The 287,000-nt window shown below is 33.6% G+C and overlaps 27 protein-coding genes and 3 long non-coding RNA genes across 39 annotated transcripts in view; 12 read left to right on the top strand and 18 right to left on the bottom strand.

Moving 5' to 3' along the window:
• The window catches only part of LOC116401823 (mitochondrial fission protein ELM1-like), a 13,609-nt gene extending 5,178 nt beyond the window's left edge, over positions 1-8,431 (bottom strand). Inside the window, 6 exon segments of the mRNA XM_031880445.1 lie at positions 391-517; positions 620-769; positions 7,375-7,442; positions 7,445-7,470; positions 7,554-7,792; positions 8,040-8,431. Coding sequence (XP_031736305.1) covers positions 391-517; positions 620-769; positions 7,375-7,442; positions 7,445-7,470; positions 7,554-7,792; positions 8,040-8,222 — 793 coding nt within the window. The 5' untranslated portion in view covers positions 8,223-8,431.
• Positions 8,432-12,544: 4,113 nt separating this feature from the next.
• Positions 12,545-22,074, top strand: LOC101207902 (N-carbamoylputrescine amidase). The gene is given in 12 exon segments (XM_004139446.3): positions 12,545-12,807; positions 13,115-13,216; positions 13,881-13,929; positions 14,688-14,779; positions 14,941-15,092; positions 15,176-15,222; positions 15,326-15,359; positions 16,866-16,874; positions 16,877-17,031; positions 21,026-21,122; positions 21,725-21,823; positions 21,826-22,074. Coding segments are annotated over 11 exon segments (897 nt in total). The 5' UTR covers positions 12,545-12,807; positions 13,115-13,127; the 3' UTR covers positions 21,900-22,074.
• Positions 22,075-23,073: 999 nt separating this feature from the next.
• LOC116402912 (protein FAF-like, chloroplastic) lies at positions 23,074-23,844 on the bottom strand. Its single transcript, XM_031883383.1, has one exon. It carries the CDS (start codon positions 23,842-23,844, stop codon positions 23,074-23,076), a length of 771 nt encoding a protein of 256 aa, XP_031739243.1.
• Positions 23,845-36,385: 12,541 nt separating this feature from the next.
• LOC116402906 (peroxidase 60-like) lies at positions 36,386-38,940 on the top strand. Its single transcript, XM_031883349.1, has 4 exons — positions 36,386-36,674; positions 37,310-37,489; positions 37,585-37,726; positions 38,570-38,940. Exons 1-4 carry the CDS (start codon positions 36,444-36,446, stop codon positions 38,938-38,940), a joined length of 924 nt encoding a protein of 307 aa, XP_031739209.1. The 5' UTR covers positions 36,386-36,443.
• A 3,523-nt stretch (positions 38,941-42,463) lies between these two features.
• On the top strand, positions 42,464-43,333 carry LOC101209924 (putative germin-like protein 9-2). Its single transcript, XM_004139535.2, has one exon. The coding sequence runs from the start codon at positions 42,464-42,466 to the stop codon at positions 43,106-43,108; it is 645 nt and encodes a 214-aa protein (XP_004139583.2). The 3' UTR covers positions 43,109-43,333.
• Positions 43,334-51,165: 7,832 nt separating this feature from the next.
• LOC116401807 lies at positions 51,166-53,526 on the top strand. Its single transcript, XR_004214190.1, has 2 exons — positions 51,166-52,296; positions 52,993-53,526. It is a non-coding gene; the product is annotated as an uncharacterized LOC116401807 (long non-coding RNA).
• A 2,386-nt stretch (positions 53,527-55,912) lies between these two features.
• On the top strand, positions 55,913-56,752 carry LOC116402911. The gene is made up of 2 exons (XR_004215581.1): positions 55,913-55,944; positions 56,380-56,752. It is a non-coding gene; the product is annotated as an uncharacterized LOC116402911 (long non-coding RNA).
• Positions 56,753-60,991: 4,239 nt separating this feature from the next.
• LOC116402231 lies at positions 60,992-64,533 on the top strand. Its single transcript, XM_031881479.1, has 2 exons — positions 60,992-61,220; positions 63,917-64,533. Exons 1-2 carry the CDS (start codon positions 61,121-61,123, stop codon positions 64,315-64,317), a joined length of 501 nt encoding a protein of 166 aa, XP_031737339.1. The 5' UTR covers positions 60,992-61,120; the 3' UTR covers positions 64,318-64,533.
• A 2,904-nt stretch (positions 64,534-67,437) lies between these two features.
• LOC116401786 lies at positions 67,438-72,392 on the top strand. The gene is made up of 9 exons (XM_031880309.1): positions 67,438-67,569; positions 69,430-69,503; positions 70,140-70,148; positions 70,236-70,382; positions 70,468-70,779; positions 70,853-70,996; positions 71,080-71,538; positions 71,649-71,744; positions 71,843-72,392. The coding sequence occupies exons 2-9, from the start codon at positions 69,438-69,440 to the stop codon at positions 72,386-72,388; spliced, it is 1,779 nt and encodes a 592-aa protein (XP_031736169.1). The 5' UTR covers positions 67,438-67,569; positions 69,430-69,437; the 3' UTR covers positions 72,389-72,392.
• A 1,029-nt stretch (positions 72,393-73,421) lies between these two features.
• On the bottom strand, positions 73,422-74,499 carry LOC116401787. Its single transcript, XM_031880310.1, has 2 exons — positions 73,807-74,499; positions 73,422-73,717 (listed from the first exon to the last, which is right to left on the bottom strand). The coding sequence occupies exon 1, from the start codon at positions 74,478-74,480 to the stop codon at positions 73,818-73,820; it is 663 nt and encodes a 220-aa protein (XP_031736170.1). The 5' UTR covers positions 74,481-74,499; the 3' UTR covers positions 73,422-73,717; positions 73,807-73,817.
• Positions 74,500-92,733: 18,234 nt separating this feature from the next.
• On the top strand, positions 92,734-107,446 carry LOC101216794 (dolichyl-diphosphooligosaccharide--protein glycosyltransferase subunit 2). The gene is made up of 20 exons (XM_011656641.2): positions 92,734-92,993; positions 93,453-93,597; positions 95,052-95,241; positions 96,170-96,259; positions 96,445-96,507; positions 96,816-96,885; positions 97,859-97,923; positions 101,254-101,308; positions 102,407-102,534; positions 102,605-102,720; positions 103,866-103,935; positions 104,670-104,774; positions 104,931-105,020; positions 105,110-105,258; positions 105,406-105,517; positions 105,594-105,677; positions 106,230-106,310; positions 106,394-106,618; positions 106,809-106,931; positions 107,032-107,446. Exons 2-20 carry the CDS (start codon positions 93,455-93,457, stop codon positions 107,146-107,148), a joined length of 2,076 nt encoding a protein of 691 aa, XP_011654943.1. The 5' UTR covers positions 92,734-92,993; positions 93,453-93,454; the 3' UTR covers positions 107,149-107,446.
• A 3,144-nt stretch (positions 107,447-110,590) lies between these two features.
• Positions 110,591-113,622, top strand: LOC101216559 (CASP-like protein 2B1). Its single transcript, XM_004139482.3, has 3 exons — positions 110,591-111,337; positions 111,689-111,821; positions 113,104-113,622. The coding sequence occupies exons 1-3, from the start codon at positions 111,114-111,116 to the stop codon at positions 113,353-113,355; spliced, it is 609 nt and encodes a 202-aa protein (XP_004139530.1). The 5' UTR covers positions 110,591-111,113; the 3' UTR covers positions 113,356-113,622.
• A 3,559-nt stretch (positions 113,623-117,181) lies between these two features.
• LOC116401757 lies at positions 117,182-118,155 on the bottom strand. Its single transcript, XR_004214116.1, has 2 exons — positions 117,660-118,155; positions 117,182-117,576 (listed from the first exon to the last, which is right to left on the bottom strand). It is a non-coding gene; the product is annotated as an uncharacterized LOC116401757 (long non-coding RNA).
• Positions 118,156-118,195: 40 nt separating this feature from the next.
• LOC101216310 (protein NAR1) lies at positions 118,196-127,244 on the bottom strand. 3 transcript variants are annotated; one of them, XM_011656634.2, is made up of 12 exons: positions 126,724-127,244; positions 126,497-126,625; positions 126,251-126,321; positions 125,661-125,814; positions 125,265-125,451; positions 122,312-122,438; positions 120,581-120,758; positions 120,395-120,444; positions 120,130-120,301; positions 119,694-119,820; positions 119,509-119,600; positions 118,196-118,795 (listed from the first exon to the last, which is right to left on the bottom strand). In XM_011656634.2, exons 2-12 carry the CDS (start codon positions 126,620-126,622, stop codon positions 118,643-118,645), a joined length of 1,437 nt encoding a protein of 478 aa, XP_011654936.1. In that variant the 5' UTR covers positions 126,623-126,625; positions 126,724-127,244; the 3' UTR covers positions 118,196-118,642. The 3 variants fall into 3 exon arrangements, with proteins under 3 accessions (XP_011654936.1, XP_031736116.1, XP_031736117.1); XM_031880256.1 differs by lacking the exon at positions 126,724-127,244 and having other exon boundaries at positions 126,497-126,717; XM_031880257.1 differs by lacking the exons at positions 126,251-126,321; positions 126,724-127,244 and having other exon boundaries at positions 126,497-126,631.
• Positions 127,245-131,180: 3,936 nt separating this feature from the next.
• On the bottom strand, positions 131,181-133,691 carry LOC116402895. Its single transcript, XM_031883325.1, has 6 exons — positions 132,919-133,691; positions 132,243-132,461; positions 131,904-131,999; positions 131,566-131,667; positions 131,306-131,480; positions 131,181-131,254 (listed from the first exon to the last, which is right to left on the bottom strand). The coding sequence occupies exons 1-6, from the start codon at positions 133,465-133,467 to the stop codon at positions 131,181-131,183; spliced, it is 1,215 nt and encodes a 404-aa protein (XP_031739185.1). The 5' UTR covers positions 133,468-133,691.
• Positions 133,692-135,700: 2,009 nt separating this feature from the next.
• On the bottom strand, positions 135,701-136,573 carry LOC101216951 (agamous-like MADS-box protein AGL62). Its single transcript, XM_004139562.3, has one exon. The coding sequence runs from the start codon at positions 136,408-136,410 to the stop codon at positions 135,802-135,804; it is 609 nt and encodes a 202-aa protein (XP_004139610.1). The 5' UTR covers positions 136,411-136,573; the 3' UTR covers positions 135,701-135,801.
• A 726-nt stretch (positions 136,574-137,299) lies between these two features.
• Positions 137,300-141,111, bottom strand: LOC101216718 (trihelix transcription factor GT-2). The gene is made up of 2 exons (XM_004139561.3): positions 140,524-141,111; positions 137,300-138,567 (listed from the first exon to the last, which is right to left on the bottom strand). Exons 1-2 carry the CDS (start codon positions 141,027-141,029, stop codon positions 137,736-137,738), a joined length of 1,338 nt encoding a protein of 445 aa, XP_004139609.1. The 5' UTR covers positions 141,030-141,111; the 3' UTR covers positions 137,300-137,735.
• An 8,015-nt stretch (positions 141,112-149,126) lies between these two features.
• On the top strand, positions 149,127-150,139 carry LOC116401783. The gene is made up of 2 exons (XM_031880300.1): positions 149,127-149,461; positions 149,575-150,139. The coding sequence occupies exons 1-2, from the start codon at positions 149,191-149,193 to the stop codon at positions 149,919-149,921; spliced, it is 618 nt and encodes a 205-aa protein (XP_031736160.1). The 5' UTR covers positions 149,127-149,190; the 3' UTR covers positions 149,922-150,139.
• Positions 150,022-153,979, bottom strand: LOC101216072 (acyl carrier protein 3, mitochondrial). 3 transcript variants are annotated; one of them, XM_011656611.2, is made up of 3 exons: positions 153,805-153,979; positions 150,701-150,912; positions 150,022-150,534 (listed from the first exon to the last, which is right to left on the bottom strand). In XM_011656611.2, the coding sequence occupies exons 2-3, from the start codon at positions 150,899-150,901 to the stop codon at positions 150,343-150,345; spliced, it is 393 nt and encodes a 130-aa protein (XP_011654913.1). In that variant the 5' UTR covers positions 150,902-150,912; positions 153,805-153,979; the 3' UTR covers positions 150,022-150,342. The 3 variants fall into 3 exon arrangements, with proteins under 3 accessions (XP_011654913.1, XP_011654909.1, XP_004139528.1); XM_011656607.2 differs by lacking the exon at positions 153,805-153,979 and adding an exon at positions 153,646-153,772 and having other exon boundaries at positions 150,122-150,534; XM_004139480.3 differs by having other exon boundaries at positions 150,146-150,534; positions 153,801-153,970.
• Positions 153,980-158,286: 4,307 nt separating this feature from the next.
• On the top strand, positions 158,287-161,055 carry LOC101215594 (ABC transporter I family member 20). The gene is made up of 7 exons (XM_004139478.3): positions 158,287-158,624; positions 158,714-158,847; positions 159,456-159,575; positions 159,851-159,946; positions 160,123-160,275; positions 160,360-160,437; positions 160,518-161,055. Exons 1-7 carry the CDS (start codon positions 158,465-158,467, stop codon positions 160,755-160,757), a joined length of 981 nt encoding a protein of 326 aa, XP_004139526.1. The 5' UTR covers positions 158,287-158,464; the 3' UTR covers positions 160,758-161,055.
• Positions 161,056-163,391: 2,336 nt separating this feature from the next.
• LOC101215353 (WAT1-related protein At1g09380) lies at positions 163,392-166,501 on the bottom strand. Of its 2 annotated transcripts, XM_031880363.1 has the most exons (8): positions 166,377-166,501; positions 165,886-166,003; positions 165,076-165,138; positions 164,872-164,988; positions 164,533-164,782; positions 164,274-164,435; positions 163,878-164,029; positions 163,392-163,753 (listed from the first exon to the last, which is right to left on the bottom strand). In XM_031880363.1, the coding sequence occupies exons 1-8, from the start codon at positions 166,426-166,428 to the stop codon at positions 163,564-163,566; spliced, it is 1,104 nt and encodes a 367-aa protein (XP_031736223.1). In that variant the 5' UTR covers positions 166,429-166,501; the 3' UTR covers positions 163,392-163,563. The 2 variants fall into 2 exon arrangements, with proteins under 2 accessions (XP_031736223.1, XP_004139525.1); XM_004139477.3 differs by lacking the exon at positions 166,377-166,501 and having other exon boundaries at positions 165,886-166,279.
• Positions 166,502-170,181: 3,680 nt separating this feature from the next.
• On the bottom strand, positions 170,182-173,895 carry LOC101216473 (SNF1-related protein kinase regulatory subunit beta-2). 2 transcript variants are annotated; one of them, XM_031889473.1, is made up of 4 exons: positions 172,966-173,895; positions 172,122-172,331; positions 171,898-172,047; positions 170,182-170,933 (listed from the first exon to the last, which is right to left on the bottom strand). In XM_031889473.1, exons 1-4 carry the CDS (start codon positions 173,215-173,217, stop codon positions 170,607-170,609), a joined length of 939 nt encoding a protein of 312 aa, XP_031745333.1. In that variant the 5' UTR covers positions 173,218-173,895; the 3' UTR covers positions 170,182-170,606. The 2 variants fall into 2 exon arrangements, with proteins under 2 accessions (XP_031745333.1, XP_011654892.2); XM_011656590.2 differs by having other exon boundaries at positions 171,898-172,060; positions 172,153-172,331; positions 172,966-173,876.
• Positions 173,896-176,260: 2,365 nt separating this feature from the next.
• Positions 176,261-178,024, bottom strand: LOC101215109 (galactinol synthase 2). The gene is made up of 4 exons (XM_004139476.3): positions 177,625-178,024; positions 177,168-177,491; positions 176,943-177,077; positions 176,261-176,813 (listed from the first exon to the last, which is right to left on the bottom strand). The coding sequence occupies exons 1-4, from the start codon at positions 177,919-177,921 to the stop codon at positions 176,589-176,591; spliced, it is 981 nt and encodes a 326-aa protein (XP_004139524.1). The 5' UTR covers positions 177,922-178,024; the 3' UTR covers positions 176,261-176,588.
• Positions 178,025-195,066: 17,042 nt separating this feature from the next.
• Positions 195,067-198,962, top strand: LOC101214630 (AP-3 complex subunit mu). 2 transcript variants are annotated; one of them, XM_011656574.2, is made up of 8 exons: positions 195,067-195,286; positions 195,363-195,462; positions 195,651-195,755; positions 195,825-195,914; positions 196,645-196,892; positions 197,158-197,367; positions 197,491-197,698; positions 198,493-198,962. In XM_011656574.2, the coding sequence occupies exons 1-8, from the start codon at positions 195,252-195,254 to the stop codon at positions 198,736-198,738; spliced, it is 1,242 nt and encodes a 413-aa protein (XP_011654876.1). In that variant the 5' UTR covers positions 195,067-195,251; the 3' UTR covers positions 198,739-198,962. The 2 variants fall into 2 exon arrangements, with proteins under 2 accessions (XP_011654876.1, XP_004139522.1); XM_004139474.3 differs by having other exon boundaries at positions 195,645-195,755.
• On the bottom strand, positions 198,945-200,857 carry LOC101214872 (psbP domain-containing protein 1, chloroplastic). Of its 3 annotated transcripts, none has more exons than XM_031889429.1 (3): positions 200,637-200,805; positions 200,134-200,537; positions 198,945-199,260 (listed from the first exon to the last, which is right to left on the bottom strand). In XM_031889429.1, the coding sequence occupies exons 2-3, from the start codon at positions 200,518-200,520 to the stop codon at positions 199,039-199,041; spliced, it is 609 nt and encodes a 202-aa protein (XP_031745289.1). In that variant the 5' UTR covers positions 200,521-200,537; positions 200,637-200,805; the 3' UTR covers positions 198,945-199,038. The 3 variants fall into 3 exon arrangements, with proteins under 3 accessions (XP_031745289.1, XP_004139523.1, XP_011654885.1); XM_004139475.3 differs by having other exon boundaries at positions 198,958-199,260; positions 200,134-200,553; positions 200,637-200,857; XM_011656583.2 differs by having other exon boundaries at positions 198,958-199,260; positions 200,134-200,546; positions 200,637-200,777.
• A 4,507-nt stretch (positions 200,858-205,364) lies between these two features.
• On the bottom strand, positions 205,365-214,605 carry LOC101216227 (GTPase LSG1-2-like). Its single transcript, XM_011656562.2, has 8 exons — positions 214,111-214,605; positions 212,612-212,921; positions 212,289-212,390; positions 212,109-212,195; positions 211,883-211,976; positions 210,482-210,538; positions 206,935-207,014; positions 205,365-206,853 (listed from the first exon to the last, which is right to left on the bottom strand). Exons 2-8 carry the CDS (start codon positions 212,833-212,835, stop codon positions 205,731-205,733), a joined length of 1,767 nt encoding a protein of 588 aa, XP_011654864.2. The 5' UTR covers positions 212,836-212,921; positions 214,111-214,605; the 3' UTR covers positions 205,365-205,730.
• Positions 214,606-223,064: 8,459 nt separating this feature from the next.
• On the bottom strand, positions 223,065-224,536 carry LOC101214389. The gene is made up of 2 exons (XM_004139473.3): positions 223,986-224,536; positions 223,065-223,344 (listed from the first exon to the last, which is right to left on the bottom strand). The coding sequence occupies exon 1, from the start codon at positions 224,477-224,479 to the stop codon at positions 223,988-223,990; it is 492 nt and encodes a 163-aa protein (XP_004139521.2). The 5' UTR covers positions 224,480-224,536; the 3' UTR covers positions 223,065-223,344; positions 223,986-223,987.
• Positions 224,537-227,360: 2,824 nt separating this feature from the next.
• LOC116403201 (serine/threonine-protein phosphatase 7 long form homolog) lies at positions 227,361-229,718 on the bottom strand. Its single transcript, XM_031883780.1, has 4 exons — positions 228,375-229,718; positions 228,211-228,298; positions 227,740-228,138; positions 227,361-227,663 (listed from the first exon to the last, which is right to left on the bottom strand). The coding sequence occupies exons 2-4, from the start codon at positions 228,256-228,258 to the stop codon at positions 227,454-227,456; spliced, it is 657 nt and encodes a 218-aa protein (XP_031739640.1). The 5' UTR covers positions 228,259-228,298; positions 228,375-229,718; the 3' UTR covers positions 227,361-227,453.
• Positions 229,719-230,259: 541 nt separating this feature from the next.
• On the bottom strand, positions 230,260-245,424 carry LOC101215986 (rhodanese-like domain-containing protein 6). Its single transcript, XM_011656553.2, has 9 exons — positions 245,199-245,424; positions 244,813-244,974; positions 244,628-244,733; positions 244,293-244,491; positions 243,748-243,829; positions 243,384-243,466; positions 232,315-232,447; positions 231,968-232,115; positions 230,260-231,307 (listed from the first exon to the last, which is right to left on the bottom strand). Exons 1-9 carry the CDS (start codon positions 245,361-245,363, stop codon positions 230,556-230,558), a joined length of 1,830 nt encoding a protein of 609 aa, XP_011654855.1. The 5' UTR covers positions 245,364-245,424; the 3' UTR covers positions 230,260-230,555.
• Positions 245,425-253,660: 8,236 nt separating this feature from the next.
• Positions 253,661-258,365, bottom strand: LOC101214148 (oligopeptide transporter 3). Its single transcript, XM_004139472.3, has 6 exons — positions 257,687-258,365; positions 257,349-257,446; positions 256,647-257,216; positions 254,929-255,184; positions 254,648-254,830; positions 253,661-254,553 (listed from the first exon to the last, which is right to left on the bottom strand). Exons 1-6 carry the CDS (start codon positions 258,200-258,202, stop codon positions 253,939-253,941), a joined length of 2,238 nt encoding a protein of 745 aa, XP_004139520.1. The 5' UTR covers positions 258,203-258,365; the 3' UTR covers positions 253,661-253,938.
• Between the last annotated feature and the right edge of the window lie 28,635 nt (positions 258,366-287,000).

Raw genomic sequence — 287,000 nt, 5'->3', positions numbered from 1 at the left:
TGTTTTTGGTTCAAACATATACATATAACCCTTTCTCAAACCTAGCTAGTCTTTGAAATGTTCTCTAAAAAAATCACAATTAATATAATGTCAGCAACAGACAAAAATTCAATCAACAGCTGAATCTACTCATACATCTATTTTTGGTAAGAATTTATTCATGCATCTATTTTTGGTAAGAATCTACTCAGACATCATAGTACAAAAAGCAAAAAGAAAATCCACCACTATATAGAAATGCATACACTGGGTATAATAATATAATTATTACAAGCAAATAAACATGGAACAATCCATTTCTGTGGAAAATGAATATCAACAAAAAACAGTGGATAGGGAAAATTTTAATTAAAACCAAGTATGACAACCCAATAGATTGGAAAAACTCACTAGTTGGCCCTCCTATGTTAACCACCAATAAGGGTTTTGGAAGAGGAGCAAACACATCATGCCATGCACTAGCTGCACTACGTAATGCAGCAAAATCAATCTGATGCAGGGCTCCAACAGTCAATACCTAAATTTTGAAAATTTTAGAACAGACTGTATTTTCTCAATAAAGAGAAGGGAAAATTACACAATAAGAATAAAAAGAGATATTTATGGTCAGCACACTTACCACACGTTGATCTGGTGGTTCCCGTGGAGTTATCCACTTCCTTATAAATCGAGGAACTTGCTCTTTTGCTTGTGGAGTTAAAGGATAATAATCATGATGCGGGGTGATGACCAAGTCGAACCGATTCAAATGCAACCTTGGATGTTGAATCTTACTCCAAAAAGAAAAGATAAATACATTTTTATCAGAAAATGAATGATAAATATAAGAACTTAGAACTTTAGTGTTCCTTAAGAAAGTAATAACAGCTTATCAACATACACAAAAATCAAAATGAGCAACTGTTACAGCTACTTCAAAAATTATTCAAGCTTTGAAGTATATTCAATCTGGACATGTCTAATATCGCCAGAGAGGCTTCAATCACACAAACTTTTAATAGCACAAAATAGAACTTTTATTACGAATAGGAAGAGATACCAAAAAAATCCACAAGAGATGTGAAACTCAAAAAACCACTTGAATCAAACTCAGTAACTCCCCCAATGAGTAAAGAATATTTTTCAAAAAAAAAATGGAACTAAGAAGTTGAGAGAGCCCTAAGAAATATATCTACAGAGATCAAGATTTATTCTTCATCAATAAAATAGTTATTTACAAAGATATAACCAAACATTCCGTCCATATGCCAGCTTTATGAAGCGTTCTATCTTTTTTTTATAAGAATAACAACTTTAATACATGGGCATAAAGAAACAAAGCCCACAAAAGAAAGGGAGACCTTTACAAGAATGGAATCCAACTCTACAGAATTGAGATCAAAGGGTAATTACAAAACTTCGAAATCCAAGCCCACTGAAAAACATGCAAGCGAATCAAAGCCCAAATTTCTCTAACATCCCTACCAATGCCCCTAAACGCTCTTCTATTCTTTTAATCCCACAAAACTCAAACAATGGCACACACAAGCAAGCCAAAGAAAACGGCCTTTCTTCCCAACAGTGGATTGAGGAGGAACTCCTCAAGCATATCTCTTATATATCTCTTACGAATGCATATAAAGCCGAACGACTAAAAAAGAAATCTCAAACACATTAGGAAAAATCACAATACAAGAGAATATGATCCAAGTCTTCTTTGGCCTTCCTGCACAGGATGCAACAAAAAGACTCAACCAACACAGCATCTTCCTAAAAGGCCTATCCAGCGTGCCAATACGGCTGTGGAGAACCTGCCAAGTAAAGAATCTCAACTTTCTAGGATCTTTATCCTCCACAACGGTCTCCCCAAGAGAAGGGTTCACTACACATTGGAAGTAGGACTTACACACGAAGCCATCCAAAGGATTGGGTCACCAGACTCCCACATCTCTCCTCCCAAGACGAAAAGGGTGGGTCTCAAGAAGAGGAAGGAGGGCAACCACATCAACTGTTTCCCTATCGAAAAGGGCATGACTGAACTCGAAGGAGAAAGAACAAGAGCTCTCAGTCCACATAAGTACATCAAACAGAAAATGATTTTTAGGAGATAATAAATGATACAGCCGGGGAAGAACCACAAAGAGGTCCTTCACCCACCCCGTGATCTTCCCAAAAATATGTTTCTCTCCTGTCCCCAACAAACAATGAACCAAAAGAATAAAAACACGAAGCTCTATCGAAACATCTTTCCAAAGATTCTGCATTCCAGTAAGTCGTTAATCCCTTTAGTCAACCTCTTGAAAGGATGGGGCCATGTTTACTAGCTATAATCCTACACCATGAAGAATGGGCTCAAAGGAGAAGCATGAGAGCCATTTGGCTAAGAAGGCTTTGTTTCGGAGGCCTAAGAAACCTCCTATCTGACCATATGAGCCCCTTCTCCTTTCCCCTCATCCACGGCTTCCCAAAGGAAAACACCCATTAACCTCTCCAAACACTTGCACACTTCCCCGAGGCTCTAAAAAGAGAAGAAATAAACCGGAATGCCACTAGGATTGATTTGTTAAAAATAAGACGACCCACTTCAATAAAGAAATTCTTTTTCCAAGAAGCCAACCTAATTATTTTTTTAAAAAAATAGAAACGAGCCTCTTTATTAATGATAATAAATCAGACTAATGCTCAAACTACAAGAGTAATATACTATGACCAATAAGGAGAAAAATGACTAAAAGGACAATCAAAATAACGATATAAACAAGCCAAAATCCTCTATAACTAAAACCAAGAAGGAGAAAGAATAACCAAGCAAAATATGCACTTTTAATAAGAACCCAGTTTCTGTGGAAGAATTGCACACTAAAAGCTTCGAGAAGAAAGTAGATGGAACATCAATGGGAGACAAAAACGATCTTGAGCCTGAGAAGACTTGCTAACAATTTTCAATCCAACAAACTGCAAAGTAACATCAAATTCTTTGAAAGAGGAAACCATTCTTGCATCCGATGAGAGAAGATGAAACGAAGAAACCAACTCAACCAAAGTGCCGCAAACTAACTTATGATGCCCACAATAAGCTTGGAGATGAGAGAAGAGGGAACGCCAAGAGAACAACCATCCTTGCTGAATCTTCACTAAGATAAACAAAGAATTGCAAAAAATTTAATTGTTCAATCGCCTGGAAACAATTCATGAGCCCAACTTCTTCAATGAATCAAGGGGGAGAACTAGTTCTTAATTAAAAGATCAGGAGACGTGAATCCCAACCACTTTATCTGCAACCTTCTAACCTCACAAAGAAACCAATTATTGAAACAAAAAGTGACTAAAATCAGATTTCAAACAAAAACTAGTTTGCATTTTTCTACTATCGACTTTAAATGGGCTGGAGCTTCGCAATCCTTAGACTGAGAGGGGTATCCTGAGGTTTGTTTTCCATCAATCAAATCCTCTTCATTCTTAAACAAACCATTTAGATCAGTTTCTGAGGGGTCCTTCAAAGAATGATCCTCTAACTCATGTAGCTTCCACAAACAATCATCTTCGACACTGCTTACACTAAAAGAAGAGTCAAAATCTGAATCACAATTCTTTATGAATGGAGGACCTGGAGTTTGGCAAGGGGAGCCTCTCAAAACTTTTACTTTTGAGGAAAGTAAAGAAAAAAAAACATTTAAAATGTGGTTGGCAGGATCTCAGACGGTCTGATCTGGTTGAAAGAGAAAGAACTTGAATCCGTGTGCAATTAACCTCCAAATAATCAGGTTTTGATCTAAGCTCCATTTTGCCCTTAAGGCACTCTTTTCTGAATTCTGGATGTTTGCCTAATTGAAGATGAAGCAGCTTGGCCTTGAATGTCTATTACCTTTAAAATAATTATTATTGAACAAAAAAAACTGATTATTGAATAAGACAGCCCGCTTTAGAAAACAAAATGCGTTCGATGTTTCCCCTAAAAAGGATGATAACCCAAATATTTCACCGGAACTACATAATAGAAAACGAAGGCTAAATAAAAAATTATCAATGAACTTGCACCATAACCAAAAGAAAAACAGCAATGTAAAAGAAGGTGGTTTGATTCTTGCATGAAAGCGCTGGCCTGTGGAAATATTCCACTGCAACTACAGAGATTGAAGGAGCCAATAAAAAATTTGAGAATTGTAGAGTGTGAAGCTCATTAAAAAAATTCTCTGGTTGTTGAGAAATGTAGCACGCCTGCCACCAAGATTTTGCCAAACCATTTTAGCCGAAGTTGGAGCATCAATACAATTCATTAAACCCGTTTGAAAATATATTATTACATAACCAAGAATTTGTGAAGAAATGAGTTGAAATAAACCCACAAAAGGAGACCAGCAAACCAAGTTGAGGAGAGCCAAACGCAAGACGGATCGCACAAATTCAAAAAGGTCAGATCATGTGAAACACATTTTAGAATTTGAGCACACTTGTTGGGTCAAATTGTGTAGATTCGTTCGAACTAATCATGCATTTCCACGTATTCTACCTCATTGTCTACCAAGAAATCAGCTGCAACCAAAAATTGAACTTCTTCAAATCAGTTGCCCATCATTGTTATCCTCTTCGTCAAAATTGCCTTTATCTACTATCACAACCACTTTTCCTGCCTCTTACCCCTCATTACCATTCGCCTATCCATGTCACCACCGTCTCCAGTAATGATTGAAACTGTGGTGGGTCAGACTCTCTTGGCTTCTTCTTCTAATACCAAGTTAACCACCACCTTTCAGACCTCAAACATGGAAGACGACCGCTTGGATCTCAATCAATGCCTACCTATTGTCCTCCCTTGGCCTTTCAAGAATAAACTCTGTGTTATGTCTATGCCTACTGCGAAGAAAAACCAATTGGCCAGAAACCAAAAACTTCTCCTTCGTGAATTGGAACTTCACTCCTCTATCAATCACAACAGACCTTCTTCCTCATCCATCCCCAGCAGGATCATTGATTTATCATGATCATCATCTCTTGGAATGCCAGAGGTTTCAGTGACAGGGAAAAGAGGGCTCTCATCGAAAGGGAGATCGTCAAACACAACCCTTCAATTGTCATCCTCCAAGAGACTAATACTGAAGACATCAACAGACTCTTTATGAGATCCCTGTGGAGCTCTCAATTCATTTGATGGAACTCTCTTGATGCCAATGGACTGTCGAGAGGTATTCTTATCGTGTGGAATGACCCGCCTTCACCACCTCTTACATCACCATAAGCCGCTTCTCCCTCTCTCCACAAATCACTATTGTTGACAGCTTCTCCTATTGGTTGACTGGGGTTTATGGCCCTTGCCGATACAAGGATAGGCCTACATTCTAGCAAGAATTGTATGTCTTATCAGCCTTATGTGGATACAACTGGATTGTAGGGGGCAACTATAATGTATCTAGATGGAGACATGAAAAGTCCAAAGGACCAGTCACCAGAAGCATGAGGCAATTTAATTTCTTCATTGTCAACAGCAATCTAATTGATCTCCCCCATCAAGCGGGCTCTATACATGGACTAAAACTGAAAGTAGAGACAACCCCACCATGAGTCTACATGGACTAAAACTGAAAGTAGAGACAACCCCACCATGAGTCTATCTTGACAAAATTTAAAGAAGCTTCAGTGAAATGACTTAACAGGCCTACTTTGTACCATTATCCAATTTTATTACAGTTGGGTTCTGCAACATGGGACCCACCCCCTTCATATTCGAAAATATATGGATGGAACATGCCTCCTTTATTCTTTGATTAAAAAATGGAGCGAAACCCCTTTTTGCTTGGTTGGCCGGGCCATGGGATCATACAGAAACCCAAGGCCCTCAAAATTGTTATCAAGGAGTAGAACAAATACACTTTTGGAAGTCTCACAATATTAAAGAATCAGCTTTTGTTTGACCTGTCTGGATTAGACTCACTAGAAGAGATGGGTATTCTCTTCCCTACTGACTTAGACAAAAAAAACTCCTCAAAACCCAGAGTAATTCTATTAATACCAAAGAGGAGATATCTTGGAGACAAAAAAGCAAACACATATTGCTTAAAGAAGGATATATGAACTCTTCTTATTTCCACCGCCTTATGAATGCTAGAAAGAGAGAACACTATGAGAGAAATCCTCTCCAGAGATGAAAATAGTTTACTTCCTGAAGAAGAGATTGTAAAAGAATTTGTCTCCTTCTACGAGACTACAAAATAGATTCTAGACACAAGTATCTTCCACTGGTTTTTTATTAGAATCCTATCTCCCCTCAACAAGCAAGACTCCTTTCACTGAACGTGAAATATTGGCAGCGATGAAGGATCTCAGTACCAACAAATCTCCTGGTCCTGATGGTTTCACTGTTGAATTCCCTAAAAAGTTCTGGAACATTCTAAAACAAGATACCATGATCCTCAATGCTAGCCTCAATGGAGCCTACATCTGCCTCAGACACTCGCGGATATCAAAAAAATCAGAGAAAATAATCCTGATCCAAATGAATCAAGAAAACTAATCCTAGTCCTAATAAACCAAGAAAACTAATCCTAATCCTAGTCAATTGAGGATTAGACAAAGTCAGGAAGATACCCTAATTTACCCTAATCCTACTACATCAGTTCAGTCTTCAACCACATGAACAAACTCCTAGACAAAAGAGTAGCCCAAACTACCAACCTCCAAAGCATGAGAATGCGAAAGAAGGGCAAGGGTAGTTGACAAAAAGGGGCAAATTTTCAAGTTAACAATAAACTTGATTCCCCCACCACACAGAAATACACAGAAGAATCAACTATGATTCTCTCTCTAATATTTCAATGCAAAATTTCACCCAAAAAAATAATAGTAAATTTCACAAATAAATACAACAACCTCTCTGAGAGGGTGCACCAACAGCCTTCTCTACCAACTTAAGGCTACTTTTGCAGATAAACATTTCATCTCAACCAATCCATCCATACGGCCATACTAGGATGACTGTTGTTCCTCTTATTACCAATAACATCCACCTTCACAATGTCATCTTTTTAATGGAGAAACCAACTCCAATTAAGATGAATGTAAGCAAAAACATGAACAATACACGTCAACACAACACAGGTCTGATTAAGAAAGTTGGAAAATAATGACAAAAATCAAGTTGAAAAAGGGGGGGAAATGGATAATTATGAAAGGTTTTAGTCAAAAGCATTCAAAGGGAGGGGTTTGAAAGGTCCCAAACTCCAAACCTCCTTCTAGAATTCCTTCAAACCCCGTTCATCCCTCCAACCAAATACTTGATAGGATTGCAAAAAAAAGTAGCTTTGCAAAAGAACTTTTCCATTCACATAATGATCATCAAACATATCCCTTAGCCAAATGCAGGTAACATATGAAATATGACAAGAATAATAACTACCATACCTGCACGACAAAAACATTCTCTGATACGAGTCGTCTAATGGAACTCGTAATAGTTATTGTATCTCTACAGATGCAACCACCAACAGAGGTCCACTCCTGGAAATTATACAAGTACACATCATAAATGAATTCTGATAATCAAATTTCTTCCTGTAAAGATATTCCAGAAAAGAATTTACTTTTCATAAGTCTCCCGAACCATAGATACAATATGCTTCAAGTCGGCTTCTAAAATGCATGACAAGCCCGTGCTTCCACCATTTTCTGAAGATAGAGGCACAAGTTTTCTTCCTTTGGATCGCAGCAGGACCCGGGTGTAAACACCTATCAGGGTCATGATATAATCTAATTTTTTGTGAAGAGAAACTGGAAGCCAGTGCAGCCAATCATTTATTCCTCCTCTAGGCCTTGTAACCCGCTGCATGTAAGGGAAGCAAAGATACAGTTGTTAGTCTCAAGATTTCATTATCGATGATGAGTTTTTCATTGAACTTGGAAATACCAGAGTTGCTTCTGACTACTAGATAAATTTAACACCCAGACCCGGATGTGAACGCACGTAACAGCAATACCCACCCCTCCCCTCCCAAATTAAACAGTAAAATTTAATGAATTCCAGATGAAAACAACTCAACCCTCAAAATAGGTGAATTAGCTGAACTTACATAGAGCACATGCTTGTCAGCGAGGCCAAGCGCCTGAACCAAACCGATACACTGATTTTCAGCACAGGGAGAGCCGTTACCGATGACAACAGCGCGCCTTATAACGCCATAAACGCCTCCTTCGAAGATTTCTGCTTTGGCCATGGTAGGGCTAGATGGCTCCCTCAGACGTATCGGTCTCATCGATCACAATACGATTGTTTCAGTCAATAACCTAAATCTTTCAGAAAAATATCAACCTTTTTCCAGAAACAAACGTGCATAGAAAGTTGAAATTCGTTGTGAAGAGGAAAACAAAACTTGCGCAGGTCTGCAGAATAATGGCGACGGGAGTTCTCTCTTCGACTGGGCTTGCGTCTTCCTTACTTTTCTTCTTCCCATTTAGATTTTCCTTTTTTTTATATTTTTATTTGGAAAATTGCCAAGATTTTCTATCAAGTTTATCTCTTTTCTAAAAACACGTTTTTTTAAAAGATAAAAAACATGTTCTTTCTTAACAAATTGAAATATTAATCATTTTTTTACTTCTTCCTTGGTTGTTGAATTCTTGTATTTCTTGTTGTGCGACTGTAAACATTTCTTTTTTCTTTTATGGTGTCATATGTAACGAGTTCACTAGACATACATTTGACAAACAATTTAGATTTTGTGTTTAAAAATTGTTTAGATTCTATGTGTAAACTTCGAACCTTGTTAAACTTGGATCCTTTCAAAAGTTAAAAATGATTAGGTTTAACTGAAAAGTGGGCTTGAGAAGTCTCATAATGAGTGTGTTATGATGAGTAAAAAAAAGGAAGGTTAAGTGGCTATGGTTTAAAAGCTAAAGAGAAATTAAGTTGGAAGAAAGAAAATTTTGGCTAAGTATGGAAGTTTGGTGTTTTGGCTTTGGATTAGGTGTTTAGAGGTTTTGTTAGGCGCATAAAGAAGAGAAGATAATCCCTTTAGAGGTTATCTTATCGTGTTAGCTGAATTATTTTCATCACTTAGCTAGTGTATGTTGTCAACTGCTCGAGATGGTAAGTAGCAAATATGTGGTTGACATGTATAAGGAAGAGTTTTTTCAACCTAGCGAGATGACTTCCAAATTTCGTATCTCGAAAGGTGAACAGGAGTGGACAACAGGTGTCAAAAGGTTGCTATCGTTAAACGTGAAGCTCTATAAGTAGCAGAAGCAAATACTTCTAAGTATACCTCATTTAACTATACTTAGTCATTTGGATCCAAAAGGAGACCAAGTGTGTGTTCAATAACTATGAGAGGAGCATGTCTCAACATAAGCTAGTTTAGTGATGTATATCGCATTGAGGTGGTCATATAACTTATTCGCCTGATAACCTTATACCGCCTTTTCACAACACAAGTTAGTGCACACCACCTACACATCCTTTTTTCTATCAACCTAAATTAAGTCACATTTACAACATCTCTAGGATGCTTAGACAGTTATGATTCTTTTTATATTTTTTTTAGCTCATTTGTCATAACGCCTAGTTGATGGGTAGACCTTATAACTAAGTTTTGATATCAATTACATGTGTGTTGATCCTGGTTCATATGGAAAAACTTATTGTTTCACTTACACTTGGACAAACAATAAAAAAAACTGGCATGACAAGGACTTGGAAATATGTGGTGAGGACATTGAGAGCATTTTGCATGTAATGATCATGTCAACTCGCGTGATGTGAAGAGAATAATGGACAACATTTGCATGCAATAATCCATATTCAATGACACATCGTAAGGAGTTAAATATTAACAAGGTTGTACAATGTTTATCTAGCTAAACAAGTCTTCATGCATTAATTTAAGGCAAGTTTTAGAGAATATTATTCTAAAAAACGACAAACAAGTATCAACATTGTTAGGTTGTCGGCGTAGTTGAGTGGTGGAAACCCTCAAACCAAACAAACAACCTTCAATCAAGCGAAATAGACCATGTTGCATGGGATTAACTTTTTGCACCGGGCAACAGACTCCATCTTAGGTCCCATGAAACAAAATCTCAATTTCAAAATAATAACATCCAACAACCAATACACTTTTATGTGAGAGTTTCATGAATAAACAAGCAAGTACTGATTTAAGAGTTGAACTAAGTTTTTGTTGGTTCCTTCCATGATATTCGAGTTAGTGTTAGGTGTCGATTGTCACCTCATATTGCGATGTTGACATTTCTTTCGCCTATGGCATATCACATCCTCTTTTGATTCCAGTAGGTGAATTGAGATGGATGTGATGCATAAATGATTGGTTGGTATTTTAGCCATTAAATCGTTTGAAAATTAACTAATCAAACTAATATGAACTAAATAAAATAATATAGAAAACATGAAATATCTTAGTAAAAAAGGAATAAAGTGACTAAAAAAATTCACTAAATAATGCATATTCAACATCTAAAATTTAAAAAGGTGTAAACAAATGAAAAAGTAAAAAAAAAAAAAAATCCTTGAATTTAGTAAAAGTATTCTTAATTAAAAAATGGAGGGGGAAAATATGAATGGAAAATTTATATTAAAGAACTTGTTCTAAAGGTTACAAAGGTTTTAACTACTATAGCCTAAATAGGGTAAGTTGGACTTGATGTTATCAAATATTTCATAAATGTTTGATTTCAATTTTAACCGAATGTAGAGCCAAAATGACCAAATTATCCACCTTTATTATTAGTAATATATTAAAGAAATAGAAAAATGAAATAACAAAAGTGGACCATCACATAAGAAAATGGAAACATGGAACAATTTTGGAAAAACTACATTCAAATTTTGGGAAAACCTCCCTTGTTGAATAAACTTCCAAACAATGGTCTTCTGCATTTGAAAATCTACGGGAAGCATCATTCTTCTATTTTATGTGTAAATCTACCGGGTAGAGCAAACGATTTTCGATGAAAGACTAAAGCAGACAATATTCGATCTTATTTAAACGAAGAGTTCCAATAAGTAAGAAACAATAGAAATATATGTGTGTTTACAAATAGTCATTAATATGTTGTAGTGATAGAATTTACTATACATTGTAAATATTTCGTAGAATCCGCTATTTTTCAAAATTTCCTTGATTTTATAGATATTTAAAATGAATCTCTAATAAGTGATATTCTATAATTAAATGAAAATAAAGATATTATTTATTTAATACATTAAATAAGTAAGTTATAAGATACATGGTAAATGTGATATAAAATAATTATGGTATTATATTATATATCTTTTAAAAAACAAAGAATATTTATAATTAATGTGAAGAACAAAATGATCAATATATCAAAATCTTATTTAAGAAAATTAGTGAGATTTTGACTCATTTGTGTAAAATTACATTTTAAAAGCCCGTGTTTTCTCTAAATTTTTATAAAAAGAAAGATGAAGTCTAAACTCAATTTAAAAGCTTAGATATAAATAAACTTGGTTAACAAACAAACCAAAGAAAGAAATAGAAAAGATCGAAACATAGGAAGGAAATGAAGAAAGAACTTTCCTGTGGTGGATCACACATCTTCTACTCTCTATTTTATTATATATATATATATATTATATTGGACTTCACACTTTATTATTTTATCATTATTTATATACATTATGCGTGAGTCCCACACATTATACTTTTTCTCATGATTTATATATACATACCCACACACATATATATTTTTAGAATTTGAATGTTTAATATATATATATATATATATATATATAAATAACGAGAAAAAGTAGAATGTGTGAGATGTATATATAAATAATGAGAAAATAAGAAAGTGTGGGCCAATGTAATATATATATATATATAAATAAAATAGAAAATAGAATATGTGAGGTTCATTGCATGAAAGTCGTGGACGGCCTACACGACTTCACCTATTTTATCCATAATTTTGTATTCACTCTATTTTTGACATATGTTTCAAGATTTACTATTTTAAAAAAAGTTCGAACAAAGAAGAGGAATGAACGAACAACCGAAGAGTATTCAAATAATTAAATAAAGAGGTAGTTGCAAATTTAATAATTAGATTCAAAATAATTAAATATATAACAACATTTTAAAAAAAATTGCAAATATAACAAAATTGGTCAAATTCTATCAATGATAGAAGTTTATCACTGATAGATTATGTTACAAATATAGGTCTATCACGGATAGACACATCCGAGCCTCTCGGCAATACAAGTTTATCAACAATAATTTTGCTATATTTGTAAATTTTTTTAAATGTTGTTATATCTTTAATTATTATTATCAAAACGATTATGAATTACAACTACCTAAATGGAATGTAATAAATTAGTTGGGTCTGTTTTGGTGAAAGTTATTTGAGTAGTCTCAACCCCTCACCCTAAATTTACTTAATTTTTTTCTTCAAAATTATTATTTTTAACTGAAATTAATGATTAAAATAAAAAATTGGGAGTCTTAAATTGTTCTACAGAGTTTCTAATAAATCAAACCATACCATAACCTCACTGCCTATGCTTCTGCTCATTTGTCTTCAATTTTTAAACCCATTCTTTCTTTGATTTCCTACCCCCATCTACCTGGCTGAGAAATATTTGATTAGGGATCGGATTTTTAACTAACCAATCCATTCTTTCTCTCCAAACCAAAATAGAATCAAAACTCATTTGAAAAAGAAAATGAAACCACATATAGTTTGTAGTCAAAGGTAACAAAATGAGGCCACTCAAATATTTCACTACTAAAAGCAAAAAGAATCTTTACTACAACCTCCCACTGCCAGCGCCAATCTGCAAAACTCCTTCTCAAGGTCTGTCAATCTTTCTCTCTGTTCTTCATTTTCTTATAAGTCTTATGCACCAAATTCCTGTTCTCGACATATCAATCCTCCCAATTTTCCGTCTCGGTATCTTCTTTCTCTTCTTTGTGTTTTCCAACTATAATTCAACAAAAATGCAAATTTGTTTAAAATGTATTGTATCAAAACAAATTTTAAATTCTGTTTTTTTTTTTGTATTCAACCCAAACGGATGAAATGATTTCATATCCAGTGTTTTCAAGTTGGGATTTGTATAGAAAAAGAGGGACTCATACTCTTTCTTCATCAACCTACACAGCGAAGAAACCAACATGGCGACGCCAAGAAAAGCGGTTGCAGTTTCAGCCATGCAATTTGCCTGTACGGACGAAATCTCTACTAATGTTAACACCGCCGAAAGGTTTTTCTCTTTTTCTCAATGCTTTTTTTACTTGGGATTTCTATTGCTTACTCCACTTCCTTGAAGAAGCTTCAATCGCTGCTTACTTTTTCATCGCGTTGATTTGTTTTGCTTCTCTTTGCTTTTGGTTGTTACTGTAAGGTGATTGGTTCAAATTTTAAGGGACTGTGATAAATGGGTTCTTTTTCTTGTTATCTTCAGGATTATCTTATCATGGCTGATGAATATTAGTTTGTAATTTGTATTTGATTGCAGAGAGGACTTTCTGTATTTACAATTTGGTTTTATTTATTTATTTATTTTCTGTATTTATAATTTGGTTTTATTTTTTTATTTTTTTTCTGCATCACTTTCTTTGGCAATGAATCTGGGTAAATCACATGTGAGCTTATCAGATTTCTCCTCTATACTCTTTCTTTCTGAGATTTTTTAGTACAACCTGGTATTAAACCTTCAACCTTGATTTTGAGAATTCATTCAACTTTCATGTATATATACACATTCATTTGTTCTATGCTAATGCTTCCACTTGAAGGCTACCTTCGAATGATGTCCCCTTTATGTTTTATGTTAGTGCTTCCACCTGAAGGCTACCTTTGGGTATTGTTTGGATTTGGTTTTTCTGTATATCTTTGATACAGCTTGGACGTTTAATTCTTTGCAGGCTAGTTAGATCAGCTCATGCAAAGGGTGCAAACATAATACTAATTCAGGTATACAAATTAGAAACTAAACCTATGAACTTTTCCCTTTGAAATGTTAAGTTTTTTGCATTGATGCTTGTTTTATTAATTATGTATTTTAGAATTTAGTTATAGAGCATTGCTAAAAAATTTCATAAAAATTAAAGCTGTCTCGTATGAGAAATGGATGAAGAATAAAACTAGGAAAGCCGCTTGAAGCATGCCCTCTTTGCAAATTACCAGTGAATAAACAAATGGTCCAAAAATTTGACATCATTTTTAAATCAAGGAGGCTATGAGAAATAGGGATTTCCTCCCTTTAAGACATCACACACAATTGATCTTTTCAAATCAAGAGGCCAAAGTAACACTCTACCTTGGACTGAATGCTTTAAAAGGATAAAAAGACCAGTATTTAACTGGAAGCGGTTTCATTAGAAATATTTATGAGAAAATACATCCTAGACCTCAAAAACTGTGAAGAAATCATCCAGAAAAGTTGCTTCCAGACAAAGGCATTCTATTAAACTTGTACAACCTAGAATTGAAGCAAGGAGCCAATGAACCTATCAAACAACACAATTCAAAGCCAATATGTTATTAAAGGAAAAGGACATATATGAGAGCCTGAAACAAATGGTACTGCAGCAGATGCATAAATTCAGAGAGTGTCTGGTTTTTATCATGTTGCTGTCTTCTTGCTCATCTATTGTAAAGATCCTGACAGACGAGATAGGTGATTCTTTTTCGTCGTACTCAACTGATAGCAACTAGCTGTATTTCCCCAGGAACTGTTTGAAGGTTACTACTTCTGCCAGGCACAAAGGGAGGATTTTATTCAACGAGCTAAGCCTTATAAAGGCCATCCTACAATTCTTAGGTAAAGCTAAATGGCCAATGACCCATCTCTTTATGTTGGCATTTAGGATAGGGCTACACTTTATCTAGACCTCATAGCAGAAGGACAAAGATTCATTCATGGCATCATCTCTTATGTATACTTTTCTGTCAAACTTATTTCACTATCTGCCTTTTGTTTAGGATGCAACAACTTGCAAAAGAGTTAGGTGTGGTAATTCCTGTTAGTTTCTTTGAGGAAGCTAATAATGCCCATTATAACTCCATAGCCATAATTGATGCTGATGGGTCAGATCTTGGACTTTACAGAAAGTCCCATATCCCGGATGGACCAGGTAGAGAAAAGCATAAGTTCAGTTCACAAAAATTCGTGTGTTTACTTCTTGTTGTTTTTATATTTAACATGATTTTTCTACAGGCTACCAGGAGAAGTTCTACTTTAATCCTGGTGACACTGGGTTTAAAGTGAGTACTTGTCTTTATTCTTCGTAGTCTACACATTATGTGTAAATGAATTGAATTAATTAACAAGTGGAGCTCATCGTGAGCCTTTTTGATGCTTGAACAGGTTTTTCAGACAAAGTTTGCGAAAATTGGAGTTGGTGAGATATTTGTTTACTTCTTTCACTAATCTATAATTTTATAGCTTTGTCTACTCTTTTAAAAGTTCTTGGCTTGGTCCTTGATCATTTCAGACACTATAGCTAGTCTGTACTGTTCACTACTAGAGCAAAGTTAAATCATAAGGAAATGTATGGTGTTTGTTGATTGATGAATAAATTGATTAATTTTTTTTTTAAGAAACAAAACTTTCATTTGTCAGATAAGACAATGAAGGTGATTAGTAATCAACACAAGAAAGTCAAGGGAATGGTCCAGGTGTCATTGATAAACATTGTAATTCTAATAATTTTGAAAGAGAGCTCTGATAAAATTAACACTTCCTACATTCCCTTGCTTTCTTTTGACATATCCTCGAACTATTTAATGTTCCTACCGATCTTTTATCTTTTATGCATCTGCTCATAGGAACTCTCCTTTTCTTTCAATTGGCATCCAATAATTTTCTAAAAGCCAACGAGGCTAATTAAAGAAGACACCATGTCAGTTGAAAATTTGCAATAGAATGATTTTGAATCTAAGACATAAGAGTAGTGGATAAATAGATATCTTGACTTTTGTTTTTTTTGAAAAGGAGACAAGCTTCTTTAATATTAATAAACTCAATGTACAAGAGAGCTATACAATAAGAATAATAGGGAAGCCAAGAAAGGGGAGAGAGAGATATATAGATAGATAGAGCTACGATCACTAGGTGCACCCGAACATCTCAACTTGGTTGACACCCCCATAGCACCCTCATCTTATCCAAAATACAAAGAAAAGACCTGGTACAAGAACAATACTAAGGACGTGAAAAGATCAAAGTAACAACCAAAATAACAACAGAAGCTACCTACGGTAGATAAAAGCAAGGCTGAAAAGTAAAAACATAACGGCAGAAATACATATAAAACCCATCCAAACTACAGAAGCACTAATTCTGAACTGGCAGATATCTTGACTTTTGTTATTACCTGTGTTTTAGAAAGCCCTCCTAGGTGTGTATAGGGTCTGGCGCCTCACCTTGAAAACGCAAGACACACAAAAGAACGAGAACACTTGCCCTAAGGCTCAAAAACCTAGGCCTTGAGGTTGTTTAATTATCTTTGTAAAAAATAATTATAAGGGTTTTTGCTTTATTAATCTTAAAATAAAATGTACTAAGCCCAAATGTAAACAAGGCTTTTCATCGATGAAATGAAAAGAGCTTAGAAAATTTTGCATTTTATTTTATAGATTTAAGCTTATTTTTTCTTTTTTCTTTTTTCTTTTTATTCAACGTTCAACATTCAAACATAAAATATATCAATGTTTCATCTGGTTGGTGCTAATTAGTGAGGACAATTCCATTTTTATACTTGATTGTACTTCTAAAACAAGAACTTTATGGTCTAATTTGAAAAAGAGAAACTTGACTGTTAGAGGTAACATGTAGTTTTTTAGAAGTTAAGAAGTGCATGTCATACTTGAGAAAATTTAATCGTTTAAAATCACTTTTACTTCAGCAATTTGCTGGATCAGTGGTTTCCCGAGGCAGCAAGAGCAATGGTTCTTCAAGGTGCGGAGATATTGTTTTATCCAACAGCTATTGGTTCCGAACCTCAAGATCAAGGACTTGATTCTTGCAATCACTGGAAACGTGTAATGCAAGGGCATGCTGGTGCTAATGTGGTAAGTTTCTAGACGAAAATATACCTAAGTATACATTAAATTAGCTTAAGAATTAGTTTCTTTTTTAGTTATCTGCTGTGTTTGAGGCCTTGAATGAGTTGTCGTTTCTGGATCCCCCCTTGGCCTACTAATGAACAATCATTGAGCAACTTGAATATTGATTTTGTTTGTTGTAAAGTTTTTGCTTTTAAACGTACTGTTTGTGCTTTTGTTGGATATGGAAACTTACCTTAAGCATGAATACCTTGGATTCTCATACAACGAGGAAGGAAAAATGTCTCTATAAAATCTCCCTCAACTCCTCTCCTTCCTGTACCCGCCCACTTCCTCACTGCCAAGTTCCATCATGATCAGCCGCCAATCATTCGCCTATCTTTGAATAGCTAGGATCAAAATCCACATCTCCTTCTCTTTCAATCTTAATTTTTATTTTGATCGGCCTTTATTGAAACACCCAAACCTGAATTTCATTGTTCCATTGTCAAGGTAGTTAAACAAATGCCTCTTGTAAAACTTAGGCCAAGGTCAAATTGCACTTGCCAACAATAGATTTCAAGAGTGCTGGAATTTCACAAGGCTGATACTGTGATGATGGTTCTAAACGTGAGTTTCATTCATCAAATCTTCCTTGGTGGGAAACAGAGCATTAAGATCAGTGTCCAGGGGTTTCCTTCCAGTGCCGAGTCTCTTTTTTATCTGAACTTTCTAATTGAACATCTTCCTCACTACTCACACTAAAAGGAGAGTCAACATCTCTATCGACGTTTGATTTGGGTGGAGGAGTCAGAGTGTGGTTGAGAATACCTCTCAAGAATTTAATCTTAGAGTTAGGAAAGGAGAAAACATAGTGTGTAAATTGAAGAAGAATGGAAGTTTTGGGATTCTGACCTATTAGAGAGAGATGAAGAATGGGAATGGGCACATTTTTCCTCCAACAAATCAGCGTTTTGTTCTGATGTTAACTTGGCCTTTAAAGATCTTAATCTTGTGACCTCCTTTGATCTCTTTCTTCTAACAATGTTTTGGGAACGGTTTAAAAAGATGAGGGAATCTTTTTCTTTTTTGACCTTTTGTTTTTAATTTTAGACTTTGATCTTGCCAAGGAAGAGAAAGATGTGGAGGAGAGAGAGACTGAAGATGAATAGGTGGATGGGATTTTACCAGGAGGAATTCTGATGGGCACTGGAGCGTCGGTTGAGGAAGAAATTAACCGCTCTACTTGGGCAATGGACAATTACTGTTTCTTGGGAGAAAATGGAAAGTTTGGGAAGTAATTGGATGCCATTTGGCCTTCTTTCGGTGGAGTATCACCCGCATTTAATTTCATATAAACCGTGTGCGTGTGTCCTGATTTTTCATTGGGCATGACAGATGGCCTAGCCGAAAAAGTCTCTCTCCTTATCGGTGCCTCTTCAACTTTTGCAAGAGCTTTCCCTCCTTTGAATTACTTTCTCAACTTTAATGCAGTGGGGGAAGAATTCCGGCAGGATGAGGATGGTTCACCGGCCAGGCAGGCTTGTGCTGAATTGAGGAACACACTCTGATTGAAAGGATTCCTTGCAAAATCTGGTTTTGAATGGGGTGAATTGAGAAATGCCCATTCCGGTTTCAGAACTTTCAAATCTGTTCCTTCATCCTTTAATGCTTGATCTATTCTTCCTAAATCAATTGGATTAGTAAAATCCCTGATAAAAAAGAGTGTTCTGAATGGCTGCAGTCTCTTCAATAGCATTAGTGTCACCAAATTTAAGAAAGAAATTGCCATGGACTTCATCCTTCAGTTCAATAGTTGCCGGCAACAAGCCACTGAGGTTCTGTCTTACTTTTATTTTAGCTTCCAACAAATTGGTCACATTCATAGTGTCTAAAGAAATATTTTCAAGGCCTCCAAAATAATTTCCGATTGCAGTGAAGATATTCGTTGTTCAGTAATCAAGATGGAGATTTTTGATGGAGATCCACCCATCAAAACCTCTAATAAATTCCGACCTACCATGCTTGAATTTGTTCCAGTTTTTGATTAGAAGGTAGAAAGGCCCATATCGACCATTTCCCCGGTTCTTGATCAAGTCTTCCAATTTTCCACTTGATGAGCGTATTAAAGCTTTATGCTCAAACAGAGGATTGAGGCCGGTGTTGATTTGAAAATGTTCCTCCAAGAATTTAATGATATCCCTCCAATCAATATGCATGAAAAGTTTTGAAACAACCCGTAAGCTTCTGAAATCTTCCTTCAAAACTTCATCATTCTTGTGGACCCAATACTTGTCCTCCAAATTCAAAAAGAAAATTTCCAGCATCTAAAAGAATGACGATCACTCTTTTTTGGCTTCCCCTGAGGAAACCCTAATGGTTGAGTATGCACCTGAAGCCGGCCAAAGATCACAACAAAGAATCCAACGGTGTCAGCTCGGCACTGAATTTGGATAGTGTTTGATAGTATGGGATTCCATCTCAAAACCAATTAACAATGGAAGAAGTAGCCCATCTATCTTATATGGAGCGTGGGTCTCCTTGGTTTTTCCAATGTCAGACTCTCGACATCTCTAACATGCCCCCTCAAGATGGTGCCGCTTTGGGTTCACCTATCTTGGACCGAATACCCATTTGAGTTTAATAGGCTCTGATACCATGTTTGATAGTGTGGGGTTCCATCTCAAAACCAATTGACAATGAGAGGAGTAGCCCATCTATCTTATATGGAGTGTGGGTCTCATTGGTTTTTCTAATGTGGAACTCTCGACATCTCCAATAGATAGCTTCAATCTCTTGTGGTCGAACTCTCCATATCTCTGAAAGAAGCGATCTTCTGTATCTCTGCCAAGGTGTCGGAATATCATTTCAATTGATTCTTTGAAACAACCAAGATGATCTGAGCTTCAAGGTTTTCTAAGTGGATTCAGTTCATTCTCCATCCAAACACAGTAGTATGAATGAAAAACCTTACAACTTCCACTGTATAACAGTCAAGAAGCTCAGCCGTGTCAAAAATGAACGTCAGAAGGTTGTCAAAGAAGAGCTGTACATGATGTTGGAGGGTGGAGGTGAAGCAAAGGATCGCCGCAGAAGATGGGTTGAAGAGATCAGACTGAACGAAATGGGGTAAGAAGAGAGAAAGGAGAGAGAGAACTTACCTTTTTTGATTTTAGGTTTACATGCCATAATACACCCTCTTACAAATCCATCTTCCAAAATAGCACTAATGTCTCTTCTTCACTCTCCAAAGCCACCCAACAACCACTTTTCTTTTGACCTTGGCACCCTAAAACAATCCTTTGTTGTCATCCTCTGTAGACAACATTTCCATGACGACTGGTATTAGGTATGTCTTATTAAACGCCCTTGAACAGAGCGTCAATGATTTCTGCTCTTAGAGCCCTTTAAGCAATGAGGCCATCATATTTTGTGAATGCCCCAAACAAGCAGCCTAGTTAGCGAACATCAATCGCACAGTTAGAGATTAGGAAGTTAGTTTTGAAAATGGGGATAGACACTCTCGCAAAAGACTAGAAAGTCCCTTCTTATGGAGGTTGGATAAAGATAAAAAAACAAACTTGCCTCTTTACAGATGGAGCATAGTTTGAACTTCAGTAGAGCTTGTGCTGGCCTGATTGAAATAGCAAAGAAGATTTTACTCGAACGGACACGATTCTTGTTCTTGACACAAACCAACCCTTCTGCCTCTTTTGCATGAAACCACCGTTTGTCAGAAAAATTGCATTCCCTATGTTTATGGAACATCTTATTCATATTTCTATATCTTGGTGTAAATTTACCCTACTTCTATGACTATAGTCTGACATCTCTTACTGCACATTGGAATAGCTTTTCTTATAAAACACATGGCTTCTATAGCCTTGTTTTAATTTCATCTCACCAATGGAAATTTTGTTAAATGTTTCTCAAAAGAAAAAAAAAACTTATATTTCATTATACCACACAGTCACATGCATTTTGTATGATAAAGAAAACTCATTAATGTAAGAACCTTCAGGTGCCGTTAGTGGCTTCAAACCGCATTGGAACAGAGATTATCGAGACAGAGCATGGAAAAAGTACGATCACGTTTTATGGGAACTCTTTTATAGCAGGTACTGTGTAAATAATATGTCATCTACAAAGTTGAAACATCTTGGACTGAAGTATGCTTTTTCTCTTTTTTAAATACAATTGGATTTGTGAGAAGGTGTTAAGAGTGGAGAACATAACAGTTCATTTCATTGCTGGTTTAGCATTAGCATCCTCTCAGTGATTCTTTTATTTGAAAAGAGAGCTTTCCAAGTATTATTTGTTATGATATATAATTAAGTTTACCTTCACCCATCAACTTAAGTTTTTGAGTCAATTGATGATTTAAGATGGTATCAAAGCAAGTTGCTTCAGGATGTTCTAGGTTCAAGCATCTGCAATGCTATTCTTTCCTCCTCCCCAATTAATATTCATTTCCACTTATTGGGTCCTTATCATATTTAAAGCCCTCGTTACATACAAGTGAAGGGAAGTGTTAGTGATATATAATTAAATTTACCATTATCCGGTAGCTTAAGCTTTTGGGTCAATTGGTAATTAAGAATATTCTCTCCTTCAATCATGAGTAGAGGTTACTTTGTTTGGTGGGGTGGTTGCCCCATTTCTGGTTTCAGAAGAGAAACAAAAAGAAGGTTCTATATTAATATGAATTATTTAATAACAGGACCAACTGGAGAAATTGTTGCTGCTGCTAATGATAAAGATGAAGATGTTTTGGTAGCAGAGTTTGATCTGGATAAAATAAAGTCCAAGAGACATGCTTGGGAGTATTTCGCGATCGCCGACCAGAGCTATACAAGGTGCTTCTGACTTTAGATGGCATCAACCCCATTTTGTAAACTTCGATCTTAACCCTGTCAGTTCTCTATTCTATGAAGTTGTGAAGTCCAAGGCATAAACAACTTTCTTTCCCTTGTTTATCTTCTAAAATCTGCAGAAAGAAGTATTTATTAAATCAATAATCTAGCTTTGAAAGTGGAAATATATATATATTTACAAGATTTCTGTTCCTAATTCATTTAGTTCATAATTTTCTTGCTGCTGCAAACACTGGGAGATTCTTACAGTTCTCAATTTGCACGCATATTTACAGAAGTTCTCTTTTTCTTTATTACTATAGTTTTGGGCTTTGATTTCATGTGATCTTTGCATACTTTCAGTTCATCTTAAGAAAAGCAAGTTGGTTTATATAAACCAACACGGGCCCATTTTTCCTTCACACGCTCAACTCTCAAATATATTAGGTGTTATTTTCTCGTAGAAGAGTCTTCTATTCTACTTTGCTCTCTCTATTTCAATCTAGGGTTCCAAACTAGGCAAAATCAACACGGGTCATGAAATAAACTTTGAAAGATAGTTGCATTGCTTGTCAATCATATTGAAGGTTCATTGGCTACTAGTTCAAAACATTTGAGCTCTATACCTTCCCAATTTTCACCCTTGTTTTTTAGAAACTATTGTGCAAATTTCTCAATTAATTTACTGTGATATGGAGTATTAGTTTCTTTGTTTTCTTGAACCTTCTTCATTCTTCCTAAATATAATGTTTGGATTATATTCTTCCAACTTTGCTATTTTCTAAAAACATCATCAGCTTTTCAGAGACTATTTTGCTGTGTAGTGCTGAGGTTTCCATATTCTATTTGTTGTAGATATCAAGAATGGTCTTGAGAATTACAATTCTTCCAATTTTGTGAGGTTTGGATCAATTCATAATTGATCATCAACATTCTTAATTATTGAGTTCTGATGATTTTGCCCCGTGGAATTCAGTTGGTATTACTTATTAGTCCAGAATTCCAGATGGTGTTTGGTAAAATATGAAACAGAGAACATCAAAGTTAGAGTGAATCGAATTGGGCACATGATAATTCCTAGGGAACAAGGCAATCAATCAATAACCTGGTAGGAAAAAGAAGGTTCAAACGACAATATTCATCATTTTATAGAAGAGAAGTTGACAAGTCTAATCTTGAAATATTCTACCTAAGAAAGTGATTGCCTCTTATTTCATCATGGCCTAGTTTCAACCTTACATTTCCCAATAGTATTTTCACAGTTCTTGTTGTTGTCGTCGGCCTCATCCTCACCTTCTCTGGTCTGCTCATTTGGTACAAGAATATGCAGTTTCAAACGTCCATTTTCTCTGGAAGCATGTAGAAATTCGTGGGTGGGAACTCTCACTTCCTTCAATATAAACCTTCCACCATACCTATAAGATTTGAAACCTACCCAAGGCTTTCCACTCTTTCCCATACAAGAAATTGGTGGAGGAAAATCTTCCATATTTGCTAATTTTGTCCTGTTAATCATTCCAGGCTTCAAATTTGGATAATTAATCTGTTTTTTTAAGGTCCTTTCCTCTTCATCCTCCTGCCATTCCTTTTCATCCATCACCCCTTTCAAATCCTCAACATCATCTAAGCTTTCATATCCAAGCCCTTCTGTGCAAAGTTGCAAGCTTTCGGAATTGGTCGACGAGAAGCTATTGCTTTTCCTATGGAAGCTGGATGGTTCACGTTCACCATTTGACGATGGTTCTTTCCATATGTCATCAACAGCGGATGGAGAGTTCGATGATTCTGTCAAAGACGACAATGATGAAAAAGAATGGGGAACGAAACTCTCTTTGAAATGAAGCTCTCCAAAGATCTCTGTAAATGACGATGGTTCGGTCGGCTTCAAGGGCATTATCTGGTTCCATGATGAGAGGTGTTCAAAGAGAGTTGAATTTTCGGGTAATGGGTTTTCAAAAATGTGTTGCAGGCTTCCACAGGCAGCCATGGCTATCCAGTCTCTGCAGTGTTTGCAGAGAGAGAGATATATAGATAGAAAGAGAGAAAGAGAAGTTGATAAACTGTGCTGTTTATTATATGGTTGAAATGGAAAATGAAGAAGATGAGGTTGGGATTGTAATGAGGTTTGAATTGATCAAAAGAAATTGCCTTAAAGAAGGGAGAGATCCTGGCTTTTGGGGATCTGTTGGTTTGAGTGGAATGTGGTTGAGTGGTTTTAGAACCAAATATAAATTTTGTGGTTATTATGAATCGGTTTTTGTATTGTCTTTAGAATATATTCAAATTATTGTGTATGTTGGTTTTATTTAAAACCAGAAGACATAGCCATAAGTGGTTAAAAGTGCTTAAGGTTAAATTAGTGTAAACGCGTGAGAATCTTTTTCCATCTTTCTAAATCCAGATAAGAGGGATACTAAAACATTGAAAAAAGGGATGATATTAAGAGTATAATTGAATCTATTCTCAGCCACGGTAAAGGGAGTTTTTCTAGACATTATTTTTTGTTTCGTAGAGAAAATGGGAGTTTTTCAGCCAAGCTTGTATTAGATTAATTTCTATTTTTTTATATAATAAATATGTATCTTGATGTTTAAGGGATGGAGTTGTGATTGAATATGGAAATAAGAAAGGGATATACAAGCTTTCTTATACCCTTGTAGTATACATCATATAGAGAGATTGTTTTGTAAAGGGCTGGTAAAGAAAGTTCGTTAAGAAAGTGAGTTAGGAGCTTATGATAGTTTTGTGATTTTCATAATATCTTTTACTCTCATTTCTTTTGAGAGATAAAGATCATTTGTTGCTTATGTGAAAATTTATGTCATAAAATTCGTAGTTTGTAGTTTAAATTATATTCTATAGAATAAAGTTGTTATTGAGAACTTATTAGGGAAAATTGAATACTCTAATATTGAATCCAATAAGCTAAGGTCTGTATCTAATATTGAATCCAATAAGCTAAGGTCTCGATGTTATACAGTGTAGACTTGAACTTTATGTAGAAATATGGATCAAGTTCAAGTATAAAGTCCTGATGCTATAAGATTGATCGCCTTATTTTGAGGACATTATAGATGAATCCTACTTTATAGTTAGTACAAATGATGTGATTCAGAATGATTCATGTAGAGACATGGAAATGGGGGCATGATATGTAGAACAATTAAATAGTCACTTTTAAGTTATAACATCGTTGATTATATAAAAATGATTATTTCGATTATTGATAATATAGGTAACTTAATCATAATCTTGAGCTAACTATGAATTTTTGTTCACACAATATTATTCTTAGATTTGCATAGGTGAGGGTGAATTATTACAATGGTTAGTGGAATGTTAAGTGTTGAGATTTGGTGAACTAATTACGTGCATTTTTACATGTAATTAGGTTATTTAAAGGATTTATTGGAAATATTGAAAGGCTTTTTGCCAATTTTTATTTTACAATAAGATTTTTACCAAATTGATATTCCTCTTCCAAATCTCAAACCTAAGTTCTTCCTTCATTTTTCATCACTCTCTAAATTTTCTTCACTTATTGGGTCCCACCATTCGATTCTAAGTCCGAAAAATAGCGGGTAAAATCTAGTGGTGGTCTCGAGTTTGTGTTTGTGAGGAGATTACGAGGATTGGAAAACTTCAAAGGTATGTTTTTCCTTTAATCCTAATTTCATTTAATGAGGGTAGTTTTGAAGCATATTAATAACTAAATAGTTTAATTATAATTAGAGTAAAATTGATCCATTTTTTTTTGTTGTGCATGTCTCGTTTTTTATCAGATTCGACTTGACCTATTCACGTTTGCCTGATAACTCGCATGCTTGATGGTCTGAGTTATTGGATTGGCTTGGTTCAAGGTGGTTTTGGGCCGATTCAATGCAAATTTGATGGTTTTTCACCTGGTTCGAAGAGTTTCGAAAACTGTTATGTACTACACCAAATTATTAATGTAATAATTTTGAGGTTACCTTAATTTAGGAGCTAAAATCAGTCCATTTTAAGGTGTTTTAATTAACTATGCACTTGTTTTAATTAAATATAAAATTATATGTAGATAAAGTATGCCATATAGATTTAAAATTCCACCATAAGTTAATAGGTTAATGCATTAAAAGTATGTTATAATTGTTATAATGTATAGTATGCATGTTAATTAATTAATTGTTTAATAAATTTTGATTAATTACGATTTAATAAAATTAATTAATCATTTTTTGATTATTTAGTTTAATTAAATAGGTCACTTTTAAAATATAACAAAGCGACAAAATATTTATGCAGTATAGAACAATTTCAAAAGCGGCAAAAGCCCACCGACCAAAGGAAAAATACAAAAAATGGCTATCATTTACATTTGATCGTTTAAATTTGACAATCCAAATCTAAACAATTATTTTTAAGATTCTTTTGGGTATCCAATATCTCAACATTTTTTTCACGATATTTTATATTTGGAATAACTAAATAGCAGTTTGAAAAAAATAAAAGAAAAACTGCAAAAAAAAAAAAAAAATGATGGAAAGAAAAAAATAGTAGAAGAGGAAGAGAAAAAATACGATGAAAAGGAAGAGTAAACCTGGAATCTTAAAAAATGGCTAGTTTCATGAGCTTTTTTATTTGGTTACACTAGTCTATATTTATGAAAATTAACCTTAATTAAATATAATTTAATTTAATTAAAGGGATGCTTGCAAAAAAAAGATAAAACAAGTTATAAGAATTAAGTTAAAAGCAGACAAATTTATTGTTTGCAAAAATGACAAAAACAAAGTCTAACCCATGTACACAGGATATGAAATGTCACAAATGCCCTTGTAACAAATATACATTTGATACACCTGATACATTTTAAGACATACCTAATACACTTGATATACATTTGATACTTCTTGATAACCTTTGGACTTTGATACACTTAATGCACCATGATACTCTTTGGTACATTCAATACCATTTGATACACTTGAAACACCTTGATACACATAATATTCCTTGTTACACTTGATATACCTTTTAGGCCTTTATACACTTAGAAGATTCACCGATAAGTTTGATACACTTGATGCACTGCTAATAAAATTGTTATGTTTCCTTGGTACACTCAACAAATTTCATACGCTTGATGCACATGATATGTTTTGTATACACCTGATGTAAGCCCTCATTCATTTCTTCTTTTATTTATTTTAATATCTTATACTTTGCGAAAAACAAGCAGGAATCCAATTTTTTTAAGTTATGCAAAGGTTAAATTGTTGTGATAAGAAAATTGGAATAAATTTAGTTTGAAATTAGTGAAAATTTTATTAAGTTTTGAAATGAATGAAGATAAGGACAAAAAGGTAAGTTTAATATGGAGTGAGGGGCATAAAAGTCTTTTCCTAAAATCTTTTTATTATCGCTAAAGTTAAAATATGAAGAAAATGCATATTATCTTTTTCTCTTCTTCTCCTTCCTCCGTCTTCTAGAGATTGACCACCCCTCCTCCTATTTAAAATTTCTCTCCTTTTCATAATCTCTCTCACACACAGTGACACATTTTCGACGACGACACACCCATCTGCATCGCTCTCATGCACGTCGGAAACAACGTGACTTGTTGTCGACGACATGCCCGAAACCCTCTTTAATCTCTCGTCGAGTCGGCGCTCCATTTTTCTTCTTCTATGTTCTCTATCTATCTTTAATCATGTTTGTTACTATTATTTTTCCTTCTTTTTCTAAAGAAGGTTTATGTTCTAACATAGATCAACATCACAAATTTGCATATTTAATTATGGTGTGAGACTCTTATTTTGGATCTCTTTTGGAAGAGGCTCGAATTGAAAGTTACGAACTATCTTTAATTCTTTAAACTTGAGTGTGGATCAAAAACACATTTACAATAGTCAAGTTAAAGATGTGAGAAAGGTTGGATTTTAGGAATTAAAGATTTCAAACCATTATTTGTTCACTTTGGTGGGATTGCAAGCTTCAAAAGGTCTTGGTCTACAAAATGGTTGTAAGTACTAGTTTCTAATCTAGGAAGTTGTTAATGTGCTCTCAAGGTGATTTCGACAAGGTATTGATAAGGTTTTAGATAAATTTAGTGGGTTTTCTCATAGTTCTTAAATACATGGGAGCCCTGGAACAATATATAACTCAATAATAAGGTGCATGGATTGGCTCGGAGCATCAAGATTAGTTAAAATATCAGGTTGTAAGTGAAGCAAGAAACTGGAGAAGAACCGAGGAAGAGCGAGTGGAATTTTTACCCCAAACGTACCAATATGCCTTAACAACTGCAAGTAAATAAATAGCCTAGCATCCAAAGTCAATTCAGTACTAATTCGATATAAAAACGTAGCAAGAGCATTAGAGACACTTGATGCATGGGATGAGGGAAACCAGTTGGCAATTCCAATTTCGTGTAAAATGGCATACTTTAAACTCAAGGATGCAACCAAAATTCCATTGATAGACCATACTGTAAGCATTCCTCCAGTTTAAACATATGCTAATTCCTCATTTGAGAGTGTGGATGATGAGGGACCAGAAGGAGCAGCTAGTCTAAGAAACCCTATTTATCACCGAAGGAGAAATGTTGAACTGAGTCCCTCGAACATGAATGGTTTGATAATTTGAGCTGCTAGGGTCATCAAAGTTAGATGGAAGATTGGCAATAAACTCTTAAATCAACTTAGGATAGAAAGATCACACATTTAGAATAGTTCTTGACAAACCAGCTTGGCTGATATGATCCATAACACTGACACATGATTGATATTTGTTAGAAACATTTCCCTCATATGCTATCCTTTGCTGCACAACATACTTCCACCTTTGAGGATTTTTTTCATGATGGAAAGAAATCCCATCAATAGGTACTGAGGGAATGTTGAGGGGAAGCTTTTGGCATCCTGTCTTAGTGGTAACAACAGGAAGGCCCTTGGAAGACTTGACATTAAGTTTCGATGCTTGGACGAGATCTTCAGGGTTAGGTTGAGATAGGTTTGGGTCATTTATAGGAGATGAGAGAGGAGCCCGAATAGACACATTATGATCACCAGAAGCAACAGTCTCAGGAATGTCCTCAGATTCGGGGAGCAAATGGTCAGATGGATTAAATACAGAGTCATCAGAATTGTGATGTGGTAGGGACCAATAGAGCTACTTTCAAAACTAGATGATCGTGTATTCATAGGAGCATGACCTTTTTTTTTGACATCGAAGAATCAAGTTTCCTACGACTATCACGAGAAGGGGAAGGTTTATGAAACAACCCCTTTTTCATAAACTCAGCCAATGGGATACCATCTTTGGAGTGGGACTTAGGTGACGAACAAGAATGGGCTTGTAGAAAATTAGAGCATTCAACATGTATAGACGTAAACTATCAGAGCTTATAGGTTTCAGATACTTACGTTGATTAGTAGGGTGAGCATATGGATGTCGGGTAGGAATGCTTTTAAATCGTTTGCCTTTGTATTCAAACTCTATGCATGTTGATTCAAATGTTAGGTTTTTTTGTATTGACAGAAGAATCTTGATGATTTTCACGCCAAGTATTCCCATCTTGAACACACTGGGAGGAGAAATCTTGTAGAAAAATCTTAAAGACGAAGTGGTTGCCGCAAAACACAAAAGCATTCCCTCATTTTTAAAAAAAAAGTATAATTTGTAGACCAAGAAAAAATCATAACTCCCCAACCATGCTCATCTCGAACTCTAACTACATGATATTAATAAAACTACTTACATTTTCACCCATAAATCCACCAAAAATGATATCATCAACATATATTTGAGCCACAATTATGTCTTTGTCTTTTCGACAAATAAATAAGATTTTATCAGTTCCTCCTCTAACATAGCTCTATTGACGAAGATAAACAATGAGGCGTTCATACAAGTCCTCAGTGCTTGTTTAAGATCATAGAGAGCCTTATTTAATTTGTACACATGCTGAAAAAACACTGGATCTATTAACCCTTTTGGTTGAGCTACATATACTTCTTCATGTAAGTAGTCATTTAAGAAGGCACTCTTGACGTCCATTTGATATAATTTGATCCTCTGCAGACATGTTGTGCCAAGCAACAATCGTATAGCTTCAAGTCTAGCTAATGGTGCAAAAGTTTCATCAAAATCTATGCCTTCAACTTGAGAGTATCCTTGAGTAACCAATCTTTCCTTTTTTCTTGTAACACAACCTTGTTCATCAATTTTGTTTTTAAATATCCACTTTGTGTCAATGACATTAACATGTTTAGGTTTAGGCACCAAGGTCTAGACATTATTTCTTTGAAACAACAAGAGTTCTTCTTGCGTTGCATTTATCCAGAACTCATCTTTAAGTGCATCTGCAACAAAAATATATTCAAGAGATGAAATATAAAAATATTAGCCATTAACTTTTCGTAATCTATTCGATCCTTTTTTTAGGTTGTGATCCCATTGTTGAGATTGACAATTAGACAACTCGTTGGATGATTTCTTCGTGACATGCGATGATGAAACAACAAGATGCACCAGAGTCTCTTAACTCTGATGTTGAAAATAAAACAACAATAACAATAACAAACACTTCCAAAGATATGAAAAAGTTGATCAGTTTTCTGATGTTGAAAATATGTTAGAGCTAGCAGTTGCTACACAAATAATTTATTCAATTGTCAGAATGCAAACGACCGGAATAAGCAGAAAAAGTAGATGATCCTAACTACGGTAAGTATCAAGTCATTAGTCACCATGTTGAAAAGTGTTTCTTGTTGAAGGAGCTGATTCTAAAGTTGGCTCGTGAAATGACTTCATGTTGTAGTCGAATCATTAGTCAGATGAATCATGTTGTAGTCCAGATGACTTCAAGTGTTCTGCATCAACATTGCTTATGATCAAGGAAAAACTTGATTCAGTATTGGACTTTTGAATCTACACTTGTTCGATTCCAACAAAAGATCGGGACGATAGACTCTCAAAACAAAGAAAAGCCTGTTGAAGATGATTGCGAAGGTTGGAAATTTTGACTCCAAGGTTTAGATAGTAGGAATAATGAACAGTTACTAATAAAGTATACGCTTTGGTTTGTATATAATTTGCTTGGCGTTACATTGACCATCGTTACGTTTTGAGTATTAATAGTTCAAAGGAGTAGAGAATAAGATTTTGCAATAAGAAATTTCAAGGTTGTAACAAACTCGCACCCTTTTTTACTAGTTCGGCTTTCCTCGTCATACGGTTTAGGGTGTGACACTGCTTGAGCTTCTTTTAATTTCAGCTTCAATGATGATATTGTTGGATCGGTATGGCAACCCTAGAGGGGGTGAATAGGGTTTAAATATACTTTTTGACAAATAAAAAGTAAAATCAACTAATTAGATATTTTTAAATTTAAATAAAGAACTTTGTAAACTTTGTTAAATAACAAGATTGATAAAAATATATGAATGGAAGTATGCAATCAAACTCAACCAATAAGAATATGTAACTAAAATTAAATTAAAAAATAATTAGAAAAGAGTTAGAGAAGAAGACACCGTAATTTTATAGTGGTTCGGTTAAACTCAACCTACATCCACTTTCCCAAGCACCTCTTGGGATTTTGATTGAAAATCTTCTTTGACTCTTTCCACGGATTTGAGCCGAACCGATTCTTGCTCCTTTTTCGGGTTCAAGAGCAAACCCGATCCTTTCCACGGGTTAGGATCCAACCGTTACAATATGTTGAAGTTTTTAAATCACACAAAGAAAACTCTCTAAAAGAGTGAGTATACAATTTGAAGCTCACAAATTTAATCCTCACAATACAATAAGAAGCTCTCAAGAATAAGATGAAAAGAAAAAAATTGGAAGCTTTAGAGAGAATAACAATGTTGGCTTTTTGCTTGAGGATTGTAAAGATTTAATGATTTGTCTTTTAAATTTGGAAAAGTGAAGTATTTAAAAAGAGAGGAAAGATAAATTCAAAATCATTTGGGTCATTAGATATAAGTAAAAGAAAAATGAATGGTTGAGATTTAAACTTAATTAGCCGTTAGACACAATACAAATAATAATATAATAATATGTCTTTTCAAAATATTTTGTTTAAAAAGAAATCAATAAAGCAACTTCACCTCTTTTAAAAAAACTAGCCGTTAGACACAAGAAAAATAATAATATTAAAATCATTTTTTTTAAATTCATTTTCTTTATAAAAGCCAATAAAACATAACAAAAAGCCACATTTGTTACTCCTTCATTGCTCCAAGTGGCTTTCTCTAATTGGTTCAAATTGAATGCTTGGTCGCCACGTCACCATCTCGGGTATTTTCCGTTAAGCTTCTTTTAGCAATATTTTCTTCATTTGAACTTCGATTTGGGTGATTCAAGAGGCGTTAGAATCATTCTTCCAAGCTACGATATGGTCTATTCAAATTAATAAAATGTCAATAAAAAAAAAAGCAGATTTGTTATCATCAAAACATAAATTAATTGAATAATAAAATAAATTAATTTGAGATTAAGGGCCAAAAAGCCAACAAATATGACAGTTAGTAATCTTTGATTTTCATCCATCAATTCTTGAATTTTTTCTTTCTGAATAGCCCGAGCTAAGGAATCCTTTCCACAGTCGTCTATTTGATCAAAAGACATATTATTTTCGATTTGACAGTCGATGTCTTCCGTATCAGACACAAGATCACTTTAGATATAATACTGATAAATGCATTGGAAAATTCTTCTTCCTCTTCACTTCCATTCGATTCTTCATCAGAGAGAGTGACACCAAAACTTTTTCTTTTATCTTCCTCAGATAAGTTGGACATCCAGCTTGATAAAGGTCATTCCCACCACATTCATTGCATTTAAAAAATCTGTTCTCCCTGCCATTTTGTCCTTCAAAATCTCTCATTCTATAATTATATTTGTTCTCAATTATTTGACGCATAGTTGTTTAGATCTCTGAATTTTTTATAACATTAGAAAATTGTTTGGTCAACATAGTGATGGACTCATTTACTTGTTCATTTGAATATTTTCCTTTCTCAAAGCATACGTCTTCATGAACAAATTGAAAGACAATCTATTTCCCTTTATTGTCTACTCTATCAAATATGACAATTTGAAAGCACACAAAGATCCAAATAATTCATCTAGTGTCAGAGTAGTGATATCATGTGCTTCTTCAATGACCATAACTTTCATATCAAACTTTCTAGCATTGATCGCAACACCTTTTTGACAAGTTTGGATTTTGGGGTTCCCTCACCAAAATTAAAGGAGTCATTTGCGATTTCGAGAACCCTCACATTATATTCAGTGATGGTCTCTTCCATCATTTTCAAGGTTTCATACTTAGACGTTAAAAGTTGCATGCGAGAGATCTTTACTTTAGAAGTACCTTTAAATGCCAATTAAAGTGCTTTCCACGCGTCTTTTGCAGTACTGCAAGAATTTATCAGTTTGAACACATGTAAATCCACTCCATTGTATATGGCATTTAGAGCTCGAGACCTTCCTAATGAGGCTTGCTTTTCTGCATCTGTCCAATCCTTTCAGGCTTTTGAACAGATTTACCATCAACAGTAATCATAAGTGGCTTCCACCCAACAGTAACAACCATCGAGGCCTTCATATCAATAAACTTAATAAACAAAGTCATACGAGTTTTTCGATATGAATAGTTTTTACCATCAAGTATAGGTGGTCTAGTAGTCAATCTACCTCCTCTGAGTGTCTCTATAGATACTGAACCCGTCCTAATACCAATTAAAATAAGTAAGATGATAAAAAATAATCTTTAGCTATATTTAAAGTAATTAACTAGAAGAATAGTTAAAACACAAAAGTAACAGATAACACAGAAGGCTTTGGTAACCTAATTCGACAAGTTCACCCAATGTCTAGGGAGTTTCTTTGCTTAGATAAGAAATACTATTGAGATTCAAAAGTCAGTAATTTAAATTTGAAGCTACTTTGATAAGTTATCACCACAACTTAAAATAAAATCAAGCCCCTCTGAAGGTAATCCCAAATCTCCTCGAAGATGAATTCAGGCTTCCCTTGAATTAATTCATCAGATCTTCAATCTTGTGGTCTTCACTTATACTTCTTATAATTCAATGTTGCATCAAATGAATTGACTATCATTAATATACGTTAATATACGAGAAGGTATCTATTGTACGTTCGAAAAGGGATTGCATGAAAGTCAAAGCCTTTTCTTCAATCAAGTTTGACTTCGTCAAAAGAAGTAATCACCTATATAAATGTGTGTGTATGTATCTTCCCGAACTTATTAAAAAGATGCACACCCAGATTCCTAAAATAAAGGAGAATTGTTTATTTAAATAATAACAACTCTATCTTTCCATAAATTTAAATAGAATTCTTAATAAATCTTTTGACACATTTAACATGGTTTCAATGTTTAGTTCATCATCTTTTTTTTCCTTTTATTTTAGTTTGGTTTTCGACAAATGTTATACTAGACATAAACAGAAGAAAAAACAAAGAAATAACCTAAGAAAAAACAAAGAGGTTGTACTAGAAGCAATCTCAGTTGAAATGCAACAAAATAAATAATAAAGAATAAATAAACCACATTGATAAAAGTCTATCAATTTTTATCGAATAAAGTTTAAAATTTAAAATTTTACTATATCTTGTAAATGTTTACCAAATCTTGTGATTTAAATTAATTTTTCTTGAAAACATGACTTTATAATTTTCTTTATTTAATAACTAAAAAATATCAAAGTATTTAAGATAACTTAGTACAATAAATAAATAAATAAATATATATATATATATAAATAAATAAATAAATATATATATATGTAAAAGGGACAAAATGAGAAGTAGAAAGTTTCTACTCATTATATTACATCTACATCGTGTACATAGTATACTGGTAATATATATGTGTGTATTTCTTTATTTAATTTAATTTACATTGTAAATGAAACGTCTTGGATGTAGTAGGAAACTAATTTGAGTCATAATTTTTAACAAAGAAATAACATTTTAAAATCATTATGCTAAGTTGCATTGCATTGCATTGTCAATGAAATGTATTGATTGGGGTAGAAAACATAATTATAGGGAAATATTTTTTTAAAAAATAAATATGCTTTGAGTATTAAAAATTTGACATGAAATTTACAAATATCTAAAAATAGAAAAAAAGAAACAAACAAAACATATGATCGAATAAAATTGAAGTTCATATGATACAATTGAAATAAAACGATATATTTGTATCGAGAAAACAATGTTACCTTCTTTATCAACTCTAGTTTTTTTTTTAAATCTTTTTTTTTAAACATGTGTTAATGCAAGGTAAGAAATAAGGTTGTTGAAAAAAATCATAGAAAAAAGAAATTACACAAATAATATAGCTAAACAGAAGAACACAATAGCCATTTATGAAAGAAATATACAAAATGAGGGTGAGAGAGATACTCCACCTATTAGATATGGTAGGAGATATATATATCTATATATAGATGTAGATTATCTTTTCAAAAGAAGAAAAATTTGAATCTACTAAAAACTTATTTAATTAAACAAAACTAAACCCTTGCATATGTTTATGCATTTTTAAATAGTTTTTTCTTTTTTTTTTTCACAAGTAGTGATATAAATAAATATTAAGTACCATATGGTAGGATTATTATTGGAAACTCATATTCCAATAATAATTGACAACTCCAATACTTGCAACTTGGGAACATGTCACCCTTTTTTTTTTAACTTTCTTGTGTTATGTTCTAATTAAAAAGTTCAACTTTGACGTACCACGTTTCAATTCTTCAGTCATTATTAATAAATATTAAACAATTAATAATATATATTTATTTATTTGAACAGCTAGTCGAGTGATTTCAAATATATATCAAAATGAAAAAGAAAAAAGGGTGACATAAATGTTCGCTTTTGTGTTTATGCGTGGTGAAGAGATGAGACACATATATATAAGACACATAGGTATATCATGTTCGAAAATGTTTTACATTATATTATATTCATATTAGTGTCATTTTGATGTTTATTTAATGTGTTTTGTGAATTTTCATATGAAGTAATGAAAATTTTAAAACTCATAAAATTATGAAAATATTAGCATGCATCGATGAAAATTTAATACTATATCTAGAACCCAAGAAAAAAAATGTTTAGGTATGAATCCAACGACTCACAAAAAAAAATGTTAAAATTGTCCGATTAATCAAAGTTATCAATAACGAACACAGATAAGCTTTTGGGTTTGCTAGAAGAATTTCAATTAATAATAATGAAATGATATCAGAGTTTTTATAAATAATTTAAACAAAATCAAAACAGGAAATAATTCATATCTTCTTCTAATCATATATAAATATATATATACACACATAAAAGTCAAGAATTCATTATACTACTGATCTATTGCACGTCTTGCCATAGAGCTGTAATGGTGAAATATAATCGTGCAGGCCATTCAATTCCAGGCTTCCATCAATCATGAAAATATGCTTCTTTACATTATATATTTATATATATAGAGAAGTAGCTACAAGTGTGTGCATGGGAATTGTTAGCAGAGTTTGATTTTGCAGCTCTCATTATTTAGCCATAACAATGCCAGCCAAAATCCCTTTACGGCTCCGTGGACTACCCACAATAATAATTCTCCTTTTGAGCTTCTCACCACCTTCCTTTGGTGCTCTCGAGGAGGGTTTCTACAAGGGAAAATGTGGCTTTAGAGATGTCGAGTCTATTGTTGGAGGCGTTGTCACTGCCGCACTTAAAAGAGATCGAACTCTCGTTGCTGCTCTTCTGCGTTTACACTTCCACGACTGCTTTGTCTCTGTAACCTCTCTCTCTCCATCTCCTGTGATTTTCTTTTGTGTTAATTTTAATTTATGTCTTTCAAGTTTAGGATATTAAACTAATAATTATATGAAGTTTAAACTTTGAACTTTTCCGACGGTATCAAATAAAACATAAAACATAGATAGAATTTCTTTTAGCAATTGTCCACACCATTAATTCTAATGGTTCATTTTGTAAAATATTAAGAGTTAATGCATAAATAATTTTCTTGTAGTTACGATGTATTGAACAACCTGAATTAATTAACTTCAGAAATTTAATTAACAATTATAAGCTCTCACAATTAAATATGAGAAGAATGTAACTTGATATACGCATAAAAGTTTAAGGTTTAAATCAATACAATTCATAGTTTTAATAGATACAATTCTTTGTTTAGGATTATAATTTGATATTTGTCACAATATATATACTAGAAAGGAAATATATCCGTATACACATCTTTAAGCATCACATTATAGTCTCTAGATAATAATTAATTAAAATATTTAATAAATGATGAAAGATAAATTTTTAATAATAGGTCAAATAATTAGCATTGGACAATGTATTTGTGCAAAATGGGATTCAAGATACATTTAAGTATTTTTCTAAAAAATATATTTTGATAGGGATGTGACGCTTCCCTCCTCCTAGATGGAAGCAATAGCGAGAAGGATGCCCCTCCGAACTTGACTGTTCGAGGCTATGATCTGATTGATGCAGTGAAGAGTCAATTAGAGAAGACATGTCCGGGTATTGTATCTTGTGCTGATATTATCGCCATGGCTACCAGAGATGCTGTTAATTGGGTTAGTTTGCTTCTCTTTTATCCATACACACAAATCTTTCTCACATACACACTGGGACTTACATTCAATCATTACTGCACTGTACTCTTTTGCAGGCTGGAGGAGGACGATACAGGGTCGAAACCGGACGACGAGATGCCTTACAACCAGCCAACATAATTGATCTTCCGGGGCCTTCAATCTGTCAAAGACTCAATTGCAGTCTTCTCCAAAAGAAACCTTACTGTTACAGAGATGGTTTATCTTCTTGAGTACCCCCAGCTTGTCTACCCAACAAATTCCCATTTTTTATCATACATTTTTAGTGCAACATAGAGTTAGAGAATGGAATCTTTAGTTGAGTATTTTTTTTTATTTTAATTATTTTTTAGGAGATAGGATTTTCGAACTACTAAACTTTATTAGTTGAACTATATAGGTCATTTTGACAACATTTATTCAAAATAAATTAAATGTTAAAATTGTAATCTAGGAAAATATATCATCAATTTTGTAAGCCTAAAATTTGAGGTAGGTATCAATTAGAATTTCAAACCAACAATTGAATTAATTTAGTCTATCAGTCAGTAATTTCTAATTACAAAAAAAAGAGAAAAGAATGTTATGTTATGTTATTATTTCTAAATAAATAATGAAAAATAGTAGGAGAGGAGAACACATGAAAACAGCTCAAACTTAATGAGAACCCCGCGGCTATCGTAAATTTGATCCTCATATTTTTCTCTCCCCTAATGCACAAACCCCAAACGTTAGGGTGTGCGAATAATGGGTCTTCTTTTTTTTTACAGTAAAAATTTGCACAAAATTTATTAACAATGAATATGTTCTTAAGAAACAACGAAGCAATAGCTAAAGTAAAAACAATAAAAGGCTTAATTTTCACAATAGAAAAAAAAAGGCTTGAAGTTTATGATCACTTATGTTTGCTTGAAACAAACACAAACAGGCAGTCACACTGTTGGTGTATCACATTGCATTTTCTTCAAGGATCGCCTGTATAATTACAAGAACACAGGGGACCTGACCCGACCATCGATGATCAGTTGTTTCTGAACGATTTACAAACGCAATGTCCTGAAGATTTCGGCGACGAAAACACCGTATTTCTCGACCAGAACCGTATGAGTTCTTTTGCAGTTGACAACTCGTTCCATAGGCAGATATCACGACGGAGAGGAATACTGGAAATTGATCAACAACTTGCTTTGGATCCGTTAACAAAGGATTTGGTGTTGAATGTGGCGTTCCGATCTGACTTCGGCTTCAAGTTTGGACAAGCAATGATCAAAATGGAAGATTTCAAGTTCTTACTGGCTCTGCAGGGGAGATTAGAAGTACATGTGCGGCTGTTAATTGAATTTATGATGGAATATTGTAAAGATCGATCATCATATTCACATGTAACATCCATACTCCCTAATAAGTTTTTCCAATCTCTACCATCATCCTAATCTTTTTTTGTGTGAATTCTTCTCATTTGTTCAAACATATAACTTTTAATTTCATTTTTACGAATTCAATGTTAATCAGGCAGCACTTAGGGTGACAAATTAATAATAACTTATCAGCTTTTTTGTAAAACTTATTTAACTTAATAAGCCTATAAAGCATGTATCATGTTTAAGATACCAATTATTTAATATATTATATTGTTAAACTTAAAAGCATTTTAAATTTTGAATTTTGGATCGAGCATTCACAACTATGACAAAATGATTCAAAAATATTTTTAAAATATAACAAAATTTTAAATCTATCCCAATCAAAATGGAATTTGAAATTTTACTAACAGTTGTTGTCATTTACTTATTATCCTTTTCTTAAATTCTTTGAAAATACATTTTGTACGTTGAGCTCATTTGTAATTGTAATATCTCCAATTTGAGGCAATTTCATATTAATTATCTTGAATTATTTAAATGACAGGTTGGCTTTATTAAGATTAATTTGATGGTGATGTTAATTATTTTAATTTGGAAGCTAAGTAAAACATTTGGTTGGGTGGATTTTAGATTAAGATATTAAATGGGATTTTCTAAAAAAATATATGATCCAACAAGATAAATGAGTGATGTACAAACGCTGGTGAAGCTAATCCTTACCACCAACTCTTTAGGTTTTGGTCCATGCAAACCTCCTTTTAGGTCTATTCGAACCTCACTTTGTCTTGGTGGGGATAAGCAGCTTTAGGCGAAAAACTTCTATTCCTTTGAGATTTTCAGTACCGACTCTGGTTCTATGAAGTCACATCACTCCAACTACCATTCTTGTCCTCTAGTGAGTCTCCTCATGTGATGACGTGGTTCCTCGTCTATAGACATTAATCACTTGATGAGTTCCCATCACGTAGTCCTTGTGCGAGATGTCTCCTGCAATTCACTAGTTTTTTTTCTTTGTTCGATGTTAATCACCTGATGAATTCTCATTGCGTAGTCCTTGTGCGAGATGTCTTCTGCAATTCACTAATTTTTTTCTTTGTTCATTATCCTGCGTTTAGACATGACAATCACGTAAAACATGCAAGATACTTATATAAGATGTATTTCTAAATACATATGTATTTACAACTTAAGTTATGCGTTTTGATTATCTTCTCATGCATTTTGACCTCATTATTCTAATAAAAAAATTATAATAACGAATGTTTATATACTTTATGAGAGATCGAGAAGATTGAGGTTGAAGTTAGCATAAACTTGATTTGTGGAGTGTAGTATCTAATTAAGTTTAGGTTTTAGTTAAATGAGAGGAATATAACAAGTTTGATATTAATTTTAGTTAAATTTAATAGTTTGCAAAGTTTAATATGTTTATTGAAACTAATATATTAAAAGGGCATTTTTTAAAATAGTAAAATATTTACAAATTTTAATAAAATTTTAGATTCTATCAATGCTAGAAACTGATAGACACTGTCTATCAATGCCACTGGTAAAAACATATCAGTGTCTATCAATGTATATTATTGATAAAATCTAAAAAATTTGTTATATGTTGTATATATTTTGTCAAATTTGTTATTTTTGAGAAATCTTATTTGTTTTCATTGTAGGTATTTCAACTTACAAAGTTATATTAAATGAATCTCATAAACCAAGTGTATAAGAATGATATACCCATTTTTTAGAGAGATATTTCATCCAATGACTAAAACATTTAGAAACAAATAGGTCATGGTACCTCTTTTCTTTGCACATTTATGAAAAATATGATAAGTAATTAGTGATATCAGACGGCTATTAGACGATTATCAAATAACTATTAGAGGGTTATCGGCTTTTAAATTTGCAACTTTTGCAATTTAGAAAATGTAGTGACACCGGTTCTATTATCATAATTTTTTTGCTATTTTTGCAAACATCCCTTTTTAGAGGTATTTTATATATAGTATAATAAATTAAAATATTTACAATTTATAGCAAAATATTGGATTCTATCCATTATAGAAACTCATAACCTTTTATCACTGTATATCAATGTCACCGATAAAAAGATATATATGTATCTATCAATGTCTATTATTGATAAAATCTGAAGTTTGCTATATTTTATAAATACTTTATCAAATTTGCCATTTTTTATCATTCCATTTTAAATTTTTTTACTATTTTTTTGCAAACACCCCATTTTTTAGAGGTATTTCAATATAATAAATTAAACTAAAATATTTACCATTTATAGCAAATTTTTTTATTCTATAAGTTATAGAAATTGATAACCTTTTATCATTGTATATCAATGTCACTAATATAATGATATATGTGTCTATCATGGTCTATTATTGATAAAATATGAAATTTTGCTATATTTTGTAAATATTTTGTCAAATTTGTCATTTTTGGTCCTTCCCTTTTTCTTATTATTATTTGTAGAGGCTATGTAATATTTATTTTTCTCTTGATTAATTTTATGAACGAAGTTGAATGTATTTCGAATTTCCTTTGAATTGCTTGTAATTTTACAAGAATGAAATGAAGTTTAATATTAATAAATATAAAATAAAACAAAAATAAAAACATTGTCGTTATAGGCTTGATATAAAGAAACTCTTTTCTAGAATTGTACATTATATGAATTAGAAGACCAACCCTCTCCTGAGTTCAAGGATTTTGCGTGGAGAGAATGAGATCTCCTACCATACCTCTCTCCCAACTTCTTTCTTCTTCTTTTTATGAACGATTCAAACAGCATCGAAAAAATATATTTTAGTCTTTTCTATTTTATATTAGGCTTTTTGTCATGAAAAATGGTCAAATTTATGGTAGAGAGTGCATAGACTGGAAAAGAATTTGGAGGTATTGTTGGACATGTTGAAACTAAATGTAACACCATATGTGTGAAGATATTATATAATTAAATCAAGGCATTTCCACTAGATCATAAGAAAATGCGAAGGTTGTTTTGATAGTATACATATAGAATATCCGGACTTTTTACATTTATTTTATTTATGTAGCATAGAGATCACAGACACCAATCTTCCCAATTTTTGTTGAAACTAAACCCTCGAGTTCTTCAACATTTACGAATCAAGAGTCCTTCCAAACACCTCCCACCAAAAATCCCATTTATATCTATATATTGAATCCCATACATAGAAAGGAGAAAATAACCTATCTTTGTAATTATCAAAGGTAACCCACTATGAAATTTGAAAGCATGGCTCCCATCAATTGATTGGAAAATAATAATTAAAAAAAGCTTCAACGCATAACCCCTTCCTAAATCGCATACTTTGACCCATCTTTCAATCATAGATTGACTAAGAAAAATTATGTAAAGTTGGTGGAAGGAAGTGAATTTTATTATATATACACAATTAGATGCCAAAATACACAAAGATATTTAGATGCCACCGAAGTCTTTTCCTTTTATAATTTAGATCTTATAAACTGTGAAGTTTCTCATTGTTTACAAGATAGATCATCCATAATTGCCCTATAAAATCACACCTTGTTGGATCCTCAAACCCATATGAAAAATGGCTTTCCTTTCTACAAAATCAACCACATTCTTCTTCTTCTTCTTCTTCTTCATTTTAAGCATCTTTTCCATGGCAAATCCAGTGACCCAGATCCGGTCGTCGACTACTTGACATCCCCCCTTGACGCCATCATCAACGGCACTTTCTTCACCTTCACAGGCCTCCGCTCAGCTTTCACCGATTTCCCTTCAAATTTCAAACCCACAAAAGCCACCTTCTCCGAGTTCCCAGCCCTTCTCAGCCAGAGCGTCTCCATGGCCATCCTCCAGTACCCGGCTGGCTCCATCAACCCACCTCATTCCCACCCTCGCTCTGCCGAGCTTCTCCTTGTCGTCAGCGGCAGCCTCCAAGTTGGCTTTGTCGATACCGCCAACCAGTTCTTCAACCAGACCCTTCAAGTTGGGGACTTGTTTTTGTTCCCCAAAGGGTTGGTCCATTTCCAGCTCAATGTTGACCCTCGAAACTCTGCCACGGCCATCGCCACCTTCGCCAGTGCTAACCCTGGCACTGTGGCGTTGCCATCATCGACGGTGTTTACGAGTGGGATTAGTGATGAGGTTCTTGCTGAGGCGTTCAAGACTGATGTGGCTGTTATTCAAAGTATAAGGGCTGGCCTTACACCACCAAAGAGTTAGTGAATAAGTCACAGGTTTTGCCATATTAATTTGATGAATAATGTATTGATGTTTACTTGCATGTTTGGTTTTCTTTTTGTTTTCTCAATAAAATGTTTGTGTATGTGTATGAAAATAATTGTTTGAATGTGTGTTATATATAGATCTAAATTGTATACGAAGAATTATGTGTTATTTACGAAATTGCAAGCTTTAAGAAGTCAATATATATTTATTGTTTACGTTTTCTCATTTTGTGAAATTTTTATTTGGATCATAACAATGATTTTTGTGTAAAATCAGTGAACTATTTGTGAAAGTAATCATGATAGAGGGAAGGTAAGAAAGATATAACTACATAGATGATCACAATCACAATACTACTTTTCATTTAATGTATCAATTTCTTTTTTAAAAAAATATACTATGGGTCAGTCGAGACCCGAACATCTTCACTTAGTGAATACCCCAATAACACCTTCATCACTCCCGCTTCAATAAAAATAAGGAAAAAAGTACATGAAGTCAGGAGTGAACATGTAGGGCTAGAGGTAAGCCCAAAGATAAAGTTATACAAAAGCATTGATATTCAAAGCAATAGAACTAGCACAATAATTTGAAAAAAAGCTTTGATATGCTAGTCTAAAAACTCGAGTTAGCTTCACTACAAAAATCTGTCTACTATGACAGTTGTGTATCTCACGAAATGGGAGGGAGAAGAAAGAACTGTCACAAATTGGAAAAATTTCGCATTTTTGGCGAAAAAAGATGGAATTTTTCGGATAACACTTTTCGCGTATCATAGAATGTTACCATTAAATTAATTATTTTATATTAAAATAAAAAAGAATAAATTAAAATTACAACTTAATATTTAAAAAAAAAACATTTTCTCCAAATTTAAACCCTTAATTTTCCCAAATCCTCTCGTGCGTGAAGAAGGGTATCCCTAATCCGGCCATCTTCTGACCCCGTCACCACCACGGTCCCCCCTCGTGCCCTTCCGTTCAATCCAGCGTTGTCGTAAATTGGCATTTTCTTGACACTAAAAAATTGTCATAATATAAGAATTCATGACAATTTTGTAACGACCATAAATGTGTAAATGGTGACAGTTATTTATTGTCACAAAAAAATATATGACAGTTATTTGTTGCCATAAAATACTAATTAATGACATTTATTTTTTGTCATGAAAACACATATTGTGACAATTTTTTGAAACTGTCATAGAAGGATATTACACGACACGCGATACTATGACTGTAAATAACTGTCACAAATTTTTTCGCGAAAGAAAATAACTGTCATCGTAGACCATTTTCTTGTAGTGCTTGTATGTCATCTCATATCTCAACAGTACTTCTATCCGACCTCTTAAAGATCCTGTTATTTCTCCGGCCAAATAACCCATAAAGTGACAACAAATTGAAGGTGATGGTCCACTCTTTGTTATTTATATTGATACAACACAAGTCCTTGCAAAGAGAAGCAATATTTGAGAATATGTTTCCAATCAGCAAATTAACAATCCTAAACCAAAAATCTTTGAAAAAAGGACAGGAAATGAAAAGGTGATCTAAGTCTTTTGCATGATTTTTGCATAAAGAACACAAACATTTTGAGTTAAGATACCAATTGGGAAATCTTTTTGGAGTTTGACTGCCATGTTTATACATTTATGAATCAGCGTTCAGATGAAGAATTTACACTTTTTTTGGAAAATCAACTTTCCATAGAGTCTTGAATACAAAGGGATTGATGTTGGAAGCGTCAGTATGGTTGATAGAGATAAGAGCCTTTTAACAGAAGCAATATCAAAGTTGCCATTTGTGTTCTTCCAAACAGGAATATCATACCCTCAGTAATTTCGATTAGGAGCAGTCATATCCGCTTTAATTTCATACCAATTTTGTAATTTGAAGCTTCTAAGGGCTTTCTTGGTTGAATATCTCATTTTAAGGAATCCATCACTACAAGAAAATGAGGATCTCCCGACGCTTTTGGCCGTTGGGAGATATATGAAAAAACTTCGAGAAAGGAATCCGATGCATAAATTCGCGTCAAGATTGAAGTCGAGAAAGGATCTCTTGACGCATTCAAAGCATCAACACAAATTTTCAATACAAGTTACAACACAACGAGTGCATTCATGTGGTTGGTTATTCAATTTGGACTTACTAAATTTGTGTGTGTATAACACAAGTGCAATACATCACCGAGTCAGGTCATCGCACATCAGCGCTTGATGTAACTCTTTGTATTCGCCTTGATTCTAGACGAAAAGCCACAGGTTATGATCATAACATTGAAAGTGCTCACCATGTGCCTCGTTGAGCACAAGTTTTTATACTGCTCGACCAAGTGCAAGCGAACAACAGATTTACCTAGGTGATCCAAGGTTGAACACAGGGAATTGTTATAGATGCTAGTTCTAGATTCCACTTATCGTTTAACTTTATGGTAATTAAATTGAAAGAATATGAAGCTAACCACAACTAATTATTTACAGCTTGAGACTCGTGCACAGAGAGTAAATTAAGCTAGGGGAGAGTGAAATGATCTAAATTGTATACAAATGAAGGTTGAAATAAATTCTACGTGCTATCAAATGTTAGGTGTTGTGATAACCTTAACACACTATAATTGCCATGATTAAGGCGGCCTTCTCACAAAGTGTTTCAACGTCACACTTGTTTGCCTTTCAGGATATAAATGACTATGCTTGCTTAGACAAATTATATCTAGAGAACTTGACTTGTAATACTTATAGGAATTCTCGTTTAAGAACGACAACCTCTCAGTGTCTATTGTTCGCACTTGTTCACCTTTTGGGATACAAATGTTGGAAGCTACCTCGCTTAAGATGACATTTGTTTCCAAATTTCCACTACTACAAAAACAGGCTCTCTTGACGTTTTTAAACTGTCAAGAATCACTATTCTTGACGGTTTTAAAACCGTCCTTGAAGCCAGCGTCAAGAAAGCCAAAGTTCTTGACAGTTGAGAAAAACGTCAAGAATAGTTAACGTTGACATTTTATAAATGTCAAATATACAAATTTTCATGACAGTTAAAAACCTTCAAGTGTATGAATGTTCATGACATTTAATAACCGTCAAGAAATTCATTGTTTATGACATTTTAAAACCGTCAAGAATGCACTTATTTATCACATTTTAAAACCGTCAAGAATGCACTTGTTTATGATATTTAAAAACCGTCAAGCATGTTTCAATTTTTTTTAAAAAATTAATTCAATGATATTTTTGTTCTTGTATTGTGCTCCCATAGTCCTGTATAGTTGGACAACGATATTAATATAGTTTCAAAACTTGAACATATATAAATAAAATCTTTCACTATATATATATATATAATCATTTCCAAAACTTTACATATATATATGAATATTTCATATCATTTACAAAGACAATATAAATAACTCTATCAAATTGCCACACTAATTCAACTCAACATCCTAATCAACTAACTTATCCTAAAACTATCTAGCTACAATAAATCTAGTCTTAAAATTCTCCTTGCGCGCGTTAGCCTTATCCTTGTTACTTGCCCTCTCGAGTAGTTGGCGATTGACACTGGCCAAGGGATGAACATAGCTCAACTAATGCAACAAGAATTATAAGTTGAACTCCTTATCAAGAATTTATCACACTCTTCTCATTTAATAACACGGAGATAGGTGAGATGTTAAGAGATGGTGGATTGAAAAGGTGTAAACATGCAGTTTATGTATGAAGAATGTGGACTTTCAACCGTTGTACAATATACACAATACATACACTATAATGAAAAAAAAATGGAAAAACAGAAAGATGGAACGTATTATTACAGATTAAGAGATAAACAACAATTAATCTTTCCTTTTATCACGATTGTTTAATCTCCAGGTGTTTTATTCAAACTCTTTCTCTCTCTGTGTTTTTCTCTGGTCACTTGAGTTTCTCTTCCTCGCTGGCCTATTCAGGCTTCGGGCCTCTCCCCCATTTTTTTTTCTCTCGATGGAGATAAAGTGCTTGTATAGGTTACTTTTTCAGCGGGAAAACTCTGCTCCTGTAAGTGTGTTAGTGCCATCATTTGTCTCTAAGAAGTCACATCATTCCAATTAACATCCTTGTCGTTTTGTGAGCTTTCCTCGCGTGATGTTATAGCTTCGTCGTCTGAGGTTGTTAATCGCCAAGCACAATCCATCGCATTGTCCTTGCACAAGACGTCGTGTGCGAATTGCTTCTTTTACTTTTACCCACTTGTCTTGCATTTAAACATGTTAAACACGTAAAACATGAACAACATTTATGTAAGCCATGTTTCTAACTATTTATTCATTTACAACGTAAGTTACACGTTTTGAGCATCCCTTAGGTGTTTTAATCTCGTTGGTCTAACAAAAAAGGACTATAATAACGATCATGTCCACACATTATCATGGTGCCACACTTTTCAGTTCAACAAACACTCACCATTCACCATCGGAACCTGGGATTCTCTCAACCACATATAATCACCTAGACTTAGGATTTGCTTCACCAACATTTACTCGCCTAAACCTAGGATTCAATTCACCAGCGTCATGCATTAAACCTAGGATTTCCACCAGCATCTTGTGATAAATTTGAGATTTCTACTAGCATCTCGTAACATTCAATCTCATCTCAGACCTGAGATTCATTTCAATAGCATCACGCGATAGACATGGGATTCACTTCACCAACGTCACACAATAAACCTGAAATTCACTTTCACTAGCATCTCACATTTCATTTCTTACTAGATCTAGGATTCACACTCACCAACGTCTAGCATCACGAACACAACTCATTCTTGCTTAGACTTGGGATTCACTTCCACCAACATTTATCCACCAAGACTTGAGATTCACTTCCACCAACATTTTGTGTTAAATCTGGGATTTCCACCAGGGTCTTGCGATAGATCAGTCACCATTTAGTTCTTTTCATAGAAAAATGGGGCTTTTGCAAAAATAGCAAAAATATTTATAATAATAGGGTCCATATCACTACATTTTCTAAATTGTAAAAATAGCAAATTTAAAACTTGATAACCCTATGATTACTGTCTGATAGCCCTCTGATAGCCTTATAATTACTGTCTGATAGCCCTCTGATAACCTTATAATTACCGTCTATTATCACTAATTTTGCCATATTCGCAATATGTAAAAAATAAGTGTCATGAGTTGTTTTTTTCTAAATGTTTGTATCATTTAATCCAATTTTCCTAGAAAAATTATGTTTTAAAATAGCAAATAATTCATCAATGACAAGTTTAATCTTAACTATGAAAAAAGAGTGAATTTGGCAATTTTTTTTTTTTAATTTTAGTATACTTTTGTAGAAAATCCGTTGGAGTCAAATTGTTGCTACTCTTGAAGCTTCGTTACCCAACTTCATTCCCGATTGCTTGAAATTAACGCCAAATGGACATAACTCTCTAAAATGCATGATATGCTCGAGAATCTTTAGAAAATAGACATTTAACCACATTATACTAAACAAGAAAAATAGATTAAGTACATAAAAATAGTTCTTTTCGAGACATATCACTTAAGTATAGAGTGGTTGTGGCTTACACTACACCAATGCCAAATTTCTTTTTGTTGGCAGGTTAAGCTCTCCTTTTCAAAATAAATTTTTTTGGTTTTCTACGTGGAGATTAGGCACATCAGTTTGGTCAAAATTTGGTATCAATAGTAACACTTTTTTTTTTTTAAAAAAAGAAACAAGTAACAATTTTACTGATTCTAATTAAGTATATAAAAGAATAATTTAAAAGAATCAGAAAAGAAAAATCATTTTTCTGAATTTCCCTTATTAATTTTATCTTTATTATGTGTATATCATTATTATTTCAAATTAACAAAATTCAACCAAAGACCTTATCAGCATATATATATCATGATTTTAATCTATTTGTTTCTTGACAAGTCAACATGAACATCAGAAAGCATGATTTTGTACAATCAACCCTGAGGATTGAGTTAGGCTCGATTCTCCACCTATAGTAAAAATAAAAATTTATAGTCACCAAAACCATTACCTATCACGATTATCTTTAATTAAATGCTAATGGGAATAAAGAAATCAAACTTTTTTTTACCTTTTTAAAGAAAAATGACTAAAGGGGAATGGGATAAGACTTCATACACGTCATATAACTAAAATTTGAAAAATTGGGGTTTGGACAATATGGCAAAAACGAATCTAACATTTAAGTAGTGGTAGTAAGAATCATACAAAGGGCAACTTTGTTTGTCAAATCAACCCTAGATTCAGCTCTCAAGTCACACCATTGTTTCAAAAAAGGAAGCAATAGTAATAGCTCATCCAACTTGGATTATTTGGAGTTATTTATCTATTTTCTATCGGCTTCAAATCCGATATATACTTATTCTTTATTAATATACACAATTAATTCTTTTCCACCATAACATTCTCTACTTTTGTTTTTTTTTATGTAATACATGTTAAAGATTTTTAAACTACAAACTCCATTAGTCGTTAACATACATCCACCTCCACCCTTACATGAAAGAGTGAAGTTTCTTTAATAACTAATACTTTTAAAGTTTTTTGACTGTCAATTTCTTTGCTATCAACTTTTTATTAGTATTTATTTTTCACTAATCCTTACATTTAGCTATATCTATACATATTTTCCACATGTTTGTGATTTAAAACAAATTAACCTATATATATTTGGTTAATTCATTTTGATTATATGGTATGCAATATGTTGTTTTTATTTATTTATTATTTTACGGGTGTAATTAACAACACAACAAGCTTTTAATAACTTAATAATTTCAAAATAAACATCCAACCAAATTAGGCTATTGGTTGAATATAAACCAAACATCTCTAATCATTTACGTAATTCTCCATTTGGTAATTATTGGTTTTTTTTTCCTTTAAAATCTACCCAATTCTCCATTTAAGCCCTTTTTGTTAATTTATTTAACGTTATCGTAAAGTTAGATCTTTTGTATCTTTGTTTTCTTTTTTTCCTTTTAAACGATGTCGTATCGTTAAGTTTTGAGCGTGTTAACAAATCAAACACACTTACACATCAAAACATCACAATTCAACAAAAGTACAAATGTTAAACGGTTATAAGAGGTTAGATTTTTATTATAATCTTCATTTCATGTAACTTTCTTTGTAATATAACCAGATTCAAACTACATTTTTGTTAATTGTAATGCAATATACTCACTTTAACTTCAAATTAACTCCTTTATTAACTATGCTTGTTTTGATTTATTTAAATTTTAAACTAAGTGTATCAGTTAAATAATGTGTCACAATTTAGATTCTAAACTTTAAATTTAATAAAATGTACCATTTTTTTTACGACAAGAAGAGACGGACTGAATTATCCACATTTTATATGGTAATTGGTCAATGTAATGTTCTAATGACTACCAATTTACACTTAGATTTTAAAAGTTTTTACAAGATTGTTTCAACCCAAACTTTAAATTTGAACGAGTATGACAATTTTTTTAAAAGAATAAAATGTCGCAATTTTTTAAAGGAGGTTGAGAGTGTGAAATTCTTTTTAAAAAATTATAATTTTAACCCCTCTAAAGTAATTGGAATCTAAGCTTCCATTTTTTGTATTTAATATTCTTACATTTTTTATGCAAATTTTCAAGTAAATACATTGTAAATATTCTCATATGTTTATTGTTTTTGGGCAAAATATTTGTTTTGACTTGGAGTCAATGAACGTGTAAATTGATATTAAATCAGTTGGTTTGTTGTTAAGAAATATGAAGTAATAATCATATGAATTTAAATTTGATTAGATAAGTAAAAAAAAAAGTAAGAAATTATTTTAAAATTGAAAAAATAATTAATTTACATACCAATAGGAATATCATGGTTTTTGTGGTACAAATTGGGGTAGTGTATTTTAAATAAAAAAAAAATAGAAGATTGGAAGACATGGTTTGTGATGCACTGGTTTTAGTTTTTGAGGATTTGTTTTCCCTTCTTCTTCTTTGCCTTACTAAAAAGAAAATATAAATATATAATGCTAAAAATCTGAAATGAATGAAATTGGAAGAATTATTGTGAAAATTAAAAGAAAAGAAAGCTGCGTTGTTCCCCTCATGGATTGGACGACGGCGCCCTGAATTCCTTCCTTTCTGAAATTCTGATTTTCCGTACGGACCCGCCATTCCCATCATTCATTCATTCTTTCATTCATTCATTCATTCATTCTCATGGACCTCAACCTTCCTTCCTCCCGCTTCCGCCACCGCAATTCCCCTTCCTCCGAACGCTTTCTCGCCTCCTTCCCTTCTCCCCCCGTTCGCTCTTCAAACCCTAGTTCCACCACGCCCTCGACGACGATTCCGAGCTCAACGAAGACGACGTCTTCTGGACCGGCGATTTTGCTTCCGATTCCGTCCACCATAGCCACTCCACTCCTTCTTCCTCTTCCTCTTCAACTCCTCGTCACCATATTCATCACCTCCAGCATCACAAGGGTTTTCCTCTGCCTGAAACCTTCGGAATTCTCGCTGCTCTTCCCGAGAACGAGGCCTCCTCCAGTCTTAGAAACTCTTCTCATTTCTATCACAAGGCCTCTGTTTCGTCTTCTTCCTCCTCCTCCCCTTCGTCTTCTCGTATGATTCCCACGATCCCCAAACCTCCTCTGGACCGATTGCCTCTTCCCATTTCGACCTCGTTGAAGTACCAGTCTGCACCTGTGAATGTGCCAATAATGTCGAAGGCGGTTGTTCAAAGACAGCTGGAGGTTGATGTGGACGATGTTGATGAAGACGATGGGGAGATGTTGCCGCCGCATGAGATTGTGGCTAGAAGTTTGGCTCAGTCGCCGATGTTGTCGTGCTCTGTGCTTGAGGGAGCTGGAAGGACGTTAAAAGGGAGGGATCTTCGTCAGGTTCGCAACGCGGTTTGGAGACGAACAGGTTTTCTTGATTAAGGAATTGAATTCCAGTAATTATTTTTGGAGAACAGATTTGCACCATTCGCTAAGCTGCTACTGTCTGGTTCACTTTGACCACTTCTTGTGTCGCTCTTTTTAGAAATATATATTGAGGGTCCAGGAATATTTGAATCTGCTTGACACTCATCGTAACGAGGAATTGGAATTGTAATTATCTGAAGGGCGCCTAAGAATTTTCTTTGAAGCTTATTTGTAAGTTTGACTGTTATCTCAAACGTTTTTCAATCCATCATTATTAAATTCTAGTAATATTATTAGATTTTCATCTACTATTTCTTTCAGTCAGAAGATTTTTCATTTCTTTCTTTCTATTTTCTCTTCCATTACAATGGTTCATCCGGAATCGGGGGATTCTACATAAAACTATTGGGCGCCAACCTTGTAAAGATTAAAATTCAGAAAACAGAGTTCCCAGGAGAGGGGTTTACCATTCTTTTTTTTAGTTGGGAGGACAATTATGCTTAATTAAGTCGTATAAGGTGACATTGAATCATTCATATAATGGAGACTGTTTCTTTTTTTTTTACTCATTGAATTAATTAACATCTCACCAGTTGCAAATTTTTCCAAATTTCTTGGACGCGTGAATTTAGAAATGAACTTCATGTTTGATTCATGCAGTTGAAAGTGTTTATTTCTGGTTATTATGGAGCTTTCCCTCTTTTATCACCACCCCTTTTTACATGAGTGTGATAGTCATGTCTTTCGTTAGAATATTGCAAGTTGTGAATGATTGAATTTGTTATTTATGAGGCCTTCTTGTGAGAACTAGAACCTTAACGTGTCTGTTTATTGGGGTTAAACCTTAGAGAGCATAGTTATTCGTTTATTGGTGCATTGGGAAGTGCATCTTTTTTTCTTTTCTTTACCATTCTCTCTATTCATCAGGTGGTGGGAAGGGGACCAGGTGGATCAGTGATTCTGATATGGAGGGTCTGTATGGACGAGTGAAAATGGGGAAGGGAGGAATAATTGTAGAGGAGAGTGAAGGAACTTGAGCAACGTGGTGAAGGAAGTATGAGCACCCATGTTTTAATTAGTTCAACATTCCAAACTTCAATTCATGAAAATAGCATTATAGACAAAATGGTTGGCACCTTGGTTCAGAGGCAATGGTCTCTGTATTATGGCTATAGCATCTAGGACAAAGAAAAACAACACGCAAATGGTGAAACAAAAGAAGAGCATTAGAGAGATCCGAAACTTCAAATGCTTAATCTCATGAGTAAAAGCTACATCCTTGCTTTGAGAGGGGTCCTTGTCAGCATAAGTACTAACTCTACAATCTACCTTCCTCTTATTGGCTTTTTCTCCACTTTGGTTTCATGCATCTTTGTTATGGGTGGATAAGGATGTATTCGGTTTGGTTTTTTATTTGCCATCAGGTGCTTCATATTGATATTCCTTGGGTTTTTTTGTTTAGTTTCCTCCTTATTTATGGTTTTCTTGCATTCCAATCCATTGTATATCCTGTTTTTTTCTCTTGTTATGGTCAATCCCCTCAAATGTAACTTTAAAGTAAGATTATGGGTGTATTTGTGTAACATCTCTTTGGTTCTTTTTCCCAAATGAACTTCAAGTTGCTTTTCATTACATTTTTTTATTCATTGAGAAAAAAATGATGAATATAGGGGCGTACAAAAGAAGAAGCCCACAAAAAGAGGAATCCTATTACAAGAAGGGACTCAAACTATACAAAATCAAGTCTAGGATAATTACAACAAACCTTTGATATTGAAGCCCAATGAGAGACATGTAGACGGACATGAGCACACAAGTCTCCACTCACCCTCTCGACCCCACCCTACTATTCCTTTCATCCCACAACAACCATAAAATAGCATAAACACTAGCACACTAGATAAAATGGCCTCTCTCCTCAAAGAGTGGATTGAGGAGAAACTCCTCGATCATATCTCTAACCACTCTGTGACGAACACTACTCATGCCAAATGTCTGGAGGAGAGTATTCCAAACAAAGCTTGCCAACTCACACTGCCATGGAATATGGTCCAGCTCTTCTGGCTTTCGACAAAGGATACAGGAGAAAGGCGCCAACCCATGACGGCAACTTCCTCATAAGCCTGTCCAGTGTACTAATACGACTGTGGAGAACTTTTCATTGCATTATCTTGTTTTGGCTTATAAAAAATTGAGGGGGAGCTAGAATAATCTAGGAATGACGGTAAGGAACTTATAGAACCTGAATTCATTTTATTAGTATGCATAGACTAAAGGCAATCGTTATCAAGTGAAAATTTGTGATGCTGGTCTTGTACTTCCATCTAGATAGAGTAGGATTTGATCGATAATACTTTCATTTGTTATATCAGAGTTTTCCACACTTTTCAGCTCATAAATATATTGATGGATCCTTACTGTTGGTGATGTTGCTTGCTTGACCTCCAGCATTTTCTTTCCGTGTCTGCAGGAAATACTTGTTGAATTTTTTTATGAGATGGGATCCTGATGCAATAGATTTAAATAGCTAAATCCAAAATTCAGATAAACTAATTAACCACAACTCTAATTACTACACTGAAAAAATATCTAATAAAATATTTTGCTGCATCATTCGCTCCAATTTTTTAAGAGAACTCATTCAAGGGGATCGATAGCGTTCATCAAAGTGGCTATGAGAGTGGTTCCCTCCCTTGTCAGTTCAATATGGTACTGGGGATGGCTTTTTCACCTTCTATGGCTCTTTATGCTATCTATTTAAACCTGCTGCACCATAATTTTTTAAGGGAGTACATTTTTTATTATTTGTTTCTATATGTTATTATTATCTTCTAGATTTGACACAGGCAATGACCATAGCTTGACTTTCCTGAAAAAAATGAGATCAAGTCGTCTTGATGGTTTCTGAAGTCTAGAGAACGATGTAGTACTTTTCTTTTTGTTGTCCTGTTCTTAACTTGTTTCCTTTCATTTTTGCCCCTTGATGTGACGAAAAAACACTTAAATATGCTTGTTTCTTCAACCCTGGCTCCACCATATGGGCATAGCTTGACTCTCTTAGAAAAATGAGGCCAAGTCCTCTCTATTGTTTCTGAAGTTTGGAGAGTGATGTGCTTCTTTTTTTCCTTTTTCCTGTCCTATTCTTAACTCGTTTCCTTTCGTTTTCTTCCCTCACGTATTCTTGTTCTGTCATATTTTTGTTGCTAGAAATTGTGATGAAAAAAGAACATAATATGCTTGTTTCTTTAACCATCACTCCACCATTGTAAGTTTATGGAAAATTGAGATATTTTTCAAGTACTGTGCAGACATGGACAACTTTCGTTCTCCATCAAGCAGTTACTTAGAGTTTCAGGTATTTACAGGCTAAAGTGAAAAATACTGGCACGGTAATTTAGCTTATAGTACCTAAAGAAAGTGATCACAAACACTATTTTCACAAATCATTTGATCCCTTCATCACACATTGTTAGATTAGTAGGTTCAGTCATTAATTTGTCTTGTATATGGTTAAAATTTGCATTACCTTCGTCTGAATCTTGCTGATATTACTTACAATATTCTCAATCTTCTCCACAGCATTCAAATGGTGGAGAATCATTTTGTATGTTCATTGAAGCTAGCAAGTAACTCTCAATGTTCTATTTTAGATTTTCAATCTCCTTATCAAACTGGAAGAAAGAGAATCGTTTTGTTTGTTGAGGTTTCTTGCCTCTGAGAAATGACACCATTATCAAATCAAATCCAGTTTTGTTCTACATTATGTTGGACTAAAAATTTTACAGGGGTATTCTGTCTCCTGCAGGCATCTTCCCAAGTCTCAGGTGCTTTACTTTTGCTATTAATGCCTCTGCTTGCTAAATCTTAAAGAGAAACAAGGTCAGTTTAGATTGTGAACTTTTTATAATATCAATATCCTGTTTTGATAAGGTAGGAGTTAGGAATTGCTTACAATCTTATATGACATGTTTGGAAGTACTGATTTGATCATTTTGAAAAACATTCAAAATTAGTTTTATTATATGAAAATTGCAACTAAAAGTATTAATTAAACATTGAATTAATTCCAAGCCATTAGAGCCCATTGCGACATAGAGTGATTCTAAACATGACAATATTGATTGCAATCATTTCAAAACCATTCATGAACATGCTTTTGTTAGGAACCAAGATAGATATGGCTACCTTTGCCCCACATCAGATGATCAATGTGGTATATTTAAGTGGTTTGGCTCTATCACTCCAATAACTCGTTTTTGGGGTGTGGTTTTTCATAGTAGTTAACTACCTAACAGCTTTTTGTTTTACTGATAGTAAACTGCGGCCTTCCCTTATGTGTATGATGACCAAAACAGAAGAAAGCCTCAATTGTTGAGTTTCTCAAATTTTTAGCAAACATCCATGGAAACATAACATAGTCAATATGCAGATATTTTATTTCTGTGTAATGTGTCATTTTACAGATCTTGTTATTGTTTCTGTATCCTCCAGCTATGATCATACATTAATTGTTTTTAATGGAAGAAATTTTAGCTGATCACCATTATTCTTGCAGACAGGTCTGCAAATGCAACCTGTTGGTTAAGACTTTCGGTTCATAGGTATGATTTGATCCTAAACAGTAGTTTGTATTGTCACAATTTAGTCCATAGTATTACTATTTATACTATTCTGTACTGATTTAGTATTTTTAGTTTATAACCTTTGGTTGATCGTTTGTTTATATATATATAAGAAAGTAAATGACGTCTTGACATTTTTCATAATAATAAGGACCGACACTTTTACCCTTTGAGAGAGAAATACTTGGACGTTTTAAACTAAAAAAGATTGATATGTTAAAGTTATTTTGATAATCATTTCATTTTTAATTTTGGTTTTTAAAATTAAGCTTGTTTCTTACAATATTTTGTATCTCTCGTAAGTTGAATTATTAGTAAAATTTTACTAAAGGTCCTTATTCATCGGATACGCTCCTCCATAAACCTCCATTTTGTTCTGTATCGATGGATAGAAATTGAAATATGAAGTAGAGGAGAAAAACCTTTTATGAAAGAAAGAGAATGAGTATGGAATGGACTATGGGGATTGAAGAAGATTGGAGATTTTGTAGTGTGGGAATGTGGAGGTAGGGAATAGTAATAATAATAATTGATTTTTTTTCCCCCTCAAATCAGCCACATTTTGCCGACTTAAATCTTAAAATTCTTAATAGCCTTTCTAAAACTGCTTTTATTAAAAAGCAATGTTATTAAAGATTTGTTGTAGTGCATCCCCTATATGATGATAGGGTCATTATTATTAACTACTTTTAAGGATCATCTCCACAAGTCAACAAAGTGTTGCTTTAACAAACTTTTGCAAATTGTTCCATATCAAATATACTTGACGTTGATTGAGTCATTCAAAAGATATGTATGTTGTTAATGTAGGTAATAGCTATTAATTCCTTTAAACTCTTCTTAGTGTACTTTTTTTAATGTAGGTGATAATTATTAATTTTTTGAAACTCCTCTTGATCATTTCTCTCATATTTGAATGTGATATGGGTTCGTCCATGATATTCTTTCTCTTGAAACTTGGACGAATGTTATGTCAAATTTTGATATTAGATTAATCATTGATCGATAAGCATGACGTGAATTTGGCTATGGGTTCACTGATATGACTTAACATTTGATAATAAATTTAAATCATACAAATTAGTAAAGTAAATTTTTTTTTAAAAAAAAATAAGTTAGTAAGAAAGATTTAGAAGAAAGACCTAAATTATGTATGATATTTTACAAATGTTTTATTTTTTTAATTATTATCTATACTAAGAAATCATGTTATTTTTGAACAATTTTAACTTTCATTTAATTATTTAAAAATAAATTATATTAATAAATCTTAAATAATATTTTAATATTTTTGAAAATCTTAAATATTTTTTTCTTAATTATCAACCACCTAATTTATTACATGAACAATAACTTTCTTAATTAGTATATCATATATATATATATATATATATATATATATATATATATATTTATATTTATATTTGTGAATGTAATTTTGTTATGGATGAAGGGCTTTTTTTTTCTATGAGCATTTTTAAAATAGCAAAATAAATTAAAATATTTATAAACTATACCAATTTTTTTGATTCCATCAATTATAGTCTTCTATCACTCTACTATATCAATAACTATCAGTTGAATTTTCTATAGGTTACAAATATTTTGTAAAATTTGCTATTTTTGAAAAATTTTCTAGATTATATATCTTTATATGGTAATAATTATTTTTAATTTAAATCATAAATCAAAAATATATTTTCATTTCACCATCTCCTTTTTTTCGATTCTTATAAAAAGTAAACTTGTTTTCTCTTCTTTCCTTTCGATTTGGTGATTTTGAATTCATTAGTATTATTTTTTTCATTCATTCTTCTTTTCGTAAAACATTTAGTTTAGGTTTCCTATTATGTAGTTTTTTTCTTCAAGGAATTTGTTATTCCTCCTTTAATTCATCTTCTTGTCATGTTCGGTATACACATATGGTACCGTATCTTTTGAAGTAAATTTTTGTGTTCTGTTACATATATACTCTTCATATATTGGATAATACGTTCATAGTTTTTTTTTTAGTTCTGTAACTTTTTAATACTTAGTTTATATACCACTGCATACATGTATTATGTATCGGTTCAATATTTTGTTTTAATCATTATATATATATTACTCCACTATACATATATATTATGTGATTTGTTACATATATACTAGCTCATTATATAATAATGTTTACAAATATATGTCACTTCATATATACAATAAGACATATATAGTGACATACAATGATCGAAAATATTTTCACTTCAGTCATGTTTTTTGTTTATCATACAGTAATATTATGTTAGTCATATAAACATTTATATCTTAAATATGTTGTAAACTACATATTCCTTAATAATTAATATTTAAATATATATTTATATAGTAAATACTACTAAAATGGTAGAATACACATTTTCAATGAATCTAGAATATGCAGTGAGAATATCATATATACATATATAATAATACGTATTCAGTGACACATATAGTTTAGTTTTTTTCCCTTCATGTTCCGTATCATTTTCTTTATTTTTTTCTCTATTCAATTAGTATTTTTTTATTTCTAACATAATATATTTATGCTATATAATTTGTTACATATATACTATTTTATATATCCAATAATATATAAATTGAAGTTGACATTATCCCGCACCAACTTCTCCTTCACCACAAGATCCATAGCTTGCAATAATGAGATCAGTGAATACCAATTTCTCCTTCACCACAATGTTATATCATTAGCTCAATTCCAAGTACATAATATAGGCAAATGAATGTACCTAAACCAAATATTTTAAGAAATTAAAACAAATCTCATAGGTATGAATTTGATCCTAACTTCTGAGAAGTCTTACTATCAATAAACTTAAAACAAGAACATCAGAAACTAAAGTAGAGAGAGCTCAAAAAGAAAAGTATTGGAAGACATCTAACTAGTGCCTCTCTATGCCTAACTTAAGATGTGCAACCTAAGCAAGTTTTAGAAGCATAAGATAGAAGTTTTTTTTTTCTATACACTTTCTTAATGCCTGGTATTGTCTATGAAACACAGATTAGAAGAGGAATTTTAAAGGAAAACTCTCGACGCTAACGATAAGCGTCAGGATTTCTCCCAAACTATCGATGTTTTATTAATAATGTCAGGAGCTCCACCAACAACTCACGTTGCTCTCTTGATGCGTCGAGAGATAGGACATCTCCCGACGCTCTAATGTTTGAGTCAGGAGATCCAGAATTTCTTGTAAAGATAAGCAATACAATATCATCAATTTAAGGATTATTTTGAAATATAGCAAAATAAACAAGAAAAAGAACAATCAATTTTAGAAAATATAGCAAAATATCACAATAATGTATCTACCAAAGATTGGGATAGACTAATATCTATGTCTATCATGATAACCATCGAGGATATATAGTCTATTTGATATATTGTGATTTTAAATTTGTTAATTTGTTTGAAAACTTAAAATGTTTAGGTATAAATTTATATAATTTTTATTTACCCTTTTATAAATTTTGAGAAATATATATATATATTCATTGGTGTCTGACGACTTTTGGGAATATATCCAATAGATACCATCTATCAACATTTAAAATTAAGATATCGAACATTTTCTAAACTTTGAGTGAAACAAAGTTTAAATCCTAATATATTATTTATCCTTTAATTGTTTTGGAAATAGGTTATCGTTAAATGGGGAAAAATATAGAGAAACAGTTTTGTTCAAAGATAACAAAAGACTGTCATTATGTGAGAAAGAAGTTTATGAATTAAATAAGTTCTAAAGGTGTCTAGAAAGCTATCCTTTTTTTTTCAGTTTCAAAATTTTTAGTTAAAGATTCTAAAACATTTATACATTGTTTTTTTCAATGCAACAAAAAAATGGAGTTGGACTTAATGTGTAAAAGAAAATTAGAATCGCTTCTAATGAATCAATATATTTATAAATATACGAAAAGATTCCTTGCTTGTTAGTTATAGACAATGAAAAAATTGATAGATTATTATCATTCATTGTTGATAGGCACAATAGACGTTTAACAATATTTATCATCCATTATTGATAGACAATAAAATTTTATTTTATTTGTAAATATTTTCAACAGTTTTGTTATGGAGTTGGTGAAAAAAAAATCGATATACCTACTAACCATATAATTATTAATTGCAACTTTCATGTGAAGGTGAATTTGTCTCATACCACATTGGAAAGTTGGTTAGGTTTGTAGTTAAACAAAAATGCAATATTTATACCACGCCTACTAATGAGGCCATAGGACTCTTTGCATTAATTTGTTATTTTTAACCTAAACTTTTATGCTTCATTTATAGGGCTGCATATGCTGCTTTATCTTCATCTTCATCTCGGATGTCCTTGAAAGTTTGATAAAATCTATACGTTCTTTATGGCTTCTCTTAAGCTTTTCATTTCCCCTTTTTCATGTTTATAGTTCTAATTGCATCAACTCAACGTGCACAATGCAACACTTTGAAGGCAAAGATTTCTTGCCTTGATTGTCAATCCAACTATGACTTCTCAGGTTAATACCATAATCCTCTGATTTTGTTGTTTATGCATTTGTTCTTCTCTCTCTCTCCACGATGGTTTTACTTGTAATCATATATGAAATTTAGGTCAATATTCGTTTTCTTTATCTTGAAAAAGAGATGTTTTCACTGCAACAAATTGAACTTTCGCTGACTCCTGAATGATAGCAAATGGAGTTTTTAAGAAAAGTCAAACTTTTTGGGTAAGATTTTCACTGTCATGGTAGAGTTTTTAAAGTTTTACGAGAGTTCTTTTGTGGTCAGATTTTTGCTGTCAAGGTATGTTTATTTGACAGAAATAGTCAGCTTTCAAACTATTTATTGACAATAATAAATTTTCATCTAAAATGTTACCATTACGACCATCACCTAAGGGTCTAAAGAAAAAAATATATTTTTCAAACTCATTTTTGTTTAAAATCTTTTTCTTAAAAATTATTTATAAGGTATTATTTAAAATATACCTTAAAAATTATTTTTGAGTTTTTTTTTTTCAAAATAATTTATTTTCTAAATTAAACATAATCCAAATGATTATTGTTGATTAAATTCAAAATTCATAAAACAACCAATTCTAACATTTTCTTTCACGAATTATCTATATACACTTATTTGTTACAAGACTAAAACAAGAGTCACCAAAAGTAGTAATATCCTTTTTACACTGTCATATCTAAACCTATTTTTTTGTAGTATTGTTTTATTTAAAAATGTTTATGAATGATTTTGGGTGTTTCTTAAATTTAATTTTTATTTTTTAAAAAAGAAAGAACTAGTGGTGTTTGATTTAGAATTTAAAAGTGGTTAAAAGTGTGTGTCACAATTAATGGTGCATTCTATCTTTTAATGACAACACAAGTGGTTTTGAACATTTTAATATGAAAATAAGGAATACAGTTTTCTTAGAAGAAACATTTTTAATTAATTTCCTTTGGATGTGCTTATATAGCAAGTGCTTCACTTAATATAAACATTTCAGCTACTCTCTAAAGTCAAAATTATTGTAGTCAGATTTAACAATGTTTGTTAAAAATGTTAATTAAATGTCCTCAAAGGTGTTTCCTTTGTTCTCAAAAAGGAAATAGTTGTGTTCATCGTACAATTTTAAAACTGTTGTTCGTGACAATTGTGAGGGTGTATTTTATTTGCACGAGAAATATCAACTTACATCCCAAACCTAAAACTATAGACGCTTAACTAATAGTTATATCAATTTAAATCATGAATTTTAAAATTTGTATTCATTTAGACCTCAAACAAATAATTGTATCAATTAATCTCGAACTTTTATAAGTATATCATTTTAAATTCCGAACTTACGTGATAGTATCAAATTAAATCATCCATTATATTATGTTTTATTTGGATACACTTGTAAAGTTAATTTATGTAAGTTCAAGGTTTAATTTAATATAATTGTGAAAGTTCAAAATTTTAAATTGATACAACTGCAAAGATGCTCGATGTTTAAATTGATATCATTATTAGTTGATAGTCTAAACTGAATACAATCCTACAGTTTAGGGTGTTAATTGATATTTGTCATTATCTTTTATTGTTCGGTGACAAAAAGTGTGTCATGGTGTGAAGTTCTAAAAACATATGGATGAGAGATATCGTTTTCTTTTATAGAAACACTATTTAATTGATTTTCTTTGTGACACGTTTTTGGTTAAACAAGTGCTTCACCTAGGGCTCGTCTAATAACGATATTATTTTTCATTTCTCGTTTTTCGTTCTTTGTTCCTTGTTTCTTATTTTTTTTGGTGAATTAGTAACAGAAATATGTCTGGTAACCATTCATGTGTTTTTGTTGTTCAAAAAAGAAAAAGAAAAAAAAATACAAATGTATTTGAATTGTTTGTTTCTCGTTTCATACATTCATGTGTTCTAACATTTTCTCTAATTTGATAGTTTTATAATTTATGCATACACTGTATGTAATGTAAATGAATTCAAATATAAAAATAGTTATAAAACATTTACATTATTGAGTACATATAAGTCTGGATACAAATGTTAATAAGTATATAATATAATCGTTTTCATTATTCATATGTTGCTAATCTTCTACAAGTCATTTATCTCACATGTTGACTAAAATCCAACTCAATATTATTAGGTAAATGTTGTGTTGTAAAATATCAAAAGTGAACCTAAATTAATATTTTAGTAAACAAAAGTAGGAAATTTAAAAGCGGATAGTCCTCTAATAGTCCTTTGATATATAACCGTTTGATATATCTAATTACTTAGCTTGTTACATTTGTCATATTTGCAATATGCAAAAAAAAAAAAATTATGTTATAAACTATTTTTTAATTTTTTTCATCTAATACAATTTTTCAATCTAAATATTGAAAATTTAAAATTTAAAATTATGGTATAGATATCCAAGAATAAAAAAACATTAAAGTAAAATATAAATATATAAAAAAAAGTAAATAACAAGCTAGAGTAACATATAAATATAAATAAAAATAGAAAGTTTAAAAATAAAATTTACTCAATTCATAAAAAAGAACTTATTTAAAATAAATATTTAGAAGTGTTTCAAATGGTTTGGGAAAGGCATATTTAAAAAGAAATGAGTACTTTTAGGAGAAAATTATAAGAGAAATAATTACTAGAAAGAAAAACAATACTAAACTACTCTACCTATGATTGCATTCATTTCCTCATATTTTAGGAAACTTGATCATGGTGAAGTGTGAGAGAGCAAAAAACTTAACAATAGCAATAACCAAAGCCGATGGATCATTCGAAACTTCGCTTCCATCCAACATGGCCTCCGAAGCAGCTCCTTCTTCTCCCAAGTGCATAGCCAAGCTCCTTGGAGGTTCTCACCAGCTCTTTGCTTCAAGGAAAGAGATGGTTTCTACTATCATCAAAGAAACCAACTCCAAGTTCTTCACAATTGCCACTGCTCTCAAGTTCTCAACATGCAAAGAAATCAGTAGAAACTGCAAAGCCATAAAGAAGGAGTCTGTTGAAGATTCAAAAACCTTTGATTTCCCTTTGCCGCCTGAGTGGGGCTTCCCACCCACAAGCTACTACATCCCTGTGCTTCCTATCATAGGCATTCCTTGAGGATTAATTATATTTGTATGTTTGAGGAGCATATATATATGGCTAAGTATTACAATAAATGTGGTGTGTCAGAGATTAGTTTGTATCACCTGAAAACTCATGGATAAGTGTAAGTGCTTATAGTTAATAATGGTTGTCTACTCATTCTCTATTATGTGGTTTAATGATGTTTTTGTAACTATTGCTATAATAATAGTAATCTATAATTGGTAAGAGTTCGTATGTTTTCTACTAGTTAAGGTAGTTGAAATCTTCTTATACTTAAATTATTGTATGTATTCAACATCTTTAGATAATAAAGCTTAGCTTATTTGACAAAAAAATTCATAAGAATTTTAAGGAATATTTAGATAGTCATGTGTGTTGGGTTCATGTCTTACAACATTATTATGAATGAAATATCTTGATCAGTTAGTTAATGATTCATGTATTATTTCTATTACAATTAGTTAAAACCTCATGCTCAAGTAATTTGTTTCTTCCTATTAGGATTATCATTGTCTATATAAAGGCTTAATACCATCCTAATACCATTCAAAACCTCAAATAAACATTCCTCGACAACAATCTCAATCTCCACAAACACGTCGATTCTTGAGTAGTTTGCTAATCTCTAGTACCTTCATCACTCCGATTATACGAGTTTAGTTCTTGTTTCCAACCTCCTCACAAAGTGAACCTGCACTTCATGGACTCAATTATCAAGATACTAGTGTTTCTCTATCGAATCAATTATCACAATTCTAAGTTGAATACAGTGAAAACATTCAAGTTACTTCTAATTTGCTATTAAAAAATGTGTTTTACATACCCTCTTTTCATTTCAATATGATCTTAGTAAGCTCTTTGATCGCTCAATTACAAGTCGTTATAAACTTCCTTAGTGATTCTTGTGGAATTTAGGCCACAAGTCTTCTTTGAAGAGGACTGACAAGGCTAATGAAAAGCAAGAAATGCACAACAGAAAAAGGAACAAATTTTACTCTAAATGCATCTAAACTATTTAGAAATTAACATGCATCAAAACTACCCTAATTAATACAAATAAGGGTTAAAAGAAAAATTCACCTTTGAAGTTTTCCATCACTCGTAATCTCCTCATGAACTTGAAGTTGGGATCGTCACTAGTGTTGACCCTCTATTCTCTGGACATAGAACCGAATTGTGGAACCTGTAAGATGGAGAAAATAGAGAGAGTGATGGAATTTTGAGGAATAACTTAGGTTTGAGATTATGGAGAGAAAAAAGAATTTATTTTTGCAATTCCAAATTACAAAAATTACCATTAATCTTTTACTAATTTGAAATAAAGCATATTTATAAGCAAATTACATTCAATAAACATGCCTGTAATGAGCTTCTCAAATCTCAAAACCTAATATTCCACTAACTATTAGTGAGTTAGGTAGGTGTCTTCATCTCATGAAGCCACTTTTCATTGCATGCAATTTGCTTGCCAAATCTCATCACCTAGCATTCCACTAACATTAGTGGGCTAGGTGTCTTCATCTCATGAAGTCACTTATCCCAATAAGTATTAATGAAATTATCCAACAAAATGTTACATTTTTCCACTAACTTAGTCTAAGGGCAATACGATAATTTAACATTTAAATCAAAGTCAAACTTTGGTTTTTCAAGTCAAAATGCATTTTGACTTTTACCATTTTTTCCGTCTTAACTAATTTCGACCTTTTGAGCATGAACCATATTCACTTTTTCAAAACTCAAATCATATTTGAGTATAAGGCTGGTCAAAATTTAAGGTCAATCAAAGTTAAATGCCGATCAAAGTTTGACTATTTAAAATCAAATGTCACCATTTTGACTTTTCACAACTTTGATCATTTCCATCAATTTCGAGCTTTATTTCCTTTTTGTAGTATGTTTAAAGCACCAACCAGTAATTCTATTGTTTAATATTAAAATATTAGTTATTTTTCTAATAAGAAATGTGTTTTATCATATTTAAAAATGCACGATTAAATTTGGAAATTTTGTGCATTAACCTCAACTTAATAATAGGATATTGTACCATACATAAGTACTTCTCAATTCATGAAAAAATTTTAAACCCTAGACAAAACCATGGAGATGGGAACGGTAAATCTTGCCATCGTTAATAGGTGGATATGAGTTATTATGTGCTATATACATTGGGGGGGTTTGACAACTAGATTTATGTATTTGGTAATAAATAGTGATAGCCATTTTATACATCCCTTTCATAAATCAAGTACTCTCAAGCAGTTGATGAAAAAAGTGGGAAACAACTAATTGTTTGACCTCGTCCTCTCCTTGTTTTCCCTAACCTAAAGTTAGCCTCCTAAAGTTGGATTATTTTGTGTCACACCTCTTAATTTCACGTTACTACATCTCCACATATACACTCTTTCTCCTCCACAAATTTTTAAGAAAATGTTTCAAAGATTCCTTTGTAGGGTAAAGGGAGGTAAATCATTCATTAAAGTCGGTTTCCTAACTTTTGGACTCTTTAAAATCAAAGTGTGTAATACTCATTCTCACCCTCCCAACAAACTAAGTCAAATTTGATGAAAAGTAATTATTATAAGAGATTTAGAGAACAATTTTAATGATCATCTCTTTACCAAAAACTAAATTAACCTATTTTGTTCGTTAGCTTTAGTTTTTTTTTAACGATTCACAATCATTTTGTTTAATTCTCGTTATAAAAAATTAGGATAAAACAACTTAATTTTAAAAACAAAAACAAGACAAAGTCTAAATAATTAACAAAATAGATTTAAAGTTAAATATATATATATAGAGGTGCGTAAACTGTAAAATTTTTAAAAATATTTGGGGAATTGACAAAAATAGGCCAAAAATGGGGTAGAAATAGAGTTTTAGGATTGATTGTAGAAAAGTTGAGATTTAGGATAAATTGGAGGTGAAATGACGAAAATACCCTCTTTTATTTTCCTTCCTCTTTTCTTCTTTTTCCTTTTTCTTCAACCCGAAGACAGAAGGCCGTTCAAAAGAAAAACGTAAACTCGCATTTGAACTCTCCCGCGTCTGCAGTTACCCTCTTCAACTCTCTCCCGCCTCCGGTGAACGTTTTTCTCTTCCGTCCATTTCTTCTCCACTTCCATCCATTTCTTCTTCACGACTCTCCGCTATATTTTCCGATTTCAACTTGTTCACCGAACGTCTCCATTTCTTCTGCACGGGTCTCCATTTCGACTTCATCTCCGGCGGACGCTTCTCCACTTCCATCCATTTCGATTTCAGGTTTGTTTTCACCGGACCTCTCCATTTCTTATCCACTCCTCTACATTGGCAGTGCCTATCCATCATCTTTGAAGTCAAGTGAGTAAAAATCTCAGTTTTTTTTTTAGAGTTAGTCTGTTGTAGCTTATTTATTATTACAGTATTCCATCTTGTTTGTTTAAGTGTCTGTTAAGATGTGAGTTTTTTGTTTTTGGCACATTTTGGAGAAGAAATGCATGTCATATGCACACAGACATAGAGAACCGTGGAGCCATTCTTTTTAGGAAGAAAAAACCATTTCCTTTGCAATGTACTGTAATAATAGAAAAAACATACCTTGGAGTTTAGAACTTGAATTCGAACATATATTTGTATCCCATATAAACTCTGCAAAGTTACCAGTACAATAGATATGTGCTCAAACATGCATTCTAAATATTGTATTCTAAAGACATTATCATAAGCTGCATTGTTGAAAGACCATTTCCTTTGCCTTGAAGTTTCCATCATCTCTCACCTATCAGCACCTATCTCTCACCTTCCAAAATTTTGAGTAGAAAGTCCCAATATAAGAGTTTAACTTCCTAAACGTTTAGAATGCATGTTTAGCTAGTCTACTAGGTGTTAAGGCTATAGGGTTAGCAATTGTATTAGACTTAGCAACTTTGCCTTGAAGTTTTCCATCATCTCTCACCTATCAGCACCTATCTCTCACCTTCCAAAATTTTGAGTAGAAGTCCCAATATAAGAGTGTAAACTTCCTAAACCGTTTAGAATGCATGTTTAGCTAGTCTACTAGGTGTTAAGGCTATAGGGTTAGCAATTGTATTAGACTTAGCAACTTTGCCTTGAAGTTTTCCATCATCTCTCACCTATCAGCACCTATCTCTCACCTTCCAAAATTTTGAGTAGAAGTCCCAATATAAGAGTGTAAACTTCCTAAACGGTTTAGAATGCATGTTTAGCTAGTCTACTAGGTGTTAAGGCTATAGGGTTAGCAATTGTATTAGACTTAGCAACTTTGCCTTGAAGTTTTCCATCATCTCTCACCTATCAGCACCTATCTCTCACCTTCCAAAATTTTGAGTAGAAGTCCCAATATAAGAGTGTAAACTTCCTAAACGGTTTAGAATGCATGTTTAGCTAGTCTACTAGGTGTTAAGGCTATAGGGTTAGCAATTGTATTAGACTTAGCAACTTTGCCTTGAAGTTTTCCATCATCTCTCACCTATCAGCACCTATCTCTCACCTTCCAAAATTTTGAGTAGAAGTCCCAATATAAGAGTGTTAACTTCCTAAACCGTTTAGAATGCATGTTTAGCTAGTCTTCTAGGTGTTAAGGCTATAGGGTTAGCAATTGTATTAGACTTAGCAACTTTGCCTTGAAGTTTTCCATCATCTCTCACCTATCAGCACCTATCTCTCACCTTCCAAAATTTTGAGTAGAAGTCCCAATATAAGAGTGTAAACTTCCTAAACGTTTAGAATGCATGTTTAGCTAGTCTACTAGGTGTTAAGGCTATAGGGTTAGCAATTGTATTAGACTTAGCAACTTTGCCTTGAAGTTTTCCATCATCTCTCACCTATCAGCACCTATCTCTCACCTTCCAAAATTTTGAGTAGAAGTCCCAATATAAGAGTGTAAACTTCCTAAACGGTTTAGAATGCATGTTTAGCTAGTCTACTAGGTGTTAAGGCTATAGGGTTAGCAATTCTATTAGACTTAGCAACTTTGCCTTGAAGTTTTTCATCATCTCTCACCTATCAGCACCTATCTCTCACCTTCCAAAATTTTGAGTAGAAGTCCCAAGATGCTAGTGCATCCATGTTAAGTAAGTCTCTTATGCAATTATATTTAATTAGTTTTTTTTTTTTATGCAGGTCTCAGTATGGCTTCGACATCAACTAACGGTCCCATGTACAAGATTGACCCTGCTCATCATTTTCAGTCTATAGTAAGTAGTTTAGCACATTTAGAAAACAGTACACGTACAATAAAGGCTAAATTGAAACCGGATCAATTAACCTTATTTAGAAATACAAAGTTCGGCCACTTTTTGGATCTGAATATAATCTTTAATGGGCCGCTCATCCACTACTTATTGTTAAGAGAGGTGGAAGATGAAAGGGTTGATCACATAAGTTTCAAGATAGGAGAAGTCGTGTGCAGTTTTGGAAGGAGAGAATTTAATATGATGACGGGTCTATGGAGTTCTCAACCAGAGCCTATTGATTTGGTTGGGAATAGTAGGTTGTTGGAGAAGTTCTTCGAACAAAAAAAGTGTATTTATATAAGTGACTTAGAGGACACATTTGTGGAATACGAGGGGGATGACGATGACGATGACATAGTTAAATTAGCTCTAGTTTACTTTATAGAGATGTCATTGTTAGGAAAAGATAGGCGGACGAAAGTGGACCGAACTTTATTTAGGATTGCAGATGATTGGACCACATTTAACAATTACGATTGGGGAGGGTTGGTTTTTGGACGTACACTTTCTGCCTTAAAACGAGCCTTGGACATGCAACATGCCAAGGGAAAGAATAAATCAACTAAGACAAAATATACTGTCATGGGATTTCCGCAGGCGTTACAGGTATGTTACTTTACTTCCTATGCACATATTTATATATACATATATCTTGGGACACTTGCTAAACTTGTTTTGTTGAACATGGAATAGGTTTGGGCATATGAGTCTATACCAACCATCACTGAATGTGGTGTACATAAAGTAAGCAACGATGCAATACCACGAATGCTGAGGTGGGTGTGCGAACTATCGCCGAAGTCTCATGTCCTACAGAGGCAGGTGTTTGACTCACCAATGGTAAGTATCAACAAACAGTAACTTACCGAATGCATGACTTTGTTCCTTTATGTTTTGACTAACTAACTACATTTCCACTTTGTAGTTCTTAATTAACGTGGTAATTGAGATGATGCCTGAAGAGGAGGAGCATCTAAGAATGTCTTCAGGGGAACTTGTTGAGAAAACTCATCCATATAACACCGTTTCTGAGAAGAATGGTGATTCAAAACGACCAGGAGAAGCTAGTAATGATGACAATGACTGCAAAAAGAGTAAGAAAAAGAAGAAGTGGAAGTCTAAGATGAAAGAAGTTGTTCGAAAACTCAAATATCGAGTAGCGGTTCTCGAGAATGAACGTGAAAGCCTAAAATCAATGCTGTCGACTATATTGAAACACCTTGAAGTTCAAAAAAAGGTTAGGAATCAAAGTTTGTTTAACATTTTCAAAGTTTGTTTAACGTTACCAATACATTTTGACATTTCCAAAGGGTGAAGAAGGAGACTGCACGGGAGTTGAAGGTCATGATGCCCAGACCGAAGATGTTGACACACCCGGTACACCTTCTTGGTTGAGGATGCCCAAGGAGGATGACACAAGTGATGGGGTGAAACATGTTGAACGTCAAAAGCAGGTTAGGAATCAAAGTTCTGTAGTGGGGTGAAAATCATCCTTACTAATGCTTTATCCTTAGTAATGCATTTTGACCTTCCATAGGGTGTCGAAGCAAACCGCACGGAGGATGACACAATGGATGAGTTGGATAAGAAGGTTCATATTCATTCGGAGGAGCCAGTAGACGTCGTTGACGATTTGAACGAGGAAATTGGAGTAAAAAGTCTTACTTATTTTGATTCAGACGTCATGGAAATAGAACCATTATCCACTGAACGACCACATGTTCGGCCCGCACGTAGCAAGCGTGCAAGTGTATACTTGTCAACCCCCTTCACAGCTTTAGATAAACGGACTACAAAATCAATCACCACCACCTCTCAGTCTCAACCATCCGTCTATGATCCTATGCACAAAATACCTGACGCCCATTTAGATCGACTCAGAGCTTGGATCACAGACAAGCGTACGAAAGATGAGGTGCGTGAAACTTTTCACGGGAAAAAATCGAAGGAGTTTTTCAGAGACTTGTTCATGTGTCGTCGGTGGTTGGCGGATGAGGTTAGAACTTTTCTCATTATTTCTTATTTACAGTTTTAGAGCACTTAGTACCTTCAAGAAGTTGGTTTGATCGCATAACCGAATTAAATGCTTTATTTTGTTTCTATTAGCATTTGGATGCACTGTTTCTTCTCATTCGCTTCAACATTAAGACAGCCATGATACCTACTGCTCAAAACTTCACAACTGTAGACACACTATTCATGGTTTGTACTCGCAACCATACTTTATGTACTGAGTTTGCTTTTGATATTTGTCTTATTGTCTCATTGTATACATGCATGTGTGTTTTTTTTCCTTCCAGCGACTATTAGTTGCGAAGTGGCCTGAATACCAAGAATGTATTAAAGAGAATCGACCATTTCACTGGAAGGAGGAGTATCGGTTGGTTGACTATGTTGTCGGATCAAAACAAGACTGTCAAGATCCTTGGGTGAATGTTGATTACATTTACTCTCCATTCAATATCCATGGCAATCATTGGATTCTATTATGCTTGGACTTGGTACGTTGTCAAGTTAAGGTATGGGATTCGCTTCCGTCGCTGACGAGTGCCGAAGATATGAGAAGCATATTAGAGCCAATTCAAGAGATGGTGCCAAATTTGCTCGATGCTACTGGATTCTTTGTTAGGAGAGGCGGATCATCAACACACAAGGAACCTTGGCCACTTGTCATTGTCGACTCCATTCCACTTCAACGCAACAATAGTGATTGTGGTGTATTTACAATTAAGTATTTCGAATATGAAGCTTCTGGTTTAGATGTAGCTACATTATGTCAAGAAAACATGTCATATTTTAGAAAACAATTGGCATTTCAATTATGGACCAACAATCCCATGTATTGACTTTCAGTTTCAACTTTCGAAGGAATTGTATATGTTCCAAACTATGTACATAAATAGTTTTATATAATGGAATGAAGACCATTTTTGTTTTTTGGTATGCAATTTTTATTTCATTATCTTGGAAAATTGTAAAGTGTGCAGAACTTTTATATAATGTACAACAATGCAGGTGAAAAATTGTAAAGTGTGCAGAACTTTTATATAGACATTCTTGATGTGTTACCGGTGGTGGAGCAGAGGTTTATGGTGGCTGCGGAACTGATTTATATATAGCCTCACGTAGCAGGTTTTCATTATAAAAACATCTTATGTACGAACAATTGATCCTCATTACCAATAGCAGCATTTTGATCTGTGTCTTGTTCTGTACCTTTGCTGTTAACCAGCCGGCTTTATACATTACTTAAAATTAGCTCAGTCTTGCTACTACCTGAACTTTCAGAGTCAACTCATTACTACTGCATTGAGATTACTATGCTTGAGATTACTATGCTTGAAGAGGTGGTTCATATGCTTGAAGATTTGAATCATTACTACTGCAGTAGCAAAAGGAGAGCAGTTATTGAGTTCTAAAGCACACAATATTATTTACTTCTCATGGATTGTTCAAACATTATTCTTTGCAGCTTTGGAGTTGTTCTAATGGAAGTACCAACATAAAAGAAGCCCATTTTCTAAGACAACTGCCAGGAAAACAACAGGAAAGCAGAATGAGATATCTAAAAGGTAATCTGAAAGAGATGGTAGATCCCAGCATATCAAAGTGGAGAACGCAGTCAAAGTGGTAAGGATCGCACTTCGCTGCACGACTAAGATTCCATCTACAAGGCCCTTCATGCAAATGGTGGTTCATATGCTTGAAGAGGCTGAACCTTGTAAAAACTAAAAGTAGCAAAAGCTTTGCATTTATTACTACTGCACACTTTAAGTAATCAGCAAGAGGCTTCAAATGCAGCAAGGGCTGAACCTTTAAGTAATCAGCAAGGGCTGAACCTTGTAAAAACTAACAGAGGCTGAACCTTGAAGATGAATGTAAAAACTAAAAGTAATCAGCAAGATTTGCATCATTAATACTGCAGTAGCAAAAGGAGAGCATTTATTGAGTTCTAAAGCACACAATATTGTCATAATAGGATTTCAAGTCTTTCTCAAAAAGCTTGAAATGCCAAAGGAGTAAATATTCTATAAACAGTTCACTGTAGGATAAAAAAAAAAGAGAAGGAAAGTCTTGAAGTTGCAGAAGAAAAGTCTTCAACTTAGAATTGTCAGTGAGATGACTTTAGTGATCTTGCAAACAACACAGGACACAATTTTATAAGCATCTTCCACCTGCATTAAAAAAATGAACCTTTTTTACATCGTGATCATGCAAACAACGCAAGCACAAACCAAGCAAGTATAAAACTATTACTACGTACCAAGACGGGTACTAATCTTGTATGCTCGACTTCTGGATGTATGAAATTGGATTGGTACACGTTAATCTATTGTGGCCTGTTTCTTTACATCGACCACATTTATGCAATTTTGGTGCTTCACCGACACTTGGAATCCTCTTTTTCTTCGGTCGACCAACTCTTTTGACTACTTTCGGAGGTAAGACAGTCATATGTACATATTCTTCGGTTGTCTTCCATTCCGACTGATTCCCAACTGGGTAGACGGCCTCCGAATATGCTGCCAACAAACATTCATTAGTGTAATAGTTAGCACATAAGCTATAAACATTTATATTGCGATCCCGTGCAACAGCAATGGCATGTGCGCATGGTAGTTGCTCAGCTTGAAACTCCTTACAAGTGCACTCTTGAGTATGAAGATTTATGACCTCCTCTTTATCTAAATCTTTAACATGGAATTGGTAACAATCAATTGGGTTGACTTTCATTGTCAAAGCTCGTTCTTGTTTCTTTTGTAGAACTAACTCTGCCCATTTAGTCAATGTAGACGTCACTTTAATGCCTTCTTCTCGACGCTCCCAAAACCAACGTTGTAGCAAAGCTCGAACATGTTCAAGGAATGAAGCAATAGGCAAATCTCTAGGTTCTTTCAGTATAGAATTCATGGACTCTGCTATATTTGTTGTCATCATATTATATCGTCTTCCTGGACAGTGAGACCAACGTGTTATTCCAACATCGTTTAAATATTTTCCTGAATCATTAGGAAATGCAAGAATACTTCTCCACGCTTCTGAGAACGTTGATTCACGGTATGTTCTAGATGCATTGTAAAACAAAGTAGCTATAGTGTCATTCTTGTATTTATCATTCAAATTTTGAGTCAAGTGTTGGACACAAAGTCCATGGAATGCGGAGGGAAAAACCGATGCAATACACTTAGAAAAACATGTTTTTCGATCTGTCACGAAGCCTAGATTAGGCACCTCTCCTATTGCACCTTTCAATTTCTCTAAGAACCACTGTATTGAAGCATCTGTTTCTCTGTCCACCACTCCAAAGGCAAGAGGATAAATTTGATTGTTACCATCCAAGCAAACAGCAACTATCAACTGACCCCGATATTTGTTCTTAAGGAATGTTCCATCCATGACTATAACCGGTCTAATGCAGTTTAAGAATCCTCGAACACATGGACCAACAGCCATAAAAAGATATTTGAAGAAACGATTATCTTCAAGTTCCATGTGAAATATTGTACCTACATTTGCAAGTTTGAGAGCTTCACCATATCTAAGCAATAGATTATATGACTCTTCAGGACACCCGCGCACTCGTTCATACGCATTTTCTCTAGCGCGCCATGCTTTTTCATAACTCATATTTATGCCATAGTCTTGCCTCATGTCTTCTATGATATCACGCGGTTTGTATAGACGACCGACTCCCTTGAACTTTGACTTTATTAATTCTCCAACAACCCAAGATTTTGCTTGCCTATGGTCACGATTCAAAACGTCAAGAGAACACGAATGAACTTTGACATACTTTTTAATCTTAAATATATTTGAATCCTTCAATCTCATCGCTCGCAGTCTCCAACCACACTTGTTGTCAATGCATCTAACAAAGAGAACCTCTTTTGTAGACTTTTTTACTACAAACTGAAAATTTTTTTTCATTGCCAAGACACTTAATCTCATTGACAAATCTTTTTTGGAAAAAAATATTTGTCCTACATCAAACTCCTCACTTGTAGAGCTTTCTTCGGACCAATCATTCATGTCTGTCTTCAACTTTTGGCTAGAAGAGCTGTAACGAACTTTAGATTTTCCTTTGCAATCTTTTGTAGGACCATCTCTATGTTGTGGGATGTCAAATGATTCACTATTCATCTCTACTGGCTCCCATGTAAAAGTCTCATCTTTCGAATCATATGACTCATATGATTCCCATATAGCCGAAGTGGTCCCTATCACGTTATCACACAAGCCAACTTCAACTTCACGAACATGGACTTCATTCTCATTTAATGTATCCATTACAATTGGAGGATGAGGGTTTAAGTTATGAGCTTGGTTGCTGCCAGATACTGAATTGTAATCTTTGCTTAACACTTTTTTGCTTTGATTACTTTTAGGCTCAAATGAGACGTATAAAGGGACCTTTAATGGATTTTCACTAAGAAGATAAAACTTCAAATCACGGTCATTGCTTAACTCAAATGTAGGAGCTTCGTGTTCCACTTTTATCTCATATATGCATCTTATCATTACGTCGAACTTTGAAGGGTCAACTTCTGCAAGGTCATATAATTCTGCCTGTAAATCTTTATGTGTTATTTCTTTACTGACAACGATGCCTTTTAACATGCCTCCTTCGTATTTTCTTCGCCTCTCATCCCACATACCACCGTAACGCACTAACATGGGAATATGTGACATCCTTAAACCACCTTATACTTTTCAATTGCTGCAAAAAATGATTTGAAGTTAGCATTTGACATATCACATAAACAAAGTTTATTAAAAAACAGTAGGTAAATACTAAATAAAACGTGCATAGTCACACCCTACATGTTTACGATCTTGACAGCTACAAAATGTTTAGGATATTGCGAGATACAAAAAACAATAGCTAAAAGTCACCCTAAATCAATTCATTTCAGATTAAACATTTCAATTTAAGAACCTGCAAGATGTCTGCGAGATGTTTGCGAGATGTCTACCAGATGTTTGCGAGATAAAATAATAATAATGATAAATTGCTAACATCATTTGAAACATCTATAAAGCAACCTTAAATCAACCCTAAATCAACTTGAAACAATAAAAAATAATATTTGATTTATACATTTAAGATGCAAAAATATATATACATATAACACAACACAATTCAGATTCGGATTTAAAAATTAAAACAAACCACAATGCGTGAGATGTTCGCCGGAGTAGATGATGAACGACACCGGAGTAAAGCGGAAAGTTGACAAACTTTTGAGAGAGGAGAAGAATCGCAAATGAGTTTTTCTTTTTTCTTTTTCCTTTACATAATCTATGAGAAGGAGGAGAAATCTTTTTTTCTTTACGTAATCTATGAGACTGCAAGAGAAGGATTCTTCTTTTTTTTTTCCCTTTACGTAATCTATGAGGAGAGGAGAAGAAGGCTGCGTTCGCAATTCTGTTTTTTTTCTTCAGGTGAATGACATTGAAGAGAGAGAGAGAGGGGTTGGAAAAGAAGAGAAGAGCAAATGTGAATTAAAATTAAAAGAGGGTATTTTCGTCATTTCACCTCCAATTTATCCTAAATCTCAACTTTTCTACAATCAATCCTAAAACTCTATTTATACCCCATTTTTGGCCTATTTTTGTCAATTTCCCAAAATATTTGTTAGTTGTAGTAAAGTTATAATTTTTTTTAATCATAACACTATAGATAGAATATAGTTAAATTTTAATTATATTTCATAAATACTTTAAATTTATTTTTCAATATTTAGAAGTGACTTATATATAATCCAAAATCGTTTAAAGATAAACCAAGTCAAATAAGAATTCAGATAAGGTGAAGAAGACCCCTTTACATGTTTTGTGATTGAGAATTGACAAGAGTGAATTGCAAAAATTAGATTGTGATTGAAAATGATATAATTCCTGATACAAAACTCCATGAATTTATATTTTTTTAAAAGAATAAAATCAAAAAGTAAAAGTAAAGAAAAAAAAAATAGTGTATTTAGACTTGAATCTTTTATCAATGACCATATTTTATACATGAACATTGATATGGTGTAGATAGATTATCGTGGTATTAACTTTATACCTTTAACTAGTTGTATCAATTTAAATTTTAAACTGACGTTAAACTTTCAAATGCATATCAATTCATAATCTTCTACAAACTTTTTTCTATTAAAATTCAAAGTTTTAATTGATACAATTAATATATATTCTATTACATGACATTAATCGTTATTATGGTGTAGATACGTGGAAAAAACGAGGCATCGTGGTTGAATTTTCACACAAAGCATATGACCAAGTGACAGAGTCAATACATGTTCATTCAAAATATAAGTGTTTTGCACTTATAAGGTTGTGGATAGTGATTGTTGGTAAGAATATTTACGAGAATATTTACGTTAAGAGACACAATTTGATGTAAGATTGGTATTAAATTTGTTTTTATATATGGTCTTTAAATTTAAAAATGTATAGGCTTCTCTATATTTTTTTTTATTGGGTTTGATAAATCCACATGGCTTTAATTAAGTTCATGACCAGTAAATCTTTTACTTAATTACTTGCTTACTTACATAAATAAATAAATACCTAAAATTATTGCAAAAAAGAGAAAAACACACCCACACACACAAAATTGTCTTGTTGGGAAGATTACCTTTTTGTCCTTATGTTTTGATGAATACTTACGTTTCATCCACAAATTTTAAAAATAGATATTTCTTTTTGTTGATTTATAAGAATGGATCAATTTAACTTGGAATTTTCACAGTATACATTTTACTCTCAAATAAACTTAAAAGTTCACTCAAATAACTTTGTATTTTTATTTTAAAATAGTTATACGATATTTAAATGTAAAACTATTTCTTTTAATTTTAATAATCGTATAATTACTTTTAAGAAATTAAACATAAAATACTTTGATCACCTTATTAACCTATTTTTTAAAACTTAAAAGGCTATAAAAGGTAAATTTTGAAAACTCGATTTATAATTATAAATTCGAAAACGGAAAAATTACATTTTTTAAAACTCTAGCACTAAAAACACATATTCATTAAAACGTGTAAACTAAAATGATAGATTTTCGTAATTCTTTTTAAGATTTAAGAAAATTGAGCCATTTTCGTTATATCTCAACTTTAACTTAAATAGTAAACATGGTTGATATTTGCACATTTATGAAAAATTCAATTCATTTATCTCAACACGAATTTTTTAAGGAAATTTACAAATCTAATAAAATGAACCAAAATATTTACAAAATATATAGCTGATAAAATCTTACCATCAATAGAATCGAAAAACTTACTCTATTTTATAAATATTTTTTAAAAATTTATCATTTATCATAATTCCTTCATTTTATTTCTAAAACAACGTATGAATTCTGACTTCATAACTTAAGATCCAAGCACTAGTATTTTCTAGAATGTACAAATATGGGTTGAACCCGAATAACTTTGACTATCCAACATATATTATAATGGTAGGGTTGGGTTAGGTTAAAATATGAGTTGAGTTTGGTTTAACAAAATTGATTTTTCCAGGTCGGGTTGGGTCTCGGGTTGGAATGTTGAAAAATTCGGTTCAACCCAACCCAATCCGAATTAATGTAATATATAAATAAATTCATATATATATATATGTTCGCACGAGATTTCCGGAGAAATTTAATTCGTGGACTTGAACTTGAGTTGATGTTGTATTTTTGTTGATTTGATGCGATGCGGTTTAATCTCTAGAATTTGATCCTCTGATTCTCTCTCAACTGTATGTCTACGCTTGATTTGGAGGAAGCGGAGCACGTGATGTTCTTGAAGTTTGTTGAACGTCTACGCTTGATTTGGAGAAAGCGGAGCACGTGATGTTCTTGAAGTTTGTTGAACGTCTACGCTTGATTTGGAGAAGCGGAGCACGTGATGTTCTTCAAGTTGGTTGAATGCTTACGCTTGATTTGAGGAAGCGGAGCACGTGATGTTCTTGAAGTTGGAGTCTTGGAAGAAAGTTTGTATCTTCAAAACAGCTTCAATCTTCGAGGGTGGTCAACTTCAGAAGTTAGGGAGTCTTCTAGCTTTTGGAAGAATTATCTCTGGATCTTCTAAAGTCAAAATTTTCCAACCTCTACAAATGAGGAGAATTCCTCTATTTATAGAGTTCACTAGTGGGCTTTATGGGTTTGAACTTGGTTGGTCCATGGACCAGACCCATGGGCTCAACCATATGGACTTAGGTTATATTTAGTCTTTGGGCTCAATTAAGCTTATTTTTTGGCTTAATTGAACTTAGTCCAAGTAAATAATATTTAATTGAACTAAAATGATTAACTTAATCCAACGATTAATATGAAAACATGTGGCATTACTAGAATGACCAATTTATTTATTTTAACTCTTTAATTTGGAGCATGTGTCAATCTTAATTAATCCCAAATTTAATTATTTGTACTTTTCATCATTAACTTAATAAATGATGTGGCAACTTGTGATTGGTCTCAAAATTTCTTATTCAACAAATGCCCCCTTTTCGAGATTTATGCACGTATATGGGTGAATGAATCTCGGAAAAGATAAATTTGAAGTCAAAGTACGAGCCTTTTTTTTTTTTTACTCAATTCAACATATCAAATTAATCAAACTATGAATTTAGTACGTGAGTTTGATTTAAATTTAAAATAAGGGTTGGAATATGACCAAACTTTAAAAAAAATTCAAAGTTTTATTTCCCACTTAATTTTATTTGAGGGAAAAAAAAATTTAATATGATGATTTTTTTTTAAAAAAAGTAAAATTTGGAAAATAACCAAAATTTTAATTTTGAAATAAGGATAAGGTTTCTACTGTACCTTAATTTATCTTGGGAATGCATAAGAATTTGGAATGACCAATTTTAATTTGAGATAAAAAAAATAAGGTCCTCAATCTTAGGTAAAGTTGGATTTATGGCTCCGATTTAAATTCATGATAAAAAGGAGGTCATATATGCAAGTTAATTTAACTTGAATTTTGAAATTGAGAATATTTATCTATATATATATTTTTAAAAATATTGAAATATTGAAATATTTTAAATATCTCAATAAAAGTTAAACTTAGATTTATCCTGAAAAAAGAAGAAATAATTTAAAATAAAATAAGATAATTGGATTATCTTCTTTATATATATATATTTTTTTAAAAATCATTCCTATTCTTTTTAGGAATTGGATTTGTTTTAAAAAAAATAATTAAATATCATTCCTAATCCTTTTAGGAATTGGATTTGTTGGGCTTATAAATAGACTCATACCTACTCACTTATACCTCATCCAACGCTTATTCCTCATCCAATCAGTAGAAAGGTATAGAAAACTTTTCTTCTCCCTTTCTCTTTTTGTCTCTTTTTTTGTGTGTGTGTGTTTTTTTTTATTTGTTTTGTTTTTTTTATTCTGTTTTGTTGTTTTTTTTTTTTTTTTTTGTGTTGTTTTGTTTTGTTTTGTTTTTTTTTTTTTTTTTTGCAGGAATGACTGCTTCTTCTAGGGACGATCGGGCTTCTGCCATCAGATCTATCGCCCTAGTAGGAGAGATCGACTCTGTCATCGTCGGGCTTCGATCTTCGTTTGCAGAAATGACTTTGTTGAGCTTCTTCTAGGGACGATCGGACTTTTGCCGTCAGATCTATTGCCCTAGTAGGAGAGATCGACTCTGTCATCGTCGGGCTTCAATCTTCGTTTGCAGAAATGACTTTGTTGAGCTTCTTCTAGGGACGATCGGGCTTTTGCCGTCAGATCTATCGCCCTAGTAGGAGAGATCGACTCTGTCATCGTCGGGCTTCAATCTTCGTTTGCTTTTTCTTCTTCTTGTTCTTCTTTCTTTTTGTTTTTCTTCTTTTGCTTCTTTCTTTTTTTGTTTTCTTCTTCTTCTTCTTTCCTTTTGTTTTTTTGTTTTTCTTTCTTTTTGTTTTTGTTTTTTTCTTCTTTTTCTTCTTTCTTTTTGCTTTTTTTTTTTCTTCTTCCTTCTTTCTTCTTCATCATTTTCTTCTTTCTTCTTCTTGCTTCTCCTTTTTTTTTTCTTTCTTGGTTGTGGTACCAGGGAGAAGATGAAGATGAATCATCTAGCTTGCGACACCTTAGAGCTGATGAAAATGAATTCCATCGGCCGGGTTGCGACACCTGTTAGATGATAAAGATGAATACTCTCAGCTACGACATATAGGAGAAGATGAAGATGAATCCTCTCGGCTATGACATATGAGAGAAGATGAAGATGAATCCTCTCGGCTATGACATATAAGAGAAGATGAAGATGAATCCTCTTTGATTGTAGCACCTAGAAGAAGATGAAGGTGAATCCTTCCGGCTACGACATATGAAAGAAGATGAAGATGAATCCTCTTTGGTTGCAACTCGTAAAAGAAGATGAAGATGAATCTTCTTTGGTTGCGACACCTGAAAGAAGATGAAGGTGAATCTTCTCGGTTGCTACTCTTAGGAGAAGATGAAGATGAATCTTCTCAGTTGCAATTCCTAGGAGAAGATGAAGATGAATCCTCTCGGTTGTAGCACCTAGAAGAAGATGAAGGTGAATCCTTCCGACTACGTCATATGAAAGAAGATGAAGATGAATCCTCTTTGGTTGCGGCACCTGGAAGAAGATGAAGATGAATCTTCTTTGGTTGCGACACCTGAAAGAAGATGAAGGTGAATCTTCTCGGTTGCGACTCTTAGGAGAAGATGACGATGAATCTTCTCAGTTGCAATTCTTAGGAGAAGATGAAGATGAATCCTCTCGGTTGCAACACATAGGAGAAGACAAAGATGAATCCTCTCACTTGCGACACCTTAGAGCAGATGAAGATGAATCATCTTCGGTTGTTACACCTGAGAGAAGATGAAAATGAATCTTCTTGATTGCGACTCCTAGGTGAAGATGAAGATGAATCATCTCGGTTGTAACACATGGAGGAAGACAAAGATGAATCCTCTCACTTGCGACACCTTAGAGCAGATGAAGATGAATCATCTTCGATTGCAACACTTAGAAGAAGATGAAGATGAATCCTCTTCGGTTGCAACACCTAAGAGAATATGAAGATGAATCCTCTTCGGTTGCAACACCTAAGAGAAGATGAAGATGAATCTTCTCGGTTGCGATTCCTAGGAGAAGATGAAGATGAATCCTCTCGATTGCAACACATGGGAGAAGAAAAAGATGAATCCTCTCACTTGCCACACCTTAGAGCAAATGAAGATGATTCCTCTTCGGTTGTAGCACTTGGGAGAAGATGAAGATGAATCCTCTTCAGTTGCTACACCTGAGAGAAGATAAAAATGAATCTTCTCGGTTGCGGTTCCTAGGAGAAGATGAAGATGAATCCTCTCGGTTGCAATAAGTTGAAGATGAAGCAGAGGTTAAAGCTTTAGCATTGTATGCATCTTCTTCAAGAGGCAGAAACGATGTTACACTATCGTTTTCATCATAGAGAGGCGAAGGCAGAGCTGCCCGATCGTCGTCCTATCGAAGTTGTACCATCATTATCCTCTCAAAGAGCTGGAGCTGCAGCATCGATGAAGCCTTCAAACTTGAATATAAGGAATCATCAATGAAACCTTTATGCTTGAATATGAGGGATCATTAATGACGCCTTTGAGCTTGATTTTGAGATTCTGTTTTTTCTTTTTACATGCACTCAACTTGTACATAGTCTTTGCACGGAGTTTGTACATCTTCAATTTATTTCATCTCATTGTTACTAGAGATGAACATCTTGAATTTAGGGATTTGCCCCCAATTTGTTATGATTCCTTAGTAGAGATGAACACTCTTTGAAGAAAAGAATTAACTCACGACGTAGTTCAAGGTTTTTTTTTTTTTTTTATAATGGTGGACTGAACTTAAAGTTTTCTTTAAGTTGCCTACGTACCCTTTATAATGTAGGGATCAAGTCATAACGTAGTTCAACTTTTTTTTTGCTGGACTGGGCTTAAGGTTTTCCTTAAGCTGCCTACGTACCCTTTATAATATAGGGATCAAGTCATAACGTAGTTCAACTTTTTTTTTTTTTTTGCCTAACAAAATTAAGCATAAATTTTTTAAGAAATTTACCTTGATTGGTTCGTAGTCCAATCTTGATCAACGATCTTGTATGCGCCATTTGTATAAACTTCTTTAACAATGTAAGGTCCATCCCATTTAGGTGTGAACTTATTTCCTGTATGCCTTGTTGTGATGATCGGTCTCCTTACGGCAAGTACTAGATCACCGACTTGAAAGGAGCGAGGTTTAACGTGTTTATCAAAAGCTTTGGACATTCTCGCTTGATAACATTCCAATGCTTGCTGAGCCTCTAATCGCTTTTCGTCAAGTGCTTCTAATTCTTGAAGACGTAACTTCACATTATCTTCGGTAGTCAATCCCTCTTGTACTGCCATTCTTAGTGACGGAATTTCCCTTTCGAGAGGAAGGACAGCCTCCACACCGTAAACAAGCGAATATGGTGTAACCCCTGTAGGGGTGCGATGAGTCGTCCGATAAGCCCATAATGCCTCGCCGATCTTTTCTTGCCAATCCCTCTTTGACTTGGAGACAATTTTCTTTAAAAGATTACACAATGTTTTGTTGAATGCTTCTGCTAGTCCATTCGCAGCTGCGTTGTACATGGATGACTTATATTGCTTGAATTTGAATTTTTCACATAACTTGTCCATCATACTATTGGAGAATTGCTTTCCATTATCCGTCACGATTCGATGTGGAATACCGTATCGATAGATGATGTGTGTTCGAATAAAGTCTGCCACGTTCTCCTTCTTGGCTTCTCTCAATGAAATGGCCTCAGCCCACCTTGAAAAATAGTCTGTTGCTGCTAGGATATAAGAATGTCCTGCTGATGATTTTGGTGTAATGGGGCCAACCAGATCGAGTCCCCAAGCCTCAAAAGGCCAAGAAGCCACAGTTGGATGAAGAGGTTCTGGAGGTTGGTGTATGAAGTTTGCATGGTATTGACAAGGCTCACACTTCTTCACATAGTCTATTGAATCTTGGATCATCTTAGGCCAGTAGTAGCCCATTCTTCTTAGCTGGAATTGAAGCTTTGGTCCCGATTGATGTGCTCCACAAACACCTGCATGTACTTCCTTTAGAGCTTTTACCGAATCTTCCTTTCCGAGACATCGAAGGAAGAGCCCTTCAAGAGAACGGCGATATAAAGTTCCCTTGTAATAAATGAAGTGTGCTGCCCTTCTTCGTATCTCAATTTTATGACGAGAATCCTTTGGAAGCTTTCCATGTTCAAGATACTCTATGATGGGTTGACGCCAATCTTCTTCATCAATCAAATAGGATGTTGCCATGTTCACTTCCTGACATTCAGGCCTAACTGGGGGTATAATCCATCGTTGACAAAGTGGTATGTTCAGAGTTACATCATCTGGCATGGTCAAGGCCGTGGCTAAATTTGCCAATGCATCCGCTCTCTTATTTTCTACTCTAGGGACATGTTCTAACATCACATTATCAAACTTTTCCATCAATTGTCGAGCATAAGCAAAATATGGCTTCAAGTCTTCATGTTTCACGTCATATTGAAGCGAGAGTTGATTGATTATCAATTTTGAATCACCATAGACCTCTATGAATGACACTCCGATTTCTAATGCTATTTGAAGGCCAATTATCAAAGCCTGATATTCAGCCACATTGTTTGAACACAATTCGGAAAGTGCAAAGCTATAAGGCAACATATGCTTCTCAGGAGAAATGAGGACAATGCCTGCCCCCGCACCACTTCTTCGAGCTGCACCATCGAAGTACATAGTCCAAGGTTCCATAACTTCTGTGAAGAAAACCTCATCGTCTGGTAGGTCATCACATAACTTCCAATCCGAAGGAATTGGGTGGTCTGCTAAAAAGTCTGCTAGCGCTTGTCCTTTTATCGCCTTTTGGGGAATATAGACAATGTCATATTGTTGGAGTAGAACCGCCCATTTGGCTAAGCGTCCAGCGATGATTGGCCTGGATAGAACATACTTTATAGGGTCTGCTTTTGCCACTAGATGAACCGTGAAGGCCTGCATATAATGCCTCAACTTATCAATGGCAAAGAAAAGTGCAAGACACATCTTTTCGATAGGAGAATAGTTAACTTCAGCCCCAATTAATGTTCTGCTTAGATAGTAGAGAGAACGCTCCTTTCCCTTTACCTCTTCTTGTGCCAGTAATGCTCCTAAGGACCTTTCTTGTGCAGCAATGTACAATATTAGTGGTTTGTCAGGTACTGGAGCTCCCAGCACTGGGGAGTAAGCAAGTATTTCTTTATGCTATCAAAAGCGTTCTGACAAGCTTCATCCCACACAAAATTTTCTCCTTTTCTCATCAACTTTTGAAAAGGTTGACACCGACCGGCCAAGTTAGAGATGAACCTTCGGATGTAAGCCAATCGTCCTTGGAGACTTCTTAGGTCATGCAAACTTTTAGGTCTTGACATCTTCTGAATGGCATCAATCTTGGACTGGTCTATTTCGATCCCTCGATGCCTTACAATGAAGCCAAGAAATTTTCCTGAAGTTACACCAAACGCACACTTGAGAGGGTTCATCCTTAGCTGATATTTTCGCAAGCGATCAAACACGACTTTTAGATCCTTCAAATGGTCTTGTCGTCTCTTTGTTTTGACTACAAGATCATCAACATAACATTCAACATACCTGTGCAACATATCATCAAACACTTTCTGCATGGCACGTTGATAAGTAGCGCCGGCATTTTTCAATCCAAAGGGCATCACCTTGTAACAGTATATTCCCTTTGGAGTTCTGAAAGCTGTCATTTCTTCATCTGAGAGGGCCATCCGTATTTGATTATATCCAGACGACCCATCCATAAACGACAACGCCTCGTGTCCAGTAGTTGCATCAACCATGATTTCGGTGATGGGCAAGGGAAAATCATCTTTAGGGCATGCATTATTCAGATCGCGAAAGTCTACACAAACGCGAAGTTGTCCATTTTTTTTCTAACAGGGACAATGTTTGCTATCCACGTTGGATATTTGACCTCGCGAATGAATCCTGCTTCGATCAACTTGTTGACTTCCACCTCGATTTGAGGGATAAGCTCCGGTCGAAAACGTCGTTGTGCTTGTTTAATCGGTCGATATCCGGTTTAATTGCAAGATGATGGACTGCTACTTTTGGGTCAAGTCCTGGCATCTCCTTGTACGACCACGCAAAGATGTCCCTGTATTCGGTGAGCAAACTCATATATTTATCCACCTCTTCATTAGAGAGGGACGCACTAATGAAAGTCGGACGTGGTTCCTCTATTGTACCAAGGTTCACCTCTTTTAGCTCGTCTACAGTAGATTGACCACCATCCTCTAAACTTTGTGGGGCATTTTCTGCGTCTTCTTCATGAGTTCCAGTCTCTGATTCCTCAATAATGGTGATGTGATGACATGAAGTTTCACTTCCCCTTGTTCCGACCCTTCTTTTTCAGGATTCGTTAGTATAACATCATGTCTTTTTACCTTTAACGAACCTTGACTTGTATTGAGAGTAACAAAAGTTTTTCTTTTCATGCGAGAAGGAACGTTGCTATGAATTTCTCCATTTTCCTTTGTCTCGCAAGGAAACTTCTTACTACGATAATTATCGACATCTGTATGCTTAATTCGACGCCAAACTTTCACACGAGACATTGGTTCCTTCTTCTTTGTATCTATGTTGGAATCAATGTTGTCGTGTGATCCTTTATCCCGAGATGATTAAAAATCGGAGCACGGGGTGCTTGTACATTTTTCTTTTTAGACACACCTAGCCTTTCAAAGGCTGATGGTCTTGTAGTTGTCAAGGCATGGCATGTGCTTTCTTCCTTTATGGGAGTCGTAGTTAGCCTTCGAAAGACCGAATGTCTCTCAAGGTTTGGTACTGACTGGAGCCTTTCTCTTTCTGCCTCTGTCATGCTTAGCCTTTCAAATACTACGGGACGTGCAACAGATGGTCTAATTCGATCAAATACTGAGATTCTCTGATTATCACCTTCTTTTACGTCAGTATTGTCATCCTCCTCTATAGTTATATGATTGATGTCAACCACTTTTTCCTTCCCCTTTTTAGTTATACGGATCGGTTCTGGCGACTTGTATCCGAGTCCTTTTCTCGACACGGGTATAGAATGTCCTTCCCGTAGAAGCTTCTTTTGAGTTGAGGAGAGCTCAGGTCGGTCATGAATTTCCAAGCTTTTAAACTCGGTGTGAGCTGTGAAGTCATAACCTGCTTTCGCCATCAATTTGTAAGCCTTGGGGTCGAATCCGTCTTTCGTTCGCCTTTGGGGCAAGTTTGCTTCCACCAGATCTACCTTTACCTCTTGCTTCGCTATCTTAGTTAGTGGTGTAGTGAAGCTTTCTTTTATGATTTCGATGTCACCAACTTTCAAACCTTTTGGAGACTCCATGAATGGTGATTCGCCTTTCTTGCGCCTTGACAGAGGGACATAACGCAAAACTGGTGTGTTTGCAGCATTTTCATCTTTCAAGATCATACCCTTTGTGCTGCTAGTGTATGCTTCACCCTTTCCAGAGTTAAAGGTTCTCGCACTTTCATGTGGTTCTGTGGTTGCGAGTGATTTCAATTGTGAATTATCTTCTCCTTTTGTAAGAGGGGTTTCTGCAGGCAAAACTTCTAAAATATTATTATTCTTTGAATAAAACTTTGCATCTGCGAAGTGAGACTCAGCTTCTGAGAATGGATTAGAGTCGGCTTCAACCTTCTTTACACCGTCCTGATAAAATTTGAAGCACTGATGCAGTGTTGAAGTTACTACTCCGTTTCCATGAATCCAAGGACGCCCTAGTAACAACTTGTAAGTAGTCCTTGAGTCTATGACATGAAACAATGCACTGGCCTTTAGGTCGCCAATTATGAGTTCTAACCGTATCATGCCTATTGCTCTTTGGCTACCTTGGTTAAAACCTTGAATTACTAGCTTGCTATTTGAGAGCTCGTCCATCAAGATGCCTAATTGCCACATAGTCGACTTTGGCATTATGTTGACAGCTGAGCCATTATCAATGAGGATTCGATCGACTCTCTGTTCTCGAACGTATCCAGAAACATACAAAGGTCTATTATGAAGTTTAGATCCCAACAACAAATCCTCATCTGAGAAGTCTATAGACATACAATAAGAACCACTCTCATATGTCATAGTCGGAGTACTCGAACTTGATGCTCTTGAATTTAGCAATGCATCAATAAGGATGGTTTTGGTCTCTTGAGGAAGTGATAATAGATCCTCTACATTAAACCTTGAAAGGTCTTTTGATACTCCCTCTCCTTCTAGTGATCTTGGAGGGATTATTTCTTCCTCCGTTGTGTTGATAGCATGACACGCAACGACTTCTGGGTCTTCATCCTGATGATCACAAAGGAAGCTTTTTGGAAGGAAGTCTGCCAAGGTCACTAAGCGTTGAGGTCGAGAGAAATTCATGTCTTCATTATGTACGAGCTTAAGCTTATGAGTCTTCTTCTTTTTCTTATTCTTTTGAGTCTTATTTCCTCTTCTATAGTTTTGGTAAGAGCGAGACTCTCTTTGGGTCGGGATCGACTGTCTTTTCTTTCGGTGGGTCACCACTATCCACCCTTCATCGTCTTCTTCAATTGGTCTTTTCTCTCCTTGAGGATCCTCGTATGAGATTTCCTGAAAGAATTGGACAACTATAGGCTCAAAGGTCCCGAACTGGACCAAGCTTTTCCTTTGCTCAAAAATCAATCTCGACGAAGAAGCCTCAGACATTATCGTCACTTCAGCGTGGTTTGTTTGAGCTACTTCCTCCAAATCTAGCTCAATCCTTTTCTCACGAGCCAACCTTAGAATTAGCTCCTTCAGCACGAAGCATTTCTCTACTGGATGACTGATGACCCGATGATACTTGCAGTAATTGGGATCATCTACCTTTCCTGCTTGCTCAGGTCGTTTACATTCTGGCAGCTGGATCAGCTGCTTCTCTAGTAGTTGCTCTAGCATGTCAGCGATATCTGAATCAGGAAATGGGTAAACTTTTTCCTGCCTTTCTTTTAAAGTCAGACGTCGCCTTTCGCTTCCATCATCCTTCTTTTCAACCCTCGCTTCCTTTCCTTTGGAGAATTTCAGCGGGGTTGTGTTTACGACCATAGATTCTTTCGAGGTGCTTTTCACTATCTTTTCAGCACCTTTCATCTCTTTCTTATCTTTCTTTACTTCAGGAACAAGAAAATCTTTAGTTCCTCTACTGGCGATGCTCAACTCCATATCATGAGCTCGAGTTGCCAGTTCTTCAAATGTGCGGGGCTTTATTCCCTGCAAAATGTAGAGGAGTCCCCAGTGCATGCCTTGGGTGCACATTTCTACAGCCGACAGTTCGGTGAGCCGATCTTTACAGTCAAGACTTAGAGCTCTCCATCTATTGATGTAGTCGATGACTGGTTCTCCCTTTCTTTGTTTCGTATTTGTAAGCTCCATCATGCTTACAGTACGCCTGGTGCTGTAGAAGCGATTGAGAAACTCCTTTTCTAGTTGTTCCCAACTCTCAATGCTTTCTGGCTCCAGATCAGTATACCATTCAAAAGCATTTCCTTTCAAGCTTCGAACAAATTGTCTGACTAGTTGATCTCCTCTTGATCCTGCATTCTCACATGTTTCGACGAAGTGAGCAACGTGCTGTTTTGGATTGCCCTTTCCGTCAAACTGCTGGAATTTTGGAGGCTGATATCCAAGCGGCATTCTCAAGTTGTCGATTCTTTTGGTGTATGGTTTAGAGTACATGAAAGAAGTCTGAGATGGGCCTCCATATTGTGCTCTGATGGAGCTTGTGATCATATCTTGTAATTGTTGAACCGAGAGAGAAGCCACAGAAGTTGATTGTTGTTGTGGCTGATTTTCTTGTACCACGTTCTTCCCTTTGTCATCAACTTTAACGACAGGAGTTTGACTCGATTCAGCAGTTTCACGAGTCTGCATCTGCTCCTTTAAAGCTGCAATTTCGTGGTCTCGTTCATCAACAACCTTCATCAGGAGATTAATTTTTCTCTCCATCTCCGCCATGGCAGTCTCGACTGCTACATCAGCCATCATGACGGACATCACATCTGGGTGTGCTTCTTTCAGTGACCTGCTAGAGGCAGAATCATAATCATTATATAGAGGATTTTCCTTGATGACAATTCCAGCTTTAGGAGATTCCATCAATTGCTTCAGGATGCTCTGCGCGATGGCGGAACCTTGGTCTTGCCCTTGGATGATCCCCTTGGAACGACTACGGGTGATAGGTCCCGTGTAGGTGTCGCTTGCAGCTGAAGATTTGGATGCAGCTTTCTTTGATGCCATTGATTTGCTTGTAGATCTAGATGATGAGAGAGAGATGAGAGGTAGAGATGGTCCCACTGGGCGTGCCAATTTGTTCGCACGAGATTTCCGGAGAAATTTAATTCGTGGACTTGAACTTGGAGTTGATGTTGTATTTTTGTTGATTTGATGCGATGCGGTTCAATCTCTAGAATTTGATCCTCTGATTCTCTCTCAACTGTATGTCTACGCTTGATTTGGAGGAAGCGGAGCACGTGATGTTCTTGAAGTTTGTTGAACGTCTACGCTTGATTTGGAGAAGCGGAGCACGTGATGTTCTTGAAGTTTGTTGAACGTCTACGCTTGATTTGGAGAAGCGGAGCACGTGATTTTCTTCAAGTTGGTTGAATGCTTTACGCTTGATTTGAGGAAGCGGAGCACGTGATGTTCTTGAAGTTTGTTGAACGTCTACGCTTGATTTGGAGAAGCGGAGCACGTGATTTTCTTCAAGTTGGAGTCTTGGAAGAAAGTTTGTATCTTCAAAACAGCTTCAATCTTCGAGGATGGTCAACTTCAGAAGTTAGGGAGTCTTCTAGCTTTTGGAAGAATTCTCTCTGGATCTTCTAGAGTCAAAATTTTCCAACCCCTGCAAATGAGGAGAATTCCTCTATTTATAGAGTTCACTGGTGGGCTTTATGGGTTTGAACTTGGTTAGTCCATGGACCAGACCCATGGGCTCAACCATATGGACTTAGGTTATATTTAGTCTTTGGGCTCAATTAAGCTTATTTTTTTGGCTTAATTGAACTAAAATGATTAACTTAATCCAACGATTAATATGAAAACATGTGGCATTATTAGAATGACCAATTTATTTATTTTAACTCTTTAATTTGGGGCATGTGTCAATTTTAATTAGTCCCAAATTTAATTATTTGTACTTTTCATCATTAACTTAATAAATGATGTGGCAACTTGTGATTGGTCTCAAAATTTCTTATTCAACAGCCTCACTAGAGGAGAAAGTGAGGGAGAATAAGAAAGTCGAAAGTGAGGGAGAAGGTGAAAGGTGACAACGAGGGAGAAGGAAAAAGATAATAATAGAAAAAAAATTGATTTTAAGGGTTTTTTTTTAATTGAAGTACAATACAGGCCTTTTATGCAACATGACCTTAGCTCAACTCATACGTGTATATTCATTTATTTATCTTAAAACCCATCTTTTTATAAAACTCATCTCAAAACTCTTTATACCCTTAAAAATAATCCAATTGTTTATTGTACCCAATTGAAATTTTTTAAAAATATTTACTAGTGGAAATTTTTAAAAATATTTACTAGGGTATACATAAGCTGGGTTGGATAAATAATATAGACCGACCTGAAAAATTGAACATTCAATATGCAATGGTCAATTCTACCTAGTTGGGTTGGGTGAGTTGTTTAGATTTGAAGCACTCTTTTAATTGTTTAAAAAGAACTACACGATTTGTGTATATTATCTAAATAATTGTTTACCTAGTTAATACGATTGTTTAGATTTGAAGTAATTTTGAATATGGTTTAAATGATTGCTTATTTAGTTAACACGGTCGTCTAGATTTGAAGTCCTTTTCCATCGTTTAAAAATAATTACACGATCGTATGGATATGATCTAAACGATCATTTGCCTTGTTAACACAATCGTTTAGATTTGAAGTCGATAAGACTAAATGACGTGGCTCAAGTGTTTTTATTCTCCAAATTTCTAACCCAATCTAACTAAATACGAAATTTAACCCAACCGAGTGTAAAATTGGGTTGGATAATCCAAGTTGGTCGAATTAATTTAAGATAGGATATGCTTATTATACTCTACATAATATTTGCCTAACTAAAAATAAAAGAAAAGTTAAACATGGTATCATAAAAATGGGCCACGTGGCAGTAGGAAGTTTTGGTCTAAACGAATCCTAAAACCCTTCCCTTCCCACTCCACTCTCCCAGCGGCGCGCCCTCCGTTTCAAAGCCTCGCTTCTCTTCATCTTTTCGATTCAAAGCCCAGCCCCGCCATCCAGCGTCCTGTTGTTCCCGATTCATTTGCATGTCGCCAGTCCACCAGCCTGCCCTCTCTCTCATCTATTAGTTTCAGTTGCTTCTCTCCTCTCTATCATCTTCTCCGAGGTACTTCATTCACTTCAAAACTGCTTCAGCCAAATCTATAGATCAGTAATTTAGATCCAAAATTGGAAAACCTATTATGATCTGATTTCAATTTAATTTTTTTTTAAGGTTTCGTTTGGTTTAAATTCAGATCAAATCTGTTTGGTGGTTGACTTCAGTGTTACCGGAACGTGTATAACTCTCAAATTTGGGAAATTGTAGATTTAAAATTCTTCTTTGAGCAGTTTTACCAAAACGTAGTTAAAAGCACGATTCTTCCCCCATTCCACACGACCCCCTTTGGCTAATCTACCTCAATTCTTTCAGAAGCTTGTCTCTTTAATCTATACCCTAGGATTCTTCAAAATCCATTTCTATTTGCTAAATTTTATATGGATTAGCTTTGTATTTAGGAATTGCATCATATGTGGAATTGATTGGATCACACATTAATGTTTCTTCACTGCTACTCTTTTGCAGCAATGGCTAGAAACCTAGTTCCATTTCTGGTGCTACTTTTTTGGATTTCGATCTGCCAAGCTGCAAACATTTTTCAGCCGATCTCAGATTCACATAGATATGCGGCTCTAGAGCTCTTCAGGCCTACTGACGGAGTATTTGGAAGGTACTACTATTAGACGCTTTTTACTTGAGGAGTTTTTGTGTTTATTTTCTTTTCGCCTCCCTCGGTTAGATAGATTTAGTGCATTAAAAGGTGGCAGTCAAATTTCTTGGACTAATCATGAGTGAGAAGGTTCGTCATCAATTCTAAAATAGTTATGGGAAAACGCCCATTTGATTAATGGTACTAATATCCCCCTTTTTGCCTTCTGATCTGGAAATTGTTTTTCTTTTTAATATAAATTATCTTGTCAAACTAAGTTTTTACATCAACTACTTTCATGATAGCATTGGGAAGGAGGTTTCATTTGTGATTCCATTCACAAGCCCTTTCTGAAAGAACTAATTTGACCTCTTAAGGTCTTAATTTAGGGATTCTAACAAACTTTAAGTAAGTGAAAACCATTTGGCTTGAGATTTTCACTCTCATAACTCAAATAACATGTATTTTCTTTAAATTGATTGGCCTCCTGCAACAACCTTAACGTGGAAATTGGAAACCATGGGTAGAGGGAAGAAGAAACATTTAAGAGAACATTAATTTGGGCGTAATAAACATTTCATTGATGAATGAAATAATTTAAGGAAAATATGAAGGAGATACACTGAAAAACAGAAGAAGCCCAAATGTGAGAGAACAATTACATCTAAAAAAGAACAAAAGAACAAGAGAAGAAAAGATGAAAATGTACAACTGAATATTTTGGATAAAAACAATAAAGCAGTGGCCCAAAACAAAAGCAGTGAGGAACTAAAAAACGTAGAGTGAGAGGAAGACTGATTTTTTCAATTGAAACTTGTTCCTATGCATCTGATATTTGAAATAGGTTACAACAGATAATACAATCTGGAACATAGTGGCATATTGTTCTCTAAAAATTTATCATGCATTGGTGATATTAACACATCAACTAAAACATATCAGTTTATACATGAGTATATTACCCGTGGTGTTAGTGGACGTGAGGACCAATTGATTGTCCATATATTGACCTATGTGGTAATGCATCGGTGTATCTATGGAGGGGAGGCTTAATTTGATTATGCTTATCCGTAGAATTTGACTTCATCAGAGTGGCACCTTTGTGTTACCTTTTAAGCGTATGGTGTTGCTATGTTCCAACCCTTTGGTTCATAATATACACGAGTATATTTGAATGTATTCACATTCTATGTTCATTTCATTTTAAAAACTAACAAAATTAATTGATAAACTAAGATAAAATATAAAACACTTATGAGATTGTTGATTAAAATAATTATAGATTTCTAACGAACAATGCGTTTTGAAATCTCAAATAGTTATTGTTCTATTTTTTGTTGCAGAATACTACTTTTGAACTGGTGGTTTTGGTTTTACTTTTGTTTTTGCATGAGCTACTAAGCCTGCTATTATTGTGTGCGGTCTCTCATTACGCCCTTGTTTCTTTTTCTTTGTTTTTTTAAAATTTCTATCAGTTTGGAAGAGACACATGAAGCATTAAAAACATTTGACATTCTTGGAATTCAAGAGAAACCTGATATTAATGCTGCCACTTGCAAGTCTGTATCAGAGGTTCTTGGTTCATCTGCAGTCCTAAAGGATCTGTTTTATGCTCTGAGAGTCAACGATGTTTTGAAATGTGACATTAAGGAGGAGACATTTGAGGTATTCTTATACTCGCGGTGTTCAATTTCTAAGACTTGAGCTTGTGTCAGATCTTTTTTACTTGCTACTTTGAAAATTAATTCTTAAAACATTTTCAATATAACATTTTGTAGAAGTTTTGTTTATTTATTGAGGTGGCATAAGTAACAAAACTTGTATTATCGACAAAAGCTACAGAAGAAGGATGGTATAACCCCACTAAGCATAGGGGATTACCAAAAAGGACTCCCAATGACAACTGATGCAAATATGCATCATATCATGATTAAAAATATTGTTTTTTACAAAGATTGCTGAGTGTACAAAAACAGGTTAGCTGAATCCTAAAAAGCATCAAAACAAGCCATATCTGCTTGAAACACTCTTTAGTTTCTTTGAATTCAAAGCCTCCAATTATGGGATGCCATTGAATTAGACCATGGAGTTCTAGTATGCCCTTTAAAAACCGGAATAACAAGAACTTGATGCAGAGCTTCAAGGCCTGCTAGGGAAGCACCACATCACATTGGAATAAGTGGGCTTGATCCTCTAAATTTGATTTGCACAGAAGACACCAGTTGGAAATGAAGGTGTAGTGAAACATTATTTGGATCATGCAAGTTTGCAACCAGTATTCAGTTTTTTGAAGGAAGAAATGTAAAAGAAATCCTTCATCTTTCTAGGGCTTTAGCTTTCCGAATCAAACAAGGTGACTGAGAATGACATATTTTTCTCATTTTTCGTGGGCAATACCAAGAAAAAACACATGAAAATGGCTAAGTACTTGCATTCTTTTCTACCAATTTTTGTTATAAAACCCATCCTATATTTTAGGCCAAGGAATTATTTATTGTTCTTTTCTATCTCTATGCATGACTTCCAAACAACTCTTATGTCATTGGTTGTGATCCATGTTCATGATGTGATTTTTTCTTTTGATTTTGTGAAGAGCATTACTTCAAGACTTACAACTGCTCTAAATGATGCGCGATCACTGTTTGACTTCTACTACTCTATAGGAAGTTTGTTACTTCTGAAGGTAACATGACAACACATTGCATTTCTTCTTATTTTTTATGATGATTTAAAATTCAAATATGAACTGTTTAAAGTTCTTATTACCCAATGAATGATGTGATGAGAAGACTTGCAAATTCTTACAGGTGTATATCCTTAATTCCATTTTGATCTTTGGATTTAGTAATTTTCTTTCATTATTTGCAGGAACGAAGTTCTGGAATTGATCTATCACTTAATGACGCTGATGGTACTTTTCAGTCGATCAAGGTTAGTTTATGTTAGGTTTTCAGCATTGGAGAAATGGAATATATATATAGGCTAGGAATAGGAAAGTCCGAAAATCTAGTTTCCATTTGGGGCTTACATTTTGCTTTTCCTTATATTGATGAGAAGTTGTTTTGAACTAAAAATAATAATTAAAACTGCATCAAGCTCTGTAGATTAGATTAAATATCATCTAGAAATCATATGTAGATATTTTACCTTATCCCATTTTTTTACTATTAACTGTATTGTGCTTACCGAAAAGTATCCATATTGTTTACCCTTCAGTCTACTTCGTGCATAATTTGCAGGCATTGAGCCAAAGTGATGGAAGGTGGCGGTATAGTTCTAATAATCCTGAGTCTAGTACTTATGCTGCTGGTACTAATTCGTCCATAATTCTTCACCTATCATAATTAAAAAATTTCTTTTGACATTCTTGTTTGTATGCTATTGTAAATAGTGATAATAACTCTTTAATGCAACAGTGAAGCTTCTTAGTTTTCTCATTGTATTAGGATAACCGAAAGACAAAAGCATAATTTCTCTTCTTATCCAATATTTTAAAAATAATATTACTTGTCATCTTAGTTGCCATTTTAACTTAGACGGTTAGATGGAGTTTAAGAAAATAATCATTCTAGAAATGACTGTGTACTTTAATGTGTGTTTGGGGTAGTGATGAAAATCCTATGTGAAGTATAGTTGCAAAGGAATAGTTACATTTTCATGACTAGGGCAGTAGTACGCAATACCTTTCTCCCATGAAGTTTAATCTTAAACATTATTATAATTTACAAGCGTCAACACTAATGAATTTGACAACAAGAACCATTTCTCTTTTCTTAATTGCTAAACAAGTGGGAGGTGTAATTGTTTATCACTTACCATGACTGAGCTTTTTTGGGAGGTATGCATGTATTCTAGGCTAGTATTTTAAAATTGTATATCCTATCCAAATTTGCAACTTGTATGAAAATTTAGAATCTCTCTCTCAAGGAAGTTCCTTGCTTCTTTCTGAAAATTTTAAAATAATTTATTAAATTCCAGAAATTTGTGAAAGTGAGATTTGTGGGAACTTAGATTATGAATAATTGTACATTCTTTTTATATCATGCCTGGTTATCATTTTAAGTGATAAGTTAAAAATTTTCAGTTGCTTGATACTTCGTTGCCTTGTATTGATGTATTTGTTGTTTGTTATTTGCTTTTGTTCTTGTTTTTTGTTTTTTGTTTGGTTTTATTTCTTTTTATTTGAGTCTAGATGGCTTAAACTTTGTAGCTTAAGCCATATAGCTTTTATTAGCACTTGAATAAAATATAACTTTGTTATTTACGCTATATAACTCTATAGGATTGGCACTTGAATCCCTTGCTGGTGTTGTGTCATTAGCATCATCGGACATTGATCAAAATATGGTACTCTCACCTCTTCTTTTCTGTCATATTGCTGTTTAGCTCTGAAATCTTACGTTCCTTTCTTGTGAAAAATTTCTCATACCTTTTCTTTTACTAGTGTGACTAGTCACGATTATAGTTATTATTAAACCTAGATCTCAATTTGGGATTTTGAAAAATTTGAGGAAGCTCTTTTTTTTTTGGATAAGATACGATTTCATTGATTGAATGAAATATTCAAAGATATGATGGGGCAGCATGGCTTCAATCAAACGGTATACAAAAGAAAAAAAAATGTTTCCAATTAGCAATGAGAAAGGAAAAGCTATGGTTATATAGGCTGGTATATCAATACACCAATAGAAAGCTGAATGAATACTGTTGCCAATAATGTCCTTTGTTATTCTATATTTTCCTTGGAAATGCTTGAATTCCTTTCGTTCCAAATCTTCCACTAAACACCACCGATAATGCTTAACTATAAATGCCCCTTTGATGCTTTTTAAGGGTGGTAACATATCAGCAAATGAAGCCAACTTTGTATATCATGGGGGAGAACAACCGACCAGTTAAACGCCTCAAGAATCTCGAACCATATCTCTCCAGAGAAAAGATAGTAAAAAAATACTTGTACAAATTCACTGTTCTTTTGGCAGAGGCTATGATGGAGTGAGGTTGATCCAAGGGCCGTGCTTTTGAAGCCTATTCATTGTATTAAGACAAGAGTGTGTCACTTCCCAAATGAGGAATTTCACTCTTTTTGGACAGGAGCATCTCCAAACATCTTGAATAAATTGTCAGTTTGAAATAGCATGCTAGTTGGTGAGATGAGTGTATAATATTGATTTGGTGGAGAAACTTTTAGGCTCTAGCTTCCATGACCATGCATCTTCACGGTCAGTAAGGGGCAGATTAAGGAGGAGATGGGTGAGTGCAGCAGCCCATTCAAGAATTTCATCATCCTTTAAGAGTCTTCTGAAGTTCATCCTTCATATGCATTGATCAGAATTCTAGACTTCCTTCACAGAAGCATCTTTAGTGCCAGTCAAATGAAAGAGCTTAGGAAAGATCTGTTGAGAGGGGATTGACCGAACCAAATGTCGTTCCAGAATGATGCTATAGTGAATATTTTCGTATACAAGGTCTTTTTGCTGTAGAATGTATTTCCAAGGGCTTCTAGATGATGAAATTCTTCCAGCTGATGCCTTAAGATCAAAATGTTAATCATATTTTGCCTTTCAATTTACGCAAAGAGTTTCCTTTTTTAGGTAAAAACGCCAAAGCCATTTGGCAAGGAGGGCATTGGTGTGCTGATTGATGTCGATGATTCTCAACCCTCCAACCTTCAAAGGTTTCTTGAGGCAGTCCTAGCTCAATAGGTGAGTTAAGTTTCTGTCTCTGTGGCCAGTCCATAAAAATTACTGAAAAAGTGTCAAATCCATCAATGATTTTTGTGCGGGCATGTAAGAGGGGTAAATAATAAATGGGCTGAGTGGATAGAGTTGCATTAAGAAGAGTCGGGTGAACTCCTTTTGAGAGAAGAATAGGACAATGCACTCTCACCCTGTCCCTCCCACTTCTTTCCTTTTCAACACCTCAATCCTTGAAACATTACCAACTCAGGGATTGGAAGTTTGAACTTCATCAAGTGATCCATCAACATCAACCAAAAAACCTTCTCCCTTGTTTGTCACAATGCATAGAAAGGCAAATGAACTAGATTTACAGAGATTGGTTCTAATCCATAATCCAGCTAGTGGATCTCATACCTTTCTCAGCCTTTTGGCCAAGATCAAGTGTAAACCATCTAGTGGATCTCTTTATCTTGGTTAATCATCTTAAAACTTAATGGGTGATTGTTGCTCGAGCTTTTCAAAGAACAAAGAAGTAAACTAGTAAAGTTTTCATTAAAAAGCCTAACCAAATGAAGGTTTGACAAAAATGGTGATTGAATTCGTTTGTCACTCTTACTGGATGGAATAGAAAAAAAATGAGGAGTTTTGAAAGGACTAAAAAGATCATAAAATACCTTGAAAGTTCATCACACAAAACAACGCCTTTGGATAGACTGTTTGGAGTCACAGAGATATCAAGCCTTCTCCACTTCTTCCCAAGTGGTCACTCTTTAAGGGACAGTGAAAAATCATTGTGTGATTATGAGAGCTTTCTTAAAGACTTTTTGGAATGACAAAAGCATTTTTGAAATCAAGAACTTCACTCCGTTTTCTCTTTACAGAGTTGTTAGAGATATGATCAAGGTGTACCTCCTCAATCTGTCGTTTGGGGAGAAAGACCGCTTTCTCTGGTGTGCTAGCATCAGTGCTATTCTGTGGGTGCTTTGGGATGAGAGGAATAGTAGGTTCTACAGGGGTTTTGATAATGGGAATAAAGGTTTATGGTCTCTTGTTCGCCTTCATGTTTCCCATTGGTCTTTGTACGAAAATCTTTTGTAACTATCCTATGAACATGATTTTGTCTAGTTGGAGTCCCTTCTTATGGTGGGATTCCTTCTTTTTGTGGGCTTGGTTTTTGTATGCTCATGTATTTTTTCATTCTTTCTCAATGAAAGTTGTGTTTCTCATTAGAACAAAAAAATAAAAATAAAAGGAAAGAATGGTGGCTAATTGGTTGTTTATTATTGCGAACTGCCAATTGTCTTTAAAAATTTAAAATGTAGCCGCTTGGGAATTGTTATGCAATTTCCTGACTATCTGACATTTAGAAGATGCTTGGTCCTGGTTCCCCCAGTCTGTAGTATCCTTTTGATGGTCTTAATTTTGTAGTTAGACTATGTCTTCACTTCTTCTGTGACCTTAAGTGATTTTGAAATACATGAAGACGAGTTACTTCCTAATATGAAGTCTTTTATTAAAGGAAACTAGGGATGAACATGAAAGACGAAAAACCGAGTCGATTGACCCAACCTAAGTCAGTCGGTCGGAAAATGAGGGGGTCGGTTTCGGAAAGTTTCAAATCGAAAATTTCCAAAAAGTATTTCAAGCGTTAAACCAACCTGACAAAAACCGACCAACCCTACTCATCGATGTCGAGGGTCGAGGTCAGTTTGAACATTTACTAAATCGACTATGGTTTGTTTGGTGGCGGTTTTGTAAGAAAAACCAACTTTGATCGACCGATGATCACCCCTAAAGGAACCAAAATTTGAAGTCATAGTCACCAAACATGTTGTCATCTTCTGGTTCGCTTGTTATGACTATAGACTTTGTGACTATTTTTGTTTTATCATGTTCGTATTCTAATTCTACTGCTTTTACTGCTTTTTGTCAGTTTCAAACTGTAGTTACCTTTTAGCTTGCCAATTTCATATTTGTATGTATCTTTTTTTTGTAGATTGATACGGTAAAGAATGATATATTGAAACTCTTTGACAGTATTGAGAAATATGGTAAGCTTTCGCCTCCATTATTCGGACCTGGATTTTATTGAAAAGCTTGTGCAATTTGTCACCTTCATCTTGAATTATTACTGTTCCATTTGATCTTGGAGTACGGGTGGATGGTCCGGGTCTGTTCCATGTACTTGCCCAGTAGAAAAGTGGAAGCAGAGAAGCATTGAATTTAGCCCTTTTTAGCCTCCACTTGATCTGTTAACTTATATTGAAAAGTTTTATAATTTCTTTAGTTTGCAGCTGCCATTAAATATCTTCTATAGAATTTGGCATCCAACCATGCAATCTTTGTTTTCCTTTTGAAACTATACACCAACTTGTTTGCTGTATGTTCTATCTAGTTGAATCTTTAAAAGCCTGATGTTGATTTACTATTTTTATTACAGCTTTCTTTAAAGCAAATGAAAGAAATTAAACATAAACTAAACAACCAGAAACAGAGGAGGGTCATGAAAATTTAAGAAATCATGGGCCCGCCAGCAATAGAATCTTTCAAAAACCACAAATTATTTCAGGAAACTGTCACATTCTTGGTGACAAAATTAATTTTCACTAACTTTACCTTTGCTTATTAGGTAGTCCAAGCCTCGAATCTTTGGGGGTTTTTCCCCTTGAATATTTGTATAAATTTATTTATTTAAGTGAATAACTGAACTTCTCTGTGAAAATAAAAAACAAGTGCGTACACAAATAAAGCCCAAAAAGGGGAGGGAAACCAAAAAAAATGCAACTCTAGTGCAAAAGTGGACTTGTGGGGATAATTACAAAATTGCTCGCCATCAATGCCAAAGAGAAATGAGCCCTTTAAAGATTTTATTGTTTTTCTTCTGTGGGCCCCATGAAACGTACGGACTTGAAATCTCTGGTAATATAAAAATGATTGTATAAATTGAAGTTGGAAGGATTTTGTCTAGTTACTGTTTCCTTCAAATTTCAATTGTTGTAGAACTCAATAACATGCTGCTTTTCTGTCTCTGTGCATATTCGGAGTAAGATTATAATCCAAATTGGGAACTTCCTTCTTAATATCTGCACCTTTTTTATTGTTGGCTAACTACTCTGCATAGTTAATTTGTTGAAGTCTTTGTCTTTCAGATGATGGAGCTTTATATTTTGAGGAAAAAGTTGTTGATGCATACGAACATCATGGGCCTCTTGCAACCACATCTTCAGTTGTCCGAGGGTTGACAGCATTTACTTCTGTTACTTCTGGAAGCTTAAATGTGAGTGCAGACATAAATTTGTATTCTGGTTCCTTAATTTAATATATAACAATTTGGTTTTCATCTGCAGCTTCCTGGGGATACAATTTTTGGTCTGGCAAAATTCTTCCTTGGCATTGGAATTCCTGGTGATGCAAAAGACTTATTTGACCAAATAGATTCCTTGGCTTGCTTGGAGACAAATAGGTAAGTATTTTTTTGTTAGTCACAGTTAGACTTGGTTGGTCAGTAGATTTGGAGTTTTATATGGAACATTCTTTTTAATATTTTTTTCATTTTTTAAATCGTATTGTTGGTCTAAGGATCAATTGCACTATTTGGCAAATGATTGGTCTAACCTTTGGATGGGTAGACTTTCGAGACTTGAACTACTGGCCTACTGGGAAAATGTTTGGTTGTCTTCTTGGGTTTTTAGAAAAGGCTAGGACTTTCAAAACCAATGTTTTTCTGAAACTCACGGTGCACTGATGCAAATTGCCTGTAGGCCTTAGGTGCGAGGTGCAAAATTTTACGACGCAATAATAGAAAAATATAAAAATATTTTTATGTTTGAAGAAAAATGGTGTTACAAATGATGAGATGATGAAAAAGTTCAACAAAATATAGCTTTTATTCTAGATGATAGGGAAGGAAGTGAATATCTCATGGGTTTCTTTCTTAAATGCTACAAAAAAGAAGAAAGAGGAAAAAGAAGAAAAGATGGGAAATTGAGCTTAAGGTGTTGAGGTGCACACCATAAGCTTTGAGGCTAGCGCCTCAAGTGGCTTTCATTTGAGCTCTATATATATGTTATGTACCCTACCCATAATCATTCTTTTTTTATTACGAATAAAAAATATGAACGCTAGTGCTTCTTTTATTTATTGCTTGAAGCCTTGGAATGCCTTATCTTTGTATACTTTGGTATATATATATGTATATTTCATTTTTATTGTCTCTCAAGAAGGTAGAGGAAATATATATCGTTTTGCTATTGTCAATTGGAAGGTTAAATAACCTGTGGGACACACTGGAACTATTAGTTTACTTTGATATAGAACTCAGTTTGTCTATCCTTTTCAATTGTAAGTGCTGCATATTCTGAATATTTGTTTCAGTTGAAGGGGCAAACTATTGTCTTGTATTTTCTGTAACTTGTATTGAAGGTTTGTTTCTTTTTTTGGTAAGACTAGAGCCTCTCATGAACTTCAATAAAAAGAAATAGATTGACTTTTTACAATAGGGTTGGGTGTCTTGTTTGGCCACTTGGTCTTCTTTACATGATAGAATATTTTGTTTCTCATACCATTATTGCTTGGATTTCTTGTTTCAATTCTGTTTTCTTGCCACAGGTTTTCTATTCCGTTGATTTTATCTCTTCCAGCTACTGTTCTTTCATTAACAAAGGAAGACAAACTGAAGGTTTATTCTTCTTCTAAACTTGCTTTAATTACCATAGCATCTTCTAGAAGTATTCTCAAAATTACTTGTTTGTTCACCAATGGGTTAAGGGGTATGGGCATTTCATTTGTTTTATTCGTGAGTTTAATATAGAATCTGGTTTAGATCACTATGTTATGGTTTTGATACAGGCATGATATCAGAATCAAATTTAGCCTACAGATTTTAGCATTAAAGGAGGTGCATTGTTGTTAGTGCTGTTGTGCCACTGGTCTTTTGTGCTTATGACTTTCTTAGGGAAGTTTGTTTTTATGAAAAATAATTGGTGAACGAATAAATATAATTTAATGGAGAAAAGTAAGAACCAAGTTTAACTTAATTTTATAAATTTGGTATAAGTTAGTTTTGGTTCCTGAAATATTTTTTGGAAGTAACAATTTAGTCTTGAACTTTATCTTGTAACTTTCAATTTTGTAACAATTAAGTTTCTAAATGTTAGTTTGTAATAATCTAGTCCGTTTACTTCAGGATTTGAATTAGGCTTATCATAAAGTATTGTTTAGATTTAATGAGTTTTTACATATGCATATTGATAAACTAATTGGAAACGAATGTGTACGACAAAATTGTTACAAAAGTTGTCTTCTGGTTGATGTTGTGCATTCCTTTATGTCTTTTGAGCTTACAGCCTGTTCGAGATGGAGCCTTTTATTCAAATTCATTGGTGGATTATAATTAACGTTAAATTTTATCAGGTTAGCATGAATACTGTGCTTGGTTCAGCTGCACCTCCTTTAACTGTGAAGATAGTTAAAGCTTTTCTATCTGGTTCAAAAGACACTTCCATTATCAGCAGCCAGGTCTGATAGTTAATATTCTTCATATTTGCTTCATTGTATTTGAATGTTATAAACTGAAAGCGTTCCATTTAATTCAGGTGTTTGTTTTGAATTTGATAAATTAACGTCACTTCATTTGTTACTTACTATTGTTCTTCTTTGTTTTTGGAATTATAGGAACTCAAGTTTGATCCTCTGTCTGGTCTACATATCTTGGATGCTTTCCCCAAGACCTTTGATGTTGGAAACTATGTCTTCGTGTTTGAGGTAATTTATTTTTCTTATAATTTTATTTAGCACATGCTTTTGGAGTTTGTCCCATGATCTGTTGAAAATATTCTTTACACTTTTTCTAGGTTGTTCTTCATGATTCAGAGCATATGGATAAATATGCCACTGGTGGGAAGATTCAAGTTCCAATATATATCTCAGGAGTTGTCAAAATTGAGAATGCAGAGATTGCAGTTCTTGATAGCGATCTAGGGAGTGTCGAGACCCAGAAGAAGTAATCATTATTATGCTATTTTCATTAATGTTTTCAAATCAACTAGTTATTGATTTAATATGGAGTTCTCTAAATGCTTTTGATTGTCTTTTATGCTTTTAATTTTGGAAGTAAAGAGATATAATTTTTCATTTCGGATTCATCCAGGCTTGATCTAGTTGGTGAGAGTGTTGTTTCATTGTCAGCAAACCACCTGCAGAAACTGCGTCTATTATTTCAACTGGCCACACCACAAGGGCACGGTTTTAAACCGCATCAAGTATGTAATCGCGTCTCATCGTTCCATCACTGTTTCTTTTACTGTTTTGACAAATGACAAGTTTGCTTTGTTGTAGGCTTTTCTCAAGCTGAGGCATGAAAGTGGTGTTGAACATATTTTTGTGGTCAACGGCTCTGGCAAAAAATTTGAACTAATTCTAGTTAAGTTTGTGAAACCCATTTTCCCTATTTTCATGAAACTTCCTTTCATTTTACAATTTAGTGAGCTGTATAACTGGTGCTGCTGCTTGTTAAAAAACAATACAACACAACTACACACCTATGGATCTGAATATGTTGTCAGAAGAGGATTCCTTGTTGATGTAACTGTAATGTTCAGCATAAGTGACAATTTGCTCTCCGTTGCAATCAAGCTTCTTAATGAACTTGTTCAAGCTTTGTGCCTCTGAACAACATTAAGGTGGACAGAACATCAATATTTTGATAATCATGAGAATAGAGACTATGTGAAAAGAAAAGAAAAAGTTCTGAAATTTCTTCAAATAGTTCTATAGTTAGTAAATAGAGTTATTTATTATTTCTACTGGAAGAAAATTGTGAAGTTATGTTCATGTTCTTCCCAGAATTCTCATATTTCTCTTATTGTGAGATTGACATTTATTTATGCCAACTAGTTTCTATATTTGATTAGTTGATGAACCAAGTTAAGTAAAATTATAATTGTGCTCATGTTTGGATTTTTTTCTCTATAGGATTTCCTTGGGTTGGTTGAGAAGTTTTTCTATCTCTCAGGTCAATACGACATTCAGTTAACTGTTGGTGATGCTGTCATGGTAATTTCAGTTTCTATTTTTAATATCATTTCTACAATTTACTTTGGAATCTTCTAAGTAAGCCTGGGTTTTCCTTTCTTCAGGAGAATTCTTTCTTACGGGTTATTGGTCATATTGACTTGGATCTACCCGAGGCACCAGAGAAGGCAGCTCGTCCACCTCTACAGCCTGTCGATCTTTACACACGTTATGGACCCAAAGCTGAAATAAGTCACATCTTCAGGGCTCCTGAAAAGCGTCCACCTAAGGAGCTCTCTCTTACTTTTTTGGGCCTCACATTTTTACCCTTCCTTGGATTTCTGGTTGGGGTGAGTCCTTTTATTTCTGGAGTATCAATTGACGTTCATATTTGCATCAAAATGTCCATGATTTTGAGAGTTGATGTTGAACCCGTTGATATACATCCAATTTTTTTTATTTTGTATATGCTTTGCAATGTGTCACCATCAATCAACTCTTAATAACGTATTAACCTTACCTTTGTTTATGTGTGGATAGCTATTGCGATTGGGTGTGAATCTAAAGAACTTCCCGACTTCAACAGTACCTGCCACCTTCGCCTTTCTCTTCCATCTTAGCATTGCAGCAGTTATCCTGCTTTACACGTTCTTTTGGTTGAAGGTAGGTGCCATATGTAAATTCTATGGTTTGGATGAGAAAAATTACATGAAATTTTTGTTTCAACATGGCTTTAACGATGAAATTCATTCTCTTTGCGCAGTTGGACTTGTTTACAACCTTGAAAGCAGTGGGCATCTTAGGTATTCTTTTGGTATTTTTGGGACACAGGACCCTTTCCCACCTTGCTTCAACTTCAGCTAAGTTGAAATCTGCCTGAGATTGTCTTTTTTGTTTTTGTTTTCTTTGGAGGAAAGAACTTTTAGGAAGTTTTACTTTCAAAAACTAGTTTTAGGCAGCCTCTTATATTTATATGGTTCAATCCAGGTTTTGTACACGGCTCAACAGTTTGATTAGCTAAGAATAACACAATATTTGTGCGCCCTCCACTCCTTCATGTTGTGTGGTGCATTGGGAATAGCTTTTTAATCCGTAATATATCAGAAATTACATTTGAGATTAGAATAGCATTATGAACATTTGTTCCCCTTTAATTTATTACCTATGTCAGCCATAGATTACTATCGGTATTTATTATTCTACTTTTCTTTTTATTTATTTTTTTTTAGTTATTAAGTTTTAAAGCCCTACACCACTAATTGTTTTTGGAACTATTAAAATCTCTCTTTTTTAAAAAAGAAAAAAAAATTTGGATAGCTTTCTTAGGTTCAACAAAAACTTTTTCCTACAAAATATTTGATGCAAACTCTAAAAATTGCAGTGCAAGAATTGTAAAGACTCGTGTTTGTTCTGTTTAAAAACCTTAGACCTATCACCTATTGTTATGCAGAGAACTGCATCAACTTTAGAAACAATAACAAAGAAATGCATTAAAAGCAACACAAGAACAGGGACAACTATCTGTAAATGGTGACAAAGGTTAACAATCAAATAAGTTTTTGGTTTTTTGGTTGATGTAAGGTTTGTTGAGGTTCATATGAAATCAAATTATTGATCCAAAGCTTTTGGATTCAAGAATTGCGATGACAAGTAACTTTAATGGACTCAGTTGGCTTCCTTGTGTTGGTGTTTTAGGTATAGTTTTCTTTGATGCAATGTTTTCTAACATAAATAATTTGTTTTTATAGCAATTATTTTTGTTTGGAAACTTGTTTATTCAGTAATCTTGCATATCTTTTCTTTTAATTAATTAAGGATTGCATTTTATTTGTTTATTTATTTTAAAAAGTACATGTCTTGTTGTGAGTTTTGGAGAATGGGGTTTAGGGTTTACTTCTCGATCATACATTTCATTTGTTTTTTAAGTTTAAGTGATCATTTTACAAATTTGTGATGTGAAGTTTCTAGTTAAATTGGACAAATTTAAATTTGGACTTACATTGTGATGAAATATTCTACGTGACCCAACTTATTTTGACATAAATATTTCACTAATGGACTAAGTTGTCAAATATGTTCCTTCACAGATTTTGAAAGAAAAATTATGGGATATTTTACAAAATATTAATAATTTGAAAGAAAAATTATGGGATATTTTACAAAATATAACAAAACGCTAAAATATTTTTCACTCTAAAGAACAATTTAAAAAACGTCACACGCGTAATATATTTGGTTATCCAAATCTAAATGATTTTTTAAGGATTATTTGGTACACGACGTTTAGATTTAATTTTTATTTATATAAAAATGGTTTTTATTTATATAAAAATGTTTTAAAAGAGTAAATAATTATATCTAAAAATGTTATTTTAAAATATAGCAAAATATTTATAAACATGAGAAAGAATTGTAATTGTAGTATCACATAATCAATCTAAATAAGATGTGAATGACATTTTAAGATCATATACCATATTGGCCATTGGTACAACCAATTCAAAGTTTGAATATTGGCAAAAGAAACTACCAATCAAAATGTTGTGGTTGAGTTATGTGTACTCTTAAGTTCTAATAGTTCCTTTAATTTGAAGTACATCTGCCTACGCTACTTCCAATTTAGCAACTTTCCTTGTACAACACAAACTCTACTTCAATGAAAGATCAAATGCCTTTTTCTTTACAAATTAGAAGTTGGAGAGACCAATCAAGTTAACTCATCACTTATAATATATATATATATGTGTACATATATTCCCTACAAAACAAGAATCAATCAAAGAATGATAAAATCGACTTATTCTTACGTGTAAGATTCACTTTTGTCTTTTTTTCAAAAAAAAAAGAAATTTATAATAAATACTTTATCGATTCATAAATAGATGATTTCAATACATCATGTCAACGTGACCAAATGAGTCACTTTTACCAACAACACAACCTACCCTACCACCATACCAAAGTAGTGTATATATATATAATACAACAATGTGAATGCCTTTAAGTTCATCCTAAATTTAATAATTGTGTCCATCAAATGGATTCACCTTTTTCTTCACCAAACAATTTCTTCCTCCACTTTTCCAAATTAATCATTCCCTTTCTCTTACTTTTCTACTTCTTTTCCTTTTATTATTCATTTTCGGTTAAAATATCACTTTCATACTTCTACTTTTAAATTTATATATTTATGTAATTTCAATCAAATTTAAATTTAACCTCTTAAAGTTTTTGTTTCTCTCTCTCGTTTTTGATCAAAATTGGTAATATAGTCTTATTGATGAAAACAAATAAAATATGTAAATTTGTTATCAAATTTTACCGTGAAAATATTGATAATTAATATACTTTTTTTTTAAAAAAAAAAAAACCATGATTTGAAAATAAGGGATAAAAGTTTGACAATATTTTTATTTTCTTTTTATGATTCAATTTAATATACATGCGTCAAAAGAGACAAGTGGACAAAATATATTTATTAAGTTTAGAAAATTTCTGTATGAATTTTTTCTTGTAAATAGTTTTGTTTGATTGTTATTGAAAAAACCTCTTTAAACGTCCATTTTTTAAAAAAAATAGCAAAAATGGGAAATTATTTATAAAATATACTTTCTCTACAAAAAAAAAAAAGTTAAATGAGTTAGGAATTATTTTATTTTATGAATAATGAGTTTAGAAGGTAATTTTTGAATTGGTTAAGATTATAATGGGTTTTAAATAAATTGTAGTTTAGTCACAAATTTTTTGAAAACATACCTGAAAAGTTGCCAAAGAGTATCCTTTATTTAATATATTTATATAGAGGATGGGGAGTTTATTATTTTATGTTCACTAGAAATATATATAATAGGATAGTCTACTAAAATTAATAAAAGAAAGATAAGAGAATTTATCAGGACTGACCAAAATTTGATGAACATTTATCTTATCAATCTTCGTAGTTTTCAAAAAAACATAAATAATCGTTCCATTCACTCACTCTCCAATTTTAACCAAACTTTAAATTCCCTTGGTTCAATTAAACTTCAAATTTGAATAAAGCATTCCTTATAAATATATTAATGGTATTGAAAATGAGTGAATGAGTGAATGAGTGAATGATTGAATGAAGAAATAGTAATTATGAAGAATTTAAAAGAAAAAAAAGCGTAATAGTCCAAATATTGTATGAACTGAAACAAAAGAAGTGGATGGAAGGCGTGGTAAAGTTAAAGGGTTGAGTGAGAGATTAGGTTGATAAATTCACAAAATTAATTAATTGAGAAGAGAAAGAGAAGAAATGAAAATTGTAAGAGCATTGGAAGGTCCCCACCTTATCTGACGCCATGCTTTCTTGGGACTAAGAAAACTCTTTTCTTTCCTTCTAGACAATGGAAACCAAAAAATCATTAGAGAAGAAAGACAAAGAAATGAGTCTTCTCATCCATCTCCTTCAACCTTGATTTCCAAATACAAATGGCTCTTCCTAGTAGACTCATTCAATGCTGAACCACACGCCGATCAGACTCCATTAAACACCCTCTTTATTTCTCACCACCATCACCTCCCTTCCTCACTCAAAAAAAATCATCAACCCCCTTCTCCCTCTCTCTCTTCTTTCGCCACTTGTCCCCAATTTTCTTCCTTTCCTACCCATTTCCCCACCTCCTCCTTTTCTCTAATTTGTATCATTTTACCTATTCATGCCACTAATTTAATTGCCACTGCCTTCGTGCAGAGTGCTTATAAGAGGGCTTCCATCCTGCATGCCCACCAAGTGTTTGATCCTTTGTCTGACTCTAAATTGAGATTCTACCTTCTAAATTCTTGCTTCTCTTTTTGTTTTTGGCTGTTGGGTTGGACAAAATGAGCTATGCTGGAATCGGTATTAGTCCAGGGAATGTCCCTGTGTATCATGGCTCCAATTTGAAGGTCTTTGATAAGAGGGTGAGGGTGGTTGAATTGGTGTTGCGGTTTCTGATTTGTGGCCTTGGTGTTCTTGCTGCTGTTCTTGTGGGGACTGATACTGAAGTTAAAACTATATTTACCATTCGAAAGAGGGCCACATTCACAGATATGAAAGCTCTTGTGTAATCTCTCATTCTCTCTCTATGTTTGTTTCAATCTTGTTACTGCGTATTTTGTTTCTGTAGCTGGTCGGATTTTGGTCCTACGTATTAACTACTACTTCGTCTCTCTCTCTCTCTCTCTCTCTCTCTCTCTCTCTCTCTTTTGTCCTGTTTCTTGGTTTGGTTTGGTTTTACAAATTAAACTATTGGTAGACTCAAAGCTAAATTAAACAAGATTGAAATGATGGGCCTGTGGCTCTAATGTACAAAATTTCCTTTCACTTGTAGGCTATAAAAATTGGCACGTAATTCATTATGGAGGTTACCTCTTAGTATTGACACAAGCTTCTCTGATGCTATGATATATCACAGGTTTTTGGTGGTAGCAAATGCTGTAGCAGCCGCTTACTCTTTGGTGCAAGGATTGCGATGTGTGGTGTGCATGGTGAGGGGAAAAGTGCTCTTCAGCAAGCCTTTAGCTTGGATTATTTTCTCTGGCGATCAGGTACATTTTAGATCTGGGAGATTCCCTCTGAAAATCCAAATTTCTTAGCCCTTTTTTCCATTTTTACTCAGATAACTAGATGACCATATTACCCTAGGAAATTGTTTTCTTTATATGTTTTTTGCTTCATTTTTTTTTTCTCCTGCTACGGGTAATATCTGATTCTGGCCGTGAATAAATCGACTTATGACTTTGGCTGGTATTGTCTGAGGATTCTATTATCATAAACTAAAGAACAAATCACTTGTTGTATGGTTAAAGTAATAAATGCAAGTTCCAACTGAAATTTGGTGCTACCAACCTCTGTCCAAAAAATTTATGTGGCCTACAATAAGTATTCTTCTGGACTTCAGTATCTTCTTATCTTCCTCTCTTGCTTTCTGTCCTTACAATTTTACATATGTATTTTAGGTTTGGTTAAATCAGAATTCCTTTTTTGTTTTTATCTCCATGTCCTTTAAGCTTAAGCTCAACGGGTAGTTTATTGTAGTTCTCAACTCCTCATAGTTGCAGAAGTTCCATTACCCTATAATTCAATTAAGCTTATCCCACAGCCTTGTTCTTACTTAAAAGTATTATAGATTATTTGTTGTTATTGGTTGTTGATACCAAAAGGAGAGAAATTTATTGCGGATTATGGTGGCACTGCAGAATCAGATTAGTTCTATTCTTAAAATTTTCCTTCCAATGTAAATTATCGAAACTCTGCCCAAATACTTGTTTATTAACCAATATTAACTTGTCAGACCCACATTAATATAATACTTGAAGCTTACCTGTGTCGTATTCATAACTTATTGCCATGAAGAGTGGTCCAGATTCTAAACAAAGGATTGTCCAGATTCTAAACCACTTTCAAATTTTGTCACCGAACAATTTGTTTGTCTATTGGTCTCTATATTTTCAATGTTTTTTCTTAAATTTAAAAAGTCTAATTGATTCCTAAACTTCAATTTTGTATCCATGACCTCTTATACAGCATTTCTTAAAATAGACACAATTTTAAGTTTGAGATCCTCCTAGAAGTGAGATTCAACTTTAAATCGGATCACTTAAATTTTAGAAGTTTTGAAAATTTCAGGATATCTAGCTTCAGCCCAAAATTAGAAGTTAAAAGATTCAAAGATTTATCGGACACAAAATTGAAAATATACTTGAAAATATACTGTGTCTTGTACTTACAAGACACAAAATTGAAAATTGAAAGTATAAATATTTTAGATACATTAAACACGTAAGAGAAGAGAATGTTGAAGTTTAACAAGTATTGTTACTGGTGCAGATTATGGCGTATGTCACAGTGGCAGCAGTGGCATCGGCAGCCCAGTCAGCAGTGTTTGGGAAGCTGGGGCAGCCAGAGTTGCAATGGATGAAGATATGCGATCTGTACAAGAAGTTCTGCAACCAAGTAGGGGAGGGACTTGCAAGTGCAGTGGTGGTCAGCTTGAGCATGGTGGTTTTATCTTGCATTTCAGCCTCCAGTCTCTTCCGCCTCTACAATGGAGGCAAGAACAAGAGCAACTCAAGATGGTAAGCCTTTAGAGTTCACAAGTGAAACATTCGAACCTCCGTAGCCTGATCCCCACTCTGAGCTTTCTGTGAGGAAATGTTGGGATTTTCAGTGATTCTGGTTCAAAGAAATGCATGTTAAAAGTGTCCAATTCTCATGAAAAACAATGGTACATCCTTCTTTAGTAATAAATTTATAAGTTGAGGAATAGACTTGTATTTATGAGAATTTTGACCTCCTTCGAAAAAAATGCAAGTATGTAGCTGAAGATAAATGTGGGTCAAAATCAAAGATTGGTCTATGCATATTGGGTGTGTACTAAAAGAGAGAAAGAAATCCAGTCTGGAAACGCAATTAAATTAGAAGCCAAAGTAGTAGTAGAGCTAAGTAGGAGAATTAGATTTAGGAATGATTAAGGTAAAGTTTTGAATTGATGGATCCTCTCGAGCTCAGCAATGCAGCATTTGGTTATAAGATGTTAATTAGGCAGTTGTAGATAGGGAATTAATTACCCTACCATAAATGTTTAAGGTGGATTTTCGAAACACAATGTATTTTTCAAACTCATGACCGAATTTGAGACTTACATTTTGGACTTATTTGCGGTAGAATATTGAACCAAATATTTGCTATATAAATCTCTATACTAATATCTTCAATTAGTTATATCCTAACAAAACTTTTATATCTAATAAACATTTACATATTTATTTTAATAAAATTTTGTCTTAATTGACCCTTTATCTTTAATAAATGTTTATGTATTTATTCTATAAAATTTTCAAAATATATATTTAACTAATCCATCCTATCTATTTTTTCTAAGATTTAAAAACATATACATTTAATAAAGTTTTCAAAATATATATATATAATTTTTTTATTAATTTATTATCTAAAATATGGAAATAATTTTTTCAAAATATCTGTTTTGTCTAATTTAGAAATCATCCTATTTCTTAAATAAAATTCAAACTCTTATCAAAAATTTTATTTTTACTTTTTCTATTGTTATAATTAAAGATTGTCTTTTTTGTTATAAAATAAAGAATAATGAAGTTAAATAAAAACAATCAAACAACACAAAAGAATAGAATGAAAAATAAAAATGGTAGAGAACAATTGAGTAATAAAAATTAAAAAGGTAGAGAACAGTTGAACTCAATTGTTGTTGTGTATCTCAAAGAGGCATCACATGTCATGATATGGGTTACATTATAAAACTCAAATGAGATGAATGTTATAACATAGAATTGAGGGAGAGTTATAGAACTCAAATGAGATGAATGTTGTAACCTATTGTAGGTCATGAATATCTACGTAATTATATTTACTATCCCTTAGATATTCATATTATATAAGATAAATGTCGGAAAAAGAGTACATCATTTTTATATATTAATAACTGCCTCATTAAAAATTTTGCTAGAAAAATTCAATGAAAAAAATAATAGTTAAAGGAAAAAGAGTGCAATACTTCAATTCTTTAAAGACAATATTTCTACCTCTAATACATCACTTGAGTTTTCTGAGTCGTCGCATTCCAATATTGTACCCTAACTTTTCAAATGTTAACGTGGGTAATGCCTTTATGAACAAGTCTCCCAAGTTATCCTTTTAAGAGTTTTAGTGAGATATGTTTGATTTTATTTTCTTTTATATACCCTCCTTTAATGTATGTTATACATGCAATATTGTTCTCAAATAATATTGTTGGTAGATTTTTACTGAAAAACAAACCACATGTTTCTTGAATATGATGAGTCATTGACCTCAACCATACATATTCTCTAATAGCTTCATGAATTGCAAGAATTTCTGCATGATTCAATGAAGTGGTTGTAATGGTTTGCTTTACAAATTGTCAAGATATAACAGTTCCTCCACATGTAAACAGATAATTTGTTTGAGACCTTGCTTTGTGTGGATCATATAAATATCCAGCATCTACATAATCAACTATATCAAAGTGTGATTTGTTTGAATAAAACAAACTCATATCAATCGTCCCTCGAAGATAACGAAGTACCTGCTTAACTCCATTCCAATGTCTTTTTGTTGGAGAAGAAGTATATCTTGTTAATAAATTTACTAAAAGTGTTATATCTAGTCTCGTGTTATTAGCAAGATACATTAGTGCACATAAGGTAGGACCAAGTAATTTTTCATTATCTTCTCGAGGTCGAAAGATATCCTTATTGAACCACCATTGGAATGTAATAGGTGCTAAAAAAATTTCTACATGGGTGTGCTTTGCAAATCAAGCATTTACCCATTGGAAGAGCTTTGGAATGGTCAAAACACACCCATCTGTTTTTGCATATGTTGATTGCTGAATAAAAATTTAATTGGCTAAATGGTTGATTTGGACAAAATTTTGTTTTGTCAAGGTCTTTCGTCTCAAATTCATTTTTGAGATATTCTATTAATTTTGAAAGCTCTTTAGTAGTTTCAATTATATTTAAATCTTTAACATATACGGCTATAATAGCAAATCATGATTGTTATTTTTTAATAAAAATACATTGACAAATTGAATTATTTTTATAATCTTCTTTCAATAAATATTCACTTAAGCGATTATACCACATTCGTCCGGGTTGTTTCAATCCATGTACTGATCTTTGTAATTTGATTGAATATAATTCTCTAGATTTTGAATTATATGATTCAGGTATCTTAAATCCTTCAAGAATTTTCATATAGATTTCATTTTCCAAAGATCCATACAGATATGTTGTAACTATATCCATAAGATGTATATCAAGTTTTTCACATACAGTTAGACTAATAAAATATCTTAATGTAATAGCATCCACTACAAGATAATATGTTTCTTCATAATCAATGTCCGGTCTTTGAGAAAATCTTTGTGCAACAAATCATGCTTTATATCTAGTGACCTCATTATTTTCATTTATTTTACGCAAAAATACTCATTTAAATTCCAAGGTTTTACACCTTTAGGTGTATAAACTATAGGTCCAAAAACTTTATGTTTCGAAAGTGAGTTCAATTCTCCTTGAGTGACTTCTTTCTACTTGGGTCAATCCTTTATATTATAACATTCGTCAACAGATTTAGGTCCAGAATCCTCATTTTCATGAATGATATTATGTGCAATATTATACGCAAAAAAGTTGTTCACAACTACATCAGTTTTATTTCATCTTTTCTCTGTCATGGTATAATTTATCAAAATCTCATTGTTATTTTCATATACTTGAGTCTCTTCAACATTTTTACCATTAGTTGTGTCCAAGACTTCTTCTTGAATGTTCCTATTATCAACAAGTCATTTCGACTATTGATCATTTTTCTTTTTTAAGGATTTTTATCTTTTGAACCTATCGGTCTACCACACTTTTGTTGCAATAATGTTGATTCATTAATTGTAGCAACTTGCTGAATTGAAATTTCAATTTTAGATGAGCATTTGCAGTTGGAATATATGACTTGATCACTTTCTTAGTATCTGTAAATGCATATGGCATTTGGTTTGCTTCACTTTGTAAATGATGTTGTGGTGGAAAAATTGGAATATGTACTGCACAACCAAATATTCACAAATGAGAAATATTTGGCGACCATAAGCTAATTGTATCGAGGAGTATTTATGATAACATGTCGATCTTATACATATAAGTGATGTTGCATGCAGAATAGCATGACTCCATACGGATAATGGAAGTTTTGCTCTCATAAGTAATGGTTGGGCAATCAATTGTAAATGCTTGATAAATGATTCTACCAAACCATTTTGTATATGAACATTAGATAGAGGATGTTCAATATTTATCCCAATTGACATGCAATAATTCATAAATGTTTGGGATGTAACTCACCAGCATTATCAAGTAGAATGTTTTTATTGTATAATCCGAAAATTGTGCTTTTAATTCGATTATTTCGACAAATAATCTTGCAAATACAAGATTTCGACCTGATAATAAACACACATGTGACCATGATGCGTCAGTTAAAACCACGAAATATCTAAATGGTCCACTTCACCATAAATTCGTTCTAAAAAGCAACGTTATCTAACAATCACAATAGTTCTTTTAATTATCTAACAATTACAATAATGCTTTTGTTACTTTTTAATAAAAGAGATGAAATGCATACCTCACCTTCACTTGTGAAGGATATTGGTTCTTTTGAAGTCGGTTTCTTTGAACCTTTATTCCAGCAACGCTTAATCGTTCGTTTGCCCTTGAACAAGTTCCTTTGTTTTTTCATATCCTTAATATTTATTTGGATATATTAGATAGATAATCATTTTTAAATATTGATTAGTCCTGCATTGTGTAGAAGAAATTTCTTACCACTGAGTAATCTGAGATGATGGATGGAATCACTTAGGTGAGTTTGTTGTCACCTGTGCATATCCCAATCAGCAAGGATTAGAGCTTTCTTCGTGTTATTCTGCAGAAATCGACGAAGATATGTTTCCAATATACGAACCCTAGACAGGAGAAGAAAAGGTTTTTATACCTTAATTTTGCCAAGAAAAGGTAAATGACAGAGAGGTCGAGTTTGCAGAGAAGGTTTTTCTTTCACCACTGGTTTTCAACGATTAGGTTGGTGTTGATAAATGAAGATGGATATTATTCCATTTTTTCATTTTCGTTATTCTATAATTAAAATAAAATTGTGCTAGCCTACCCCATAAATCTGCCCCTTAATTCTACTAATATGGTAGATTATACTTCTGTAAAATCATTAAATTTGTTTCTTATTTATGGTTTTTGACCTGTTTTTCAAGGAAACAATTGAACCTAACAAGATACATCAGATACAAATATTAACATGACAAATATTTGATACCTGCAGGCATTACAATTCCACAGAGAGGCACGAAGAAATAGGACATTCGCTCAACAATATATTTAGACAGTTGAATCTTCTTCATCAACAGAGAGTATGTTTGAGTATGTTTATTCATAAAGAAGAAAAACAAAACAATAATAAATACCAAAAAGAAAAGAAAAAAAAACACTGGTTATAAAAAATTGTAACAAGAAATCAAACTATTTCCTTTTTCTTCTTCTATCTTACAACATAAATACAGATCATGTACAGGATGAAGACCTGCAGAGGCCAATTTAGGTGAGGTGGAAGAACAAGAATTACATTTTCAAGTGTTAAATTCTATCAAAATTGGGCCTTCTCTTTCCAGGAGTGAACCACAGGTGACTATCGCATTCACAGCAAAGCATGAGGCATAAATCTCTCCAAAACTCGGTTATAATTCATCTAGTTTTCAGCTTTTGTGCTACAAAATTCTATGGTTAAGAGTGGTATTTTGTTACCAGTTGTGGAGTTGAGCAGTAATGCTTTTTACCACTGGGTGGTATTCAGTGTGCAAATGCTTCTTTGCCTTCTCTGAACCTGGTTCCTCCAGCCACTCCTTGTAAATTTCTTTCACCACCGGATTATCAAAAGGATCTCTCATTAAAACCTGCCACGACATTAACAGCATGACCCAATCGAGTTATATAACACAAGTAGCTCAACTGGACATTGAAGATAGGAATGGGGCTAATTAAGAACATTGAGCTATATTACAATATAAAATAACATCTGCAACTTCATAAACAAAAAACTTTCCTCCCAACTCAAATAGCTGCTAAACCACCCGACCCCATTTAACAGATCGTCCCACATCACAGTAACAGAGTGAAAACATGAAAGAGCTCCAAGTTCAATTGCAGGATGCCAAGCCAGGAAAAAACCATCCACTTCTCTCCCTACCATTCCCTAACTAATACTGATTACCTCACTCCTAGATTTCAAATGGAACAGACCATATGCAAGCTCAACTCAAATCCCACGTAACCAACACAAGTGTGATAAGTAGATCTAGATATATATAAGAACACGAAATGTTTGCTGCTGCTGGCCATCCCAACACAAGTGTTTACTGCTGGGAGCCTACCAGTAGCTTATCAATTCATAAGTTTGTCTACCAGCATATTGCCACTGCTATTATTTATAGTTTGTTTTCTCAAATTTTATCAAGTAGGCTTTCAGACAAATGGTTTCATATCTACTTATGACTTGATAAGTAATCTAGATATATATAAGAACACGAACATTGTTTAGAAGGAACTACCAAAATATGTTCCAGATTGAGCACAGGACGCCATAACGATAAATTCTACATGGACTTACGTTTTCCTGATAAGCAGCTTCTAATAACTCAATCAAGTCCTTTGGAGATTGTCCAGGCTTGGGTTTAATTTGACCCCCTCCATTTAGACAACCTGTTTTTAACAATAATTGACATTAAATATAAGCTCTATTTACCATTCAAACAACTTTATTCGACCACAGTTAATCAGATTGCAGAAATTCACCTGAAGGGCAAGCCATAATCTCCAGAAAATGGTAGTCACATTTTCCTGTTTTTATTTTTCTGACAACATTTTGTAGATTTCGGAATCCATAACATAGTGCAAACTTCAACAAAGTCTTCCCTTCCACCTATAACAAACATAGATGGTCAGACATATGCATAAGATAATTATACATTCACAAGGACTAAAGGAAGAGGAAACAAGATGAAGGTAAGTAATCATATGCGACAAGGTCCACAACTTCAATAATGCAATTCTAAATATGCACGACAGGTGGAACAATAACTAGTGGGATGGGGGGGGGGGGGGTATTATGGGCAAAATTTGGCTAAAACACCACACAAGAATCATATTAATATTTAAGCTTAGACCTCTAACTATCAACGCTTGGTATTTCGAATACTCAATAATTATAAGCCCTTAGTGCCTAGCTCACCTCAAGCGTGAGCTCCTGGAAATCTGAATTTCGAATAAGTTTGAATTCCAAAGGGCCTTCAATATCTTTGCCAAAGAGTATCTTTGCAGCATGCCTAAAAATTGTTTCTGCATAACCACCAGAACTTCCACTAACTCCAAAAAGATGCCCTTCTTCATTAACATTAGTCAGCCTGCATGAAAATAGCCCAGCATGATAGCCGTAGATGTCATTACATAACTAAACTCTAAATTTGGAAAGGCTTGAGAAACTCATTTAGCCTTACATTCTATCCAAAGGGGATTCTTCTAAGCTCTTAAAATCCACCTCTTTCATCTGCAAGCATTGACAAGCAAACAAAAATAAATAGATAAATAAAGATTTGTGGAAGCAAAACGAAAGATGCAGGCATACTACCAAATAGGAAAACACGCACACACACACACACAAACAACACGAGACAAAGGTGAACCTGTATCAATTCTAGAACTTCACCAGATGTCAATACTGAATCTACTTCTGTGATTCTGTGGGCCTCAGCCTCCAGAGTTTTGTTGGCCGAGTCCAACTGAAAAACAAAATCCTCCCTGGCTGCCTCCAGTTTCTTATCATAACAGGGCATCACAGTAACATGGTAAACATCATCTGACCTGCCAAATAAACATGAACCATAAAGAAGGATCAAAATCTCAACCATTCAAGCACTACCCTAATGTCACCGCAAAGAAAATCTCTCTAAAAGGACCTTCTAAGCATTGTTCAAGAGCATGGAAGAGTCAGATATAATTTGTCTATATTATCTCCAATTCTAAGTAGTTGAGAAAATATTTAGGAAATACCAGTATGAAACAGTCAAAAAGCTTCTACTTGTTCATTCTATAAATACCATAACCATATTTTATCAGTCTATCTCAAACTCATCGTTCCACTGTGAATAGCAACCTCACATACCATCACAATTTCCAAACAAGTACATCAGAAAGATCAGGAATAATTGATGTAAAATGCAATTATATTTCGTCAGCACTCTTTGGCATTGACCCTCTTCCAAATGGCACTCTGGACTTTGGAATCATCTGGGAAGTATACAGTTAAGTCCTTGTCAAAGCATTTGACAACTTCATCTCACCTTGCAAAAAAGTTATTTTTACAAATTGTCTGGAAATCTAAGACCCCTTAGAGAATCAATTTTCTGATTTGGATAACCGCTTTTGGATCCCTTATTTGTTTGGATACCCTACAACACAAGTTTCAATCTTACTATTTATCTCCCTCCATTTTTTTTGTTTTTATGTTCGTGAGTGTCTGGACCAACTTAAGTGCATCTCAACTAATTTCACAGATTAACCCGTCTGACCCTACAACATTTGGGTGTCAAACTTGTAGGAAATTAATTCCTAGGGAGGTGGCCACCATGGATTTATCTCCCTCCATTTGTCCCCTATGTTTAGCAAATAGTGAGCATTTAAAGCATTTATTATTTGATTGCTCCTATTCATGCAGAAGAAGTTGGATGAAACTATTCTCTTTTAATCTACATTGGACTTTTGGGCTTCATTACAAGAAAATATTTCTGAGTGTTGGCTGGTCTATCATTACCACCTAAAGCTCAGCTACTATACCATGATCTAATTCAGTCGAGGCATTATCATCAGAAATTTGGTTGAACTATACTATTCTCTTTTAATCTACATTGGACTTTTGGGCTTCAATTCAGGAAAAAAATTATGTGTTGGTTAGTCTATCATTATCACCTAAAGCTCAGCTACTCTACTATGATCTAATTCAGTCATGTCATGGTCATCAGAAATTTGGTCGAACCAAAGAGTTTTCCATGACAAGTCTATAAAATGGTCTAATTGTTTTGAGCTCGTCTTCTAGCTTCTTCTCCGCATACTCAATCCAAGTTTTTTATTGACTATTCTATACAGGATATTTGTTTAAATCGGAACACTTTCATTTTCTCAGGGTAACTTTGTTATTAAGTCTCGAGGGAGATATGATGAGGATGATAGGGGTGTCAACCTAGTTGAAATACCCTAGTGCATCTACTAATCTCGAATTTTCAAGTTTCTTATGCTTATCATGTCTCATTGTAATTTGAGCAATAGTATCCTTTTATTTTGTGATTTTTATCAATGAAAAGTCTTGTTTCCGTTTTCTAGGGAAAAAAAAGAAAAGAAGAAAGAAACAATGCAATTACCTAATACCCAACTTTTGGCACATATGATGCTTGACTATTGATCCAATCATTTGCTGAGGACTCTTCACTGATGATATGTAAGGCAAAATGTAGGATCCATGTTGCTTCTCAGCATAGCATATCCATCCTGAAATCATAGAGATGTGAGTATTTAAGAAGAAAAGATGCCGACATGTAAAAAAAGAAGGTGCTCTTAAATTTGTCAAACAATGATAAACTACAAATCCCAATAGGTATTCCCAAAAGAATGAAATTAAATTCTCATAAAAATCATTTCAATAGATAAATAAAAATAAATCACTTGAAATCATATTAATAATAATTATATACAAATTGTTGGCATTTTGTCCATATATTATTTTGGCATCTTATTGAAAACATAATAAAAGGCAGCCACAGGTATCCCCAAAAACGTTATGAAATCAAATTAACTCATTGAAAATATTTAAAGTAATAAGTCAAAATATATCACTTTAAATCACCGTGAGTCAAATAATTGTGGAGGTGCAGAACCCAACAATTGATCAACACAACCCACCAGCCCCAGGAAAAATGTCAAGAACAAACTGATAACAATTAATCATGGCGTCTTCAATAGTTTCCCATTCCCAGTAAGCTATCACATAAAGATGAATGGATCTGCGGCTGATATGTGGAACTCCTAATCCTCCTCTTGGAAATTCGTCCTAGGATAAATCTGACAGAGACCAAGAGTGAAATTGAAGAATGGTCCTCTCTCTCTCCCTGAGTCTTCAGACACTTGGCTCTGGAGTTTAGAGGAGAATGGGGTTTTCTCTACGAAATCCCTCACAAAATCCTTATCATTGATGGGTTACATGGCCTGTAAAGATATATCTATCCATTTGAAAAGGATAGTATCCCAAAAGATGAGATTCTGTCCAATGTTTATCACAAGCTCCAAAGGCACTCCCTTGTATAAACATCTGACCAAACTGCTGTATTATGTGCAAAAATAAAGGGGAATTGCACAGCCACCTCTTCTTTCAGTGTCACTTTACCAAAACTGGTTCATCTTTCAAAAATTCACATGGAAGAACACTTTTCCTCAAGATGTTCGGATAAACTCCACTTAGTTTCAAAGGCCATCCGTTCAAGAAAGATTGATACTATAGTTGAATTTCACTCTGGCTTTATTTTGGTGGTCAACAAGATTGAAGGGTAATTCTTGTATCCGAACAGATAAGGAACAGGACACTGAATCTTTTCTTACATCCACATCTATTTAGCACTTAACTGGTGTATACTGAGTCCTTTTGTAATTATAGTTTATCTAATATTTTGTCCAATTGGAAAACTTTTTTGTAAACCATTGGGATGTCCACATTATTGTGTAAATTTATTTTATCAAGGAAATGACTATGTTTGAGTTCCGAAAAAAGTTTCATCTGCTTAAGAACCACAACACAGTAGCCCTGGACGCACAAAAGAAAAATACAACAGAAGTTGATGCAGAGGAACAACTACCTGTCTCTGCAGTCAATAGATCCTCCCTCCCTTTTAAAATACTGATGGCCATCATAGGCATCCCTTAGATACACTCATTTGAGAGACAAGTCGTGGGGTAAAAAGGGAAATGTAGGTCCGTCAGGTAACTGGTTAGAAGTCTTCCCCTTTTATATGAAACACATGACCATTTTAATAAAAGATTAACAATCTTGATTCTTGGAGGATTACTCCTTGAGGCTACTTAAGATACATCAGAGGTCCTAGAATTCATCCTAGTGCCACTATTCATGACATGATTGTGGTATAAAATGAGTATCAAAGAAGAGAATACTTGTACATAACCTTTTAGAAATGTTTCCTTTATTACATCTTTTTATGATATTATTCATTCCCAAAGTTTAGGTATTAATAAGATTAGTTCACTTTTCTAGCATTTCCTTTGTGTATTCTATCAATTTTGAAATCTCTAGTTGTAATATGTTAAACCCACAATACTCATACGTACAAAAGGAGGGGCAAGAAGGGAAATGCACAGAAAACAAAAGATCAGAAGACATTGGTAAGGAAAGGGATATTAAGGGACCACAGAAGCTGTTACAAAAGGGAATGTTTTGGGGATCTGCGAGGGCGGGTTTTATTTTGGGTAAAGAAAAGCTGAGAGAAGCTTTTGGAGGAGAGGATCACCAGCACTCTTGAAAGTGCTGGTCATATATTTCTTTTCATCTTTCTTTCCTTTGTGGCTGTTTTTCCTTGTTTATCAAGACTGAACTATTTGCTTCTATTGCCGTATTCCGATCTTGTTCATATTTTCAATCAATATCGTTATACCAGAGTTTGTTTCTCTGTTTGTGGCTATTTTTGTTGGGTTTTTCTGACGAGATTCATTATAAACTGCATGAATCTCGTCAGAATGAATATCCCACATGGGGAATTACACTATTTATCCTCATATTCAGCTGACACCCTTTCCTCCACTCACACATTACAAAATTAAGGGTGTTGAAAAACTCTTATTCCTCTTTTCATTGGTTGCAAAATCAGCTTCAACTCTATCTCTTTCTATTTCTTTCTTCTTCTTTTCATTGCTTGCAAAATACCATTTTGTTTTTCTCTAACCAAACTTAAAATGCACTGTTATTGTTATTTATTTATGTTCTTGGCCATTCAACCAAAACCATCTATAGTGAAATTGGATTTCCTAGCATATGATGTTGCACATGGACAATTTGAAATCACAGAGAACTTAGAAAAGTGAAAATTATAAGTTGCACAACAACCCAAGCATTTATATATATTGGAGTCAAAACTATCCAAATTGAACAACTGGCCCATTTAAAGGCAACTGGCATTATCCCTACTAACTTTGTCCAACCAGAAAAGAAAAGACATTCACCCTCAACTATAGAGTTATTTCGAAAATTGAAAGTGCAGATTTGCACAATTATCATTGAAGTATAATAGCCAAACGTCCAAAAAAAGAAAATACCTGGGCATGCTGACGATATCATAGGAACTGATGACTTGCATTTTTCTTCATTGTCTTGCTGGCTGTTTCTATACCTTGCTATGAACTCATTGCAAGCTTCAATTAAGGTTAAATCTCTACTGCAACTTGTATCAAATATAGCTTTCACTCCCATGGACTTAAAAAATGTCGTCAGTTTCTTGAAAACCTGACCAACCCCAAGCACTTTGTAGTTAGTTTCCTTGATAGAGAAAGGCACTTCAAGCATTTAATGACATAAATACAACATCGAGAGGCAGCACCACAGTAAATTAGATTTCCCCTCTAGCCCCCCGACCTCTCAAAAAGAATATATGCAGTAAATTAATTACAATTATGGGACAAGCAAAGATACATATAACAAAATTTGAATTTTACCTTCAAGGGAGAGATACCAAAATGGACAGCAAGTGAAGCTCTGGATTGTGGTGATAATGAGACAATTACAACCTTTCCTTTGTTTAAGTTGGAAAGAAATTCGTCCAAACTTTGCTTCTCCAGCATGACAGTCTCAGCTGATGTTACACAACCACTACAGTTATACATAAAAGCAGGTCTATTACACATCATCACAAGGTAAAAGATGAGAAATATAAGGCAAATCGAAAGAGAAATAAATCATGGAAGAAGAAAATGAATTCAAATAGAATATTCCAACTTTCCAACACAATATCATGAAAACAGGGAGTTTCCAAATTAAATTTTTAACAGATAATCTGATAAGTGGTTGATCAGAAATTCACAGTTTTTCAAATACTTCACCTACTATCTAAAAGGTTTCAGAAGTTCCTTTGATTTTGTTATCCATATTCATAGAGAACGAGCAAGTTATATCAACGGAAAACAATACATAGAGAGAGAAAAAATATAACATCGAAAATACTTCAAAATTCATTTAAAAATTTTTGTTTAGCCAAAAACCACTTTGACCTTAAAAAATTGTTCACAGCATAGATAGTCAAAGTCACCTGCATGCTAAGCAATCCTTCAGTGAAATCTTAACTGGTTCTGCTTTCAATTGCATCCTAGAAGCCGAAACCTAGATATGCAGAAATGAAAGAAAAAGTAACAAAAAGAGAAAAGCAACATATCAACAAACAGAGAATTCCTAAAGAACCACTCAGTTTTTATACGTGCTAATTACTAGAGATTACTGAAAGCATATAATGACCTGCAGCTTTAGCAGCGATAGGCACAACAAATCGAAAAAGTACCTCAACTTTATCCGGCTTCGTGGCAGTGGCTTTAAGCCCCTTGAGAGAAACTATGCATGCCTGAGAAGGTGCTATGAAATCATTCAGATCCCCTATCCTCAATGTTGCCGAGAATTTCTCAGACATCTCCTAAACACCCAATTCGGAGTTAACAAAACAAATAAAGAAGAACCCAGTAGCTAGGCACACAAAAGGAATCACAACTGCATCAATACAAGAAAGCAAACCTTCAAATGAAATTTAGGGTTTCAAAGCAGGAAAAACCGTTCAAAGGGAAAGAGAGAAAGAGAAAAGAACAAACTTAAGCCGATCAATCAGAGTCCGAGTCGGTGATTGTACCAGAAACTCAGGACGGTGAAATCACCGGCAGGTAATGAAAACGATCAGAATCAGGGAAATAGGAGAAGGGTCTTGGGGAGAAAATAGTGGAAAGAAAAAAGAGGATAGATATGGATGTATCGGAGAAGAACGGATTGGTGGTTGGCGGCGCACCGATGAGGGGATTGTAAGGGAAAGAGGCTGAAGAGGAGGTGGGTGGGGAAAGTGCGGGGAGAAAGGGGAAAAGGGAAGGAAAGAGAGAATTGAGTGAAAGAGAAGGATGGTGATGGTGGTGGCGGTGGTGGAACCTAGAAGAGAAGAGGAAGACGGAGCTGAGTGTGGGGGTAAGTACAATCGAGAATGGCAGCCAAAACCTCCAGAATAGGCGGAGAATCCTTTTCGTTTTACACCATACTTCTTTTAAATGGTTCACTCTCGATTTCATTTTTCATTTTCTATTTTGTACTTTTTTTTTAAATAATATTTGGGTGTTTCCTAATATTTATAAAAATTAACTTATAATATAATATAAATAAATAAATTAGATATTAGAAAATTTTTAAAATAAAAGATCCATATCCCATTTATTTGTAAATGCATTTATTGGAAAATCCATTTATACGAGTGTATTTTTACTATTCCAACTAAGCTCTCTATTTATAAAAAGAAAAATGTAGTTGCAAATTTAGCCAAAATAATTAAATATATTATTTACATTTTAAAAAAAATGTAAATATAGCAAAATTTGTCAAATTTTATCAATGATATAAGTCTATCACTGATAGATCATATTGTAAATATTGGTCTATCATTGATAAATCATACAAATCTATCAACGATACAAGTCTATAACGATGTTTTGTTATATTTGTAATTTTTTTAAATATTGTTATATTCTTAATTATTATTCATAAAATTGTCATCAATTATAATTACTAAAAAAATGGCAAGTATGTGATGGATTACTTGGTCACTCAGAGATGATTTCTCCATATGTAAATGGTGTTGGATGATTAAGGAAATGACATATGGTGGACACTAAGCTTATCAATGTGCATCTATATTAATAATATGAGTTGAACTCAAATAACCTGCATTACCTAACTCATATAATAAGGATTAAGTTGGGTTAGGTTAAAATATGAGTTGTATTGGGTTAAAAAAATTGATTTTTTCCGGTTGGGAGTTGAAAATTTTGGTTTAACTCAATCCAACCCGAATTAATATAATTATATATTATTTAATAAAAAAAACAAATTAGGTTTGTTAATTTCTTTTAGGACCTCCAGCGTCTTCTCCTTCGTCTAAACTCTCCAACGTCTCCTCCTTCGTCTCAACTCTCTGACATCTCCTCCTCCATCTTAGATCCGAGACGCATTCATTTCATCCCAACCCAAGACGACAAGATCTGTAGCTTCTGCCTGTCTTCGATCTCAACCTCTGCGTATTTTCCTCCGTCTCATATCTGAGACATCCATTCTATCCAAACCCAAGACGACGAGACTGGCCCGTAGCCCTCGCCCGTCTCCAATCTTAACCTTTGCGTCTCCTCCTCCGTCTCAGATTTGAGACATCTGTTCCGTCCATCTCCAATCTCATATCCCAATCCCTCCTCCGCAAGTACATTAACTTTCAATTAGTTATTTGGTTGTTTTAAAATAAATATTGACTGTAGCATAGTTCTATTTCAATAGTTTGTGGAATTCAATTGATAGTAGCATGTTGAGATAGAGAGACAATAGTATGTATTTTGAGTTTGTTGAGACAGTAAAGACAGTAGTATGTTGACAGTACATAATTCTATTTTGAGTTTGTTGAGACGTTAACATGTTAACAATGGCATAAAATATTGAAATAGCATAAATATTGAAGGTTGACAGTAGCATGGTTCTATTTTGAGTTTTTTTGAGACAGTAGCATAAATATTGAAATATTGACGGTATAATTGACGGTAGCATAATTTTATTGAGCTTGTGAGTTCATTCTTAGTTGTCTTGTTGTGATTCTGTTGAGTTTGTTATTTCATTGTTGGTTGGCTTGCCGAGATTCTGTTGAGTTTGTGATTTTATTGTTTGTTGTGTTGTTGTGACATTAATTATTGGTCATTCCCTTCTAACGGTAGATAAATTTTTATGTCCATTAGATATAACTAACCAATAGTGCAATGACCCTTCACAACTTGCTCGTAAGTACAACTAGACCAAAAATTACCATTTTACCGTTGTAGTTACATTTAACTTATTAAGTACCATTGATTCCTCTGATGTGTTAACATATTTTGGCAAATAGATTATAATCTTTTTTAAATAAATAAAATTCTTTTTAGAGGCTCCTACTATGAAGGAATCTTAATAAGGTTAGTTCCTTATTTTATGGAGAAGATATTTTTTTAATAAGATATATTAAGCGTCGTTTAAGGGGGCGATGAACGATATACTAGATAACCGCGATGAACGATATACTAGATAACCTACCAAGAAGAGAAGAGACGAAAAGAAGGTAAAGAACTTCATGTATATTTATCTCTAATATATTCACCATAGTTTACAGGCTTTTGAATAACCTATGAAGAAGATAACGAAGTGCATAGATTGATAAGGAATATGTCGACAAGAAGATCGCTGACTCGAGGGATCCATTCTAAAAGCCAGGGGGAGCCTGTACTGGTCTTGGTAGCGTGTCGATGAGAAGATCATTGAGAGATCAACTCTAGAATTCGGGGGAGCCTGAATCAATCTTCAAAGAGATTCAGGAACATTTGGAACCTGACATTAATATTTAGTTATGTTATAATATTTAGTTATGTTATGACTATTCAATCTAACATATATGACTAGATGTCTTCATAGGCAAGAGTTCACAACTCACTCAAGATTTAGGTCAAATCACCTATGGTCATCTTGGTGAAATGTGGTCTCAACTAGTAACGATCTTAATAAGAGAGATTATTCATTTTATGGTCCAGTCTTATACGAACTTGTTGTATAGAATACCTCTGCTCATTTTATGGTCCAGTCTTATACGAACTCGTTTTATACATGCAGGATTAGGATCAAATAATTTGTAGGATTCCAACCTTATCCATCTACTACATACCATTTAGACTATCCACTTGTATGTCTCCACATACATGTTTAGGTTAGCAAAAGATAACCTTTGATCACTGCAAGAAATCGATGATATCGCATTTTATCGCTTCGGGAACGTTGGGAAATAGCACCTTCATTGACATTGTAAGGTGTGTCTCGACAAATGTAATCTATCTGGACGTTGAATTCATGACCACCCAATCCCTGAGCCGTACACGTACATGTCGAAAAAAAGGAAACAATTAAATAGTTATTTCCAATCCCTGAGCCGTACACGTACATGTCGAAAAAAGGAAACAATTAAATAGTTATTTCCATTTTCCTAACGCGATGCAGATATACGTCGAAAAATTGGTGGTTATTCCTCTGATCCTCTATAGTTTCTCTCTCTGAAGAAACTTCACATAAACTTGATTCCTCATTTCCATTTTTCTCTCTCAGAAACACAATTCCCACCGATCAATCTTTGTCAAAGAATAGACGAAAGAGCTTTTGGAGGCGTTTTACAAAGAAATAGTATCATCGAGATTTGGAAGAGATTTGAATGACAATCGACAAAGATATTCTTTTATCATCAATTGTATGTTTAACCTAGAATTAATTTTGTAGCATGTGTTCTCTGTAATTTAATTATTTATGTATTTCATCTTTCCAAAGTCAAAACAAAATGTGATCATTTGCTTGCGCAATGGAATTTAATCCTTCCAACTCCTTATTCATTTCGTAAATGAAAAAGGTTGGGTGTAAGTTTTCCAGTACTTGGCAACATTTCAACTCATACATGGAAGGTGCATTGGATATTGTGAGCGGCACAATGAACACAAGTATGAACAAAAATACATGGTGTAAATTCACAAAATCAAAGAATCATAGTCAAATTCATAACAATTTTGTGGAGACTGGGACATTGTAAAAAGTTGGAGAACTCGCAATTGATTTCTAATTCAAAGTTCAAAATGGAATGAGTCCAACAATGATTCATTTCCATTCCTAATTAAGATTGCAGGGAAGTAAATGGAACATAACCCACGATATTAATCTTAAGGGTTAGGGCTGATAACAGATTGGTTTTCCATAGGGAATGTGGAGATGCATAATAGTAACAATTCTCAAGGAAGAGGACCGTTTAATATTATTGATGAGCTTTTCAAATGTAGCATGTATACAATGGTATTTCTCCCTCTAAAGCTCAAATGGACCATTCTCTGTCCAAGGACTAAACAAAGAAGCATGGCTGGCATTATAGCCTCAGTTGTTGGATCAAATCCAATATAAAACTACGATTCATACGGTGATAGTGGGTGACGAAGTACAAGAAGATATGCAGATGGAACAAAAATATGAACCCAAGCTGGTAAAAAAAAATGAGGTTCAGTAAAATTTACGCATTGGCTTTCCATACGTGTATTTGGCCTCGTCGGATTGTCGGCCTGTCTTTGTTGTGTTTGCTTTGTTGGAAATCTGTTTGCAATCAGAACTTTTGGACAACTTCCTAGAACAAGATTTAAAGCCTGATTCCATTCTGTTCTGGGTAGAATTTCATCTCGAGGAGAATCATATCCCATTGCCTCAAACTCCTGCAAGAATGAGTTCAGTTGATTAGTTAGTTGAACGAACGATCTTGGGATGTGAGGAACTAACAACAGAAGTGGAAAGTTATACCTTAGATTTAGTTGCATAATAGGGCGTTAAACAGGGATTTACATCCTTCAGCAAAAAATCATCTGGACTGCCAGGGGATGTTGGATCACATACACTGAATTCCTGAATTACATGAAGTCTAGATGAGTGATATTACATCTAGTAGATAAATATTAAATAGATGATGTCGATGTCCCTACTTGTTATCTTCCTAAACTCTTATTTTCAGAAATAATTTAACAGTAACCTCAAATTTTTCTCATATGTGCAAGCTGGGCAAGCGTAACAGAAGTCATGTGTAGCAACGGTACAACTTACAATAACAGACATGAAGATGGAAGGATAGCTTTTGTGCTTACCAATGAGTTAGAAGCATCTTCGTGATCATATGTTGGTGTGTGAGGAGAGATACTACCTTGTAACCAAGACTTTCCTGAATATTTATCTGCCTTCACCTGCTCAAAAATATAATGTCAGTTGTGCTATAAGGTAAACCGATCTCTAAAGAGAAAGCAGCAAAAACTCATCCGGTAACAGCTATTCAGTACAACAAACATAAAGTAAAGTCCAAATTTCAGTAGAGACTGTGTTCTAAGCAGTATGACTTTCATATTTCATATTAGAGGTATCCTACGTTTCAGGTCTTCCATGTTATGTTTCTCAAGGATACATGTAAAGAGCATTGCATTAATTCATACCTCAGCAAGGTCCTCGGCAAGGGAATAAAGCTGGCCAGTGAGAGTGGTGACCTGCTTTTGTAGAGTGGGGATGATTTGTTTGGCTTGCTTCAATTCTGAGTCCTGCTTTTCAAGCATATTTTGAAGCTGAGAGTTCATAACATCAGGAAATAACACTGCATTCTTCAGTGACTTTATTTCTTCTCTTTGCTTCAAACACAAATCCTTCAACTTCTCAATCTGATAGCATCAAGATAAGCAACAATGTTGCGTTAACAACCCATATGTGCAAAATTATAGCCACATCATTCACTAATCATAAATCTAAATAATGGATATATATATATATATTTCTCTTTTATATCCAGAAAAACCACAAAATCTAACTATATAAGTACTGAAATCCATTCACGAAACATTCAAACCTCACCAAAAAATCAAACATAGACAAAAGACCGAACTTAATAACGAGAATGCTATGTCCAGCTAAAGAGTATGATCTAGCATGACCAAAAGAATTCAACTACAAAATATTCTTATTCCTAATCCTAACTTGTCGTAAATCTAATAGGAAAAAAGAAAAAATGAAAATTTATCACAAGTGCGTTAAGTTTACCATCTATTCAAATTTGTTATGTAATTTAGAACTGAAGGTAAAAAGTGAAGTAAAATTAGGAATAGTATCTGCAGTCCTAACCTCTCTGTACTTCTCCTCCAGAACTAATTTGAGCTCAGTGATCTCCAACTCTTGGTCCTTATTCAAACTCAAAAGCTCTCTTTCACTCCTCAGCACCATCGCCAACGTCCTCGTATTCCCTTTCACCTCCGTCAACGCCTTCACCTCCTTCACCTCCTTCTTCTCCACCGTTCCCTTCCCAAACAGCTTCTTATGCAAGCCACCAAAGTTCGTCCCTTTCCTCGCCGTCTTCTTCAAATCCTCCGCAATCAAATCGGAAGAAATCACCAACCCAGCTGCATGCTTCAGTGTCTTCGGCTTCGAACCAGATCGCTTCTCCATAAATTTCTTCACCATCGCCGTCAAATTCTGATCCGAGGGCTTCACCTTAGCCCTAGCCAGATCAGAAGGCTTGGTTTTAACAAGGGCGCGCGAAGAAGAGGAATTAGGAGGGAGAGGAGACTTGATGTTGAAGTCAGAGGAAGAAGAAGGGTCGGAGAAATGGGAGGAAGTAGAAGATCGGATATCGTAGGAAGTGTAGCGAGAAGAGGGCTTCATGACCTTCGCCATGGATGAAGAAAAACTGGATACCTCGAAGACGTTGAAAACAAAGAAAAAAAATATAGATATCAAAAACGCAATGAGCTTGGAAGATGAAGAAAGATTGTGCAGTGTTTGATTTGATTCATTCAGAGGATTTCAAGGGTTTTGATTTTGGAATCAGAAGAAGAAGAAGAAGATGGAGATGAAGCAGAAGAGTTCGAATTTTTCTTCTCTTAAAAACAAAGGACGAATGTTTTCTTCTTCTTTAAATTTTGGTGTGGATGTGACAGGTGGCAGCTTCTGGAGCAATGTGTTGGGCGCTGTCTGAATTCAAATAATCATAAACTATATGTTGGCGGGAAAGTGAAAGAAGTGGACGAGACGTCGACGTTTTGAAGGATATGAAATTAATTATATTAGTTTTCTTTTCTTTTCTTTTTGTGAGAAAGTCCAATTTTGCCGGTGAAAATGAGGTTTATTTTAATTAAAAGAAAACACCTGGAATTTATCTCAATTATTGGGTATTGAATGCAATTGGAAATGGAATAATTGAGAAATATTTATTGAAATAGATAAATAGTGAGATAAGATGTCAGTAACCAACTTCATACATTCATAAGAATGTATGTATTGTCAATTTTTTGGTTTAATATTTGGCCTTTAATTTATACACTGCTTCATTTCCCATTCTTACTCAACATTTAATTGCTTATTACTTTTACTATTAAATCATATTTGTATTCTTGTTTTATCAAGTATTAAATAATAATGATCTAAAGAATCAAATAGTAAACATATCAATAAAAGTCAACATTACTTATCTTTCAAATAATTTAATGTAAGGCAGTAGAATACAAGGCTTCGTGATTCAACATGCACACAAACACAATCTCACCCTTCTTCACAGCACAAGACACAACCTATAGGTTACCTCACTATTCTCTTTTAGAAGAAATCAAGGGTTGATGGGTGAAAGAAGAATAAGAGTTTTTGAGGAGCAGTAATGTGATCATTTTCAAACAATTACCATATGCATCAATAAGCTATTAATCCATTCATTCTTCTCCACTTATACTTATACATAAATAACATGTAAATTGAACTGGTTGTTACATTCATACTCATTCTCAATCATTATCAACACAACTTGATCAAAATTACCGTTTAACTCCTGAAATTACTTCTCATTCCTTAATTACCATCATTCCTCTAATAAACAATTAGTTTGTGGTCTAACCACCAAATTGAGTCGTCCCCTATAATACCAATGAGAGGGTGGGTGGGGCCCCTTGCTCATGGCTTAGATTTAACATAGGGAACAACGACCTCTCTACATTATCTCTAATAACGAGTAGGATTGAATTTTGTTTTGCACTCTCTTTAGCTATTAAATACAAAGTGGGTCGTATCAATTATTGTGTCCCCATAATAAAGTATCTAAACTTAATCTCTATACTATAGACCGTTTAGGCTTTTTACTCGAATTTAATTTTTATGTCAACAAATAAAGTTCAAGTATTACATATTATAATCAGAAGATTTTAGTTTATTGGATTTAATGTTATAACAAGCAAATCACTTACTCAACAACATATTTATCGAATAATATCTTCATTAAATAATAAATTATTTTGTTTATTATTTACAAATCACGAATTTTATGACATAAAACTCAAGACTTCTAAGTATTTGAAGATCAATGAATGAAAATTCTATTAGTGTATCGAGAGGGATATTATATCCACTCCATTCCCCTGCAACTACATGGGAGATTTTTTTTATCATTATTATTTATTAAAATTACATATAATTTAGTTTAATTAAACAATAACTAGATTCAATTAGTTAATTTATTAAACATCATGTAATTAAATGAATGTGATATTCAATTGTTTATATTTATCATAACATATAGTTTTAGTATGACAATCTTATTCACAGTAATTGTAAGTTAACTTTAGATCTTATTCAAGACTAACTTTATATTATAATATATCTATATACATTTGTTAATCTTATCTTTATTGTAGGTTTTCTTTATATAATTGAACCATTCAATATTGATCTAATAGACCTACAAATTAATTAGAAGTTTCAATCATTCAAGATTAATTAATTAAACTATTTAATTACAGAAAAGCATAGCCATGGTGGTGGACATGATATGATTTGACACAAATGTTATTTGTTGTTGGTTTTAGGGTGAGAGCCCTACCTATAGTCCAAATAAACTGAAGTGAGATTGAAAGTGAGAAGAGAATTAATTTGTGATGAAGTGAAGCACTGAATCAATCACTACTCATTTACTCTAAAACTATTGTTATCAATTTTCATAACATATGAAATATACATATATAAAACCTAACCCCAAATCTCCTCTTCCCAATCCATCGCAAACGACTGATTTTCACCCACGTGAAACGACGCCGCACATTGATTTTCTCCACCAAGAACGATCGACCACGATGGAGTTACCGGAGGATCTTCCATTCTCATCGCCCGAATTTTCTCCAATCTCCCCGCCACATTTGCTCTCAGTTGGAGCAGTGAAGAACGGAATGACTTCAACTCATCCATTCTCATACGTTCCAGCGCCTCATCCCACCAAAATCGCTCGCTATTCCTCAATCTCTCCACCGCGCGCTTCTTCTCGATTTCAAATTCGGCTTCCGCTTTGCAGAGATCAAGATTCAACTCCGGGAGAGGGAGATACGCCTCCGCCGGCTTGGGCGGAAGAAAGTTTCCAGTGAGAAAGCGGTCGAGGAGAGCGTCGACGTTGGGATGGCCGAATGTATAGACTTTTCCGCGGGAGGAGAAGAGGAGTATGGCGATCTCAGCGCCGCAGAGAAGGGAAAGCTCGGCTGCCTTGTTGAAAAGTCCGACGCGACGTTTTGAGAAAGTAACCTGGCGTGTAGTGTTCTTGTCAAGCCTTTTGATCTCAATCTTTCGACGCCCTGAAGATTTCTTCATCGTCAAGAAAGTGAAAGAGGGTTTTAGAGAAAGAGTCGACCGTTAAAACTTCAAAGCGGAAGTGAGGATGACCTTTCCGCCTGTCCGAGACCGTTTTTATACACACGTGTGCGTCACAAATTAATTAATTAAACGAATATTTAATGCCTCAGAAAAATACTCTTATTATCTACTACTACATCAATATGATTATGACAAAAACTTATAGGAAACAAGTACAGACTTCAATCTTTCTTATTACTTTAAAGAATTTCACATCCTTCATTTAAGAAAATCTTGATTGTAGCTTTTCATATACCTCTAAGAAAAAGCATTAATAAAAACTAGAAGGATACCAATGTACCATCTCTCATCTCTCAATTAGATCTAACTAAAAGAGCCAAATTTAAAGATATAATTTAGTGAAGATACGTTGTTGTCAAAATATAAGGCATTACTACAAATCCATAGGCATTCAAAATTAGTCACATACCTTCCATATGGACATTCTGAGAGAAGAAACATCTTGAAATGGATACAACGGTATAATTTATAATGTAATTGCTATCAACATTTTAAAAGAATCATACAAAATTAACAAAATCATTCCGTAATAGACTTTAGCATCGATATACACCTATTAGCTTCCTATATTTATAATTTTAAGCTTTATTGCTATATTTGCAATGGTCTCAAATATAAATATCTATCCAATATTAGATAAGAAAAAAAGAAAAGGGAATATTTTGCAACTTTCTCTAGTATTTGAAAAGAAAATTCGGAATTAAAGAATTAGAGCAATTTTTTTAAGAACTAATCATCATCAGCAGCAAATACTGTTAAGACTTATTCTAACACACACACATATACATTGTAAATGACATTTCAGATCAGAGCTACCAGTAGAAGATATATCACGAAATCATTTGATGTCAAGAACTAACCTTAGTTAAAGAAATTGTTGGAGAATTCAGAATATCGACGTATTCCTCTTACAAACTAACTAATTCAATAACCAGATAAATTAAAATCCATAGGAAGAAAGATGACATGTCTTCAACTACTATCCATTTACTTACAAGAATTTCAAGCATCATCAGCTCAGAAACTTGATTCAAGTATCTCCTCAATCTACTCCCTCATTTCCTGCTGACATCGAACTGAAAACTTGACATTTCTTTTGGTCACTATAGGGGCACAAATGTCTGGAACATATTCCAAAAAGCGAGCCCACCGGGAAATCAACCATGAATAGATTAAGAGTAAACATGAAGAATCTGCATTATCATAAATATGGGCTGCAAAAATCAACCGAAGGGATCTTTAGTGTACTTAAAATCTCTTTTTTAGAATTGTACCATGTCCAATGCCTCCTCCTGTTTTATATGCTCTCTTTCACCTTCTACAAAAGCATCTTCATGAAAAGGATCTATACTTCTTTCGGCATTGGAATTATTTTCAGTATTTGTACTATCAAAGACAGCTCCAGTATTTACCACTCCATTTCTATAAAGAATATCTAATTCTTGAAAATATGGACATGTCTTACCATTTGCAATACTAGCCTTCCCAGTTACAACGGTCCTTTTGAAATATTTGTTCATATTTTCCCATTTTTCTTTGCACTTCTTTGCTGAACGCTTGTAACCCATCTTCTGCATCTCAATTGATATCTCCTCCCATATCGATCCTTTTGAGCCTGTAGCACGGAATTTATGTTCCAGTGACGTTCGAAGTGATATCAAAGATTGTACTTCGGCCTGAGGCCATCTCCTTCCACTTGGATCACATTTTAGCTCCTTCTGGATGCTGCTTTCACCTCCATCATCTTCTGCACATTGGTTTTCTGCTGGTCGGGAGATTTGAATTTCATGGCCCAGCAAATTTTGGATCAAGGAAATAATTGCTAAACTGCGAGAGGTTTCTTGGGCTCTTAACTCCTCATCCCTTTTAATTCTTTCAATCTCTCTCTGCTTCCAAGCTTCTTCTCTTACTGTTCTCTCGTTCTCCTTCTTTTCTATCATATCTATTAACTGCCTATGCATCTCCTCCTGCTTATCCATTACCTTCATTACCAATTTTTCCACAAAATGCTCGAGTGACCTTCTTGTTCTCTTTCTCTTATGGCTTAAATGCTTTTTGCTGCTAAAAACAGCATCACCACCATCTGAAGTTGAGCTGGAAACAAGTAATCAAGAGATTTGTCATTAATTGTTGCACTATATATACCCTATGTATCTATGCATGCATCATGCCGTGCCACTACTTAATTGGTCTCATAAAACTTTCAATCATGATAACATAAGCTGCTGTGTTTGTTTTAAATACTTAACGCTTTAAAGCCAAGGAATTCCGTGGAACAACTTGCGTTAAGCTTGTTTTCAGCAGTAGAGCAAGCAGCCATGAGAAAATTTTCCAATTTTACATAGAGACTTTTAAGGATAGGTACATTGGGAAAGAGCAGGATACTTTCAGCCTTGCAAGGGAGCTAATAATTTGGAAGCCAAAAAGGTAGAGTTAATGGTGGAACTTGGAAGAAGATCTTCAATGTTTTGTGAAGGTTACCAGTTCAAAAGGGGTAAATATCAATCATCAAATGAAAATTTCAAAATAAACCAGATACTGAATACTCTAACAAATAAGGCATGCATCAACATTGTTTTCTAGTTGCAGGAAGAAAAGGAGGTAAATTTCTAAAGGAAGCAGTAATTTGGATTGGTTTATCTGGAAGCGAAAAGATTGATGAGGAACAAAGGAGGCCAATTTCTCTTGTTTTCTTTATTTCTTTTTTCATAGACATTGTTTTCTAATCGGAAGAGGTTATACTCTTCTAAAGTGAAATTTTGGCTTTTATGAATTTTATAACTTCTTCATTAATCAATAAAACTTTAGGTTTTCTTTCAGAAAAAAAAAAAGTAAAACAAAAGAAATGGTCCCGAGTCTCAAACTACTGCAATGACAAAAGATCCTCATATCAGAAGTAAGATCAGGAACTTTCTGTTCAATTCACTCGATCCTAAACCCAGTGCCACAGTATCAGCAAGTGACACAACAAAAAGAAAGACCATGACTAACCATACAAGCATCAGAAAATGCTTCATTTAGCAAGGACCAAAAGCAATTCACAAGATTTCAACTTTCAAGAATCAAATGTCAACAGTTTTGAAATGGAAGACAGATTCTTGCACTTCTACATTTGATATCCAATACAATACAAAGGAGGTTGATGTACAACGTTTCTTCCTGTCCTCACCTCTTCTTTCAACTCTCGTCTTAGTTTTGTGTCTTTTGATTGCTCCTATTATCAGTTTAAAGAGACAACTGATTACCATAATTCTCAAACAAGCATTAAGTAGTCCTGAACTCTTTTGTACAAATCCATTTTGAATGATATCTTTCCTTCAAAAGGAAAGGTAAAATTTTCTGGGACATTATGATGATTGCTAGAGATGGGAACTTTTTAAAAGGAGAGAAAAAGAAGAATCTTTTATTACTCTGTTGACCTTGTCATTTTCTTACTTCAATTTTATGCACTCTCTAAAAGGAGTTTTTTGTAAAATTACTTCTTCTTCTTATTAATGCTATTGGTGACATTTTGGGAATCTCCTGTTTGTATTTCTTTCTTTTTTTTCTCTTTTCATTTCACTTAATAGTTAATAGTGAATAAAAGAGAAAAAGTTTCTCCTATTAGAATTTCCAATTCTTTTATTCCATTTTAAGGAGAAAGGGAGCGAGACCTAAAGGATGAAAGTAATACATGAAAATTTTGTTGAAATAATTAATAAAATAATTTTTTTTCAGTTTTTTCTTCTTAGAAATAAAAGAAATTAAACAAATTTAGAATGAAGAGAGGCCAAGGAAGTGACAAAACTGAAAGAACAATTTCTTTTTCACATATTATAAGAATCACTTTACAGGGAAGCTTTTCTTTAATCCTCTTACCTTTCCATAAGAATTCAGAGGTCACCAACACAATACAATTGGCATTTCCTAAACAAATCTCAGACACCCAATAACTCTTAAGAATATATATAATATTATGAATAATTAAAGTAAAGAAAATTGAATAGTTCAATTGAAGAACAAAAACCCTCAATTCTTGAAGCGTTTGTAAAGTTCAGAGTAAAAACTCACCACGAATCGTCGTCCAATTGAGGTTCTTCACGGCTCCGGCTCAAATTCTCCGCAGCAATAGCAGCACCGGATCCGCCGTTCTTCGTCTCTTCCTCGGAGAAGTAATCGTTTGCAATGATATCGCCGAAGCTGCCATTATGCTTGACTTCAGGCTTTTCATCTTTTGCAGAGGAGTTGAAGTACTGACAAGGGTCAATATTAGCCACACAGAGCTGATCCCCAGAAAAACCACCCTCAGGCGAGGAAGAAACGCATTGGAAACTCCTTAGGGATCCATCGAAGATGTTTTCGGCCTGAGAACCGGCAGGGGACCTACCGTTGCAGCGGATGGGACGGAGCTTCTGAGGCGGCGGTGGAGGGTTGGAGAGGTGGTTGATGATGTCGGTAGGGGGAAATACAGAGGATGGAGCAGCGTAGAGGAGGTCGGTGGGATCGGGAAATGGAGCAACGTGCTGAGGGAAGTTGTCGGAGGTGGGTATCCGGTGGTCGGCGGTGAAGAGGTCCATCGGGGGGGTGGGTGAGGTGAGAAGTGGTAAAATTTAGCGGCGGGGAGGGTGTCGGGTGGGTGAAATTGACGAAGTAAAAAGGTTAAATGGGAAGTACGTAATTACGTAATAACCCTTATTCTTTTTTGACAATTACGTTTAGTTATCCTTAGTGAAAATGGGCTCGGGTCCTTCATTTTTGGATCGGCCCATCAAACACACTTTCTTTTAACTTTTAAGTTTTCCATTTCACATTGTTTATGTCTTTCATAAGTACATTCGATACTCTTCCATATACTTCAAAATTCATTCATGTAATGGTTGTGTATGAATCCCAATGCCATTCTTCTCATTCCACATTATCACACTCCAATGCAAATCACCTTTTAAACCTCATCGAGGATACCTAACTTCATTTTAAATTTAGTAAATCTTTGGGTGATAGAGATACTATAGGAGTCCATGTCAAAACTAAAGGCAAACTAGGGAGTAGGAAACTATAAAACCATTGCCCAAATTAACAATTTAACCAATATACATCATTTCTTCCTAATCTATATTTCCTATTTGAATTTTTCTTATTATAAAGATCAAAACCCAATAAAGTATGTAGTGTAGTGTACCATATAATACTTTAAATTTCTAGTTACACCTTTAACTTGGCAATATTTTCAATCAACTTTGTATAAAAAAAAATACCATCAAATTTGAATAAAAAGCATGGTGATATGACATTTAACGAGTAATGATGTGTTTCAAATGTTAAATATTTATATAATTTGCGTTTTCTTTAGAAAATTCAACAAAGTACCACCCAATAAAAGAAAAAAAAAACTACCCACTTGAAATATTATATTCATATTTCCAATAGGATGATACAATTACTCAACTAACATCGATTAGGCACGATAGGTGTTCACGGTTTGGTTTAAAGTTAAAATTACACCAAATCGAAGAATACAAAAAAAAATCTTATTCGAAACCAAACTGAACCACTTATCTATGTCAAACCGAAGTTTAGGCATAAATAAAACTGAATTGAAACTGAACCGCTTATGCTTTAATATTAGAATCGAAATCCTTTATAAACATTATACATAATAAAAGTCCTACTAAACTACAAACATAGTTTAAATTAATTTCAAGACATTAAAGTTGAGAGTCCATCAAAATAATCCATACAAAGTTACACTTATAGTCTACCCTAAGTTAAACTTATATATTTAATTCTTTAAGTGGTTTTGTTCGATTTTAGAATTGGTTTAGTATCTTAAACCAAACCAAACCGCATAATAATCAGTTTTAATTTAACAGAAATTGAATCAAACCGTATACATTCAATTTCGTCTCGATTGCAGTTCATCGATTCAGTTTTCAACTATTTTTTTAACACCCCCAATCCATGATAACTTCAAGGTTAGAGATTATCTCTTATGGTCAAACATTCTCATCTACATTTTTTGCATGTCAATAAAAAGAAATATTTTCATAAAACGATAATCAAAATTTTATGAGAAATTGTCATGAATAGAAAAAAAAAAAAAACTATTTACTTAAATTGACTAGTAAATTGACTAAAGAGAGTTCCCTCAATTTTACTACTTTTTAAAATACTCTTACTTTTATTTATACAATACAAAATATGAAATATTTAAATACATTGAATTACAAAGTTTAGACGATAAATTTGGGGTTTGTCTAACAAGATCCTAATTATATATCACTTTATCTTTTATAAGATTTTTTTTTAACTTTTAATTTTATATGGAGTGGGTTTTTGATAAATTTAAAAAGAAAAAAATGAGATATAAAATGGATCATTTTTATAAATAGTAAAATAAATTAAAATATTTACGAGCTATAACAACATTTTGAATTCTATTAATGCTATAAACTAGGGCGGAGAAGAAGAATAGCAAAATAAATTGTTTACTTTAGATAAATGACAAGTTTTTATTTAAATTGATAAAATAGCAAAGTTGAGTCTTAAATACAATTATTCAAGAAACCACAAATACCCTATAATTAAAATCAAACTCCATGTAAATTCAGTAGTCGTTTCATATTTTCTTCAAATTGTGCGAGTTCAAACATAAATAATTGGAGTTTCCACTTCGTCCCCTTCAAACAATCCAAAGTCTTCATACATTTAACGCAAATTAATGGATTTTTTCTTATCAGCTCCTCTAACCGAAGAACCACATGTCAAACAACCTATTGAAAAGTGGTAAACTGTATAGAGGGTGAAAGTACCAATTTCAAGCTTAATGAAAAAGATAATATCAAATTCGTTCAGCAAATGAAATAGTTAGTAAAATCGGATAGGTATAAGATATTAAGGTGTTGCAGGAAAGTTTTGTTTTAGTTTGTTCTGATAGATAGCTTAATTTTCTTAAAATACTGGGCTACCCACAATTTCAATCTTTACAAAACACAAGACGGCAACGTAGGGCAATGAAAGAGATCTTAAAATGAAGCCAGTAAAGACTCTAATTTGTTCAACTCAAATCTCTCATGACATAAAAAGTCATAATTATATGTAATATAGAAAATACCTTATACTAACGAATGGTAGAAGATCGACAAAGAAAGGGTGTAGTCTATAACATCATTCATACTCGACAAATACTATATTTGGAAAATCTTAATTCTATTGGTTATTATAAAATTTGGTTAGTTAAACAATTGTGATTATGATTTAATGGCACTATTAAAGAAATTGTTCTTATCGTTAGTTTTATAACAAATCTATCATAACGTTAAGTTGTTTTTGGATTAGAAAATTATATGATTATATGAGCAAATAAATATTAATATTTGAATATGTGAGCATGTTATAATACAAATAGTTTATCACACTATTTAAAAGCATAAATTACAATGTAATTGTGTCAGCAATATATGTTATACATTCTGTCAAATATTGTATAACTAATTTGGAAAGAATAATATTGTCCTGTAGTATGTACAAATATATTGTAATTCTATAGAAAATCAACGTAATCAAACCTAGCCAAATTAATCAATAAGTCGACTTTTGTTAAATTAAGAAAAAAATATAAAATAAAACAAAGGGAACAAATTAAATATATTCAAATTGATACTTTTCTTATATTTTCCAAACAAATATGTGCATGACCATAAACGCACAAATCCATATTGTAGAAACAATGACCAAAACTAGGGATAAATCATGTCGTGAGGGTCTCAACCAGGATTATAGAAAGTTCAAGATCTAATTCACTCTCTTTAACAAGGTTGTTTCCTTACTTTACTACGCATCAATTTAAATCTTTGGATATTGATGTTTAAGCTTAATGTCTCATCCTTACTTAGAACAAATTTTCTCTAGTCTATCTTGTAACTTTGTTGCGGGGATTGTTGGAAAAGACTATGGGCCTTTGGCCGAAAGCAAAGTGAGTTTTCTTGTCCCACATTGATAAAATTGGAAGAAGTAAATGGGTATAAATAGTTAAGTACTATTAGTTTATTACAAACTATATTGATGGTGATTGTATGACATTGTCGCCACATGTGTTGTTGTTTTTCTTATTGGATGGATGGGTGGGCTTTGAAGTTGCCTTATAGCTTTTTTTTTGCCACGCATCACAGTTTGGGCCAGTTCTCCAGTCGTCTTCCACGTCTCTATTCGTCTACCCAAATTGATGCTCTTCACGACTGCCGACTTTTCCTCTACGCCTCCCCTTCACTCGAACCTTCAGATGGCAATTGGCGGGACTCCATTATAAATACATCCCTTCTCCTAGTTCTTCATCGTTCATTTCTTCATTCACCCCACAAAACCTCTTCGTCTCTCTACCTCTACTAAAAGTTTTAAACAAGTTCTGTCATTGTTTCTATTCCTATTTCAAGCAAGTGCATGTCAAAAGTAGAGAGTTGTGTTAACCTTGAAAAACAATCGACATCATAATTAGCACCACAGTCTGACCGAATTTGCTTTCAGAACAGTGATTCGTCATGGTGTAGCAAGTCATTTTGATAATAATTTATGTTATTTTTACAACATCAAGCATGTGATTTGCTATAAAACTTATTCGTGCCAAGAAATTAGGGGCCTCCGAATTTGTCATTTTTCATGTGATTCCACTTTAATTCAAATATTTTGGTAAGTCTCGACTTATCTTACAATTAAGTAAAATTAATTGATAAGTGGGTGATTGTAAGAATTAGGTGTTTTGTAGAGATGTTGACTGAGGAGGGTGAGATTGGGGATACCTTTTCTATTCCATTTCATTATCCATGCCTACCAAGGGAATTCCCTATCGAAACTTTTCTCCCTCTCATTGTTTTTCTTTCCAAAAAAGCCATCAATGAACGAACTAAATAATTACCAATATATATATATATATATAATATTAATTATATTCGTTATTAAAGAATACAATTTAAAACTTAGAATTTAAAACTCAATTATAATATATATTTAGAATAAGATATGTTATTAAGTAAAAAGAAAGGTAAGAAAGCGGGATGAAGAACGGGGTAGGGGCAAGCCAAGGAGGAGAATAGAGAATGTAGTTTTAGTGACTCTTGGAAAATTTCTCCCATTCCCTCATTCCGTGACTATATCGAAAATGTTCGTGTCACATGGATTGGATTGGATTGGATTGGAAGGAGAAAAACAAATAGAAACTATAAAATAAATAAAAAATATAGAAGTAACTTTTGAAACATGGAATTAAATTTATAAAGTAAAAGTAATTGAAACATGAAATCAAAATGTATACACAAAATGAAGGAAAAGGAAACACTAAAATGTAAAAAGTTGGAAGTTGATGATTCAAGCTTAAAGGCCACCAAATGTATTTGTGAGCCTTAGTTAGTTTAACAACTTTTTTTTTTTCTTTTTTTCTTTTTTTTGGAAAATGAACATGAAAATGGTAAACTAAATATAGGGGTTTATAATTTTTACAATTTCATGTACAAAATATAAAGTTGAGGGTGGGTTGAGCATCAATGTTAGGACATAATTATTAGAAAAAAAAACTAGAGATCAAACTAGAATTGGGTATTTAAAGAGAGCAAGTTGATTTTTGAACTCTTGTTATGACCAAAAGTCTCTTACCAATACAGTCATTAAAGACATTTTGGTAAGTATTGCACGTCAGTACATCATTATTACAAATTTGACCTTTTTTTACGCATACAAATTTTGATTTTTTGAGGGTCATGACAAAGGACCATCAAGAAAAACTTTTTTTTTAATACAATGTTTATTTTGATGGTCATGTATGTCAAAAAAAGTTTCCTTATTTTATTGAAGAAATACAAAGAAACATTAAAAAAAAAAAATTGTGGATTCTTGATTTTCTTGATGGGCAAAGTTCCCTTGGTTTTGTTGATGGTCCACAAACGTCGAGAAAAATGTTTCTCGATGGATAATAAACATAAAAAATAATATATTAGTTGAATACTCATTAAGTTAGTTAGATTTTCTTGATTGGCGAGGGATGAATTTTCTTGATTTGCAATGATCATCATCGAAAAAAATTAAATAATATATATTTTTTTGGATTTCTTGATGGGTTTAGAATTTTTTTATGGGTCTAGGATTTCTTGATAGACAAAGACAAAAAAAAAAAAAATCATAGGCAAGGTCCATCAAGAAAAATGATATATTGATAGGCATTGCTTATCGAGAAAAAAATTTATAATTTTGGGTCTATGATAAGATCATAGACAAGATCCATCAAGAAAAATTATATCTTAATGAACATTGTCCATAAAGAAAAACTATTTTTCACGAAGCACGAAATCTGGACCCTCATTAGCGGGTTTAGAAAACATGATATTCATCAATAATATTCTTAAATTTTTTACTATTTTTTTCAAGTATTACTTTCTATTCATCAATAATACAATATTACTTTTTTAAAAGTCGGGGGAATTGTTAAAAATAACAAATTTAACAAAATATTTACACATTATAGCAAAATTTTAGATTCTATCAAATAACAAACATTTGATAGCTAATGATATTCTTCTATTAGTGCATTGATTGCTACTGATAGAACAATATCACTCGCTATCATTGATAGAATCCAAAAAATTTGTTATATCTTGTAAATATTTTAATTTGTTTTGCTATTTTTAAAAATGTCTCCTAAAAGTTAATTGTTGTAATTATAATTAAATTGAAATAAGTGACTTTATCAAAATTAAATTAGTTATTGTGTTCAATATTAAATTAAAAGTTTGTAATTTAGGGTTTTTAAAATTTGTAGAAGTTGACCAACATACGTGTATGTACCTAGGCCCAGGTTCAAATCTCATTATCACGAAGATGCTAATTAACACGAAGCTAAAATATAACAAAAAAATTAATACAAATTTACTGCTGGCAAATTTGCTTTTATTTCTAAGGAATAACGATATAACCAACTCATTTTCCAACTCAAAACTAAACAATCTACTTTAAATGTTCATTCCCTAAAATTCTTAGAATCATCTAATTGTCATCATCACATTTGAATATCCACAAATATCTTTAACAATTTTAAAAAAAAGTTGTTAGTTTATTTTCATAACTTTGGCTCCAATTCTTATTCTTCTCAAATCAATTTTTGTCCCTTCTCTATTGCATTATATTAACAATTGTACTTCCATAATTTTAATGTTTTGTTATTGAATTGTATTTCATGCCATTGTCATTAATTTCACATTTTATGATTTTTGGTAGATTTAGTAAATTACATATATTAAATTTATCTATATCCTAAATATTTTTATAGATTTTTATAAATTAGTATATTGACATATCCTATCATATTAGTATTTCATATCTAAATTCATATCTATGCTTACAAGAAAAAGACTCCCAAAACAAAGGAAGCTTGAGTAAGTACCAAGTAAAAGAGATTAACATTTTTCTTTTCTATTCCTTATCATTCATTTATCCAAACTTCTTGTGATTGGTTCTTAAGGTAAGAAGTGATGTGCATCCCTAACTCGTACATAATATTTGACAATTAATGTAATATGATGCATATAATATATGTTAGTCACTTGAATTTGACAATTACTGTTTTCTTACATCTTTCCTTACACATTACTTCAACTCAAACTTAATAATTTGTTCTTACATGCTTTTCATCTCATAATTACATCTTATTTTCAAAATAGTACAAACATTTTAAAAGATGATGTGATACCATTTCGAGTATTAAGTCTTCGTAGTCTTTTTGTTTTGTTTAAAAGATCTTATACTAATAAAAATAGTTATCTCTACTTGTATACCATTGATCTTCATCTTGTTTAACCAATGTGAAACTTTGATCCTACACTCTATCTACTTAAGATTTAAAGTTTAAATTTGATCAAGTAGACTGAACAAGAAAAAGAACAATTTGATCAACTAAAACTTGTTTGTTGTCATTACTTGCATGGGATTACCACACAATTAAATGCATAGGTTAACCACCCATGGAATTTTTTCTTTTTTACAAAGAAAGATATTGCAATTGCTTAGCCTTGGGATATATATCATATAGTTGAGGTAGCTTTGAATTTTTGGATGTGGATAGGAAACCTTGTGTGCTTTTCAACCAGAATTTTCTTTTTTCTTAAAGCTTGGTACACCAACTTCACAATTCTTGCATTTCTATCTTTGATTCTTTAGATCTTTCTCTCATGTTAAAGCTTAGACAAAGTATATAGGATATTGACCTACTTTATCAACTTCCCCATTCAACTACCAACTTCTTTATGTATGTCTGTGAAAAGACCGTTTTGCCCATTCCCCACATATTTGTTTTCCTACCAACAACACTACCAAGGGCCACAAAGATATCTTAATCCAATATTCTTTTTGTAACTATTTTTTAAAAAAGAGATAAGGAGGGTCAATTTTCTCTCATCTCAACAAAGCAGCCATGTGGTCAAATTCACATAAAATATTTTAGAAAAACGAAGGATCTTTTTCATTTGGTAAAAGGCCAACTTAAGAGGGGAAGATGGGGAAAATCCAACATAGATAGAAATTGCCTAGTCAATGTCAAACCCAGAAAGGGTTTTTCTGTAATTTTGACATGTAGAGAAACTGCAAGTCATCTCTTTCGATATACATTATATAAACCTATGAGTATGTATCTAGAAATGGTGTCAGGTTGATTTGTGTAATCATATTGATAAAGTTTCATTTTCCTAAAACCAAACCAAGAAGATGGTGAACAGAGTTTGGAGCTTCCACAGTTCTGTCAACCTGTTTTGGCTTTGCATCTTCTTCTTCTACCTTATTGGCCATGGATTTCCGATGGTAATCGAATCTGCTGAAGACGAGACCCCAGTATCCGATCTTTTGAGTCGAGACCATTGGAGGGAGATAGCTGGATATGGTGAGGAGAGATTGTCCACTGTTTTGGTCACAGGCTCTGTTCTTTGTGAAGCTTGTTTGCATGGTGATGAACCTCAAGTTCATGCATGGCCTATTAAAGGTACTACAAATAACAGCTAACTTCTTATTTGAAGAACAAAAAAAACACCAATAAAATCAAGCTTTGTTTTTACCTTTCTGATGATATTATACAAACCAAATCAATCACTGCAGGTGCTATGGTGGGTGTGAATTGCCACAACACTGGAAAAAACAGCAAATCTTCTGATTGGGTACATGGAGTCACGGATGAATTTGGGGACTTTGTTATTGATATTCCATCCCATCTTCATGCAACCCGAAGCTTCGAAAATGTCTGTTCCATCAAGATTCTTCGAACACCGAAGAACACACACTGCCGACCTGCTCATTTAGCTGGAAGAAAGCCGCTGCAATTGTCATCATTTGGTGGTGGCATCCGTACATATACTTCTGGTGTCCTCAGGCTGCAGCACCAAACATCCAGACCCCTGCAAGCTTGTAGAAATGAGGGGAGGGGTGGCCGTCAGACCTCATGGTAGACATAAGCCTAATAAAGTGAATGAATTGGTTGCGGATGTCAAGATATGGCTCATGTAGATGGCGCTGAAGTCACAACGATGAGTTATTTGTTCGTAGATAGCACGATAAATTGAGTTTACATTGATATGTATTGTTCTGTATAGAAACATCTAGGTATTACACCAATCTATTTCATACCATATATGACATACGCATCGGGTGCATCGAGTTTTCCACAGTTGAATTTACTCACAAGGTTGTAATTGTACTCATCAAAAATCAATTGGGAGCCAAAGAGATCTCATGTGTTTTCTAACAAACATTGCAGAGCCTGATAGACGATCAAATCCCACACAAAAAAATGAAATAACATAGAAAGATCAGGCTAATGGGCATTAAACGATGATAAATCATAAAAGATGAAAAAAACTGAAGTTGCGGTCAAAGCTTCTCCTCTTTCTTTTCCTCTACTTGAGAAGTTATGTATCGTGCTACATCGGCACAGCAGGTAAGCTTATCTGCCTGTTCTTCTGGGATATCAATGGAAAATTCTTGTTCAAAAGCCATAACAAGCTCCACCCTGTCTAAGCTGTCCAGGCTTAAGTCTTTCTGGAAATCAGCCGTTTCAGTAACCTGATCAGCTCAACACAACATTTAACGTTAAGGAATATATTTATCTCAACAAATATATTGTATAGCATTTAATAGAAATTGATAGTTAGGAGGTAATCTAAACAAATCCTGACTAAAGTGATAAGAAATCAAAGATTAGATGATAGGGTGGCATGGGACTAATTACCTTACAGGCATCGATTCTATCAAACTTCTTAACCAATCCAATCACTCGATCAGCTATTTCGTTGGAGCTTCTACCTGTTGATGCGCACAAACAGCGAGTTAGTTTCTCGATTACATTCTCATCCTTCATCAACTGTTTTGTAGTATTATTAGGTCCTCTGATCTTCATGTGCTTCAAGATTGAATTTCTGATGCTTTGCATGTTTGCAGGAGCTGAAATGAACAAATTTTATCATCAGTTTTAGAAAACGAAGAATTGACAAGTTATGAAATCACAGATACGAATACAAACAAATTATCAAAATAAAAAACGTGAAATGTCCCCAGTGTGAAAAGGTAGTTGAACAAGAATTTTACACGTGCATGTTAAGTTATCAAAATCTAACTTTTCTCAAACATGCAACTAAAAGTTAACTGAAACACGTTATAATATTAGATCCTTGAAAAGAAACACAGATTTGCCCATTGAAAATAATGTATAGTAACTTTCACAGGGATAATTACATTGACTTGGAAGAGATGGAAGTTTATTTTGTTGTACAAAAAAGTCTAATCATTGCAATTTTCCAGATATTGACCAATACATTTTCAGTGAGTTTTGAGGAAGATCAAAATAAAACTACAAGCTCTAGAAGCAAAGATACAGATATGATACAACAAGAACATGATGACACGCCATATTGTAAAAATCTAGAACACGACATGGCAAGGACAGATTTATTAAAATATACATTTTAAGAGGTAAATATTATTTTTATACCAAAAGACAATCAAAAGTAAATGGGTTGATGCCTTAATACGCTTAAAAAATTTAGCTTGATGATGAGTTTCACAGTCACGAGTTATTATTATTGTCATATTTATGGCTTTTTTGTCTACTCAACGAGTATACTACTATGCATGTCGAACACATATGTTGCACTAAGAAGTGCCTTGTACATGTCTAACAAGGGTTGGAGTATCCAAGTGTCCACACATGTCAGAAACGAACACGTTAGACAAACCAAAGTGTTTGTGCTTCTTAGCAGCTGACCATAAACTTTGTTAATAAAATCAAGAAATTTAGGGGCATATCTAACTAAAAATGCATCACCATTTGATCTGATCCACAAGAAATAACTTCCATTCATAACAAGACTGATAAGGACACAGGACGTCATGAACCAATGAAAAAAGTGATAAAGGAAAGAAATGAAAACAGAAAGCAAATAAGTTACTGAGCAGTTTGGAGGTTGTGAAAGTAAATTGCGGAAATTTTCTACACAAGAGCAAGAAGGATTTAGGAATAGCAGATGCGCGGTCAAAAGCATCTTTCTAGCCGATATACATCACTTTGTAGGCTTATATTACAAATGATATTTTGTTCACATCAACAAACAAGAACATATTTCATTATAAAGTTAAGATTAATGTTTAAAGTTCAAGGAACATGACCCCTCAAGAAGTGATGAATTCCTTGGACTAACATTTCTGTCCAAAAAAAAAGACTCAATAAAATGGAAAAAGAAGTGAGCTTTAGGCAGAAAATTGTTTGTTCTACCATATGCTTAAAGTAATATATAAAAAAAAATTGATTTAAAAGCTACGTAATCATTGCCATATAAATACTTGGGAACAATAGCAAATATAGCAATTAGATTCAAGAGCTTCTTGCATGTCTGGCAAATTAAGTTTAAAAAATTAGGCTCATAAGGTTATTTACTTTTGCAAAAATGGCAAAAAGAAAAAAACAAGTCAACCCATGTGATACACCTTATACACACTTGATACACCACCTATATACATTTTGATACACTATTGATATCCACTTTGATACGCTTAATACACCTGTGATATACACTTGATATCCTTATAGGCACTTGATACACTTAATATACATTTGATACACTTAATATACATTTGATACACTTGTTCTAATTATCTGGGTTGTTCCTAACTGCTACTTAATTAAATAGCTAACAGTAATCAGCATTCTAACATCTAAAGTATGCAAAACACAGTAAATGGTTCCTAATCCCATTCAAGTAGAATCAACAGAAGGGTCTATTTTCCAGAATCTATTAGTTCTTTTTTCATGGTCATCAAAACCATATGATATACAAAGAGTCCTTAATGAACCTTTTGGATGCTATACATTAACAAGAAGTCCTATAATAATAAGCTTTCATATTTGAAGTATATAATAAGCTTTTAAGCTTTCAAGTTTGCACCTAATAGACTCTTCAACTTTAAAAGTACATCACACGATTCTCCCTCGACTTTCAATTTTGTGCCTAATAAGAACCTTATGTTTCAACATTGTGTCCATTTCCAATAGATCCATAAAATTTTCAAGAATATATTATATACCGTGTAGGGGTCTGTTAAACACAAAATTGAAAGTTTAAAGTTACCTATTAGATATATTTTAAAGTATAGGACTCTTTAGACACAACCATAAAGTTATGCACTGAAACTTGTTAATGAACATTTTCTTTAACAAAATTTCGCTTGTTTTATCCATGATACTTGGTCCGCTGCATGACATAAAGACATTTGAAGTCATAATATCAACTCCAATAAACCGTTAGAATTTTCTGTGGTTAAGAAATCCACAACATTCCACTAGAAGGCTCAAACCCAACCCTTCCAACTAAAGTCCCACTCAAAACTCCAACCCTAATTACAACCAAAGCCGCCTGTTGGAAGCATTCATAGAATCAACCATCTTTAAACGTCCAATGACCTAACCTGCTGAGCTCAGCATATCCTTTTTCCAAGAAGTTTCAGAAACAAACTCTATATTCAAGACCCATTACTGAACACAACAGACTGCTTAAAAAGAAAACAGAGAAAGTACAAATGGAATCTATAGTAGCATAAGCATGAGAACGAAATCAATCAGCAACCTAAATTACCAAAAAGAATAAAGCATCTAAAAATCCAGATTCCTTCAATCCCCCTCACCTTTCATTGTCATAAATCAATCAGTTTTCACCCAACCAAAATTGTGTAAAAGACAAAGTAGACGTAAAATTGCAAAAGAAGAGGAAGAAAGAGGAAGATTGCAAAGAAAGTAAAGAATAGGAAAACAAAAAAAGAAAAGGTGGAAAGCTATTTACTCACGAAACTTGCAGCTACTGACAGTATGGTGGTGGAAATATTTGAGCCCGCAGAACTTGAAATTGAAACTGCGATGGTTACACTGTCGTCATTTCAAGTTCTCTTTGAATGAGAAGAATCAACCATTTTTAACCTCTCAAATTTCTGCCCAAAAAAGGGAATCGTAAATTTGGGCAAAAAGATTATATAATTTGTGCTCAACATTTTAAACGATTTTTTTTTTTTTAAATGAAGCTATTTGAATAATCATTGGTAAAAAACATAGGGTGGCTAAGTCGTGTACCGAGTACAGAACTACATTAAATAGTTCATCGAATACACGACTTGTCATTAACGTTGTAGATCGAATGCACAACTTCAATGCCTAGTCGTGTACATGATCTACAACTTCAATTATAAGTCTTGTAACCATACATGACTTTTTTTCCGGTAACCCTAATCATTTTGCTATTTTTTTTTTCAAAAAAGAAAAAAACAACCCTCCCTTCCATTCCCTTCACTGCACTATCACCGGTCCATTTGTCATTATCATCGTCCCACCGTTCGTCATCTATTGTTGCCATTGCTATTGCATTGTGAATATAACATTATAGAGTTATGTTTTAATGTTATTGGGTATGATTGCATTGCAATATGTATTGTTGTTGTTTTTTAGACTTTTTTGGACTAATCGCTCATAATCTATATGATATAATTCCTCGACTGTAGTTTTGTCTTATCAAAGGAGAAAGCCAGCATCCCAATGCGTTATGTTTATTGTGTCGTATGTAGAAGCTGCTGGATTTCTTAAGTTTCTCAAATAAAATTTATCTAAGTGAACTAGTACCTAATTTACATGTACGTGGACGGAAAGTATGCTATGAGATTGTTAATGCATAGTTTGAAACAACTATGTGAAGATTTCTTGGGAGTTCTAACACCTGACATCAAAGGTCAAAGATTAAGTCTTCCATGGTTAGTTGAACTGTTCACAGAATTGTTGCTCGATGTCAACATCAACGTCGTTTGCATTTAATGATATGCTCGTGCGTACATAATGCAACTAATTAGAGATTTTTTGTTATTCAAAAAGTCACACACATTGGTATGTTGTTGTTTCTTCCCTTTTTAGGTGATTTCAACCAAGTTGGTAGATACTCTTGGGTCGTTGCATGGTTTTATAGAAAATTATGTCGAGCTAGTAATGAACAATCTTTGAAAACAGATGAGTCACTGACACTGTTACAAGTATGGGTATATGATAGATTTATTGTTGCAACACCACAAGTTGCATTACGGTTTCTAGTTGATCGTCTTAAGTCTCTGTTACTATTTTATTTTTAAATTTATAGTAATTAGATGTTTGCATTCTTTATAACTTATTGTTATTATTTTTTTTTTGGTCTTATCTGCATCTTAATAATCAACAACATTAACATATTGATAGATATTTAACCGACTGATGTACACTCAAGTAACAAAATATTATACAAATGAATACTACATATTTTTTTGTTGTCTACTTGTAAGTTTGTCTTTTTAACCGATTATGTAACGCCAAAAAAAGAATTAAAGTTATTTCTAATTTAATTATATTGATTTTTATTTGAGATTAAGCTATTATTGAGTGCTATTTTTGTTACGTGAAACTTAAGTGAATTAATATTGATTGTTTTGTTCAGAATTGATTTAAGTGATGTGTTATTAGTTTAATTAAAATTGTGGGGTTTTCAAGTAATTATGGTTAATTATAAAAATAATTGAACATTTCACAAAATATTTATATTTTATAAAAAAAATATAAGTTGTAATGAATTTTGTTTTTAGTGGTTTTGTTATAGGATTGTAAATAGTTTGTCAATCACTCTTATTTTAAAAAAACTCATAAATATTTATTTATTTATAATTAAATTTTGCATATGAAAATAATTATAGTTGAGATTATAATTATTTAAAGAAAAGATGTTTGTATTTTAGAAAAAGATAAAAGTTGGATGTGATGGGAGAGTTAATTATGAAAAAGAAGATTATATTTCGTTATTTACAATCGAGAAAATTGACATTTTTAAAAATAGCAAAATAAATTAAAATATTTAGAAATTTTATAATCTTCTATCATTATAGCATATATAGATGGTAAAATTTGTTATTTTTAAAAAATTTAGATGAGAAAACAAACAATAATAATAGTATTTATTTTATTAGTAGTAATAATATTATTATTATTTTAAATAAATATCTTCGAGCAACATGCCAAAAAAACTCAATCATCATTTTCTTCCTCGTCGTCATGCCTCATCGTTCTTCGATCATGCCCAGACAAAGCCGTCGATCTCTCCGTTCTCTTCAAACTCTAAGCAGAACGACGAAGATAGTTGAACCTCCTCTTCATTTTTCGCAAGCTTTCCATCGCACCACCTTCTCTGTGCAAGCCTCTTCGTTTCTGTCTCAGTTCGAGCCACGTTTAGTCGTCAGTGCCAAAACTCGCGTCTGAGCCGTGTCTTTTTCACTTCCAATTTGCGACTAAGCCACTTCCTTCTGCCTAAGCCAACCCATCCATATTCACGAGCCGACGCTTAACCGAACGCGTCACTCATTGACCTGAGCGAGCCGAACCCCTTTGCCTAGCCAAGCCACGTCTGCTCTTCTCTTTTGCTTAGTCGAGCCACCAAGTCACTTTTCTACTTTTTTTTTCCAGTCCATTCTAGCCACCTTTGATGAGTTTTTTTTATTGGATTTAGGTATACCCATCAAATATTAAATAATAGTCTAAAATAAATTAATTTTGGAATAAAGTTTAGTTGGCAAATTTTGGAAGGACTAATGGAGAAAATTCTCCCAGGTTGAATTGGTTTCAACTCCAATTGTAGGTAAGTTATTTTTGAAGAATTTTTTGGATGTTAGCCATTATCAATTTTATTAATTAAGATATTAAACTTTTTTTTTTACTGTTTAGAAGCTATTCAGTTGGGAGCTAATTTTTAGCTAATCTCTTCGGTAAAAGATTCTGCTACTAGACCTCGAACATGAATTTAAGAACTTGTATGTATTTATTATTATGCATTAAGGAAGCAAAAATGTGAAACTTGCGTCTAAGTTAAGAGTTAAGAGGTAAAAAATTGACTAAGTATTCAAGATTGACGTTTTAGAATGGTTTTGCGAGAAGAATCAAATATTTCGTAAAGAAGGTTTTCGCGAGGAAAATAGAAAATTTAAGATTGTGAACTAAGAAGTTGTCTTAAGAAGCCTTGAAGTTTAAGTGTAAGTTCGCGATAAGAGTTCTATGCGAGGAAGATTTCTTGGAGTAAAAGTGTAACCACGCAAGAAAGGTTGGGCAAGTAAGATTCTTCGCGGAATGAGGTTTAGTGAGAAAAAGAAGTAAGAAAAGTTTGGAGAAATTTCTTAAGTTTTTTTAATGGGTCATGTGTAAAGTTTAAATTTAGCATGTTCAAGATTAAATTTTAAGTTTACACGTGTTGCATTAAGAAGCTGGTAAATTGAGAAGAGTTTAAACATGACTAAGTTGGTTTAAGAGCTCTATAAATAGAGGACTTGGGTCATTAAGTAAATACTAACACTTTTGAAATTTTGTAAAAAGCTAAAGTGCTGCCAAATTATTCTTTCAAGATGAAGAAGAAAAGTAAAGTGTTGAGTTGCTCTTAAGTGTTAGGGTGAGGGAAGCTAAATTGTGTGTTGAGATGGTGTTGGCAACTATTGATGATTTCAAAGTAGCAAAGATGAGTTTTGTCTCGATCAGTTTGATGATTGTTGGCGAAAGGAGTAATGGTGGGTTGGTGATGAGGGGTGAGGGGTTTCGATGGAGACCATCGAAAGAGGTGGATTATAAGCTAAATGTGATGCTTCTAAATTTGGGTTTATAATGGGATTGGATTAGGTGTTGTTCTTAGTGACTCACAAGAAAGAATGATGAAGGTCGTAACTTTATTTCGTGATGACAACATTGATATTTTGGTTGAGGAAGCTTTAGCATTGCTTTGTGGCTTTCAAATGACTTTGGATTTGGGCTTGAATAATATTTTGTTCGGATTTGATTCCCAAAATTTTAAATTAAAGGCATCTATTTTAGGATTTTAGTAACTTTCTAATCGAGAGAATTTTAATTAGATGAGATTCATGTTATGTTGGGGAACTTGTTCATCAAAGGCTGTCCTTTTAGTCTGCGAGTTTGTAATTAGATACCTATTCATTAGCAAGATGGTGTTAGTGCAAATGTTTTTAGTGTTCAATGAGTTTTCCGTTTTTCCAAGTAGTTTAGATTGAAAGTCGAACTTGATTTGATGGGTTGCAATTCACATTGGTTGGTTAGACCATCATGGTAATAACATTTGTCTTTCATTAATGGCCTATTAGCTCAGTTGGTTAGAGCGTCGTGCTAGTAACGTGTAGGTAGCAGGTTCGAAATCTAGTGGGCCATTTTTCCTTAACCCTCTGGGTCCATTCTAACAATCTCAATCTGCATCAAAAGAAGAAGGCAGTGGCCGTTCAAGAATCGAGTGCCTGAAAACAATGCCACGCCTCAGTTCGAAAACAATGCCACGCCTCAGTTCGTCTTCTTTCTCAGTCACCCACCTACCCAATTATTCATTTCCATCTCTTTCTCCTTCACAATTCCCTTTTTCAGTCCCATTTCCCACCTCCCATTTCCATTCCTCCACTCTGCAAAATGCCTTCTTCCGATCCCACCATCGTCATCGACCGCCTCCGATTCACTTACCCTGGAATCGACGGCCACCCTCCTTCCGGTTCCAAACCCCTTATTGAAAATTTCTCCCTCACCCTCAACGCTGGTGATCGTTGCCTTCTTGTCGGATCCAATGGCGCTGGTCAGTCGTCCCCCAATTGTACATTAATCATCTCTTTATTCAGGTGATTCTCTTTGTTTAACTCTTTTGAGTTTTCATTTCGATCTCAGGGAAGACCACGATCTTGAAGATTTTGGGAGGGAAGCATATGGTGGAGCCTCATATGGTTCGTGTGCTTGGAAGGTCGGCTTTTCATGATACTGCTTTGACTGTTTCTGGTGATCTTTGTTATCTAGGAGGAGAGGTTTATTTTATTCTTTCTCCTTTTTCTTTCTCTGTTCTTATTGCTATATGTTTCTCTCTTTGTTTTCTGAAGCTGCTTATGGAATCCAAAAACTTGGAATGTATGTTAAATCTCGTTATTTCTATATTTTGGAACAAGAAAAATCTGTAACGAATGTAATGAATTTTTTTTAGATCATTATCATTTTACTAGTGCAGCTCTTTGGTCATAATTAACTCTGAAACCATACAAAATTCGACCATTTTTATCTGAAAAGTTTTAACATTTTATTTTCACGATTAACATACTACAACTGTCTCGGTGTTAAATCTAGGTGGTTGCTTTCTGAGTTTATTGGGTTTTCAAAGCAATAACCAGCTTGATTTTGAGGAATTGCTATTAATTTTGCCTGGATTTTGACTGATTTTCCATGCCTTGGAACTTTTTTCTTTCTTCACTCCAAAATAGTGTGTTGTGTTCGTCTAAGTTTCTACTTTTATATTTTCAATTTTTTTAATTAAATGAACCTTATTGTGGCTGAACATGATTGTCCAAGTCTACTACCTTTTTTCTATCTGCTCGTGTGAATGAAAAAGATAGCGAAAATTCTGATGAGCCCTTTCCTGCAGTGGAGGAGAGACATGGCCTTTGCTGGATTTGACGTTCCCATTCAAATGGCTGTATCTGCAGAGAAACTAATTTTTGGAGTAGGTGGGGTTGATCCGAAAAGGAGAGTTGAACTCATTAATGTAAGACGGTCATACAATTGCATGCTTCACTTCTGTAGACTACTTTTCTGGTGTCCCATATTGTCTTCTTCAAGACGGTTGTGTTAGAATCATCTATCACTCAGAAGTGAATTTCAAATTGCTGTGTTTTTCTTCATATATTCATCTTTAGTGAATCAATGGTTCTCCTAATGCTAATTAATGCTGTACAATGTTCACATAAAACTTAAGCATGAGTATCAATTCCTTCCTGTCCGCTCACAATTTTCCTTACTCTTTCTTTTTTGGCTCTCCAGATTTTAGACATTGATCTATCATGGAAGATGCACAAGGTATCTGATGGTCAGAGAAGACGGGTGCAAATATGCATGGGTCTTCTCAAGGCATACAAGGTATTGAAACCTTATCATACATTTCTTACAGTTACCTTACATTTTAGGATCTTATTATTATAATTATATGGGAACACATTTGTTATTATAATAGGGTGACTTATTATTTTTTTATTGCCCTATTAAAAATTTGATATTGCAATGTTATGTAGTTGATTTTGCTCTTGTCCTTTTAGGTTCTTCTTCTTGATGAGATAACTGTGGATCTTGATGTGCTGGCAAGGGCTAACCTCTTGAAATTTTTGAGAAGGGAGTGTGAGGAACGAGGGGCTACGATAATTTACGCCACACATATATTTGATGGTCTTGAAGATTGGCCATCACACATGGTATGCAATTCTTCTGTTTTTCTTGTCTCGCTACATCTTTTGATGTTTTGTTATTTTTAAAAGACTACTACTTTGATGTGGTAGGTCTATGTGTCGCATGGGAAGTTGCAAATTTCCATGCCAATGGATAAAATTAAAGAGATCAGCAAATTATCTCTTATGGTAAGTACAGGAAACTGATCAAATTTAACAAGTGTTCCATTGGATTTTGCTTCTAACAATGCCTTGTTGAATTTTGTCAGAGAACAGTTGAGAGTTGGCTAAGGAAGGAGCGGGATGAGGAGCGACTGAGGAGGAGGGAAAGAAAGGCAAATGGTCTGCCTGAATTTGAAGAAAGGATAGAGGAAAGCCGTGTGACTGGAGATCCAGCTCACTCTGCTGTTCGAGTAATAAACAACGGTTGGGCAGCAGGACGGCTTAACTCCACTGTCGCTGGAGAAGAGAACTTCCTGTTCAGCTCTAACAGAGTTCTCAGACAGTAAGAAGTCTTCATTTTCTCTTTGAAATTTTTTGAGAAAGAGCTAGAAAAGGCTCAAAGGCCATCATAATAGTCAGACGTGAAACAAAATTCATGGAAAATTTAATTTCTATACCTATTTTGGTGCTCTTGTTTATTTTATTTAATTATTATTTTTAGTAAGCTGGTATTTTAAGTCATGATATAGATTTTTATACAATGTTACCTTGAATAGCAAGTGATCTTCTTAGATCCAGTGTTGTAGAATTGCTATTAAATGAAGAAAATTTATTCTCAAGAGTTGAATGGTTCTTGGGTGCCAACTGTTTTTCATATACTTCTGTATGGTTTGAGTTTGAGACAAGCTGGATCCCATTCACTTTGGAAAAGTAAAAGAGATGTCCATGCAAGGTGGAAATACCAAAAAATTGTTATCTTCTTCAATTGGGGTTATAATTACCTGAAAATGTACGAAGTTAACTCTTAGTATATTAAAAGAAAGATGGTGTCATCTGCTAAAATTAGAATATACTTCTTATAGGTATTGGAATCGGATATCTCTTTAATTTTAGCTAGATAATTAAATCATAATAAATTCCAAAAATTAAGACATAAAAAGAAACAAAAACAAAGCAAAGGAGTCTTCTTAGGAAGATTTCTACCTAGTATTGATTATCGCTGAGATTACGACATATTTCTTCATCCTTTCTTTATAGTATTTCAATGGAAAGTAAAATTGTTAGTTTACATATTACAAATAGTTAGTACAATGTTTTACACTCACATTTGTTGTTGAAACTTGAAGGTGTCATGATATTTGTTTGAATTGGGGTTTTGTCTTTTCATCTTAGCTTCTTTTTTTTTTTTTAAGAAATGGTGTCTTTGTTTTCGCTTCATGATTTCTTTTGAATATTTTGTTTTCTTATATTTTGATCATTAGTCTCTTTTCATTAAATCAATAAAAAATTGTGATTTCTTTAAAAAGGGAAAAAAAACTATTATTGTTTGAATGCCTCATAGGTTTTGTTTACTTCTCAATTATGTAGATCCTATTTTAAGTTGTTAAGCTAAAATTTCTTTCTTGCTAATTGTTGGAACCTAATCAACCAATGCCCAAACATCTGTCAGTTAAAGCAGAATTAGACTCCATTTTTGCACAATCTTGTTAAAAGACCAAAATAGGTAGGGGAAGTAAAAAGGTATTGAATTAAAGAAGGAAACAAATATCCATCATCACTCTAAATGATGGTTTCAATTCAACACAGAGAAAAAATAAATCCTAAAACTAATATAGAATGCATGAACTAACTGAAAAAAATAATCTACAAGAGAGATTAAAAAGCGAATGTCATCAATTTCATCCGTCCCTGATCAATGCCTCTCACATTTTTCACCTGTCTTGGATTTTACATTTGGGGTTTCTCTTTGATGCTAAAACTCCTATATTGAAAGCTGTGGACATTTTGGAGGCTCCTTTTGGTGGTTGAATATATACACAATATCTCTTTGATGGTAGCTTCCAGTGCTGCAGTGCATCCAAATTACGTGTTGCAGAAGTTGCTTCGTCTCTAATATTTGTCCTGAGAATCATCAAGTTGGATCAAATTTTGTGAACCCACCACCCCGTAGTCCATTACAGAACCATTAGACTGGATAACATATTGGAGCCCGACTGGTGCTCTCATCATGCCTATACCAATTGCAAGTAATGCAAGTTGTTATCAGTTACTAGTTTGCAACTTGCAAATGATGCAATCTCTTGATCTTTTCTCTCTATGTGTGGCATTCTTGTTGTGGGCATTTAAAAACTGTTGCTACCAATTGCAAGTAATGCACTCTCTTGTTTGTTTCTCCCCAACTTGTTCTCCATCCGATATAATTGCTTCTATTTTGACCAACACTCCAGTTTCCTTTACACATATCGCCCAGAAAGCTATTAGAAGGTTGGAGTTGGATCCCATTCATCATTATTTTCTTTACTTTAAGTGTTGGTTGCAGTGCCAACTCTATAGCCATGCAAGCAGTACAATAGTGCACAACTCCTAGACTGTCAATGGACTTGTAGCACAATCAAAGTCCTTGCTCGAGCAAGAGCATTCTGGGTGGATGAGATGGAAAAGATGATTGCTATCATCAATCAAGTTTTGGCTTCCTTAATAATTGACAGATAGATTTCTGCCAAGCGTAGCTTGGCTAATTTAGGTGGTCTCTGGTTTCTGTTTAAGTAATGGCCACTTTTTTTTGTGTTGCCGAAAGCTACTCTGGGACTAGGTATAAGCTGTGAGAAGTTTAACATTTATAGTTGTTTGGGAATGATTTTGGAAGCATTGTCTTTAAACAGAATAATTTCATTGTAGATGTTTCTTAGGGAAAAGAAACATTAAATTAGTGTCTTTCTTGAAAATATTGAACTTACTGCAGACAAAAACAACCCAAACAAAGATATTCTCTGCACAGATAAATGACCTTGATTCTATTTCTGCAGCCTTCTTTTGGTATTTGATTAGTTAATTATTATGATCTTGAAGATGCAGTTTTTGGAGGACAATAACTATTATTGTAATTTGATTAGCTGATCAAGTTTTTCACATGAGGTTTTTTCTTTTCTTTTAGAGAATGTATAGTGAATATTGAGGCTTTTTCTTTGGAGTAGCGAAGATTGAAACTTGAACAAGGTAAAAGTTTCATTTCATGAAAAGGGATGGATGTATCCTTTAAACATGTTCTTAACTCTATCTGTTGAAAGTGAATGGATAAATCTGTATTCTCAGCACAACTCTCAAATATCACACCAAGCTATATTTAGCTTTCTTACTCCTTTTTGTTAGCTATTACTTGTGGGGAATATTGGCATTTGAAACCACATAGGACTGTTCTTCCAAGTCTTCTTTGTTATTATAGTCATCTAGCTTTGCCTCTGCTGCCGCTGTCATTTCAATATGTTGTTGTAGTTTCACTTCTTTGGTCTTTCCCCATAGGACAGAATATAGCCCAACAACAATCAACAATGACCCTACAACACTGAGAGAAGCCAACAAAACAAAAACTTCTTTTAACAACATGCTCTTGGTTGGCATTTCAACACAAGTTAAATATATAATTTAAACTTGTGGATTAGAAGTTGTAGGTGGAAGTTTGTACTCACGTGCCGACGTATAATTTTTCTTGAAAAAAGGCCCAGCTGAAAATAGCCACAATAACGAGCAAGAAGGGGCTGAAAACTGAAGCATAGAGAGGACCTCTCTTTTGGATACTCCAAGAGGTTAAGCAAAATGCCATCCCAGAGCATGCGACTCCCTGAAAGCGTAATTGGTTTTGCCTTGTAAAATCAGTTCAATGAGGTCTTAGGGGGAGGGGAAGCAATATTGTATTTAGTATTAAGCTTTTTTTGTAGGTTCTAGCATAAATGGACAACGTTGGTGTTGTGATGTTATGAATCTTATGCATTGTTAAGAGAAGGAATCAGGAATTGAGGTTTCTTCTAGATTCTCAAAGTTTTAACTCTTTCTAGATGAAAAGGTTAGTAAGATATTGATCATACCGCATAGAGAGCGCCAACAAGCCTGATTGAACTTTTCAATGACCAAGCTGCAAGAGTCTTATGCTCAACTCCAACGGCAATTGCTCCACACTGAATGGTTGCCATGAAAGTCATGAGAGCGGTGCTCGTGTAGGGAGCTGGAAACTTCTCGTTCACTCTTGCCTGCAGGAATTAATAAGACAGTCTTAGATTTGGCTGCGGAAAAAAACATGGCCTCTGAGAATAAGAAAGTCAACAGAAGGGAAGTTGGGACACTGACTTGAATAACAAACCAAGCCGCCCAAGCAACAGAGCTTATGATCAAGCAGAGGGAGCCCCAGATGCTGCTGCCTTGGTTGCTTGAACTTTCCCCCCTCATTAACTCGGCATACTTCCAATGTATCCCAGATTTACCAAGCTCAATGGTTTGCCCACGGTAAAACGACAGCAACATCGCCCCTCCGACACACACGACAGTTCCGATCACCTTAGCTGCACCTGGACTTGTTTTGATCCCCACAGATTCTTGTCTATCGAACAGAAGATCATTGCATGAAAAACTTGGGAACATAGAACAAACGTGTTGAGAAAACGGTGAGAAAAGAGGGTATTTAGGTACCTGAAAAGAACAGCAAGGACAAAAGTTGCAGCAGGCAGAACATTGGTCAATGCGCATGCGATAGTTGGGGTTGAATATTTTAACCCTACGTAGTAAAAGACTTGGTTTGCTGTTGCCCTGCATATAATAGAGTACAACATTATATTTAGAGTTTTACAAAATTTATCCATGGAAACAAAACGATACGAAAGTAGCTTGGCTTACCCAGTTAAGGAACAGAGTAGAATCTGAAACAGGATAGGCTTTGTAATCTTGGGTCTCCCTTTTCTGCACAGTGATTTTGTTTGTTATTACGATATCTGTTAGTAACAAGTTTAAAAACTTGAAAACTTCATATAATGTAGAAGGTTCCTTGTAATTCATATGGATTTTGCGTTGTGAACTGGTAGTATATTAGAGCAAAGGAGTTCGTGGTTCTTTTGAACTCTCAATCAGCTTAGTAGTCGTGTTGTTGCTAGTTTATTAAACTAGTTAAATTAAACTTTTGAATCATTAATATAGAGATTAGGGGGACGGTTATCTAACATATGTAACATAACTTAGTTTGGTATTTCATGTTGTGAATGTGATGATCCTTTTGTGTCAAATGACATTCAAGAGAATTCTGAAGATGATTCTTTATTGGTGAAAGTAGAGGACGAAAGCATTTTATTTATTTTGCTTAGCTGAAACTTGGCCCTTTTCTGCTCTTTGAACTAGAACTAGAAGATGAAAAATTGTTATTATCATTGTCACTGCCTCTTCTCATCTCTTAAAACTAGCTTAAGAAGTTATGAACCAAAGTTTAACTCCTTCCCCACATGCCATAAGAAAATCCAACAATCCCATTTTTGGATGTTAGGCATCAAATTAGATTTTAGGACCATCTCATGGCTTTGTTTGGTAGGTCGAGACTAACTTGTGATACTGAAGGGATATTTTTCCACTCAAAAACGAAAGCTCAACTCGGTCAGGTTTGTTAGACAAGTTACATTTAGAAGTTGTGAAGTAAAACGATTTGTAGACTACACATACCTCTCAAACCAGTAAGCACAAGGAGCTATGGCTATGGTAGCAAACATCTGCCTGTAAGCAACTAGAACCAATGGATTCATTCCAAACTCCATGGCTAACTTTGATGTAATATTCAAACCTGCATATAGGAATTGGACAACCAGCATAACCAAAGGGGGCAAGAAATCACCAGCAGCAGCCATAGCTCTCACTTAACTCTCTCTCTCTCTCTCTCTCTCTTCTTTCTGTTTTTTTTTTTTTTGTGTGTGAGCTAAAGGGGCTGAGTGGTTGAGAGAGTGGAGAAGCCATTATATAGAGTTGATGAGTGAAGAAGAAGATGATTCAATAACAGAAAGTTCTAAAGAAAATCTTTTGCATTGAAAAAAGCAAAAGCAAAAGAATGAGAATGAGAATGATATTGATGTGTGTATCTTGCATGGAACCAAAACCATAGGTTACTGCTTACACCATAAAAACAGCCATAAATTTGTTTTTGTCTTCTAAGGCCTCACCAGATTTTGTAACTTCAAGCAACTGATTTCTTTTTCTCCCTAACCCATCCATCCATTCCCATGTAACCTGGAACCTTTTCTGCTACTTGCTTGCTTCATCATGTGCCATTCTTTCTTCTAACTATTTTCAATAACGTTACGCGTTTTAGACTCGTGTATGATCTTTATTTCAATCCTACCTGTTTCCCATTTGAAAGCTTTAACGAAACTTTGAATATTATGATACCAAAAATATCCGTCCCCGTGGAACAACAAGACAAAAAGAAGAGGTGTGGGGGATTGTGAGGGTGTGAAATGATTTTTGCTTCTAAAGGTAAAAGATGAAGGTTTTGGAAAAGGAAAAAATATTGGTTGTGGCACTAAGAAGCTGCATTTTGTGATTGGATTTTGTAGAAAGAAGCAAAATTTGAGATATGTTTAGTGAATCTACGTATTTATTAATATCATATAGAATGCGTTAAAACAGAAGAGTTCTTTACTTTTACGCTCTCTCTCTCTCTCTTTCTCTTTCTCTCTCTATCATGCACATGAATTATAGGAATACGTATAGGATTTTATTATATTATAATGGGATTATTAGGATTGTTTTTTCTTATAATTCTTCTTATTAATATCTTAATTACCCTTCTTTTCTCTCTCAATTTCGTTTCAAAATTAAGCAATGTTTGGATTTTGGAAGTATAGGGTTTAATACCGTAGTAACTTTTAGTGCATGGATTTATAGAAATATGTTTAAAAGCACATAGCATTAGTATTTTTATAATCTAAATTATAAAGAATCTTATTAAAAATTTACCTTTCTTTCTATATTCTAAATTCTAAATGTCATATAATTATTATTTAAATGAATAAGAAATGACTTCAACAACCACTTTTAAACCTACTCAAAAAATGCATCTTAAATAGTTAAAAGACAAAATGCACTTTTTCTTTATAGAAAAGTTTGCACATTTCTTCCAAACAAAACTTTAATGCTTGTAATATTCCAAATTCAACCCAGAATCGTAACGGTAATTTTATGAATAATAATTAAGTATAAGTAATACTTTTAAAAATTACAAATATAACAACGTTTATAGCAACCATGTTTAAGCGTATAACTTATGATAATGATGAATATAAATATGTCGTTTAAAGCTTTTACCCTGTTTCTAACTCGGTCAAAGTTTAAATATATAATTTTAGATTTGATAGGTGTTGGGAATTCAGTAGGTTAATTAAAAATTGACCTAAATTCTGCTTTGGCATTATACACTCCAAATGTGAGGTCTTGTTGTTTATAAACACTTTCTACCTTCTCTCATTCATATCATATATTCATTCCTTTGATGATGCAACTTCCAAGCTTCGTGGCCACCTCATTGCCATGTCTCTACTACACATCATATTTGCTCAATATTCTTATCAACATTTCAATTTTACATATAACCCATGAATATTTTTTGATTAAAAAAGGTACTTTAACTAATAATGAAATTGTTTTAACCTACAAATTAAGTTATAGATTTTTTTTTATATAATAATATACATGTGGATGTGTGTGTGCTTGGATAGGTTCTTAATTTCTTGGGCTTTGATTTAGAGTAAAAGAAAGGTATTTGAATTGAATTGATGATTAAAACTCCATAAGAATCCAATATTAGAGTTTAGACCCGACTAGAAATATGGCAAGTTTTAGGGAGCCACACATTATATATTTGAAATACAATTTTAATAATTCCATGCTAATTAACAAGTTTTCAAATTAGTCCCATTTTAAAAATAAACCTATATTGATCTATTGTGTTTGTTTAAATTTCATTAATTAACTCTAAAAATGTTGCTTATGGGTTAATAATAATAATGATAATAATAATATATATATGTTGCTTTTTGTAGTGGTGAACTTCAAAGAGCCAAATTCCTATATTTGTAAGCTGTGGGTGGTGAGAATGAATAAAGGCTATGGATCAATAATTTATCCATTTTTATCAAACATTTTAATCCATATAAAGTAAGTTGACAAAAATACATAGGCCTATTCTACATTTCTTTATGCATTTAACAAATAAAAAGATCATTCCTTTCTTAGTTTTAATAGAAGACAAATTTGTTTAAAACCCAAAAATCCTGTTGTTGAATTAACTTTAACCATCGATGTCAAAACCAACACCCTATTTCTTTTGTACTAGAAAAATATCAAATATGTTAATAAATTATGAAGACAAAGTGGTTATATATTCAAAATTAACAATTGAATTTGGCTACCAAGATTACCACAAATCTAAAAGTACATATACACATGAAACTTTTAAATCTATGAAAGTGACAAAATATTTTAAACCAAACATTACGGTATTGGGGTTATTTACAAATACACTCAGTATTATTATTAAGAGAAAGAGTATGAAAATCCATTGAAATGAAGTTATGGTACATTTGGGATTGTATTACATTAGAAAAAAAGCCTATAAAGTGTGTGTTAATGACTAAATAAGTATGCTGTAGTTGGAGTTTTTTCATCCTAAACTACACATTAGAAAAGGTTAATTTGGGATTCATTACAATAGACTCCACCTTTTGAGTACGAGGTGAGTATTTTTGCTTTGAGTCTTACATTACTTGTGCAACAAATTAAAAGAACGAAAACTATAAGACAGTTCAAAATCAGAGTAATTTTAGCAACAAAGCTAACAAGTTCAAGAAATGTTATAATGAGTTCTATGCTTAATTGATATGTCAATGATGACTTTGAAGGATCTATGTTAATAAATTAAACTTAAACGGTTTGTTTAGTTTAATCAATTATAAAGTGAAAGATTGAACCATCAATTTTAGAAATAGTAATCAGTAGTATCTTTATGTTTGGACTGAGGAATTAATGATGGTTAAAACTTAAAAGAGAGGAGCCAAGAGAAGAACATAACCTCCAACTACCAGTTTGTCATGAAAGGTCACTTGCTATTGTAAGTTAGTAGTCTGAACTCTGAATTTGATAAAATATAAATTTCATTTAGGATAGAACTGAAGATGCTGAAAATTAAAGAAAAATCAAAAGAAATAGATGGATAGAACTAACATTGCTGAACCAAAATGAAATTAACTAAAAAGCTACAACCAAATAAAAAGTAGGATTGTTGATTGTATCTCTTCCTCAATCAACCCAACTCAACATTTGTCGAAGAGTCTGTTCTGTAGGGCCAATTGAATAACAAAATTATTATTATTTTACTTTTTTTAAAAAAAGATAGCAGCCTAACTTTGAAGAAAAATTAAAGAAAATTCAAGAGTTTGTGTGTGTGTGTGTGTATGTGTGTGAATGCTTGGTGTAATATTGGTTCATCAATCCTTGAGTTAGCATCCTTGTTTTATAGTCTCCAAAGGATATGATTTTTCTTTAGGACTTTTATGGACAAGCAAATCGTCAAGCATTTAGGATGAAACGGTGGCAAAATCTTTCCAATAATCGCCAAATCCATGAATTACGTATTTTTCTGGTTCTTCTGCACTGCTGGACAGGACAGCAATTGCAGACCCATTTGCAATTATGGTATTTTAAGCCTTTTTTCTACATAAAACAAGAAAAATACATCTCCACAATGACCACCAACGTCAAAGTCATTCAAGAGACAACCTAACCACAACCGTTGCTAAATAACATCATCTAAGAGATCATTTTTCCACTGTAACTGTTTCAACAGAAGACTTCATTTCCACCACTCAAAGTCGTCTAGAGACAGACATCGATTAGCCCAAACAAGGAAAAGAAAAGTATTATTTTTCTAAAGAAGTTTCCAATTTGAGTAGAACAAATCAGAGAGGATGCTAAGCTAACAAAATAGATTGGCTGGTGATATTTAAGGAATCAAGTCTACATTTATAGATTATTACAAGGATGTGTTTTACCTAGGCCATGGATTTGCTAATCAGCTACATAAACTCAAATCACAATAGTACAGGCAAACCAAAGCTTCCCAACCTCAAAAACAAACCCGGACTTGTTAAATCATTAAATCAAATCTTTCTAAAATGAGTGTCACAACTGAAGGATAACAAATCATACCAATATGACATGGTGGCCTGGTGGGTCTAGAGGTTTGTGAAAGAATTTTACCTATCTGAAGCCCAAACTTGGTTTGCCAAATATTTCATCTTCCTCAACTAATTTATCAACTAACTTGGCATTGGCACTTCCACATTTATGGTTACAGAAAACCCAGACTAGAAGAGTTCATACGATAGGTAAAAGATTTACCTCTGGAAAGATTTGTAGAGCACAACAGTTACATACTTGGATAGAAACCGATGTGTTGTACCAAGTGCCACAACTGATGGACCACCTTTCCCTCTCTGCATGTATAGATGATTCAACACTACATGTTGTGGCCTTGACAGACAGGTTGGAATCTCCATGTATGTTGACGGTGAATTAAGCAGTGTCCTCTGTAGGTGTGGGGGAACCAATGGCGGTTCTTTAGCATAGTCATCAGACCCAAGTAGTAGATTGTCATAGCTTGAGTCTGGTGACTGAGGAGGTTCAAAGCTAGAGATGCTTTCAATATCTTCAGGCACGTTATCCTGCATAATGGACGAACAAATGATGTTAGGTCTATTGTGGGCAAGAGGCTGCCAATATCCATTTATACTGGTTTCAGCAAAACATTGACCCTCACATTTCAACAAGCAGAGCAAGGAAAATGGAGATTGATGATCAGTGAATGAAAAAGGTCACACCAATATCAATGCGGCCTTGAAAATTTGTAGACATGTAAATTAGAAGTGGCGAGTTCTGTGGACAAAAGTCATGTTCTACAAGCTAAAGCATCTATTATACAACAAAGTGACAGGAGGACAGGACTTCAACCCCCTTCCGCCCCTCAGCCTGTTGTCTAAGAAAAGGTAAAGACAAAAAGACTTGTGGAGATTGTGTAGTTTTTTGCTTGGAACCCTTTCTTTTGTTGGCTGCTTTTTGTATGCAATTATACTCTTTTTCCTCCTGAAAGTTCTATTTATCTTTAAAAGAAAAGAAAATTATGCATCTCTCTTTTCTTTTTGCAAAGGTGCTGTAATTAAAGTGTGGTAAGGGAATCAAACCTCTACCCTCTACCCTCTACCCTCAAGGTTGATAGTACAAGCACTATACAAGTTGAGCTACGCTCATGTTGGCTATGGATCTCATATTTTGGAATAAGAGTTTAGACCGGTTAGAACCAAAACAATTATTTCACAATAAAATGAGGTAGGCTTTTATCAAGTTGCTACAAGAGTAAACTACACAAATCAACCAGAGACTAATGGTGAGAATAGTAACAACAAGAATGGACAGTTGGAATATAAGAGAAAAAGCCAACTGATACACAACGATAGATTCTCTATGTAGATAGACAACTAGTTGTTAGGTTTCTGGCTTCATAGGCAAAAGGCATTAATTCAAGTAACCTAAAAAATTTAATTGTTTTTTACAAGACAACACCAGTTTATCTCCAAGTCAATAAACTATGCCTTTTTCCAAGTAATTTGCATATCCTATATTATCAGTTACCTGCAAGTCCAAAACATTATAAGCATTGCCAGCGTCGTCTTGTGCCCAAGGCAACTCTGGAGCATACCTCCATTGTCCATCTACAAGAAACCTATATTGATAAACGCCAGCAGGAAGCACTTTCATTAAAGTGAAGTCTTTCCCTGATCTCTGCAAGGGCATTCTGGTTAATGAGGTACAACCAGTATCAGATATTCTGGCAGCAGTTTAGAAACGAAAATCACTTTTTGGGATGGTGCAAATAAAGAAGAAAACCTTGTTCTCCAACAATCCCATGATCCCTCGATAGTAACTTCCTTGCCACCATAACTCCATGTAATCATGGTTGGAATGCTTTGTTCATTGCACGTATCTTCATAAGCCAAGGAACTTTGCATTTGAGAGTGGGTATGTATGAGCATTTCATCTGCTTTTCGTAGAGGAGTGAGTGGAACCTGGGGATTAAAATGTAAAAGAAACACGCTAGCAAAAAGTTAATACAAGATGATAGTAAACAACAACCCATCCTGCATCCCCCCCCCCCCCCCCCCCCCCCCCCCAAAAAAAAAAAAAGAAGCAGCAAACCAACTGAGAAAGAAACCACAGGTTCAACAACAGAGTACCATTTCAATCAACTCCGCTTGTTCTCTCTGTAACTTGAATTTGTTAAATTTTGACGATGTGAAGTAACTATATGTCTCTTGAAATTGAAGATTTACTTGTCAGATAAACCAGTAGCTAGATACACCCATTATATAGAGAGAGAGAGGAAAAAATCGATAGAATCCAACCAGTCTAAGCAAAAGAAACTGCCTCAAACCAACTTCTGTAATAGACACAATGGGCAAAAGCCTTCAGTTAACCCCCACGATCTAAAATTTCTCCCACTTTTTTCAGCCAACAACAAATCTCTGTATCAAACTTGAACTTCAAAAACCAACATTTATCCATCGCAAGATATGTCTAAAAGTAACCATATCGGTCTCCAAATGCAAATTCGAAAGACACTACATATATAATACTAGTCAGCAGAGGCAACTAGCAATGAGAAACTAAAAGGAACTCCTCAAGAGGTAAGAGAGAGCTTACTTGAGGAGTGAAAATCAATGGCGACCGAGTGGTCGTGGGGCTTTGCGGAGGAGACTGACCGCGCATCAACTTTGAACAAACACCTTGCGAGTGGCATAGAATAGGAGCCCCATCAGGCATGGGAACGCCCTCATGCACAATTAAACCATCTTCTTCTTCTTCTTCTTCTATTTCTTCTTCTTCTTCTTCATTTTCTTCTACAGACCCAGATGGACTCTCATCTACATACTCTCTCCCATTCACGTTTCCCATTTATTTATCAGATAAAAGTATAATCCAAAACCCTTTTTCAAAATAAAAGAGTAAGAACAAAACCCACCTGCAGAATCTCAAAATGAAATGAGAGCAAGGGGAAGGAGAAGGAAAAATCAAACACAGCATAAAAGAAAACCGAGAAAAGAAAAATTGCTCAACAGAAAACCATAAGAATCAAACCCCTTTTTTCAACAAAGGGAAGAAAGAATCAAAGCTAAAAAAAGCAGTGAAATGGAGCATAATAAAATTCTCCGATGACTTGGGAAGATCCAGAGGTGGCCCAAGTGGAGGTGCGTTGGGAGAAGTAAGTGGGGATTGTCCTTCTTACGTCATCAATGGAAAAAAGGGTTGAGTAGCCATGGACGTTGCTTGGAATTGATTGAATGGAGAGTGAAGGGCCATGGATGGGGCCTCTACACCAACTCCATTACTGAATATGTGTAATCTGTTTGTGGTCAGATGGTTGTAACTTTCAGGCTTCACGGTTCCACACGAGTACAAAAGTGAGAATTAAGGTAGAGAAAAGAAAATTAAAAGAAAAGAAAGTGAGATTGTTCTTGTTTTCTTGCTCCTTTTATCTCTCCCTAGTCTCTACTCAAAGCAAGATCATCATTGAAGTTGGGACTTGTTAAACAAAAACTGTTCAACAAATTTATCGATTTAAATATATATATATTGTACCTACCGACTTCTTCTTTATTAGTATAGTAGAAACCATCATCATCATCATCTTCTTCTTCTTCTTCTTTTTCTTTTTAATTGTTTTGCCACCAACTTCATAAGTATATAGCTCAACTTCGATGGTATTTAAATTGGAAAATTGGCCAAACTTCCACACTTCTCATTTTATATTTGAAAAGTAGCATACTTTGAAAAAAACATTTATTGATTCATCTCGGTCCGAACTCGACACCAAGATTTTGGATTTGTTTTTAAATTTCAAATAAAGGGTATTCTCAAATAACCAAAATATCTTTGAAAGTTCGAACGTTGATTTGACTGATTTTTGCATGCTCAAATTTCAAGAAATCATCCTCAAGCTTAAATACGTAGATGTGATTTACTTTGAATAATTTTGTAGTTTAGGGATGAATATTAAGTTACGTTATAGTGTTTTTTTGTGAAGTCAGATGCGAATGGAAAATTATGTAGTTGGTTTTCCATTGTAGTTGCGTATAAAACTAGAGTTTATGTTAGTGCAGGTGGTTTCGTTTGGTGAATCTCGACAATATCATCTAGGCTCATGTAGATGAAGAATCTTGATCGAAATTGATGAAATTGCACCAAGATTTGTTGAATGAGTCTCAAGATTTGTTTTGTTTCACATGCATTTTGGGGTAATCTCGGGGACGATCTCACCTGAGATTGGGTGGAGATACATCACAAAATGCATATAAAATCCTTATCTTGTGGCATCTTGGATTAGATGCTCATTCTTCTTGCAACATTTACATTTCTTCTTGTTTTTTTGCCTTCTTTTCATAGTTTGAAAAAAGGTTTGTTATTGTTTTTACACGGATTAGATTAATGTTTGCCTTATCTCCATTGTGATGACTGAATTTCTAATTCTCTAGTTCTAAAGGTCGATAAAATTGTATATGTTTTTACTACCATATTTGAGTGCATTTTTTATCTCTTTGTAAAATTAGAATTTGGGAAAACATAGACTTCATTTTCATCTCTAAGTTTGTCCTCAAGACTTTTAAATTTTGAAATAATCTTCTTGAACTCATCTATGTTGTATGTTAAAGTTTTTGTATGTAAAGAATTTCTCCCTTGGGTACATTTTACTTGGGAGAACTTAGTAACATATAGACTTTCTAATTTCATCTAGATTTTGTATGTTGTATCTTCTTCTATTACTTTGTCTTATAACAGTGTACCATAGACATTTAACTTCATGTCTTCTCTTTGTGATGTTGTGAGTGTTGTTGAAAGTTCTGAAAGATCTAAAAGGACATTATAAGCCTTTTGTTGACCTAACAAAGCTTTCATTTTTGTCTTCCAAAGAGCAAAATTCTCTTTCCATCGAACTCCTTAATTTCTACTTTTGCTACTACCATTAGCTTTGTTCTTTACTCCTCCAACGTTCAAATTCTTGAAAATTAAGATTGGCTCTCATATAAATGTGTTGGGCTTTTACTATTATTGCAAGCCCAAAATAAGGTGGTGGACAACTCGAGAGAAAACTTCGCAAAGAAGAAAATACATATTTGTTTGTTGACCGTACACGTGACAAAATCTCATTATTTTGCTTTAATCTTTACCTGCCCAGAAGAAAGAAAAACGAGAAGGAAAAAGAAAAATTGAAAGTAATATTACCTTTTCTCTCTCTTTGCTGTTTTTCCTCTTATTCTTGCTCGGTTTTATGAAGTTTATTTTGAAGAGAGGATCGGAGAAGACACATATTGAAGATAAAGGAGAAGAAGAAGATGAACACTTTAGTACAAATCTTTTGTTTGTTTGTTTTTTTTTATCAGATGAAAAAGAAAAATGTGTTCTGTTATCTTGTTATACACATTAAACATAGAGGTGTTTACATGAAAACAAAAAAAAAACTCTATTACATGCATGAAGGCGAAGGAATGCTATATGTAATAAATATTTTGTTTCAATTGCATGAAAGATATTGTATTGATTTGTGGACGTCTCTAAACAAGTTGAGCTCAAGGGAGGGAGGAAACTTTTAGGCTTAACCAAAACTGAATGAAAATATCTTTTGAGTCCAACTTTGTTGAATGAGACCAATACAGTAGAGGACGTTGTAGCAAAGTAAATTTCTGAATCAAAACACTTCTTTTCCTGAATGAATTCACTTTACTTCAAATCCCAAGAAAAGAATAAAGGTTTGAACGAAAGGCCAAAGATTTGCATGAAATCATATCCGCCCTTGATCATCTTAATTATAATCATTAACTAGTTTTGTAAGTTAAAAGAGTAAATAATGTCTCAATCAACAAACAGATTTAACGTTAGCTTTCAAAACAGAATTAATAAATATCTTTTCTTCTACCACTTTTTTAAGATGGCTATGCTCATAAGAAAAACACATCTAATGTCTCTATACAAATATAAATATATATAATAAACCAATTGAAAAAAAGAGTCTCCCAACGTTTACAAAAGAAAAGTATAAGATATAAAATCCTCCCAAAGCACTCTAATTTACATATTACATCTCACAAATTAATAACTCTCTACCATAACAAACAATCTCCTCTCTTTTTAATTCTTAATGGGAGATCCGAACCCCTAATCAATAATACAAACATTAGCTCAAACTTTATATGTCAGTTGAGCGAAGTAAATCAACCAAATGCATATTCTATATATATATATTTAGTAATGTATTTCTAAATGTTGTGAAATTAAGCTGCAGATGGGGCAGTGTGGCCGTAATGAACAACACCAGCTTCCGATAGCGCTGCAAGGAATGGTTGGCGGGTGTCGGTGTCACCATCGTCGATCATCTTATAGTTGATGTAGTCCAAGGTTTCGTCGTCGTAAATTTCCCACCATTTCTTGACGAGCATCTTAACGTCTTCCCGGTCCATGTTCTCCTCCTTGCCTGTGTACCTCCATGGCTTTGAACCCTGTGAGATCACGAGCAGAAGCATTTTGTCTCATTAATTAGTTATTATTAAAACTAATTATTATTTGGGTGATGATGCATGATTGAAAAGTCATATGTGTGTATAGTATATATTTATATATACACTTACGGCAGCGCAATAGTGAACCACTTTGACTTTGTGGAGCTCTATGTTTTCTGGGTGGCGCCATAGCATTGCCATCACCAGATTGTAGACAGGTGGAATTGGCTTGTACTTGTCTTTGAAGAACATGTTCAAAAAGTCCTGCCAAAAGGGCACAGCAATTGATATGAAAAACATTTAATTTTTAAGAACCCCAAATGAGTGTTTGTGATCCAGTCAGTCAAGAGCTACCTGTTCGGCGAAGGGGGTGGGAGGGGTTATGTTGAGAGTGGAGAGGAGGGAATGGTAAGTCTCTAAATTGGGCTCATAAACGAACATCCCTGCGTTGAAGTATAGAGGAGGTTTGGGCCCCAACTCCGAAGCCGGCCATTGGACTTCATTGGGCCTTTGCTGGCAATACCCAATCTCGTATTGCGCCGTATGGCTCCACGTCTTCTCACAGAAACAATCCATCACTGCGTAAAAGAATGAGTCTTCCATCTGGAACAGATGATCGATGTTCTCCATCACTTGAATGTCTCCATCCAAATATATCAACTTCTTATACTCCACAAACTGCACACAATTCAATTCCCCCCCATTTAATCAATACAGACACACACACACACACACACACATATATCATCTTAATTATAAAAACGAACCAATTAAAAAAGAGAAATTAAGAAGAAGAAGAAGGAAGAGGTACCTCCCAAATCCTTAGCTTGGAGTAATTAATGACGTAGTAAGGCATAGCAAATTGGGTATGATTCTGAGGTGGGTAAACGGGCTGAATCTCCTTGACAACACAGCCCTGCCACCTCAGCAATTCCCGGTGCTCCTCCGGGACATCCGGTAGAACCGCCACCAGCAAAGGATACTTACTCTTGACCTTCCTCAACCCCTTAGCAAGTCCCACCACTCCCTTAACATAATCCCCATTTCCAGCCAAAAACGTCACATATCCAAACTTACCAGCACCGCTACTCAACAATTCAGGAGCCATGATTACTACACAATCTTTGATCTTTTGATTCTCTCTTCAACAAAACTCGACCTTGTAGGCTTTTAGTTTTTACGTTACTGAATAATGTTGCTTATGACAAACTTAAGCGGTAGAGTGGGTGCTTTTTATAGCCATTTTAAGGATTCCTTTTATTAATAAAATATTTGACGAAATCTGACTCTACATGTGGTGTTGGGAATGATCTAACGGTTGTAAGATTAAGAGTTGTGGATTTGGACGGTGGGTTGTTGGTTTGTTTACTATATGTGAGTGTGTATATGTGTGTGTGTAAAGATGGTGTAATTTGTAAATAGGTTTGAGATTTATGGGTAAGTGTCATCTCTAAAAATCAACGGCTAAGATTGCGCCTATCACAATAACCAAGCATTTAATTACATGTGTCATTTTTAATTTGTTTACCAATAACATTACCATGCAATGCAAATATGCAATGGCATCATCTTATGTATTTTCTATGAAGCTTCTTTGGAGGACATTACCACTTTGGATATTAAAGATATCATTTTGTAATTTTTTTTTTAAATTTCACTTTATCACTTTTACTAATTTATACTTTCTTTTTTAATTAAGATAAAAATTTGTGTTTAACTTACTTATCCTAAGATTCCCTACTATTTTAATGACAACCTTTATATTTATATATATACGAAAATTGGAAATAAAAATGAGATCAAATAAAATAATTTAATTGTAATGCACATTTATGATTTCTTTGGAGTGTCTATCATTTCGAAAAGCCATTTTAGGTATGCAATTAACATTTCTTTTTAACATTCAAATGTCCAATTTAATTTTTAGTACAACAACCAAAGTTTGAGAAATTTGAACCTCGCACGTTTAATTACATTTCAAATATCCACTTGATCTTCAATCGTTTAATAACATTTTAGATCTGATTTTATAACCATATTTATTTTTGTTTTTTAAAAAAATTAAGTCTATTTTTTTTTTCATTTTTATAATATGCATCTTTCTAACTTACCAGAGTGGAAGTTTTAGCTAAATTTAAAAAACAAAAATACAAGTTTTTAAAAACATAGTTACTGTGTGAAAAGATATGTGTTTGGTTCCTGAGTTTTGAAATATATCCTTTTAGTCCTCGAAATTATAAGTGAATTTTCATTATTACATTTTAAGTTCTTAACAAAAATGTTTAGAATGTTCTTCAATTAATTTTTACTATTATTTTAAGTAATTGTATGACATTTTAAATTAGAAGAATAATTTTTAAAAAATCATATTTTCTCTAAAACTATTTTCTTCTCATTTTAAATATCATATAATTTTTTTAAAAAATAAACAAAAAATTACTTCGATGACATTTTAAACTTATTATTAAAAACTCGATGACTAGAAAGGTACATTTTAAAAACTTTGGGACCAAATAAACATATTTCTATAAACTTGAGACTGTTCACACGTGGTTTCTGGAGAAATGTGTTTCGTGGAGTTGAACTTGAGTTAATGTTGTGTTTGTGTTGATTTACTTATGTGATGTGATGTGGTTTTATCTCTAGTTTTTTATCCTCTTATTCTTCCTCAATCGAATGTGTACGCTATTTGATGTATATGGAAGTGGAGCGTAGTATATTCTTGAAGTCGTAGTATTGAAAGAATACTTGTATCTATAAGGAACTTAATCTTCAAAGAGTGATTCAGTCTTCAGAAGTTGCTGAGTGTTCTTGTTATTTGGGAGAATTCTCTCTAGAATCAAATTTTCTACTCCCCACAAAGGAAGAGAACTAATCTATTTATATAGTTCTTTAGTGCGCTTTATGACTTGGACTTGACCGGTTCATGGATCAGACCCCCTAGATCCATCCATATATATTTAGGTCTTATTTAGCATGCATGTGGGCTAAATTAATATACATTTTTATTCAATTGAACTTTAGCTCAAATAAATAATATTTAATTGGACAAAAATAATTAACTTGATCCAATGATCATGATGAAAACACGTGACATTATCAACATTTGTCTATCTATGTTTTTATTTTCAATTTGAGACACATGACGAATTTTAATTTGTCTCAAATTCATTTATTTGGTAAATAACATGACAATTTGTGATTAGTAAAAAAAAACTTTCAACATACACTAAAAAGATATATTTTCAAAACTCATGGACCAAACATACATAATTTTCAAGATTTGAGACTAAAAGGTAATTTTTTTCAAATTTCTTTTAGTTTTCAAAATTTGACTTGGTTTTCTAAAAATTAGGTAAAAAGTATATTACAAGGCAAGAATTAATTTAAAGATAGTGAATGTTTATAGGCTTAATTTTTAAATTTTAAGAATGCTTTTGGATAGAAGGAAATCAGATATGTATCAAACACCGTAAGATACCGAGTATCATTGTCAAGGATCATTTTAGTTTGTTGATTTATACTTAACTATTTTAGAATAGGCAAATTTTATGTTAAGAAAAATAATAAAATAGTTATAACATGACAAAATAGATGATTTTTTAGTCAAACGTAATTTTACATAAGTTAATTATATAAATCACATCCGTACACAATAAAATATATATTATCTCAACTATGAATCACATTCATCAACAATTCGAATAATTATAATAAAAAGAATGATGTGACTGTCCATTCAAACACATTTTTACCATTTTAGATCGTGGTTATAAAAGAATGTACGTATTTTGATCCATATAATTATGACAAATGAGAAAATATAAATGGTAATTTAAATTAGTTGAGTGTTTAAAATTAGGAAAGAAGAAAACAAAAATATAGGTAAGAGAAATTATGCAGCGGCTTTGAGCCACCGACCACGGCCAAGAACTCAAAAGGAAGATCCCACAGTGGTTCTGATTGCACCCTAAAATTGCTCAACCAACGCGGAATTGGGGATAGGACATGACAGCCACGTATAGAGTAATAGACACGTGGCGCTTGCAGAAACGTCATTACGGGTTCGGTAAGGGCCACTGCCACTTGGTCCCTCCATCTGTCCTGCGGGGTCCACGATTTTCCTTTCACCACGTACATAAATCCATATCCACGTGGCCCTCATACACAAGTTATAATATTATCTTTAATTAATTTCATTCAAAGTATGAGTGTGGCCCCCGACCTTCGACTCCTATTCACTGTATATCCATTACCTTCTTTTTCATATACAATTTTACTCTTGTAATTAATTATTCTCCAATTTAACTTCCCATATATTTTTATATTCTTTTTTTTTTTTTTTATCTAATAGTAGTATTGAACACTTCTAATGTCTAATAAGACATCTATTTTTAATTATGTGTTTAAATTGGTTTAATATAAATTTTATAATTTAAAACATTAACCCCATTAATAGAATTCTTAAACTTACAAAATAGGAATATATATATATATATAATAATAATATAAGAAATCTTTGGATTTATATTTAAATCCAATAAAATGTAGAATGGCTGATTAAAGTGTGGGGATTTAAGTTTCAGATGAGAGGAAAATTTGTTATTGTTTTGTAGTAAAGTAAAGATGATGAGGATGAAATTTTAGAAAAAAATTATCCCTTCTCATCAATATTATATATATATATATATAGATTCATGAACAGAGAGAGAGAGAGAATGAGTTTGGTTTCTCTTCTCCACATCTCTCCAAAATTCCTATTATTATTTTTTATTTTTATTAATATTGAAAGAAATTAAAGAGTAAATGAAGGAATAGGAAGGGGTATTTTATAATTTATCCATTTATAAAGTTTCCACTTGGCAAAAGCTTGTGAATCTCTTTAATTACATACATCAGTGTACACTATATCTTTCTTTTTAATTAAATACTCCAATAAAATTATTAATTAATGTTACCCATAACTCAACATCTTTTATTCCTATATTAACTGCTACACTTCTGCTTCACTTCCCTTTTCTTTTGTATGTCTAATATAATCAAATATCTTTCGTATTTCTTCTCAAGAAAATAAAAAGAAGAAAGAAGAGAAAATTAAAAACTTTTGTAGCTTTGCATAGAAACAAGAATAAAAAAGAATTATCTTTTTACAAAAGTAATACTAAGAATAAGCCTAAGTTAATAACGGCAAAATTTTTCCTGAAATTAAGCAATTCAAATACAAACAAGGAAGCCTTAAAAAAGAAAAAGAGTTGAAGAGAATAAATAAAAAAGGTATTGCCAACATGAAGTTAACTTAATTCATATAATTATTGAACATCTTTTTTGTATGTAGATCTAATTAAAATATATCTAATTTAATTTTAAAAGTAAGTTATTTTGAATTATTTATTAAATACGATATAGTCTAATACTAGTTTTCTTCGAATCCTTTGACATTAAAAGAGATGTGACAAAAATAATATCAATTTCTTTTTTTTATAAAAAAATAAATATTTTTGAAGTCAGCCAACGTCGAAAAGTAAAATGAACAAATATCTATTTAAATCCTAAAAAAAATTTGTGTGCCAAAATAATAATAATACTAATACATTAATTCTAATCGATAACGCTATTTGAATCATATAAATTATTTTAATTAAATAAGATTTGACAACTTTTAAATCCAACCATAGGTATATTTTTATACATTGTTACCAAAATTTTCAATCATAATTTAATAGGTACTTACATCTGGTTACTTTTTTTAAAAATATATATACATATATATTATATGAAGATGATAGGGATGCACATAAAATCTTTCATTGTATGTAAATATTGCTATATTTTATATTTTTATTATGGGTAGATTTAGATTAAAGAATGTTTAGGCTAAAATCACAAAAACTTTCAAATAGACCAAAGAAATACTAATATCAAAGGTTAAATGTGTCATCGACCATATGAGCCACCAGCTAATGTTGATGAGAAGTCACCTTAACCTCTTAGAAGGTAAGAGTATGCACTTAAATAGGCATACATCACTCAATACCAAAATTTGAGAACATATATATAAAATATTTAGATAGTTAAGACGAATGGTTAACACGATGATGACACGTTAATTGAAATAAAATAAAATGATAAAAAAGAAGTTGAATTTTAAATGAAACTAAATGATGGAATATTTTAGTTTTAAAAGATGATTCATATAACGTATTATTTAAAAATGAAATCGATAAAAAAAAAAAAAGAAAAAGAAACTTTTGTTAGACTCAACCTATGATTTTTTGTATATAAAAAAGAAACTGTGAAAACAAACACATCAGATATAATGATGTCGGCAGTCAAAAAGGGGCCATGCAAATTTCACAACAAATCTTGCATTAAATTAAACAAATATTTTTCCACTTTTTTTTTTTTTTTCCTTTAAACAAATTTTAGAATTTCCCTTTTACTTTGGAATTTGGAATTTGGATTCAAACCGACCAAACTTTGATTAGGGAAAATCCTTTATGAGAAGAAAAGAGAAAAAAGAAAAGAAAAACAATAGTTTAATTTCTTCCCACTTCTTGGAAGGTAACTAACAAACCTAACCCCAACTGTATTTCGCCATTTGGCTTCCACCGATACTCTTTCCCTTTTTTCTTCTTTTCTCAATACTCTATTCTTTCTTTTAGGTCAACATCCTAAATCCAAATTAACTTTAATTAATTAATCATTTCACTAACATCAAATTTCTTTTTGAGTTTCAATTAAGAGATATGATCAACCCCAAACCACTTTTTCTTTATATATATACAATACGAATTAAATATGCATGTTGAATTGTGTTTTTATTAATTGAGCTATTAAGGTAAGATAATTTCTTTTAATAACCTAAGTTATATTTCAAATGACCATTAAGTATATGTCTACGAGAATGGAATGTAATGAGTTTGTGTAATGAGTTCTTTTTTTTTTTTTTAATTTCAAAACTAATTATGTTTGGATTTTGAGCATTTTGGACTCAATTTGGGGATGAATTTGTAATATCAAACTTATTTTCTTTTTATAGTTTTTAATCCAATTCTTTTGATCCTTTAGGATCTCATCTTGTTTCCATTCTTAAGTCACCACTTGTTTATTTCAACACTTCTCGTATTTCTAATAATTTTGATTATATTTTATCCAATCAAACAACCTCTAAATAACTTATGTCGGGATCAAAGATCCTCATGACTGTCTACTGTCCTAAATACCATTGTACCATCCTTTTCCATGGAAGATGTAGTTGAAGAATATAGCTCTTCAAATTAGATTGTTAATATCAAAATATTGTACTAGTTTTATTGTTTATTCCCAGGTAGAATGACATGTTACTTTCAATATTGCATTGATTCTTTTAACTTATTTTTAAAAATAGTTTATGTATGACACTTATCTTGAAAAATAATTTATTAGTCTGATAGTTTTCTTCTTTTTACTACAAAAATTATGGAAATATGAGGATCAATTTTCTACCTTTTAAATAAAAAGTCATGTCAATTACCATTGAGCTAAGCTCACTTTAGTCATTAAATCTTAACTCTTACATCTTTACACATTGATCCAACAATATTCAATATTGAGTTTGGTATAATTAAAAGCGAGAAAAATATGAATAAATAAACAATAAGAACAAATGTTTGGACTATCATTTTGTTGTGATAAACACCATATATTTAGATCAATTATTCCACTCTTATATGAATATAATAAAATACTAATAATTAAATAGAAATAACAATAAGCAATAATAAATCGCAATAAGCAATAATAAATCAAGTATGCCACATAAGAAATTTTAATGTAGAAAACCCCATCCTTGTGAGGAGTAAAAACACTACGAACTGAAGTCAAAATCTCCACTATAATCAATAATGGGTGTTCACACGAGATTTCGAAGAAATGTATTTCGTGAAATTGAACTTTGTTATATTGATAAATATTGTGAATACAATCTCTAGTATTTACCCTTCTGATGCTTTCTCTCGAATACAAGTTAAAAAACTTAGAATTTCTTGATCTTCGGTTTTTAGGATGTTATAGTTGCAAGTCTATTTGAGCTTCATGTTGGATCGGTATGGCAACCCTAGAGGGGGGTGAATAGGGTTTAAATAAACTTTTTGACAAATAAAAAGTAAAATCAACTAATTAGATATTTTCTAAAATTTAAATAAAGAACTTTGTAAACTTTGTTAAATAACAAGATTGATAAAAAGATATGAATGGAAGTATGCAATCAAACTCAACCAATAAGAATATGTAATTAAAATTAAATTAAAAAATAATTAGAAAAGAGTTAGAGAAGAAGACACCGTAATTTTATAGTGGTTCGGTTAAACTCAACCTACATCCACTTTCCCAAGCACCTCTTGGGATTTTGGTTAAACTCAACCTACATCCACTTTCCCAAGCACCTCTTGGGATTTTGATTGAAAATCTTCTTTGGACTCTTTCCACGGATTTGAGCCGAACCGATTCTTGCTCCTTTTTCGGGTTCAAGAGCAAACCCGATCCTTTCCACGGGTTAGGATCCAACCGTTACAATATGTGGAAGTTTTTAAATCACGCAAAAGAAAAACTCTCTAAAAGAGTGAGTATGCAATTTGAAGCTCACAAATTTAATCATCACAATATAATAAGAAGCTCTCAAGAATAAGATGAAAAGAATAAAAATTGGAAGCTTTAGAGAGAATAACAATGTTGGCTTTTTGTACTTTTTGAGGATTGTAAAGATGTTGTGATCTTGTGTAAATGTGAAGTATTTAAAAAGAGAGGAAAGATAAATTCAAAATCATTTGGGTCATTAGATATAAGTAAAATAAAAATGAATGGTTGAGATTTAAACTTAATTAGCCGTTAGACACAATACAAATAATAATATAATAATATGTCTTTTCAAAATACTTTGTTTAAAAAGAAATCAATAAAGCAACTTCACCCTCTTTTAAAAAAACTAGCCGTTAGACACAAGAAAAAATAATAATATTAAAATCATTTTCTTTTTAAATTCATTTTCTTTATAAAAGCCAATAAAACATAACAAAAAGTCACATTTGTTACTCCTTCATTGCTCCAAGTGGCTTTCTCTAATTGGTTCAAATTGAATGCTTGGTCGCCACGTCACCATCTCGGGTATTTTTTCGTTAACATTCTTTTAGCAATATTTTCTTCATTTGAACTTCGATTTGGGTGATTCAAGAGGCGTTAGAATCATTTTTCCAAGCTCTACGATATGGTCTATTCAAATTAATAAAATTGTCAATAAAAAAATCAGATTTGTTATCATCAAAACATAAATTAATTGAATAATTAAAATAAATAAATTTGAGATTAAGGGCCAAAAAGCCAACAATCTCCCCCTTTTTGATGATGACAAATCATTGAAGAAAAATAACTTGAAACACACATGATCAACAAGTAATTCTATTATCAAGATGTATAACCATAAAGCTCATGTAAATATTTCACCACAAAGAACATACTTGAAAACAATTGATAAGAGAACCTTCTTTGTCCTTAATTAATTTTTTTTTCTCTAAAAAAATATGCATTATTCAATAGAAACAATTATGCAACAAATTGATAAAAACATATTTTTCTTATACTTCTCCCCCTTTGGAATCATCAAAAACAATACCAATGAAGTTAGCTCTCCCAAAAAACATGAACACATACAAAATGTCTAATTCTCCCCCTATCAATATGCATTACGGTAACAATATCAAGTAAGATATAAAATCAAGATGCATCCCAACGAATAATTCCAAGCTCAAGCCTATTTTTACAAAAGCTTTCTTCACTCAAAGGCTTGGTAAATATATCCGCTAATTGATTATTGGAGCTTACAAACTCAAGAGTAATATGACCATTTTGTACATGCTCTCTAATAAAGTGATGCCTAATATCTATATGCTTAGTTCTAGAATGATGAATAGGATTCTTAGTCAAATTTATGGCACTAGTATTATCACAAAATATAGGCACATTATCAAATTTTAATCCAAAATCACAAAGAGTTTGTTTCATCCAAAGAATTTGTGCACAACAACTAGCAACCGCAATATATTCCGCTTCGGTAGTGGATAAGGCAACCGAATTTTGCTTTTTACTAAACCAAGATACTAAGGAACTACCAAGAAATTGACAAGTCCCACTAGTACTTTTACGGTCAAGTAAACTACCGGCAAAGTCCGCATCGGAATATCCTACCAAATTAAACTCAACATTTCTAGGATACCATAATCCAACATCAATAGTTCCAAGCAAATATTTAAGTATCCTTTTAACGGCATGGAAATGTGATTCTTTAGGACAAGATTGAAATCTAGCACAAAGACATACACTAAACATGATATCGGGTCTACTAGCGGTCAAATAAAGTAAAGATCCGATCATACCTCGATAAGTCTTTATATCCACACACTTACCTTTTTCATCTTTGTCAAGCTTAGTGGTAGTGCTCATAGGAGTTTTTGCAACTTTACCTTCATTTAATTTGAATTTCTTGAGCAAATCCCTTGTGTATTTTTCTTGACTTATGAAGATGCCATCCTTGAGTTGTTTGATTTGAAGACCAAGGAAGAAACTAAGTTCTCCCATCATACTCATCTCAAACTCATTATGCATACACTTGGAAAATTCTTCACACAAAGATGAATTAGTAGAACCAAATATAATATCATCCACATAAATTTGCACTATAAGCATGTCATTATTTTTAACTTTAATAAATAGAGTATTATCAATTTTTCCCATCTTAAAGTCATTCTCAAGTAAAAACTTGCTAAGTCTATCATACCAAGCTCTTGGAGCTTGTTTTAAGCCATAAAGAGCCTTTTTCAACTTATAAACATGATTAGGTAAATCAAAACTTTCAAAGCCCGGAGGTTGTTCTACGTAAACTTCCTCCACAATATAACCGTTTAAAAAAGCACTTTTTACATCCATTTGATACAAAATGAAATTTTTATAAGAAGCAAAAGCAAGCAACATTCTAATAGCTTCTAATCTAGCAACCGGTGCAAAAGTCTCTTCATAATCTATACCTTCTTCTTGACAATAACCTTGAGCTACAAGTCTAGCTTTATTTCTAATGATATTTCCATTTTCATCCATCTTATTTCTAAAAACCCATTTAGTTCCGATTATAGATGCATTAGAAGGCCTAGGGACTAATTTCCAAACTTTGTTTCTTTCAAATTGATTTAATTCTTCTTGCATAGCTAAAATCCAAAACTCATCACATTCGGCATCTTTAAAACTTCTAGGTTCAATTTGAGACACAAAAGCAAGATTACTAAATAAATTAAGAGAAGAACGAGTTTTGACACCTTGTTCGGGATTGCCAAGAATTAGATCCTTGGGATGGGATAGAGCATATCTCCACTCTTTAGGCAAGGATGAAGAACCCTCTTCTTTCTTTTCTATGATGTTCACATCTTGCATACTTGGAACAATTTCTTTGCCTTTGTCATTAACAAGTAAATCTCCAAAATCTTTTTCTAAATCATCACTTTCTTGTTGTCACCAAAGGTTACCATGCCTCCATTCTTTTTGGAGAAAGAGATAAGCTTGGATCGGTTTCCCGTCATGTGTCTTGAGCAACCACTATCCAAGTACCATTTGTTTTTCTTGGAGGCTTTCAAACAAACCTAAAAACAACTAATTTCAAGTTTGATCATTTGGTACCCATACTTGTTTGGGTCCTAGAATGTTAGCATTTACATATTTAGGGATCCATTTCATTTTTTCATAGACATTACAAACACTAAATCTAGATAGGTAACAAGAATAAGCTTTATGTCCATACTTGCCACAAGAAAAACAAACAACATTATGCAAAGATTTATTTTTCATAACAAATTTATGTACTCTACTTTTATTGGAGAAATTCTTCCTTGGAGCAATGTAAAACTTTGCTCTTTGCGAAAAATTTCTTCTTGAATAAGTATTTTGAGCATACTTCAATTTAAAGCATTTAGGTCTAATGTGACCTTCAACACCACAATTATGACATATGGGTACAAAACTAGATTTAACATGATTAGACACATGATTAGACATGTTAAACTTAGGCACAATAGGTGATGCTTTAACGAATGTAGTTTTAGAACTTGAAGGAGTAGATGATTCATCAATATAGCCTAAACCTCTCTTATCACCATAAGATTTTCCTACTTCAATAATTTTGTCCAATCTTTGAGCACCTATTGTCAACTTTTTAATAGTTTCTTTAGCTTTATCAAGTTCTTGTAAAACACTTAGTTCATTTTCTTTAAGCACTTTAATCAAGTTATCTTTTTCACAACTATCATGCTCAAGAAATCTAACTTTATCAAGCAAAACATCTTTCTCAATACAAACATGCTTATCACTAGAGACATTCAATTCTTCAATTTGCTCAAAATTTTCATTCTCTTTAAAGCAAGCAATTGTATCAAGTAAAGACTTATTTTCACTAATTAAAACATTGTATTTCTTCTTAAGCACAACATACTTAGAACTAAGTTTTTCTAGGTCATTTTGCATGTTTTCAAAATTTTCAAATAATTCATCAATAGAAAGAGGTTCTAGAGTTACCTTATCATCATGTTCATCATCTTTGTCACTATGAGCCATGAGACCAAGATTTGCCATTTCTTCAACTTCACTTTCACTTTCACTACTATCATCCCATGTAGCCTTCATTGCCTTCTTCTTGGATTTCTTAGATGATTTGAGGAGAGGACAATCCGTTCTTATATGACCCGATCTTTTGCATTCATAACAAATCACCTCATCCTTTTTGCTTTTCTCACCTTTTGACTCTTTTTGGGTTGATAGGTGTTTCTTGAAATATTTCTTTCTTTTTATGAAATTTTTGTACTTACGTGAGAAATAAGCAATGTCATCTTCATCAATGTCATCTTTATCAAGAAATTAAAATTTCAAGATGAGCAACCTTGCTCTGATACCAATTGTTGGATCGGTATGGCAACCCTAGAGGGGGGTGAATAGGGTTTAAATAAACTTTTTGACAAATAAAAAGTAAAATCAACTAATTAGATATTTTTTAATATTTAAATAAAGAACTTTGTAAACTTTGTTAAATAACAAGATTGATAAAAAGATATGAATGGAAGTATGCAATCAAACTCAACCAATAAGAATATGTAACTAAAATTAAATTAAAAAATAATTAGAAAAGAGTTAGAGAAGAAGACACCGTAATTTTATAGTGGTTCGGTTAAACTCAACCTACATCCACTTTCCCAAGCACCTCTTGGGATTTTGATTGAAAATCTTCTTTAGACTCTTTCCACGGATTTGAGCCGAACCGATTCTTGCTCCTTTTTCGGGTTCAAGAGCAAACCCGATCCTTTCCACGGGTTAGGATCCAACCGTTACAATATGTTGAAGTTTTTAAATCACACAAAAGAAAACTCTCTAAAAGAGTGAGTATACAATTTGAAGCTCACAAATTTAATCCTCACAATACAATAAGAAGCTCTCAAGAATAAGATGAAAAGAATAAAAATTGGAAGCTTTAGAGAGAATAACAATGTTGGCTTTTTGCACTTTTTGAGGATTGTAAAGATTTTATGATCTTGTGTAAATGTGAAGTATTTAAAAAGAGAGGAAAGATAAATTCAAAATCATTTGGGTCATTAGATATAAGTAAAATAAAAATGAATGGTTGAGATTTAAACTTAATTAGCCGTTAGACACAATACAAATAATAATATAATAATATATCTTTTCAAAATACTTTGTTTAAAAAGAAATCAATAAAGCAACTTCACCCTCTTTTAAAAAAACTAGCCGTTAGACACAAGAAAAAATAATAATATTAAAATCATTTTCTTTTTAAATTCATTTTCTTTATAAAAGCCAATAAAACATAACAAAAAGCCACATTTGTTAGCTCCAACAACGAAGAAGAAATTAGAAAGATTTATCACAATAAGTGACAAATAACTGTACACTGGAATCAGATTGTAGATAGCTCCAAACGAAATCTGAATCGTTCAAATTGAAGACCCTTGTGCTAAAGAACACATTGTCAAAAGTTTAACTTGATCGAACCATGATCGATTCCCAAATGGCAGAAAATCATTGCTTGCCGACTAGTAATTATTGAATATCTTTATAAAAAACTCACTACCCTTTTAACTCTCATCTCGGCTTATGTGAAAATTCACACACTGCTAGTGGCTGCAAATTGGTTTCAATAAAAAAGAAGCATAATCCTAATAGTAACAATTTTAAGAATAATAATTAAGTATATAGCAACAATTTTTAAAAATTGCAAATATAACAAAATATATTAGTGATAGATTTCTATCGCTGATAAACTAAAGTCTATCACTGATATACTTTTATTGGTCTATCAATATTTTCAACATAAATTTATTGTTGATATAGACTTTGACAGATTTGGCTATATTGCATTTTTTTTAAAATGTTGGTATATATGCAAATATTTTGAATCTAATTAATTCCGACATTTTAAACTATTCCATGTAAAAATTTGTACAAAACAAGATATTGAGTCCAAGCTCAAACCCATCATGCAACTAGGCTCAAGCCCACCTAAAACCTACCAAAATCCTCTATAAACTGAGTTCTTGCCCTTTTATTTTTTAAAAAAATTGAGAATGAAGTGCTAAAACTATGGAGATTTGAAGATTCAATCTCTGAAGCTATGGAGATTTGAAGATTCAACTAGCTCTGAAACTCTTCAGACATTAAGGTTCTTATCGATCTTGAGATTATCACCAACTAAAAAATTGAAAGCTTGAAAGATTAAATCTTTTTTGAATTTCCAGAAGACAGAAGCACTTAAGTTCTTAAAACTGAAAATTTTAAAGTTCTCCATTCTGGAGACCAAACCTCTAAAGCTCTTAAAATCTAAAGTTCACATGATCAAAGCTTTTAATATATGAAGAATATAACTCTCCTGAAGTTGTAAAGTGTATTCAAGATGATCAACACGTTAGAGACCAATCCAAATTGTTCAATTAGATCAAGAAGCGAAAGATCGATTCCTAAAAAGACCAACAAGCCCAAAGGTCGATCATCCAAGAAGATCAATAAACTTGAAGATTTAAATTTTATTTTTTTCGAGAGAGAATAAAAAAAATCAAATATTAGAGATTGTACTCACAACACTAAAATTAATACAAATACAAAAGTTCAAATTCCACAAATTTGATTTTCCAGAAATCTCGTGTAAATAGTGCCACTCAAATTTGGGCTATAAGCCAACTATGAGATTGCAGTATAGGAAGTGTCAATCTTCCAAACATCCCACCAATCTATGTAGTAGGTTGGCACGTGCCTGTTCAGGGTCACTACTTTTTGAAATGTCTGTGACAGCCGCCCTTAAAGTCCTTGAAAGATGTGAGCATTCAATGCTCAACAAATCTAGTAAATGCTTGATCGTTGAAATCAAGCACGAAGTAATGATACAAAGTAAAAAAAAAAAAAAAAATGCTACAAAGTAAAAAAAAAAAAACCACACACATTAGCTTGGTTTATACTTATGTATGTCTAAAAATAAAAAACAAATTAATTGCTGAAGTTACCTGTAGAGCGCCCTTGACCACCTCAATGTATTCTCACCCAACATCAACTGAGAACTTATTTCTGAGTTTCATTTAACCCTTGTCCATAGTTAAAGACTTAAAACATAAATATGTTTGATTAGTCGTATATTCCTCCTTTCAAGTCCTAAACTTACTTCATGAATAAACTATGCCTAATCTCTCAAACATTTCACTAAAGCTAAATTTAAATTACAAAGGCTAACATAAGTGTAGGATAGCCAAAACAAACTAACCACATACAACTTAAATATTTACAACCTACCTACCACTTCAAACCCTCGTAACCCTAAGCAAATTCAAAACTAAGTTTGCATTGAACAAACTACCATAACTACAAAATAGCCATAATAAATTAAGAGCAAATTACTTCAATCTTTACAAGCTTCCTCACAGTTCCAACAAACAGAACAACTAATTTGGACTAGAGGCTACTATAACTACAAGATAGCCAAAACAAATTTCAACCATAAATTACAGAAATTATAAAACAATAAAAAGCCCTTACAAAGACAAATATTGAAATCGTTACGCTTCCTTAAATTTAATACTACCGCCTTTAATTTTCAATTCAACCCCACCCCTTCTCAAGTTTTCAATACAACCCCCTCCTCCCTCCCCCTAAAAAATAAACAACCCCCGCCCCCTCAAATTTTCAATTCAACCTTTCCCTTCTCAAATTATCAATACAATCGCCCATAATCTAAATTAATTCTTAAATTTAAAATTAATTCTCACATTCATAAACTAAACTAAATCCTAAAACTAATTTAAACCCTAAATCATAAAACTAATTTGAAACACAAACTAAACTAATCCTAAAATAAAAATTAACCCTAAACTAAACCAAAACAAATACTAAACTACTTATCGAAGTTAGGAGTGATGGCGATAGACGACGACGAACGACGGTGAGCAGCAGTAACACGACGAACGTACTACACTCTTCTTCTTCTCGGTCTCTCTCATTTTTTTCTTCCTCTTTTAGTTGTGTACTGAAATTTACAGAACTGCAAGAGTGTTATTATAAGCTCACTCTCGACGCATATCGAAAACAAAATCCGACACATTACTAATAACGTCGAGAATAAGTAGCCACTATTCTAATATTATTGAATGCGCGTCGAGGGAAGGAAACATATTATTTAGTTGTTTCCTTTCCCCTAACGTTGTTGCTAAATATTTTAAAAATATAAACCTCATTTCTGACGTTTTCTGAATGGTGTCGGGGAAGGTGTAACAATTAAATAATAGAATTCCTTTCTTTCGACGTTTCTCAATACTTCATCGGGAAAAAGGAAATATATATTTAATTGTTACAGTTTCCTAACATCTATATAAGTTACATCGGAACTGGTCAAACCTTTACTCGACACCGTAAGCACCACGTCGGGAGCGATCAATTCTACTGACGTAGTTTCTTTACGTCGGTGGAACACCTATCTCCCGACGTTCCTTTTATGCGTCGGGAGAATCCCAAATTCTTGTAGTGCTGGATGACCCGATCAATTATGCCACATTGTAAATATGTCTGTATTCATGAACTTCAGGTTCACTATTGCATATGTTTCAATTGCTCGTATATGAGTATAATATAATTCAAACGATAAAGAATGTAATTTTTATAATATACGTTTTTCATTTGAGACGGTATATATTATATAAAGATATTCATATCTCATTTTTTCTATTAGTCTCAATATGATAATCATTGTAACATATATCTTTAAAACTTAGTAGATTTGTCTTTGATTGATTAGAGAACAATGCATTATATCAATTGTGAATTTTGTTCCTCTAGGCAAATTAATATTTGCTTTTCCAAATCATTCAATTATGTTTATAGAACCTAATATTGTATTGACTTTTGCTTCCAACATTGTCAGTTTGAAATATTTTTTTTTACTTATTAGTATATTGTGTGGATAGTTACATTATTTGCCAGACATATATCTTTATTAAACGAGACATGTATCTCCATGCTACTTCATTAAACAAAGTAATTATAATGAAAAAAAAAAAGCTTAGACTATATATATATATATATGCACACAATAGAAGATAATAAAAAATATTAACTATTATAATTCATAAAGAAAACACTTGTTATTTTATCAAATATGCCAATTTTTAATTAACTGGTAGAGTGAAGAAACGTGTGACCAACACATCGAGCAGACGTGAATCAATAATGAGTGGTCCTTGTACGCGTACTAAACTTATGGGAAAACATCAACTTCAAACGAGGTTGATTTAATCATGAGGACATTTTTTTATTAAAATATGAGTTGGATTGGATTAGGTTAAAATATGGGTTGGGTTGGGTTAAAAAAATTTGATTTTTTCGAGTTGGGTTGGGTCTCGGGTTGAAAATTTTGGTTCAACCCAACCCAATCCGAATTAATATAATATTATATATTATTTTTGTTTTAATAAAAAATTTGAATTATGTATATTTGAAATTTAAGTGTAACAATTTCAAACTTTTATAACCATCAGAAACTAGAAAACGAGAAGAAAGGAAAAAAGTTATATATAGAACCCAACCCAATCTATATTTTATGGGTTTGATTAGATTGAGATAGAAACTAAATTTGAATTATTCAACTTGTGAACCGAAATGACTAAAAAACCTGGGTTGGAAAACCCAACCGGATTTCACCCGGAATTCTCACACACGAAAGCCATCTTCCTCCTGAAATTTCTTTCTATCGGCTCCTTCCCCCACTTCCGGGTTACTCAGACCTCTGCCAAAGTTTCTTCTAAAATCTCATTCCACCCAAGGTTACAGACCTCTCCTCTGATTGATCTTCGTCATTTCTCACTTTCAGACTCCGATTGACCGATGTTGCAATGCATATTTTTGCTATCCGATTCTGGGTAAGAGATGATCCAATTTCACATTCACTCCTATCATCCCATATTCAATCACACCTTTCCCTGTTGGATTTTGCAGAGAGATTATGCTGGAGAAACAGCTCACTGGCCATCGTGTCGACCGATCTATATGCGTCTGGTTCTGGGAACAATCCCTATCTCAAGGTGATTCCTTCAAGGTACCTTTAGAATTTCAAGATTTCCATTTTTAACTACTCTATTCTTTTGTTTTGCTTTTATATTTTGACATCTGGGTCTTTGATTTTGAAGTATTTGTTCAAAGTTAAGCTGTGGGTACACTTGAAACTCCGTTATCTGGCTTGATTTTGATTCTTCGTTTTGTTATTTCATTTATTTTTAGCTGCAGCCAGTGATTGCTTCTCCAACACATTATCTTTTCCAAGTTATTCGCGCTGGAATCACTTTCTTGGCCTGCACCCAAGTCGAAATGCCGCCTTTAATGGGCATTGAAGTAAATTTCTTCTCTAGAATGAGTAAGAAATTAGGTTGGCTGTTTGAGTTCTTAACTTTTCATGCTTAGTTCCTCTGCAGAGTGGCTGATGTTCTCACCGATTATCTTGGGGAGTTGAATGAAGATTTGGTCAAGGATAATTTTGTTATTGTGTACGAGGTAATATCCCAACCTATTCACGTACACACATGCTGATTTGGATTTAAGGGAGTACCTTCTACTGTAGTTCTAGAAACTTTCACAGGAAAATGAATGGTTACATTTGTTCCATGTTTATGTAAGTTCTTGATGTAGTTTTGTAGTTCTTAATTGTTGTAGTTTGTAGTTTTTATTTATTCATTTTTGTTAATCTTTTATCATTACATTATCATTGGAGTTGAATATAGGGTGGGGGGAATCAAATCTCCTGCCTCTAGGGATGTAAGTAATGTGCCGGCTAAGTGAACTATACTTTGCTGTTGTCTTTTTTCTTTTTAGTTTCTAATCATCTAGTTGTTTACTTAATTAGAAGGTGGTAGCCTCGTAGGTTAACCCATTAATCCTTATATACAGTGGTTTAATCTCTTACACTTTGTATAACCCTCATGTACATTGAGCTTGTCTCTTTATTTTTCAATATTAATTATAGTGAGATTCATATCATTTTCAAAAAAAAATTGAGGGAGGATCGGCAAGCGCACCTAGGCATCTCAACTAGGTTGACATCCCCTTAGTGCCCTCATCACATCCAAAAAACGAGAATACATCAATTCTGTGTAAATTAAACAGCCTATGTGCAATAAAGAAAAGGATGTCAGGAACTTTCTTGCCAATCTTCTTTCCTTCTTTTAGATTGTTAATTTCATTTGCCCTAACCAAAAATTAATAATTAGTCAGTTGTAACTTGTAGCTTCTGGATGAGATGATAGACAACGGTTTCCCCCTCACTACAGAACCTAACATCTTGAGAGAAATCATAGCTCCACCAAACCTTGTCAGCAAAGTATTGAGTGTGGTGACTGGTAACAGTTCGAATGTGAGTGACACCGTTCCAGGTGCAATTGCATCTCATGTTCCATGGAGAACAACTGATCCAAAATATGCTAAAAATGAAGTTAATGTTGATCTTGTGGAGGAGATGGACGCGATTCTAAACAGGTTCTAAAAGTTTTCTGTCAATTTCTATTTTTATAATGAATAGCAGTACTTATTCCATCCCCAATTATACATTTACCATTAAATTAATATTTCGTACTGAGAAATTTTGGTTTGGTGTCTGTATTCCTACAGCATGTAAAATTGTATGATCTTTAATATATAAAAATTTCACTAATGCAGCTCAATTAAAGTTCTTATGAATTACAATCACATGAGAATAGTAAACATGTTGTATTCAATCGTGCTGACGAACTTTCTTGTCCAGGAATGGCCACCTGATCAAGTGTGAAATTTATGGTGAGGTCCAAGTAAATTCTCATCTATCTGGTCTTCCTGATTTGACTCTTTCATTTACAAACCCTTCAATCCTTGATGATGTGAGATTCCATCCTTGTGTTCGGTTTCGTCCATGGGAATCACATCAAATCCTGTCTTTTGTACCTCCTGATGGACAGTTTAAGCTCATGAGTTACAGGTATGAATAAGTACAACATGAAAGAACTGAGATACTGGAACTGGAAAGTATCTACTTTTCCAAGTTATGAAACGTTAATTATTTGTATTCCCTATGTACCAAATCAACTTTACTTCCATTCAGGGTTAGAAAGTTGAAGAATACTCCTGTATACGTAAAGCCTCAGTTTACTTCAGATGCAGGGACATGTCGAGTCAGTGTGTTAGTAGGAATTCGACATGATCCTGGAAAGCCAATTGACTCGATAGATGTGCAATTTCAATTGCCCTCATGTGTTCTGTCAGCTGACCTTACATCAAATTATGGAACAGTGAACATCCTATCTAATAAGGTGATAGTTGCATCACTTTTTGTTCTAAAGCAATGATATATTTTGTTAAACTGAGGAAAAGGAGTAATATTCCATCTCTACTTGTAATCAACCTGAAGAGTTCTTCTAAATGTCTTTTAAGCTGATTACCGTAAAAAAAGCACAGCCATAGATACGGCACAGTGACACATTTAAAAATTTAGGACACAACATGGCCAGTTGACGTTCAGTAAACATACAATTTTAAAAAATATATACAATCTTTAAGCAAGAATGAAATTCACTGTCGATAAGTTTATTTATTTATATGCTTGAAAATTTAGTTTGATGTATTTTTGTATCAAATTTTATTATTCGTCATACATGTATAACAAGTGTTCAATGTATGTCTTATTTTGATTTTGTACAACTAGTGACTAACACATCTGTTACACTACAAATGCCCAATACATGTCTAATAAGTGTCCGACATGAATCGGATATGGTCAAATTAAAGTGACTCCTTACCAAAAGCACCTCTGATTTTGGTAAAACTAAAAATTGGAAAAGAAAAAAGCATCTTAGATGGTACAGTACGAAAAGCATTGTTTTAGGTCTGGGATGTCTAAAATTGGTACCTCTATTAGCGCCAGCAGCTCCTTTTTGTTGTTTTTATTTAGTGTTAGGTACCTCTTCCAAATTCTTGCCTTTTATTTTCTATATTACTGATTAGTGAAGTGAGTTGGTTCTTGAATTGTATGTTTTTTAAAGGATACTAAATTTTCTATAATATCTTATTTCTGATAAGCTAAATGGGATGAAATTTGCTTATACAGATCTGCTCTTGGACAATTGGAAAGATTCCAAAAGATAAAACCCCTTCAATGTCTGGAACATTAACACTCGTAACAGGATTACAACAGCTTCATGTATTTCCAACATTTCAAGTGCGTTTTAAGATCATGGGTGTAGTCCTCTCTGGCCTGCAAGTAGATAAACTTGATGTGAAGAACTTGCCAAATCATCCTTACAAAGGCTTTCGGGCTCTAACACGAGCAGGACAGTTTGAAGTTCGATCATAACCAATAGCAGCAACCCTCGATCTCAAGTGCACAATCTTCTATTATGAACTTGCACAATTTGTGACCCTTTGTAAAGTTTATTTAAATGATGCCTTTTGGCAGCTCAGAAGTGATTCCTGTTTTAGTGAAATTGATTCTTTGTCAATCTTTGGTGACCTTTTACTTAATCGATGAATAAAGAAATATTCAATGAGTGAGACAGGACACAATATCAAACTCTAAAATGAATAGAAGCAATTTGCTTTAGTGATGGAAGGTACAATGTCTCAGCAATTACACCTGAAAACCCTCAAAAACATTTCATGCATTCACTTTGTTGACTCGGAAAGAATCCATAACTTGGCGCAAGTCATTTTCTTCTTCTACAAATACATTTTCTGGAGTTTGTAGTCTCAACTCATATAGACGACTGTTTTCGACTCCAAGAACTGAAAGGTATCTTCTGTCCCATTCCAAACGAACCACCCGATCTTGTGGCATTACTGCCAATTCATTGTTGTTTGCATATGACTTTATGTTTACCTGATATCATATAATTGTAAGATATATATGGATTATTGTTGTTAGCATATGACTTTATATTTGAAGAAATAGAGATCAACATATTAAGGATTAACTTAAACTTATAACCTATGGGTTAGTTCCATTCAAAGTTGCACTAAGCCCTTCAAGTTTAAATGTCATTTCTTGTCTCGAATAAGTTTCAAAATAAATGTAACTTTTCAAGGGTAAAAAAAAAGCATAAATAAATAAATAAACCAAATCTGGACATTACATTATTAATGTTAAATGTTAAGCATTGAACTATGAAATTTCAAACTTCATCACATACATATATAACGAAAACTAGAATGCCACAGCTCACAACAATCTTTGAAGTGCTACTCTTACAACATTCTGGTTTTCTGTTGCTTATTACTAAGCTTCACGGCCAGTGATTTCTGCTGTTGAAAACACTGGAAACGTTTGTTCGAGTGAAACTATTACACTTGACCAAAGAGAACTTTTGTTTTGACAATTAGAAGAGGTTTTTAAAAGGTGAGATTACAAGTTTCATTTTGTTTTTGTATTTGTCTTCCGGACCATCAAACTTTAAAAGGTATTGTAATACAACTTGGGGGTGAGATTTGAACTCGAGATCTTTTGTCCTCGTTGAGCTGAACACTTTAAAAGATATCTATTAAGCTTATGAATATAAATCTAATAATTTATCCATGGTTGAGAAACTTACGGTCTCACTTGGTAACCATTTGATTTATGATTTGTAGTTTTAAAATCTAAACATTTTGGGCTAAACATTTTGAATATGATAACCAAATGTGCAGATAAAGAACAAGTGAATGAGAAAAATGGACAGAATTGAAGCAGGAAAGGATAAGTGTAGAAGCATGTTACCTCAACTTGGTAGTAAGTTCTGCCATCATCAGCCATTCTGGAAGAAGTAGAAAGAATGTTAGATTCCCTTCTAACTCCAAGCCTTGTGGACATGAACTCTGTCAAATACTGCTTCAGCACTTTCTTCCCAGCTTCTTCAGGAGGTCCCAAATCCTGAACGCTGTTATACCTAGATGAAGACGGCGACGAGAACTCCACCGAAAGATTCTCATCAAGAACAAAGGGATCCCTGAAGAATATATCAGCCCCCGCCCCTCGAACTTGAATCCAATTCTTAGGGTATTTGAAGGAATACCCATCAAAAGTGTCAATGTATTCCAATAACCCAACGGATGACACAGCCAAAGCAGAATTAGAGAAAATACAAGTGGACAACATCAACGCCATTGCACTCCTCCTAGGAACTGCAACGCCTTTAATCTGATTATACATTAGAAAGGTATAGCGGTAACGATAAATGCAAGTAACAAGTTCCAGATAGATTACAGTTTGTGAAGAATTACCGATTGAGATTCAGAGCAACATTTGGGGAATGAATTCATAGGCCACCGCGTAGAAGAAGTGCTGGGAATCCTTTGGCGAAATGAAGAACTCAGTGTTTGAATTGAAGGTAGGAAGGAGTCGAGGATTACGGCCATTTTCAGGAATCTCGAGAAAGGGAAACACTAACTTCTCTTTCTGATCGTTAGGATAAGATTTTTTCTTTTCTTTTTTTAAATAGGAAAATTTATATTAATACAACAGTTTTTTAAACTTACCTGCATAATTAAACTTAGTAGTAAATTTTAAAAATAACAAAGATACGTAATAAACTCGTCAAATAATTACGATAAACTGAAAATGAAAAAAAGTCCACAATGGTAAATATAAAAAATGTCTCAGGATTAATTGTCAACCTTGCTAGGAAGGCTTTTATGAGCAATTAAGTTGTTGAAGCGAAAATGAATGAACCCCAACTAAGATTTGTTGTCTCAAGAACAAATGGATATGATCAGATGTGACTCTAGTCAATAGCTTGCTACAATGGTTGGTGAATCTATTTTCCCAATGAGTGAGTATAAAAAACGGTAGTAAACCATCCATTATAGCCATCAGATTCAGAGATATTAGCAAAGATAGTGAAGAAGGCTTCAACATAGTTAATCACTTTATGTTTGATATCATCCCACTTAAATAATATGTCATCTCACTTGCCTTCAGCTTCTTTAGTGGTCCATTTTATGTTAATAGAACTCCATAAGGATTTAATCAAAGCTTTGTTAACAGATAAAAGTTTAGATTCAGTCAAACAAAGTTAGAGGAGTAAGAGAAAATTTCATGTTTTATTTGGGGAGAGTCAGACCCTCTTACATTTCAACACATAATTTTCATGGAGAACTATTTGATTCTGATGGCTAAACACTAGATTCATCTTTGTTTTCACCTTGCAAATGAGTCCCTGATGTGCTAGGAATTGTGCAGTAAGCAGGAGCAAGTTTAAGATTGTTGTCTCTCCAGCCACACCACAAGTTGTTTCTTGAATTCTTCCTCACCGATATCATTTTTCCCTAACCAGCTATCATCTCTTCCATCTTCATCTTCTCTATTTATTACAGAGACTAAGCTTTCTTGGATAATCTCTAATTGAGTAGAGATTATTGCAAGAGAGTGGTCATGATTGAGTTTGGACTTGATATATAACCAATGTCCATATCATTTGAGTGAGGTGAGATACTACCGAGATCCACAGAGAGATTAATTCCTTTTTTTGTATCTAGGAAAGGGCCTTCAAATCAAGGATGGAGCTATTTTGAGCAATGGCTTTTATCCTGTATACATATCTTTAACTTTTTTTCTTCTGTGCATTTTTTAATTTTGGTGGACTGATTTGAATTGGTTCGGGTGAAATGTTGGGCAATTTTGGTTTGAGGATGAGAATTTTATACGAATGGACTTCACAAGTGCATTTTCCGAATTGTAATAAAAAGTCTTGTTTTTATGAGATGGAAAACTAACTTTTCTTTTTGGATTTGAAGATGGTTATTGGCAGACTTGGTTATCACTGTATATCATTGTACTTTTGCCTTTATCCAAGCTTCCACAAATGATTGATTTAAGTTTACCACCAATGCTTCTGCCACCATTTGAATTATCTGTGATAATTATGGCCTTAGACCCTGTGCAACCCAAATTTGAATTCATCGACTGTGACTTCATTTTTTCGACTTGGTCTTGTCTTCTGATTAGCCTTAACATTCTTCTTCTCTGGTGGTATAGCAGTAAAACCAATGAAATTATATTGTTCAACATCTAGATTATATTCATCAAAATCATTGGTAGCTTGACTAGTAAAAGTAGCATGGATACTGGTATTTCTTTCCTTGAACCATCTACTTTCCGAGTAGACTGTCTAAACAGTGTATACCTTGCCCTTGCCATTCGAAATGTTGATTTGAGCGGGGAGAAAACCAAAATAATTGTGCCTCACCAAAGTCTGACTTCAATGAGATCTGTCTTTCTCCATGTTGTCTTTGCAACCTCAATCAAACCTCCACAGGCATCACCAATTTGTGTATAACAATTCATATTCCGGACAGATAATGACAAACCTCTAAAACATGTCCAACCTCCATAGCTAGGGACACGTTTTGGACATGCATAAATGTCTTTCGACTATTCTTCAAATTTAACACAAAACTTGCCTACTGTATTCTAGTCTTTGTTGTTGCACAATAGTCTTGCTTGTTCCTTATCTTTAAGACAAATAAGGGCTTTCTCCAAGTGAAAATGTTGATAAGTGAAATTAGTTTTAGTCTGTCTTCTAAGTATTTCAAAAATTTGTCCCAATCATCATGTAAATACCTTCTAATGATGACCATTGTTTTTTCCCAGTCAATTTCAATGATTAAAAACTTACTCCATCCTCTAGTGTTGTTAGCAAACACCTTTCTGCCCCTTGAAGGCACCCTTCTCAATGATTCGTTTATTTATCGAAGCACAATTGGTGCATTGCAATACCTAACACATACACGGCCTGACATTGCCTATATTGTCAATCATCTCATCAATTTCTTCAGGGCCCTACTGATATCTATTGGCAAGCTGTAGAACAAGTATTGCACTACTTGAGTGGAACATGGTCAATTGGTTTATTGTTCCAGCGCAGCACTGATCTTTCTATGTCTACCTACTCTGATGTCGATTGGGCATCCAACATTGATGACCTGAAATGTGTCGCTGCTTACTGTGTATTTATAGGTCCAAATATTGTCTTGGTCCTCCAAGAAGCACAACTGTTGTTGCTTGGTTTAGCAAGGAGTCGGAGTATCGTGCTCTTGCCCTTGTCTCCTCTAAAATCTTTTGGCTCCTGTCGAAGTTGCATATTTCCTCATCCATGAAACCAGTACTATGGCGTGATAATCTTAGTGCAGGTACTCTGCAACGAATTCCATATTTCATGCTCGAACTAAACATATTGAGATTGATGTTCATTTCATTCGAGATCAAGTGCTATGTGGTGCTTTCGATATTCGATATGCTCCCTCCTCCAATCAATTATCTTACTGTATAACCAAGCCTCTTACTCATTCACAATTCCAAATTCTATGGTCCAAACTTGGAGTACTAAACCTACCTTCTGGTTGGAGGGGGGATATGTTAGAGAAGAATACACAAGTGACATGGAAGCCAAAGTTAGCTAAAGGTACCATGTTGGAAGCAAGTCATCAAGATCCTGATCAGCTTCTAAAAACTCTCTTGGATGGATAATGGTCAATTAAGGAGGAAATCAGTCTTGCATATCACACAATAACACACAGCTCCACTATTATCAAATTGATGTATTCTTTTATTAATTCTTTAATATTTTCTATCCCTAAATTATGGGATTTATGAACGTATAAATTTATGAATGGCCACCATCAATCTATAGTGAATACTCACAAACAAAGGAAATTTCTTAAAATCTCTAAACTCTCTTTGATTAAATAAATGAACTTTGTTTACATGCACATTACAATCAAAGAGATTTATGCAATAAATTCCAATTCCAACAACCAAAAAATATAAGATACTTAAACCCATGCAATGTTGTAACAATAGACCCTATAGAGCTCCCAATAATGACTCAAAAAACCAACTCTATTGCTTCACTCTCCACAAGGCTACAACACACATCCATCTAAACAATATTCAGCATTACACACTTTTGTTTTAAAAAAAAAAAGTCTATTGATAAAAGCATTGAGATTGACGGATGCTTTTGGTCTCTCATCAACTCTAAATATAAAAATTTGTAAACATATTTTTTCGTCATATCCAAATGGTTTTCTTAGTTTAAAGCAACATAATACTTGTGTTATCAATATAGAGGTCTCGAAGGTTTTGATTTCTCCACCATATATAATGACCCAATGCCTTAAATTGAATAAAAAAGATAAGTTGCAAAATCACTCCTAATTCAATTGCAAAAATTAAATTATAATTAATAAAATTGAACCTTTCAAACTTATACAAATGTTATAGTTTATACAATTATATAATTTTGAACGTTTAATTTGATCCAATTATAATATTTATGTATGTTTGAGGGCTAAAATTTTAAATATTAGAAGTCTAAGGATATAATGGCAACAACTATAAAGCAACAGTTTTTGCAATTTGTCCAAAAGAAACTAACAATAGAAAGATCTATTCACCTCATGTAACATTAAACCCATAAACAAAAAAAAAAAGTTGCATCAAATGGCAGAAACATTTAGAAAAACAGTTCATAGCACTAATTTTCGAGACAGTGATCATAGAGCTATCAAATGTTAGCACTTTTTAATTTACCTTTTTTTTGCAAATTTAAAAAGTGGTGTAATATAAATTCTATTATATATATATATATATTTGCTATTTTTGGAAAAGTTCTATAACAAATTATACTTTGACAAATTATACTTTGATGAACTTGTGAGCATCTATTTTACAAATTAATTCATATAAAACAATATTATAACGAGAGCCCTATTGCTATGACTGAATTTGACCCATCTAAGAAAATAAAACCAAATAGTCACAATGGCTCGTCTAAATTTACCTTATTTTTTTTATTTCCAACTTCATCTGATCCAAAATTAATAATAAAAATGTCAACAATTTAAAATAAATGACATGACAATTTAGAATAGATCAGAATTTCTTAACACCCACGCTAAACATATTTTTTTTACAAACTACATTTAAGATTAAACAAAAAAAAAAAAAGGTATAAAATTTTTGAAAACACTGATACTCATCATTGTTAGAATCCCCTTCAAAAGGAAGGAATGCATTTCCATCCCTTCAAGAAAAGAGAAACCATTGCTAGAGATTACAGAAAACCTACAAAAAGTGGGTAACATTCAAAAAGAAAAATAACAATGGCCTCCATATAACCTGAAATAAATTCTACAACCCATGAAAAAACAGCAATAATATACACCACCCGTTTGTGCTTAGTTTGGGAAAAATGCACATCCTTGATTTTACCATTTGTATTTTCATTCTAACTTGTTTCTCCTCCCTTGAATGTATCTAAATTAATAAGATGCAAGACTCGGCCTTTAAAGTTCATGTAGATACATCAACTAACGTCATAGAACTGCTTTCAGGGTGCCTGAGTTTATTGGCTTTTGCAAGACTCTCACTGCAGGCATACCATCACCACCATCATTTCCGACCCGCCATGATCGATCTTTTTTTCTCTGTGGCTTCTTGTGCTGTTTATGAGATGCCTTAGGCTTCTTTTCGGTGATGCTTGGCTTGGCAAGTCCATTAGCTATGTCAAACGAATCAAGATAGTCAACCACCTGTTCAAAACCAGGGGCACTTTCACCATCCATGTTTGAGTCTTCAACATCATCTGAGTCTGAATCATGTGTATCAGAGAGCTCGAACGACCTAGCATCTTCTTCCTGAATATGATCTTCTTTGAGCATTCCTGGGGGCAATTCATGGTGGGGAATCTTTCCATCAACATAATCCTTCAAAATTTGGCGGGAAGCTCTAGTTTCATCAGGCAGCCCACTCGATGCAACATAACCACGAGAGACGCAATATGCCTTCAAAAGTTCTGATGCTAGGGGGGGTCGAGACTGTGGCTCATAAGGTTTTGGTTTTGGCAAAGTGATCTTGTACACATCCTCAATCACATGCCTTGGGACTCGATTGGCAACGACCTGAACAGCCTCTCTGTGCTCCGTCATTCGATCAATGGGCAATACTCCATAAGCAATCATTTCATATCTCGAGCTTGAAAATGAAGGAAACACTAAACCAGGGCAATCACATAGCGTAAGCTTGTCAGAAATAATCAATGTTTGGAAGTGCTTTGTCTTCCCAGGAGTGGAGGTGACTCCTGCTCTTTTTTGGCCAACTAAAGCATTAATTGTTGAGCTCTTACCCACATTTGGGTACCCAACAAATCCCACCATGACGCTACCTGACGATTTCTCATTCATACATCCTTCCAGAGAAAGATTATCTGACCGGCTTGATGCCCTCCTCTCGACAATCCGTTCAGCCTCATACTGTAAACGAGACAGAAGCTCATCCCGAGCATATATTTTTGTATCAGGATCATCCACACCATTCTGGGGTTCATTTGTATTCCATCCGCTGCCAAGTTTTCTCCCTTCCAGAGTGGCAGAAGCAGCTTTAGCAGACCAAAACAAGTATAATATCTCATGCTGATTGAAAAATTCTGCCCATTTCTTCCTGTTTATTTATTAACATGGAATGTTTATTTATTAAAAGACTGCACCAAAACATAGTCTAATTCCACGAGTGATCACTAACCTGACAGAGTAAGGCAGCAGATCTGCCTTGTTAACAAGAAGCATTGTCCTTTTGTGCTGATCAACCTCTCTTGCATATGCCTGCGGTAACAACAAAACCAGGCCATGAGAGAAATATAAGAAGAGTAGACAAAAGACACAAACGAAACCTGTTGTAAACTAAGGCACAGGCATTAAAAGATGACAAAAAAAACAAGTCAGCATTCATTCTTGTTAGTAGCCAATTTTATTCAAATATTCAGGGATAAAAACAAAATTAATTAACATAAAATGCCAGATAATTGTTGCAACGCCCCAAATTTGTCTTTTAAGGTAATTTTAGTCTAGTCGCCCCTTGTTTCATTATCGGTAAATTGATGGTGCTCTTAATTCAATTGTTTTGGTTACGTACTTGGATGCTTGGTGTTGTTTTGAAAATTTTTTTAGGAAATATAGAGGAGGAATTGGATTTGGTTGCAAAGACTTGAAATTTAAATTTGAAGAAGGGGGCATTAGAAGTCAAAAAAAGAAAGAAACAAAAGTTTTTTCCCTTCAGCCCTAAGAGCTACCCCCCCCCAACTACCCACCTCCCTCTATGACAACTCTCTCCCTCTCGTTCATCTCTCTCTCTCTTGGCAGCTCTGCTGCCTCGTCCATCCGCCACGCCACCAGTCGGTCAACAGCCAGTCTGCCGCGCCATCTACAGCTGGTTACAACAGTGAATCCTTTCTCTCCCTCTCATTTCGTAGCTCTCTCTCCCAGTCACTCTCTCTCTCTTTAACTCACCGCTATCGCTCTCCAGCCTTTGTCCTCCTCCACTTGTTGTCGGATCTGTAGTTAGAGTAAGATTTCTTACTGTTTTGGTTTGTTCTTGAGTGATACTTGTTTACCCAACAAGTTCTTGGCTTAAAAACCTTGTAATCTTGGCGCTTAAGGTTGGTAGGAATTTTGGGAGCTCTTAGTATACTTTCCAGCAAGGTAGTTCACATTGGTGGGCCTTTTGGCAAGTCTCCCTTACATTTTTGCTTAACGTTGAATATCCATCAATTTTGGCTTGAGTTTAATGTTAGACCATGACAAATGAAGCTTAGTTTTGAGCTTTGGAAGCATTTGGAGCTGCCGTCTAGCGATGTAATTGATCAGGCCATCAACTTTTGGTAAGTTTTGAGGTTTCGTGGCCTTTTTCATTGTGCTAAGGGTGTGGTAAAGTATGTTTATAACTCTTAGTCAAGAAAACAAAAATATTCAAATAAGAACATCTATCAAAAAGACTTTTGGAAGGGAATGGATGAAATTTGAATGATGTAAATAGAATAGGTGTTAATTGGGTAATTAGTTAATATTCTAAGTTAGTTTCCTGTTTCCCCTCTTCTATGTAACACATTATTTATTATAATAAAAGACTCACAATCATGGTTCTTGGAGGATTTCTCCTAAAGACTACTTAGGCTAAATCAATTTGGTATCAGAGCGACTGCCTGGGCCAATGTTGATTGCTGTCGATGGAACTTGGAAGTCCGAAAAACTCTTCCTGACGCCAATCACGTGCAGGAACTTTGAGTGTTGTGCTCATTGCCAAACAACTCACATCTATCTAGGAGGAACCCTTAAAATTCCAAGAAAGAAAGAAGAGACCTAAGATTTTGCAAGAATGGACTATTACTAATCAAAGAAAATGTCCAAGAAAAAAAACAGTAGTTTTTATGGACAAGAAAATCAATTTACTTCCAGAGACCGTGCTTGAATTCTACCTCAAGTGATTCCGAAGAAGAATTTCAACATGCTAATTTTTTCCATGTTCGATTTTCTCAAAGAACCTATCATCATCCACATTGGAAATTTGATTCTAATGATTCCAGTGACTCTGATGACGTTTCTAAGTCAATTTAGACAGAGAAATAAGGTAGCAATATCGGATAAGGGCCCAACGATGCAATAAAACCCATTTTTTAAGAAATCAACATAAAGATTGGGAGTTAGATGAATTAAAGAACCATCAAGAATGGATTTTTACAACCCCAAAAGAACGTTCGAGACTCAAAGTTACTCTATAGGTTATGAAACACGATCAAGAAAGTTTGATTCAAGAATGTTTGACATATACTTGTTCGCAATAAATGGGTGATCAGTTTTGAGCTAGGAAAATAGAAGAAAATAAGTGTATTTTTAAAAGATAATCTAATAATAATAATAATTAAAAAAAAACTCCAAAAGGAAAAAAAATAGAAGAATGAATAAGTGTATTTTTAAAATATTGTTATTACTTGACTTAGAAAAAACAAATTTCAAAAATTCATTTTTATTTAAACACTTTTGATAAAAACTTCTTAAAATAAAAACCCAAATGCATTTGACAATTCTTGTTTAAAAGTATTTTTATATACAAGTTTGTTTGGTTTGTTATATATACTAAAAGTGTTTTTATGAAAAAATTTCAAGGTTGACCGGTGGTGACTAGAGGTAGGTTGGCGGCAGTCACCAGAGTTGGTTGCCAGAAGTTCACCGGTGGAGTCACTCGAAGTGGTGGTTGGAGATTGCCAACGACAGTCACGGGAGGTGGTGTCCAAAAGTTGGCTGACAAACTTTCCAACCCTTGAAAAAGGCACCCCATAGGGTTGAATAGTAAGGGCACGTTGGTTATTTTAAATCCTAAGCCCAATACCAACTAAAACCAAACCGTCTAAACAAGGTAGCCCGCTACAATGTTAGGTACTAGATATTTAGTGATGTCAACTAAGGGGTATAAGGGTAATTGGATAAGATAGGAAGTTACTAGTAGTTACTGTCTAAGGGTAGTCACTAGTAATTATTGTGCAAGTGCGGTTACTAGGGTGGTTACAACTTGTTATAAATACAGGGAGGGTAAGTGAGAGGAGGGAATTTCTGTGGAGTGATTTAGGGCTTGGGTGAGAGTACAAGAAGGAGGTTCCAAGTGCCTTGTACTTGGGTTTATCTTGTATCTTCTTATAGTTACATTATAATAAATTTAGATCTTGTTCTTGTTAGGAAGTATCCTAACATCCACCCAACTCCATTGTTCTTGTTAGGAAGTATCCTAACATCCACCCAACTCCACTCTTAGGCCAAAACATGCCCTAAGAGATTACCAATAATCTTGCTAACGTTCCAGCATTACAAACAACCCCTAAATGTATAACTTGTGTTTGGAGTATTTAGACCGTACCACACATGTTACACAAAGTCATCATATCAAAGGGGCACGCGTATATCAAACACTCAAATTTAGTCCAACAAAAGAATAGAACAAAAAATCAGACATGTGCATGAAAATTTATTATTGCAATAGAAGAAATAAAATATACATTAAAAAAAGAGACAAGGCAACAAAAAAAATATATTAGCTAGTTCGCAACACACTCTTCATTCTCTTTTTATTTTTTAATGAAGACCTCAAACTTTAAATGGAGGAAAAATGAAAAATTCATTCTATTTTAGAATAAAACATAACCGTACTCCATATAAAGTTTAAATTCTCCGGCATAAAGATCAATAAGAATAAAAAAATAGAAAAGGTATAGTATTTAGCTGCAATAAAGAATATAATTCACCTCCAAGTCAGGGCAACGGTAGAATAAAGGGTCTCGAGCATCAACGACCATCACGAGCTGCAAAGAACAGGAAATCAGCACTACAACAAATAAAAGATTATCGTGGTGGAGGATGAACTTAACTGTTAACATGATTGCACATGCCCACAACAGGGGGAGTACTAAGACAAATATTGAAAGGGAAGATTTCAGAATTGGTTGGTTACTGGGTTACTGGAATCACATTGCTTTTTATAACACTTGAGGAACTTTTTAAGAAAGAAACAAATACAGTGGCTAACTTATATACAGTTCCTAGTTTCCATGAGCACTAGACGTTAATAAAACAGGAAACTGCAACAGATATAAGTTTCATAATGTTGTTCAACTTTTGGTTGGGCATTATTAAAAGCCTAACTCTCCATTGTTATAGTCAAATGTAGCTAAAAGCTTACTTGCCGAAATATGGTTTGAGAGAAATCAAAGAGTTTTTTATCGTTTTGTAGCTGCTAGAATTAATGTCTCCCTTTGTTGTTCTCTTTTTAAGCTCTTCGTCGATTTCTCCATTCATGGCCTCAGCATAACTTGGAATGCATTTGTTTTTCCAATCTAGTTGTGATGTTTTGTGTTTTGTAGATTAGTTTTTTTCTGTTTGGATGTTTCTTTGTATTTTGTGCATCAGTCTCGTTTCATTATTTCATTATTTCATTGAGAAGCATCACTTCCTTTTTAAACTAATAATAATAGTAATTGATGCTTTACTTTTTTTTATCAGAAAAGCAGAACACATTCCAACGTTTGTATGAATAATGTCATACTAAAGTTTCATACTCAGTTACCAATATGCATAGTTATATCATATGTGATAATAATTTAGGATAAAATTGCTGAACTGGAACTCAAGGTAGTTTTAATAATTAATGCAAGTTCAAACTAAGAAACTTTCCGATGATAAATTTACACTGATACACTGATTTGTTGCTCTAAACTTACCGCACATGATGGGAAGAGGATGAGCCGTTCTCAAATAGAAAAGAAAATAATAAATTACTAAAGACAACTCCTACAAGATAAAAAAGAAATAAAACCTATAGATTTAACATGTCAACTCCAGAAGCGGACAAATTACTTGACTCAAATAAGAGGGAACATTTTTTTGGCACAATTGAAGATCTAAGAACAACCCCTCCTTCTAGAGAACCCAACCATCAAAGGAATCCCCCAAACTCTTGCAGACGCCCATGTGATAAAATTTAAATCATCTAACCCTCGGTATGAATTGTTATTGTGGATCATATAATATGCCTTTATTATTTTTGTATGGAGGAATAATAATGGTAACAACAAATTGTGTTGAAGAAGCATGCTTAGTGTTGAATGACAATTATCCGGTCATCATCAAAAGGATAAACATCATCTTACCAAATCACATCGCTCAACAACCCGCCAAAGCTGTCTCCATATATCTAAGTTTTTCTCAAATGGCGTAAGAACAAGATTTTCATTCCCCTCAAGCCTAAAAAAGTTTGCATAATCACATAAAAATGTCAATGAACAAGAATACTTGAGAACAATTTACATATATGATTTTAACGTGCTAAGACAAGACAAATAAAAAAGAAACAAGAATATCTCAATTCGAGCAAACCTTGCAAGGCTCCGACGCCATATTAAGAAAGACTGACGTTCATTATCATCAAGCTCCTCTGCAGACATCCTAGCGTTCCAGGGTGGCCTAAAACAAGAGAGAGATTTACAAGCTGCACAACCAAATTTCCAAAGCAGAACTTGCATAAATTTGGTAAGGAATAAGGATAAGAAGACAAACCTACGTGGAACTCGTAGACTGCTAGCATGCAAAGCCTCCTCTATCTTTTGTTGATCTCTCCTTTCCACAAGAGTCATTTCACTTACACTCGAACTTCCATCCCTAGAAGTAAAGAACACATAAACCAATATCAAAATTCATTAGTAAAACTTCATTCATAATCAATACCTTTCAATCTGCCCATGACAAGCATCTGACTCAAACAAACTATTTCCACTTCCTATGTTTAAAACCCAATCAAACTTTACAGCTCGTGGACCAACACTTTCAATCAAATACTGTAAATCCATAACCCAGGGGTATGAAAAGCTAGACTAACTTACAAGTTGATAAGAAAGTTTGGAGTAGGGTTATCAATGGAAAAGAGGCGCTCTGCCTCATCTGCTTGTTGGATAACGGCATCAATGTCGCTGACCTCTGTGACCGACTCCAAAACCTTCTTCTGCTGAGATTTGTAGAATCTACCTTTCTCCTTAGACTGTTGGATCATTTGGTTATGTTGCTTGACAAGAGCCCGACCCAGCCCCATCTTATCATTCCTCCTCATCGCCAAATCTGAACACACAACTTAATACAACTACCTCTTCTGGTACCTTTGATTTTCCTTAGGTATCAATAAACGATGAGGACCCCCTATTAGGAACCCCAAAGAATCATTACACAGGTTCATATTGAAAAAAATAAAGGATAATATAGATAGTCTAAAATGTAACAACATGACTGTCTGAGACCTCTAACTATGGTTAATAAGTAACCCATATTTTCCAATATAGCGATTATAATAAAAATGCACAAAACATAACAAGTAGATGCTTCTACAACATACACACATCAGTGGAAGCAACTAATTACAAACAATTTCCAAGTTAAACAAGAAACATCCTTTAATGTCCTATGCCAAACTTCACTTCCTTCAGAACTATAACTTGATCCTTCATCTAAAAGCATTTTGGAAAAACAAAAATGAATACAAAAATAATCAATAAGCCACTTTCTGTGCTTCAATGAGAACATATACCCTCGATTCCAAATCTTGGCTACAACAAAATATCATACAATCCCCAAAACACAGAAACTGGAATATTTGGATGGCCCCGATAAAATTATCCAAAAACATTTGAAACAAAATATGTAGTTTTCAAATGGCAATTTCAACAAAATAACCCATCAAATCAAACCATTCAGCTATATCTAAAAGTTTTCAGAAGTAATCAAAACCAAAACAGAAACATTTCCAACTATTCTTCAAAAAAGATCACATATTTTCATTTAGCAAAGCTTTTAAATCAGACAAAGCAATTTTAGTCAATTCTCAAATCACCATAAAACATACTTTCAAAGATCTAAAACACACTTTCAACCATTTATCAAATCACAAGAAAAAAAAAACGTATAAATGGGATGTGGAAACTACTTATCTTAACCAACAATCCTATAATTCTAGATCTAGAAATCCACTTCCTTAAACAAACATAACTTTAAGAAAACTTAAAGCAGTGTTAGAACTCAGTTTGAAAACCTTAATCGACTCCGAGAGACTTTTCAACCAGAATATTCTTATCCAAAATCCACATAAACCTTAATTAATAACTCCAAATAAACCCAAAACTATAACCAACTAACTTACGAAGTCAAAGACTGGGACACTTTAGTGGAGTCCAAACTAGTCCGAAATGTGTTCAACCTTGCTGAACCCTAATCGAATACTTAGAAATTTACTCAACCATAACAACAAATGAGTTCCAGGAGTTCAGAATAGCATTTGAACACTTCAATCCAACTCAAAATGGAAATTAAAGCAATAACCCCTTACGAATCTTACCAAGAAGGTCTAACCCTTGCTGTTTGGTGTCCTAAAACGTCCGAACTTGTAGAACTGAACCTTAAACGTTATAGGCACACTAGTTTGAAGCCAATCAGAGTGTGGATAACAGCCGCAAAAACCTTACGCCCAAGCCAAAAATGCTGCTGCAAGAAACCCAGACGTCGGAAACGTGATGCACAACTTGTTGTTCTCGTTGGAGTCTCAAACGGAGAAAAAACAATGCTTCGAAAGCCTAGGCGAAGTGGTTCGGAGTCGTGCTCACAATGCAAGTCAGGTTGCCGATTGAACGTAGAGCGTCGTCGACTACAGAGCTGGGCGTTTGCGTGGGTGTGGGCTCCAGTCGTCGCTTGCCTTACGCCTGTAGTGCCGGAGTGTCGCCGGAGAAGTAGACTGAGGTACGGGGTTCGGGCGCTGTTTGATGAGAGGGGTGGAAGATGGACGTTTCCTTTTTTTCCCAAATCTTAAACTAATTTTTTCTTCTTCGTATTTTCTTTCAAACGAATGACCTAATCTACTACGTTTATTTCCTAAATTCTAAATTATTACAATAATATTTCGTCAAACTTTAGGACGAATTTCGCCATATCGTTCAATTAAAGAAAAACATTTATAGTAAATTTATCATATTAATATTAAAACAGACATATTTAACTACTAATTACATAAATTTACTTAAATATAACTATTTAACAAAAGTACTATATATTTACTACATACAGTATTATAATTTAAGAAAAGTACACGAAACTAATTATTTTTTTCGCAAATTTGGATTTTGATTATTGGACAATTTTTTATTTTTTATTCTTTTTGTTTATTTTTTTCTTTTTCATATTATTATTTCTCCTTTTTCCTATTTTCGTATTTCCACTTATTGTTTACAATTTATTCAATTCCTCTTTCAAAATTTCTTTCTTCTTCTTCATCTTTCTTTTTTTTTCTTCTTGGTCCAAGATCTAATATATATTAGTATGAGATCTAAACGGTCGTGTACCAATATTTAAATTATCAATTGTCTATTTCAAACAGGCAGAGATAGACTACTATCACTAATAAATAATTTAGTTTTGGTACAAAATCGTTTAGATTTTGTACAAAATTGTTTAGACTGGTACAAGGGTACAATTGAACTCAATTGCGGTGTGTCTTACAAAGGCACCACATATCTCTATTTATAGGACATGTCATGGTATAGGTTACACTATAGAATTCAATGAGATAAATGTTATAACATAGAATTGAGGAAGAGTTGTAGAAGATTGGTAACCTACTATAGGCTATGGATATCTACATAGTTATATTTACAATATTTCCCCTTAGATATCTATATTATATAAAATAAATGTCTCGATAAAACTTTACTAGGAAAAAACTCGATGAGAAAAAATCCTAATGAAGGAAAAAGAGTACATTATTTTTATATATTAATAACTGTCTCATTAAAAACCATGCTAGAAAAACCCAATGGGAAAAACCTTAGTAAGGGAAAAAGAATGCAATATTTCTGTTTCTTGCAATATTTCTACTCCCCTTATAAATACATCACTTAAGTTATCTGAGTCGTCGCATTCCAATGTTATGGACTAACTTTTCAAATGTTAACGTGGGTAATGCTTTTATGAATAGGTTCGCCAAGTTGTCTTTTGAAGAAATTTGTTGAACACTGATGTCACCATTTTCTTCAAGGTCATGTGTATAAAAGAATTTTAGTAAGATATGTTTTGTTCTATCTCCTTTTATATACCCTCCTCTAATTTATGATATACATGCACTATTGTCCTCAAATAATATTGTTGGTAGATTTTTACTGAAAGATAAACCACATGTTTCTTGAATATGATGAGTAATTGACTTCAACCATACACATATTCTCTACTAGTTTCATGAATTGCAAGAATTTCTACATGATTCAATGAAGTTGCCGTAATGGTTTGCTTTACAGATCGCCAAGATATACCAGTTCCTCTACATGTAAACAAATAACCTGTTTGAGACCTTGCTTTGTGTGGGTCAGATAAATATCCAACATTTGAATAACCAACTAGATCAAAGTTTGATTTGTTTGAATAAAACGAACCCATACCAATCGTCTCTCGAAGATAACGAAGTACTTGCTTAACTCCATTCAAATGTCTTTTTATTGGAGAAGAACTATATCTTGCTAATAAATTTACTGAAAATGCTACATCTGGTCTCGTGTTATTAGCCAGATACATTAGTGCACTTATTGCACTAAGGTATGGTACTTCAGGACCAAGTAATTCTTCATTATCTTCTCAAGGTCGAAAGATATCCTTTTTCACATCTAGTGATTGAACCACCATTAAAATGTTCAATGAGTTTGATTTGTCCATGTAGAAACTTTTTAAAATCTTTTATGTATATGTTGATTGATGAATAAAAATTACATCGGATAAATGCTTGATTTGCAAGCCAAGAAATTTTTTTGTTTTACCAAGATTTTTCATCTCAAATTCCTTTTTGAGATATTCTAACTTTGAAAGCTCTTCTGGTGTTCCAATTATATGTAAATCATCAACATGTACAACTATAATAACAAATCCTTATTGTGATTTCTTAATAAAAACACATGGACAAATTGGATTATTTTTATAACCTTTTTTCAATAAATATTCACTTAAACGATTGTACCACATTTGTCCTGATTATTTCAATCCATATAATAATCTTTGTAATTTGATTGAATATAGTTCTCTAGATTTTGAATTATACGATTCGAGTATCTTAAATCCTTCAAGATTTTCATATAGATTTCATTTTTCAAGTATCTATACAGATATGTTGTAACTACATCTATAAGATGCATATCAAGCTTTTCGATACCGTCAGACTAATTAAATATCTTAATACAATAGCATCCACTACAGGAGAATATGTTTTCTCATAATCAATGTTCGATCTTTGAGAAAATCCTTGTGGAATAAGTCGTGTTTTATATATAGTGACCTCATTATTTTCATTTCTTTTACGCACAAATATCCATTTAAATCCCACAGGTTTTACACCTTTAGGTGTATGAACTATAAGCCCAAAAACTTTACGTTTCGAAAGTGAGTTCAATTCTGCTTGGATGACTTCTTTCCATCTATGCCAATCTTTTCTATTACAACATACGCCAATAGATTTAGGTTCAAAATCCTCATTTTCATGAATGATATTATGCAACATTATAAGCAAAAATGTTGTCCACAATTACATTAGTTCTATTTCATCTTTTTTCTGTCATGATATAGTTTATCAAGATCTTATTTTTATCTACTTGAGTCTCTTCAACATTTTTATCATTAGTTATGTCCAGGATTTCTTCTTAAATATTCATATTATCAATTAAGTCATTTCGACTATTGATCATTTTTTTTTTCGATGATTTTTATCCTTTGAACCTATTGATCTACGCTTTTGCCGCAACACAGATTCATTAATTGTAGCAATTTGCTGAATTGGGATTTCAATTTTAGATGGAGCATTTGCAGTTAGAATATATGACTTGATCACTTTCTTAGTATCTGTAAATGCATCTGACATTTGGTTTGCTACACTTTGTAAATGAATTATCTTTTGAACTTTTAGTTCATCATGCTTTGTACGAGGATCTAAATGAGACAATAACGATACATTTCAGCTAATTTCATTTTCAAACTTCTTAATTTATCTCCCTAATGTTGGAAAAGTTGTCTCATTAAAATGACAATAAAAAAATCGTGTAGTAAATATATCACTCGTCAAAGGTTCAAGATATCAAATAATTAATGGGGATTCAAATCCAACATATATTCCTAACCTTCCTTGAGGTCCCATTTTAGTACGTTGTGGTGGAAAAATTGAAACATATACTGCACAAAACCAAAAATTCGCAAATGAAAAATATTTGGCTGCTAATCATAAGCTAATTTTACCAAGGAGTACTTATGATAAGATGTCGATCTTATGTGTATAAGTGACTTTGCATGCAAAATAGCATGGCCCCATACAAATAATGGAAGTTTTGCACTCATAAGTAATGGTCGCAATCAATTGTAAGCGTTTAATAAATGATTGTGCCAAACCATTTTGTGTATGAACATGAGCTACAGGATGTTCAATATTTATCCCAATTGACATGCAATAATTATTAAATGCTTAGGATATAAACTCATCAACATTATCAAGTCGAATGTTTTTTTATGGTATAATCAGGAAACTGTGCTTTTAATTTGATTATTTGAGCAAGTAATCTTGCAAATGCAAGATTTCGACTTGATAATAAACATATACATGTGACCATCTATTTGATGCGTCAATTAAAACCATGAAGTGTTTAAATGGTCTACTTGGTGGAGTAATGAGTCCACATATGTCACCATGAATTCGTTCTAAAAATGTAGGTGACCGAACTCCCACTTTGGTAGGTGATGGCCTAATAATTAATTTTCCTTGAGAGTAAACAACACATGATAATTCATTAGATTAAAAAATCTTCTAGTTCTTTAGCGGATGTTCATGAGAATTTTCAATAATTCTTCTCAACATTATTGACCCCAAATGACCCAATCGATCATGCCAAACAGTAGACATTTTTAAGTTTATGAACTTCGGGTTCATGGTTGCATATGTTTTAATTACTCGTATATGATTATAATATAACTTATAAGAAAAGGCAAACAATGTATCTAATATACGCTTTTCATGTGAAACAATAAATGTAATATAAAGATATTCTATATTATTTTTATTGTTAGTTTCAACATAATAACCATTTCGACGTATATCTTTGAAACTCAATATGTTTCTTTTGGACTTACTAGAGTACAAATCATTATTCATTGTGAATTTTGTTTCTTTAGGCAAAATAAGGTTTGTTTTTCCAAAAACTTCAATCGAACTTCATATTGTATTGACATTTGCTTCAAGCATTGTCAATGTAGAAAAATATTTTTTACTTTTAAGTATTGTGTGCGTAGTTACACTATCTGCCAAATATAAATCTTCATTATTCATATTTGAGTCAATCAAAATATAAGAAATATTCATAACTCTTCATAAAAAAATGATTACAATAAGTCTTACGAAAAAAAACTAACCTTGAAATATAAACAATTTAAATAAACTGGGAAATGTTGAATAGAGAAAACACCAAAACATAATGTAAATGTTAGTTTTGGACATTATCATAATTAAAAGAAGTATTTGCTACTCCTTCATTAACATCAATTTTTTCTTCAAGAGACTAAAAGAAGTCAATAACATCCAAATGTGTCCTATTGGAAGGGTCACAAACATCATCTTGATAGGCAAAGTTTACTTCCACATTCTTCCCTTTTTCCTTCAATGAGGCTTGATAAAGGTCAGCTAAGTACTTGGATGTATGACAATTACAAGTCCAATGACCATTCATACCACAACGAAGGCATTGATTTTCACCATTTTTTAATTTCTTATTTTGTGGAGTTTTTCCTTTATGATCATCATTTGTGATTTTCTCGAAATCTGAATGATTATTACCACAAAAAGTATAATTACTTCTTCCTTTACCACGACCACGACCTCAGCCATGACCACAACCACGACCTCAATCTCGACCATTATTGTTTGAAACAAACAACATTCGCTTCAGGGAACGGTATTGCTTCAGTTGGTCGAGAGTCATGGTTTTTCATTAATAACTCGTTATTTTGTTCAGCCATAAGAAGACATGATTTGAGTTCATAATAGTTTTTAAACCATCTTTCTTGATATTGCTGTTGCGGGAGCATATTCGAGACATGTAATGTGAAAAAAGTTTTCTCTAACATATCTTCATCAATAATTTTTTCTCTGCATAATAATAATTTTGAACAAATTTTAAATAATATAGTATTACAATCACTTACTGATTTAAAATCTTGCAACCTTAAGTGCATCCAATCATATTGAGCTTTAGGAAGAATCACACTTTTTTTATAATCATATATTTCTTTTAAACTTTGCCATAGTTTATAGGGATCTTTTACCGTAAGATTTTCAATCTTTAATCCATGAAGATGAGGTCAAAGGAAAATAATGGCTTTTGCCTTTTCTTGACTTGAAGTCATGTTTCCTTCTTTAATCATTTCTCTAAGATTTATGGCATCCAAATGAATTTCATCATCAAGCACCCATGATAAATAATTATCACCATTGATATCCGAGAGCTAGAAATTCTAATTTGGTAAGACTTGACATGATAGAACTATAACAAAGAAATTTACTTATATTAAAAATTTAATAAACGTGTTAAACATGCCTTATAAAACAACTTAGATAAATATCATATTATGAAAAATTGTGACAACAATACACGCACCAAAAATGTTAATTTTTCAACATACTTATACATAAAATGTTAAAATAACATGCTTAGGTAAATTGATATAAACATCATAAAAACAATTACAAAACTTATGTTTATAGAAAGTAGACAATTAAGAACCCATAAATTATACATAGCTCTTAAAATAATTGAAATAAGAACCAAGCATAAATAATCACATAAATCATAAATAAATTAAGATGAACCAAACCACAATCTTATTGTGAACTAATTAACAATATTTTTAACAAACAATAATTTTGTAAACATAATATGCAAAATTACAACATGCAATAGGTATAAAAGATTACATTCTCAAACATTTAAACTATGCATAATGTATACATGGAATAGTTCATGCAACGTTCACAAATACAAAACAAGAAAACAAACTAATACTTTATAGTGTTATTGTAGAGACTCGTGCTGATAACATGTTATGAAATAAAGAATAAAGAAGCTAAATAAGAACAATGAAACTACACAAAATAAGAGAATGGAGAAGAGAAGAAGTAAAGAACAATTGAATTCAATTGTGGTGTGTCTTACAAATGCACCACATACCTCTATTTATAGGACATGTGATGGTGTAGATTACACTATAGAATTCACAGTGAGATGAATGTTATAACATAGAATTGAGGGAGAGTTATAGAAGATTGGTAACCTATTGTAGGTTATGGATATTTACATAATTATATTAATCTCATGATTCTCCAATTTCCTAAATATGAGGGAGTTATATAAGTAAGCATAAGAAAACAATTTTTTGCAATCTGAGCCTTTGCCTCAATGCGAATTGTGAGACCAAAAATTTCTTGAACCCTTTGGAATTTATTAAGTTTAGTCAAAGACAAGAGAAATAAAATTTATGGGGAAAATGAAGTAAAAATATTTGGAAAGATGAAAGTTTAGGTTTAAGAGAAGAGAAAATTTGAGACATTTTGGCTAAGTGTCAAAATGTATGGTTTTGGACATTTAGAGGTTAGGATGGATGACAATGAAGGCCGCATAACCTCTAAATGAGTGTCATGGGCAGAAAGAAGAAGATGGAGAACCTCTTTAGGCGTTTAAAGAAGTGTCCAGACGTTTTGGGTTGGCTTGGCGAAATATCTATATAGGTTAGAGAGGGTTTTAGGCGTTTTAGCTAACTTCATAAAGCAGTTTCTCACAACTCACTTGGGGGCATTTTCACTCAAATTAGTCTTGAAAGCTAAAAAATTGAGTCTAGTTTATTTAGGAAGGCTTATGGGAGTTTTGGATATGAGAAGATTGACGTTTTAGATAAGAGAAGACAAGAAGGTCAGTTCACAAGTGAATATGAATGAAGTGCATTCCCAGAAGGCTACAGAACACATTATTTGACGTTTTTTAAAAATGTTGCTATATCCTTAATTATTATTCCTAAATGACCATCAATTACAATAATCTATTTTCAACCCCAACTCGAGACTCAACCCAACCCGAAAAAATCTAGTTTTTTTAACCCAACTCAACCCATATTTTAATTCTAATCCAACCCAACCCAACCTATATAATATGAGTTGGGTAGTCCGAGTTGTTGGTTTCAACACATATTCTTAGAGAAAAGAGAACAAAATTAAAGCGATGAGTGCTAACAAACTGGCATCTCCCACTCTAATGATACTGAAAAACTCTCTTTAATGAATAAGCAACCCCACTTTACAATCAAACCCATCTTTCAAGCCAAAATGACCAACCATTTGGGCCACAAATCTAATCAAATCATACCTTGACAGACAACAAAAGCCTAACCAAAGAAGCTCGTAACCTATTTGAGGAAATGCCTGAAAAGATGCGGTCGCCTGGACTGCTATGCTTGTTGGCTTTTCTTCTTCCAATCACCTCTCTCAAGTGAGGGTGTTCTGTGAGATGTTAAGGAGTTCAAATTCACCCAAATGCTTGCACAATGTCTAGTGTTCTCAAGGCTTGCAAAGGCATCAAGGCTCTTTCTTATGGGATTTTGGCTCATAGTTTGGCCACAAAGCACACGTGCACATGTATGCTACTTGCTGTACCATGGATCATGCATTGGCTCTGTTAATTGATAGACCTTTTGAAGAATGTTGTGTGCCATCGACTACTTTTGATTGCAGGGTTGACTCTCAGAGGTGATGGTTACAACGGGCTTCAAGCTTTCAGGCAAATGTTACTGGTAACTATACCCATCTTATTATTGCTCCAGCAATGTACTTTACATTTAGGGAGATCATACATCTGTTACTTGTGTTATTAATATTAGCTTATATTACAAGTTTGATCTTTGAGTGTGATGATTTAGGCCTTGTATGGGGAGCTTTGAAGTCACACCTATTTCGACCTTGTATTTTTGAAACGTTTGAAACGTTGGACCAATAGGTTTCGAAACTCTTATTGTTGTTTTTATTTTGTCTATTTATTTTTAAAACTTTCAAAGCTCTTAATCTTTTATGTGTCTATTTAACCCATGCACTCTAAAAAGTTTCTAATAGTTTCGTAACAACATTCATGACTTTCCAACTGTGTATTAGTTAAGAATCGTAGGTGGGCCAATTTAAAAATACTCCTAATAATACAATCACCACAACTAATTTAGTGATAGGAACTTGTCAAACACAAAAGCTTAAAAAATTATTAGAAATTTGAAGTATAGGATATGAAGATTTTGCCAACTGAGGGTTTATCCCCAAAGTACACAGTATTATAGCCTTGTGAAGATATACTTTTGGAGAGTTGTCATTTTCGCTAGGAGCTTATAAAGCTTATGGATTTTCCAATCCAGGAGAAAAGGATGAACAACGATTAAGTGAGAAGTGGGGGTAAGAGTTGGATTGAAACTAGAAATGAAGTTTGTTATTTTGTGGTTGGAGATAAGACAATGCCCTCACATGGAGATGGAGTGCCTGCACAAATTAAAGTTCTCCAATTACTTATTTGGCAAATGAAAGATGTTGGGGATGTGACACATTTGGATTACATACATGAATATCTAAAAGGGACTTAATCCAAACACTTGAAACAATATGAAGTTTGGATTTTGGAATACCACCGTATATGCTTCCTTTTCCAAAAATAAGAGGATGAAAATGATATTACCAAACAAGGTAAGGATGAGATAACTCCCCCTTATAGAAGATGTATAGAGAAATGCCCTAGTCTAAGCTACAAATTAAATGTCCTTTATTATATGACATATTTCCATTGAATAACACTTTTCAGAAGAGCCCAAAATGAAGGAAATAACAATATTAAAACCAAAATCAAAATTCCATAGAAAAAAGTCTACCTTATTTATTAATTATCTGAGGTTGTGATCATCATATCATTCATTATTCTCTACTTTGAAATAAATGAGCTTATTCAATATAATATGCATATGCTTTGAGTTTAGGCTTAGTAGTCAAATGAAAAAAACCAAAGATAACAATTAAATTTTTCATTTCATCTTGGTACCATTATGTAAAAAGTAAAAGACAGAGAAACCACAAAACAAAGGGTTTTAGAACTTAAAATCAGAAGAACTGCATAGCGAAAATAGATTTACTTCTAGATCTCCTTGACTTCAACAGTTTCCACCACTTGTTCTTTCTTCTCACTCACTGCCTTTACTGGCTCTTCAACCTGAAAAGCTGAAACTGGAAAAGTCCTGTATAGCCCTGCTGGTGTTTGAAAGGTGATTTTTCCAGTGGGTGGATCATCAACATAGATATCACTCAGTGAAACCCAAATCAAAAGCTCTTTGGTCTTAACTCCAGTGAGTTTCTTGATTTTGTTCTTCTCTACAGTGGCTGTGACTTCAGTAGCATAAGAAACAAGCTTCCCAATCTTCTCAAACTTGTGGGTTGTGCTTTTTTTCTGCTTCAACCAAACAAAACCTGTTTCTCTTATAATCCCGCATTCTTCAATGTCTTTCAATGGCAAAAGCCCATTTGGAAGCCCTATTTCTTTGAGTAATTCTTTTGATTTCTCTTGGCATATCTCATCTCCATGGTACACTTCTTCTGTTTTGCCTTTGATTTCCTCTGTCACAACAGACATCTTTTCTTGTTTCTTTGATCTGAGTATATGGTGTGTATACCCAAGGATAATGTGAAAGTGGGATTCATATAGTCCTTCCCTTTCTAGTTTGCCATTCATTGTTACTAAATTCACTAAAATGACATTGCCAAAGTCAATGACATGAACCAACAAAGGCTTCAGACTTCACAAGTAATGTATGGTATGGGGCCCACATGCAGGCACAGTTAGTTCGTCTCACAAAGCACCTTTTCACTCCTCCCCATAACAACAACAAATATTAACGTATCGAATGTAACCGAAATTACTAAAAATTAAAATAACGTTACAAAACCTAAATGATGGAAGATAGAACGAAAGTGAGATCATAAAACGTGAAAATAGTAAAAGAATGGTTGGATTGAAAATCTTTTAAGCAAAATGAGCTTTAGGTTACAAATGAACCCCAAAACACTCAATTCAAAAATGAGTTTTGAATTACATTACAATCTCTTTCCGTTACAAACTACCAAGCGAATTTGATTAGGTTAATGCATTCATTCCCATTACGATAAACTAATTTAGTTTTCACATAAACCTACTATTAAGTACTAACTCTTCATTAACTCTTCACTAAAAGGGAAAAAAAGATGTTAGGTAACCATCCATATGCCCACTGCCTAAAAGTTTGGGGGGAAATTTAGTTCCACTTTATCGATTAATCATAAAAATAAAAAGTAAAAAAGAAATGTTCACAAATGGTGCATAAATGAAAATGACACGTTATTTAATAATATGTCATATATTGAATGAGAAAACCACAGGAACAATTACAAAATTTGCATACTTAAACAAACGAACATCATAAAGTGTAATTGTAATAAATGACCATTTAAGAAATAATAATTAAAGATATAGCAACATTTCTAAAAAATTACAACTATAACAAAAGTATCGTTAATAGACTCGCATGTTCTATCACTGATAGACCAATATTTACAACATGATGATAGACTTCTATCACCGATAGAATTTGACAAAGTTTGTTATATTTGTAAACTTTTTAAAATATTGTTATATTCTTAATTATTTTAAATCTAATTGTTAGTAGAGTAAGATGAAGATATTGAAACGAAAGACTCGGTTAGAGTTTAATACAAAGAAAAACATTTGTCGGCAACAAAATCGATAGGGATTTAAAATGGAAACTAGGGGGTAATGTGGGAGAAGGATAAAATAGTAATTTAGTAGGGAAAAAGGATGGGAGGAAGAGAAGAGGTAATGAGGTTTTAAGAAGTGGGTGAGAGGATTTAATGCAAAAATTAAAAGAGGTTGGAGAATGATAGCCAATGGAATATGAACACGTCAACATCAAATATAGGTAGGAGGGGTAAGGTATTTATTTGGACAATGAAGAAACAAAGTCGGTGCACATTATGTGTTGATCAATTTTAATTAATGCCACACTCTACTTACCTCCTTTCCATAAAAGAAAAAGGAAATACCTGCTTTACTCCAACCTAAAAACTGCCTACCCAACTAGTTTTTGTACTTATTCATTATTTATGTATTACATTTTCACGTCCTATTACGATATATTATAAGAAAAATGAAGAAAATAAAATGGTTATGGTCATGGTGAAAAATATATGATAAAAAATTCAGCATCGGATAACAAGTTAAACAGTAAGGACTAGAGAGTTCATACCCACGATGTAAGAAGTTGATAACATATAAAATTGATGTTTTTAGTGGTAGGATTCGCAAACTCCTTGGTCAAACAAGGAGTAGAGTTTATAACTTTTTAACTTTTTTTTTGGATCAAACACTAAAAGTGATTTATCATTCGGACACTTAAGTTTAAGTTTACAGTAATAAAAAACTTCTAGATTTCTTCTTAAGTTGCTAGATAAACAAATAATATAACAACCATAAATCATTAATAAACATTTTCCCTATTCAAGATAATAGATATGTTCAGTACAAATAACTTTATATTTTTCATCAAATGAAAATAAATAAATGTATAAAAGTATACCTATGTAGGTATTCATTGTGATCTTGATAAGTACTCATAAAATATAATATATTTTATAGCGAGAGACAATCTCTAAACTATCATCTTGATGAGAGACTTAAAATATTGCAAAATCCATCGGGATAGTGATCATTTTAAGGCACTAACTATTTATTTGTTGTGCAAAACTATTAATACCATATTCATAAAAAAGTTGAGAAACTCAATATAAGATGATAAAAAGAAAGAATACTATCGAAAATCATAAAGAAAGAGAATATGGAATGAGACACAAAAACTCGAGAAGAGGAAGAATCAGAATTAAAAATCGTTATAAACCAATAAAGACAAGGATTTTTTTAAAAAATAATGTGTTTTGTAAAAATATTTTGAAAAATAGGGTTGTTGGGAAAGAAATTATAAACCAATAAAGACAAGGATTGTTGGGAATCAGAATTAAAAATCGTTATAAACCAATAAAGACAAGGATTTTTTTTAAAAAATAATGTGTTTTGTAAAAATATTTTGAAAAATAGGGTTGTTGGGAAAGAAATTATAAGAATAAGGCTGTTTCCAAAACTATTTTAAAAAATATGTGTTTTTTTGAAATTGGAGGAAGCCGTGTACGGGGTACACGACTTCTAAATGAAATTGAACGAAGTCGTGTACGGGGTACACGACTTCCTAAATGTACATGTCAGCACATTTGACCACTTCTCAACAATGATGTGATATCTTATAAGAATTTTTTGTTGATTTATTAAAGAAATCTTGTGGCTTAAGATAGATTGAGAAAAAAATATTTTGAACGTTTTTTTAATATTTGGTTCTCTACTTTTAAAAAATATATATTATATATTGATATCATTAAGAATACTCCTATATCTAAATCACGTATTAGCAACTTCTAATTTATAATTAATTTTAAAAAGTTCAATTTTTTATTTATACAACTTGAATAAGTTCTAGCAAAATTTAAAAACACTTAAATTATACAACTTAAGAATCTTCCCCATCTCCCTCTACGACATCATCGCCTTGTCGTCGTCGTCGTCGTCGAATGCGTCTACGATCTGTGTCGACAACATTTAAACGTCGAATCCGCTGACCAAGACGGTCTATATCTCCCATGACTTCGTCACACATTGGTCTAAAAATTTCAAAATTGTTTTCCATGGAGACTCGATGTACGTCTTCAACAAAATTATTCTGAACGATTGTAAATAATATAATTAAAAAATGTTCATGCTTGTATTAAATTTATAAATCATATTAAAACTATTACCATGCGATAATAGTAAGCGCCATCAGGTGTCATGAAGTGTCGGGTAATCGACGTGTACCAGGAAAAGTAGTTATCTGATACTGTCGGCTTCTGTGTTGCTTCTACTTCGACACAAAAATTATTTCGTGAATGGCACATTGCTATATGCTCTGCATGAATCCTACTCCAATCTTGATCGTGCTTGCCTCTTAAATCAATTTGGTGTAGGCCCTGATCTGTGGAGCAAAACTCTGGTGGCATTTGTAGCATATGGAACTGTCGCAATACACGATCTGCTTGATGCTTCTCAACGAGATGAAAGCAAATCATAGGACCCACATATGTCCACATCGCTTGACCGCTATGACATTGATGTGGAAGCAATGTCATAATGTGGGACGTGTATGGTGTCCAATTAATCTGTTAAAAAAAACGAACATAAGGAAACAACAAAAAACATGCCTACGCAATATTGGTATAATATTTTACTACCTGAGAGTTGATCAGCCGATCAAAAAACATTCGGTAGGTGATCAACATATTTGCGGACAGTTCTGACAATGGTATAACGCCGCTCCATCTAATGTGAGAAATGAAATCATTAATAAGTTATAAACCCTGCAAATTTTAAAAAATTATATATATATATAAAATACCTGAAACTCAAAGGTCGACCAACTGACACCTCAACTGGTACTTGTGGTGCCAGAATAGGAAATTTGTCATACGCCCATACTTGCAACAATATTAATGGGCCAGCAATCTCTAAAGATCGTGCATTACTCGCTCGACACAATTCCCTATACAACCATGCGAGGCATGCAGCGCCCCAAGCATACGTACCAGCCTAGTCAAAATTAATTAAAAGCGGGAGGAACATACAGTGGACCAGGGTGTTTGATTTGTCTGCAAATAGAAAGCCTCCAATTAACTGCATAATGTATGCACGAGCGTATCTTTGAACGCTCACTACATCAGCATCCGGTGGCAATTCTGTGAACTGTTCTGGCAACCAAGGAAGGCTCAATCGTTGACCTTTCATTTCAGGTGGACGAACTCCCAAGTAATCCTCATAGAGTACATTCCAGTCATATAATAACGACTCTACCACAGGCTCACCATCCACAGGTAACCCTAACTGAACTGCAACATCCTGTAGGGTGATCGTGCATTCCCCACAAGGCATATGAAATGTGTGGGTCTCTGGTCTCCAACGCTCGACCAGAGCAGTAATCAAATGTCAGTCCAACGGCATAAATCCTATTTGGGAAGCCCCTAGAAATCCAGCAGCCTCTAAATATGGTACAATATGCTGATCAAATGGGATCGTGCGCTGAGATGCTGCCTCTCTTCGTCGACAATTCAAAACAACTGTGGAGGAGGCCTCCCATATAGACTGTGAACGAAGAGAGGAAGAGAAAATTTGAAAGGAAAAATGGATGAACAAAATAGAAGAGGAAAAGAGAAGAGGGGAAGAGAAAATTTGAAGTTGGAAGGGAGAATGAAATAGGAAGAGAAAAGATGAAGAGGGAGAAAGGAAAGATGAAGAGAGGAAGAGGAAATTTGAAATTGGGAGGAAGAATGGGTTAGAAAGAGGAAAGATGAAGAGAGAGAAAACTAGTAACAATTATGAGGTGAAGAGAGGAAATATGAAGGAAGAGGAAAGGAAAGATGAAGGAAGAGAAAAGGAAAGACGAAGGAAGAACGAAAAAGAGGAAGAGGAAAAATTAAGAGAGGAAGGAAAAAAGTTTTCGAATGAAGGCATAATGAAGGGATTCTAGGGTTTTTAAAATAGGCGAAGTCGTGTACCCCGTACACGACTGGGGTACACGACTTCCTGCATGTGCAACACGTGTCCACACCCACTGAACCCTACGTCCACCCGTGAACCCTATGGTTGACTGGACTGTTGACTCACTGTACGGAAGTCGTGTACCCCGTACACGACTTCCACCATACCCGGTACACGACTCCAGTCAGAAAACGTGGGTCGGGTCCACGACTCCACTCGAATATCGTAAGCCCGGTCCACGACACCAATTCGATTTGTTGAAGTCGTGTACGGGGTACACGACTTCAGTCACCTATTTTTTAAAATACTTTCCCAACTACCCTATTTTTTTAAATACTTTTACAAAACACATTATTTTTATAAAAAATCCTAAAGACATATAAAATTCTAAAAAAGTAAACAAAGTTTTTCTTAAATTGTTCTATATACGGTAAATATTTGACCGTTTTACCTTTATGTAATTAATTGAAATTTTAATTTTTAAAATTAGATGTTTTAATTGTTAGATTTCTCCAAATTTACACGTTAAATATTTTAAGATCTAATTTTTATAAGGATATAAATTTAAAAATCCAATTTTTACAATTAAAAGTTTGAAAGTACAATGGTAACTAACCAGTAATATTCTTTTATATAACTAATTTTTAAAAGAAATTAAAAACAATGAAAGTATTATATAAAAAAGGAAAAAGAAAAACTTTCATAGATCTGGCTAATGGGCATGATTATGAAAAGTTAGAACAAAATAATGGCATAATCCATAAAATCAGCATCTACACTGGTATAGTGTAATTTCAAAAGGAAATAACCAGAAACTTGTAGCTTATAGATGGAAGTATAACAACAAACTCTGTAAACCCTTCATTCTTTTAATGTCAAAAACTTAAAGGTATACGATAAATTTAACAAGTTAGTAAAACAAGTCTACAATGAGCTACAACTATGAAGCAAAAGAAGTCCCATTACAATCCAAGAGTAAACCAACCTTGTATGATCAAGTTCTTGCAACAAACTCAATGGTTGCAGGTCACACTCATGAATCCAATCAAAGAAAACGCTGAAGGAACTCTTTTATCTCATCAATGTAGGGAGGTCGGGTAGGAATTATGTGACCAAGGTCATGCTCGATAATAACAGAACAACCTGCATCGAAACAAGAAGCAAGGTTTCTGCTTGTTTTGTTAGCTATCTGCCTATCGTTTCCCCCATCACTACCAAATATGTGAAGTGAGGGGCAGTTGATCAGTCCACGGTCCAATTCAGGCATTTGAAGAGGAAAACCAGAACACAACACTGCAAATCGAAATTCTACTGCACCCTTTAGACTCAGTTTTCTCGAACAAACTGCGGCAGCCATTGCTGCTCCTTGTGAAAAACCTAAGATCCCATCGAATGGTCCTTTCTCAGAAAATACGGTCTTCAAATATGCCAATGATTTTTCAAACCCATCGGTTTGTTTCTGGTACTGGAGTGGATCAAATGGGGCATCTGCAACTTCCCAGTTAGTTTCAGTCCTTTCACCTGCATTGTTTGATACTAACCAAGCAAACTTCTTCTTGCAACTCTCTAATGGCGGAGGATGATTGGGCTGTACTAAAGATGTCACACAAGTTTCCCAAGGCTCACTGTCCCGAGGATGGTAAATAAATGATAACTCATGAGGTGCATCAACATACACGAACTCCACCATGGTTTTGAGTTTCTTTGCTAATGATGCAGTTCTTCCTTTAAAGCTTGAAGCATTCTGTCTAAATCCATGCAAACACAGGACTCTCAGTTTTCTTGGTGACCTACAACCTGAATAAGAGTTTGAATTGCAGACCAATTAAAGAATGAAGAATGATTTCGTTTCCAACTCTTATGCTCAAAATGGAAAGGCAAGGCAGTACTTTAAATTCCATATCAGATTGCTGATGCTCAGAAATATGATTTGATAGAAAACATGAACAGCACATTGAGGATTCTGTAATAAAGCAATTAATTGCTCATGAAGGCTTGAAGAGCTAACAGATTCTGGTTGGGGCTTAGTGTGGAAAGACAGTGATAATCACATATTTTGGCCCTCATCTTCGTGTTTATTGTCTAAGAGTGAGGTACAAGTGCTTTGGTAAAAAATATAAAATATAAATAAAAACATTTAAAGTGCCTTGAAAGACGCTGACAAAATGTTTTTGGAGTGCTTGAGTTAGAAAGAATTCAAAAGCACTTTTAAGAGTGTAAAAAGTGAACGTTGAAATGAGTTGTTATTAAGCAATAAGCACCTCATAGGGATCAAAATGCTTTTAGCTATAAACAGTTATTCTAGAAGAATTCTCATACAAACTCTGAATCAAGGAGTTGATTTTTGTGATGATATTAACTGAGCAATGTACTGATCATTCAAATAACATCATAATATATTAGGTCCATATATTCCTTGCACATGCAAGAAGTCATAGAAGAATTAACAGACCTTACCGTTACTCCATGGAAGTTGCTGGGAACCATTTTCAAGTTCACTTTGCAGCAAGACTACTTCGGATTTGGAGCTCTGGAATTGCGAAATCACCTCACCCTCCTTGCCATGCTTCCTACACAGCTCACAAACATATAGGGTCTCCTTTTTCTGAGCCGCAATAACAGGATGCAGAAGCAGGATACCACAAATCCCAAGAAAGCTAAAGGTGATTAAAAAAATGATATGATAACAGGACAGGAGAAACAAACTTTAGAATTCGAGTTATAACTAAAAGAATCACTAAATAGAACAGGGAACAGCAAGCCAGATGAGAATGTGTTCAGAGAGATTAACTATTATAGCAGACCTGGCAATTATCACACACCAACACAAGCATTCGACAATATTTACACCGACAGCGAGAAGAATAATCGTCAAATGGGTTTCCACAAATAAGGCACGTCCCTATAATATCTTGAGTTGAGCTCCCAACCGCTATCCTGTTAACCACAGAATCGAATATTAGAAAATTTCAGCTCAAATTGCAACATCATCTATTTCCCCAGTTTCCCATGAAGATGCTGTCACCATTTCCTCTTGGAATATTTAACGAATTCAAAAGTTGGAAATTTATTGGAGGAGCCAAATTATGTTGTATGTTTGGTTCAATACTTCAATGAATTAATATTATTGAAAATAAAACAAGAGACAACACAAAGAACTACATGAAAACCCTAGTATATGGAGAAAAACCACGATAGATAATTTCTTATTATTTTCTTATTCAATTGACAATACAAGGGGGACCTTAATAAGCAATGAGGCTAATAAAAAAAGAAAGAATAATTAGGGTAACATAAATTAAAAAACTACCCTCGGGTTTTCAACACATAACAAGCCCACTAATTCTACCCCTCAAGTTGGGACATAAATGTCAATAAGGTCAACTTGCTAACGCTAGAATCAAAATTTCGTCTGAGAACCCGCTTAATGAGAATATCAACAATTTGATGGCTTGAGGGAAACCATTGTCCAATCTTTCTTTAATAAAGTGTCTATCAATCTCCACATGTTTAGTTCTATCATGTTGATTCGAGTTGTTAGCAATGCTAATAGTGACCTTATTATCGCAGAACAATTTCATAGGCACCTTATAATCCTGACGAAGATTAGATAAAAGCTTTTGGCGTCAAATTTCATCACATATCCCCAAACTTATAGCCTAGTACTCAGCTTCAGCACTGCTATTGACCATAACCCCTTGCTTTACACTTCTCCAAGTAACGAGATTGCCCCACACAAAAATACAGTACTCAGAGATGAATATTCTATCAACAACAGACCCTACCTAGTTAGAATCAGATAGGCCTCAATACACCTTTTATCTGTCTTCCTAAACATCAACCCATTACCAAGAGTAGTTTTCGAATACCTCAAAATTCTATTAACTACCTCCATATGTTCCTCGTAAAGAGTCTGCATGAACTGACCAACGGTACTCACAGCATAGGAGATATCGAGTCTAGTGTGAGATAAGTAGATCAACTTCCCTACCAAGCGTTGATATCTTTCTCAATCAACAAGAACTTTATCAACAAAGTTTCCCAACTTAGCATTGTGTTGGAATTCTTTCCTTTTTTTCTAGGCTTTTTCCTTGTTAGAATCCTAGAATAATTATAGAAAGATTATGGGAATGTATTCCTTATTTTCCTAAATCTTTTCCTTTTTTATTCCATTGTGTACTCTATTTATTCTCCCTTGTACCTATTGCTTTATTCATTAGAAAATAATAACAACAAAACAATCGTGGTTTTTCTCCCGGTACTCGGGTTTCCACGTAAATTGGTGTGAACTCGTTGTCTCTCTTTTCAATATGGTATCAGAGCGGGACAATGAAAACACCCTAGAAACCCAAAAAAACCAAACCACATATGAAAATCAAACAGAAGGGACAGCCATCAATTTTAGTGCTGCCGTAGCTGCTGCCATCGATGCTCGGATGAGTGTTGCCATGGACGAATTATTAAGCCGGCTACAGAAAACGTCCGAAAATAATTTTTCGTCATTACCGCAGTCGTCCGCGCCGCCACTGGACCGCCACGTGCCGCCACCGGACCACCACGCGCCTGATTTTCTTCCTCAGACGGCGCCGACCATCCCATCTGTCCAACCTTTTTCTTCGTCCGCGGCCTATATTGCTCCCCACGCCCCGATTTATGTTCTGCCATCTAATTCCAATCGGCTACCACCGCTTCTGCCGTCAAATCTGTATGGCCAGCCACCCAATGATCCTAGCTACCATCCCGATGTTAAAAACTCTCAAATTCACTCAACATTTGAGGTTGGTGAATCTTCGGCATATTCCAACCGTAACGTGCAAGCTTCCTCGGGAATAGTTCATCAACAATTGGAAGGGCTTCGACAACAGATAGCAGCACTTGAGGCTACCTTAGGGACGACATCCACTCTACCGATGTATTCTGAGAATCCGGTAAACTCGTTCCCTAATGTATCCTCTCCTTATGTGACTAATACGGTGGCTCAGTCTTCCATGTATCATCTTTCAGGAGAAAAGTTGAATGGCAACAACTATTTCTCATGGTCTCAGTCAGTAAAGATGGTCCTCGAAGGACGACAAAAATTTAGCTTTCTGACAGGGGAAATACCTCGCCCCCCTACCGGGCGACCCACATGAACGATATTGGAAGGCAGAAGACTCTATTCTTCGATCCATATTGATCAATAGTATGGAACCTCAAATTGGCAAGCCGTTATTGTTTGCTGCAACAGCCAAGGATATTTGGGACACAGCCCAGACACTTTACTCAAAACGTCAGAATGCCTCTCGTCTATACACGCTGAGAAAGCAAGTTCATGAATGCAAGCAAGGAACCATGGATGTCACATCCTTTTTCAATAAGCTTTCTCTTATATGGCAAGAAATGGACCTATGCAGAGAACTAGTCTGGCGTGATCCCACTGATGGTGTACAGTACTCGAGAATTGAAGAGAATGACAGGATTTATGACTTTCTTGCTGGTCTTAATCCTAAGTTTGATGTAGTTCGAGGGCGTATACTAGGTCAAAGACCGATTCCCTCCCTGATGGAAGTTTGCTCTGAAATCCGCCTCGAGGAAGATCGCACAAGTGCTATGAATATTTCCGCAACCCCTACTATTGACTCTGCTGCTTTTAGTGCAAGATCTTCTAACAGTAGCAGTGACAAGCATAATGGAAAACCAATTCCTGTCTGCGAGCATTGCAAAAAACAATGGCATACCAAAGAACAATGTTGGAAGTTACATGGTCGTCCCCCAGGAAGTAAGAAACGCCCTTCCAACGACAAACAGAACACAGGGCGGGCGTATGTGAGTGAGTCTGCTGAACCTCCTCAACAATCCGATCCACACAAAAACCAAACTGATCTCAGTCTTGCCACTTTAGGTGCCATTGTCCAATCAGGTATACCTCATTCCTTCGGTCTTGTTAGTATTGATGGGAAGAACCCCTGGATTCTGGATTCTGGTGCCACAGATCATTTGACTGGGTCCTCTGAACATTTTGTATTCCTTGTGCTGGGAACGAGACAATTAGAATTGCAGATGGCTCCTTGGCCCCCATTGCTGGAAAGGGGAAGATTTCTCCTTGTGCAGGGCTCTCCTTACATAATGTTTTGCATGTGCCCAAACTATCTTATAATTTGCTTTCGATAAGCAAGATCACTCATGAGTTAAACTGCAAAGCAATATTCTTACCTGATTCTGTCTCTTTTCAGGACTTGAGCTCGGGGAGGATGATTGGCACTGCCCGGCATAGTAGGGGACTCTACCTCCTTGATGACGATACCTCTTCTAGTAGCATTCCTAGGACTAGTCTCTTATCTTCCTATTTCACTACTTCTGAACAAGATTGTATGTTGTGGCATTTTCGTTTAGGCCACCCTAATTTTCAATATATGAAACATTTATTTCCACATCTCTTCTCTAAAGTTGAGATGACTACCTTATCTTGTGATGTGTGTATTCAGGCCAAACAACATCGAGTCTCTTTTCCCTCACAACCATACAAACCAACCCAACCCTTCACTCTTGTTCATAGTGATGTCTGGGGACCATCCAAGATAACAACCTCATCTGGAAAACGGTGGTTCGTAACCTTCATTGATGATCATACCCGTCTTACCTGGGTCTACCTTATCACTGATAAATCTGAGGTTTCCTCTATGTTTCAAAATTTCTATCACACCATTGAAACACAATTCCATCAAAAAATTGCTATTCTTCGGAGTGATAATGGTCGGGAATTCCAAAACCATAACCTTAGTGAATTTCTTGCTTCCAAGGGGATTGTTCATCAAAACTCGTGCGCCTACACTCCTCAACAAAATGGAGTGGCCGAGCGAAAAAACCGTCACCTTCTGGAAGTAGCCCGTTCCCTTATGCTTTCTACTTCCCTTCCTTCATACTTGTGGGGAGATGCTATTCTTACAGCAGCTCATTTAATCAATAGAATGCCTTCTCGTATTCTTCATCTTCAAACTCCCTTAGATTGTCTTAAGGAGTCCTACCCATCGACTCGTCATGTTTCTGAGGTTCCTCTTCGTGTGTTTGGGTGTACCGCTTATGTCCATAATTTTGGCCCTAATCAAACCAAATTTACCCCTCGGGCTCAGGCATGTGTGTTTGTTGGGTATCCCCCTCACCAGCGTGGTTATAAATGTTTTCACCCACCATCCAGAAAATACTTTGTCACTATGGATGTTACTTTCTGTGAGGATCGACCCTACTTTCCCGTTAGCCATCTTCAGGGGGAGAGTGTGAGTGAAGAGTCTAACAACACCTTTGAATTCATCGAACCCACTCCTAGTGTCGTGTCTAACATCATTCCTCATTCCATAGTCCTACCCACAAACCAAGTCCCCTGGAAAACGTACTACAGGAGGAATCACAAAAAGGAAGTCGGTTCCCCTACTAGTCAGCCGCCGGCTCCAGTCCAAGACTCTGAACCTCCTCGAGATCAAGGTATGGAAAACCCTACTGAACCCTGTACTAAGAATATGATAAGTGAGAATGACAGGTCTAATGTTGCTGTTCTTGAAAACGTGGAAGAAAAGGACAGTGGTGATGAGATTGAGGTCAGAATAGAAACCCGTAATAATGAAGCGGAACAGGGTCATACAGGAAAATCAGATGAGTATGATTCCTCTCTTGACATTCCCATTGCTCTGAGAAAAGGCACCAGGTCTTGTACTAAACACCCCATTTGCAATTATGTTTCCTACGATAATCTCTCTCCTCAGTTCAGAGCTTTTACAGCAAGCCTTGACTCTACCATAATACCAAAAGATATCTACACTGCTTTAAAGTATCCTGAATGGAAGAATGCTGTCATGGAAGAGATGAAAGCTCTTGAAAAGAATAGTACTTGGGACATTTGTACTCTACCTAAGGGACACAAAACTGTGGGATGCAAATGGGTGTTCTCTCTCAAATACAAAGCTGATGGTACTCTTGACAGACACAAGGCAAGGTTAGTTGCGAAGGGATTTACTCAAACCTATGGTATTGACTATTCAGAAACTTTTTCTCCAGTTGCTAAGTTGAATACTATTAGAGTTCTGTTATCTGTTGCTGTGAACAAAGATTGGCCTTTATATCAGCTGGATGTTAAGAATGCCTTTTTGAATGGAGACCTCGTAGAGGAAGTCTACATGAGCCCTCCGCCTGGATTTGAAGCCAAGTTTGGTCAGCATGTGTGTAAACTCCAGAAATCTATATATGGTCTGAAACAGTCTCCCAGAGCATGGTTTGACAGATTCACTACCTTTGTCAAGTCCCAAGGGTACAGGCAGGGACACTCTGATCATACTTTATTTACAAAGGTTTCCAAAACAGGAAAGATTGCTGTTCTAATAGTTTATGTGGATGACATTGTTTTGACTGGAGATGATCAGGCAGAAATCAGTCAACTAAAGCAGAGAATGGGCGATGAGTTTGAAATCAAGGATTTGGGAAATTTGAAATATTTCCTTGGAATGGAGGTGGCCAGATCTAAAGAAGGTATCTCCGTATCTCAAAGAAAATACATCCTTGATTTGTTAACCGAGACAGGTATGTTAGGATGTCGTCCCACTGACACTCCTATTGAATTCAACTGCAAACTAGGAAACTCTGATGATCAAGTTCCAGTTGATAAAGAACAGTATCAACGCCTCGTGGGTAAATTAATTTACTTATCTCATACTCGTCCTGATATTTCCTTTGCTGTGAGTGTTGTCAGCCAGTTTATGCAGACCCCTAATGAGGAACACATGAAAGCTGTCAACAGAATCTTGAGATACTTAAAATCAACACCTGGTAAAGGGCTGATGTTTAGAAAAACAGACAGAAAGACCATTGAGGCATACACTGACTCGGATTGGGCAGGATCTGTTGTTGACAGAAAATCTACCTCTGGTTATTGTACCTTTGTTTGGGGCAATCTTGTAACTTGGAGGAGTAAGAAGCAAAGTGTTGTGGCCAGGAGCAGCGCTGAGGCTGAATATAGAGCTATGAGTTTAGGAATATGTGAGGAAATTTGGCTTCAGAAAGTTTTGACAGATCTTCATCAGGAATGTGAGACACCATTGAAGCTTTTCTGTGATAATAAAGCCGCTATTAGTATTGCTAACAACCCTGTTCAACATGATAGAACTAAACATGTTGAGATTGATCGACATTTTATCAAAGAAAAACTTGACAGTGGGAGCATATGCATTCCGTACATCCCTTCGAGTCAACAGGTTGCTGATGTTCTTACCAAAGGGCTTCTCAGACCAAACTTCGACTTCTGCGTTAGCAAGTTGGGCCTCATTGATATTTACGTCCCAACTTGAGGGGGAATGTTGGAATTCTTTCCTTTTTTCTAGGCTTTTTCCTTGTTAGAATCCTAGAATAATTATGGAAAGATTATGGGAATGTATTCCTTATTTTCCTAAATCTTTTACTTTTTTATTCCATTGTGTACTCTATTTATTCTCCCCTGTACCTATTGTTTTATTCATTAGAAAATAATAACAACAAACAATCGTGGTTTTTCTCCTGGTACTCGGGTTTCCACGTAAATTTGTGTGAACTCGTTGTCTCTCTTTTCAATACATTGAACTCGATCGGCATATCAGCTGGTCGGCAATCCATCGTCCCTATTTATGTCAACAAATCAAGGGTAACTTTTTCTTAGAAACAAAGATGCCTTCTTTATATCTGGCTACCTCCATCCCAAGGAAGTATTTTAGATTCCCCAAGTCTTTGATCTCAAACTCATCCCCCATTTTCCTTTTCTGTTGGATGATCTCCACGGTCTCATCGCCAGATAGCACAATGTCATCAATGTAGACAATCAACACAACTATTTTCCCAACCTCGGAGACTTCCGTGAATAAAGTGTGATCAGGGTGCCCCCTGAATCCTTGGGACTTGACAAAGGTGGTAAACCTGTCAAACCAAGCTCTCGGTGACTATTTCAACCCGTACAAGGATTTTGTATGGATTTTCGAAGTTTGCAAACTCAATTGTCAAACTAACCTTCAAAGCTTAAAGGATGGCTCATATACACTTCTTCTAAATCTTCATTCAGAAAGGCGTTCTTAACATCTAGTTGCTTTATGGGTCAGTCTTCATTCACAGCAACAAACAGCAGGACCCTAACAGTGTTGAACTTTGTGATTGGAGAAAAAGTCTTAGAGTAGTCAACCCCATAGGGCTGTGTGAACCCTTTTGCAACTACCTAGGATTGTGTTTGTCTATAGTTTCGTTTGCTCTGTTCTTGAGAGTAAACACTCATTTACATCCCACAGTTTTATACCTCTTATAAAGAGCACAAATCTCCCACATCTTGTTTTTTTCAAGGGCTCTCATCCCTTCCATAACTGCAATTTGTTTGCTCAGGGCACTTTAAGGCCAGATGGATATTCTTGGGTACTGTGGTGGAATCAAGGCTGCATGTGAATGCACTAAACTGAGGTGATAGGTTCTCGTAAGAGACATAGTAACAAATGGAATGATTTTAGTAGGATCTAGTACCTTTCCTCAGTGCAATAGGTATGTTAAGGGACGGACCATACTCATCAAGATTAACTAAATGATCCTATTCAGCCTCATCACCAACATTTTCGGCAATGACCTCAGTCTCATCAACACTATCGTTTTCACTCATCTCTTGAGAAACAATTGTATTGGACCTGTCATTCTCACCCATTTTATTGTTAACATGAGAGTCAATAGAATTAGTCATACCTTGACATTGTGGTGGTTCAGAACCTTGAACCGAAGTCGGTTGAGCAATAGGGAACCTAATTTCCTTTTTGAGATTCCTTCTATAGTAGGTGATCTAGGGAACTTTGTTTGTAGGTAGGACTGTGTTATGAGAATCGAGGTCAGGTAGGGTAACAAGAGTAGGTGTAGGACTGGTAGACTCTAAAAGGACCACATAAATAGGCTCTTCACTCATACTCTCCCCCTAAAGCAGGCTAACGGGAAAGAAAGGACGATCCTCAAAGAAAGTGACATCCATGAAGACAAAGTACTTACGGGAAATAGGATGGAAACATTTATAGCCCTTTTGATGGAGAGGGTTTCCAACGAACACGCACACCTGAGCCATAGTGGTGAACTTAGTCTGGTTAGAGCCATGGCTATAAATGTAGGTCGTGCACCCGAACACCTGAAGGGTAACAATAGGAATGAGACAAATAGAGGGATAAAACTCCTTGAGACATTCTATGAGAGTTTGGAGGTGAAGGACACGATAGGACATCTAGTTGACAAGATGGGCGACAGTAAGAATAACATTGCCCTACAAATAGGAGGGAAGGGAAGCAGACAACATAAGAGACCGGGCTACTTCCATAAGGTGATGGTTTTTTCTCTCAGCAACCCCATTTTGCCAGAGGGAGTAAGCATTGGAACTTTGATGGATAATCCCTTTGGATGATAGGAACTCATTAAGGGTATGGTTTCGAAACTCACGACCATTGTCACTTTGTAGAATTGCAATTTTTGCATTGAACTACGTTTCGACGGTGCGATAGAAGATCCAGAATATGAAGGTGGCCTCTTATTTGTTAGAGATAAGAAAGACCCAAGTAAGGCGGGTATGGTCATCAATAAAGGTCATAAACCATGGTTTAACAGAAGAGGTAATAACCCTGAACTGTTCAAAAACATCACTATGGATTAGGGTGAAGGGTTGGGTTGGGTTGGTTTGTAAGGTTGTGAGGGAAAAGAAACTCAATCATGTTTAGCCCAAATACACACATCACAAGATAAGATAGAAACATCAACATTAAAGAAAAGATGGGGAAATAGATGTTTCATATATTTAAAATTTAGGTGGCTCAAAAGGAAATACCACAACATAAGTCTTTTTCAGAAGTAGTAAAGAAAGAAAAAAACAACTAGTCCTAGAAGTGCTACTAGAGAAAGCATCATCGTCAAGGATGTAGTGTCCCCTATTGTGTAGAGCAGAGCCAATCATCCTCTCCGAACTCAAGTTCTGAAAAGAAACAAAATCAAGTAAGAAAGTTGCTCTACAGTTCAGCTCATGGGTAATCTTGCTAATAGATAGCAAATTATAGGAAATTTTAGGCACATGCAACACGTTATGTAAGGGTGGCCCTTCAAAAGAAAATTTTTTCCATTTCCCAAGAATGGGAGCCAAGGATCCACCTGCAATTCTAATATTTTCATTACCAACACACGGAAAATAGGAAACAAAATTCTCAGAGGAACCTGTCAGGACCTGAATCAAGAATCCAAGGGTTCTTCCCATCAACACTGATAAGAATGAGGGACGCATACTTGATCGAGCAATAGCTTCTAGTGTAGTCAAACTAGGATCTTTCTGGTTGCCAGTGTGACTAAATGGTTGAGAGATTCCAACAAACTCACTCACCTAAGCTCGCCCTATATTTCGTTTGTCATTCGGAAGGCGTTTCTACCTCTTGGGGGACGACCATGTAATCCAACACTAGTCTTTGGTGTGCACTGTTTCTTGCAATGCTCACAGATAGGGACCAGTTTTCCGTTGTGCTTCTCGTTGTCATGAGTAGAGGACCTCACATTGAAGGCAAGGGCCAGAATATTCATAGCGCTTGTACAGTCCTCCTATAGTTGAACTTCAGAACAAACGTCCATCAAGGAAGAAATAGGTCTCTGGCCCAGTATATGCCCACAAACTAAATTAAACTTCAATTGAGGCCAACAAGGAAGTCATATTCTGTCAATCTCTTCAATTCTAGAATGTCGTATGCCATCACTAGGACAGTCCCAAACCATTTCTTTACAAAGATCCATTTCCGGCCAAATTAGAGAAAGTTTGTTAAAATAGAATGTTACATCCATAGTTCCCTGTTTGCATTCATGAACTTTTTTTCCTAGTGTGTAGAGTCGGAGGTATTCTGACGCTTTGAATACAACTTATGAGTTATGTCCCAAATGTCTGTAGCAGTCGCAATACATGAAGGGCTTGTCAATCTGTAGCTCATATTGTTGATTAACGTGGCCCAAATAAGGGAATCCTCCCCTTTCCAATAACGTTCCTGGGGATCTCCTAGTGGAGGATAGGGTATCTCCCCTATCAGAAAACCAAATTTGTGACACCCCTCAAGGATAATCTTAAAAAATTAGGACACGAGAAATAATTCTGACGGTTCAGTTTCTCCCCTGAAAAAATTTCTGTAGATTGTGTCACAGTATTAGACACATGAGTAGAGGATAAAGTAAGGAACGAAGTTACCGGATTCTCGGAATACATCAATGGGGTTGTATGAAAACCAAGACAAGGGGTATTAGAAGGATCTCCTAACGTTGCCTCAACCACCACGATTTGCTATCGAAGCATGTCTAGATGTCATTGGGTACCTTGCAAAAAATTCTGCACATGAGGTTTGGACTGAGTCGAGAATTCATCAACCTCAAATGTTGTTTGGGCATAAGGATTACCAACACCGAGATGACAGTTGGGTGGAATTTGGTTTCCAGTAGAATTGGATGGAATTAGGGTTTGCGACAAGGTAGTAGGTGACGGCTGGACAAAGTTATGGTTTGCGACTATACAGTCTAGGGTTTGCGACTATGACGCGGAGGTCCACGGTTGTTCCAACAGTCTCCTCTGTTCAGGTGTCATCTAGAGTTCCATTGTTATTTCTCTCTGATACCATATTGAAAACAACAACAAGAGATAACACAAAGAATTATGTGGAAACCTTAATAGAAATGGAAAGAATAATTAAAGTAACATAAATTACAAAACTACCCTTGGGCTTTCAACACACAACAAGTCCACTAATTCTAACAAATATATATCATGTCTAGTGTCTCCCTTCTTAGAATCATATCTAAACTTTGAACTATCACATCCTAATCAGTGCACATTGATGTGAAAGCATCAAGATTTCACCTGTGATCAAACACAAAATTCTTTCCTGCAAAAAACCCGCCATCAGGAAATTGTTCCAAATAACGTTGTATTCCACCATATAACTGCAGCGAAAAGCACCTCATCACCAACATATAAAATGACTGATGTGATAAAACTAACACCAAATGAAGCTATACGCATGAACCATGAATTCACCAAAGCATTACATAAATCTTTAGAATCTATATAAAAAAACATTTTAGCCTATCCTTCATTAGTTAATATCCATAGGTTCAAAATTGGGGAAAGTGAAAATATACTCATAAACCCCAAGATAAATTATAAATAACATCAATATATATTTGAAAGATATAAAATCCAGAAATATTTCATATGATAGCACCTGAAAAACATTCTGAAATCCAGATCCTTTGGACTTAATATATGCTGAAGCCATCTCACATCTGATTCCTCCAGTGCAATACCTATTAGATAGGTGGAAGAAGATGAAACTCAAATCATAATGCAAAATTCTAAAATTCTGCCTTTTGAGCTATTGAACATATCTAGTGCTGTTAGTATTGACGAAAAAAGGCTGGCAACAAAGGAACAGTTTGTACAAGGACTATCTAGATTACCATTTACACTACCTAAAAATATACAATAATTCAATAACAAAATTTGATTATATGCTCCCGAAATGGTAGTTCTGAACTTGAAAAAAAGAACCAAGCACTTTTTGCTCCACACACACACTCACATCCAAATATGCAGGCAAACGAGTGTTAAACTAAATGCCCAAAGTGCAAGTAAGCCAAAATGTAAGATTAAACCACCATAAGCTGCACGTCGAACATAACCAATTAGTGACACTATTTTTGAGCCATGTCAAGAACAATAAGAAAAAGGCATCCAAATTTTGGTAACATATAGTTTGAGACAACTAACATAAGAATTTGTTTTCCTTGCAACTTTTCAGAATTATCATCAATCCAAGATGGCAAATCACTATACTGCCTAATTTCTGGATCCAGTGTTACAACATTTGGTGTTTGGAACTTCCCAACTCTAGTCTCATATAAATTCCTTGCATCCAGTAGAACAACATCTTTGTTATGTTCCGGTGTCTCTTCATCCGAAAGTAGCCCTGCAAAGTACAAGAAGATTAATCAAAAGAACTTTATTTCAAATCATTCCAGCCCCACTTCTGCATAAAGTCATACCCCATTGTTACAAGTCATTAAAGTAACACATACAACAAAAGGTGAAGAAAATAATTTAACCAGCAGTCTCAAGAACAGAATGAAATTCAGCTGCAGAGAGATGGGTTCCAGCTTCTGAAATTTCAGGTAACTTCGATAGAGGATTTGAACAAAGGGTGACCAACTCCTGCGAAAGGTGCAAGTTTTAACATTAAAATTCCTGAAACTTGAAGGTTTAAAAATTGAAAGAAAGGGTCATCTTTTACTTGAACAACTCGAACTGACAGAGAAGTGAATCCGCATTCTCTCGCTACAATGTCATTCGAGGGCTGGTGACATGATGCAAGCTTGAAATCAGTCCCATCAAACAAACTATTCAACTTCATTGCAGCAATATGACTCTTCAACGAGGATAACTTCCCACAAACCTAATGGAGAAAAAGAAAAAGCTCAAAACACCGCAGTAAATTGAAAAAAAAAAAAATTAGAATCATCTCAAAGCATACAAATAAGCAAATGGGATCAAAAAATGAAAACCCCATATAAACAACCACTCCAGTTGATTCTACTGCTTGAAATACCAGTTTTAAATATCATTCTTAGAAACAAAATAAAGAAAGGGAAAGGAAATAGGTAGTTAAGAGAAGGCTACAGTGACATTGACGCCCTGAGAAGCGAGGCGGACACGGCCGACAAGGGCGAGGGAGGTGCAATTGGACTGGTAGAAGGAGACAAGATCGTCGAGGTTGGGTATGTTAGCGTACTTGTAGTACAAAAGAACGCCATATTGGTGGTCATCGTCTTCGTTTTTAGCCATTGCAAGCGAGGGGCAAAGCTAGCTACACAGTTTTGAACGCTTTTCGGGAAATAATGGTTTAAAAGATCATTTTAAAAGGTTCAAAATACCAAATAAATCAAATAAAAATGTGAAATGTAACTTTAAATGATATCATTGCATCTTACCCCTATGTTGTTTGGATTTAGAAAGCTCGTGTTTGGACACTTGGAATATAATTATTGAACTATAAAACTAATTAATAATCATTGATGACCGTTGGCTAACAAATGTTAGTCAACTTCACGATCAACCATGATGATGATCATGATTGATTGACGGTAATGACGACCGATCATCTTAATCGTTGGCTCTAGATTATTTTGATCATTGTCTTAATCATCAGTAACCAATCATCTTAATCGTTGATGACCTACAAATTTAGGCGTTACTGTTGTCAGGTGAACATCTTGACTAGCGACTGACCAGTCTTTATTGTTAATTATTAATGTCATGCCTATTAACAAATGGTCGTAGTGACGGTTAAGACCAATAGCCATGACTCTTGGCGACCAATAGTCATGATGGTCGACGACCAACCAATGGTCTTAACATTAGCGACCAACGACCGTCTTCACCAAAGCTTCGTACATTCTTTTTCCATTGGTTTGAATAGTAAGCATTATTCAAGTCCATGGATTAATTTTTTTTTTTCTAATTCAATCTAAAAAATTCGTCGACAACTCCGAACACCACCCCAGTAACCATTGTCGACCAATCACTGAGTGTCATTTCTGACAACTCTGCCAAGAACTTCCGACCACCGGCTCTCACAACCATCGCAAACCTTTAAAAATTAATAAAAGTGAATTTTTTAAACAATTTTTGAGCATTCCAAATACGCATTTGATTTAATGAAAAAGTATTTTTTTTTAAATACTCATTTTTTCATTCTTCTATTTTCCATGCTTCATTCTTCTTCTATTTTCTTTTCTTCTAGAGTTTTTTAATAATTGTTATTAGTGGATCACGTTCATCTTTTTTTAATTATCTATTTTCTCTTCTTTAGAAAATTTTATCTAGTTTGTTATATTTTTCTTAAGTGAAAATTGATGACCTAATTTTTGTGATCTCAAGTATAAATCAAATATCAATATATTGGTAATATAGTGGAAATTGTAAAAATATATCACATATACCATGGTTTATTTTTAGTTTAGTAACATTTTTCATCTTTTTCGTTTGGACAGTTTAATTAAAAGACTTGGGACTTATTTGAATTTACTTCAGAAAAAAAGTGTTTAAATTTTTTTATTATTTAAACTCTTTTGATAAAAGTTGTTTAAAAATACATGGTATGTTCATCATCTAAGAAGACAACCATAACTATGACTAAATATAACTCTATTTGACTTTTGCTTCTGTATGACCCTTTTGGGTACACTTATTTTGAAACCTATTAGATCCTTTTCAATGTTGCTTAACCGGAACTTTCGTGAACCTCATCCAATTACATGATTTCTTATATTTTATGAATAGTTTGTAATGTTTCTAATTACATCATATTCACGTTAATGCAACTGTAAGCAAAATTATTGTTATTGAATGTTAAAATTTATCGTTTTTACATTATTGTCATGAAAATCAATAGAGTCAAGAAACTGAATTAGATATACAAAATATGAAGAAAAAAATATATTAAAAATTTGATACATGATAAAATGATAAAATTAGAATGTACAATTCACAAAAAAAAAATAATAAAAATAAACTAAAATAAACAGGTTAGCCAATTCCAAGAGTTCAAAACTAGCACCCCAAACAGAGGCATAAAAAATCCAGATTTTCAAATCCTACACTCCAAGCACAAGCATTTGTACTTTCCAGGTATTAGAACCCTATCAAATAAGCTCACAGGCATTTGATTTTGAACTTGTGCGCCAAACGCCCCTAGTTTTTTTTTTTTCTTTTCCTTCCAATCATCATTTCTTCTCATCTTCTCCACGACATCATCTTCTTCTTCCTTGAAATCCTCTATTGCATCTTCTTATTCTCTGGCACATTTCTCCAATATTAAGCGACACCCATCGAGATGGATGAGAGTGACACCAACTATGTGAGTGAGAGAGATTGAGCAAGATGGATGAGAGTGACATCAATTCTCTTATAAATTAATTTTGAATCATATCCAATATTAAATTTATGTAATAAAGTTTAATCAAAATATAAACTTTATAGGGAATTTTCAAATATAGTGAAATAAATTAAAATATTTACAAACTATAACAAAATTTGGATCCTAATCAATGATAGAAACTGATAACCTTCTATCATTGTTTATCAATGTAATTGATAGAAGGATATCAACGTTTTCTATCAATGTTTATTTTTGATAGAATATGAAATTTTGCTGTATTTTGTAAATACTTTGTTAAATTTGCCATTTTTTAATAATTTCTCAACTTTATATTATAATGTATCACCATATATTATATTAACTCTCCAAGTAAATCTGAATATTTCAAATTACAACTAATACAAATAAATTTCATTACCCTTTACGAGCTAGAAAAACGACCTAATGGACCTACATATCATAAACTACAATGATGTGAGATTAATCGGCTAAACTCATTAACCAAATTAATCAATATTCGTTAACTGTGTGTACACTCCACCAAAAACTCACAGCTGAACTCTTCTCAGTGTAAATATATTTCTATGTTCATGGATATAGTCCAATAACAAGAAGTTAGTCCTTCACAAGTGTTCGTAACACTAGTTGGTCAAATTACTGTTTTACCCCTAGGTTACTTCGAGTCCTTAAATATCAGTGCTCTTCTAATGAACAACCTATTTATGGTTCAACAACTAAACATAAACCTCTCTCATGCCATAGAGAGGGTAATGCCTTTTGTTCAAGTCTTGGAGACACAATTTAAAGGAACATATATCTACTTACCCTAAATGATAAACATATTAAGTCGAAAATCTGGCCACTCCCACACATACAAATCAAAGGACAATCCTCGCGTCATTTAGTGACATTATGAGTACCTTATCCTGATAACATTATGGATACGACTTACTTTGTATTTGACACAAATGCAATTATCCAACATGTTAATGTAGGTGACATGCGAGTGACGGTATCCTATGCAATGAGTTTGCATAAGACCGGACCACAAAATAGTAACCACTAGATGTAACTCTGTTAACTAATTAGGTTCCTATTTCATTAGGATGACCTAGGTAACTTAGTCTTAATTTTGAGTGTATTATGAACTCCTGTTCGCAAGGAATTGTCTTTTAACTTGTATGGGTGAGAGTGGACAAATTTCCTACTATCAATGTGCTTATCATTTTGGGGACAAGATCAAGTGAGAAGTTGGTAACATAGTTACACAAGATGAAATTCACTCATTCCCTACTTTAAGGTAAGTTGATGAGTGTCCTTAAGACTTGAATAAAGGGTCTTACCTTCTCTATGGCACGAGAAGGGTTTCTGTTTATTGGTTGGACCATAAACATGCTGTTCATTAGAGGAGCACTAGTATTTAAGAACTACAAGTAACCTATAGGTAAAACAGTAATTTGACCTAGTTGGTGTTACGAACACCTGTGAAGGACTAACTTACTGCTATTAGTCTATATCTGTGGACATAGAAATATATCTACAATGAGAAGAGTTCAGTTGTGAGTCTTAGTAGAGTGTACACGTAGTTAACAAATATTGATTAATGTGGTTAATGAGTTTAACCAATTAATCTCATATCATTGTAACTTCTGATTTGTAGGTCTATTAGGTCTTATTCCTAGCTTGTAAAAGGTAATGCGATTTATTTATATTGTTTGTGATTTGAAATGTGCAAATTTACTTTGAAAATTAGTATAATACATGGTGATACACTATAATATAAAAATTATATTTTAATCAAACTATGTTATATAAATTTAATTTTGGATATGATTCAAAATTAATTTATGAGAGATAAAATATTTGAATGAGTTAAATATTAATTTAATGTGAATTGGATTCATATTAAAATTATTGGTTATGAGATAAATTTATATTTGAATATGATTCAAATTTAATTTAAGTTATATTTAATTTAGCTATTAATTAAAAGTTTAGTTTAATTTTATTTAATTAAATTAATTTTAAAAATTATAAGATATTAGAGAAATATGATTTAAATATGATTTAAATAAAATATTAATTAAATATGATTTAACTAATTATTAATTGCTTAATTAATTAATGAGTTGATTTGAAGTTTCTATTAATTAAATATTTTTTAAATTAATAGAATTTCATGATTCTCTCATACTCCCTCAAGAAAAGGCAATTATAAATATGTAGAAGAAAAATAATTTTCCTTAATTAATCAAGCTAATGTTTTTGCTTATTGAAAAAATAGTTTCTCTAAACATTTTTCATCCTAATTGGTTCCCACAAACCAATCTCATCCAAGAGGGTAGGAAGGTCTCCGATGAGTAGTGTCCCAATTTTGAGTTTTTTGATTTAGAGGCGTCAAACTACGTAAGTTTTACATTCTCTGTATCTTTTAATTTAAAAGCATGCTTAGACTTTAAGTTATAATAGAAAAATTAATTTATGTATTATTTTGCCAATGTATTGGTGTTTTGGGATTTTCAAATTAAATTGAGGAATGATTGTGTAAAATCTTCTGTTGCCTAGGGCTTTTATTCCTTCAAATGTCTCTTATAAGGATCAAATCCTTAGGACTATACACAAACATTTAGTCTCTCGTTCTCCGAAGATTCTTGAGAATAATTTTAACCATCGTCCAGTGGTAACCCTTGATTGGACTGATACCTACTAACTATTCCTACTACATAGCAAATTTATGGCTTACTGCAGAGCATAACATATATTAAGCTATCCACAACTGAGACATAGGGAATATGTCTCATATCATCAACTTCTTGAGGTGTCTTAGGACACTGTTCCTTAACAAGTGAACCTCGTACCAAAAATGTAATAAATTCTTCTTAGAGTTATGCATCAAATATCAAACCAACATTTTGTCGATATAGGTTGCCTGAGACAGTGTTAGTACTTTAGTCTTACAATCCCGTATGATTTGGATCCCAAGAACATATTGTGCCTCTCGTACATCTTTCATTTGGAATTGAGTTGCTAGCGATGTTTTAATGTCAGTTAGGTATTCTACATCATTCACAGTGAGAAGGATATAGTTCACATAAAGTTACTAAGAAAGCTCTTTTACCTTAATGATGTGATTTTCTTGTATACATAAGGTTCATCAATGTTTTGGTCAAAACCGTAAGATTTGATCGCAGTATCAAACCTAATGTTCCAAGATCTAGATGTTTGTTTCAAATGAGCATATTGATGTTGTGTGTTGTAGGTGTCGAGAGGTAGTTATTCTATGATAGAAAGATCCAAATCCTCGTATTTTCAACTACCTATGAGCATCTAGATTCTATAGCGTTTTGTGTATTGAATTTGTGCAAATGGATTGACATTTAATAACATCATAAGTAGAACCATTGTGTCGGGAGACACATAATTCCACATGTTGCATGGAGAGTGTATGATCGTGTTGCAGGATGTAACTGTCCAATTTGGACTTTCAATTAACAATCGAGCACTTACTAGGTTAGCTAACTATAATTGGACCCAATTGTGTTATGATCTATTAGGAGTGGAAACAAATGACAATGTTCTAAAAGGATGTTATCTTAGCTTGCCATGGTTAACACAACAGTTTGACAATTTTTCCCATCTACTTGAAGATGTTGATGAAAACCAAGTGCAACACAGTATGCTAGAGCCTACAACTGTACACTAATTGGAGGGTTGGTTTTCCTTGATAAATCAAACAATTAAGTACACCTAATGTCCCTCCCTCTACTAAAAGATTCTAACATTGTTGGGACATATGGTTGGGGAGTTGGTTGCTTTGCATGGTTGTACAGACAATAATGCAATAATAATGATTGATGGGAAGGGCATTACCAACCCTCATATATTACTACGAATTTGGGCATGTGATCAATTTCTTCTACTAACATCTTAACGACTACATCAGTATGAAGACCAATTGGGTGATAGGCCACTAGCAGTACGATACGTGTTTTTAACTTATTAACATTATTTATCATGTTTATTAACAATAACTAATACTAAATTTATGATATTCTAGATGGAATGACAACTTCTCTATCATTAGGACACCCCTACACATGTTCTACTTCATTATCGATACATATTGGACTCACTAACATTTAATTAAGTACGACTACATTCGTCATATTACTTTATTGCTTTAACCATTAATAACATCATTTAGTTGGTTTACTAATATTTTGAAACATATACAGGTTATTTGAGTCATATAACCGTATAATACAAAACTTGTCAGCATATTGTCTTGAGGATTAGGAGATATGGACATTCAAATGTCCTCTCGTATGTTTTTTCATGGTAGAGTGACATTACCCAGATCGTGTAATGCACTAGTTTGGATTGTTAATCCCTAAACCTTGTGATGATTGAATTGACACGATCTATGCGATAAAACACAAACATGATTGCATTAAATATTTGGCTTCCCAACTATCAACTTGGGAAGATCGAGAAAATTTGATTGCAAGTGCACCTCTTATCAACAATGACATAGATGTTAGATGTGGGGACATCGAATGGTATTCTAATATTAGCAGGCGATGCATCACAAAAACAGGAGCATCACATCACTTTTTGGTAAGAGTTTATTATTTAATTGAATGACTTAATGTTTAGTTGCATAGTCTAATTATAAACAAAAATTTTGTAAGAAAATTTTGCAAGATTGAGAATATCTAATACACCTACACATGCGGTGGCTAGAACGACCACAATTGCTCTATGTAATTTGACATAAAGTAAGATATTTTGAAAGTGATGTTCTGAAGAAAGAACAAGGTGATCCAGCTAGACACCAAGATGTTCCAGTTAAACCTGATGTTCAAAATCAATATGCAACATCCCTAGCTGATCATTTCACCCATACTTCCATGATGTCAACACGGTCAACATTCAACTTATTTCCAAGTACCTCCGCATGTTCAACATGGAAGAAGATCAGACCTCACAAGTTTGTATAGGCGAGGGATAATCATCAAACGTAAGAGGTCATGGTGATCGTAGACGCTATGTGAACCAAAACGTAATAGGATATCTTTTTCTAGGCAAGAAACAAGAAAAACAATATTTTAGTTAAAAACAATTAGATAATTTGTTTTGCCTTCTACACATATTTAAATGAATCTTGGTATTCATTTCAACCATAAAAGCACCCCAAAAAAATTGACTAGTAGTATGAAATCAATAGATCCAAAATAATGAAATACATTTAGAATATATAGATTAATTAGACTAATTCTTTAACCTTAATTTAGCCTTATAACAACTAATGCAAACGAGGGGAGAAATTATCAAATAAATTTGGCAAAATCATTAGAAAAGTTATTAGTATAATGAAGAGCATCGTTGGGATTAAATAAATTGGGGAAAAAACAAACGAAACAAAAATGAATATATACAATGATTATGAAAACTAAGAACCAAAGCAAAAATCAACAAGAAGTTTGGAAAAAATAACAAAAATATATTTGACATATGCAAGAAAATATATATATATATATATAGTACAATGAACATACCAATAAATGCAAAAGTAACAAAAACAGAAAAAATGATAGTAATTGTTATTATAGAAAACTTAATAACAACGTAACAATAACGATAAAAAGTGAATGTCCGCTCAAAAGCGTATATAGGAAAGATGCATTATGTCAAAATTTTTATCCATTTTACCTAAATAGTTTCTAATCCACCTCTTTTGCCATTTTTTTTAGATCAACCCTAATTTTCTTAATAATCCCAATTTATCATCTAATTGGTACAACAATCAAAGAATTACCTAAATAATTAAAAAGCATATTTTAAGAGTTTTAAAAGCTAGATCTCTATCTAAAGCTATTTTGACCAATTTCAAATAATCTTTATTTTTAAACCAATAAGCATATAATACAATTAACATTTTCTATGAATGTTTTCGATAAATATTCAATCATTTTCACTTAAATAATTCTTAAGAGCATAAAATCATTTTAAGTTAAATTATTCTAAATTTTAGAAAATACACATGCATTTAGACATGGTAACACACTAGTAGATTATATATATATATGCATAATACACACATATATATGAAATAAGATATGAAGATTAAAAAATTATATTTAATCCAATATTCCATTTTTATCATTTTTTCTTATTCTTATGTACAGTTGGGGGGGCGGGGGGAAGAAAAATGGTTTTGCTTTTATTTTATGCTTTGCCCATCTAGACTTGCTTAGACAAACCAAAAAGATGCAACACAACTTGTATCCCATATAAAAGCCCACCCAAATCACTTGAACCTCTCATTACAATAAAATAGCAATTACAAACATCAAAAGCAAAGCAAGAATCTGAACCTAACTCTGTAGCAACATACTTTTATCTGTTTCATCGTCCCCCCCACTTGGACGGTCTCCAGAAATTCCCTTTTCTTTCACAACCATGATCAGTTCACTGAAGCTAGAATACTGGACATCCTTTCACTGAGATCCCAGGGGCGGTTGGACACTTTGCCAAAGGACAATGATCTGGTTGTGATCCCCACCATCTCAAGTTATGGCCTGCATTCTGTAGTGCAAAGAAAAGCAGCACACCCATGAAAGCTGTCCCTGCATCGAGGGCAGCCGAGAGAACGTAATTGTACTTTTGCCACCAGCGCTTGTGGTATCGGAAGACAAAGTAGTTGAAAACAGTTCCAGTCATGAGCCAGCTTGCTATGTTTGTAGGAGTTGCTGGTGGCATCCCTGCAAAGCCATAGGATATAACTGGTATGTTTATCAGCGCAATCCATTTCTTTTCAGGGAAAGCTTTACTCAATGCCCAGATGGGAACCGGAAGGACAGCTCCGATCAGGAATAGCCACACCAAGTTGCGATACAGCCCACCGGGTCCGAACAACCGCCTTGGTCCAATCAGTCCCCATATAACAGAAGCATCAAATGTGACTCGATATTTTGGACAAGTCCATGGACTTTCAGCATGGAGAGCATCATCATCACAGATGTTCTCTATACTGTCCAACATCCACCAAGCAACAGCCAGGTTAATCGTCCCAGCAACTAGCGTCCCAACTAACTGAGGAAGAGGAAGTAAAACAACCAGTCAAGCTTATTCTGATAAATTCTCAAAAGAGAATGGTATGAATGTTGGAAGTTAGCAAAACGATCACCTGGGCAGTGTACATGCATCTTGGTGGAATTTTCATATAATGACCAAGTTTAAGATCAGATAAGAAAGACAAAGCATGAACTGTACTGATCCTCCCATAGATCTTGAAAAGAAGATTTGCAATTGGCTTTCCAGGAAGGATATAACCAATAATGAACTGTGCTATAATATCATATCCAGGTTGCTGCATATAAGATTCCATATAGATTGTTTTAGAATATGATCAAGGGAACCTAAAGAAAGACAAGTGAGTACTACTACTACTAATACACGTCCAATTACCTGATTAGTTGTTGCTTGAATCACCCCAATTGGAAGGGTAACAATCCAAGCCATAGCGAAGGCAAATAGCATCCCCCACCAGGGCAGTTGAACAGTGTCCTTCCACACAAACGACATCAGAAGTGACAGTGCAATGCTCCCAAATAATAAGATCAAGAACCACCATTCTGGCACTTGTTTGTATCTTTGCATCAGCTTTGCATGAATGTCCAATTTTGCATTCTTGATTGCCGCTCTGCTTTGCTTCCATATGTCCCTAGAAAAATGAAAGAGAATAATCCTCACTTTAAGAACTCAAATCTTGACCTTTTTTCTCATTAAGTTCAGTCTATTAACAACTCTGACTATCATCTAAACCTGGATTGATTCTCAAGATCCACCTTTGTTCAACTTCAGAGCAGATTATGAGACAATTCTTCTATATCATACACACGGAATTCAAATCTTTTAAAAATTCAAGTATGAGTGTAACTCCAAAAAAAAAAAAAAAAAAAAAAGCATTATGTTTATAGAACCATATTTACTAATTAGGACTGAGATCCCAGAATAAGAATTATGTCACATGGATTTATTCCCCCAGTTGAAGTATTATTTTATTTTCTTTCCCCATTCCAAAATTTTAAATCATTTATAGTTTGAAAAAGAATGATATTCTTCTCATCTTAAGATGATCAGAGAATGACATTCTCATTCTCCATTCTACTAGGACCCACTTTTCTTTTCTTTGCATTTATTTTCTCTCCCCTTACAAATTCATTCCCCCTTCCAGCAGCCTCCCCCATTCCATTTGTCACTCAGCAGTTCACTTTCCACTCAGATAATCATGTCATCAAATAAAGTTGGGTTTTCTAATTTTATTGGCTATATCTATTTAATCTCTAATCTCTATACTTTAAAAGGTTTCAATTACAATAAACTTTGAATTGTGATCAAACACGACATAACATGTTGAATAAATATTAGCTGATTTGACACGTCAGTTCTAATGGAGTAATATATTGGAATTGTCAATTTAAATGATCCAAATTGTCTATTTTCTTTTTTCATTTTCTATCACATGTGTCAAATCAGCCATCAGACTAAATTACTCAAAGAATTAAAAAAAAAACCACTAAACTTTGCTCTATGTTCTAGAAATACAAATACCCCTATTCTTTCAAAGAGTTACAATATTCTTCTTTAACCTTCCATAAAAGCTTTAAAACTCCTTTGTAGAAATTCATACTAATGTTGAACACAAATTAGAACTTGAAGGGAGCAGTAGTGACCTAGAATGAAAATTGAGAGTTGACCACACCCTCACTACTCCAAGTCATTGTCACACTCGTTCCTGATCTCTACTTCCACCCAAAACTCTAACCGAAGTCTACCAAAAGAGTTATGAGACGTTTGTGAAAAGTCATGGATAACGTCAACTTTTGAGAGAATAGATGCATTTTGGAAACGAAGGGCAAAAATCGTAGATAACTTTTAGAAATTTAGTCTAAATTCAATAAACACATATGACATTATCACTTTATACGTAGAAGGTAAACGAATACAGCAAAATATGAACTAAACAAACACAATATGGCAGAGCAAATTCATGGAACAATAAGTTCAAAGACAAAAAAAAAAACACAGCAACCATCGGAATAAGTTCATGAACTAAACTAAACTCAGTAACTTGACGTAAGAAACAATAAAATATTGACAGTGCAAGGAAAGAGAGAGCATACCGTCCATGGAACAAGGCGACATGAGTGAGAGTAGCAGTAAACCTGGCAAAACCAGATCCAATGGAGAGGGCGAAAAGGGGACTAAGATAAAGCTTTCCATAGCTATTATAAGCAGCAACATTAAGTTCAAAATCCGGCGTCAAAACCTTTTTGGTATCGTATTTCTGGCCGGTTCTGGTGAAGAGCTGATTAGAGAAGATGGGGAATTTGCGAGCATCGAAGGTGTTGAATTTCCAGTAGCAAACAGGGACGATTATATAAATGAACATCACAAACCCAACTCCAACATTTAGAATTGAGAACCATGGCGAAACCAGTGGGCTTCCATGGTAGGCTGAAATCCCAGCCCAATCGAAGCTGAAAGCACCGAGCCCAAGACCACCTTTGCTCGACCCAATTTGCTGAGCCGTGATGCTGTGAGGCCAAACCCAACAAACCCACGAGAAGAATGATAAGATTTGAAGCAAGTAACCTGGAAAAGCATAGTATATAAAGCTTGCTCCCATGAAGATTAGAAAGAATTTCATTCTTGTCATTCCTTTTGATTTGTCCTCCTTCTCATGAAGAGCTCTAAGACGAGGGAAAACAGAACAGTAGTAAATCGGAATATGCATTAGAACAGAACAAACAAAAAAAACGAGTGAAAGCTGCTAAAAGTTTGTTTCTGAGCTCCAAATCTGTACAAAGATGAAGAAACCGTACCTAAACAGAGAAACCTGAGCCAGATTTGCAGGCCACCACATTTCAACAGGATCCACCAAGTACCTTCTGAGCATTCCAGCCCATCCATACCCCAAAACCTAGACCAACACCAAAATTTTAAAAAAGATTCAAAACAGGAGAATTTAAGAAAAGGGTTAGATCTTATCCATGTGAGTATTATAAAAAAACGGAGCTTTTGAATTAGCCGTTTTTTTTTTCTTCACCACTTTAGGGAAGAGAAAAGAACAACGAAGAAAACGACAGTAGAAATCAAACCAAACAACCAAAAAGAGGCAAAAAGGGGGAAGATTAGGAGAAAAAAAAGGGAAAGCACAAACCTGGGTTGTTAAGACAATGAGAAGAGCCAAGAAGAAATTCAAGCTCTGTTTATAATAAGCTTTCATGACAGTAATAGCGCCGATGGAATAAGCATCACCGCCGCCATAGGAGATTCCACAGTTGGCAAAAATGGTGATAATAACATGCTCCTTCATATTGAAAGGGCCAGGATTGAGACTGAACTTCCATCGGAGAAAATGGAAGTCTCTGTTTGGAAGAGTGGAGGCCATGAAGCGGCCAATTGGGAGAACGGCGATCTGCATAAGAATGGCAGAGATGGCAAGCGGCTGAGAACGGTAGGTAAAGAAAGTGTTAAGGAAAATGAGAAGGCAACAAGAAGCCAGGCCAAGAACCCATGATCGGAAAGTCATGACCGGAAGAGTTGGGTCATCAGTCTCTGGGACCACCAGAGCCACCTCCTCCACCGAGCAACGGTCCTCGGACGGCAGTTCACCGCCGCCATTGAACTTATCGGCGGCGGAGGAATCTTGGTTGGGCGGGGTTTTCGAGGACATTGAAAAGGCGTTAATGGGGGAAACAGAGAAACAGAAACAGAGGAGCTCTGTTTTTGTTGTTCGTCTGTGTGTATTTAATCTCTCTTTTATCTTTAAACAAAAGGAAGAGAAGGAAGAGAGAGAGAAAAGCAGTAGACTAAGGAAGTCAAGAGGCTGATTGAGAAATGTCAGTGATGAGATATTGAATATTTATAAGGGAATTTTGGATTTTTCCCCACCCCTAAAATACTTTTTCTTTTTTTAATTTATTCATCTCTTCTACTAGATTTCATTTTATGATATTTATGTGTTTAGATTAAAAGTTCCCCTTACCTTACCTTTCACCCTTCTTTCAAATTTGTCCCTTAAAACAATAAAACTTTCCATTTTGTCTCTTTAACTCTTTTCGGGTTTGCTTAAGTGCCATACATCCTCAATTCAAACTTTATCTATTACCATCTCCTCGTCTACGTGTGACTATTCAAACAACAAAAGTCTAATCGTTTCTTAAAGTTGAATCAAACCAAATGAAACCAGTGCGCGGATCCAAAAATTTTATATTTAAACACCAAGTAGTAGAAAAACTTGTACTCAATGAGTACTTAACTATTATGCGATGAAAAGGTACATAGTGAGTGTTTTGCATGCAATGATCATGACCAATGACTTATTGCATATAACTAACTATGCATATAAACAACCTTGGCCACTGTCATCTCACATAGTATGTAGAGGTCTAGGCAAGAAGAGTCAAGTTGTTTTGAGTTTGTATGTTATTTTAAAGGACTTTGTACAAAGAGGGCAAATGTATTTATTAATTTGAAGGTTTGTTTGGACTATTTACTCACCCTTTAAGGCCATGATTGATCTCTCAGTCTCTAGTATTGCTTCTCAGCCTTAGCACATTCCACCTCGACTTTGGCACTGCCTACCTCAACCTCTATCCAAGTCACCTCGACCTGAACTTGGAGTCCTTAGCACAATCTACGCCACTAATTTTAGTCCATTGGTCTTTCCAACATTTTTTTTGTTTTCATATTCACATCGCATTGGTTGTATGACAGTCTTGTGTCACCTTTATTTATTTATTTATTGATTCTACTTAAGACCAACCTCTCATTTTGTCTTTTGGACATAAGATCAACGTCTACCAATATCACGTACCAATGATTGTATTTGAATCATTGTAGAAGACCTCTATTTGTCAATAAGATCAAGTCTTCGAGTTATATCTTGACCATTACTATCACTAGCTTTTTAAGCCCATTTTTATCCTAAGTTGTAACTTTTCGCCCAATTCTTACTATTGTCTTCACTATGTTATTTATGCTTTTGTTTGATGAAGATTATACTCTTTGTTCCTAAGTCACCCATTATAATAGCCTTATGGATAATAATATATGATGACCAAATTACTATTAAGTTTTGTTTTTTAAAAAACAGAATGAAGTATATTTCATAAAAACCATGTTAAGTTTAAGACTTTTAAGATAATGTAATAAAAGATTAATCTATGTCCAAAATTATAAGTATCAAATTTATAATTTAATAGTCTCCTTAATATAACTTAATTGGTTAAGTTGACAAAAAAAAGAAAAGCATTGCTTTAGTAATATGTTTGTACACATACTAAACAAAGGTAAAAGATAAAAAAAAAAAAAATTAGTTCCTTGAAACTCTAAAATATGATCATAATGGAACAAATGTAGGAGTTTTGAAAATAAAATAAATATTTGGGAACTCCAAAATACTTAGATAAATAGAAGAGACTTGAAAGTTAAAATGTCAAATTTATAATCAAATATAGAAGTGTTAGTTGTCAAAAAAAAAAAAGTTAGTGATATGAATCTTTTTATTTTCATGGAACTAAAAAATGAGTTGAACACATTTATCGAACTAATATTTATTTTTTAGTTTAGGAAGAAAAAGAAGAATGTTTCCTCTTCAATGTTAAAAGATTATGAAAGAAAAGAAAAGAGATATAATAATGAAAATGAAAACTTGAGGGTTTTTCTTTGGGATAATTTTCTAATGCATGGGCCAAGAATGAAGAATTGACGAAAATGCCCTCATTCATGGACCCAAGTTGCAAAATTGTACTAAACGTAGGTCTTCTCCAGTGGTGTACGAAACATAGGTGTTTTCGGATGGTCGACGGTACGGTGTTTCACGTTGGAAAGTACGCTCTTCATACGACAACACTATATGTTTCATGTACGAACCTTCATAATGAACAAAATTCACCACTTTTAATCCCTCCAATCTTTGAGTTACTCTCGTCACAATATTAATTTCATTTTAGGAATTAAAAAACAAATTTTAATAGGATTCAAGCAACCAATAAATAAATATTAATTTTAACTTTTTCATAGAGAAAATCGTATATAAGACTAATAGCACACATTTGTATAAAGGAAAGAAGACATTATATACACAAAAATGTGCACTGGCACTTAGCTTGACATCCAATAATGTATATATTATATATCACACAATACACAATATGTGCAAAAGTGGGTGGAGGATCCTTCTTTAAATCATATTTGATACATTACATATAATTTAGATATAAAAATTTCCTAAAATGTTTTACATTTTAAATGATTATTGTTATTATTTTTTACTTTCTTACTTCTTCGATATGCATAGTCATGTGAGTGAACATTTTTAAATAAGTATGCACCTGTTTGTTACAAATGAAATTGACATGCTCATGTTGCAATCCATTCTCTACTTTTTCAATAGCAAAATATTGTTAGCATGAAATAGAATATTTATAAGTTATAGTAAAATTTTGGATTCTATCGGTGGAGCTATAGGTATGTAAAAAAAGATGTTTTCTATTATTATTTTTTTCTTTTTTTGTTTAGAAAGAAGAGAGTGGTAGAGGTGGAAAATGGTAGATTGTAATTAACCAATAACCCAACACGTTTTGATACGAATCCTTAAAAAAAAGTATAAAAATTATTCTATTCTAAAAATAATAATAATTTAAATTTAAAGAAAACTACTTACCATCCATTAATCGCGTGTGAATGACACACCAAAAGTTACATTCCCCCCGCGCTTCTCTCGTTTACATCATCTGCCAACTCATCTCCACACACGCCCTCCTCCGGCTTCTTACACGCCGTACACACAATTCCCAAACTTTTGGTCACGGCACACCCAACGTTTCATTGACGACGTTCACCAATCTCCTACTATTACCCTAGCACCGTAATCATTGAGCTAACGTCGCTGTTATTTTCCAGCAGGGTGTTTGCCAGGTGGATATGATCCTCGTGTTTGGAGTGTGTAAATGACTGTTATAGTGCAGTCCACGTGGCTTTATGTCATTAACTGCTTGACTTTTATGTTATGAATTCAGATTAAAAGGTATGTATTTAATTTTGCAATGAAATGTAGTCTTTCAATGTTCATTGAAATTAGTGACGTGTCGTTCCATCATCCAAACTATTGGGATTTTCTCTTTTTCTCTTTTTCTTTCTTAATAATTCTTTTTTTCCCCTTCATGCTCCCACTTTTTAATTAAATTAATTGTACTACTTTTTAAAAGAAATAATCTAATAAGTGCACTTACTATGTTTTTCGTTTTCCATCCAAGATTGTTTACCTTTCTATACAATTGTTTAGTTTTCTACATTCAAACGACCGTTTAGCAAAATATACATAATTTTATATTTATTAAATAAATAATAAAATATATTTTATCAATTCGGGTTGGATTTGGTTGAATTGAATTTTTCAATCTCCAATTCAAATAATAATAATAATAATAATAAAATTTTCACCTAAACTCAATTCAACCCACATTTTAAACTAACCGAACCCAAGTCATATAATATGAGTTAAATAATCTGGGTTGTTGGATTATTCGAGTTGGACTTACACCCCTAATGGGGTAGCCAACAAACTTATTCACTGTGTTAAAACTACCATATTAAACTTGAATATACATAACTCTAGCAGAAGTTTTTTACTTCTTATTTTGATGTTGAAGATTTAGCTTTTTAGTTTGTCTTTGTTGTGAAGATAGATAATTTAACACCAAGTCATAATCCTTAAAACCTAAACCTCGATATGTGTTTCGGGTGGGGATTTAGGGGATTAAGATAAGGGCTTTGGCCCAAACGGTTTGGGCCAAGGGTTTGCAAAATTGCGGATTAGGATTAAATAACCCTACAAATTTCTCTACTTCATCTTTTCTACAAATTTCCCTACTTCATCTTCTTATTTTGAGTGTAAGAATACACTCATAATTCTTCCCCCAAACACAAGTTATAATAACACTACAGTTATAATCTTTTCCCCAAACGCATATTATCATAATACTACAACAATAATCATTCCTCCAAATACATATTATCATAATGCTACAATTTATATTCCTTCCCCCAAAACACATATTACCACAACAATATCAATAATAACCCTAACCCCGGTCCAAACACATATTATCATAAAACTAGAATTATTATAATCGTAGGATTATCATAATATTTTTCCTCATAACTCTTTTTCCTCTCTCAAACGTGTCAAGTATTAAAGTTAGAATAAACAAATATGTCTATACTAACTATCATCCGATGATGTACTCAAAAAAAAAAAAAAAAATATCGAATGGACATTTACATCTTTATTTGAATTACATAAGTTGTTGAGATTGACATTTAAGATCTATGAACCACACAAGAGTACTATTAGATTTTTCTTTTTTTTGAACATTTCTTTACCATGTAACTAAAGATAATTAAAAATTAGAAAAATGATTTTAAATGAAAGAAGAAGAATATTCCAAACGCCATGTTATACATATATGAATGTGTTTGGGAGACTATTTTGAGGACAATTGTTTTTAAAAAAGGAAAAAAGAAAGAAAGAAAAGAACTTAAACACTTTATTCTTAAAATAAAAACAAAAACTGCTTGTTAGGCATTTAAAAGCAGCCTCGTCAATGGTATGTTTAATTTGGAAGTGATTTGGTATTACCAATATTACCTTTGTCTATGCAAAACCAAACAATTCTATTTTTGAAAGGTCCATAGTTATGAAATTCAAATTATCAACGTTTCTCTCTCTCTCTCTCAATCTCTTTTTCTTTTTTTGTATTTAATTTGAAACAATTTATTAACACAGATTCAATTATTAACATATAACGTTATTAAATTATTGAAGTTAGGAGTGTTGTGGGTTGGATTGGATAGATTTGAAGTATTTCTTAGACCCAATCCACTTGTTTGGTTTGGTTTGCAAACTTCTTCCATCCTAATAGTATTAAAAAATAAATCCAACTCAATCCAACAATAAAATATTTGGGTTCGGTTGGTTCGAGTTATTTAACTAAATTTTTGTTCTAAAAATAAGTAAAATATTAATATGTGAATCAAAATTAAATTTAATTACTTTCGTATAATTGATTAAGATTAACACCCCAATTTCAATTTATATAATTTAACTATGCTAAAAACTATCTTTTACGAATTTTTGGGGAATAAAATATAAAAAAACAAGGAAACTAAATAAAAATAAATAGTATGAGAAGTAAAATATGTATATAATTAAAATTTGGAGTTAATAATAAGTTAGGGTTGGTTTGGGTTACTTTAGTCAAACATTAAACCAACCCAACCGAAAAAACCTTTCATTTATATGAACTTAACCCAACACAAGTAGACAACCCAACCCAAACCGCACACATGTTGAGTTCGGTTGATCAGTTTTTATGAAGGATCTGATTTTTTTAACATTCGTGGTTGAAGTCATAAGATTTGTTTCATCGCTATCTCTTTCTCTTCTTAGTTTAGTTTTTCTTTTAGAGTGTAGGAAAAAATATATTCTTGGTCTCTATTGATTTTTTTTAGTTTATATTTGGTGGTTAGGCTTTAAAATGTTATAATTTTAGTTTTTAAGTTTTGAATTTGATTTCAATTTAATTTCAATGTTTTAAAGTTTTCTAAAAAAATATATAACAAAGTGACAAAATATTTACACTATATAAAACAATTTTGAAAATGAAAAAAGTCCATAGACCCACAATGAAAAATACAAAAAATGCCTCAGTCAACACGCGACATGTGTAATTCTTCTTCTAAACGATCATGATGTGTGATCGTGTAGGAAATGATACACAATTGTGTAGGTAGTATCAACACAATCGTTTAGCTTTTTTAGCGATGAAAAAATGCTTCAAATCTAAACAATCGTGTTGACCACACTAAACGATTGTGTTAATTATGGTAAACGATCGTTTAGATCATATCCACGTGATCATATGATTCTTTTTAAATGATAGGAAAATTGCTTCAAATCTAAACAATTATGTTGACCATGCTAAACGATCGTGTTGACTATGATAAACGATCGTTTAGATCATATCCACATGATCGTATAGTTATTTTTAAATGATGGAAAAGAGCTTCAAATCTAAATGATCGTGTTGACTATGGTAATGATCATTTAGATCATATTCACACGATTGTATAGTCGTTCTTTATAAACGATGAGAAAAATTAAAGGGTTACAAATCTAAATGATCATGTTGATTCTGTTGACTAGGTAAGTTATCATTTAGATCATATCAAAGTGATATTTAAACAATCTTTATATTTTAGAAGATGGGTCAGAAGAAAGAAAGAGAAAATGAAGAAAGAAAGAAAGAAAAAAGAATAAAAATAGAAGTAAGAAAATCTGGAAGAGGAACTGAAAAAATCTGAAAAAGAAGATGAATAAATTGTAAGGAAGAAGAAAGAGAAGTGACGAATCATTTGAAATATCAAGGACAAATTTGAAAATTATGAAAATATTTTACCGACTTCACAGACATTCTGTTTTTGTTACACAAGTCGTAAATATTTTGATGTTTTACTACATTCATGAAAATTAGTTTCAAAATATTATAATTTAGTTAGTTTGAATTTGATCCATATATTTCAAAATTAAACTTTTATCATCAATTTTTTTTACTACATATCCATCTTTTGCCTTTAATAATAATGTCTATTAGTTAATTTTAAAAGTTATAATTGTTAAGTTTCACTCTTAATTTTTTTTTAGCGATGTTAAACTTAGGTTTGAAGGTGAGTATATTAAAGAATTGTAAAAAAACGAATTTTTAAAAAATAAAACCAAAAAATCAAATGATTGTGAATACTAATAAGGTGAAGTTGACCTAATTCACCTTCCCCATTTAAAATTAAATTGGATATAACAAATTTTAAAAGTATTAAAGTTTTGGATATTTCTTTCCATTTAATACTTTTGATTCTTTAATTTTCATTTTTATATCAGTGATGTATCTTATTTTAATTACTTTTAATGCCTATTAACTAATTAACGGAAGAAAACTGCACTTAATTAAACTTCACTACCTATTAATTTCACTTTGAAGACAAGAGTGAGCGTTTAACTGAACAAAAATGGTAAGATTATGGAATTTATAAGAATTAAATTAAGATGAAAGTGAGGAAAACTAGAATTGAAAAGGATAGTATTTTGAAAATGACCTAAAATCCAAGAGACATTTATGTATTTTACTTTCTAAAATAGAGTTTGTTGTAGTAAAGAGAGTTGTTGCATGGGGATGGGAGACCCTATATCATATCACATGTGAATCACTTTCCTTTTTGTTTAATATTATAACAACATTCTTCATTTCTATTTTCAATACATGCAAACGTTTTTCTTTTTCTTTTTTCTTTTTTTGTATGCAAACTTTAATTTAAAATAATAAATTTTCACAATAAATGTAATATAAAACATGTTCATAAATAAAATAATAATTGGTTGTTGTCTAAATATTAGTGGATAACTATAAATAGTTTTATGATTTATTAATAAAGTACCAAACACTCTTCGACAACTATTAAGTTAGAATTTAATATATAAATGTAGGCTGAAAAATATATTTAAAAACATGAAATACAATTCCACTTTTCTTTCGATTATTAGAATACACTTTATTATCATTTTAAATTTATATTTTAAACACTCGTGAAAAAGTACATCCAATTTTGAAGTTAACTATTGTTTTTGACATATACATAGAAGGGCAATAAACCGTGGTACCAACGCACCAAATATGGTTTGATTGAGACATATCACATGTCAACTATACATACAACTCATTTAAAGACACAAATATTTTAGGTCTCAGGTCTCCCTATATACCATGTTCTTCAATATATGAGGCATTTGCAAAAAAGCAGATAGCCCTCTAAAGCTATCTATAGCCGTCTGATATACCTAATTAATTGTATATTTGTCATTTGTAATATACAAAATAAGAGGTAATAGTGTTCATTGATGTGCTTTTTATCAGACATACTTTGAACTTGCATGAATGTAAAAGTGTGGAAGGCTAGAGAATTTTAGAGTTGGAATTTTAGTTATCTTGGGTAAAATGTGGTAATTGTATAGGACATTTCAAATTTAAGATGTTACATGCACAATTTAAAAGACTTACATTACCATTTTAAAAAACGTTATAACTAACTGCTCATCGAATTGTTATCAAGATTCTCGCAGTAACAAAAATGTTACGTTTTAGGTATATTCCAAAAATTTTCATTACATTCATTCACATGCTGATTTTGATAGGTTGAGTTGAGTTTTTTTTCTTTCTTTTTTCTTTCTTTTTTCTTCAATTCTATAATGATTTGATTTGTTAGTAATTGGTGTTGTGGTCCTTCTAGGTATATTTGCAAAATTTCAATGTTCTTCTTTATGATGTTATATGATGAGAAAGGCCGGCGTACTAAATGGTTGGATTATCAATATCCACTAAGGCACTTTGATAGGGCGCATGCCATTGAATTTGTAGGCACCCTGTCCTACAAAATTGCTTTTTAACTGCCACTAAATGGATTTTGATACCTTACCTAACTTCAACTTACTTTTTATAGGATGAATGAACAACTGGAATTAATATTTTTCTCTTAACACTAACATGGATTATATGAATTTTTTTTCTATTCTACCTTCCTAAGTTAAGATTAAACTTCATTAACTCAATCATTTCTCATTATTGGTCATAAAATTATACAAGCCAAAAATTAACTAATTTTTTCTAAACAATTTTTAAGTGCTTAGTTGGAATTAGGACCGGATTGGAATGGAGTGGACTACTTTAGTCCACTCCTTGTTTGAGGCAAGACTTAGTTTTAATTGAGGACTAGATTAGGATTTAAAATAACTCACATGTCAACTACTATTATTTAACCTAGGGATATTTGTTTCAAGAGTTGGCCAACTTTTCGACACCACCTTCAATGATTATAGCCGGTCAATCTTCAACCACTACCTCCTCCGGTGACTCCACTAACAAACTTTTGACAATCAACTTCCGCAATCGTTGGTATCGATCAATCTTGAAAAGTTTTAATAAAAACACTTTTAGTATATATAACCAAGAAAAATAACTTGTATATAAAAATACTTTTTAAATATAGTTTTAAAACATGTTGTGTTTTTATTTTAAGAAATTTTTATAAAAAATGTTTAAATAAAAATGATTTTTTTAAAAAAAACTTTTGTCAATCCTTCCAAATACACTCTAACTTTAATGATAATAATATTTTTTAAAATACACTTTAACACGTCGTTAATAGTCCTGTACACGGAAATTGTAGTTGAATTGATTAAATGAACAACTTAATTAACAAGATTTAATTAAATCACATATCAATTTCTATAAAATAATAAAATATGTTATAATATAAAATTGTGGAAGACATACATCCCAACTAGTAATAAACTAGTTTGTATAAATTAATGGAAGGCACAATTCGAACTATGTTTTTGAAAATGGTATTTCACGTAGCTAATATACATATGCCGAAAAATAATAATGAGAAAATTAAACATGATATAACACAGATTATAATAATATGCACCTCAAACACAAACTATAATACTCTCACCACAAATAATAACTATAATAACGGACAAACTATTATAACCCAAAGACTATAATAACTATATATTATAATAAGTCAACGTGCGCCAAAACGCTCCTTCAGACTCTCAAAGTTGAAAATATTCTCAATCCTTCTTTCTGTCAATGCATGCACAACTTAGTTTTGTGGTTGACACAAAATATTTATGTAAGAGTAAATAAGGATAGGCAAGCAAATTATATTGGGTGGACATAGACAAAATCTATCTGGTAGCGTAAATGAATAACATTATTATTGTAACCACATTAGACAGAGACTAAGACTTGTGCTTTTGTCTTTGAGCTTTACTCAGAAGGTCTTTGACAAGTCCTACTAATGAATGCGTGATATAAAGACATCTAGAAAACAAATTAGACTAGACTTGAACAATGAACTTTTGACTTCCCTTCATCCATATTGAGTCTGTGATGCAACAGAGATGAAGATAAATTAGTGTGTTCTCAGGATCAACCTAATATTCATGTTATAATAGTCCGTTTGTAGAAGAAAATGTTTTTTTATAAAATTATTTTAATTATACTCTTTTAATGGTTTTAAGTACACTTTTAAGGTGATGTTTTGACCACCTAACTACTACAAGAAATAGTGGTTCTCCCGACGCATAACAACATCAACACATATATCAAAATGCGTTAGAAAAGGATCTTCTGATGCATATAGGACACGTCGGAAAACAAGTCAGGAAAAATGCATCGATAGATGATTTCCTGACGTTGATATGAACCGTTACTCCAGATGCCCTTCATAACACTCGGGAGCTATGAACAACTCCCGATGCGTATGTGTGTCGGGAGATTATATTTTTTTTTTACTTTTTTTTAAAAATTATTATCTTTCATTTTTAAAAAGATAATGAACAACTCCAAATTTATATTGTAGTTGCCAAATTCATTTCCAAACTCACTAAGTTTAACAATGCATCACTCACAACAACAAAAACAACAAAATCAACAACAACAACCAAAATAAAACCAACAACAACAACAATCTTTACATATTTATAATAAAAGAAATTATATACCGAAAGAAGGTGACAACAAGTGAAGAAAAGGGGGTGACGATGGCAAGGGAGGAAACAAGGTGGTGGCAGCGAGGGTGTAATGGTCGATGGTGGCAATGGGGCTGGGCGACGGCGAAACACAGATACAGATGAGGGCAAGAGGTTTGGGCAACAAAATCGTTATGATTTCTCGTTCTCCGATTTGGAAAATACAAATAATCTAAGTAGAGCTTTTATAAGGCAACTCCCGACACACCCTGATAAGCGTCGGGAGTTGCCACAAACTCACGATGTCGTACTAATGGCATCGGGACAACCCCATTGACTCCAAATGCAGGAACTTAGTCATCGGAAGAACCTTGCAGATTTTTTAATGCTTCAAAATCTCCCAACGCATGACTTGAAGGGTCGGTAGTGTGGCCATATCTCTCGACACATGACTTGAAATGTCGAGACTGCATGACATGTGACTTGAAACGTCGTGCATACTCCAATATATCCCAACGTTTTATTCACAACGGTAACAATGTCATTATAGCTCCAAACGTGTGAAGTTAAACGTTGAGAGTTGGTGTGTACCGCAACCCTTCATATATGGCGTCCAGACATATATTATATCTCCTAATACCTTTTCTCTCAACGATCTAAACTGGTGTGGAAGAGTCAGAATTTTTTGTAGTGAACTTCTTAAATATGTGTAAATAACTCAACTTCAATTGTAAACCTATTCAAATTTGGACATTTATGAAGTAGCTTCGTTTATTTTGTACTTTTCACATTTATTAGAAAATAAATATTTCCCTCCATTTTCACTTTTTCACATTTATGAAGTAACTTCACTTTCTCTCCTTTTCACATTTATCAAGAAACTCCATTTCACAATTCTACACTCAAATCATAATCTTACTAACTTCAAAATATTAATTTTACATTTATCAAATCCACCCGATGGGCTAACGACCATTAAAAATGTGTCTGAAAGTAATTTTGAAATGGTCAAAATCACTTTTGTTTTAAATGATGGTGTTTGACATAAAACTAAAATTGATTTTAGAAACATATAAAATTATTTCAAATTGGTTTTTATAGAATTAGGTTATAAATGATTTTTGTCAAGTGATTAATTGGGAATCATTCCCAAAATGATTGTTTAATTGTGTTTTTGTGTAAAATATTGTTGGTTAGTCATTGATGATATTTTTAAAATTTTCAAATGTTGAAATAAAAGATGACACATATTGTCATTAAATTGTTAATAAAACAAACAGTTAATGTTTTAATTTTTTTTTAATATCTATATATAAACATATATCAACCATCACTTAAAAAATACGATTCTTTTACCATTGAATCTGTCGAAAAATGTCAAAAAATGCACCGAAAAAGAAACTTCCCATGACCTTTTTTGTTGGCATATTGGTCTAAAAAACCACGTCAGAAATATAACTCCTGACGGGCACCTAGTGTGCGTCGGGATTTGTCATAAACTCTTGATGGTGACAGTATCATCCTCCAACGACGTAAGAACATCGTCGGAAGTTTGTGACCACTCTTGACAGGCTTCTAAAGCTCGTCGAGAATTGTTAACTTATCTTCCAACAACCCTAGCCATCAGGAGTTGGCATCATTAGGAGTTGTATCCTTAGCTTTTTTTTGCGGTTTTTATTATTTTGAATTTTTTTAGTAGTCACTTGAGTTGTTTCTTTTTTCAGTTTCTTAAACTAAAATTCAAAAGAATATTAGCAAGTCAAATGATATATATCAAATTACAAAACTGAACACAAAGTCAATGTATACAAAATTCAAAAGAATATTAGCAAGCCAAAAGATTAAGAAGTTAAAGCATGGCTGGGTTAAGTATTAAATTTACACGTGTAAAGTTTTAAGTAGGAGCTGACAAACTGAGAAGAGTTTAAGAATGACTAAGATAGTTTAAGGATTCTACAAATAGTGGACTTGGTCATTAAGTAAGCAAAAAAAGATTTTATTAAAAAAAGAAAAAGAGCTAAAATGATGTTGTTTTGCTTTGGTGAGAAGAAGAAAAACAAAATGTTAAGTACATAAATTTTTTTCGAGAGAAGGCTCCACGAGAAGAGAATGATTTTTGTTAAAGTGTGGCAAGTGGTTTTATTCTTAAAAGTTTTGTGATTCTACCTTACTATTTTGAAAGATGATTTCATATGAGAAAATGTTTTAAAAAGAAATTTCTATGAAAAGTTTATATGTGCTCAAGCATGATTTATAATGTTAAAGCTTGATTTGATTATTACAATTTCAATGCTATGAAATGGTTTTCAAACCATTAGTTTATTCCTTGAGATGATGCTAACTTTTATGTTCACATAAAGAGTCAAGGTCACCATGAAATGTACGGACTACATGGTGAGAAGAAGCTGGCTATGCGTTGATCAAAAGGAGCGTATAAAACTTAGCGGTTTGAGCAACAAGAATGAATTTGTATGTTCTCGGATATGTTGTTGATACAGTAGTCAAATGCGAGGTAATGAGACCAAGCGTAGAGAACGATTCAAGATCCTTGGAGAAAGGAATAACTATTAACTAATATTTGTTTATATAAAATTGTTATGTTGTAAATGTGTTTGTTAAGCATAAAGAAAGATTTACTTCATCACGAATAGTCAGATCCTTGGCGAAAGGAATAACTGTTAACAAATAGTCATTTTCTTCATTACGACTACATACTCTCTAGATAGCTCACTTGAGCTCTCTCTCTCTATATCTATATAGACCTTCTTTGGCCTATTCAAGTCTCCTTCTTTCGGTTGAGACGATGTGTTTTTATAGATTGTTTTTCGATGGGAAACTTCTATTCTTCTGAGTGTGTCAGCGATGTCATCTGACCACGTGAGGTCACATTGTTCCAACTACCATCTTTGTCTTTTTGTGAGCTTTCCTCGCTTGATGTCTTGTTTCCTTGCCTAGGGTTGTTAATCGCAAAGCGAGATCCCATCGCATAGCCTTTGCGCGAGATGTCCTGTATGATCTGCTTCTTTCTTCTTTTCCCACTTATCATGCGTTTTAAACATGATAACCACGTAAAAAAGAAATGACATTTATGTAAGTTGTATTTCTAAGTACTTACGCGTTTACAACATAAGTCACTCGTTCTGATCAACTTCTTATGCGTTTTGACCTCATCATTCTAACAAAAATGGCTATAATAATGGTCATTATTGCACGTTGTCACATCTGGCCGCAAATCCTTCAACATTCTTCTCTACTAGGCTTAAACACCTGATCTTGGAAGATAGATTTTGAAAACGTAAGTCTAAATGACTTAGTGAGGTTTTATGTAATCATTTTTGCAATTCTATTTGATAAACACTTTTTAATAATGAACAGTAGATTTTAACACGAAAACCTTAAACCTTTAAGGCATTTGGAGAACAACGATATAAAACCTTTCATTCTTTGCTCCGATTTCAAGTATTTATTCCTATGAGATAGTAGAGATTACTCGATATCAACTTATCCTAAATATCATAGATGGACATTCTCAATCCATGTTCCTACGGGGTAGGCATCCCTCACTCGTCCTTACGAGATAAGCATTCATACTCGTTCCTACAGATAAGTGTCACTACCCGTATTTGGTGCCCCTTATCCTCAATTACAGAAATCTTACATAAATACTTCAATCAATAACATGCTTGAAAACAATTTCATAAATAGCTTAAACATTTAAGGTGACTCATTCATAAGTCATGGCTTAAAACGTGCTTTGAAGTAGTTTAAATAAATCATCTTTCACTCACAAAACTTTGAAAGAAAAGCACTCACTCTTCAACTTTCCTATTCTTGTAAAGTCTTCTCACGAAGACCAAGTGGCAGCACTTATGTATTTCAACAAAACTTCCATTATCTCCTACTTAGTTATCCAAATCCTCTATTTATACTACACTTTTAATCTAGATTAGTCATCCCTAGTTCTTTATCCGATTGCCATCTACTACTTCAACTTTACACTTGTAAAATTTTTATTTATTCATGCTTAAAATGTTATTCTTACACGTTAACCCTTGTCAAGTCAGATTTGACATCTTCTTGCCAAACCTTTCTTCTCGCCTAATATCCTTCCGCAAATAACTTCAACCACTTAACAGCTTCTCAAGGTCTTATCGCATAACTTCTTTCGCGAACTACCAACCCATATGCATTCAAACATCAAGCATTCAAGCATTCAAACATTCAAACAATCTCAGCGTATCCAATATATTGTAGCAAAATCAATCTCATCAATATCAATTAGTAATTTCAAATCAAATCAACTATTTATGACCTAGCTACAATGGAACATGGATGTAGCCACATATGGGTACCGCCACATGCACCAAATTATTTATGTTATTGTTTTGTTACTACATATAGAAGAAAGAAGATACAAAACTAATAACTTATCAAGGACTTCAACTAACTAGTAGTTTTAGTAGTAAGTTGAATAACAAATATCGATACAACAACATCCCACAACAATAACAACATTACGCAACATTTATCCATAAACTAACTCTAATTCAAACACTCCTACAAAATCAAATATAAATCAAATTCAACCACAAACTAACTATAAATTATAAAAGCAACACTTTTCAACCATAAACCTTAACTAAAATGTACACAACAATATTCATCCACCAATAATATTCGTCCACATACAAATTATTTAGGGCAACGTCTACAATCCACAATATACCCCCCCCCCCCCCCCCCCACCTACCCTCATTAAATATAACCCTCATTGAATTCATATAATTGCTAAATTCAAATTGGAATTCAAATTGAAAATTCGAAATTCAAACTCAACTTCAATTTAAAATCCTAGCAACACTTCAAATTCAAATTTAAATTCAATATTAAAACCTAAAACTAATTTGAAATCTAAAACCTAAAAATCTAAATACTAAAACTAATTAACTAAAACAAAGCAATAACTAACCTAAACCACTTACCGAAATGAAGAGCGACGTCAGAAGATGATGAAGAACGATGGGATAGGGATGGTGGGAAGCGACGGTGTGGATTTCTCTTTTCTCGATCTCTCTCTCAACTCTCTCGGTCTTCTCCTTTTCAGTTATGTGAATTATAGAAATAAAGTGGGTTTTTATAAGAGAATTTCTAACGCACATCGAAGACGTCGGGAGACACCCCCTATTCTCGACTTCATAAGTAAAATGTCGGGAATAGTTTTTACCTCTCCCGATGTTTTACTTACGGCGTCAGAAATGACTAAGCTTTCCCCCATGCCCTGCAAAGAAATGTTGAGGAAAATGCGAGAATTAAATATTTATTTATCTTCTTTCGACGTCTTGAACCATGGCGTCGAGAATATTTGTCTCTGCTGATGTGAATTTTTATCCGTCAATGATGGGCTTTTGTTTCGATGTTGCTTTTGTCGATGCCTTTTTCTGCGTTGGGAGAGCCTCGATTTCTTGTAGTGAGGGCTTACCACAAGTCCTTTTCGCCGACTGTCTTACTTGAAGCTCTTTATCACGTACTAAAACTAAAACGTCTTCTTGTTATACTAAGTACGTCGCTGGTTGTGAAGCACCAAGTTACAAACTTAGTCAAATTTTTGCCTTTTAACTTTTAATTTAGGTTCAGGTCTTATACTAAGTACGTCGTTGGTTGTGAAGCACAAAAAGAAGCAGTTTGGCTTATAGAGTTCTTTCATGATTTGAAATTTTTTCCAAACATGAACATTCCCATTACTTCATACTGTGATAACAGTGGGACAGTAGCCAATTCTAAAGAACCTCGCAGCCGCAAACGAGGAAAACACATAAAAAGGAAGTATCATCTTATACGAAAGATTGTGCAATAAGGTGATGTGATCGTCACAAAGATCGCTTTAGAGCACAACATTGCTTATCCATTTAAGATGACTCTCACGACTAAAGTGTTCGAGGGTCATCTAGAAAGTCTAGGTCTGCGAGATATGTACATTAGATAATCTAGGGCAAGTGAGAGATGTGTAATGGGTATAAAGATGCCCTAGTTTATTGTATTTGTCTATATGCGTTTTATGTAATATACTTTTACATTTGACCATTTCCAAAGTTTGAGAATTACTTTATTACGTACGTCCCATAGAGACTAGAGTTTTAGTCCAAGTGGGATTTTGTTGGGATTTATGTCCTAGAATTCGTAAATTATAAATATAATTCATTGACCGTTATTAATAAAGTGCTCTTATTATAATACATGTTATTGATTATATTATTAATTTTGTCTTAATAACCCAAATGCAATAAAATAGCATCCTAAGTTGTTTGATGAGTCTTGAACAGTATGTTGAGACATACAAGGATCAATGTTCGAGATCAGCTTAAAGGGTCTCTAGTATAGGGATAAGGTTGATTACCTTATCCTGATAACACTATGGATACAACTCACTTTGTATTTGACACAAACACAATAATCCAATGCGTTCGTGTAGGTGACATGTGAATGAGAGTATCCAATGCAATGAGTTTATATAAGACCGGACCACGAAATAGTAACCACTAGATGTAACTTCGTTAAATAGAAATCTAACTAGTTAACGAAGTTACATCTAGTGGTTACTATTTCATTAGGATGACCTAAGTAATTTAATCTTAATCTTGAGTGTATTATGAACTTCTGTTTGTGAGGGATAGTTTGTCAATTCGTACGGGTGAGAATGGCCAAATTTTTGACTCAATATGCTTATCATTTTGAGAATAAGATCGAGTGGGAAGTTAGAAACATAATCACACAAGATGAAATTCACTCATTCTCGACTTTAGGGTAAGTAGATGAATGTTTCTTTAAATGGTGTCTCTGAGACTTGAGCAAAAGGTATTACCCTCTCTATGACATGAGAGGGGTTTTTGTTTATTGTTTGGACCATAAATACGTTGTTCATTAGAAGAGTATTGATATTTAAGGACTAGAGGTAACCTAGGGGTAAAACGGTAATTTAACCTAGCTGGTGTTAAGAAGATTCGTGAATGACTAACTTACTGTTATTGGTTTTACATCCGTGGATACATAAATAAATCTATAGTGAGAAGAGTTTAGTTGTGAGTCTTTAGTAGAGTGTACATATAGTTAACGAATATTGATTAATGTGGTTAATGAGTTTAGTTAATTAATCTCATATCGTTGTAGCTTTTGATCTATAGGTCTATTAGGTCATTTTCCTAACTCGTAAAGGATAATGAGATTTATTTATATTGGTTGTAATTTGAAATGTTTAAATTTACTTTGAGAATTAGTATAATGTATAGTGATACATTATAATACAAAGTTTATATTTTAATCAAACTTTAGTATGTTAATTTAATTTTGGATATGATTCAAAATTAATGTATGAGAGATAAAATATTTGAATGAGTTCAAATATTAATATAGTGTGAATAGAATATATATTAAAATTATTGGTTATGAGTGAAATTTATATTTGGATATGATTCAAATTTAATTTAATTTAAATATAAGATATTTAATTTAGCTATTAGTTAATTGGATAATTAGTTAATAGTTTAGTTTATTTAATTAAACTAATTTAAAATTATAAGATATTGGATCATTAAATATGATTTAAATGAAATATTAATTAAATATGATTTAATTAATTATTAATTGATTAGTTAGTAGATTTGAAATTTCTATTAATTTATTATTTTTAAATTAATAGAATCTCAGTATTCTCTCCTATTCCCTCAAGGAAAGAGAGGTATAAATATATAGAAGAAAACACTTTTCTTCATCAAGAAATCAAGAGAAAAAAAAGTCAATGTTTTTGCTCGCTGAAAAATAGTTTTTCTCTAAAACTTTTTTCATCCTAATTGGTTCCCACAAACCAATCTCATCCCAGAGGATAAGAAAATCTTTGATGGGTGGTGTCCCCGAATTTGAAGACTTAGTAGAGTCAGAGACGTCAAACTACGTAAGTTTTTCTTTCTCTAATCTATACTTTATTAAAGCATGCTTAATAAGAAAATTAGTTTCTTAATTATTTTTGTCAATGTATTGATATTTTGGGATTCTTAAATTAAATTGAAAAATGATTCTATAAAATATTTTGTTTACTAGGGCTTTTATTCCTTCAGCTTGTTGGTTAAATCTGTCTTGAACACTAACTTAAGCTAAAAAAGCATGACATTATGTTATTCTTCTTTTCCTGCATGTTTAGACTATGAATTAGTTTTAGCTTATTGGAGGCATTATTTGATTTAAGCTCAAAGTTCTTTGTTTTAATGTTATTTTCATTTTGTTCGTAGATTTTAAGGAGTTAAGAATAATAATCAGTGAGACTTTGAGCTTGGAGTTATCTAAGATTGTGTGGTGCTTGGAGGAGGGTGATGTCTCTGTTTCTTATTATTACAAATACTTTGTGTTTTATGATTAAGAACGATGAGCAAAATTTGTTTTGTAATATGAATAATGTTTCTTACTTTGTGTTATATACAATTTGTTAAAATATATTTAGTTCTTTGATTGGAAGTTTGGGTTGATCAAATTGTTCAATTAATGTATAGCACATTTGTGTACTCTCTTGCTTTATTTATGTTCGTCATTGTTTGACTTTAAAATAGGTACAAGATAAATTATATAGATATTTTAAAATATATAATTTTTCATTTGAAAAAAAAAAAAAAAACCTTGATTGTAAAGCATGTCAAGAATAAATTAATTCTTGACTCGTAGAAAATGTCAAGTAATCTTATATACTTGTAGTTTATAAACTGTCAAGTACAATTTTACTTGATGCTTAAAAAATGTCAAAAAAAACAACCCCTTATTCTTAACACCAGATTACTTGATGCGTAAAATATATCAAGTAATCTCATATACTTGACGGTTATAAAATTTCAAGTATAATTTTGCTTTATGCTTAAAATTTGTTAAGTAAACCTCCATTATTCTTGACACTGGATTACTTGACACATTGAAAAGCGTCAAGTAAACAAATATTTGACAGGTAAAAAGCTTTAAGTAAACTCATTTTTGTAGTTGTGTATAAACCATACATTAAGCAACTACAATCAACCTAATCTCATGCATTAAACAACTTCAATCAAACATATATATCACAACAAAAATCATTACACAATTGCAATTTATCTCGGATCATAATAACCCATTGTAAAACAAGTGCAAATATTTCTACTAATCAAAAGTGGAAAAGATTCGCAAAATGGAGAGGAAAGCACAATTTTCGTACAAAGAGAGATGCTTGGCAACGACAACGGACAGTAGGAGGAGGTCAATGGTCAGAGGTGGTGTTGGAGGAGAGGTAGAAATGTTCTTGGAATAGATTTTTTGACGTTTGACATGGCTGACGTATTTTGGGATCCTCTTTAGATTTGTTAAATTGCATATCTGAAGAGAGATTTTAAAAGGAAACTCCTGAACTGTTGTGTGTGGACTTATAATTAGTTTTGCATTTGTATAGTGCAATCGTAGTACGTCATGAAGCATATTCATTGCATGTAAGATACTCACCACATCTTTCTATATTACGTGCTTAATTCTATGCGATAGGTTATGGGTCATGATCTAGCATGTGAAATGCTCACTATGTACCTCTTCATAGCGTAATAGCTAAGTCCCCATTGAGTACAAATTTTTCTACTACTTGTCCAACTACAAGCGATATAGTAGATTTACCTAGGTGATCCAAGATCGATCACAGGGAATTGTTTCAAGATAGGTCTACTTATCAGTTAAGCGTTATGAAGATTGAGTTAAAAGAATATATATAGAAAGAACTAAAACTACTTACACCTAGAGACTCATGCACAAGAGAATAAATTATGGCAAGATGGAAGATAAATGGAACTAATTTACGTTAAGAAAGGTAGTGAAGGAAGGTCTCATGTTATCAAGCAATTAAGCTATATAACCACCTCAATGCGATATAACTCACCAAGCTATCTTATGATTAAGACATGCTCCTTTCAAAGTCATTAAATGCCACACCTGGTCTCCTTTTGGGATCAAAATGACTAAGACACACTAAGTGGTTTATATTTAGAAATACTTATTTATTTTACTTAGAGTGCTTCATGTTTAAGGACAACAACCTTTTGGTGTCGATAGTCCACACTTGTTCGTCTTTCGGGATACAAATGACGGAAGTTCTCTCATAAGGTTCAGAAAACTCTTCCTTACGTGTGTTAGCCACGTTCTTGCTACTCACCCTCTTGAGTACTTGATGACTTACAATGGCCAAGTGTAGAATGTAGCTCCGCTAACAAAGTGGTATAAATAAATATTACTTATCGAGAACACGTCATAAACCTAAACTACAAATAACACAAAGACAGATGAACAATAGAGGCATGGATGGATTGAAAAATGTATAAAGATACATTGTATTAAAGAATGAAGGTCTTCTGCCAATGTACAATATAACTAAATACAATGTAAAGAAATAGTAAAATGGAAAGAAGCAGAAAATGAAATACAAGTTGGGGTGAACGAGGGATGAACTCTTCTCCTCTTAAACTGTAAGCTTTCGCGTTACAATCTGATAAGAGAAGATGAATGAGTGTTGTACAAACGATGGTGAGGCTAATCCTTGCCACAATCTCTCAAGGTTTTGGCCCATACGGGTCCCCTTTTTTGTCTATATTTGGACCTTCCTAATTCTCTTGGTGGGGATGAAGTACTTTTATAGGCAGCTTTAGGCCAAAAACTTCTATTCCTTTGAGATTGTCAGCGAATACTTCAGCCCTATGAAGTCACATCACTCCAACTATCATTCTTGTCCTCTAGTGAGCCTCCCTCACATGATGACGTGGTTTCTCGCCTAGAGATGTTAATCGCTCGATGAGTTCCCATCACGTAGCCCTTGTGTGACATGTCTCTTGCAATTCACTAATTTCTTTTCTTTGTTCATTATATTGTGATTAGACATGACAATTGTGTAAAACAGACATGATACTTATGTAAGATGTATTTCTAAATACTTATGTATTTACAACATAAGTTACAAATTTTGAGCATCTTCTTATGTGTTTTGACTTCATTATTCTAATAAAAGTGGTTATAATAACGAGTATTTCTACATGTTATCAACTCCTGACACCGCAAAAGAAACTCTTGATGCCTTAACTATATGTCAGAAGTTATCCCATATAACTATTACACAACTGCAATTTATCTTAGATCATCATAATCCATTGTAAAACAAAATATTTTTGTCAATTAAAAAAGAAAAAGATTCACAAAATTGATACGAAGGCATATATTTTGTTCTTGGAGAGATGCTCGGTAGCGGCGACGAACAACAGAAAGAGCTTTGTGGTCAAAGGTGGTGTTGGACGTTGGAGGAAATGCAAAAACGTTCTTGGACCAGGTTTATTGATTTTCGGCATGGCTGACGTATTTTCAGATCCACTTTAGATTTGTGAAGTTGCATATCTAAAGAGGGTTTTTAAAAGGGAACTCCCGATGCCACATGATAGGCGTCGAGAGTTCCCTATTAACTCCTGATGTGTTAACTATCCGTCGAAAGACAACCCATATAAGTATTTCTCAAATAGAAAATACAATTACTAATTGAGTACCTATAATTTAATTTTTGGAATCCAATATAATAATTGAAAATCAATTCTAAATAGGTGGAAATTACTTTAACAGTTCGGTACTAGACATAAATTTGATTGTTTAAAAATCAATTTTAGTTGCATCATGTTTTCTAAAAGCAACATCTCAACTATAAGTTTCAAACACACGTACACTAAAAGTTCTTAGAAAACTACTTGGAAGAGTTGTTCAGTTAGTGCAAGTTTTTCCAAAATAACTTACTTTGAAGACTAATCCATTGAAAAGTTATACAAATAAAACACCCCCTATGAGGATTATGAGAGCTGACTACTATTTGTGGTGCTGGAGAAAGACATGGTGAATAATAATGAATATGAAAGGAATGATGGCATCTTGATGTGAAAGTGTGGCCTCTCTCTCCTATCTCTATCTCTATCTCTATCTCTATTTCCATTCAATATGTGGATCAAGAATCCAGTGCTTGTCAAATGGGGATTCTCAGTTGTTTGTTTTTTTGGGGCTTCAAATGGTGTATATATGTTGTTCGTGAGCACTATGAGTGGTAAAAAGCACACCCATGATCACTTAACACTTCAAATTTTGTGTCCTTTATTATATGCTATGTTCTGCTTTCATTCTGCCCTTTTTTCCTATTTACATTATTCTAATTCCAATCTCAAAACCCCCTTTTAATAGTTTCACAATATATGCCCTTTCTCCTTATAATGTGTTGATTGGAATTTATATTTTATTGTATATAAATTCCTCTTTCTTTGAACACTTATGTTCATGAAATTTCTAATGCTTTTGATCTATAAATCTTCAAATAACTCACTACATTATATAATTACATATCTTTCATGGGTAGATATAGGTAATCTATAGATGCATACTCTTGTGATTTGGAGTTCAAAGCCCTTTGAAAATCCTTCAAAGTGGGTTATCATGAGATATTATATTGTTATGTCTATTTGTTGAGCCAAAGCTCCAAGGTGAGATATGGCCCCTTTGAGGCTTCATACATCTCTTCTCTTTTTGTTTCTCACATGTTGAAATATCTCTCTATTATTAATGATCAAGTTTTTCATATATTTGCTGATGGAAACCATTAATTAATACCAATAAGGATGTCACTTAATAACATATCCCATTGTTGGGTTAAAATAAATCAACTCACAACTTCTATCAACTATTCGATTTCCTCAACCCATATGTTAAAGAGAAAAAAAAAACCCATCTTTATGGTGAATGCAAAATATATTATTTGGCTTGAAGGGCTCGAGAAACTTGTATGCATTCTTGGCTTGTCTACTACTCTTACTTCTTTAGTATGGTTTCGTTCCTTGAGTTGACTCGAATAAGTGCTATTTCTTGCACTTGTTAGATGTTGAGTTGACCACACTTTGATTCCTAAATTAGTACAGTTCCACTAAGCATAAATTAGTACAAAGAAAACATGTATACTTTCACTAAGCATAGGTAGTAATTTCAGACTCCCTTTTAGAGATTATTTACTTCTCCATCTCGAGGGTTGTCAAATGAAGTTACAAATTGTCCTTCGTCAAAAACTTAGCTTAACCACTAGTGACATCAGAGTGGTTGCAGTCCTCGAGATTACAAGATGTCGGGGTCAAGCTAAAATTAGTTAATCTTTTATTGGTGTGTTTTGTTTGGCTTGGTTAGTCAACCTCAAATTTGATTTGTGCTTAAGATTTGATTTAATGTACTAACCAATGGATTATACTTATCTTGACAAATCTTGATAGTTGAGGCATTTACTTCTTACTAGTTTGTAACGAATTTAGCTTAGAACAATGAGATAAAGAAATTCTAATAGTTTAAATTTAATTTGGAGAATAAGATGTTAAATATATTTGATATAATAAACGACTTAGTAATGAAAGAGAAACGATATTTAAATAAAATTTAAGTATCAGAAATTCGAATAGAAATTTGAAATTAATCCATGGGATTGATCGAGATTAGCAAAGTTTAATATTGGATATTAAAACAAGTATTTAACCACGTAAATTGAACACGTGCTTAATAATTTTAAATAATTTGAGCAAAATTGTATAATATAATTGATTGTCCATAGATACACAAAAAAAGTCCTATAATTGTTGTTGATGAGTTGATAAATATAATACACACAATTAATAACTCCAAAAAATTATTATTTCCTTCAAAAAAAAGAAAAAAACCTTCTAATTTCAGACATTTTACAAAAAAAAAATTAGCAAATTTAACAAAATATTTATAGCAAATAACCAAATTTTCAGATCTATCCATAAGATATTGATAGACACTGATATGCTTCTATACATTGATAGATAGTGATATGAGTCTAAAAATTAAAATTTTATTATAACTTATACATATTTTAATTTATTTTACTATTTTAAAAATATTCTTAAGTATTTCCCTAATACATTCATCATAAATTCCATTCAATTATATGGATGTTTTCCATTAATTCCAAAAAAGAAAAGTTTGACAAAAAATATAATTAATTTTTTTTGTTTAATACTTAAGAAATATTCATGATGAATTTTTTTAAAAAAATATGAAGATTTATTGTCTATGCTTGAAATATTCTTTAAGATATACTAACATTCCCTGGATGAACTTTGCAATATATATCTACAACATAGTGTTACCAAATATGGATGCAATCATTTAAAATGTAAGAACTTAGAAACTAATAGATTAGAAAAAAAAACAAAATACAAAGAAACAAAACTTGTTAAGGAAAAAAATGTCCATGAATGAACTTTTATATATTTTGTAGGTGCGACTTACATAAGTTACAAAATTTTTGGGGTTCTAAACATTTAAAATTATATTATTAATTTAAGAGATTTTTTTAAATATATAACAAAGCTGCAAAATATGTAAAACAAATTTGAAAATAAAAAAAGCCCAAAGACCGATAATGCAAAATACCAAAAATACCCTAATCAACACGCAACTAATCAACGACATGTGCGTGACTAATTTAGAAACACCAAAAGCACAAGTGTTGACGTAGGTTTTAATTTTTTTTGTATACAATTAGTTTCACTGTCGTTTATATGTACTACATGATCGTTTAAATAAATTACACTATCGTTACATATGCTACATGATCGTTTATTTATGTATATTTATACTATCGTCTATAAATCATTAAACAATCGTTTAATTACATTACATGATTATTTATACATGTTACACAATAATTAATTTATGTATTTTTAGACTAACAATTATATGTTTAGATATTTTTTATTGCACAACCATTTTCATGTTACATTCAGACTGATGAAGATAACAATGCATAAAATGACGAAGAAGGAAAAAAAAAAAAACATCAGATCAAAGAGAAGAAGAAGAAAATAAGCTGAGGGAAAACAAAACAAAGTCAGAAGAAAATTGTAAATATTACAATATTTTACTGTCTATGTCTATCTAAGAAGAATAAATAATTATTATTGTCTACCAGTCTTTTTTCTTGTTATTAACATCAACAATTTCTTGCACCAAGTCAGTGAAGAAAAAGAAATAGAAGAAAAGAATGAAAAAGTTGAAAGTGAGCAAAATCAAAGAAGATATAAATACTGATAATGGAACTGAAGAAGATATTGACAGTGATAGTAGTAATGAAGATGCAAAAATAGAAACAAATGGAAGCAAAAGAAGAAATACTCCTACAATTGCAAAGAAAAACCTAAGGTTTCAAACATTGTATGGAGACAACCAATCTCAAAAGAATTAATAAGCAAGAGAAGAATGTCAACATAAAAATACATTGATTCCACTCCATCCTTTGACATGCAAATTTCTCAATATTTTAGAAAGCATTTATAGTGTTTGTAAAGCTTCAAATTTGTAAATTTTTAACTTTTGAACATTTATTTGTTTTATACTTCAATAATTTGAAGATTTCTTTCTACTCTATTGTTGCATTACCATCATGTAAAACCTATAAAATAATGTCCGAAATGATGGTTTGGACATAACTACACAATCGTTTAAATATATATTACCATCATAGACGAATAAGAACATCGTTTAGATTTGATAGAACGATCATTTAATAAGGCCATATGGAGACCATGCGAAAAGTTTGACGTTTTCATTTAATTACTTGATTGTTTACAATAATTAACATGATTATTTAGATTTAATTACTAGATCGTTTACCTATATAAACGATCGTTTATAGTAGATTACATAATTGTTTTTTTTTTGTTTTAATGTTATTTAGGATTTAATGCTTAACGTTTACAAGTAATGACAACATGATCATTTAGCTTTATCAAATGATCGTTTAGATCTTATATAATAACAGTGTGTTACAAGATTGTATACCATTTAAAGATTTCATTTATGTAAGTCCTTATTCCACCCTCCTTTTGTTTAATTTAATATTTTATAAGTTGTGAAAAGCAAGTTGAATCCAAATTTTAAGTCCTCTAGAGGTTAAGTCATTCTGATAAGAAAATTGGAATAAATTTTGTTTGGAATTAGATATGGAAATTTTACTAAGGATTTGAAAAGAATGAAAATAAGGGCAAAATGTAAGTTAAATTTGAAGTGAGAGGGAGTTTGGTCATTTTCAATATTATTATTAGTTAAAAAGGGGTTGAAAAGATGGTCTTCTATGTACAGCCCCTCCTCCGACGTTCCACCTCGCGAACGCTACCGTTGCCAACGCCATCTTCACCGCTACTCCAGTCAGTTGTTGAAGGCGGGCTTCGTCATGTCATTGTAGTGTGCAAACATGCGCTGCCTACTTTCTGCATTTGATTTGAGTCCTGCCTTTTCATCATCATACCGTTAACAACTCTCATTTTCACCGGTAGTTGGATCTTGGAGTTTTGGGTAATAGATGTTTTATGTGCACACTATACTCAACATCAAGAAACCCTCGTAAAACTCCTTTACGGGTGCTAAGATGCCTATAAGAAATCATGACTAAATTAGCTCGCTCTGAAAACCTCCCTCGTATCTTCTAAAAAAATCATGTCCATGATGCATCATTTTCAAAATCTACAATAGCAAAAGCAAGAAGGTAAATTTGATTGTTATCCATCTTGCAATAAGACTGTTAATAGGATGTCACCAAACTTACACTTAAAAAATGTGTCATCAACAGAAATGATAGGTCTACAATATTTCCACCCTTCAATTAATTGACCAAAAGCGATAAAACAAAACTTGAAATAACCATCATCATCTATCTCTAAAACAATGCATGTATCTTTAATAATCACAAAACATTTCTATCAACACCAACAAAAAAAAAAAAAAAAAACAGATAGACTGTGATAGATGCTAATATTTTTCTATCTACATAGACGGTGACATTTGTCTATCTAGATAGACTGTGACATTTATCTATTCCCACCTATTTGCAAATGAATGTAAATTCGATATATGAAACTGATCATACCTGGGGTTAGATTAAACCAATTTATCAAAGAAGTTAGGAATCAACATGTATGATTTAATTGCGTCACTTTTTTTTTTTTTTACTATGTGTTCTTTGCCCTCCAAGCTTTCTAATAACTTATATTAACTCCAAAATTTGTACGAGCGTTATGCACAATTTCTTTTGGAATGGAACGATTAGTAGACATGAATCTAAAATCATCTATCAAGCAATTGTCAATTACTGTTGAGGAAGCTTGCATGTGACAACTTTTGGTAGTGTTAAATGAACAGTCATGATCAGAAATCTATTTTCGTAACATCCACAACTCGATCTTCATTTAACGAGATGCCCTAACATACCATTTTCACCCTTCTTGCAGATATCTAAATTCGAGACCTCTAATTTGATACTATAGTTCTAAATTGAAAGTTATTTTTCGCAACTTCGGTAAAAGTGTTATTATTTCGATAAATTTTATTGATTATATTATTAGTTTTGTCTTAATAACCTAAATTCAATAAACTAACTATCTTAAGTTGTTTGATGAGTCTTGAAAATTATGTAGAGACATAAAGGATCAATGTTCGAGATCAACTTAAAGGGTCTATAGTATAGGGATAAAGTTGGGTATCTTATTCTAGTAACACTATGGATACGACTCACTTTGCATTTGATACAAACGTAATGATCCAACGCGTTCGTGTCGGTGACATGCGAGTAAGGGTATCATATGCAATGAGTTTGCATAAGATCGAATCATGAAATAGTAACCACTAGATGTAGCTTCGTTAACTAGTTGGATTTATATTTCATTAGGATGACCTAGGTAATTTAGTCTTAATCTTGAACTTAGTCTTAATCTTGAGTGTATTATGAACTCCTGTTCGCGAACAATTGTCCTTT

Source organism: Cucumis sativus, chromosome 1 (genome assembly GCF_000004075.3).
Source record: "Cucumis sativus cultivar 9930 chromosome 1, Cucumber_9930_V3, whole genome shotgun sequence".
Lineage (NCBI taxonomy): Eukaryota > Viridiplantae > Streptophyta > Magnoliopsida > Cucurbitales > Cucurbitaceae > Cucumis > Cucumis sativus.
Note: the sequence above shows the minus strand (reverse complement) of the source record. Positions and strands in the feature narration are given on the sequence as shown.

Excerpts from the sequence above, each read along its gene's own strand:
- LOC101209924 (XM_004139535.2), top strand. The coding sequence starts at position 42,464 with ATGAAAAATGGCTTTCCTTTCTACAAAATCAACCACATTCTTCTTCTT.
- LOC101216072 (XM_011656607.2), bottom strand. Across the intron at positions 150,535-150,700 it reads ATAGAATCGATGCCTGTAAG|GTTACTGAAACGGCTGATTT; the intron begins GTAATTAGTCCC and ends TGAGCTGATCAG.
- LOC101214148 (XM_004139472.3), bottom strand. The coding sequence starts at position 258,202 with ATGTCCTCGAAAACCCCGCCCAACCAAGATTCCTCCGCCGCCGATAAG. Across the intron at positions 257,447-257,686 it reads TCATTGTCTTAACAACCCAG|GTTTTGGGGTATGGATGGGC; the intron begins GTTTGTGCTTTC and ends GTGTTGGTCTAG. Across the intron at positions 255,185-256,646 it reads GTCGCCTTGTTCCATGGACG|GGACATATGGAAGCAAAGCA; the intron begins GTATGCTCTCTC and ends TCATTTTTCTAG.
- LOC101216951 (XM_004139562.3), bottom strand. The coding sequence starts at position 136,410 with ATGAAGAAATCTTCAGGGCGTCGAAAGATTGAGATCAAAAGGCTTGAC.
- LOC101216718 (XM_004139561.3), bottom strand. The coding sequence starts at position 141,029 with ATGGACCTCTTCACCGCCGACCACCGGATACCCACCTCCGACAACTTC. Across the intron at positions 138,568-140,523 it reads CAATTGGACGACGATTCGTG|CTCAACTTCAGATGGTGGTG; the intron begins GTGAGTTTTTAC and ends ACTTGTTTCCAG.
- LOC116401787 (XM_031880310.1), bottom strand. The coding sequence starts at position 74,480 with ATGATGACAACAAATATAGCAGAGTCCATGAATTCTATACTGAAAGAA.
- LOC101214389 (XM_004139473.3), bottom strand. The coding sequence starts at position 224,479 with ATGTCTGTTGTGACAGAGGAAATCAAAGGCAAAACAGAAGAAGTGTAC.
- LOC116402906 (XM_031883349.1), top strand. The coding sequence starts at position 36,444 with ATGCCAGCCAAAATCCCTTTACGGCTCCGTGGACTACCCACAATAATA. Across the intron at positions 36,675-37,309 it reads TCCACGACTGCTTTGTCTCT|GGATGTGACGCTTCCCTCCT; the intron begins GTAACCTCTCTC and ends ATATTTTGATAG. Across the intron at positions 37,490-37,584 it reads CCAGAGATGCTGTTAATTGG|GCTGGAGGAGGACGATACAG; the intron begins GTTAGTTTGCTT and ends ACTCTTTTGCAG.
- LOC116402231 (XM_031881479.1), top strand. The coding sequence starts at position 61,121 with ATGTTTATAGTTCTAATTGCATCAACTCAACGTGCACAATGCAACACT. Across the intron at positions 61,221-63,916 it reads ATCCAACTATGACTTCTCAG|GAAACTTGATCATGGTGAAG; the intron begins GTTAATACCATA and ends CTCATATTTTAG.
- LOC116401783 (XM_031880300.1), top strand. The coding sequence starts at position 149,191 with ATGGTGAACAGAGTTTGGAGCTTCCACAGTTCTGTCAACCTGTTTTGG. Across the intron at positions 149,462-149,574 it reads TCATGCATGGCCTATTAAAG|GTGCTATGGTGGGTGTGAAT; the intron begins GTACTACAAATA and ends CAATCACTGCAG.
- LOC101215986 (XM_011656553.2), bottom strand. The coding sequence starts at position 245,363 with ATGGCTAAAAACGAAGACGATGACCACCAATATGGCGTTCTTTTGTAC. Across the intron at positions 244,492-244,627 it reads TTCTGTTCTTGAGACTGCTG|GGCTACTTTCGGATGAAGAG; the intron begins GTTAAATTATTT and ends TGTACTTTGCAG. Across the intron at positions 231,308-231,967 it reads GCAACTTCCATGGAGTAACG|GTTGTAGGTCACCAAGAAAA; the intron begins GTAAGGTCTGTT and ends ACTCTTATTCAG.
- LOC101216227 (XM_011656562.2), bottom strand. The coding sequence starts at position 212,835 with ATGAGGAGGAATGATAAGATGGGGCTGGGTCGGGCTCTTGTCAAGCAA. Across the intron at positions 212,196-212,288 it reads AGTCTACGAGTTCCACGTAG|GCCACCCTGGAACGCTAGGA; the intron begins GTTTGTCTTCTT and ends CTCTTGTTTTAG. Across the intron at positions 210,539-211,882 it reads TTGTTGAGCGATGTGATTTG|CTCGTGATGGTCGTTGATGC; the intron begins GTAAGATGATGT and ends TGTTCTTTGCAG.
- LOC116402912 (XM_031883383.1), bottom strand. The coding sequence starts at position 23,844 with ATGGCTGCCTGTGGAAGCCTGCAACACATTTTTGAAAACCCATTACCC.
- LOC101216559 (XM_004139482.3), top strand. The coding sequence starts at position 111,114 with ATGAGCTATGCTGGAATCGGTATTAGTCCAGGGAATGTCCCTGTGTAT. Across the intron at positions 111,338-111,688 it reads ACAGATATGAAAGCTCTTGT|GTTTTTGGTGGTAGCAAATG; the intron begins GTAATCTCTCAT and ends GATATATCACAG. Across the intron at positions 111,822-113,103 it reads TTATTTTCTCTGGCGATCAG|ATTATGGCGTATGTCACAGT; the intron begins GTACATTTTAGA and ends TTACTGGTGCAG.
- LOC101214872 (XM_004139475.3), bottom strand. The coding sequence starts at position 200,771 with ATGGCCGTAATCCTCGACTCCTTCCTACCTTCAATTCAAACACTGAGT. Across the intron at positions 200,554-200,636 it reads GTTGCTCTGAATCTCAATCG|ATTAAAGGCGTTGCAGTTCC; the intron begins GTAATTCTTCAC and ends ATGTATAATCAG. Across the intron at positions 199,261-200,133 it reads GAACTTACTACCAAGTTGAG|GTAAACATAAAGTCATATGC; the intron begins GTAACATGCTTC and ends ATATGATATCAG.
- LOC101215353 (XM_004139477.3), bottom strand. The coding sequence starts at position 166,067 with ATGGCTGCTGCTGGTGATTTCTTGCCCCCTTTGGTTATGCTGGTTGTC. Across the intron at positions 165,139-165,885 it reads TGTGCTTACTGGTTTGAGAG|AAAAGGGAGACCCAAGATTA; the intron begins GTATGTGTAGTC and ends ATCACTGTGCAG. Across the intron at positions 164,436-164,532 it reads CGGCTTGGTTTGTTATTCAA|GCAAGAGTGAACGAGAAGTT; the intron begins GTCAGTGTCCCA and ends TAATTCCTGCAG.
- LOC101214630 (XM_004139474.3), top strand. The coding sequence starts at position 195,252 with ATGTTGCAATGCATATTTTTGCTATCCGATTCTGG. Across the intron at positions 195,915-196,644 it reads ATTTTGTTATTGTGTACGAG|CTTCTGGATGAGATGATAGA; the intron begins GTAATATCCCAA and ends TGTAACTTGTAG. Across the intron at positions 197,368-197,490 it reads TTTAAGCTCATGAGTTACAG|GGTTAGAAAGTTGAAGAATA; the intron begins GTATGAATAAGT and ends ACTTCCATTCAG.
- LOC116403201 (XM_031883780.1), bottom strand. The coding sequence starts at position 228,258 with ATGTTGATCACCTACCGAATGTTTTTTGATCGGCTGATCAACTCTCAG. Across the intron at positions 228,139-228,210 it reads ATCGGCTGATCAACTCTCAG|ATTAATTGGACACCATACAC; the intron begins GTAGTAAAATAT and ends TTTTTTTAACAG. Across the intron at positions 227,664-227,739 it reads GCGCTTACTATTATCGCATG|AATAATTTTGTTGAAGACGT; the intron begins GTAATAGTTTTA and ends ACAATCGTTCAG.
- LOC101216794 (XM_011656641.2), top strand. The coding sequence starts at position 93,455 with ATGGCTAGAAACCTAGTTCCATTTCTGGTGCTACTTTTTTGGATTTCG. Across the intron at positions 96,260-96,444 it reads GAAGTTTGTTACTTCTGAAG|GAACGAAGTTCTGGAATTGA; the intron begins GTAACATGACAA and ends CATTATTTGCAG. Across the intron at positions 97,924-101,253 it reads CGGACATTGATCAAAATATG|ATTGATACGGTAAAGAATGA; the intron begins GTACTCTCACCT and ends TTTTTTTTGTAG.
- LOC116402895 (XM_031883325.1), bottom strand. The coding sequence starts at position 133,467 with ATGGCGAAGGTCATGAAGCCCTCTTCTCGCTACACTTCCTACGATATC. Across the intron at positions 132,000-132,242 it reads TTGCCGAGGACCTTGCTGAG|GTGAAGGCAGATAAATATTC; the intron begins GTATGAATTAAT and ends ATTTTTGAGCAG. Across the intron at positions 131,481-131,565 it reads ATTATGCAACTAAATCTAAG|GAGTTTGAGGCAATGGGATA; the intron begins GTATAACTTTCC and ends TCATTCTTGCAG.
- LOC101216310 (XM_011656634.2), bottom strand. The coding sequence starts at position 126,622 with ATGTCTGAGAAATTCTCGGCAACATTGAGGATAGGGGATCTGAATGAT. Across the intron at positions 125,452-125,660 it reads TTGGTATCTCTCCCTTGAAG|GTTTTCAAGAAACTGACGAC; the intron begins GTAAAATTCAAA and ends GGGGTTGGTCAG. Across the intron at positions 119,821-120,129 it reads TCCAGGAGCTCACGCTTGAG|GTGGAAGGGAAGACTTTGTT; the intron begins GTGAGCTAGGCA and ends TGTTTGTTATAG.
- LOC101216473 (XM_031889473.1), bottom strand. The coding sequence starts at position 173,217 with ATGGGAAACGTGAATGGGAGAGAGTATGTAGATGAGAGTCCATCTGGG. Across the intron at positions 172,332-172,965 it reads CATTGATTTTCACTCCTCAA|GTTCCACTCACTCCTCTACG; the intron begins GTAAGCTCTCTC and ends TTTAATCCCCAG. Across the intron at positions 172,048-172,121 it reads TATTTGCACCATCCCAAAAA|AGATCAGGGAAAGACTTCAC; the intron begins GTGATTTTCGTT and ends ATGCCCTTGCAG.
- LOC101215594 (XM_004139478.3), top strand. The coding sequence starts at position 158,465 with ATGCCTTCTTCCGATCCCACCATCGTCATCGACCGCCTCCGATTCACT. Across the intron at positions 158,848-159,455 it reads TTTGTTATCTAGGAGGAGAG|TGGAGGAGAGACATGGCCTT; the intron begins GTTTATTTTATT and ends CCTTTCCTGCAG. Across the intron at positions 159,576-159,850 it reads GGAGAGTTGAACTCATTAAT|ATTTTAGACATTGATCTATC; the intron begins GTAAGACGGTCA and ends TTGGCTCTCCAG.
- LOC116401786 (XM_031880309.1), top strand. The coding sequence starts at position 69,438 with ATGGCTTCGACATCAACTAACGGTCCCATGTACAAGATTGACCCTGCT. Across the intron at positions 71,539-71,648 it reads GTCGGTGGTTGGCGGATGAG|CATTTGGATGCACTGTTTCT; the intron begins GTTAGAACTTTT and ends TGTTTCTATTAG. Across the intron at positions 71,745-71,842 it reads CTGTAGACACACTATTCATG|CGACTATTAGTTGCGAAGTG; the intron begins GTTTGTACTCGC and ends TTTTCCTTCCAG.
- LOC101215109 (XM_004139476.3), bottom strand. The coding sequence starts at position 177,921 with ATGGCTCCTGAATTGTTGAGTAGCGGTGCTGGTAAGTTTGGATATGTG. Across the intron at positions 177,492-177,624 it reads CCAAGCTAAGGATTTGGGAG|TTTGTGGAGTATAAGAAGTT; the intron begins GTACCTCTTCCT and ends AATTGTGTGCAG. Across the intron at positions 177,078-177,167 it reads CCACCCCCTTCGCCGAACAG|GACTTTTTGAACATGTTCTT; the intron begins GTAGCTCTTGAC and ends CCCTTTTGGCAG.